At 48.7% G+C, this 288,358-nt stretch overlaps 1 protein-coding gene across 3 annotated transcripts; it reads right to left on the bottom strand.

Annotated features, from left to right (window-relative positions):
* Positions 1–45,645: 45,645 nt before the first annotated feature.
* NCK2 (NCK adaptor protein 2) lies at positions 45,646–183,416 on the bottom strand. Of its 3 annotated transcripts, none has more exons than XM_060117089.1 (5): positions 183,242–183,416; positions 120,336–120,517; positions 90,297–90,535; positions 68,617–69,326; positions 45,646–46,902 (listed from the first exon to the last, which is right to left on the bottom strand). In XM_060117089.1, exons 3-5 carry the CDS (start codon positions 90,520–90,522, stop codon positions 46,708–46,710), a joined length of 1,131 nt encoding a protein of 376 aa, XP_059973072.1. In that variant the 5' UTR covers positions 90,523–90,535; positions 120,336–120,517; positions 183,242–183,416; the 3' UTR covers positions 45,646–46,707. The 3 variants fall into 3 exon arrangements, with proteins under 3 accessions (XP_059973072.1, XP_059973070.1, XP_059973071.1); XM_060117087.1 differs by having other exon boundaries at positions 90,297–90,538; XM_060117088.1 differs by lacking the exon at positions 183,242–183,416 and adding an exon at positions 182,282–182,389 and having other exon boundaries at positions 90,297–90,538.
* Positions 183,417–288,358: the final 104,942 nt, after the last annotated feature.

The following is a 288,358-nucleotide window of genomic DNA, read 5'->3' on the forward strand; positions in this document are numbered from 1 at the left end:
CTGGTCCTTTGAAGAGGTCCCTTTTGTTCTTTGCCATATGACTAAAAAGCAGGAGCACATCCACACTGCAGAAATAACTCTGCCGTATATACCATGTGGGTCAGGTAATGCTCGGTAATTCAGTCATCTGGGCCCTTTCCATGTGAAACTGATCTTGGCTAACAGGGGCAGATGAATTATGGGCTTGGGATTTGGTCTGGCAACACCATAAATCACAAGGAACTAGGTACCCTGAGACTGAATTCCTCCTACGTCTTCCCTGCGAGGGAGGAAGGGTCAACCGACTGGGAGCCATGGACCCTTGAGAAGGCCACGCCGCCTGCTGGGCCCAGGCTCTCCCTGGCTAACGGGGAGGCCCCTGTCCTTAGACCAGCTTTTCCTGTTGGGGTCCCCTGCCCTGTCAAGTCTGGGAAAATCAAACCAAACACTAAAAGACTATGGCACTAATAATACAGGGTGAAGGATCTCCAAATCTCCAAGGATAACGTCTTATCACGCATCATGACTAATTCATACTTTTTTTTTTTTTTTTTTTTTTTTGCGGTACGCAGGCCTCTCACTGCTGTGGCCTCTCCCGTTGCGGAGCACAGGCTCCGGACGTGCAGGCTCAGCGGCCATGGCTCACGGGCCCAGCCGCTCCGTGGCATGTGGGATCTTCCCGGACCAGGGCACGAACCCGTGTCCCCTGCATCGGCAGGCGGACTCTCAACCACTGTGCCACCAGGGAAGCCCTTTGCTGTGATTTTTAAACCTCATTCAACCTTGATAACCTCTTGAATTTTTTTTATTTAAATAGGTTGAAATGATATAAAAGCAAGTAAATAAATAGGCACATAAACTGGAAAAAAAATCATTTTGGCTTAGGGATTCCAATACTGTAAAATTTTAATTAAGCACAAACCAACTTACTAGACTTCTAAATTAGCTAGAATTTTTAATATCCCAGTAGGTATATATAATCATGTATTATTAATTTCGGTCTGTCCACGTCTTTAGGTATAAGGTTACACTGGCTGAATTTCTATAGCCCTTCATTTTGGAAACCTGGGATTCACTGATAAATTTACTATTAGCACCTTTTTCTTTCAAATATTCCATTTAAAAAATAGCTTATATACATATTTAAAAGCAGCTTACACATGCTTATTTTTTTTTAAATAGCTATATATACCTCCCTAAGGGAAGTCTGGTGGACATAGCCAAGTTTAGAAGGCGTGCAATACCACAACGCAGTTCTGACACTAGCCAGGCAAAGTTAGCACACCCTTCACGGATTTAAGGACTTGGTCCCAAAGAAGACTCCCCTCACTTCAGACACCAGCCACAAGTTCCAGGGTTCCCAAGGCACCCACACTGTCGACCACCAGGCTACAAATCCAGAGGGTGCTCACAACCCTCTCAGGTTCAATAATTCCCTGGAACGAACGACTCACAGAATTCAGGAAAACACGATACCTAGGATTACAGTTTATTATAAGGGATACAAATCAGGACCAGCCAAAAGAAGAGACCCCGGGCTTCCCTGGTGGCGCAGTGGTTGAGAGTCCACCTGTCAATGCAGGGGACGCGGGTTCGTGCCCTGGTCCGGGAGGATCCCACGTGCCGTGGAGCGGCTGGGCCCGTGAGCCATGGCCACTGAGCCTGCACGCCTGGAGCCTGTGCTCCACAACGGGAGAGGCCACAGCAGTGAGAGGCCCGCGTACCGCAAAAAAAAAACAACAAAAAAAAGAAGAGACCCCTGGGGTGAGGTCTGGGAAGGTTCCAATCGCGGAGCCTCGTAGAATTAACGTGCACTGCCCTCCTGGCACATCGATATATGGTTACCAACCAGGAAGCTTAATGGAAATTTAGTGTCCTGAGTTTCTGTTCTGATTTTATTAAGTAGATAATTGATTAAACGACTGGCCACACTCAGTGCCTCCTTGTCTGGACTGTGGCTTCCATGTGAGGGGTACACCCTGGGGAACATGCCAGACACCCCACTGGGCCGTGGGAAAGAACATCAGAACATCGAGTTATACCTATATCGGTTTTTCATTTGTTTCGTAGGTTTTACGGTGTGCAGAAGACATTAGTGTAGAAGTACATGCGTAGACATATAACGGGGCGAGATGCTCAGACATTTTTAACGATAAGAATTGTGCTCTAAATCAGATGGAGAGCAGTGTTTTAGAGACTGAGGAGGTGACGTCTCTCCAGGCTAAAATTCTACATTTGGTTCCTTCTAACAGACAGTGATGTATTCCCCTCTCTTGATAGATTTACCCCCAATACACGTTTGTTTTGTTTTAATGAGGCCCTCAGACCTTGGGAATAATATCACGCTTTGTACTGATTTCTTAGTGTTCAACGTTAGTTCTCTAAATTTGAAAAAAAATTGTTTTTCTCTCCACTCTGCTGTAACAGTTTCCATGCTGGCAAATGCAGTCAAACCACCTAATCTTCCCAGGAGGGAGGACCAAGATTTCTGGCCCAGGCTAGAGAGCATCTCCCTTTCTTCTCTTTCTCTTGTACTGGGGCCAGCGGTCAGTGTCTTACACCCTTCGGACACCTGAGGGAATCACAGAGTTGTCCTCAGGAAGCCGACAGGTGGTGCTGTGGTCCTGTGCTCTGGATGGAGCCTGGGACGCAGTCAGAGAGCTTGTTCCCAAAGGGAGGACAGAAAGCACCTGTCACCTACCTGCACGTGTCAGGTAAGGACGCTCTGCTTCACTGTATGATTGTGGGAATAATGGCGGTTCTCAAAGGCAGCCCTGAAAGCGGGCGGAGACTGAGAAAACGCTTCCATTTTCCCCCAGACACAATTTGACAGTAGCTTTCTTTTTGGCTGGAATTCAGGGTTGGAAATTATCAAAGTTCCCAAGGCTGCAGGACATGGCCGGCCACGGTGGGCGGCCCCAGCATTGGTGACGGTTTCCTGGAGCTGCACCTGTTGTGATGACCTGGTAAACAGTCCACGGGGGGGAACTGGCTGTCCAGACGGCCCCTGGGATCCATCCTGTCAGCAGACACCCTTCTCAGCCCACCCAGACCCCCAGGTACCCAGAGACACTCCCCGCTGTGGCGCCACCACTAGAATCTCTCCTTCCTCTTGTCACACACCAAAATGTACCTTTCCATCGCCTATTTGTCTCTGGTAACTGCAAAGTATTTGAATGAAGACTCCTAGAAACAAATTTTCCATTGAATTGAAAACATTTTATCAATTTCAATTTCTCTAAAACTGAAATATCTGGCCAGGCGTTGGGGAGGCCAGGTGGGGATATGTAACGGTAGAGGGCACTCAGGTTCCCTTAAAGCCATTGGTTTTCCACCCTGGCTGCACAGAATCACCTGGGAAGACTTTTAAAATCCTGAGGCCGCAGGGGAGCCCTGCCAGGGCCATGTTATGATCTTTGTGGGCCCCTCCTCTGTAGAAGGTACTGAAAATCGTATTTTACGACTGTGTTGGTAGAAAGACAAATATCTTAATGTTGCATATTAAAACCTTTCATCTAAAAGTTTTTTCTTCTGACTTTAGACAAAATAAACACTCTGTGGGCCCCAGGCACCATGCCAGCTACGCCTGGTGGGTGAGTTGGCCCTGCCAGGAAGGGCGAAAGCAGACTTTTTTGGGTGGAACTAAGGCTTCAGTGTTTTTCCTAACATCCCCTGCCATTCCAGGGAAAAGGCAAGGTAGACGCTCATGCCAACCATCCAAGAAGGAATGCCTACTCACCGGATGGTGAAAAGAGACCAGAGAGGTCACCTTCCTCTGGTCCCAACAGACCACAGCCAGCCAAGGTCAGCCTGAAATTCTGGCAGGACAAAGCAACACTAACTCCATCGTCATCATGCCTCTGGGATTCTGACCCTCATCTGCCTGATAAGACAGCCTTGAATCTTAGAGTGGAAGAAACAGAAGACCTGTACACCCATCTCGTTTCTAGATCAGAAACAGCCCTGTTGCGGAAATGCCTGGGCCAATGTCATGGAGAGGGGCTGAAGCCAGAACATGCCTCCACATTTCACTGCAGGCCCCAAAGGGCAGCACATGAGCTGCAGGCCAGGTGTGGGGCAGGCCAGAGCAGGGCCCACCATTGTGTCCAGAGGCTTACAGGAGCTGGCATCTCACAGATGCCATTTGAGCCGAGTTTTAACAAAGGTTCTTGGGTTGCCATGGAGATGAGTTTGGGGGCTGAGAAGGCACAAAGCGTGGAATTGGAGGGGAGTTCAAGTGTCCTCCGGTGCCATTGACTTAAGTGTTTCTCATTAGGAATCAGGGCATTAATTAACTGCAAACACCTGAGTCATTTTCGTGGTGCCCTTTCTTGCAAAGGCAGCCAAGCAGCAGAGCTGAGTGCTTAGCTGGAGGAATTCTTTGTGCCTTCTGTGTACACCCCCTGAAAGCAAAGGACACTTATTATCCACAAAACCTGCATTCGTACAGTTTCCTCATAGCCATCAAATTAAAAATTGGGATTGGTGCATAGATAAGACAGAGATGGAAAATATAGCCCAGAAAGTGAAGGAAAGGGCTGTGGGGAAGTAAAGCTTAAACGTTGATGACAATATATGTTTTCCTTGGTGGGGATCTCCTTCTCAACACTGCAATCAACACAGCTTGAACCAGCCTTTCTGAGCCCATTACTGTTGGCTAGTTATTATGGTTTCTCACCAAAGCCATGCCCAGCGAAGTACAGCATAGAAATGTTTTAAAAGCCCTTGATCTACCTTGCATTACTATTTTTAATCACTGCTTAGAGGAAGATTGAAAAGAAATATACCAAAATGTTAACAGGATTTGTGCTCAAGTGATTGGACTGTTTTATGGTTTTTCTTCTCTCATATTTTTAACTTTTTATTTTGAAGTACAGAAAGTTAGAAAAATAGTACAGAAAGATCCTGTGTATCCTTCCCCCAGCTTCCCCCAATGCTTACATCTTACATAATAACTATAATACAATCACCAAAACCAGAAAGTTAACTCTTAATCTGACTACAGACCTTATTCAGATTTCACCAGTTTCTACATGCCCTTGTGTGTGTGTGTCTCTATGCAAATTTATCACATATGTAGATTTGTGTTCTCATGTTTTAAAAACTTTTTATAATGAAAATGTTCTTGTCTTACTATAAAGAGAAAAGCTTTACTTTTAAATTCTTTTGTGGGAATCTGTCCCAGAAAAAAAATAAAAACTCTAAATATGTACATTTCTAGGCTCAAAAATATTTCTCGTTAAATTACTTATAAACAAATTTAAACCACTTAAGTGCCCAACTTGATGTAATTGAATGGAATTAACTGCAGTACATTTGCTTACTGGATGCTATACAACCGTATGAACTGTTTATAGAAAAGGATGTGATAACAGGTAGGTGTCATGATGTGGTTAAGTGGAAACAAGCTACAGAACTGTTCAACTGGATGATGACTGTGGAAAGAGGTCAACACACATGGTGGGGGAACGGGAGGCAGACATACTGAAACCATTCTTCTCCACTTTTCCTACATTTTCCAAAATTTCCTTCTTGAGAAGGACTTTCGAATTTTAATGTGCATCACTGGTGACCTTATTAAAATAGATTCTGATTCAGTGGGCAGGGGTCCAAGCAGCAAGTAGGGGCCTAAGATATGTTTCTAACAAGCTCCCAGGTGATATCGATACTGCTACTCCATAAGCCACCCTATTCAAACAACGGATTATAAGAAAACGGACCTTTTAGAAATAAAGTGCTCCTTATGTTTAAAACTGGCCTCAAATGCCAAAGCATACCAAAAAAAAAAGTCCATCAAAATCTCCAGATTCCACTTGGATTTCAAGTAACAGAAGTGCAGACCTGGCCTCGTCCAGCCCTAGATGGTGAGATTATTCCTTTGCTCTGAGTTACCTGATTTTTTTTTTTTTTTTTTTTGGCCACGCTACACGGCATGCAGGATCTTAGTTCCCCAACCAGGGATCGAACCAGCGCCCCCTGCATTGGAAACGCGGAGTCTTAACTACTGGACCGCCAGGGAAGCCCCCTGAGTTACCTGATTTTACTGAAGGTGGGAGCATAGTTTTCTACAAACTCTTAGCTGTACTTGCTTCTATCCAAGGCTTGAGTCTTGCTGACACACTGCTTCCTGGGGAGACCTTATTTTGTCCCCTTATCATGATGCTTAATAACCTAGGACCACATAGAAGGTAGGAGAGCAGTGCTTTCGGACCCGACAACCACCTGCTTGTTCAAGAAAAGTAACTTGAGGAACCCAGACGCCCCTTATCTCTTGGCAGCCTGAACCATGAAGCACTTTATTTTTCTTTTAATCTTTCAGCAGGGGCTGTTTCTGTTCTTTGGTTGCCAAATTAGATTATGGTGCAAAACTTTCTATTTTTAAAACACCGCGGAGTCTTTCTTGGGAGTCAATAAAGCAATATATGATGCCTTTTATTTATTTTGTCATTCATAGATTCCAGGGCTCTTCTATGAATAGATTTGACCTTTATGACATATTCTTATTAAAACACATGCATGTTCTGTGCAGAATATATGGACTTTACGAACTATAATCAGAAAATAAACTCCCTAAGCTTACACAAGGGTGTTTTTTGCTTTGCTTTGGTTTAGCCTGGATATAACATGCACATCTCTTTACGAAGTTGTTATCATACTGTATTAACAATCTTGTAATATCTGTGTGTTATCTTACTTCATCCTCAGAGTAGCCCTGGGAGGAAGCAGGCCAGATGTTCCTAATCCCAGGTCACTGGATTGGCTCACCGCAATGGTTATTCCACAGTGGTTCCCAGAGCTGTCGAAACTGCTCCTTCTAGGACCTGGTCTGGCACCTCTACGGGGACACTGCCTGAAGGCCACTCACAGCCTAAACTGCTCCAGAAATATATCGATGAAATAGACTAGGAGAAAGGGAAAGTCACTCCTAAATATTAGTTGGATGAAATGGAATTTATGGAACACTGCCATCCTGCAAGAGGTAGATGCAGTGAACTAGATTGTTTCCATCTGTTACCGAGTCCAAGATCGTCCTGCTCACCACACGACAGGCCAATAAATTGAGAGACCAGTTGCTGGGGCAAAGAATAGCGGCTTTATTCGGAAAGCCAGCAGAGCAAGAAGATGGTGGGCTCGTGCCCCAAAGAACCATCTTGTTGAGTTAGAGTCAGGCTCCTTTTATACGAAAAGGGGCGGGACTAAAGCCAAGCACCTCCTGGTTCCCCTCAGCCTCCGGAGGGGAGGTGTTAATTTCTCCTTCCTGCAGTCATTCACAGGTGGGCCTGCTCAGGAGGTTTCCTGAAAGCTAAACACAGGTATTTTAGCTGAATGCTCATTACCTGGGAGGCAGGGGTCCCAGAGGTGGGCCGTTATGGAGAATTTAAGCTTCTAGGCAGCATCACTTTAGTGATTAACTGGTAACAGGATACAGAGGTTCTGCCCCATTACCATAACCCACTGTCAACGTCCAGTCCACAATCTTGGGGGAAAAGGGACAAAGACTGCCCTGGCTATATCCTACTGAACGGGGGCGATGAATATTCTTTAGAATCTTTAGTTGGTGGTAAACATTCCCCATTTTTGGAGACAGAAATTCAAGATAAAACACAAACAGTGCATACAGGTGCTAGCCTTCAGAGAAGCAAACGAACCAGTTCACAAATCGGGTAAAAGTCCAACAACTCTTTCCTCTCTCCAACAGGGTACACCCCACTCCAATACGAAACAAACTGGCTTATTCCAGAGAAAAAGCCCCAAACGGAGAGGAATAAAGTTCCCGGCTGTACACACCGGAGCTACTTACCCTACCGTACGGAGGCCGTCGGCTCCCAAACGTGGATTCCTTCCTTCCACTGCCAAGCGCTGGGGCGGCCGGTGCTGCTTCAGAGAACTCTGAAGGGCACACCCTCAGGACAAGGGGTCCCGGCAGCTGCTAGGGTCTTAGCCCAGAATTCCCCAACCAGGGCTGGCAGGCCACAAGCAGCAAGGCTCCTGGGCGGCTTCATCAAAATTTTTTACCAAGTCCAAGCTTGTACTGCTCGCCACACGACAGGCTAATTGAGAGGCGAGCTGCTGGGGCAAAGAAGAGTGACTTCATTTGGGAAGCCAACAGAGCAAGACGCCCAAAGAACCGTCTTGCTGAGTCAGCATTCAGGCTCCTTTTATACCAAAAGGGGCGGGACTAAAGCCAAGCACTTCCTGTTTCCGGTCAGCCTCCGGAGGAGCGGTGTTAATTTCTCCCTCGGGCAGTCATTCACAGGTGGGCCTGCTCAGGAGGTTTCCTGGGAGCTAAACACAGGTATTTTAGCTGAATGCTCATTACCTGAGAGGCCTGGGTCCCAGAGATAGGCCATTATGTAGAATTTAAGTTTATAGGCAGCATCCCTTTAGTGATTAACTGGTAACAGGATACAAAGGTTCTTCCCTATCACACACCCAGCCTAGATAATGACACGAATCAGAAGTGTATTAAAACCAAGCCTCTAATAAACAGGTTGTGGTCTTTGTACACAGCAGAGTTCTATAGTCTCAGGAGAGCAAACTCTCTCCAACTACATGCAACAGTATGAATGAATGCATCTGTAAACATAATATGCAGTGAGAGAAGCTATGCACAAAAGAATACACCCTGCATGGTGACATTTATATAAAGTGCAAACACAGACAAAAGGAATCCATGGTGTCAGAGGTCAGGAGAGGATTCCCACTGGGAGCGTGGTGACTGGAAGTGGCAGGAGATAGGATTCTGGGAGCACTGGTAACATTTATTTATTTATTTATTTTGCTGTAATAAAACAGACTTTAAAAAAAAACACTTAATTGAGTTATGATTGACATACAAAAATCTATTTGTATTTAACATATAAAACTTGGTGAGTTTGGACATAAGTATGCACCTGTGAAACTATCACCTTGATCTATGCCATAAACACATCCATCACCTACAAAAGCTTCCTGCTGCCCTCTTTATTATTATTCTTTGTGTATGTATATATATGATAAGAATACTTAACATGAGACCTACCCTCTTAGCAAATGTTTAAATATATGATACAGTATTACAAACTAGGGGCACTGGGCTGGACAATATATCTCTAGAATTTACTCATTTTGTATAACTGAAACTTAGTACCCTGTGATAATACCTCTTCGTCCTCCCCTCCCCCCAGCCCCTGGCAATCACCATTCTACTCTCTGGTTCTGTGAGTTTGACTTTTTTAGATTCCATGATCACGCAGTGTCTGTCCTTCTGTGTTCGACTTATTTCACTTAGTATCGTGTTCTCCAGGTTCATCCATGCTGTCACATATGGCAGGATCTTTTTCCTTTTTAAGGCTGAATAATATTCAACTAAATGTATATATATGCAATCATATATTTTTCTTAATCCATTTATTCATCAGTAGACACTTAGGTTGCTTCCATGCCTTGGATATTGTGACTAACGCTGCCATAAACATGGGAGCAGAGATACCTGAGATCATAATTTCAATTTTTTGGATACATACCCAGAAGTGGGATTGCTGATTGTATGGTAGCTCTATTTTAACTTTTTTTGAGGACTCTCCATGCTGTTTTCCACAGTGTCTGCACCAATTTATATTCCCACTGATAGTGCACGAGGGTTCCCTTCCCCTCAAGTCCCCCCTCAGCAGCACTTGCTATTCTTGTCTTTTTGATAATAGCCATTCTGACAGGTGTGAGGTGATACATTACTATGGTTTTGATTTGTGTTTCCCTGGTGATTAGTGATGTCGAGCATCTTTTCATATACCTGTTGGCCATCTGTATGCTCAAGTGCACAGTTCCACACCCTGAGCTTTAAAAAAATCTTGGTCATTTGAGGATTTTATGTTGTTGAGTTTTGGGAGTTCACTATATACACTATATACATATATATTAACACTTTGTCAAATATATGGTGTGCAAATATTTTCTCCAATTCTGTCAGTTACCTTTCATTTTGTTGATTTTTTCCCCTTTGCAGCAGCTTTTCAGTTTGTTGTTTCCCACTTGTCTATTTTTGCTTTTGTTGCCTGTGCTTTGGGTGTCATATCAAAGAAATCATTGCCAAGACTGATGTTGAGGTGCTTTTCCCCTGTGTTTCTTATTAGAGTTTTATGGTTTCAGGTCTTACATTTAAGTTGTTAATCCATTTTGAGTTAATTTTTGTGTCTGGTGTAAGATAAGATTGCAATTTCATTCTTTTTTATGTTGACATGCAGTTTTCCCAGCACCATTTATTGAAGAGACTATCTTTTCCCCATTGTGTATTCTTGGTACCTTTGTTCAGATCAGTTGACAAAAGACGTTGAGACCAAAGAGAAATGTAAAGACTCTGAGTACTATTGTTTCATGATATGGGAGAGAAAAAAGACAATATTTCTTAATTAAAATGTGATTTTTCAATATTTTTCATTATCAGGTTAACTGGCACGTATTATAAGACTCCCGAATATGTCACCCGTGTTGCTAGAAATTCACATATTCAGATGGACCATCCACTTTTCTGTGGGGTTTTCTCTTTGGGAAGGTGGCAGCTCTCTCTAAATATAGGGTGGCACATTTTGCTTCTTGATCTGGAGAAACACTGGTGTACTCTGGAAAACCTTTGAGCTGCACGCTTCCCCTGAGTGCACATTTCTGTGTATTCTATTTCACTGAAGAAGTTTTAAAAGCCTGTTGTTGGCACTGAGCATTGAAGGGTGGTAGGGTTACCTGTGCCTTTGCAGCCCTCACACCCCTGCCACGCGAAGCCCTCTGACCTCACGGACCCAAGAGCCACCAGGTTACTCCCTGGGGACTCAGTGGGGACTTGTAAACCCAGTGGAGCCCTTTCTTGAATCTCCAGGATGGCAGACCAGCTGTTTCACCTCTTAAAACACTGACCATTGGGCTGCTTCATCCTTGCTTCTGACTGTAGCCCAGAGCTGTACCCACCTCGCCTCCCCCTGGGGTGATGGAGAATGCTGCTTGGCCCTGACCGACCTGGGTTGCGGGGATGCAGGGTCTTCTGTTGAGGGCCCATCTGTGCCATCCCAAGCCTGTCTGCCCACAGGAGACCAAGAATCTGTCCCTTTGCTCAGCGCTTCTCAGTCCATGGAAGTGGGGATCATTCTCCTGCTTTTATTCTTTCAGGCCTCAAACATCTGAGCCGAACTGAGCAGGGCCAGGGGCAGCCCTGACGGCACAGAAGGGAGAGCTGCTGTCCATCGGGTGAGAATTTGGCCCACGTGAGTTTTGACTAACATCACTCGGAGTGAAAGGAAAGCTGGAGCTCGTTGGCAGGTTCTATCTGGACACTGTCGGTTTTGCTAGGGAGGATGGCGGCTGCCTTGGGGACCTATGTGGGTTCCTCCTGACCCCTCGGAGGCTGGAGGCCCTCCCTGCTGTTTCCCTGCATCTTCCCACCCTCTCCCACCCACCTGTCATAGCAGCCTCTCAAGGGCACAGTTCCAAACCTGAGCTTTGCAGGTGATGCTCTGAAGGGCTGGGGCCTTGCATAACTGTCCATATTCAGAAGGTGTCCCCCTGGCTGGGAAGTGGTGGCAGCAGAGATGAGCCTTGCTCTGCTTTATAGCCTAAGGGAAGATTGTCTAGCAGTCTTCGCTCTTTAGGAGGATGCAGCTTAAGTCATTTGGAGCAAATTTTTCCAGGCGATGTGAAAGAAGCATTTATTGGAGCTGCGAGTGGAAACAAAGGGCAGGGCTCTCATGGGACAGGAGGTGTTTGTCAACTAGGTGGAGAGTGAAGTCAGGAGCTCTGCAATGTCTTCCAAGTCTAACATCCCCTGTTGGTAGCCTCTGTGTCTAAATAAGGGAAAATAGGACCGAACGTTCCAGAGGACAGCTCATCCTTCACTCATCCAATGCACTGAGGACTGTCCACGTAGAGGAACAATTAAAAGTGAGTAAAGGAAGCCGAAAATGTTTAAAGGTAGAGTTGACAATTCTGAAACCTAAGAAATTGTTTTAAGAGATGAATTCAAACTAAGTAGGAGCTGACAGGCAGAGAAGCTGCACAGAACTAAGACCACTGAGTGAGTGCAGTCCCAAGGACGCCAGAAGCATAAAGAAGTCAGGTGCAGGAGAGCCTGTGCAGGGCTATTTGGTGGCTCTATGAATCTGTCAGGATCTGCTCTGTCATTCCCAGGCCTATCCCATCCTCCTGGTCCAGGAGGGAGTGAAGCTTGAGCCACTTCAGCCGAATCTAGGAAGAGAGAACTCTGACTTCAAGGAAAGCAATTTCCTGTGAGTGCCTTGGGCAGGTCTGATTGCATCTCATTACCTAGAACATCTGTATGTGACCTCTGTAGCTGCAAGAGAAGCTGGAATGCCTTTTGGTTGGGCAGGAATGCGGATTTTGTTATTTTGAGAGAAGGGAAGAATGGCTATTTCTGTCTGCCTCTACAGAGGGTAATATATAAAACTCAGGATACACAAAACAGGTAAGAGAGGTGATGATTCGCTCCATATGTGACAGTTTGTTTTCCCTCCATAGCAAAAGTCGTGCCCCTCAGCTCAGCATCCGAGAACCTTCCTGACAGTCCCTCCTCCTCCCCTTCCACACTCACCTCCTCGTCACACTCCAGGCAGCCCTGCACTTCGGCTACACAAGGGACCTCTGAGTTCTGAGCCTCTGCTCACTTCATCCCAGCTTGAGGCTCAATTCATACACGAGGGGCCGTGCTAAAACCACTGTGTTAAACTAAGTGGGCAAAGCAAGAGCAACCTCTGGGAGGGAAGCTCGTGCGCACACACACATGCACAGACACACACATGCACAGACACACATGCACACACGCGTCAATGACTCCCCCAGAAAGGAGAGTCCCCTGTGCACAGATTCGAAATGGGATGAAGAGCCAGCAGGCTGGAAGCACAACAGGTGCACACAGCCCTTAGCCTGTGGGATCTGATGCCATCTCCAGGGAGACAGGGTCAGAATTGAGTCAGATTGGACGACACCCAGCTGGGGTCACAGAGAATGGCTGGGTGTGGAGAAAAGAACCCACGTTGGAACTGGGTGCAGAATCCTTAGCCCCCAAAGGATTTATTTAGTTTATCAGCACTAGCTGAGCCCTCCAGCCTGACAGCAGCTCTAGGTGACTGAAGATCCACATCTGGGAGAAGTGACCAGGCACCAGCAGGTCCCCGCAGGCTTGCTCCGTGTCCCTCTCGGACCGCAGCCAGCGGGCGGGTTTCTGGGTGGAGAGCGATGCAGTGGGGACACAGTAGGGCCACCACCAGCACACATGTCACCAGGAAGGCAGGTGCGCAGAATTCTGCACGGCTGAATGAGGGTGGGTTTTGAGGGGTTTCTCTCTGCCCTTAGCTGAGCTGAGCTCTGGCCTCTTAGCGTAGAGCTGGGGCAGAGGAGAAACATAGGAACTTAGCAAAATGTTTCAAACAATGGTCCTTTCAAAACTCTCCTCATGGGCCTCCCTGGTGGCGCAAGTGGTTGAGAGTCCGCCTGCCGATGCAGGGGATACGGGTTCGTGCCCCGGTCTGGGAGGATCCCATATGCCGCGGAGCGGCTGGGCCCGTGAGCCATGGCCGCTGAGCCTGCGCGTCCGGAGCCTGCGCGTCCGGAGCCTGTGCTCCGTGACGGGGGAGGCCACAACAGTGAGAGGCCCGCATACCGCAAAAAAAAAAAAAAAAAAAAACTCTCCTCATATGCTTCCATTAAACTGGGCCTTACTATTTATGTGAGACCTGGATGTAAGTACATTGCTTTTTGTCAGCTGTTAACCATATGAAATGATTCAGAGTCAACTTAGAGTTGAATAAAAGCTAATATTCTAAGCACCATGTAATATCTTAGTTATATGAAAAATTTTCAATAAAATATGAGATCCAGCGGGGAGGAAAGCCTAGGCCTGCTTGAGGTGACATGAAATAACCGACTTTTACTAGCACAGCAAGTGTGTTACACATAGCTTCATCGAAGGCTGTGTGTCTTCAGGGTGCACGTGTGACCCAGGACTTTATTAAAGTACGTTAACCGTACAGTATGAAAGGGCATTTGCAAGTCAACAGGCCTGCGTCCTTCAAATTTCCACAGTCCAGTGAGGGGTCCCAGAGCTACACTAAACCGGTCACGGGAATGAGAAAAGATTTGTTTACTTACAGGACATAAGGTGGGATTTATATGTTGTTCTTGTGGTCATTCCCTAAATATAGTGAAGCCCTATCCTAAGAGAAATTATCTAAAACTTGGAAATAAGGAGTGGGGCGCAGCTTGTTCTGTCATTGTCACACTGTGGCATTAACAGGCCTGCCCAAGGGGTGTTTAAATCTCTAGGAGAATATACCTGTTCCATGTTGCTGGTCACTGGTTAGAGCCCAGGCTGTGCAGTCACTGGTCGATTTCTACCCACTGGAGAAGCTGTGGTTCCATCGTCCTGTAGAACATTAAACCACTGTTTACAGATAGAAGCGACAATCTTATTCTGCATTCTGTTTTTCAAGATGCCTAGAACTATCCCATTCCTTCAACTGCTTTCTGAATCGCCATTATTATTATATGTGTTCCCTTATTAATAATCTAATAGGTCTTTGACATATTTATTCAAGCTTAGGATGACACCATGGTTTTGACTTGTTGGAAGTTAGACTCTGAGCTGTGAAAGGTATGCAGGAATATTAATGACAACTCCTGCCCTGTCCACAGGGGAAGGCTAGAGGAAGCACAGCAGGAAATCAAAAGAGGAATGATTTAGAACCAGAAAGTTAGGGAAATCTTTAAGAAAGCGGGGATGTCTGCAAGAGCCTGGAAGTGGGTATGGCGTGGGCCATGACCTCCCTGTGCTTTGGGAAATTTAATTTCATTCCCTCTTACTTTTACCTCTTTGTCTTTATTTTCCTTCACTTTTTAAAACCCCAGACCTTCTCCTCCTTCCTCATACTCACCTCTCCTCTTCTGTTCCCATCTCCCTTTGCCCCCAATCCCTTCCTTTGGAAGAACCATCCTTAGAGGAATCGGGTAGTGGTGGCTCCCTCCCATAGACATGGAGCTGAGCTCGGCTTTCAGCCAAATTGCCAGTTTTGTGCAGTGGGTTGGAGTTCATTTTAAGACAAAAAGCCTGGAGGTAACAGAGGATGAAAACAGAGGCCACGGAGCTGGGCAATCTACATTTATTTAAAACGGTTTCATGGGGACTTCCCTGGTGGCACAGTGGTTAAGAATCCGCCTGCCAACGCAGGGACATGGGTTCAAGCCCTGGTCCAGGAAGATCCCACATGCCACGGAGCAACTAAGCCCATGCGCCACAACTACTGAGCCTGCGCTCTAGAGCCTGCGAGCCACAACTACTGAGCCCAAGCACCACAACTACTGAAGCCCGCGTGCCTAGAGCCCATGCTCCGCAACAAGAGAAGCCACCGCAATGAGAAGCCCACACACTGCAACGAAGAGTAGCCCCTGCTCGCTGCAACTAGAGAAAGCCTGCACACAGCAACGAAGACCCAACGCAGCCAAAAATAAAATAAAGAAAGAAAACGGTTTCATGGAGTTGGCTGTTCCCTTTAATAGGCAATTTAAAACAAAATCAACATTTATGTGGCGTTTATACAGCTGGGACTAATACCGCCGACCCCCCCCATCCTGAGGCCCTGAGGGTTATAAAGACACCGGTGGTCTGATCCTTCGGGGGAGCGGAGCAAATTTCTCCCTGGAGCTGAAATCACTCTTCCAGGGAAGAGGGGGGCCGCTTGCAGCCCGGAAAGAGGAGCTGTGCTCAGTGGTCCCAGCAGCCCTCCAGGAGAGCGCGGTCCCCTGCCGACGCCGGCCGCCAAGCCATTCAGGTTCCTCGTCCCTCCGGTCAGCCAGGATCCCGATCAATCCATCAATCGAGGCACAGAGGCCGAGACTGCTATCCTCAGTGGTTTATCCAATCCCATCTTAGCTGGGCCAAAAGGAAGAAGCGAAGATGATTACTTTCCTCTTACAGACCCAAGCCATCTTGCTAACTGAGTGGATCCAGAAACAAATGACAGCAATGCGAGAACTAGGACCCCAGCCTGACCCCGGCTCACACTCCACACATGCGGCAACTCCTGGGGCCGGAACAGAGGCTGCAGGCTCCCCTGGGTCCCCACGTGTGGATCTGGACACGAGGCTTTTGCTAAACAACTCTACTTTCCCGTGGAAGAAACAGCGGCACTTTCCCACTTGGAAACGACTTTTGTTAAAATTTCTTTTCATAGAGAGACTGAAAGCCCAAGTGTGTTCAAAAATGGCTCAGCAGAGGGGGTTGTGTTGTAAACAACGTCTTCCTCTCAAGTTGACAGGGGCTCATTATCTCCAAATCGCTTCCAGCACCACCAAGATTAGCCTGTGTTGATTCTGAAAGATGTCACCTCCAAGGTTACAAGACACCCCACTGGCTCTGATCTGCAGATCCCTGGGAGCCTCTGATCAGCCGAACACCGGCTCCTGACCCACTTGGAATCTGCACCAGTGGAAACTGTGGAGTCTTGTAGAATCGGGGGCAGATTATAGGAGTACCAGGCAATGCTGCAGGTGAGGGACTTTCACTGTCACTGACCCCAAGGCAAGGGACCCAGTCTTTTGTCTGAGAATACTGCCAAGGAACCACAGGGCGGTCGAAGAGGCCTTTGGATGGTTGAAGACTCAAAATGAGGCTGATTGTAGAGAAAAAGCAAGGAAACAAAAAAGGAAGGGAGAAACTTCAGGAGAGGGGGTCAGAAGAGCACGGCTGGGTTGAAAGCAGGATCAGACGTCAGAAGAGGGGCCGCCAGAGGCAAAGGTCCTCGGGGCTGCAAACCAGCTGCCTATCTGGCCTGAGATCATTTCTTTATTGATGAGACTAGAACGTCAGAAAGCTCGGGATCACAACAGTATCGGGGTTCTGTGCTTCCCTCCAGACCAGAATCATCCCGCCTCCCATCTGCTTCCTACAGCAATTCCCGTGTTTCTAGTGACAGCTGCTCATAGTCTTCTCTCCTTTCTAAAACGTGAGCAGCAGGGAGCACATCCCTGATGCTTTGTTTAGCCTACCTTTCCATTCAACTAGCAGGATTGCATACTGAGAAGTGCCTATGCTGTATGCAAACACCATGCTGTTTCATATAAGGGACTGGAGCATCCGCAGATACTGAGGGACGATCGTGTATCCTGAACCTGTTTTCAGGTTGCCCCTTGCAAATCCACTCGGCACCCCAAGCGTTTGGTTTCCCCATTTTAAAAAATTTTTTTATCTATGTTTAGCTGTGTTGGGTCTTCGTTGCTGTGCACGGGCTTCTCATTGCAGTGGCTTCTCTTGTTGTGGAGCACGGGCTCTAGGCACGTGGGTTTCAGTAGTTGTGGCTCGTGAACTCTAGAATGCAGGCTCAGTAGTTGTGGCACACAGGCTCTATAGTTGTGGTTCATGGGCTCTATAGTTGTGGTTCGCGGGCTCTAGAGCGCAGGCTCAGTAGTTGTGGCATGCGGACTCCGTAGTTGTGGCTCGCGGGCTCTAGAGTGCAGGCTCAGTAGTTGTGGCACGCGGGCTCCATAGTTGTGGCTCGTGGGCTCTAGAGCACAGGCTCAGTAGTTGTGGCGCATAGGTTTGGTTGCTCCGTGGCATGTGGGATCTCCCTGGGCCAGGGCTTGAACCCGTGTCCCCTGCGTTGGCAGGTGGATTCTTAACCACTGCGCCACCAGGGAAGTCCCTGGTTTCCCCTTGAAAGGCTTCGCTGGGCCCGGGTAAGTGTGAGTTCAGTTTCTGAATGCCAAGCCCTTGCATCATTTCGGCTTCCGCACAGGCTTGGGCAGGACAGCACAAGTGTTCCCACTCCCTCTGTTAAGCTGCCCGTCCAGGAACTGAGGCTCTCCCCACCACCCAGCACTCGCCCATCCATGGAGCGGAGATGGTCCTGACAGAGCCGCACAGAGGCCGCTGCCTGCAGCTCGGAAGGAGGAGGTGGGTGCGCCCTCCTGCTCAGTGTCAAGCATTCACATCTTTTTCCCAACAGGGGAGAAAGTCCAGGCTCGCTCGATATCTTGGCACCGAACCTAACAGATATTCTTTCTTCCTTTTCCTCAAGAAAGAGATTCCTAAGCGATCGTCCATCTCCATGAAGCAAGTACTGATCAGCACGGCTTTAGTGTTGCCCTTCCTTTTCCAAAAACGCGTCAATTATTGATGGGGGCAGGCAGGTCAGAGTCGAGAGGAGACGACGAACAGCAGTTTAATTGTGAAGCCCAAAGTGATGGCGCGAGAGGAAAGGAAATGGGTCTTGATGCTCTCCATCTGCAAGGGGACCTCACGCTGCAGGAAAGGAGTCCTGCTGCCTTCGGGGCAGGACTGCTGCTGACCTTGCAGTAAAGCTTGGAAGGACCACACCCGACTCACTTGACCAATGAGGACAGAGTCCTGGTGCTTGGGGCTGACCCCTTGCTTTGTGGAGGATGCCACCGAGGACCAGAGAGGTCAAGTGCCTCACCCAGCATCACACAGAGCCTCTGTCACCCAGACTTCCGTTTTTGTTCCCCTCCCTCACAACTATTTTTGGCCAATTATGCCTATATTACTTATTTGGCAATGTTTTCATGAGTCTAAAATTTTTGATTTCAGAGCCAACTGTATTGTTTGAAAGAAAATTGGTTGAACATCAAGGTTTTCTGACCACTACACAGATAACTTTTGATTTCATCGTGTGTTATGTTTAAATGTTTAAAATTCATTTTAAAACATTTTTCTTATTTCTTATTTACATTTAGAAATTTTAGACAATTAAAAAATTGTGGTAAGATATACATAATATACAGAAGATGAAATTTAGCATTTTAATTATTTTACGTGTCTAGTCCAGGCAGAGGTGCCAAAGAGCAAACAGAAACAGCCAGGCACCCTGAGGCCTAGGCTCAGAATCGACACAGCATCGCTTCTGTTTCAATTCACTGGCCAAAGCAAGTCACGTGGCCAAAGTTTAGGGAGAGAGATGTGTTCTTCCTCTTGGGGAAAAACCGTAAGTTCACACAGCAAAGATGCAGGTACAGAGTGGGGCTGAAGAACTGGGGTCAGTAATGCACCCTCCAAATCCAGCTGTGGGAAAATAACCGAGAACAACCCATCCTCTCCAGAAAGGCAGTGGCAACCCGGCGGCATCCAGATGTGCTCCTTCAGCACCGGACTGAGGACCCCAGCAGGACACAGCCAGAACCTGGGGGGGAGAGAAAGAACCACACACCTGCCCCTTCCAGGGCGCTACCTGGGGTCACCAGCATGGCAACAGTCGAGAGAATGAGGCATCTGCCTTCCCCACTCAGGTGGAAATTGTCCCTTTGCCTCAGATCTCTTCACAGAATCTCAAACTCAGAATTTCATTAAATGGCAAAAACAGTCTTCTGACTATTTTGCTAGAGTAAACCCTGCTCTCTCCTACAAGAGAAAAAAGAAAAGGTATACCTTCCACCTTGCGCGCGATCCCTCCAGGATGCAAGGACCTTTGGCATCAGAGGCTGTTGTGACGGCTTTGCTCTCCAGCGGCTGGAGGTGAGCACCTGGGATGAGCTCAAAAGCAAACAGCTCAGCCCCTTCTGCTGCTGCTCGGGATCCAGGTGCGGGGCCAGGTCATTAGAGCGACATGCCTGCGGCTCGTCTCACTGTGGTAAGGTGGGACACACGGGAACAGAGTCCCAGCCAGGTTGGGCTCCTTTCAGATGCCAAGTTCTCATGAACATTCCGGCCACATCGTGGTCCACATCAGGGATGCGGCCATGGGAGGGCTGGGTGCCCCCAAGTCCCCTGCTGTCCGGGTCTGGTCACAACAGGGGGTGTCAGAGACACAGGAGGGAAGAGATGCCGGGGGTTCCCCTGCACAGCTGCTCACTTTGGAAGGGCCCGGCCGTGGGCGCTCCTCAATCCTGAAAGCTTTCCCCAGAGCTCTTCCTCGGTCACAAGGAACTGAATGACCCCTTTTACTGAGACCATGTCTTGGGGAGGAGGGGCTCTGCGAAGCAGAGTTTATGCAAAAAAGACGATCGAGGTTGGAGGTGACGTGATGAAAATGGACATCAGGGAGAACAGGAGAGAGACCTCTCTGTGGATGGGTCTAGACATGGTTAGAGAGACAATAAAACTAAGTGTATTTGTATTGCTCATCCGTGGTGGACATGACAGACTTTTTTCCATTTTACCAAAGTGCATTACTGAGGATGGACAGATGTTGACAAATCTGCCCCCCAAACTCTTTTTTTTTTTAATTTATTTATTTAATTTATTTATTTTTGGCTGCGTTGGGTCTTCGTTGTTGCACGCAGGCTTTCTCTAGTTGCGGCGAGTGAGGGCTACTCTTCGTTGCGTTGCACGGGCTTCTCATTGCGGTGGCTTCTCTTGTTGCGGAGCATGGGCTCTAGGCGCATGGGCTTCAGTAGTTGTGGCACGTGGGCTCAGCAGTTGTGGCTCGTGGGCTCCAGAGCGCAGGCTCAGTAGTTGTGGTGCACGGGCTTAGTTGCTCTGCGGCATGGGGGATCTTCCCAGACCAGGGCTCAAACCCGTGTCCCCTGAATTGACAGGCAGATTCTTAACCACTGTGCCACCAGGGAAGTCCCTCCCCCAACTCTTAAAATACAAAAACTAACCCAGACCCACAGCATTTCTGTTTGTCCCTAACTGTCCCTCCAAAGACTTCATCACAGCTCTCCCCCGCGTCATGGCCGTATTTCCCTCCCCATCAGCTCTGGGCTTCCTTCCTTCTGGAACAAGCTGGACCATAAGCTCTTCGAGGGCAGGTATCCCCCCGCCACCGCTCTCGCTGGAGCCTCCCGGGCTCTGACTTGAGTCTGGCACATGGAGGCTGTTCAGGCACCGTCTTGGCATGGATGCAGCCTTGTGACACAGCCAGGACAGAACAAGCCTGCAGGGATGGAAGCTCCTAGTGGGGGCAGCCTTAGATGCTTCTCTGGCCTCTCCCAACTTTAGCGATGGAGGTGGTGGTGCTGGCAACTTGACGTAGGTGTTCTTTGCTCAGAGAGGAAACCCATGCATGACTCAGCTCAGTTTATGCAACATTCCCTCTATTCTGGGCCCTGCCGCCTGCATCCTCCTGGCATCCTTTCGTACACTCTCTCCCAGGTTTGCAGGATCGGGTAGTTGGAGCTGTCGGCTCCACCAGGTTCCGACCCAGTTCTGGCAAGAGCTCCTCATGGGTGGTGGCTTGTCTTTCCTGGTGCAGCTCAGGAAGAGACGGGCCTGCTCTGGGCCTGCTCAGAGGTCAGTCTGCCATTTTCTATCACTGTAACTTCCCACCCAGAAAGGATGAGATGGGGTGACCTATAAACTCCTACCAGAGTCTGCTTACATCCACTGAAGACACCGGAGCAATAAGAACACACTCTGACCTTGGCAATGGCCACATTGGTGGGGTCAGCCCTTCACAAGAGCTCAGCCTGGGGCCTCACATTCAGGAGGCCGTCGATCATAGTGGCTGTTTTTACTTTATAGATGAGAAACCCAGGGCTTGGAGAGTTAAAAGACTTGCCTGAAGTTCCCAGTCAGTGGGTGGCAGAACTGGGAAAAAAAACTCCAGCTCAGTTTGATCTAGAAAGTTTGGTCTTACTCCCTCACTACACTGCCTCAGTGAAGACATGGCTGCGTGGCAGAGGCCTCAAAAGCCAGACTAAGCCCCCAAGGGACTCTCCCCTGTGGGGAATGGGGAGCCCTGGATAGTTGGGTAGGAAGAAACCAGAGATGTGGTAACTTAGAAGCCCATCTGGCGGCACAGAGTAGGGGGATTTCTGTGAACAGACACCGCGGGCAAGGAGACCAGCTAAGAGTCTATTTTAATAGGAAAGGGTGATGGCCCGGGAGAGCGCCAAGCTTCTGTCTGGTCCCCGGAAGATAATGGTAACACTGGGGGAGGGGACCCTGGATCCCAGGGTCTGAGGATCCTCAAACTGGGAATCACCTTCTCAGCCACGCTGCTCATTAGCTGGCTCACCCAGGCTTGAAGACGTCTAGGCAGGTCTTATTCCTAAGGGTAACCCAACAAGGGAAAGAAGAGGGTGAGATACAGTAACAGGAAGGTGAAGTGAGGGCTGTAAGTGGAAAGGAGTGTGTGTGTGTCTGTGTGTGTGTACGTGTGAGTACGCATGTGTGCTCGTGTGTATGAGTGTGTGTGCATGTGAGTGTGTGCTGGGTAGAGGTGTATGAGTGTATGGGTGTGTGTGCACACGTGTGTGTGCATGTGTGTACTGGGTAGAGGTGTATGAGTGTATGGGAGTGTGTGTACGTGTGCGTGTGCATGTGAGTGTGTGCTGGGTAGAGGTGTATGAGTGTATGGGTGTGTGTGTGCACATGTGTGTGTACGTGTGTGTGCATGTGAGTGTGTACTGGGTAGAGGTGTGGGAGTGTGTGTACGTGTGCGTGTGCATGTGAGTTGTGCTGGGTAGAGGTGTGGGAGTGTGTGTGTGTGTCCACGTGTGTACGTTGGATGGGGCGTCTGAGCAGAAGACCGACTTCAAGCAGCAGGTACACAGTTGCATTTGGCAGTGAACATCGCAGGCATATCCCTTCCATGAAGCTACCTTGGCAGATGTGCCCTATGGTCGGGCCCCTACTCTGAATACTGGACCTTCCAATCTACAAGAAAAAGGAAGTCCTGGCATCTGCTGTTGTCGCAGGGATCTACCCTACACGCAGCCACACATTTCGCGCCCCAGACGGCTCATGCTTTGAGGCCACGAGGACGGTGGGGCCGTTTCTCTGCCTCGACTCTGTCATCCTGGTGGGCACACGGCGAGGTGGGGTGAGGCATAGGCTGGAGGGGGGCTAGTGAGGCCATTTCAGAAAAGATGGGAAACTGGCAGTCAAAATACTGGCTGGAGCCTTCAACAAAGGCAAGAGAAGCCTTAGGTGTAATTTTGAAAGCTGTGACAAATGCAGATTAAATCTTCAAGAGGTTGGCTACATGCTTGGGGCAGAGGGAGAAAAGAAGATTTTTTTCAAGTACAAGAAACTGGTTGAGAGGAGCAGATGTGTTACCAAGAGTTGCACTTGGTCACTTAGCCACCGTTTCCTGAGAACTCCTACAGCCTCTGCTTTTAGGTTAGAGATGCAGCTGATTGACCTCAGGAGGAAAATCTGATTCAGGCTAGATTCAATCTGAGTTGATTCCAATAACTCCAAGACCCAGGGGCATTTTAAACACCACAACTGCATCACTAACTACATAAACAACTTTCTAACTGCCCTGTCATTTTTGAGTGGCTTTTGTAGCTTCCCACATTTCTGACGCAGCCGTATTTTCAGTAAAATATTATTATTTTTAAGGTATTCTGTCCTTTCTCATCATCTTAAAAAGATCTTTACTATTTTCCTCCAGGCTGATTTCGTTTCTCTAAGGTCATCAGGCAAAACGCTCTGGTTTCTGAAAGCTTGCCTTGGAAAGCCAGCGCATGGTGGAGATCCGGTGTCCAGATGCAAGACTCACAGAGCCGGGCAGCAGGAGGGCCAGATGCCCTCGCAGCCTCTCTGCTCTGACCCTGTGCCTCAGGGCACCCTTCACCCTGATGTCCGCGTGAGGCGGGGACGGGCTGCCCCAATGCCCGGCCAGCACCCTGGGAGGTTCTTGAGCCTGGTGACACCCAGGACCTCCGCTTTCCTGAAAGGCAGAGACATGCTTCCAGCTGGGGGCCCCTGAGGTGAAGCAGGGGCCTGGTGAGGATCCTAAGCGGGGTGCTGATTACTTTGTACAACAAATGAAACAATTTGAAAACGATCCTGGAATCTCTCATTTTCCGTTAGTTCCTTCTTACGGGTCCGTCGCTCCTGAATTTCTCTAGAATTGTTGAAGCGGGCGGATCCGTGAGCACATCTCACCGTGTAGATGGGCCCAGCGGGTGTGGATGGAGAGACAGGGCTACCCCGTGTCCACCCCCCTGCCCCTCGCTCGCCCCACGTCTGCGCCCAAACCCAAGGACCAGCCACGGCCTGGAATCTCTACGTCCTGCATCATCCACCACTTGGGGTGATGGAGAGCCCAGTTGTCTTATGAGCGTCACAAGTGCTGGTGGCTTCTGTCCCTGAGCTGTGCCCTCCACATCCTTGTAGGCAGATGTGACCCCTGACCTCCCTTCCTGGAGCGTAAGCCCCAGAGGGAGGGTCTGGAGTCTGGTACTGCCCACGGTACATCCTGAGTGCCAGCACTTGGCCTGGCCAGGGCAGTCATTCAGTTAACATTCTAGAATAATGGACAAACGACCATCCCTCCCACCCTTACTGCTCCTTCCAGGCCTCTTACCTAATCTCCTTAGCACGTCTCTAAGTCCAGGGGATACAGAATGGCTTTGGTATTATTTCCATGGTCACCAAGTAATCCTGTCTGTCCTTCTGCTTCTGTCTGTTTCACCTCCATCTTCAATGTGAGGACAAGAAACCCCTGGCAGCTCCGGAATATGAGCCCCTCGGATTCCCTGAGGTTGGGTCCAGTCATAGCCAGCACCTCGGGGCTTCCTACTTTCCCTCTGAACAAATCGGGGTGCGGAAAAGCCCTTCCTGTTCTGCTGCAGCTTCTTCAACTTTGCGCGCTGGCCCCTGGCTGCAGGAGGTCTGGTCATCCACAGTATCTTGTACTGACTGCTCTGGGTGTTTCTATTCTGTCTTCCAAAACCCACAGCCTTGTTTGTGCAGTTTCTTTAAGGGTTCGTGACCTTGGCCTTGCTTTCCAGTGACATTCCCATGGAACTTGAGAGATGGATGCTTTCAGAGCACACACTCCCTTGGTGACATCAGCGGACTGCCTGGGTCTGCGGGAACGTCAGGGCCACGGCCGGCACGGCGGCGCCAGCTCCAGGGCAGGAGGAAGGAGGGCGGGGGACGGACGCGGCCTGCTTGGCAGTGTGTGCTTTCTCCTTTCTCCTCCTTCCAAATGGGAAGAGCCAAGACCCGCTTTCTTGGCCACATGCTCTTCAAGAATGTAAAGTCAGGGGAGAGAAGGGAGGGGATGCTCTGGGATGAGGTCTAACGGATGCACGTGCCGGTCCAGCCCCCTCGTTTGGGGCAGTCACAGGCTTTCCCTCCCTGCAGAGAGCAGGTGGCGGGGTCTCTCGTTGGAGCCTCCCCTCCACCCAAAAAGGCTCTGTCCTCAGAGACAAGAGCCTCTGTGACTCCTTGAGGTGGGAACAGGGAGCAGGCCCTGAAGAAGTCTTGCTCCCCCAGAGGTTTCCCGGGACTCAGCCCGAGGATCCGGGCCTCGACCTGACATGGCAGAGTCAGTGCTCACGAAAGCGGGGGCAGCTCCCCAAAACCACACTCTCAGAAGACAGGAAATCACAAAACGCTGGATACTGTGTTTAAAAAACCAGTCTCTGCACGGAAGTAACTACCTTTCATATAGAAAGTATGAGCGTTTGATGAGCAGATAAGGCAGATGGTGGAGGGTGGAGGTCCTCGGCTGCCAACCCCCCCAGCCCCCTGCCTGTCACCAGTCACCAGGCGGGGTCGCCCCCAGAAAGGCACAGAGCCCCCTTCCAGGGTCCAGTCACGACTTGGTTCATTGAAGACCACTTGTGCCGAAATAAAATTTTTTCACCCCTTAATTTTAGACTTTTCACCCACCCATCTTTTTTTTTGCAGTATGCGGGCCTCTCACTGTTGTGGCCTCTCCCGTTGCGGAGCACAGGCTCTAGACGCGCAGGCTCAGCAGCCACGGCTCATGGGTCCAACCGCTCCATGGCATGTGGGCTCTTCCCGGACTGGGGCACAAACCCGTGTCCCCTGCATCGGCAGGCAGACTCTCAACCACTGCGCCACCAGGGAAGCCTCACCCAACCATCTTTTTTTTTTTTTTTTTTTTTCTTTTTGCGGTATGTGGGCCTCTCACTGTTGTGGCCTCTCCCGTTGCGGAGCACAGGCTCCGGATGCGCAGGCCCAGCGGCCATGGCTCACGGGCCCAGCCGCTCCGCGGCATATGGGATCCTCCCAGACCGGGGCACGAACCCGTATCCCCTGCATCGGCAGGCGGACTCTTAACCACTGCGCCACCAGGGAGGCCCCAACCATCTTTTTAAGCCTGTCAGAAGGTAGCCGTGTCACTGGGTTTCCCTGTATCTCCCTTTCTCCAGCCTCCTTTGGAGAGACTTGATAAAAACAACAAAAGTAAGAGAAAAGTGGCCACCGAGGCCAGATGTGAGCTGGAGGGGGCTGGCGGGTCCTGGGGCAGGGCTGGACCAGACTCCTGAGGGGAATGGGGAACCGGTGCATGAGCTGCGAACGTTCTCGGCGCTTTAAAGCCCCTGGACAGCGCAGCAGATCCTGGCGCCCCATTGGGAGCCCAGGTCACACAGCAAGTCGAGGTCAGGCCTGCAGGAGCTCAGAACGGTCGGCACCTGGTTGGGCCTCTTTGGCTGCTCAGACATCTGGCCTTGTGAAGGGAACGCCTTTAAGTCCATCCTGTGGCACTTTTATTCTGGAACCGCAGAGCAGGAAGGGCTTGTTGGAGGTCTTGGGGCCAGGACCTCTGCTGCCCAGGTCCTGGATCGCTGGATCACTGCCATCCCCGCACTGCCCAGAAGTGACTTCTTCCCAGCATTAGCATGTTTCTCTCCAGACAGCCCTGGAAGGTTGGGGCCTCATGCTGCAAAAGGAAAACCAGAACATAAACTGATCAGCAACTTGGTCTTGTAGGATCCTGGGGGAGGGCGCATCTTGGTAAAGTGGCAGAAACCGGTGGGTGGGCAACGGGGAGTGTGGCTGGGTGGCTCCTTGCCCTGCTGGCAGGCCTGCATCCCCCGGAAGCAGACAGCAAGTGGGAACAAGGCAGAAATTCAGGGGATAGGGGTAGGTGTTGAGCAGCCCACCCCAGACCTGCTTAGCCGAGCCGTGCCTCTGACAGCCCCCAACCGGGGGGCAGTGCCTGCAAGTTCCAGGTGCTTCCTTAGAGGGTGGGCAGGGAGGGGTCCCGGGGAGAACCGGCTGCCCTCACGCTGCCCCAGGAGGACACCTGAGTTGGGGCTTGGGACGTGGAGGCCACTCAGTGGATGTCTGAGGAGTTGGCCACATCCAAACTCACCCCCTGATGGGACTTAGACCCAAGTCTGTCCAATTTGAAGCACATTTTTTTTCCTGGATCAAACTGAGAAGAAAAAGTGACTGCTCCATGCAGACCATCGATGTCAAAGGTCAGGGAGCCAAGGGGGTGGGGATCAGCTGCACAGACAGACAGACAGACACGGCTCATCAGAGGGGAGCCTGCTCACCACACATGTGCCAGGAAGAAGCAGGGATGCTGGGGGCTCAGGTCACAGGAGACTTTCGGGAAAGCAAAGGACCGATGTGTCTGGTGACCACACGGTGATTAAATGCTGGGGCCTCCTGGAGGACTCTGTGATGGGTAGGGTTCTCCGCCTCGAGATTTCCCAGGACAGAGGGTGTGGGCTGGGATTCTCCAGAGACAGAACCGACAGGATACACAGAGACATACAGACGGGGTTTATCCCAGGAATGGGTTCACACAATGACGGGGCTGGGAAGGCCCACGGTCTGCCGTCGGCGAGCTGGAGACCCAGGAGGCTGGTGTGTAACTCAAGCGAGTCTGAAGGTGTAAGTTCTGGACGGAATCTGGAGGACCAAGGGCAGGAGATGGACGCCCAGCTCACTTGGACGGCAAGGTCTCCTCCTCCCACCTTCCCTCTTCACCCAGGCCCTCAGGGGATTGGACAGCGCCCACCTGCACTGTGGAGGGTGGTCTTTCACTCAGTCCACCAATTCAGATTTATTTTTATTGAAGTCTAGTTGATTTACAATGTTTCAGGTGTACAGCAAAGTGATTCACTTATACATACATACATACATATATCTATTCTTTTTCAGATTCTTTTATAGGTTATTACAAAATATTGAGTATGGTTCCCTGTGCTGTACAGTAGGTCCTTGTTATCTATTTTCATATATGTTGTGGCGTGTATCTGTTAATCCCAAACTCCTAATTATCCCTCCCCCCTTTCCCCTTTGGTAATCATAAATTTGTTTTCTATTTTTTCTATTTGTTTCTGGTTTGTAAATAAATTCATCTGTATCAATTTTTTAGATTCTCCATATAAGTGATAGGGTATTTGTCTTTCTCTGTCTGACTTACTTCACTTCGTATGATGATCTCTAGGTCCATCCATGTTGCTGCAAATAGTGATATTTCATTTTTATGGCTGAGTAATAGTCCACTGTATACATACACCACATCTTCTTTATCCATTCATCTGTTGATGGACATTTAGGTTGTTTCCATGTCTTGGCTATTGTGAATAGTGCCGCTATAAACATAGGGGTGCATGTATCTTTCTAAATGATAGAGTTTTTGTCTTTTCTAGATATATACCCAGGATTGCTGTATCATATGGTAGCTCTATTTTTAATTTTTTAAGGACCCTCTATACTGTTCTCCATAGTGGCTGTACCAATTTACATTCCCACCAACAGCATAGGAGGGTTCCCTTTTCTCCACACCCTCTCTGGTATTTCTTATTTGTAGACTTCTTGATGATGGCCATTCTGACCGGTGTGACGTGACATGCCATTGCAGTTTTGATTTCACAGGTTCAGATTTTAATATAGTCTGGAAATACCCTCACAGACACACCCAGAAATAATGTTTGAGCAGCTAATGAAGCTTCCCCTAGCCCAGTCAAGTTGACACAAAATTTACCATCTCAGAGGGGAAATCACAATTTAACCCAAATACTTCCACAGGGCAGGGTAAGCCCGGAACCTGTTTCCTGTCTCGTGCAGAAGCTGTACCAATCCAGGGCTGGGCTGTCCCATCTGGAAGCATCACCACCTGCAGCCACTGGACCCTTGGAGTGTGCCTGGTTTGAGCTGAGATGTATTGAAGCGTCAAACAGACACTGGATTTAGAAAACTTACTTTAAAAATCCCCAAAAAGAAAATATTAATAATTTTTATTGAATACTTGTTGAAATAAGATTATTTCAATATATTGTTTTAATTACAATATATTATTAACCTTAATTTCAAGTGTACGTGGCTACTAGGAAACTTAAAATGTCATCTGCAGGTTGCGCTTTTGTCTACTAAACCGGCACTGATCTAGAAGGAAATCAAAGATTCCCCTTCACACTTTTTCTGACTCCAGGACCCCAGGAAGGAAGCGCTCTGTGGGACTTCCAGAATGGTCTATTTTGAACTCCCCACCTGAACCTTTAGGCCCTCCTGGTTCTCCAGAGTCAGAGACACCCAAGAAGATGCTCCTCTAGTCAAAAACATGCCTCCCCCAGGGACCCCTCCTAAAAGGGCCTTGGGAAAGGGACCCTGCAACAGCCTGGAGACTGTCTAGAGCACCCCCCAATGCCGCTACAGCATCCCGAGCCTGTCTCCCGGTGCCTGTTTCTCTGTGTGCTCTGTGGTGTGACCCGCAAAACGCTGTTAGCAAGCTCCAAGGGAGTTTTTCCTGGTGCAGGAATCCTCAGAGCCTTTATACATCAATAGGTATCATGACCCCCCGAGGGCCAAACATTTCCCATGACTCTCTCCAAATCTGACGAGGACGGATCCCTCCCGCCTTTTGTTTGTTTGTTTGTTCGTTTGTGGCAGGTGGGCCTCTCACTATTGTGGCCTCCCCCGCCGCAGAGCACAGGCTCCAGACGCGCAGGCTCAGCGGCCACGGCTCACCGGCCCAGCCGCTCCGCGGCACGCGGGATCCTCCCGGACCGGGGCACGAACCCGTGTCCCCCGCATCAGCAGGCGGACTCTCAACCACTGCGCCACCAGGGAAGCCCCCTCCCGCCTTTTTTGAGCATCCATGATGCAAGGCTGTGTGTGTTCTATAACATCGGTCCTCCTGTTCACGGCCCTCCCCCTCCCTGGAGGAAGCGGCCAGAGCTATGAGGCACCCACGGCTGGATCTGAGAGGGAGCTGGAGCTGCTTCTTTCTAGAATATTTTGTTTACTGGCATTTGGCAAAATGGCAGTTGATTGACCAACAAGAGGAATTTGCCGATTTTCAACCACTTTCCTCTTCCTGGTTTTGACATTCTCTCCTCTAGCCCTTGGAACAACTTAAGTGCCCTCTGATTTACATGATCCTAGGAGAGCTCAAAAAAATATGTGTACTTTCTGTACTGGGGGTAAGAGAGGGAGCCTTCTAGCAATTCCTTATTCATTTAACGGGGGGCGGGGGGAAATATATTCGGTTTCCAACAGGCAGCTTTAAGATTTGCAAAGTGTTGGCTGAAGGACCTTACTCAGTAATCATCCGTATTATTTCATAAAGGGGCTCTAACCCTCCCAGAGTGCGGGGCGGCAGAGGATAAAGCCTCTCTGTGGCTGGTGGCAGGGAGTTAACAGCAGGCTGGGGCTGTCTGGCTGGCAGGGGGCCAAGAAGATCATTTTCTTCCACCCATTTTGCTAACAGTGGCCGCTATGACATTCCACCCCAGGCCCTCCGCCCTCCTTGCGCCCTACCCCTCTGAGATCCTCCTAAAGCCTCCACTCAGGCTACAGAGAAGCTTACAGCTCCTGCTATCCGCGTCAATCATTAGGGTCCCACATCTGGCCCATCTTTCTCAAAAACCAGAATGCCGCCAGTAGGCTGGTCTTGCCACCCGAGGCATTTTCTTACTCCTAGCTCTGCCTTGGTTTCACATCACTCAACAATCATTTATTAAACAGAGCAGGTACGCATGCCAGGCCTGGGGCTAAGGGTGGGTCACAAAGACAAGCTCCTTCCGGACTCTGTGCAAATGGACGAAATCGGTTGAGTTGGGTTTTTTTTTTTTTTAAATCCCTCATTGGTTGAACTCACTGTTCCTCCTGGTTTCTTTCATCTTGATGACAACTGAATGAAAGTTTGGTCCTGATTCGTGCTGGACCGCGTCTGCCTTGAGAACCCTCCCCATGGAATCTCCCCTACCGCGCTGAGCTGGCAGTGTCCCAGCCTTGGGGGGCCTGCCTTCCCTTCTCCTCGGTGTCCAGTCCAAGGGCAGGGCCACTACCGGACGCGTGGCCTTCTCTGCCTCTCAGCAGGCCTGTCGCTGTGCTGACACAGCAGAGACCCAGTTTCAGCTGACAACCTCATACCGCAGGTCAGGAAACAAAAGAGCAATTCAGTTCTTGAGAAACTGGCCAGATTTCCGTGCAACCGATTTTTCCTTCTTGAAATCACTTTTTGTGTTTCCATCACAGAAATGAATTTGAAGGAAAATGAGTCATTGCGGGTGTGCTCAGCATCGCTGGTCTCCCACGAGTAAGTCCATTCCCGCGTGAAGCTATTAATTTCCATTTCTAGGGTTTTCAGATGTAAAACAAATGTTTGATGTAACGCACACCACTGCTCTGTTACATTTAAACAGCCTCTCACTGCCGTAATTGGCGAAGCACTTCATCGATCAGCATACATTTGGTCCTTGGGAAGGCTGCTTTTACATTAGTTTGACACAGGGGAAAACAGTCACGAGCCTTTTCTTTTTTATTTTTTTATTTTTTGCGGTATGCGGGCCTCTCCCTGTTGTGGCCTCTCCCATTGCGGAGCACAGGCTCTGGACGCGCAGGCTCAGCGGCCATGGCTCACGGGCCCAGAAGCTCCGCGGCATGTGGGATCCTCCTGGACCAGGGCACGAACCCGCGTCCCCTACATTGGCAGGCGGACTCTCAACCACTGCGCCACCAGGGAAGCCCACGAGCCTTTTCTTGATGGCTGCTCCCCGCCGGGTTCCAGCAGCTGCTGCTTCTTGCCGGCCTCACGGTGATTCTCACGCCGGGGGATGGCCCAGCGCACATGGGCTTGAAGGGGAGACTCCAATTATGGATCAAATAGATTCCACTCAGTTCCTCTGCAACACCATTCTGGGCACAAGTGCCCCGTATGTACCAGAAGCTGGTCCTGGGGTTTAAGATGTGGCCCCTGTAATTCTAAATGTCTTCTTTCATCTACTTTTTCCGCTGCAAAGTGGGGATGCTAGATTCCTGCCAGGCCTGACAACCTAGAATTCCCCCCACGCAGCCCAGAGGGGCCCCGATCCATCCCTTCTTGCCCAATTATTAGGGCTGCTGGGCTGCCACATCCAGGCCAGTGCTCGCCCCGGATCCTAGAACCATGAGGGAGCTGAAGTAGAAAGGGGTTTATCCCAGGCAGCTAGGTGGCTTCCAGAATGCTTGGGAGAGCGGGAGCAGACCCCAGGAGGAGTCACCCAGCAGACCCAGCTGCACCCATGATGACCAGGCAGGTGCCGCATCACCAGCGCCCAGCACGCACCTGCTGGATCCTGGTCCACCCACCTCTGCTCTCCTCAGACAGTGACGCAGGTGTCTCGGGCTCTGCCTTTCTGGCCACCTGACTGGTTCCAAATGAAATCGCCCCCGTTTGCATCAGGGGGTGGACCCGAAGCGATGCCAGCTTCCGGCTGCACCGGGGCGGGGGCTGAGGAGGGAGCCTCGGGCCTGCAGCAGCAGCTTCACTTCCTCTCGTCATCACCTCCTGGAAGCCTGCCAGGTGAGCCCAGCCCCCATGGTCTGTTACCCTCCTCCTCTCTGTTCCCAGGCAACATGATTGTCTCTGTAGAAAACCTGATGGAATTCACAAAAAGCTATTAGAATCAATGAGTTTAGCGAGGTTGCAGCTCACAAAATCCAATTACAAAAATCAAGTACTTACCTACATCCTAGGAACAAACAATTGGAAATTGAAATGAAAATCAATTTTACTTAATATCACGTCAACTATATTAAGTTCTTACGGATACATCTGACCTAAGGTGAGAAAGATCCGTGCGCTGAAAACGGCAAAACCTTGCTGATGGAAATTAAAGAAGATTTAAATTAATGGAGATATAGACCTTACTTATAGGCTGGGAGATTCAATTCCACTCAAATTGATCCACAGATTCAAAACAGACCCAATCAAAATCCAAGCAGACCTTTTTCTTTTGTAGAAATTAACCAGCTGATTCTAAAATCTATATGGAAATGCAAAGGACCTAGAATAGGCAGAACAACTTAGAACAAAGTTGGAGGATTAATGCTACCTGATTTCAACAATTATTGTAGAGCTGCAATAATCAAGACAGTGTGTTATTGGCATAGACATTGGCAAACAGAATAGAGTTCAGAAGTAGACCCACCCATATATAAACAACTTAATTTTGACAAAGGGGCAAAGACAATTCAGTGAAGAAACGATAATCATTTCGACCAATGGCGCTGGAACTATTGAATATTCATAGTTTCAAACATTCATAATTTACATTCATGTAAAAAGTTATGTTTGGATTCATAACTTGCACCATATACAAAAATCAACCCCAAATGGATCATAGTCTTAAATGTATGACAATAAAACTTCTGGAAGAAAGCATAAAAGAAAATCTGTGTGACTCTGGGTTAGGCAATGATTTCTTAGTTATACCACCAAAAAGAATGATCCATAAAAGAAAAAAATTAACTTTTGCTCTTTGAATGACACAGTTAATAGAATAAAAAGATGAGCCATAGGCTGGGAGAAAATATTTGCCAGATATATCAGAATAAAGATTTGATAACTCAATAATAAGAAAACAACCAGTTTTAAAAATGGGCAAAAGATTTGAACAGATATTTTACCAAAGACGATATCTGGATGGCAAAAAAGCACAAGAGAAGATGTTCAACATCATGTGTCATTAGAGAAATGCAAAGTAAAGCCACAGTGAGACATCACGACACACCTGTTGCACTGTCTAAAATCTAAAAGTGCTGGTGAGGGTGTGGAGCAACTGGAACTCTCCCTGGTGGTGGGCTGCAAAATGGCACAACTACTTTGAAAAAGACTTTGGCTGATTCTTGTGAAGGTAAACCTACACTTACTACGTGATCCAGCTTTCCCACTGCAGGCACTTACCCAAGAGAAAAGAGGGCACGAATACGTATCCAGACCAAGACTCAGATGTTTACAGCAGCTTTATTTGTAATAGTCTAAACTGGAAGCAACTCAAAGGCCCACTAGCAGGTTAGGGGGATAAATTCTGGTCCATCCATACAATGGGACACTCTTCTGCAAAGAAAAGGAATGGATTGTGGAAACATGAAACAGTGAGGATAAGTCACAAATAAGCCAGATGAAATGTGTACACACTGTGTGAGTCTAGAAAAGGCAACTCATCGTTGGTGACAGAAAGCAGGTGAGTGACTACCTGGCGGAGGGCTGGGGGAAGGTGTACAAAGGGGCAGGAAGGGTCTGTTCATTGTCTTGGTTTGGGGATGGTTTCGCAAATGTATACCTAGGTCAAAATGATCAAACTGTGCACTTAAATTTGTGCAGTTTGTGGCATGTCAGTTATAACTCAACAAAACCGTTAAAGAAACAACTAGGACAGACTAAGTCTGCCCTCTGCTCAGACCCTCCACTTCACTCGGACGGGAAGCCCGGCTCATCCACTGGCTCCGTGGGACTCATACCCTCCAGCTTCTCTGCCCTCCTCTCTGCCTTGATCACTCAGCTCCAGATGCAGCATGTGTGCTCTTCACACAACTGTTCAAAGATATCAGGCATTCGTTACCCGGATATCTCTGTGGCAAGCTCCTTCCTTTAAGCCTTTGCTAAAATGTCACCTTCTCAATGACACCCACCCTGACCACATTATTAAAATCTCATGTCCAACCAGCACACACCCCCAAAATTCAGGCCCCTTTCCCTATTCTATTTTTTCCATAACACTTACCACTTTCTAATGTGATAAGGTAATTTACCCATTTTTATGTTAACTATTTATTGTTTGTCTTCCCTTCCCCCCCCACCCCCAGAATATAAGCTTCATGAAAGTGATGTTTACTGTTTTTCCCCCTGATGCATGTCGAGATCTGGCACAGAGTGGGCTTTCAGTAAATATTTGTTCAGTGAATGCATGAATGTCTCACTAATACGTGAGTCGTTCTCGCTCAGGCAGAGATAATAACCTATACAACCTACATAAATGCTGTTATAAAATCCAGCTCAGAAAATGCTGACAAACTTCTTTTGAGAAATGGAAATTCTTCTTTTTAATGGGGTTGCATTTGTCTATTATTTCCCTCAAGGTTTACACATTTGATAAAAATTTTTTCCATTTCAAATTCACAAAAATCTTGTTTAAGGCATCCTCACATTTATGTCTTTATTTTGGCTGGGATCATGTCTCCTGTTGTAAGTAAGAGGGTGAGAGGTCCTCGACAGTGGGCTGGGTGGTCTCTCCTCCTCGCGGATTTGCGATGCCCTGCCCCCTTCTCTCGAGACTACCACCTAACAGCTATGTCTGTACCAAATGTCTCCATAATGTGGTAAAACTGCCCTTTCCCAGTTGTTCAGTTTTAGGCGCTTTCTATCACGTTCCTGCTGTGACAGACCAGGACTTAGCTTCTGCATCCTCCTCCTCCTCCCTGTACTTAGGGTCATTTTCTTCTGGCCATTTTCTCCCATATTCTGGGGGTGAGAATTCCTCATAGTTGATTGTTAGTTCTTGTATATCCTATAATGTTCTTACCTCTTCTCTCTATTTTAGAAGATTTTTCTCAAAAGTACTACTCAACCCCTCTGATAAATCTATTAATAAGGGCATCTTATGTTTAATTTCCAGGAGCTGCTTTGTTTTCTCCCTGTTCCTGCTCTGTAGCACCATCCTTTCCCTCTCATGGCCACACTGCACTCCAAGGACAGAATTGTTCAACAGTGAGATGTACGGGCTGGAAGGAGAAAAAGGGGCCCACCTGGGGGACCCGGGGAATTCAGGTGGATAAACAGCCCAGAGCAACTCTGTCCCATAAAATATAATGTGGCCCAGTTATATCATTTTAAATTCTCTAATAGACACAGCTTAAAAAATGAAAAGAAAAAGGTTGGAATGAATTTTAAGAAAGCATTTTCTTTAACCCAATAGATCCAATACATTTTCATTTCAACATATTATTGATACAAAAACGTATTAATGAGTTATTTCACATTTTTTGGTGCGTCTTCGCAACTGGGTATATAATTTACACTTCAGCACATCTGGACTCGCCACATTTCAAGTGCTCAAGAGCTGCACGCGCTGGACAACTCAGGTCAGCTGCAGGCTCATTTCAAAGCTGCCCTGGCTCCCCTAGGAATGTCCTCCAGTCTTTCTGGAACCTGACCCCCAGCTCTGGCCACCCTCCTGCCCCATCGCTCCTTCCCAGATCCCCGTCAGCTGGGCCTCACCGGCCCCCGCCTTGGACATCATCTGTATCAGTGCATTTGCTCCGGGTTTAAGCCCTTTGAAAGTGCTGGTTCCCCAGGGATTGCCCCGTCCGTCTCTCCACCAGGTCTGGTTCTGTGACTGGCATCCTTGGGTTCCACATATGAGCCCAGCTTTGCTGTCCCAGCCTCCATACCCTGGGCTACTGCCCAGCCGACCAGCCTCTCAACCCGGCTAGAAAGGCTGCAGCCTGAAGGTTTCAGGCAAGCTTGGACAGGGCTCACCCCTGAGATCCTGAGCCCTGGAGCCTGCAGGCGACCAGTTTCTGCCCAACCTCTAACTCTGGGTGGGGTGCGCCTCCTATGTGTACGGGCAGTTCTGGTCATGACTGGCTCAGGAACTGGGGTGGGCTGGGGGCGTGCCGTGTCCAGGGCCTGCACTCAGCACCTCTGTACTGGCGGAGAGAAGGCAAAGCCAGGATGAGGCAGGACAGGGGCCCCCAGTGGTTAGGCCAGGGGCCGGGGTGTGGATTGAGGCCCAGCGCATCCTGGGAGCTCCGCCCACCCCAGCCCTGAGGGAGGGGGTGGGCAGGTGTGCCTGGTGAGTCAGCCCTGGGCCCCCGCTGCCCTCCCGATGACTTCCAGCTCACACAATAGCACTATTGGGTCACTGCGTTTGGCTGCGGCTTCCGTTGCTACCCAGGGACTCAGCCCAGGGACCTCTAGGGACAGAGGGAATTGGCTGTGAGAGGTCTTTGTGTAAATCTGTCCTCAGGAAGGAGCCAGGGTCACGGAGAGCAGGGCTGGCCCAGGAGGAAGAGGAGCCGGTCTGACGAGCTTGGACCACTGGCCTCTGGGTGTGGGAAAGTGACAGGGAAAGCTTATCACAGTGGTGTGGATTGACCGTGCATTTTAAGCCAGTTTGCAGACAAAGGAGCTTGAAAGTCTGAAGTCGAAGAGAGGAAGCCAGTCGATGGATGTCTGGGCCGGGGACCTCCCCCATCATAAAAAATCCCTGTAGCCGAGAAGGCAAACCCAGATTCCTTTTAGGAAAGTTAAGCCACATTTTTGGGGATGACAATGATTTTTTTTTTTTTTTTAGATAAATATTTCTCAATCCTAGGAAGATTTTTGAATTAAATATATAGATGTTTAATCGAATTAAATTATAGCATTAATATTTTTGAGATAAGAAATGGTATATTTGGTAGTTCACATATTTATAAAATTTAAGAGAATTTGGCTTGTTAATTTAAAATGTATAATTGAATTTAGACTTTTGAATTTAGGTTGGAATCTTAGCAAAAGTATAAACAACATTGGAGTATTTAAGAGAGCTTAAGACTTAACCATATTTAGACATTTAATTTATTAGATTTCCAAGGATTACTTAAGTACTTGGAAAGGTTTGTTAATTACATAACTTAAGCACTTAAAAAGGACATTTAATTAATAGACATATAAATGAATTTAAAATACTTAAAGGAGTTTAATTCCATTTTTAAATGAAAACAGACATTAATCAAAGTAATTAAAAGGAATTGCCTAATGCTGGGTTTGTAAATAGAGTAAGAAGATTTGTAAGCTGGATTTTAAAATTTAAGGAAGAACCAGGGTTTGGTAACTGTATATTTTTTTTAACTCATGTAACTTCCTCTCGGATAATCTTTTCTATTCTGACACATGCTACAAGATGGATGAATTTTTAGGACATTATGATAAGCTCACAAAAGGACGAATACTATATGATTCCACCCCTATGAGGTCCCCAGAGGAGTCAAACGCACAGAGACAGAAAGTAAATGGTGGGTGCCCGGGACTGGGGGGGAGGAGCTGGGTAGTTAGTGTTTTTAACGGGGACAGAGTTGCAGGTTGGGAAGATAAAGAAGTTCTAGAGACAGATGGGGGGGATGGTTGCACAGCAACATGAATGTACTTAGTGCCACCGAACTGCGCACTTAAAAATGATGAAGCTGGGGCTTCCCTGGTGGCGCAGTGGTTGAGAGTCTGCCTGCCGATGCGGGGGACACGGGTTCGTGCCCCGGTCCGGGAGGATCCCGCGTGCTGCGGAGCGGCTGCGCCCGTGAGCCCTGGCCGCTGAGCCTGCGCGTCCGGAGCCTGTGCTCTGCAACGGGAGAGGCCACAATAGTGAGAGGCCCGTGTACCGCAAAAAAAAAAAAAAAAAAAAAGATGAAGCTGGTAAAGTTTGTCATGTGTATTTTACCACAATTTTAAAAAAACTCACAATAGGTCACAGGCCACATGTGGTGTCTAGTTTAAAGGATTTTCCAGAAATGCTGTGGGAGATTAGACAGATAGGAAATAACAGCTCTACTGAATGAGACCCTGGGCTCCTTTCCAGATGATATGTGATCTTAATCTAAAATGCAGACCCAGGGGCCGGTGGTCTGTCCTCCCACAAGGTTTGCATATAAACCAAAGTACCACTGGGACCTGGAATATACTTTCCCACCAACGTGCGATTATATGCCCAGGCCTCCTTCCGAGTGTTTAAGGTGGGTTTGGTTTAACTCTCATTAAGCCAGAGAGAAGGATGCGATTTTCACATTTTACAGCTTCCCTTTTTCTCTCTTGTTAACCAACAAATATTTGCTAAGCTCTACAACGTCGGGGAGCACAGTGTTAAGAACTTTGAGAAAAGTTTTTAGGTTGAACCGTAAGAAATCGCCAACATTCAACCATTCTGACCTGGAAAAAAAAAAAAAGGCAATTTTGTATTGTTCAACCTGATCTAGAGTTGTTGACAGTCTGACGGGAGAGAGGAGACACAGACACACAGAGAGGATGGCTAGCAGCAGCCAGGCACAGATACACACCGAGGCCTTCCCGGAGGGGTAGTGTGACTAAGGAGGAGGTGGGGATGAGGCTGGGACGCGGGCCTGATGGGCAAAGTCACTCTTACTACAAAAACGGCCGCAGAAGGGAGGCGGGAGTGCCTGGCAGAGCCTGTCTGTGGGATCGTGAGAACATAGTTTTGATCAGGAGACCTGAGGAGACCCCGAGGACCTGCGGGGCCAAGGGCAGCGGGATCGCGCCAGCTTCTGGAGTTTGGACGTCATCATGTCTGTGGGCAGGAAGGAGCGGATGGGCCTTCCTAGCAGCGAAGTGAGGAGATAGAAGCCCGTTTCCGGGAAGGACGGATGGTTGAGGGGAGGCAACAGGCAAGGCAGCACGGCTGGCAGCTCCTACTCAGCGCAGCCGGGCGCTGCGAGCCGGGGGCCTGCGAGCCCCTCACAGAGGAAGAGGTGGTGCGGGGCTGGAGCGGGCGTGGAGCTGCCCGAGAAAGGCGGGAGCAGGTGATGAGGGGGGGTGGGGGGAGGACGGGAACACAGAGACAGAGCTGGGCCGACCAAGAGCCGGAAAGATGATGGAACTCCACCTAGACTTTTGAAAGAAGAAATATGGATGTGCTAACCATTCCCAGCCAAGCAAGCATCTTTTTCAAGGGCATCCTCAAGGCGCGTTCAGGGATGAAAAGACTGAGTCCACTGCTCTCTCCTCTCAGGTTGATTCACGCAGAGCTATGAGACAAATAGTGAGGACCTACTACGTGCTAAACGCTGTTGACAACACAATATCCCCACCCTTGTGGAACTTAATTCCAGCCCTGCGAGGTGTGTGTGTACAGACAGTAAATAATAACCAGAGTAAATTAGGGAATTGGTAAATACTATGGGGGGGAAAATAAGAGCAGAATAAGGATGATCAGGATGGTCAGGGAGGCTTCACTGAGAAGGTTCTCAAGGAATCTTTCTAGATGACCTAGATTATGAATTCCGTATTCTGCTCCATCCGCCATGCTGTTAACTGACTTCGTTACACTTTAAAATTTGACAAACAGGTTTCTAACAGGCATTTTTGATGAAAACATTGACTAAAGATAAAATTATTTTCTAATATCACCAGAAACCAAGCAAAGTCAGCAGCAGAAACCTCTCTCCTAAATATTTTTCTACAACCAGTGCAACCGATTGGACACTGATTTTTACTCACCCAATTTTGGTCCATGCCATTTAAAATACATACGAATTTTTTTAAATGTACTTTTCGGTCAGATCATTCATATCCACTGTAGAACATTTGGGAAATATTAGAAATTGTGAAGAAAATAAAATGTCACCAATTCCTTAAAATAAATTCTAGATAGTTTTATAACCAAGGTCACCATTCCCACCTAAAAAAAACCCCAAAGTACAAAACAACCACCCTAAAGATCTACCACGGGGAGTCAAAGGCTGCACCACAGTAGAGATGGGCTTTCTCCAAGGAACGAGCCAAAGCACTTCAGCAAAGATGTTGCCCCTAAATCTCCAACACCGAATGTGACCGGTGATGAAATTAACATCTATTTGGACATCTGCATTCTGGTTGGGCAAATATGTTAATTGGTTTCATTACTTCAAGGTCATGCCTTATTATTATTCTCTACTATTCATGGCATTGGAAGGGAGCTCCTGGTCTTTGTAGAAAGGAATTCTGCGTCTGAATGCCATCTGTGACTAGACCCATGTTCTAGGTTGAAATCGTTTGAACCAGGGCTCCGTGGTCCCACCAGCAGATGTGGTCTGGAAACTCAGATTACCAATGGCTTCATTTAGATAATAATTCAGCATATTAATCTATTTTTCCCTTTTCATTAAGATCATTTAACAGGCTGTACAAAGGTTCTAAGCATTTTACGTTATTATGCAAAGCAGCTCACCTTATCTACACGTATGATAACGTCTAACGGTTATAATATCACCCTTAAATGGCTAAGCAGAGAGTAGGTCTGCACCCGTGCTTCCAAGGCCATGAAGATACAGGGGTTTCAGGACTTGGCGGAGGTCATGCTGCTGGAGTGACCCAGGTCAGCCTCAGGCTTAGATCCAAGGCGGATGCCAAAGTTGCAGTTCAACAACCAGGAAGGGAGGACCACTGCCTCCTTGGCCTTGGGGTTTCCCCAGGCCACGACCTGTTCTTCCACAGGCTCACCCATCAGTGGGAGCTCGAGTACAAGGCTCTGGTCTTTGGTTCCTGACTTTGGCTGCAGAACCTGGTCCCCAAGCCGAGCTTAGGGGCTGGTCAAATGCCCGTCCCCTGAGGAGGAGGCCATGCATTTTAAGACACTGTCACCGTGAGTTTTTTTGGGTTTTTTTTAAACATCTTTATTGGAGTATAATTGCTTTACAATGATGTGTTAGTTTCTGCTGTATAACAAAGTGAATCAGCTATACATACACATATATCCCCATATCCCCTCCCTCTTGCATCTCCCTCCCACCCTCCCCATCCCACCCCTCTAGGTGGTCACAAAGCACCGAGCTGATCTCCCTGTGCTATGTGGCTGCTTCCCACTAGCTCTCTATTTCACATTTGGTAGTATATATGTCCATGCAGTGGGTTTTTATACCAGCCATCAGGCTCATCCATCTTCAGTAGTGACTTCCAGTCAAGCAACAGGACCTGCCCCCCAGGATGGAACATCACGCATCTTTCCAGTTAGCTTGTGAGGCTGGGAGCTGTGCTAGGAGAAATCCAAGTGGAGGTGCAGGCAAATAAGGATTGGTTTGGTTTTTTGTGTTTTAAAAAAGCCCATTCTAGTCATTGACAACCAGATGTTTCTCTCCAGACAAGGCAGAGAAAGGGCAGCCTGTGAGGCTGCAGGAGGTGTGCACACAGAGTGGGAGACAGAATAGTACCTGCTGAGCCGGCCCCACTACCCACAGGAGGTCCCGGGAGCCTCTGCCCTCCAGTGGGTATCAGCACAGTTGAGGAGCTCGTGGAGGAGCATTTTCTCGCGGATGGAGCTGTTACCCTCCAGGTCTGAATCGCTGTATCTGGCAGTGGGGTACCACCTGCTGAGAAGAGGGTGTTCTGGGCTGCAGGTTTGCATCCGGCCCCCCAACAGAATCTGGTGGTGGAGGGATCCCAGCTCTCCAGTTTCTTCCTTTAGGGTAGTTTGCTGTACATCCATGTCATCAAACCTGTCATCTGATGATATCCTACTTAAGAACTTATGAAACTATCATCATTTCCCTAATATGGCAGCGTCTTGATTGAAGAATTATACTTTTAATTTTCCTGGTCACCTTCCTCGGAATAAGTATACATTTTTAGTATGTCCAACTTTTTCCATTGCCTCTAAGTTAAAAAGTATTTGTATTGCAATAGTTTTTTGTAATATTTGTAATGCAATAGAAAACTGCATTTTCTACCATGAAAGAGGTAGACTCTTAAAAAAACAAAACTTTCTTTTACAATCCTTTCAAGTCGTCAGCATCATCCACACAGCGAGAGCAGCCAGAGAACCATAAACACATTTGTCGACCCTCGGAACCTATCAGTAACGTGTGCATATTAACTAGGTACGCGGTACCTCCAGGGAAGTGCTCGGAAGAGGCAACCTGCTGGCCCATGAGGTGTCAGGAGGTGGGGCCTTCGGGCATCAATGAGGTCGTGAGGGTGGGGCGCTCCTGAAGAGGATTAACACCCTTATCAGAGCAGCCGGAGGGCCGCTGGCTCTCTCTCCACCATTGGAGGGTCCAAGTCGGAGGTCTGCAAACTGGGAGGCCCTCGCCAGAGCCCTGCCATGCTGACACCGCCACCTCAGACCTCCAGCCTCCAGAACCCTGAGGAGTAAATCTGCTGTTTCTACGCCACTCGGTTATGGTATTTTGTCACAGCGACAGCAGCTGAGACAGGGCAAAGGTCTTCAGGACCTTTGGTTGTTGGCTTGTTCAGCTTTTGCCTGATGCTCGACGGCTACGGTGCTGCCAGCTGGGGCCGAGAAAGGTGAGGGCTTCCTCCCAATAACATGGAGAAAACCAAGGGGTGTCCCCCTCAAGAGAGGTGACTTCCAGGGATGCGGGCTTGTCAGCTACCCAAGTGAGGATGTGGTCAAGCGTGGCTTTGGGGCTGCAGCTCCAGGAGGAGGAGTTGGCTGGAGCAGCACCTCTTCAAACGCTGGACGAGGCTGAGCTCTAAGAGAGGGGGCGGGCTGGCTCTAAGACTGCAGGGTGAGGACCACGCTCCCTGAGGGCCTCCTGGGGCCAGAGGTGGGGCCCCTGAGGAAGCCCATGGGGAGCAAGGGCAGGGTCACGCGGGTCACGTGACACACAGAGGCCTGGCTGGCGTCCCCTGTGGTCGTGGCCACAGCCTATGATCCTGTCCAGGGCGCCACCCCAGCTGACCCCGCACGACCCTCAGTACAGAGGTGGAAGCAGCCCTACTCACTTGTGCACAAACACTCAGAAAGGCTGGATAATTTGCTTGAAGTCACGGGGTCAAGAAGGATGACCCAGCACTCCCACCAGAGTGGCCACGTCTGGACAGGGGAGGCTGTTTCTGGGGACAGCAGAGGGCACCCGGGCCAGGTGTTAGCACGGAAATGATGTTAATTACGTGAATCAAACACTCACAGATGAATAATGCTGGATTCTAGTGAGCAAATGGCCCAAACTAGACCTGTGTTTATTGAAAAGTAGCATTTTAAAAGAATACTTTCAAGCTTTTTTATCCTCTCAGTTCTGAACTTTGGTCTTGAGAAATTATTCTGGCATTCTGGCGCTGGGCGGTAGAAATGGTGAAAAAAGTAGATTATGAACCAGTCAGTACAGAGAAACCAAAGACAAAACTGTAAGGCACCAAAAATGCTTTGTTTGGAAACGTCAGAGTTTCAGGAGATACAAAGATTCTAATTTACAATTTAATACTTTAATTTGTAAGGCACTTTGGAAGAGAAGATGGACAGTTTTAGCTCCTAGAAACAGGATTTAATGGCATTTGGCAAAAGCCACTTGTAAGAGCCTGGTAGTTTCAGACTGTAATGCACAGGCTGTCAATGGAAAATGAAGGCACGTTTCATGCAAGCAAATGAGCAGAGTCGACCCTATTGTCCTCTGCTGTCTGTGCAAAGAGGCAAGGGAACAGCAAAATCAGATTTGTCCAGGAAATCTCTGGCCAGGCAGGAAGGTGATGGTACAAGTGCCACCTGGACAGAGCATCGGTGGTCCACGCTCCAAACCACACGGGTACCCTGCCTGACATCCCCTTCCCCGCACCCAATCTATCGACAGGCTCATACTGGGACTACCAGTTCACCCTCCGCTGGCCCACCTGGTGCTCGCACGTCCCGGAGTACATATGTCCCGGAGTGCATAGATACGAATCCTGATCAACCCCACGCAGCTGGAGACTCCCACACGGTCGTTTGAGATTGAAAATAATTGTCGGGCTTCCCTGGTGGCGCAGTGGCTGAGAGTCCGCCTGTGGATGCAGGGGACACGGGTTCGTGCCCCGGTCCGGGAGGATCCCACATGCTGCGGAGCGGCTGGGCCCGTGAGCCATGGCCGCTGAGCCTGCACATCCGGAGCCTGTGCTCCACAAAGGGAGAGGCCACAACAGTGAGAGGCCCGCGTACGGCAAAAAAAAAAAAAAAAAAAATTGTCAATGACAACTATAAGCCTTAAAGAAGTTCCTGAAGCCAAAACGTGTGTCTGTAGTGTGTCCTTTAACTGCTTCCTCCTGAATTGCTGTGTAAATCAGTGTTTCCACTGTCCAGGCACTCACGGTGTAGAGGGATTCCCGCATGATGTCAACATGGTACACACAGCAGGCAGATCAGAGTTGGGAGGAAGTGGGATTTCCATGACAACATCCAGAACCCACCTGTTTTGGCTAAGGTGATGGTCTGCCTCACCCACCTGGAGCTCTGTTCTTATGTAACTAGGTGCCCCCAACCTCAGGTCCCAGACACCAGATGTCTAATTTCAAAGGCAACAACTAAAGATATAATGAACTCACAGAGAACAGGAATGGCAGATTCAGTGCAAACTCTCACCACATATCTTACTTCTCCTGGAAGCCTCCCCGGCTGCTGTTGGGAGGGCGTGGCCCCAAAGCCAGAGTCCTGGGCTTGTCACCTGCCCCATGAGGCACCAGCCGTGCTTCTTGCGATCACCTGTCCCTCACCTTCTCCATCTGTGTGACGGGGACGATCCCAGGACCGCCTCGAGGAGCTGGGACGAGGATGCCATGTCCGGCCCAGAGGGAGGGCTGAGCACACGTCAGCTGTGATCAGCCATGGGGGCACCAAGGCTGTGCCCTGTGGCTCTGTATTCCCGGTGCCCAGTGCCCTTGGGGGGTCGACAAAGGCTTTCCCGAGCGCACGGAAGGCAGGCGGGACGGAAGGCAGGCGGGACAGGGGAGAGGAAAGCTGGAGCGGGGAGAGGAAAGCTGGGGGAGGGAGGGCTAGCTGACAACAGTTTGGTGAAATATTTTTAACAGATAATTTCCAAAGAGTAAAGGTAAGAGTAAAGGTAAGCTTGAGGTTCTGGTTTCTCTTGGAGTCGCTCTAATTAAAATTATTTCAAGATACAAAAATGCGGCGGTAGAAAAAGAAAACACACAAGTAATAAATTTGTTAGAACACCTCTCTAGAAATGCTCCCCACCTCGGGCACTGAGCATTTCAGGAAAGGCTGCAGGGGCTCCTGCCCCATCGCTGAGTCCCAGCTTTGCCACAGATGAACACACACAGAGTCGTGTCATAATACTTTTTTATTACAATATCCAAAAAACTGAGTATGCAAGTTTAGGAGGTCTCAAGACCCCTTCCTCAGCTGTAGGAATGTGCCATCTCAAGAGTGTATATTTAAACTATAAAGGAGTTCAAATGTAAAGAAAAAAGAAAATGCAATTTCTTCATAAACATTCTGTGTCTCCTACTACCAATCACATATCCTTTTGTAAACCCTGAAAAATTTCCCTGTAAAGCAAATTTTATATATATATATATATCTATATATATATATATATATAGTGTATGTGTGTGTGTGAAGTGTTGGTCGCTCCCCTTTCCCAAAGATCAGCTGTCTTCCTTAATCACCTGTATTAGTGTCAACAAATGGCTATAGATACATATTACTTTGAGAATTAAATACATCATCGTGAAATTGAAACGAGCCGAAGGGCAAGAGGAAAAAGCACTATGCAGATGGCACATCTTGGGGAAACATTTCCGAAACCTCTGTCTTTCCGAGTCTCCGGACTGACTTTCCAGGACCTCTTGTCTTTATTGCAAGTGCAGCCCCAAAGGCACTGGACAGCTTCTTCCCTCCCGTCTCACCCGGTGGTTCCAGTATTGCTACGAGTGCCCGGGGTCACCCCCGGAGAGTCTGAGAGCTGTGTGAACGCAAATGACACAGATCCAGGGATGCCGGGACCAGGACAGGTGGTCCCTGAGCAGGTGCCACCCAGGGCCCGGCCCCGCTGTCACGTGCGCTGTGGCTCACGGAAGTAAGGGCAGCTCCGGTGCATCCAAACCGCGCCCGATGTCTTTCAAGGGGGGGTTTGCTGGCACGAGTGACTTGCACAGACTAAGGCTGGCTCCCACGGAGAAGGAATAAAGTGAGCTGACTCGTCCCCTTCCACCTCCCCATCACTAAAACCGTCCAGGAGGGCCTGGGATGGCAAAGGAGGGCGGATGGCAAACGAACCGACCCGGACAGAAAGGGAAGCCAGCTGGAGAGAGCAAGGACGGGACGGCCACCGGCAGCGGGCCTGCAGGAGAGCCCGGGCCGGGGCGCCTTTCCGGGGCGCGTCCACTGGGCTCACTGCAGCGCCCGGACGAGGTAGAGCTTCTCCCCGTGCTCGCTGGTGAAGATGGGGGCCTTCTTGTAGTGCTCCACCAGCTCGTCCATGGTGTGGAAGCGCCGCTGCCCGATGCAGTAGACGTTGTCCACCAGCTGCACCTTGAAATGCTTGTTCTTCCCTGATGCTTTGAGAGACACGGAGAAGTCACTGGGCTGCAGAGGAAAGAGAACACCAGTTACCACCCGGCCCTGGGCCACGAGCCACAGCAGGGCCGGGGGCGGGGCACCGGGCTCTGCGTCCACACCCGGGGCAGCTCCTGATCTTCACAATGACCCAGAGGCCGGCTGAGATGCTCATGTTCTGCAGTGAAGAAAACTGACATTTTGCTTAGTAGGGTTTCGGTGCTAAATGTATTTCGTTATTTGAAAACTGGAGACTCATTATGGAATGGACAGCACCAGTGATAACCGGTGTTAAATTTTTATTTCCTCAAGCTATTTCTTGAATTTGTAAAAAGTGATTTCTATACAGGCAGCAGCTAGAAGTTTCACTTTCTCTAACTTCTACCACTATTAGAAGTTCACCCAACAGCACGGTGCTGGCACAAAAACAGACACATAGGTCTATGGAACAGAAAAGAGAGCCCAAAAATAAACCCACACACCTACGGTCAATCAATCTACAACAAAGGAAGCAAGAATATACAGTGGAGAAAAGACAGTCTCTTCAGTAAGCGGTGCTGGGAAAGTTGGACAGCCACTTGTAAAGAATGAAATTAGAACATTCTCTAACATCATTATACAAAAATAAACTCCAAATGGATTAAAGACCTAAATGTAAGACTGGAATCCATAAAACTCCTAGAGGAAAACATAGGCAGAACACTGTGACATAAATTTTGTAGCAATATATTTTTGGATCTGTCTCCTAAAGCAAAGGAAATAAAAGCAAAAATAAACAAATGGGACCTAATTAAACTTAAAAGCTTTTGCACAGCAAAGGAAAAGAAACCATCGACAAAATGAAAAGACAACCTACTGAATATGAGAAAATATTTGCAAATGATGTGACCAATAAGGGTTTTTAAATATATATCCAGCATATATAAACAGCTCATACAACTCAATATCAAAAAACAAACGACCCAATTAAAAAAATGGGCAGATGAACGGCATAGACATTTTCCAGAGAGGAAATGAAGGTGGCCAACAGGCACATGAGAAGATGCTCAACATCATTAATCATCAGGGAAATGCAAATCAGAACCACAAGGAGATATGACCCCACACCTGTCAGAATGACTGTCATCAAAAAGAACACAAATAACAAATGTTGGGAGAGAGTGTGGAGAAAAGGAAACCCTCTTGCACTGTTGGTGGGAATGTAAATTGGTGCAGCCACTGTGGAGAACAGTACGGAGGTTTCTCAAAACACTAAAAATAGAACTGCCATATGACCCAGCAATTCCACTGCTGGGTATATATCCAAAAAAAAACCACCCCAAAATGCTAATTCAAAAAGATACATGCAGCCCAACGTTTCTTAGCAGCATTATTTACAATTGCCAAGGTGCAGAAGCAACCCAAGTATCTGTCAACAGATGAATGTATAAAAAAGATGTGATACATATATACAATGGAATAGTACTCATTCATAAAAAAGAATGAAATTTTGTCATTTGCAGCAACATGGATGGACTTGGAGGGCATTATGCTAAGTGAAGAAGTCAGGCAGAGAAAGACAAATACTGTATGATATCACTTACATGTGGAATCTAAGAAATACAACAAACTAGCGAACATCAAAAAGAAGCTGACTCACAGATATACGCAACAAACTAGTGGTTACCAGTGGGGAGAGGGAAGCGGGGAGGGGCAATATAGTGGTAGGGGATTAAGAGGTATAAACTTTAGGTATAAAATAAGCTACAACGATATATTATACAACAAGGTATTTTATAATAACTGTATTTTATACAGTTTATAATACTGTTTATAATAACAGTATTTTATAATAACTGTAGTATAACCTTTAAAAATTGTGAATGACTACATTGTACACCTGTAACTTACAGAATATCGTACATCAACTATATTTCAATTTAAAAAATTTAAATTTTTCTAATTCTCAGCTATTTAAAAATAAATATTTTAAGAGCAGTGGAAAATTCTGGTTGCATTTTAACATGGTTCATAGTATCCCAGAGGTGGCTATACTATGGTTCATGTACAGATTTTATTGAGAAATGTTTAAATTTGTGATTATGTCAGTGCCCTACGTATATGTGAATATGTTATACTTTAGAAAGATATTATTACTTCTATTAAAATTAGTCTTTCATCTCATTTATTGAAAAATATGTAGGGTAAGACATTGAATGAGGAATATTCTTTGGGGAAAAAAAGCATTGTGAATTTGATAAACAATTATTTACTGAACATGGACTCACACCAAACAGGCCATGCCCTGGATGCGTGTGCATGAGAGCACAGCATGTATGCTCTACATGGGTTTCTGCTCTCTTGGAAGTGACCATCCAGTGGGGGAAACGGATAAAGAAGGAGCTGGTACATAGGCGCAAATTGTGCTGAGTTCTGCAGAGAGAAAGGAGAGGGTACTGAGGTGGCACAGGGCATTTAAACTCGGGGCGGGAGGCGAGGAAAGGCCTCCACAGAAACCAGAACTGGGCCCGAGACGCGCGTTGGTGGGTGAGCGCTGAAGAGGGAAGGGGGGACGTCGGTGAAGAAAGGGAGAGGGTCCTGCCTCTCCGGAGGCACTAAGTGGTTGGCACGGCTGAAGGAGAGGAGGATGGACACTGGCCTCCCTCAGTGGCCTCAGAATAAAACCCAGCCACCCACCACGGCCCACCAGGGCTGTGTCAGCTGTCCCCGCTTCCCGAGATCCGACCAATGAGACGGAAGGAGGCCCCTCCCAACCCCAGTCCCATTTGCACTCCTGGTCATGTGGTTTCTGAGCCAGCCTTTGTCCCCCTCCTTGTCGACCATTCCCGTAGGTCTCAGCTCACAAGCTGACCACCCTGGAGAAGCCTCCCCATCCAAACCAGATAAGCTCTGCCCCCCTCGGCTACTGTCCAGCAGAAAGCGTCCTGACGCATCAGGCCGGGTAGGGCCGCGTCTAATCCACGGCTGTGTTCCGCAGGGAGCCCTACGGATTGTGGGCGCCGGATAATCCAGGTCTAAACTGAATTCCTAGACCAGGATGCCTCCTTTCTCCAAACCCAGGAACTTACTGCTGGTGAGCACCCACCAGCCCGGCCCCAGCAGGACAAAACCAGCAAGCACACCACCCCCCATCCACTGGCTTTTACGCCGACTTTGCAAACATTTGATTTAAAGTGTACAAATCTTGCAAAACAAGAGATCACTCCATATAAACGAATGACAACTCAGGGAAATGGGGGTCTGAGAAAATCCAACTCTGGGGCGGGCTGCCACCTGTCACAGCTGTCGGCAGAAACGCATCTCAGAGACACATGGATTTATAGTTTGTATTTGTGTGTCCCTTTGCCCCAAACCAACCAAATAAAAACACATCTTTAGGGGAAAAACCTCACCTTATCTCCATACTAAACCCAGGGCTTGATGACTTGGAGGAAACCCAGGGCTTGATGACTTGGAGGAAACCCAGGAAGAGACAGGAAGTTTTATCTCTGATTAGGCCTTGGGCTATGTATTAGTTTCAGAATCATGGCCATTAGAGGATTAGGGGCCCAGAGCAGGTGGGGAAGGAGACACAGAACTTGAAAATTATTTCCCCAACTTGATCTCTCAGAAATGAATCACCATGGGGTGAAGAATTTCTGAGCCAGCCCAGGAGGGCGATTGCAGATGGGGCACAGGGGCCTTGGATGGCCCCTCAAAAAGAATGAATCACCACGAACACTGATGTCACGGATGACCCTGTCAACCAGCTAAACAGCACAGAAGGACATTCTAAGTAATCATCGGCACAATTCTCAAATCACTAGTATTTTCATGAAACTGAACATGATGGATGTGAGCTGGCCTCAGTGTTTCCAGTATTCCCACCCAAGTTGGATGTTGTATATGGTTTTGAAAATAGAACTAAAACAGGTACCGCCCGACAGGTACTCTGCACAGGATGGCCCGGAGCATCGGCCCTGGGGCCACTGTCACACGGTCATCAGTCCTGGTGGGTGAAGGAGAAGCTCCATGGGCAGTCACCACGCCCCTGGCTCCAGCAGCACATACACACTAGGGACCACTCAGCTCTCTCCTGGGGCTTCCGGTTTTTGTGAGGTCACGTTTAGTTTCGAGCATCTGTTGATTTTTATAAGCATATACATTCCGTGCCATAAGTCTGTGCCTTCAGATAAAGATAGAAGGCGACTCCAGTTGTAGAGTTTAGCACAAGCCAGGCACTGAGCTAGTGTTGGAGATACTTTAATCAATTCACAGACAAAGTGGCAGCGTACGGAGGGAGCAGGTGAGTCAGAGTCGGATGTGAGAGGCTCAGTTGTAATTAAGCCCCGTGATCAACAGACGAATTTGCTGAATTTGCTTTTTTAAGCTCCTTCATTTAACATCATGGTGTGTCATGTGTGTATGTGCATTACAGCCGGAAAACCAAGGCAGCAGAGAAAGTAATTTTTAATTTCGTGGGCTCCTGAGTAGAAACCTTGAAGTTAAGGACACAGAATGAACTAAATTTATGTCAAGCAGGGCTGCTGAACCTTTGGGGAAATCGCAATTCAGCAGGAGTACATTTTCCAATCTATGTACTAAAATGCACTATTACGTGTTACCACTAAATTCTAAACGAAGCCTGAAGATGAACTGGACCATTGGTTCTCAAACTGAGCTCCCAAGACCGCAGCATAAGTATCTCCTGGGAATCCGTCAGGTGAAAAATCGAATTCTCAGGCCCCGCCATGGAACCCCTGAATCAGCAGCTCTGGGGCGGGGCCTAGCCATCTGTGTTTCATGAGCCCTCCTGGGGATCCTGATGCAGTCTGAGAAACGGACTCTGAGCCAACCACCAGAAGTGTTTTCAAATGCTCAGAGCCATGAGGACAAGACAGGAATGAGCTTTACAGGCTAAGTAGCCTCTCGAAGGAGGCAGCTCCACCGGGCCAAGCTCACCCCCAGGCGGCGGATGCCCTTCTGACCCTGTCCTGAGAAGTCAGGCCCTTCTCTAGACAGTCCCTGTGGGGGAGCCCCCAGAAGCGACAGCAGGGACTCTCTTCCCTTCACACTGAGCCAGTCCCCTGGATCTGACGGAGACGCAGCTGCTCCAGACCCAGAACAACCTTGCCCTGCACGATCCCTGAGAAGTCGGCCCCATCGGCCTTGTACATGAGGGCTGTGATCCTCCGAGGCTCAGCTCCCAAACAGCCTCCGGGGAGTCGAGTGAAGAAGGATGGAGCCACACTCGCCTGCACTGGCGGAGGGGTGCTGGCAGGAGGACTCAGCGATGCTCTAACCCTAAGCTTGTCACAGAACCTTGACAGGTGTCTGCTGGCCTGTCTGCATTGAGAAAGAGGACCGAAATCCACCAGCCCAGCATCTGGGGCGCGAATGGCCTGGAGATGCAGGCCCACACGAGGGAGTGCTGTGCGCTTCCCATGCTGGGTACAGGGTGAGTCCCTCATCCGGAGCCAACAAGCCACAGTCATTTCCGAGGTAGGGAGAGAGCTGTACTGGGAACCCCTCCTGGTGGTGGAAGCATGAGCCAGAACTGCTGCGGGCCTGGATACAGGGTCTCTGCATCATTGAGAAGCTGAAGACACGCTTTCTCCAGGACCCGGCTGTTTCACCCCAGGACATGCTCGGGTTCAGAGGAGCGAGTACAGGTGCAGCAGGGGACAGGTTCATGAACGTCTAGGCACGACTACTCATGCTGGCCCCAGGTGCCGACATGCCTCACATCCACCGCAGGAGTCAATAAACACAGGAGGGGACACTTCATCACACAACAAAATGAATGCGTCAACACGGACTGAACGATCTCACAAAGTGTGGACAAAAGAAGAAAGTAAGAACAGAACAGCCACAGTGCGATATCTACTGTACAACCCAGAAGCAGGCAGAACCAAAACACACAAACATAGGTCTAAAACAGTAAAGAAAACGACCAGCTCACAATGAAAGGGAGCAGTGATCTCTAGCAGGAGGTGTGGTGCAATCAGGAAGCACACACAGGTATGGGAGTAGCTTCCAGAGGGCCAGCAACCTCCCATCTCTTGACCTTGACCTGGGCCCTATTTTTCGACCTTCGTGACCTGGGTTCAACAAGTACATTTTTTTTTTTTTTTTTTTTTTTTTTTTGCGATACGCAGGCCTCTCCCTGTTGTGGCCTCTCCCGTTGCGGAGCACAGGCTCCGGACGCACAGGCTCAGCAGCCATGGCTCACGGGCCCAGCTGCTCCGTGGCATGTGGGATCTTCCCAGACCAGGGCATGAACCCGTGTCCCCTGCATCGGCAGGCAGACTCTCAACCACTGCGCCACCAGGGAAGCCCAACAAGTACTTCTTAAATGAAGTTTTTTTGTGTATTATGTGTCACAATGAAAGATGTTCTAAAGGTGCTGGACTTGAAGTTGGAAGACCAGGCTCGGCCACTAGTGAGTCACGGGGCAGGGGCACACCTCTCTTCAAATACAGCTCCACCCTCCTGTCCACCCCCACCCTGACGTCCCCTCTTTGGGGACACCAATTACATGTATGTTAAACCTCTCACTTGGTCCTGTAAATCTTAGTTTTGTTTACGACAACAGAATACCATGAACTGGGTGGTTTAAAAATGACAGAAGTGTATTCCTCACAGTTCGGGAGGCTAGAAGTCCAAGGTGAAGTAGCCAGGAGATTCAGTGTCTGGTGAAGACCTGCTTCCTGGTTCACAGCCAGCCATCCTCTCACTGTGTCCTCATGTGGCAGAGGGGCCGGGGAGCTCTCTGGGGGTCTCTTTTATAAGGGCACTAATCCCATTCATGAGGGCTCCTTCCCAGTCCCATCATACTGGGGATCAGCCTTCAGCCTATGAATTTAACAAGGCGGGAAGTCGGGGGGCGGGGGAGGACAACACACAAACATTCAGTCTGTAGCAAAATCTCTACACTCTTTTCTGTATTTTCTGTCCTTTTATTTTTTTGCATGTGTATCCTAAAATCTCTCTTCCTCTGAGCTATCTTCCTATTTATTAATCCTTTCTTCAGCAGCGTTTAATCTGCTGTAAACCCACCAAGTCCTTAATTTCAGTTACTGTATTTTTAATTTATTTTTATATTTTTTATTTTTTTTATTTTTTTGCTGTACGCGGGCCTCTCACTGCTGTGGCCTCTCCCACCGCGGAGCACAGGCTCCGGACGCGCAGGCCCAGCAGCCATGGCTCACGGGCCCAGCCGCTCGGCGGCATGTGGGATCCTCCCAGACCGGGGCACGAACTTGCATCCCCCGCATCGGCAGGCGGACTCTCAACCACTGCGCCACCAGGGAAGCCCATCAGTTACTGTATTTTTTAGTCCTAGGATTCTCACTTGATTCTCCCTTATTACTTCTAATTCTCTGCTCACATTCACCTTGCTGAGTTTCTTGAACCTATTTATCCACATACCTTAAAGACTGCATTTCAAAACTCAAAATCTGGACTTCCCTGGTGGCACAGTGGTTAAGAATCTGCCTGCCAATGCAGGGGACACGGGTTTGAACCCTGGTCCGGGAAGATCCCACATGCCACAGAGCAACTAAGCCCACGAGCCACAACTACTGAGCCCCCGTGCTACAATTACTGAAGCCCGCGCATCTAGAGCCCGTGCTCTGCAAGAAGAGAGGCTGCTGCAATGAGAAGCCCGCACACTGCAACAAAGAGTAGCCCCCGCTCAACACAACTAGAGAAAGCCTGTGCGCAGCAACGAAGACCCAACACAGCCAAAAACAGAAATAAATAAATAATTTATAAATAAATAAAATGAAAACTCGAAATTTGTGGGTCTGTTCTAATGTCTTTTTTTTTGCCCCCTTTGATTTTGGTCATCTAGTTTTGTCTCCTGGTTATTTTTCTTTGAACACTGCATATTGTGTATATAACAAAATCAAAGAGACACTCTGAGGTTCTCAATGGTGTTACTGTCCTCTGAGAGGGTTTGCGTTGCTTCTGCACCCAGGGTGGGCAGGGCACCTTAGTTCAATGAGGGATGTAACTGATCACAGTCTGGTGTTATTCCCAGTTTGCCTTTGATCCCAGTGTATAGACTTTTGGAGGCCCTGCCCCCTCAGTGGGCCTGACCTCCCATTTCTGCCCCCCAGCACCATAGACTACTGAAGGTCTACTCCTCTGCTGCTTTGTGTTTGTCTCAATGTTTTGTCCAGCTTTTCTTTTTCAGAAGAAGCGCCAGTCTGTAAGAAACCAGTCCACCATGAGCACATGGTCACATGACACGGGCAGGCGGCGACCCATCCAGGCCCCAGTTCTCCACCACAGTCGTGCTGCTGAGCAGCAGGAGAGCTGAGTCACTGGCTCTATTACCAGGCTGTCTGCTCTCCTGTTTTGGCTCCTTTACTTACTGGCTTTGAGACCTTGGGTAGGTTTCCCAACAGTTCTTCAGTTTTTGCAACTACGGAACAGAGATCACTCCTGAAACTGGGAAGAGACTGGGGCAGTTGAATAAACTACAGCAATGTCAGAAGCACAGCATCTTTGGGGAGGTATTAAGCAAAACTGTCACCTAGTGGCCCTTCTTTAAGTTCCTTCTAGGAAGCTTTATAAAGACAGCCATCAGCATCTCGTCAATTTTTTTAAAGTCTTTCCATTAAAGTCTCCAGAGAACACACTTTCCACGTCACCTACAAGAGGCCTACATCCTATCACAGAAGCACTACACCGCACTGCACCCTGATCACTCTCATCAGAGCTTGTTTACATGGCTCTTCTACGAGGCTCTAAGCTTTCTGAGGGAGAGGCTCCTTCTTTCTTATTTTTATATATTTGGGAGAAAAAACTGGGCCTGATACATAATAAGCACTCAACAGATGGTCGCTGAGCTAACTGGCCCAGGAGTGACTGAGGCTGTACAGACCCCTACGTCTGCCACCTGGTACCTCTGAGGTCTCCTTCTGGGTTTCAGCAGAAGGAAAGGAACATCGCTGACGTGAAAGCCACCTGTCTGTTCTCTCTTTAAACACAAAGGGCAAAGCACGATCTCCTGAACTTTAATTTTTAGTTCCTGTTGTCTCCTATCTCATTATGGTCCTGTTTTCTACCTGGGCTGCTCGTACTATTTGTCTACCGCTGTGTAATAAATCTTCCCCAAACCCAGGGGCTTAAATAACAATTTATAATTGGGAATTTGGGAGTACCTTAAACCTTGACTGACCTGGAGCCGCGAAGCTCCATCAGGCTGTAGTGAAGACATGGGCTGAGGCTGCGGTCATCTGAAGGCCCAGCAGGGGAAGCAGGTCCACGTACAAGGTGGTCCGCTCACATGAGCCGCTTGGAGGCCTCCATCCCTGGCCTTGCAGCCTCCCCATGGCGCTGCCTCAGCACCTCCACAACGTGGCGGCCGGCTCCCCTCAAATCAAGCGATCCCAGACGCAGCAAAGCCACATGCACTTACGACCCAGTCCCGGGAGTCGCCCACCACCTCTCCTACCACATTCTATTCATCAGATGTGAGTTATCAGGTGACACCCTGCTGATGGGGAGGCCGTCACCTCCACCCTTTGAAAGGAGGGGTATCAGATGATTTGTAGACATCTTTTTAAGCCACCACGGGACCGCAACTTGTTAAAGCTGTCTTGGGCTGGACTAAAATCTAGACTAGGTCCTGTACCTGTTTCCAATTTTGGAACACCTAGTTTCCGTCCTCCCTTCAATCCTATCTTCCTGCTTCTTCCCACTGTCCAAACTTCCCCATGGTTCCCTTTCTCCTTATTTGGTATAATTTCTCTTTGCAAAATATTGTGCTAAGTTTTCAAATTTAATTCAACCATCACATCACTTCTTGTTCTCTCCTTCCCTCAGACTATTCTTCGAAGGATTGACTTTTCTATTCTCACAGTTTTTGAACCTGGGGTTCTGAAGAATTATCTGTTAGTTTAAGTCATTCACTCACCTGACATTTTAGGAAGTCATTTTCCAAGGGGAGTGTGAGGACAGCTGATAGACTGACAAAAAACCACCCTCTCTCAGGGCTTTTATTATCACTATTTTTTTTTTTTTTTTTTTTTTAGATTTTAGGTCCCTATTTGAATATAATCCCTCTAAGTACTAGAACCTGATTGAACTCCACATCTCCACACCGGGATCACAGTAGGTGCTCAATAACTGCACTGAGAGGTGAATCTCTAAATTTGAGCATCTCTTCCACTATTCGTTCCTTCGGGTAATTCTTACATCTTACCTCTTTGCAATTTCTGCTCACAACAACTTTTAGAAAGGAAAACCAAATTATACCCTCTTTGATACTATTTCTACAGCTTCACCAACTTGATCCATTGTTTCAAACACTTGCTGAAAAGCACCTTTGCATTTTTATAAAGTAGACTCCCTGGTCAAATCTTTCTCTCCTTTACTCAAGATTTAATCACGATCTTCTCATCACAAGTGTTAAAAAAAAAAAAAAAGCACTGAGTCCATAATATCCTTTGCTTCATCCTCCATCCCCAATAGCCTAGGTACTGATATGGTTTTTTTCTAAGCACGTGGCTGTGAAGAAATAAGAGAGGAAGCAGGGACCTTGCTCCCAGGCCCTCCTGAGTCTTTAATAACCTTAAAATGTCCACGTATCTTTCACTTGAGATTTTAGGGCAAGATGAGAATAGAAGTGCCCCTTGTGTGGTCTACTGAGCCTCCCAGGTGGGCGCTGGGTGGATTTCTGGTCATGCTGGTCTTCAAGCACCAACAATTGATACCAATATTTAACGCTCTCTCTGCTCCCAAAGAGGGGTCACCTTGTCGGTTCCTTATCAAAAGCTGTATCATTCTTTCCCCCTTGTCTGGTACATGGAAATTTTTCTCTCTTTTTTGCTTCTTTAAGGAAGGTATTCTTTTGTCCAGAGAAGTAGTTCCTTTGCCAAAGAAACCTGAGAGCCAGTGGGCTGAAGGCAGATTGTACTCTGCTGATCAATACTCTCCCGGTTCTAATCTCAGAAAAGTGGCCTTCCAGGTCCATCACCCATTAGATCACCTCCACCCCCAGCCACCCAGCAGAGCCTTTTTAAATCAAAATTGACTCCCTCTCTATACAGGAGCTCTACTCTTTGTGTTTACATCAGTTTACCTTCTGACTGGCATTTTCTCTTCTCCTATAAACGTGTCTCTGAAATATTTACTCTATAGGCTTAAAGACAATCCCACAGGTGACATAATCAAATATGATCGCCCTTATTAGCTTCTGAAATAAACTTGTTTACACAAGTGAAGAAAAATCGACCAGCAACCACAGTAGGGCCCTCAAAGCCCATCTACCTAATATTTCAACGGAAGTGTTTGCGGTCCATTTGTAAGTTAGTAGGTGCATGTGTGATTATCCCTCCCTGCGTCCCCAGATGCATTTCCTGAAGTTAATGGGAACACCTCAGAGGACAGACTTTTAGAATAGTGCCCTTGTCATTCTCTGTCTTTTGGCCATGTCATGCCTGGAGTGATCAATAATAATAAGTACCAATAATAAGTATCAATAATAATCAATAATAAATGATATTATATACATACACATATCAATGGACAGCTTGTGGCATAAGTACAGACAGGGAATCAATTTTGATTAAAAGAAGGCTAGGGGCTTCCCTGGTGGTGCAGTGGTTGAGAGTCCGCCTGCCGATGCAGGGGACATGGGTTCGTGCCCCGGTTCAGGAAGATCCCACATGCCGCGGAGCGGCTGGGCCTGTGAGCCATGGCCACTGAGCCTGCGCGTCCGGAGCCTGTGCTCCGCAACAGGAGAGGACACGGCAGTGAGAGGTCCACGTACCACAGAAAAAAAAGAAGGCTAGATTGGGACTTCCCTGGTGGTCCAGTGGTTAAGACTCCACGCTTCTAATGCAGGGGGCACAAGTTTGATCCCTGGTCAGGGAACTAAGATCCCACATGCTGCGTGGCATGGCCAAAACATAAGAAAATAAAATAAAAATAAAAGAAGGCTCATTGGACGACTAGGAAGGGTGATCTAACAGAATGATAAAACAGCTTTCTGTGTTATAAGCTCCATGGAGCGACTCTTTTATTTCTCTGTGCTGCTCTTGCCGTGCTACTGAGGCCACGTTTAGGAACTGCTTGGTAACAGCGCCGTGAGAAACACCCACAAATAGGCCAAAAGCGCAGCTGAGACTGAAAGGCTCTGTGCTAATATAAATCGGAACCACAGTGAGGCACCACTTTGCACCTATGAGGCTGGTTATTATGAAAAAACAAAAACACCAAAACAACTGTTGGCAAGGATGTGTAAAAACTGGAAGCTCTGCGCACAGCTGGTGAAAGGTAAAGTGGTGCAGCCGCAGTGGAAAACAGATGGCGGTTCCTCAAAAAATTCACCGACGAATCACCATTTGCTCCAAAAACTCTGCTGGGTATAGACCTTCAAGAACTGAAGGCGGGACTTGAACAGACACTTACACACCCATGTTCACAGTGGCGTTATTCACGGTAGCCAAAAGGTGGAAGCAACCCACCTGTCCTTTGATAGATGATGGATAAACAAAGTGTGGTCCATCCATACCATGGAGTATCATTCAGCTTTAAAAAAGGAAGGACATGCTGACCCAGGCTGCAGCATGGATAAGCCTTGAGGACATCATGCTGAGTGAAGTAAGCCAGACACAAAAGCACAGACACTGCATGATTCCACTTCTATGAGGTACTTAGTCAAATTCATAGAGACAGAGAGCAGAAAGCAGCCTGGGGCTGGGGGAGGGGATGGGGAGTTATCATTTAATGGGGACAGAGTTCCAGCGAGGGAAACGGAAAAGCTCTGGGGAAGGATGGTGGCAACGCTTGCACAACAATGGAATACGCTTAACGTCACTGAACTTGCACTTGAAAATGATGAAAATGTTCAACTTTTATGTTATATATATTTTGCCACAATAAAAAACATTTAAAAAAAAAGTTTATGTGCTAAAAACTGGTGTAATTCCGGTGGAAACCTTATAGTCTGGACAGAGGAAACCAAAGTAGCAGGATGGGTTTGGACACGTGTTCTCCTGCCTTGGAAGTTACTGCAGGAATCGGCAGGGGGTCCCTGGCAGAAGGGATGCTGAGAGGAGGGGCCTCGGTGGGGGTACAAAGGAACCCATCATTTCCTTCAGATCACCCTCGACACGGCTCCGACCCGGCTCCTGAGCCAAAAAGGGTTGCCCCCCTCTGGCCTGGGGTCAGGCAACAATCATCCCTGAACTTGACGTTTTTCTATCTCAACCCCCTTGAAATGTAACAGGGACTCTGCCCAGCTCTGGCTGGTACACCCACCGGGCCTCCTGAGTATCTGAATATCGGGAGTGTTAGATGCCTCGGACACCATCGCTGCTGGGCAAGTATGTTCCTTGCCCGCATCTCGAGACCCAAATGTAAATGCTTCTTGTAGAATTTCTTCTGCAAGTCGCCAAGGAACTGTTTCCAAAGGACACGCGGTGAAGACCCCTGGCAGCGGGGAGAGAAGAGGTGGGCCTGCCTGCCTCCAAGAAAGAAATGTTCAGCAAGCACCGACCAGAGCCGAACGCAAACGTTCCTCCCTCTGTCCAGGCTTCTCACCTCACCCCACAAGGTGCTTCCCCTTCACCAGGGGAAGAAACCACAACCAGGCCAGAAAACACCGGCCGGAAGGGCCCACGTGCACCTGCTGAGGCGGTAGCCTCCCGCCCCTCACTCCAGGTCTGCCTGTGCGTGTGTGCTGTTAAAAACAACAGGTACAGGGCTTCCCTGGTGGCGCAGTGGTGGGGAGTCCGCCTGCCGATGCAGGGGACACGGGTTCGTGCCCCGGTCCGGGAAGAGCCCACATGCCGCGGAGCGGCTGTGCCTGTGAGCCATGGCAGCTGAGCCTGCACGTCCGGAGCCTGTGCTCCACAGCGGGAGAGGCCACAACAGTGAGAGGCCCGCGTACCACAAAAAAAAAAAAAAAAACAGGTACAGTTCAAAGAAACCCTAACAATTTCAACCATTTTCTCTCATTGCTAATAGAGTGCAGTGACCATCAGATTACCGGGAGCTAAGCCTAACTTTCACCTCTTCTGTAAACCAAAGGGAGCCCTCGGTCTAGAGGACAAGCCTGTTCAGGGTTATTTCTATAGTTGTTTCTTTTGAGCTGTAGCTAAAAGTAAAGACTGAAAGGTCTACATGTTGTATCCGTACACAACTTTCCAATACATTAAGTGCCAAAAACTTATTATATTTGATCCAGTTTTTTTAAAATTTCCACTACAGCTTTTTAATATTTGGGGGCAGTGCACGGTGTGTCATCCTGTTGGCCCTTGACTCCTAGCTCCGCGCGGGACTCCAGGAAATGTTCTCGACATTCACATGTGGAGATCGACTGTCCAGAACGTGCATGTGGACAGTCCCCATTCCTAACAGGGACAAGCGATTTTACGTGACAGCAATATAAATGTTTACATCAAGGGAGCTAATGATTTGAGGGACTGTTAAGAAAACACTTGTGAAACTATCATGGAAGAATTGTTTACTTTGACACAGTTTTCTTTTCTAGCTTGAAAGAGTCATTTTTCAGTTGCCAGTGGTTTACTGGACGACCATCTCTCTCCCCATTACACTTGCAGGCCTGAGGAGAGGGCATCTGGACCCTCTGGTGGCAGCAATCATAAGCCAGAGGCCACCGGGTCTGACCCAAGCTCACGAGTGCGTGAGCAGGAGCCCAGGGGGCAGCGGGCGCAGAAGGGCTGGGTACCCCCCTGCTGCGGCCCCTGCCGGCTCCCGGTCACCCTGAATCCACACGCACGTTCTGGACAATCGATCTCCACACGTGAATGGGGACAACACTCCCTGGAGTCCCACGTGGCACGAGGAATCCAGGGCCAGCAGGATGACGCAGCATGCGCTCCGCGTGCTGAGCTGGCCGTGACGGGGCGGGCACAGCCATGTTATGCCTGCGAGCACAGGATCCGCGTGGGACCCGGAGCACGCCCGCAGGGAGGCTTCCCAGATGCCAAGGTGGCGGAACGAGGCGTGAGGGCTGTGTGTGCACTGCAGGGGGCGGGGACTGCACTCCGGAGTCCTCCAGATGTGTGCAGAGGTCCAGAGGAAGAGAGAGCAGGGCCCATGCAGCATGGCAGGTGTAGGAGGGAGAGGGTGGCAGGGCTCTGGGGCCTGGAGGGATGCAGGTGTGGACACGGGGGAGCCACCAGCTGCCATCAGCCATGTGACTGCGACTCCCCCGAGTGTCCACTGGCCCAGCCCGGCCTGCACGGCCTCCCCCTGCAGGTGCCATGAGGCAGGTGGGTTTCAGGTAACAAGCCTCTCTCTGCTCTGCTTTCTACATCATCTCCCTCCAAACAAAAGGGATTTGGTCCTATTTACCTTTTTTACCCATAATATAGCAGAGATGAAACTCCGTCCGTATACACTACTACTATATATAAAACAGATAACTAACAAGGACCTCTCTACTCAGTACTCTGTAATGGCCTATATGGGAAAAGAATCTAAAAAAGAGGGGATACATGTATATGTATAACTGACTCACTCTGCTGTACACCTGAAACTAACACAACGTTGTAAATCAATGACACCCCAATAAAAATTTTTTAAAAATTAAAAACAAAACAAAATTCCATCTAAAGCCCTTCATAATAAATGATAGCTTTGAGGCTGAAATTCTGCGATTCTCAAGTGCCTTCTGTATTACTGAAAGGCCGGTTATTCTTTGCCTGCTAGTTCCGTGCACTGTTAACAAGCTCTGTGCTAACACAGGAGCCCCGAGGTGGAGCTCGCACAGAACGGAACCAGCAAGGCCCCGCCTTTGGGAAGAACTGGGAGCCACGCCTTTAAACGAGGCCTTGGGCAGCTCAGGGGTCCTCCAGGGGCCCCAAGAGAAAAGAGGACACACTGAGCAGGGGCCACTATTGATCATACTTTAGGGACTAGCTTTAGATAGGACTCGTGTCTTCTTCACTGACCCCAGTATAGGGTACGGGGGTTTGAATCTTGTTTGGTTTTTTAACGTCAAGTATTGAAGAGCCAGTCAGGGCCGACAAGGCTGGGGTCTGAGAATCAGGTGATGAGGAGTGAGCTCTGCTTAGAAAAGTGCCCAAACGAAATGATCTTTGTGGCCCTTCCAGGTTTAAGAATTCAATACGCTTGAAGGGAGAAATATTTTTAAAAATCTAGGCTTAAAATTTCCATCAGGTCCTGGGCCAAAAGCCTGACAATTAAAAACAACATTATGTTTGCAGCTGGAAAGATGCGTACAACAAGCTTTTTCTTAACATTAACGAATTTATGAGGAAATGTCTAGGGATCGTGGTGTCAGACCATGGACTTAGGAAGCTTGTCAGCAAGTCTCTGCAGGAGGGAATTCATGCCACGCTGCTCATCTTCTGAGCTATGCAGGGAGCAGCCCTCACTCTGCTCTGGCTCTGAAGCCTTTCCCATCCTCCACCAGAAACGCACTGCAAACACAGCTGGCTTGTCACCAAACTCTAAACAGCTAAAAAACGAACAGAAAACACTTTCCGGAGATGAATTCCACTCAACAAAACCTAATGGTCTACATAAAATTAAGCCTCATGATAGTTATAATTTTCACCTTGAAGCATCTTTATATTTCTTGGAAATGTAGAGGTAAGCAGAAATGAGTTTAAATAATTGCTGTAAATATGTATAAAACCATGAAGATGTCACAACAGGAACCAGGGGTTTTCAAAGTGTGGTCCCTAGATCATCCACATCACCAGAGAATTGCTAGAAAGGCAAATTCTTGGGCACTTTGTGGGTTGTTGGGACCAAGCCCTCCAGAAGCTTCTGACACACCTGCAGTTTGAGCACCACTGATCTGGAGAGATGGAGTGATGAAACGGCCTGAAAACAGTTTCGGTTAAAAGTTCCAATTACTATAAGAAATGCAATTTGAGGGGCCTCCCTGGTGGCGCAAGTGGTTGAGAGTCCGCCTGCCGATGCAGGGGATACGGGTTCGTGCCCCGGTCTGGGAGGATCCCATATGCCGCGGAGCGGCTGGGCCCGTGAGCCATGGCCGCTGAGCCTGCGCGTCCGGAGCCTGCGCGTCCGGAGCCTGTGCTCCGCAATGGGGGAGGCCACAACAGTGAGAGGCCCGCGTACCGCAAAAAAAAAAAAAAAAGAAATGCAATTTGAAAAATATAGCAAGGAACTATGCTGATCCTTCTATTCTGTTTCTTTCTGGCCAAATAATTTTAATAGATTTTTAAAAAAAGAGTAAGAGATGAAACCCAAATAGACTGTTAGTGTGGCAATATATACAGTAAGTTATCTTTAGCAAGTCTTTTCACACGTGACTATGCTGTATTACAAGAAATTAGTATCTAAATACTACTGTCGGACACAATAAATAAGGTGAAACAGATGTTCTCTTTGGGATCCTTAATGTCTTACAGAGAAAAATGCCTTCCTATACCACAGGCTGATGCTTTGCAGACCTCATCCTAGTTGTAACCTGTCACTTTCTATAGTCATGGAAGAGATAAAACACTGACCACTTACAGAGCACATAGAAATCTAGTTACTGATTATTCTTCATCGTAAGTACAGCTTCCTAACCATATCCACAGGATAAGACTGAACAAATATATAAGGATTTACGATGAGCATCAGAAGGCAGGTAGGAATTTTGAATTTGCTAGATTGAATGAGGTTTGGATTAGCAGGTGGAGGTATGATGGTTAAATATGGAGAATAAGAAGCCATACCGTTTCATCTTTAGCTGCTGAGGATAAATGACAATTGCAGATGAAGGAGGAGAGTGAGGGAGGGGGAGAGAGAAGATGAAGAAAGAACAGTCGATATTAAGATTCAGGACAGGAAGGAAAGCCAAAGCAGGGTGGTCCGGTTCATTCACTGACTGATGAAACATGTCTAACAGATACCTGTGAAACACCCAGCATACCACTGACCCAGGATATTGCAGGATATGCCAAAGTTTTGCTTGTTTTTCTGAAATATGCACATCCCTCCCTACCCCCCCCCCCCGCATCCATCCCCCGCAAGCACAGATTTCCCAGGACTCAGAGCTGGGTATATTTTTACTTTTCAAAACAGAAAAATATGAAATATTTTTAAATGCAAAATATCAAGCAAGAGTCGAGCTTATTTATCTTGGAATCACTCAGGATATTTTAAAAATGAAACACATCTTGAAGATGCACTCTAAAAAAGCTGTGCTTACAGAGGAGGTCCTGCAGTTACCTCAACCAAAGGCGAGCCCTGGGCCCAAAGACCACAAGGAAGGAAAGGAAATTAAATGGGGATGCCTCTGAGTCCGGCAGGAATGCTGACCCAGAACTGTGCAAGATTATGAAGCTCAGGGCTCACACCGGCCTGGCGGTGGCTTTGGAAGCCAGGCTCTCACCTTAGAGATGCCAAAATGAACAGAAAAAAAAGACAAAGGAGGGGAGGAAAGGAGACGGGGAGACAGTGGCAGGAAGCAGAGGCAGTAGACGGCGGAAAAGGAATAAGCAACGGACTTGTCCATCTGTCCATCCGGACGGCTCCTCGCAGCTGCAGGTGACAGCTGAGCACAGACTGGCTATGAGCAGGAAGACAGCGCAGCCGGCCTCTCTCTGTCGTGGCTCTTCAGGAGAAGAGCAGTGACACGCCTGAGAGTCCCTTGAGTGTGCCTTTGGCACAAGGCAGGCACACGAACAGCAGAAAATGCCATGTCACGGCGCGTTCCATCAGGACACAAGCAGCTCTGTGCACCCTCGCGCCACCTGGCAGCTTTCAGCCCAAGCCAGTGCTACTGCGGGTGCAGAGCTGACCAAGTTCCAGCAAACAAACCCCTTCCTCTGCCCCGGGCATCAGTGGCCCCAGCATATGATGAGCTATCGTAGCTTGGTTTTCTAAGTTAAAACAGAAGGAAAAAAATTTGGAAAGGCTCCCATAAAAAATGGTTAAAATAAAATATAAACAATTAATGTTTCAATGATTTAGAAAAAGTTAGCTTTTTCTCTAATGATGCAAGACAAATGTGACACTGGAGCTTCTTCAAGTTCTGGGATGGAGGCCAGATAAAGCAAGTACCCCTCCACCTCCAAAAGGACTCAGTCCCGAGATCAGACAGTGACCACTGCCTGCATGTGTCTGTCCCATGGAAAAGCGACAGGTCCTCCCTAAGCCAGCGATGCCCCTCTACTTTCTGCCAAGGACTGTCCCCTACCCCAGACCCGGACAGAAGGACATGGGGCACTGTCTCCACACTGGGGGGCTGCTTTCACCCCTCTCCCTTCTAAGACGTCTCTTCAAACCCAACATTCCTAAATCAAGACAATGCTCCTCGACTCTGGATCATACCTGTCCCTTGATCACCTCCTACTGTGATCAGGTTACCGGTGCTTCCTCTGAGTTTCTCTCGGGAGGGTTGGAAGTGCTCCGGACCAGATTCTCTGAAGCCTCCGCCCTGATCTGTGCACGGAGCTGACCTCACATTAGAACGACTTAACATGATGTTCTGCCAGAAACCACCAACTCTGGATAAGAAAACCTCAGCGATATCATATGATATTTGTCTTTATGGTATCGCTTATATGTGGAATCTAAAAAAAAAGGTCCAAATGAACTTATTTACAAAAGAGAAGTAGAGTCACGGATATAGAAAACAAACTTATGGTTACCAGGGGATAAAGGGGGGAGGGCTAAATTGAGAGAATGGGATTGACATACACACACTACTATATATAAAATAGATAATGAATAAGGACCTACTGTATAGCACAGGGAACTCTATTCAATACTCTGCAATGGCCTATATGGGAAAAGAATCTAAAACAGAGAGGATATATGTATATGTATAGCTGATTCACTTTGCTGTAGACCTGAAATTAACACAACCTTGTAAATTAACTATACTTCAATTAAAATTTTTTAAAGAAAAGCTCAGCATTCAGACTTCAGATGCAGTTAACGTTCAGGCCCTGTGCACTTGCCCGAGCACAGGGCAGGCGCCGCCAATTCCACAACCTGCCGCCACCATCAGGGGCGCCAGTTTCCACCACCGTCACATCTGCCGCCCTCTCTGAAGGGGAAAATCACTTCTGGGGGCTCAAACTCCTCCCAGATCAGTCAACAGGAACCTTGACTATGCACTTACTTACTGTGGTATCAACCTTTTCAGAAGACAACAATTACAGTACATAGCATGAGCTTACCAGTCTTACAGGTTGCGTTTAAAAAATTAAACTGGGACTTACCTGGTGGCACAGTGGTTAAGAATCCGTCTGCCAATGCAGGGGACACAGGTTCGTTCCCTGATCCAGGAAGATCCCACATGCCGTGGAGCAACTAAGCCCGTGTGCCACAACTACTGGGCCCGTGTGCCACAACTACTGAAGCCTGCACGCCTAGAGCCCGTGCTCCGCAACAAGAGAAGCCACCGCAATGAGAAGCCCACGCACTGCAACGAAGAGTAGCTCCCGCTCGCCGCAGCTACAGAAAGCCCACGTGCAGCAACGAAGACCCAATGCAGCCAAAAAAAAACAAAATTAAGAATTAAACTGGGGCTTCCCTGGTGGCGCAGTGGTTGAGAGTCCGCCTGCCGATGCAGGGGACACGGGTTCGTGCCCCGGTCTGGGAAGATCCCACATGCCGCGGAGCGGCTGGGCCCGTGAGCCATGGCCACTGAGCCTGCACGTCCGGAGCCTGTGCTCCACAGCGGAAGAGGCCACAACAGTGAGAGGCCCGTGTAACGCAAAAAAAAAAAAAAAAAAAAAAAAAAAAAGAATTAAACTGAAGTCTGCAGGAACCAATACAAAGTAATTACACTGGACTCTATCTTCAAAACTCTCCTTTTGGGGGGACTCACTTTGGAAGGTGTATTTTCAGGGATCGACAAAACCGGTTTAGTAGTACCTCCACAATGAAAACACAAAAAGGCTAATTCGTGTGATACAGCCCAGTTCCCCCAGACGGGCTCGGCCACACACGTGAAACACAGACCTCCGAATTTGTGCTGGAAACCAATCTGCTCCAAGTCGAGAGGCCTCATGCCGCCGACTCTGCTCACACACACGAACTCCTCTCTCTCCACAACTGTCTTTTCCCTTTCCGTTCTCTTCCTAAGTGCTTTAAAAGCTTTTCAGAAATGAACTCAGTGGTGCCTGAGGCAGAGGTGTAGTGAGGATTACACGGCTTAAAAAGCAAAACCAACCAACCGACAAAAGGCTGTGTCAGAAACCGGGTGCCCGCCTTGCTGAGAACATCTGATGTGTCTCAGACCCAGAGACGAAACAAGGTCAACCGCCAAGGCTGAGACGGCGTCATTAACAGGGGGAAACCAGGGGAGAAAATGACAGTTGAGTCTGCACCACAGAACAGGGGTGATCCCAGTCAAGAGACAGCAAACCTTCAGAAGCTAACAACACACTGTACTTACCGTGCCAACTGCAAGAACGCACCTCCCGGAGGAGAGGTGCAGCTAAGGCCGGGCAGTCCAGGCGGATTTCAGCCCAAAACAGAGCCGGGGGGTCTCAGGACACAGATCAACTGTGTTCATCCCTCTTAACATGAGCACCAAATACCCTTGCTGTTTGAGGCCATTCACACACCTGAGAAGGGAATGGCACACGTACACACACACATACATACTCTCTGCTTCCTTCCAGCATTCCACGCACCGAGGACTCTCTGTCCCTAAATGAGCAAGCCGCCCTGCGCGCCCCGTGCACACACGCACACGTGCACACATCACACACAGAGACACACACACACACGTGCACACACACGGGCACACCCCTCTGCCCCCCCCCACCCCGCACTCACCGAGGACTCGCTGTCGCGGACGAGGAAGTCGCCCTGCACGCCCCGCGCGTTGAGCGCACACTCGGCCTGGTGGCGCGTCACATTCCCGTAGTACCACTCGCGGCCCGCGAACCGGCCGGCGCGCGCAGGCCCCGCGGGGCCAGAGCCGGCGTGCGGGGCCGGGGCCTCGCTCAGCACCACCACGTAGTTCTTGGGCACCAGGCCGACCTGGCCGCGCGCGTTGCGGCAGCGCCACCACTCGGGGTCGTTCTCGGGCTTCTCGATCACCTCCATGGTCTCGCCCTTGTCGAAGTTGAGCTCCTCCTCGGTGACCGAGCTGAAGGGATACAGCGTCTGCACCACGTGCAGGACCCGCGCGCCCTGGCCGTTGCTGAGTGCGGCGCTGGGCCGCAGGCTCGGGCCCCCGGGCGCGTCGGCGGCCGCCTCGTCCAGCTCCTCCAGCACGTAGTTGGATGGGAACCAGCCCACCTGCCCGTTGTAGCTGCCCCGCCACCAGCCGTCGCTGCACTTCTCCATGACGGTGACGCGCGAGCCCTTCACCAGCGACAGCTCGTCCTCGCGCTCGGCCGCGTACGCGAACTTGACCACGGCCGGGATGCTGAGGTCGTAGATGCGGTCGGCGCCGCCCCCGTTGGCGGGGAACTCCGCGTCCATACTGGGTGTGGGCGATGCATCGCGGGCGCTTGTCTTCCTGCGGGTCCTGCCGAGGCCTGCGGAGACACGGCAAAGCTCAGTGCGGGGACAGGGCTCAGCGCGCGGGGACCCGGCATGGGCTCAGGGCGGGGCCTGGTCCAAGGAGCAGCACCTGCACCTGATATAGGACGGACTGGGTCCCGTGGCTGGTAACCAGCCAGTCACCAGCAGAGAAGGTGACAGTGGCTAAATGCCTAAAAGCTGGTTATTACCAAAACTGATCTCTCTGCTTTCCTCAAAAACCTGCTAGAGCACCAGCAAACCAAGAGGATAAAACAGTGTAAAGTCTGAAAATGATTAGAGCATCCCTGTGCCACTACTACAAAAGACCAAAAAAAAAAACCAAGACAGGACAGAAAACGTCTTATGCGTTTTGGACGGGAAGTTGGACAAAATGAGCTTGCAGAGCCGCCCCAGCTCTCAGCACCCCTCAGGGCTGGCCTGTGCTCAGGCCAGCACCCTCTCCTCCATCCGAGGACACTCAGTGCCCTCCTGGGGCCACCTGGCAGTGGAGCGGCCCCACTGGGCAGAAACCCATACCCCTCCTTCCTCCTGTTCTTTTCTTTCAACACTGCAGAGACTTCCCACAAGTTGTGATGAGTGAATTAGAAGAAAAAAAAATAGTCGATACGTTAAATCTACGGCAGAATTTTTCACATTCTGATTGAAAAACCACTAATGGATCAGAAAATCGGTTTAATGGGGTTGTGACCAGCCTGTATGTATGTGCTGCCTTCTTTTTAAAAGGGAACAAAATAGAAAATCTCAGAGTGCATCAAACATAGAATTGCTGCTTCAGTCGCATATGTGAGTCAGTGCTGAGCTATAATGTGAAAATTATCCCTTCATGTGCCTGAGGAACACAGCTGGAAAAGCCCTAAGGTAAAAATGCTTTAACCTGGTTAAAATGCACGGAATTCCGGAACCTTGTAGAAAGTGAGCCGAGGGGAGGAGGGCACGTTGGCCCCAGAGATGGGGACGTGCCCCTGGACCGGGGGCCCGCCATGCCGCTCACCCGCCACGTCTCCCAGCTAAGTCAGTGTGGAGGTTTTCGTGGCATGGAAACTGTGGCCACTGGCAAATGTTTGTTTTCTCCTGAAAGGACACCAAGGCGCTTTTATGGGTAGCTTGTACCTCCTTCTCCCTTAATTCCCTGCAGTAAAGACAGCTTGGTCCTGAGAATCACCTTTGCTTCTACTCCCCTGCCAGGCGGGGAGGTCAGAGGAATAAAAGGAGGCATCACGATCGTCTCCGACCACGGAGAGCTGGACACTGGCTTCCAGAGCAGACCCGCCTCAGGCTGCATTCTCTGCCCCGGGACACATGCTCTGCTCGGTGCCACAAGCAGAGCAAGGAGTGTGAGGTGACAACACACCCGTGATAAGTGCTCATTCACTGGGATCTTCAAGTGGAGGCACCAATCTTTTTTTTTTTTTTTTAATATATTTATTTTATTTATTTATTTTTGGCTGCGTTGGGTCTTCGTTACTGCGCGCGGGCTTTCTCTAGTTGTGGCAAGTGGGGGCTACTCTTCATTGCGGTGCGCAGGCTTCTCATTGCGGTGGCTTCTCTTGTTGTGGAGCACAGGCTCTAGAGTGCCTGGGCTTCAGTAGTTGTAGCATGTGGGCTCAGTAGTTGTGCCTCGCAGGCTCTAGGGCGCAGGCTCAGTAGTTGTGGCACACGGGTTTAGTTGCTCCGCAGCGTGTGGGATCTTCCCAGACCAGGGCTCGAACCCGCCTCCCCTGCATTGGCAGGCGGATTCTTAACCACTGCACCACCAGGGAAGCTCCGAGACACCAATTCTTTAAGCTAATGGCTTCTGCTGTTTCTTTTTGTTCTTCAGCATCTTACTCAAGTGCACAGGAAATAAAGAGTAAGCCGGGACACTGGACCAAGTTAAACATTTACATTTCCATGTAAGAGTTAATTTGCTTTACACCTGAAAACATGAACCTCTCAACCTTTGATTTCAAAGCTAGGTGAGTTCAACTGTGCAATGACATGGCATTGTGATGATTTAATGGCGTCCTAATCCAGAAGGCACACAGGACAGTTCATGGAAGTAAACTTCCATCCAGAAGTCTCGGGCACGAAGGCCTTCAAACCTCCCGGGGCAGTCGGCACGCCGAGCAGGAATGGCCAGGCAGTGTTCAATTTTTATGGGTAACAAAGATTTCAAGAAATAACATTTAAAAATAACTCTCTAGGAGACCTTTCCAAATTTGTGAGCAAGGAAGCCTACTTGAAGAGCCAGGGAAGAGCAGCTTTTAGAATATTCATCAAGACGTAAAGGTGTCATTGCACACTACTATATATAAGATAGATAACCAACAGGGACTTACTGTATAGCACAGGGAATTCTACCCAATATTCTAGAATAACCTATATGAGAAAAGAATCTAAGAATATAACATATGTATATGTATAACTGAATCACTTTGCTGTACACCTGAAACTAACACAACATTATAAGTCAACTATAATCCAATAAAATTTAAAAATATATTAAAAAAGGCGGAAAGGTGTCAAGATCAACAGAAAAGACAACAGCAGACCTTACGCCTCATAATACATCGTGGAAGACCTTATGCCTCATAATACGTCGTGGAAGACACTTACGTAAGTCAGTCATACCGCTGACTTATGAACATACTACTTTGTCTGCTTTTTTTCAAACACAAAACAATTTAATTACTGCAGCCTTGAAGCTCCTTCCAGGAACCTTCCTAGACTCTGGGGAGAGTGAGATAAGACAGGCACACTCCCTGCCCATAAGAGAAGCTTATATGTCTCTATCAAGACTGAACTTTCTACATACAAACACCCCTGGAAAATTAACCTGTTTTGCTCTAACATGACCTAAACAGTCTTTGAGGCAACTCTGGGCTGGGGTCTCGGGGGCAGCACAGCAGAATGACTGAGAGCACAGCCCCAGCAGGAATCCCGAGTCAGCCACTGATTAGCTGTGTGCTCTTGGGCAAGTTACTTAGTCTTTCTGGGTCTTAGTTTTCTTACCCTAAAATGTGGACAACGATGGCACTGGATCAGTCTGCAAGGGGGGCCATAACAGACTGGGGGGCTTCGACAACAGAAACATGTTTTCTCCTGGTTCTGGGAGCTGGATGTCACAGATGAAGGGTCAGCAGGGCTGGTTCCTTCGGAGGCCTCTCTCCCTGGCTTACAGACGGCTGCCTTCTCACTGCGTCTGCATTCTGTGTCCTGATTTCCTCTCCTTACAGGACACCAGTCATGCTGAATTAGGACCACCCTAAGAAACCTCATTTAAACTTCATTACCTGTTTAAAGGCCCTATACAAATACAGTCACACTTTGAGATTCTGGGGAATGGGACATCAACATATGAATTTTGAGGGTGGACAAATCAGCCTAAAACAGGTACCTAAATTCAGATTATACATATAAAGTACAGAACGTGCTTTATGAATGACCATTATTACTCTTACTAACTTGGTGTTGAGCTGGGTGGTGAATTTCTTTTTTCTCAGATATTTTACCAGGAGAGGGTCAAGTCCCTTCTGAACACTCTCGGCAGTGGCCCTACGTGCCAGACGGCCACCCGAACAGAAACTTTGCCCGTCAGGCGTTTGGCAGCCGGGAAACACTATCTTATGGGAGCAGAGATACATGGCGGCTGGTGCAGTGAAATGCAAGAGGCAGGTGTGTGTCAGGGGCGGGCAGGGAGGAGCCCGGCCTCACTGACATCTACATGATCTGAACCTCACGACGGTCCTGTGACAGACCTGGCTCCCCCCATTTCTGCAGATGGGGAAACCGAGGCTGAACGAGACCAGGGAACTGGCCCAACACACGCAGCCAGTGGAGTGGCACAGACAGACCGTGATCCACGGAAAGCCTATTTAATCCAGAATCATCAAGAAGCACAGCTCCGTTAGAGGCTAGTGTGAATGGAGCATGATGGCAGATGCTCACGACTCGTGTCATGATTTCCACGGGCAAATGCATTCAGGGCTCTGAAATGGGGTTTCAAGGTCCCCTGACACACCCTCCCAAACTGCGATGAACACGTCCTCTGATTCTAGGGAATGAAATGGGCCCTGTGTGTCCGGCTGGAAGTGGGGCTGAGGTTAGGGAAAGAAGGTTTGGGATAAGAAATGCATCAGCGGGCTTCCCTGGTGGCGCAGTGGTTGAGAGTCCGCCTGCCGATGCAGGGGACACGGGTTCGTGCCCCGTTCCGGGAAGATCCCACATGCCATGGAGCGGCTGGGCCCGTGAGCCATGGCGGCTGAGCCTGCGCGTCCGGAGCCTGTGCTCCGCAACGGGAGAGGCCACAACAGCGAGAGGCCCACGTACTGCAAAAAAAAAAAAAGAAATGCATCAGCAACAACAGGCCAGGCCCCAGGACAAGCTTCGGGACAGCTGGGGCAGGCTGGAGGGGGCGTCGAGTGGAAACGTGCAAATAGAACAAAGTCGCCTGCGTTGCTGACAAAGGCTCTCCGCTTCCTCTTCTCCCCCAGTTCCTCCCTGACCCTGACTCTGCCTGAGGCCAGAGCCCGGGTGGATGGGGCCGAAGGGCTGGGAGCCCCGGGGAGCCCGGGGAACAGCAGGAGGGAGGAGGAAGGCGTCAGAGGAAGGGGACCCACCCACCAGCAGCCAGGGCAGCCTTTCTGAATGAGGACAAGCAGGTGAATGGCTCCGGAGTCAGGCGGCCGGGATCACAAGGACGTCGAACAAGCAGGCTCTGAAGGTTCAGGACCCCGTCATCTCCCCCTGCCTGGACCTCACCCGAGGCCACGTGACTGCCGCCGCGTGCCAGCTACGAGATGCCAGGTCGGAGGGGACAGAGACCCGTGTGTGAGCCCCAAGCTCTGGACGGCCTTGGCGTCCAGGCTCGAATTCAAAGGCAAATCCGTTATCTTTTAGGGAAGGAGGCGGTGTGGGAACTCCCCTGCTCCCCACTTTCTCTGCCTGTGTATTTCCCCACATCTTCTGCTTTCTTTTTCTTCGTTCATTCATGTCAGACCACCTCCTTCTTCCAGTTGTATCAAAAACACAACCCGACTCCAATGTGTGTTTTGATTTTAACAAGGATAATGTGATTAATTTCCTTCTATGATTTCACATTTTTCCCGACAGGAGAGGCAAGAGCCTCACACCGCTTCTGCCAAGTCCCAGCCCATCTTCACCTACTGAACAGTAACTAAACAGGACCTGGCCCACCAGGTGCCCTCACTAACCAGGGCTTCCGCTCGCCCCCTCTCTGGGCCACATTTGGGAGAACGCGCTTCCTGGCCCTTTCCAAGGCCTGCTCCCCAGGGCCAGAGCATGGATTCCGGGGCAGCCTGGGCCGCAGACAGAAGCACCTCCCAGAGCAGCTGGCCACATTCCTCACCACACCCCAGCCTCAGGTACCGACCATGTGGTGTGGGACACCCAGGCAGCTCCAGCCAGGCCACGATGGACGGACCGAGGCCTGGGGAGCACTACCATGTTTTCACAAGATCTAGGATGAATTCAAATGGTGTGCATCTCTTTTAGTTCTCAAGTTCATCGTAAAATCCTCCACGGAACAGAATGTGGTGTTTGGACATTTTGTTGCAGGTGTTGATGCGGCCCGCACTGGACCCATCACATCATGGATGAGAATATGCAGAACGCAGCCACTAGGAAACCTTTCCTACTAACAGCACGTTGGATTCGGTGATGTTAAGTAACTTTTTTCCCGCAAAGTTATGACTTTCTCTAAGTTCGTTCAATAATGTATAAACTGCCATACCTTCCACGAGGAAAGAACGAAGAAGGAATGGAAATCACTATTTAAAAAAAAAAAAAGCAAGATGCTGTCTGACGTGGCAGGTGCTCAGGGGTGATCAGGATTTTAATGTCCACTGTGAAGATCAGGCTCTGAGAACACCTCAGTTTCCTTAAATCTATGATCATGAAGTTGTGCTATTTAAGATGGAGAAGAAATCTCAGAGACAGGCTTGCTCAGCGGTGTTCTGGTTGCTGCTGCGGGGAGCAGGCTGCCCGGGAGGGGCACAGAGCCTACTCTCCCTGCCCCCAGCAGCTCTAGTGAGCTGTGCCCCCACCCTGGCGTCCCAGGCAGGAGCCTCTCCGTAGCTGCCCCCGGAGAGTCGGCCGAGAGAGGTGGCAGCCGAGCTCCTCAACGGGGCCACATCCACAGTCACCACGTGGGAGGCCAGACACACGCTGCTCAACACACTTCATCTGCATTTAACAACCGTATAAAAAATAACGAGTGCTGGGCTTCCCTTGGGGTGCAGTGGTTAAGAATCCGCCTGCCAATGCAGGGGACGTGGGTTCGAGCCCTGGTCCAGGAAGATTCCACATGCCATGGAGCAACTAAGCCCATGAGCCACAACTACTGAGCCCGTGAGCCACAACTACTGAGCCCGTGAGCCACAACTACTGAGCCTGTGAGCCACAACTACTGAGCCTGTGAGCCACAACTACTGAGCCTGAGTGCCACAACTATTGAAGCCCACACACCTAGAGCCCGTGCTCCGCAACAAGAAAAGCCACCGCAATGAGAAGCCCACGCACTGCAATGAAGAGTAGCCCCCGCTCGCCACAACTAGAGAAAGCCCACACGCAGCAACAAAGATCCAATGCAGCCAAAAATAAATAAATAAAATAAATAAATTTTTAAAAAATACACGTGCACCATCAGGAATAGGCATTTCTGATTCTGAGCAGACAGTGTCATTTTAAGTGGTAAACAGCTGAGTTGGATTTGAAGGTAAACTATGCTTTTCAGCTTTTGTGACAATTTTCTGGCATGGAGCTATTGGATCTCTGATCCTGAGTTACATTTTCATTGACAATAATAAGCACTATTTAACTTTCTTCAATAAAATTACATGCACTGAAGAGTGAGTTCTAATAAAGCTCGAATATATCACACATTATTAATGTCAGTGATTTTAAAGTCAAAATCTTTTATATACTCCTTTTAAGATAAAGGGATGTTGGGCTTCCCTGGTGGCGCAGTGGTTGCGAGTCCGCCTGCCGATGCAGGGGACACGGGTTCGTGCCCCGGTCCGGGAGAATCCCACATGCTGCGGAGTGGCTGGGCCCGTGAGCCATGGCTGCTGGGCCTGCGCGTCCGGAGCCTGTGCTCCACAGTGGGAGAGGCCACAACGGTGAGAGGGCGTGTACCGCCCAAAATAAATAAATAAATAAATAAATAAATAAAATAAAATGTTATTTTATTTATTATGGATGTTATAGCAGACGACTTTAAAATAAGTTCTGTAATCTTCCAGCTGGAATTCTGTAGATTTAAGATAAAAGGCCAAACAAATTTGACAGTTCATACAAGTATTCCAGCCCATACATTTAGACACAGCACCTGAGTTTCAGGAACTCTATGGCAAAGCCATTTTATTTTTGCTACTAATCAGATTTGTGACATAAACCAGATGCAAGTAGAAAATTTCCTTGCACTTAAAATGTCATTTATACTAAGTTAAGCATAGAGGTTATTAATCTGTGGGGCTTTTTCCCCATCAGGGTTAGGAATGTCAACTGAAATTATTAATACAAAAGCTTTTTATCACTAAATGCTAAGGAGGTCTGACAAGATTGGTTCAGCTACAAAGTAGCTGAAGTAACTTTTCATGTAAGAGGATATATTTAATGTTTGGCTCCTAAGAGCTATTCATGGTCCTGTATGTTCATTTAGTTTGTGTCTAGTTTTTCAGACTAGCTTCCACTCCTCAGAGAATATCTAGTGCCAGAATTCACAGTCGAGTATCTGAATAAAGGAAAAACCCTCACATTTACTAAAGTTAAGGATTTTCTGAAGGGCCACCATTTAGGATCAATGCAGTAGTTCTCTCTTGCTTTAACCTGTTCCACACCCTCTATGCCATCTCTATTCAACAGAGTTCCTCTCTTCTCGTGGTCTCAGCAGGGCCCATCCCCAGGGCTCGGATCAGAACTCCCCCTCCAGTCTGGGGCGGGGGGAACCGGCTCTAAAGAGTCAGCCACACCTGTAGGCGCCTGTGTGAAGAAGAGGCCCAGAGACACAGAGACAGAACCTGGATGACATGAGGTGAGCCTGGGAATCCAACCACACTTCCCAATGATGTGAGCTAATCCCTCTTTAAATTCTCCTCTTCTTCCTGTTGTTTGTTTTCTTTAGCTACTTTTGAGTTGATGCCTGTCACTTCGATTAAGGGCTCTGGAAGAAATAAAATGACCCTTCCCCACTCTCGCTCCCCCGCTTCCACCTCACCTCCTGAAATACGCCAAACTGGAGAGCCCCACTGAGAAAACAGGTATGCTTGGGTGAGTGCGCCGCAGAAAACAGAGCAAAAGTTGAGGAGCCCCCAGGCTTGTACACAGGGGTGAGCAGACACAGGCCATGCTTCCTAACCCCAGAGGAGCCTGGGGTTGAATATTTACCCCCAGAGCCCGCACTCGAGGTCTGTGACTCTGGGTGGCGTGGACGTTAGGCCTAACCGACCGAAGCCCCCCGACCTCGACTTCTGCTCTGCTCTGCAGGCGGGTCTCGGAGGAACCCCCCAGGGCAGCCCAGAGAGCGACGGGCTGGTCAGTGCAGAGCATCTCACACCCGGCCGGGGCTCAGGCCAAGTGGACTGGGGCGTGGCTGCCCCAGGTGGCACCTGCCCCTCCTGTCACTCAGAGACACAACCGCTGCTACCTGCTGGACGTGCAAGCCTGGGGAGGATGCAGAGCGTGTGGAGAATGGCGGGGTGGGGACTGGGCAGGGGCCCAGGGAGGGGACGGGGAGGGGAGGGAGGGGCAGAGACGTGCCCGGCGGAGGTGGCATGACTGTGGCGGGCAGGGCACAGAGCTGGTCCATCTCACCCTTGTCCCCGCGTCACTGGTGGAAGACACGGCACCTGGCACCACGCCAGCCTCACTGACACGGACCAGGTCCACTCGAAGAGGAGGACACCCCACTTCACAGCCGCGTCCAAGACGGAGGACTAAACGCAGCCCTAGGCGTCCAGCTGCGTCCCCCCTGGGCTTGCACGTCCAGCGGGTCACTCCACGGTCACGCCTCTGAGTGAGTGACAGGAGGGCCAGGCGCCACCCGGAGCAGCCGGGTGATGGCTCTCATGCCAGGTCTGAGATGCTCGGGACTGGCCAGCTGGTCCCCGGGGACCAAGCTCACCCGCATGAAACCGCAGCCCTGCGGCTGCCACTGCCACATCAGCACCAGCAAAGCAGACGCTTGCTCTGTGAGGTCCCGACCACAAGAGCGGGGAACACTTTCTCCTGACGGGCGGGATGTGCCAGACCCCAGGGAGGTGAAGGGCTGAGGATAAAGTCGGGCCAGGCGCCTCTCTCCCGCCAGCAGCTTAAATCGCGCTTTTGAAGATGGAAACCACTGTCCTTTCCTAAAGCGGAGTCAGTCTGCTGTACGGCCTGTGGGAAACACCGGGGGCTCCATGCTCCCCGCCCCGAAACTGCCATGAACCCAGGGGTTTACTTCTTTATTCCTAGGCATGCGCACCTTAGGTGCGTACCCCTCACACTACAATGAAACGTGCCCTTACGTGCCGTATGGAACCCCCAAGTTCAGGGAGGGCTGGTCCAGGACAGGGTAGTGGGAGGAAGGAGCCTTCATCAGATGGATGGGAGCTGCCACCCCTGTGGCAGATCCACACGGCCCGCGTCGGGCCGCCAGCTGGCCGAGGGACAAAGGAGCCATTCACCATCCATGTGCCCAGATGGTCCCCTTTGCAGCGGGCAGATGTGCCAGCAGCCAGCACAAGACGGAGAGGCGTCGGGGGCAAAGGCTACCATCGCACAGGTCCACGGGTCCAGGGCCCAGAACCGGAATTTCCATCCCTGCCCCTAAGAGAGCCCGTTCCCTTGTGAGCAGGCAGGCAAATAACATGACTGAATGTGTAAGCCTGAAAAAAACTGGTTTAGAAGCACAGGATGGTCAACCAAATACGGAAGTCAAATGGTAACACAGATGCTAGTGAAAAGAATTTTTTAAAAAATTGTAATTATAAATTGTAATTACAAATACATATTCAGTACCTCTCAACACACATACCTGCTGCATCAGCACAAGCATCTCTGAATGTGCAGAACGGGAGTGGGAGTGGGCCACGGATGTGCAAGGATTCAACGTGACCTCCTGAAGCACCATGCAGTGTCAGCCCCTGGCAGAAGCTCACAAGCGCAACTTTTTGAGCCCACGCCTGCTCAGCAAAATGAAATATGGTAACAAAAAAGAGAGTGACCGAGTAATGGGACGACACACTGGTGGGTGCGAGCGGCTGGCAGACAACCGGACCCCAGTTCTGACCCCGCTCCAGGCCCGGCTCCTGCCCCACTGGCTTGTGGCCTTGGCAGTTCTACACTCTCTTCTCCCGTTTCTGCGGCTGTAACACGAGGATGTCAGTGGCACTGGCGGGGCCGTTGTGAGGGTCCAAAGCCTGAGGAAGGGACCGAATGCAGCGCCCCGTACACGGCAGGAGCCGCGCGACTGTGGTCGTAGTGCTTTTTTTTTTTTTTTTTTTTTTTTTGCGGTATGCGGGCCTCTCACTGTTGTGGCCTCCCCCGTTGCGGAGCACAGGCTCCGGACGCGCAGGCTCAGCGGCCATGGCTCACGGGCCCAGCCGCTCCGCGGCATATGGGATCCTCCCAGACCGGGGCACGAACCCGTATCCCCTGCATCGGCAGGCGGACTCTCAACCACTTGCGCCACCAGGGAGGCCCGGTCGTAGTGCTTTTACTGCTATCATCGCCCCATAAATTGTTTTCCTCTCTGGTTGAGGGCCAAGGTCCGGTGGAGAAAAGAACAGGTGGTGCTTTCTCCACGGAGGTGTGCACGTGTCTGTTTTCTCCCTCAAATGCTCCTGCGGGACAGCCTGGCCTCAGTCCTGCTCTCTGGGTCAGGAGCAGCTAAGCCACGAGGGCCCCTCTGAAGCATCTCAGGAGAGGACGTTCCTCGGTGCAAAGCTGGCCTTCAGTTAGGAAGTGCAAGAGGCACGCCATCTTCCAAGGCTGGACAGAAGGGCTTCCGGGACCACACGCTGCTCTGGACAAGGCGAACGCTGGTTACTAACAGGGCAGGGCCCTGCCGGCTCCAGGGAGGGGTCCTGATGTAGCTGGGCTCGGCCTCCAGGCCCTCGTTCCCGGCTGGTTCTTGTGGCAGCGCCCTGCCTGGGCCCAAGGCCTGCTCCTGGCTCTGCTGTGAAGCACCTTGTTACCCTGGACAAGTAACTCAATGTGCCTGATTTTCACAGAAAAGCTGTGGACCAGGTTATCTCCAGAGCCCTTTCCAGGATTCAAGAATTCTACACAGAGAGCCCAAAGTGTCGAATGAACTTCACTTTTTTTTTTTTTTTTTGCAGTATGCAGGCCTCTCACCATTGTGGCCTCTCCTGTTGCGGAGCACAGGTTCCGGATGCGCAGGCTCAGTGGCCATGGCTCACGGGCCCAGCCGCTCCGTGGCACGTGGGATCTTCCCGGACCGGGGCACGAACCCGTGTCCCCTGCATCGGCAGGCACACTCTCAACCACTGCGCCACCAGGGAAGCCCCGAACTTCACTTTTTAAACTTAACTGTACATACTAGGCTACACAAAAACAACCACCAGAAGAACCGTAAGCGGCCCTTTTGGATCCTACAGCCAACTCCTGTCACCAGTGTTTGGCTGAGCACGTTGGGCTAAATACTACAGGACCGGTCACTTTAGAGCAGTGCCTAAGGACCCCAACCATTTCACTACCAATTCACGCTCCACTATAAACACCCATTTGTAAATTTTCCAAGTTAGACACTCAACTGCTTTGCTCCCTGAAAAAAGCCAAAACTATAAAATCAATGGAGGTTCCCTACAAACAGCCACCCCAGGATGGCTGGCTTCCAGGAGGAAACACAGGCAGACCCCCAGCCCGAAAACTCACCAAGAGCTGCCCTCCAGGTGGCTTCCCAGCCGTGAGAACCACGGAGGACAATCTGGATGCTCAGAGAATCCATGAGTTTGGAAGCAGAGAAAGGAAGTTAAGAGTTGAGAGAGAGGGATGGCAGCCTGCAGGGGCTCATCAGGGGAGTGGCTTGTGGACAAAGACGATGTGAGCAGGTGCCCTCCCGTGCAGAGAGCAGCGGTGGCTGCAGGGTTCGGGGCTCGGGGCAGGAGGGGCCCGGTTGGCCTTCCAGCAGCCCCAGAGGCTCTGCAGTCAGCACCACGGCACCCGCCCTGAACAAAACCCCCCTGCACCCAACACCAGCCCCCGGGGACAGACATGAGCGTGTAATAGGGAAGAGGAACGTTTGAGACATATGGACGAGATCTAAAACTGAGTGTGGGCCATATGGGGAAGCGCAGTTGGAAACACAGAGAGAAGATTTTACTTGATTCTCAGCATCTGTAGTCCACGTTTTCTCTATTCTAAAACCAAAGGCTCCCACTTGAGTAACTTTGAGTCAAGAAAGGCTGGTATCAATGTTCTTTAGAAAAACGATCATTTTCATAAGAAGCAACCCAGGTGCCAGTCGCTGGGAAAGAAACTGGGAAATGCTTTACATGGTGTCCTTGTCCTTCCTCAGGGCACGAGGGGCCCGGGGACCGACGTGTCTGGCTTCAAGACCCCGTGTCACCGCACACCTGCTTCTCCTCCATCTCCCAAGCGTAGACCCCTCCTCCTTCCCCATCCCCTCTCCTGGCTTTTCTCTCATTAGCATTCTTTTGAACAGTCTGTCTCTATTTTCTCTCTAATTATCCTCCCACTAATCTGTTGTGAGTTGTTTTATGTTTCTTGTTCTAAATACTTGGACACTTACGATATATGCAAACAAATCCAAGTTTATTTTGGGCGCTGGCACCACAATTGCTGTAGACATTTCCATAGTCTGTGGGCATTACATTTGGCAGGTCATTTGAACCGTGAACGATCTCGCAAGACAGAATTCTAAAGAGTTCTAAGTTATGCCACATAATACGTAATTCAGGTTCGTACAACGGTAGATTATACAACAGAGACCGAAAAGGTCAAGCTCAAGTGTTAAATGCAGCTCTGAAAACCCAGAGTCCCTGCTTTAATATGGAGAAGAGATGATGGTTTGGAGAAGCTGGACCTTTAAAATCAAATTGAGATCTGTCAATCTTCTTCGTACGTTACATACAAACTTTTCATGGGGCATGGTCTGGCTCTGCACTGTGAGAAAAATGTACTTTGTACTTTTTGTACTGATTCCTTAGAAGGTGACTGAGTTTAGGAAGTATGTTTAAGTGACATGTAAAAAGACTAAGGGTAATTTTCTTATTCTTTATGGACATTCAACCTGGAAAACCAAACTACTTCTAAGACAAATGCACTATAAAGAATCAGCTTCTCCTCTTCGCTTTTATACAGAGCATCCTGACCACTAAGGAACTGGGAGGCACGGACCAAACTCACTCGGCAAAGGTCCTTTCCAGCACGTGTCGCGATCAACCTTCCGCGAAAGGGTAGACATTGCAGGACTGACTGCTTGGTGACAGTGGTATTGATGCCAGGAAGAAGTCACCTTTGCAACCTGATTTTGATTCTACGTGTGTAGAGATACTTAGCAAACAGATGCAAATGCCAACGGTGATTATTTCTGGGTGATAAGATCACAGGTGATTTATGTTTTTTCTATTTTCCAATTTTCTTTTTTTTTCATAAGTATGCCAGTCTTCAATGAATAGTTTTATAACAGACAGGCATTTCAGAGATGACAATTCTGAGGACTACCTGAGTGCAGAAACCCGTGTCACACAAAGAGCCTGTGAATGGCAAAGACGGCTGAAATCTCACGCGCACCGACCCCCTGAACACACCTGCTGCTGACACAACTGCTGCCCAAATAAGAATCGATTTGGGGAAAAGCAGGTGTGTTCCTGGGACATTCGGCTTCCGAGTCATTTTAATTAAAGGCTCCTGCTCCCCTCAATGTGAAGGAACCAGGCGGTTATTGACAGGTGAACCCCCAGGGCTGGGAGGAAACGATGCTCATGAAGTAGCTGGTCCCCTCGAGTCCCAGGGGCTGCAGCAAGGGTGGGAGAAAACCAACCCAGCCGTGCAGATGGGACCAGGGAGCGACTGGATGCACCAATACCAATGCCAAGCAGGCAGCATTCCCCTCACCCCCCAGGGCTCCCCGCAATCTGAATCCCCAACCCCCGAGGCTGACCAACAAGAGCAGAGCTTGAGGAGTCGGGCAGACCTGCTTTGAATTTCAACCCATTACTTACTGTGTGTTCTTGGGCGCACACATACCTTAACCTCCGAGTCTCATTTTTTTCACGTGAAATATAAGGATGTTACTATATTCCTCTGAGGGTTACTGGGAAGATTAAACAAAAAGGTGTGCAGGTAGGTAGCACCAGAGAGGCACACAGAAGTCATCATTACTGCCTACACACTGGAAAACGCACACGACATCAGTTCCGGGTCTCGGGTTGAATTTTTCTGCTGCATTAAGCTTTCCCTTTGGCTTCCGGTGTGACATGGGTGTCAGGAGCGCAGGGATGGTGGTTATGGAGCCCGCGGGTCCCAGGCACCAGCTGTCACAGGGCCTCCCTCCCAGCGGAGGGCTTGGGGGCGGCTGTAGAAAGTAGACGGAGGCCTGGGACCAGCCCCCGAGACCACAGCGGAGCGGAAGTTTGGTGGAGGAACCTCGCGAAGTGCCTCAAACGCCTGGGCTCCCCTGCAGGCCGAGACAGAACTATTTATACTGGTCAAAAACTAAGCTTCCCGTCAGCACAGCCCGTATGTGACAGCAAAAATCTGAATTTGGGGCTTCCCTGGTGGTGCAGTGGTTGGGAGTCCACCTGCCGATGCAGGGGACACAGGTTCGTGCCCCGGTCCGGGAAGATCCCACATGCCGCGGAGAGGCTGGGCCCGTGAGCCATGGCCGCTGAGCCTGCGTGTCTGGAGCCTGTGCTCCACAACGGGAGAGGCCATAACAGTGAGAGGCCCGCGTACGGCAAAAAAAAAAAAAAAAAAAAAAATCTGAATTTTGTCTCCTGAAGTTGAGACTCATGCCTGAAGCGTGAAACATTCCCACCGAAGGGCCTGCCATCAACTCCAACGCGTCTCGTCATCACGGCCCAGGTTCTCTTCCTACTTCCCTAACCCTCTGGTCTTTCTGCTGGTTTTTCATTCAGGCTGGAAACCCTTGAGTCACCTGTGACTAACCTGCTGCTTCACACCCAGTTGGCACAGAGTTCTGGGCCTTCCCTGCGAAGCCCAGGGCTGGTGACATCCCCCCGGGCCACCCTGAGGTCTCGTCCCCAGCCTCCTGCTGACACACTGGCACTGCCACTCCCACCCTGAGGACCAGGACCAAGATGCCTGCCATACACCCCGACGGCCACCACTCCGTCTGCCAGGGGACGACCGCTGGGGCTCCCCTTTTCAAAAGCATCAGGCCTAGTGATGGGGGCCTCCCCAGTGTGGGTCACCCAGGGCCCTTACTGTCCTCCCACACGCCCCCTGCTCCCAGCCTCTGCCTCTCCCTCCACCGAAGACCAGCCCCGAGCATCCTTCACGTGAAGGATTTCAGTCTCAACCATCTGATGAGACAAGTGGTCCCTTATCCCGCCCTACAGACGCCGCAGCTGAGGCTTTGCGGCTTCCACGGCTCGCCCCAAATCGCTCAACCGGCGTGTGGGCGTGTGTCGAGCCTGGATTTGAAAAGACCCCAGCCTCACCCTCCTATGTATGCTGTTTCCGCAAGGATAAGAGAGGCCCGAGTGGCCTCATCCAGCCGTTTCTGGTGGGCCTGGAGGGGCAGCGCCACTGTCCTAATGACCCCGCGCGTCCGGGCCGGTGTTACTCTTCCAGTTACATCACAGGCTGCAGAGAGTCACGGGCTAAACTCTACCCACCAGATGAAAGAACGTCCAGCCGGCCTCCCCCATCTGATCCACACACACCCTGTGACACGGAGCTGATCCCGACACCAGGTCTGCACCCCTGTTTCAAAGCCTTTGGTTATTGTTCCCAAAGGTCACTCAGCGGGGAACCCGGTGGCTTAGAAGCATTTCCAAGGGACCGAGCGAGGGAGGGACGACTCCAGCTCAGCCTGCGACAACCAGCGACTACAGCATCCATCACCCATGGCTCATCTGGACAGATCGCCTGCCCTGCTTCAGACCTACTGAGAACGCTTCTGATCACAGCAAAGGCGCACAGTCCTGCGGTGCCGGAAAGAAAATTCCCCCAGGCTTCACCATCACGGAGGCTGGAGCCCATCTCTCACCCCATCTCTGTTATAACAAAAAGGCCTACATTGAACTGACACAGAGCAGCCTGGGCCGGTCCAGCAGGAAGCGGGGTTCCCTCACCTGCCTGCCAGTGATACGGAGGCAAGCTGCTGGATGATTACAGAAAGTTCTGAACCAAGTCCTGGGGAACCGTTCTGAGGAAGAATCTGTTGGCACATTCACACCCGGTGGCAACCGCATGTGTTAGGTCCAATCTCAGCAGGTCCTCGGCGATCCTCTCATCTCTGAAAGCCTGATGACAAATGTAAGGCCCTGTGGCACCACAGATGCCCGGATAGAGCAGGAAGCCTGAGGTACAACCTCTCCCCAGCTGTGATCCAGCGTCATGGCCTGGGGTAGTCTCTAAACCACTCTACGTCTGCCCGTTTGGTTCAATGTACAGATAAGTTGTAAGAACAGCACAAAGGACATTATCTTCCCTGAACTATCTGAGAGTAAAAGCTGCCAGCGTCCTGTCGCATCACCTCAACACCTGGTGTGCATCTCCACACACAAGGGCATCCTCCTCCTCGACACAAAACCTGGACGTTAACACCGATACACGTTTACTGTCACACTCAGACCCCACCCCGGTTTTGCCAGTAAGGCCCTGGTTTTCATCTCTAAAACAGGGAACCTAGCATCACTAGGATTCCTTCTAACATCCTAGCTGCTTATCTCTGTGACGCAGCCCTATCAAACGCCCACCCAGTAAGCCCTGATATTCAACTTGGTGAAAGAAACCCAAGTTCAAGCTAAAGGTATGTGATCCGTCTCTGTCACAGGCCTCCTCTTGGGGAAGATGCTCAGTCAACTGTACACGGATAGGCCTTGAGGAACCCTGGGAACTTCACCCCCAGGAACCGCCCCATCCCAACCAAAGGTATCAACCCAAACAGCGCAAGGGCTCTTTTAGTTAGTGAGCACTGGTCCCCTCCGGTAGCCGCTCCCTGCTCCCAGGTCTGGCTTGGAGTCGCAGAGGTGGGGACCGGTCCCAGTGTTCATCACTGGCAGGTGACTAACTGGCCTCAGGCAGGGTCACACTGGGGCCAAGGCTAAAGCAGCAGCCCTGGGGGCAGCTCACTTCTGGTTCGACATGCTGCAGGAGGTGGTCAGCGAAGGATGTGTGTGCCTTGGAACAAACCCTCCATGGGCGGATGCTAACAGGTTATAAATGGAACCGTAGCTTCCTGGGTAGCCCAAGTCAGCACCTGGGCCTCCGGCAACCATTGCGAAGACACTTAACCTTCGGGGCTTCGACGGGTTCCAGCTGCCATCGTCAAGTGGTGACAAAAACCATTCTTCAGTAAAATCCCTCCCTGGGAGCAGCTTCCCCATCTCACAAGATTTAGCACAACGCTTTCCAACACCTAACCTGCATGGTTTTATGAGTCGGGTTGTGTAAAACACCAAGGCCAGGCCGGAGCCCAGGAATGCAGCGAGCCTTTCAAAACATCGCCTGGGCTCTGCCAGCAGGAACAGTTCTCGAGGACGGCTCCTTGTTACCTGTGGAAAAGCTCTATTTGACTAATCGTGATCATAAGCTGAACGTGAGAGGAGACCTAGTGTATGTATCAACGTGCTACCCGTCTACAAATACGAGCTCATATTGTTTTATTTAATTATAAATTATTACGGGAAAAGGAAGAGCGTTAGTCCTTTCCTAACGGAGAGAACTTTTTGGGAAAGGTACTGCTTTCTGGAGGTTACTGTAACAAACTATTACATGTGATTAAATTAAATTGGCGACTGACGTCAGCACAGCACAGGGATACAGGAAAGCAGGAGAGAGCTCTGCCAAGCCACGGTCACCTGCAGTTAGAGATGCCAAGGAGAACACAGGGACTTTGACGGGGAGTCTGGTGCTATTGTGTTTCAAACCAGGTGCCTGCCGGGGAAATCTTAACCACGGCTTTAGAAACTGGGTGGATTTCCATGGCAGTAGAATTACAAATGTGGATGATGTCATGAGTCGCTATTAGAAGGTCAACATGTGTGGTGGTGTTTTTGACGTTGTTTTCACTCCTTCTAATACACAGTAGAGAGAACTTCTGCTGGGTGCATAATCAGTCTATGATCACACTATAATTCCAACAGCACACCCGTCACGGTCATTTACACAGGAAGCCACGGATGCTTTAGCTCCAGTCTTCTCTGTAACGGAGACCAGTGGGCGGCAGGAGAGGCTGCGGAAAGTTTTCCCACCTTCCTTCTTGACGCTGATGCCTTGTCAGGTCTGACGATGGCGAAATAAGTCACACCGCTATGGTGGTTCTTGTCGGGGTACCTCCCTTCTCTGTGACACCGTTCAAGGGGGGCAATGGAAAACTCACACCAAGACAACAAGGTCTCTCTTTGTCCAACAAAAGCAAGGCTCTGGGTGACCACGACAAACACATGGAAGCAAAAAAGACAGACAATGAATAGGGGCATTTCTCCCTGGCAATGGGCATACTGACCTCCAACAGTCTCTAGACTACAAATATTAACTGCCACGAAGAGATATGGACGTTCAGAACATAGCTTTGTTGGTGTTTTTACATTAAATAATGCTAGGTACAAACGTTTCCAAGGCAGTAATGTGCCTAACGGGGGAGGAGGCCTGGAAAAGGGTGGTCAGTCCACAGAAGAGTAGCAGGTCTCCCCAGCACAGCTCTCGAGGGCCAAGGAGAGCTGAGGGGAGAGGCTTAAAGAGAAGCCAACTTTGATTCTATTTAAGGATGAGCCTTCTAACAATCTGTGTGCTCCCAAAATGGAACTTGGCTGGCTCTGTGGAAGGAGACGTGTGCCCGCAGAGCTGGGGGGCCATCTGTCGGGGCGGGGGAGCCAGCCTGGCACCCACACGAGGACAGGCTGGCTGAGCCAGGCCCCCGAGTTCTGAGAGGAGCCCCAGGGACTGACTGCCGCTTGTGAAAAACCGAACCCCAGCGCCAGATGTGCTTCAGAGCCCAGCTGTCTTCTCGTTCTAAAAACTGAAGGGAGGGATGACAAGCTGTTCAAGGGAATTTGTACATAACTCAGAGGGCTTGCTTCGCCTTATTTCACTCCCCAGCATTCTCTTCCATTTCTGGGTGTTTCATTCTTTACTAGAATCTTGAGAATGGAGTTTTGAAAAAGGATAAGAAGACAAAACAAGTCAACAATGCGAGCATCTCCAAAAAAAGGTACTTTAGTGGGTGAGAAGCTGAAATTGGAAAAAAATAAATAAAATTAAGTGCAGGGAACTCCTAAAGTATTTACCTACTCATGCTCCCCACACTTCTTTTTTTTTTTTTTTTTTTGCGGTACGCGGGCCTCTCACTGTTGGGGCCTCTCCCGTTGTGGAGCACAGGCTCTGGATGCGCAGGCTCAGCAGCCATGGCTCACGGGCCCAGCCGCTCTGCGGCATGTGGGATCTTCCTGGACCGGGGCATGAACCCGCATCCCCTGCATCGGCAGGCGGACTCTAAACCACTGCGCCACCAGGGAAGTCCCATGCCACATTTCTTAGTCACGGTTAATAGAGAGTTATAAGCACAGGACAACAACGTTTCTTTCAAGTGACATGCTTGGAAAAAAACGATAAAGAGGGTCACTTTTGTGAAAAAGAATCAGATTGCTCATGAAAAACGGAATTTCTCCATCAGGCAGAATCTACGGTAGCTGGTGTGATTCTCACGCAGGCCAGTGTCTCATTTCTCTCTCCAAGGCGTGAAAATAACCTAACCCACAACACAAAATTACTACCCAATGAATGAAGGCTTTACTTGGCTTTGAAGAGTTAGTGGACCCTTCAAGATGGCAGAAAATTAAAGATGAATATTTTGCAACACTCATCACATTCAGAGTTTCATTTTCTTTTCAGGTTTCTGCCTGTTCCCCTCCCTCAAGTGAAACTAATTCTCTTGTTAGAAATAAAACGGAAAACCTCAAGGAAATGTAACGTGGCTGGTAACATTGACCTGTTTCAGGAGCAAACTCTTCCGTGATAACCAGCGGTCCCGGGGGCCACCCACACGGTGCCCACAGAAGGAGGAGGCATTGCTGACTTTCGGGAAGTCACCCTCTCGCACCCTCTGCAGGATGTCCATGCAAAGGCGAGATCGGACACCATCCACTTCAGGGGACTCGGGGTGTTTCCCAGGTCCGGACACCAGGGAAGGGAACAGGCGCGTGGGAAGAAAGCTGGGCGCCCAGCAGGCCCCCTGCGGGTCACCCTGGCGGCCTCGCATCACACTGCCGCTCAAGTCCCCACCTTAGCTGCCACCGTCCAGGACTGCGCTGTGAAACGCCACCAATTTAACAGAGGGAAAAAATTCCCCGGGTTCAAAGTGCTTTTTTTTTGCCATCTCCTCCTCTATGTGCAAACACCACACACAAAGGATTTCGTGGGAGAGAAAAAGATTTGATGGGATGACCTGGGCGGACCTGGAGACATGCCCGGAGGTGGTCATTCCATTTCAGGACACTCCAGAAAGTTGATGCCGGGAGACAGAGACATGCAGAGGGGGTCCGAAACACACAGAAAGGCCAGCTTACATAAACCTCCAAACTCGAGAACCTCTAGGAAATGACCAGCCAGATATTTCTGCACTGGATCTCTCAATGTCCAGAGATTTTTTAAAAAGACAAGTAGAAAGATGTCAATATTTAAAACATACCCTTTTTTTTTCCTTAAATGCAAATGAAAGAGATGACCTCCACCCCGAATCCCACTGAGAAAGCACCAGGCCCCCGCCTTCCAGGCCGGGCCGGGGTCCCGCCGCGCCCGCCACTCACCGAGCGTGTCCTTGAGGTTCTTCACGAGGGAGCCCTTCTTCAGGCTGTTCTTCCTCTCCACGTAGTTGGACGGCACGTAGCCCGTCCTGTTGGCCGCGTTGCGCACCCGCCACCAGGTCTTGGAGTCGTCCAGCAGCCACAGGCGCTCGTTCTTCTTGATGTCCAGCTCCTGGTCCTGCTGGGCCGTGTAGTCCCACTTGGCTATGACGATGACCTCCTCTGTCATCTTTCATGGAGTCCTTCTGCCAGCAAAACATTTGGAGAGGCTCATTAGACACCCGGCCAAGCGCTATGGCTGCCGCATCCACTCGGAAAACTACACCCGGCCAGCTTTTATTACAGCTCGGCCACCAGCTGTCTCCAGGGTCTCAAATACTCAACCTTTAGATGACCTCCTTTCAACAAGCTTTAGTACGCTGTTTAGAAACGGTGACCTTATAAAGTGAATCTTATTTTTGCACATGGGGAATTCTGCTTCTCTGCTAAAAACAAACAACAACAACAGAAAACTTTCCAAAAAATTCTAAATAACCGGATCACAATTAAACGTGTTCACTAGATTAAGTAACACCAGATCCTTATAGCTGATATCTTTACATCCATTTTCTCAAGATAAGCTGACTTTTATGACCATATTTAATGACCGTGACACACCCAAACCACAATGTGGTATCCTGGATTGGATCCTAAAACATGAAAATTAGTGAAATCCAAGTGAAGCTAGTCAATAGTCTACCACTAACCAATATTAATCTCTCACTTTTGACAAATGTCCCTGGTCAGGTAAGATGTCAGCACTAAGGGAAACTGAGTGAGGGGTGTCAGGAATGCTTTGCACCATCTTTGCAGCTTTTTCATAAATATAAAATTATTCCTGGAACTTGAAACACAGATGTTTATAGCAGCTTCATTCATAATTGCCAAAATTTGGAAGCCATCACCTTCAGTTGGTGATAAATAAACTGTGGTCCATCCAGATAATGGAACATTACTCAGTGATAAAAACAAATGAGCTGGGCTTCCCTGGTGGTGCAGTGGATAAGAATCCACCTGCCAATGCAGGGGACACAGGTTTGAGCCCTGGTCTGGGAAGATCCCACATGCCGCGGAGCAACTAAGCCCGTACGCCACAGCTACTGAGCCTGTGCTCTAGAGCCCACGAGCCACAACTACTGAGCCTGTGTGCCAAAGCTACTGAAGCCCGTGTGCCTAGAGCCTGTGCTCCGCAACAAGAGAAGCCACCGCAATGAGAAGCCTGCGCACTGCAAGAGAGTAGCCCCCGCTCGCCGCAACTAGAGAAAGCCCGTGCGCAGCAACAAAGACCCAGTGCAGCCTAAAATAAAAAAAATTTTAAACAAAACAAAACAAATGAGCTGTGAAACCATGAAAAGACATGAAGGAACTTCAAATGCACACGACTAAGTGGAAGAAGCCCATCTGAAAAGGGTAAGACTGTATGATTCTCACAAAGACTCTCTCCTTGACCAAACTTTAGTCAGGCTCCTCTGAATCCTCTTCCCAGACTAGGCCTTGACTATTGTATTTCTGTGTCTGTACTTCCATGTCCATTGCCCAATTTTAGCAAGAATCCTGCTGAGTTGGTTCAGCCAGAATCCTCCACCCTCACCCAGGTGATTGATGTCTGACCATGCTGGCCTGTTTTCAGGAAGGACCCTGTTGGGTCAGTGCAGCCAGAATCCCCCCTTACCTCTGACGTTTCCTCTTAGTAGTTTTCCATCCATCTACTCCCCACCCAGCTCCTGGGCTATAAATCCCTACTCTTCCTTCTTGTATGTGGGGTTGAGCCCAGTCTCTCTCCCCTATGGCAAGAATCCCTCGGACTCCTCCCCTGAGTAAAGTCTGCTTTGCCATTATTTAACAAATGTCAGTTTTTCTTTAATAATTCCAAGAATATAACATTCTGGAAATGGGAAAACTACAGAGACATTACAAAGATCAGTAGTGGCCAAGGGCACAGGGGAGAGAGGGGTGATTAGATGCAGCACAAGGATTTTTAGGGCAGTGAAACAATTCCGCACAATATACTGTAGTAGTGGACACGTCATGACACATTTGTCAAGACCCATAAAACATTCAATACCAAGAGTGAACCGTAATACAAAATTACTCCAAAATTAAAGGTTTATTAAAACAAACAAAAAAATACAGTACATTGCATACCTAGTTAAGTCAATCCTGGAAGTAATAAGTAGCAAAGGTATACCTGAATGACTGTAATGAATATAGTTATGAGCTATTTCGTAACTTCTCGGGTAGAAGATGGGCATTTCTGCAGCAGAAAAATTCAACATTCAGTCCTTGAAATGACGAGAAGTTTACTCAAAACTAGGAAGAAATGAATAATGGAAAGACTATTGACTCAAATCCCCTTCTTCTCTGACAGAGAGGAGTTCTCATCATTTACAGGGATGGCTTCAGGATGACAGAGGGGACCTAGCGCACTGACTCCACAAAAGCATGCATCCCATTTTTAAATAACATGACATTTTCTGCTAGATGCTAAAGACACCTATAAATAATACATGTTCTCCTCTTTCATGAATTAACTTCCAGATTTAGAGATAACAAACCTTTGGGGAAGGAGGAGATGTTTCATAAACCTTATGCATAATGTACACAATATCCAAGAAGATAGTGTTTACACAAATCTCATTTTCAAATTGTAGACAACATTGTTATCTACTTTCAGAAAATCTCAAGTCCACGCCGTGTCTCCCTATATACTGAACTCACGGTCAGGTTAGATTTCTGAAGGTCATGTAGGTCGTTTCTCTTTTTTCAATTATAATGGGAGGGACCAGAACAGTAACAGGAATGGGCTTCAGAGAATATTTTATTTGAATACCGGGTTTGTGTCTTAAAGACAGTTTCAAAAAGAGATTTTAACAAGAACAGTCCATCACTTACGACCAGTCAAAACAATTTATAAAATTTCTGCACAACTTAACTACATGAAAAGCAGGTAAGTAAGGCACTGGCTGGGCCTGGTAGGTCTCAGTGCACATCGAACACCACATGGGAGGGAACCTAGAAAATGCTGTGCCCGGCTTCATCCCCATGGGACCCTCGAGGGGCTGGGCCTGAGCATCCAGTGTGTCATAGGCCCCAGGTGACTCTGACAGCCCTCCTCACAGGTGCTCTTCCTGGGTCCGGGGTGTGGACTAAGCACACTGCTCCGTCTGGGGGAGGACACTGGAGTACATGGGGGCACTCACTCACTCTGAGAACACCCACCTTTCAGGGAAGTGTGAGCTTTCAGGAGACAGAGGATCAGAGATTCAGTGCCTTGCTGAACAACAGAGCCAGGGTTTGAGCGCAGGGCTGTGCTCCTGTGCTCACTTCTGGGGTGAGCTGGGGAGGGGGTGAGAACTAATGTGGGGTCTTTGACAGGCTTAATCCACCCAGGAAATTTATGACTCTGGAACAGAAGAAAAATAAATTTCCAAGCACCTAAAAAATGAGCAGCTGTTCCTTGGACATAACAAGGGGATTTAAACCTGTTGTAATTGACTTATGAAAGCGCCCCATCAGTATAAAAGCTTCAGGAGTCCATCAAATCAACAACCACCCCACACCAGGGATCACAGTCCCTGGTCAACAACCACCTCCCCCAGGGATCACAGCCCCACCCCCCACCCCCCCACCGCCCGTCAACAACCACCCCACCCAGGGATCACAGCCTCCCATCAACAACCACCCCACCCAGGGATCACAGCCTCCCATCAACAACCACCCCACACCAGGGATCACAGCCTCCCGTCAACAACCACCCCACACCAGGGATCACAGTCCCCTGTCAACAACCACCCCACACCACGGATCACAGCCTCCCGTCAACAACCACCCCACCCAGGGATCACAGTCCCCCGTCAACAACCACCCCACATCAGGGATCACAGTCCCCCGTCAACAACCACCCCACACCAGGGATCACAGCCTCACATCAACAACCACCCCACCCAGGGATCACAGCCTCCCGTCAACAACCACCCCACACCAGGGATCACAGCCTCCCGTCAACAACCACCCCACACCGAGATCACAGCCCCCTGTCAACAACCACCCCACACCAGGGATCACAGTCCCCCGTCAATAACCGCCCCACACCAGGGATCACAACCTCCCATCAACAACCACCCCACCCAGGGATCACAGTCTCCCGTCAACAACCACCCCACCCAGCTATCACAGACTCACATCAACAACCACCCCACCCAGGGATCAGTCTCCCATCAACAACCACGTCACCCCAGCAAAGGCTGCCAACCACCAAGCTCTATCCCAGCACCTCTGAAGGCCAGCCAATGAGGACGCCTCACTCGAGTACAGTCCACCAATCAACAACCTGCTCACTTCAGCGCTTCGCATGTCAGCCAATCAACAGCTGTCCCGTTGACCTAAGCAGCACCTGCAGGTAAGGGTCAACCAACCCTTGAGAACTTCCGCCTCAGATACTCAGCACATACCAACCTGGTGGTCCGCAAAGCTTCCTGAGCGGAGCTGGGTGGGGGCCGAGGGGGCAGCCAGCGTCCTGCGTGAAGGCGGATGCGGTCAGCGTCCCTTAGGGCCCCGCTGTGGACCAGGAGAGGAGAGCCGCGTGGACGGGGACACGGACTGGGGGCTGCACGACCCGGTGGTTGAGGGAAGGACAGGACGTGACGGCTGCGCTCAGGACGGGGCAGGAACCCAGGGCTAAGGAGGAGGAGTAAATGACTCCGGAAGTGCCTTAGAATAAAACCGCGCATGCTTGCTCTCCTGCTTGTGGCCAGTCAGCGCACAGGGGCAGGTGCAGCAAGACCCCCGCCCCGCCCCCCAGCACCCGGGCCCCAGACCCCACGGCCTCCCCTCGAACGCCCATCCTGGAGGGAGCCGTGTGGGGGGCGAGAGTTGGGGGCTCCACCCGAGGCCCCGGGAAACTGCTCCAGGAGCCCAGCCGGAGCGGTTGCTTTCAGTCGTGAGCACTTTGCTATGAGCGTAGCACGGACTGCAATAGGAAGAGGCTGGAGCTGAAACAAGATTATTCCACAACACAAAGGAGAGTACAACTGACTTAAATTCCTAATATGGAAAAGCTGTAACAGAGGAAAGTCTGCAAAAGTACATTCTGACTACTGAAACTTTAAGTCAGAAATGGGATTCTGATTTAGTCTAAGAATCACAGAGGTCACATGCAAAGCATAATGCACGTTTATCCCTCCAGCTCGGGCAGTTCAAGAAAATCTAATTTTTGCCTTCATTAACTAAGCTAGTTATCACCCACCTAAAGACAACAGAAAGAAGAGCCACGAATTTAATATTTTATAGCCAGATCATGTCTCATGTCATGTGACCAATCTAGAATAGAGCTTAGCAAGAACCCCATGTTATACTGAATAAAAGAAATTCTCAGAAAACCTAACATGATGAGCTGCTTTTTCAAGTCTTAGATGGAAGAAGATTTTTTAAAAAAAACCCAAACAGACTAGAATAGCTATAAAAACTTTCTTGGCCCAGTAGCTGTCACTAACTCCTAAAATAATACCAATCCTATTCTGGGACTCTCTTTCTAAAAAGGATCCCCTTAACTGCGTCTTGCCGGTTTATGACTGGGTTACATAATCCTCCTAATAGCCAACACCCCAAAATGCTCACAGGTACTTCCAAAGGGGTCACGGGGACCAAGTCGAACCACTCGGTCATAACTGCAAACAGAAAACATGAGTCAAGAATCTGGGATTCGACGCTTAGCTGAGCCATTTGTGCGTCCTCCTTGGCCTTCAGCTTATTCTGTAAAATGGGAACAGCAATATTTGCCTCGCCTCAGAAGACACTTAGGATGCTCGGAAGCAGCCTGATAATGTCGTGTTTAAGGGGTCGGGGTTTTGTATCATATGGGCCGGGGTTAGGGTCCTCTGTGCACCTTAGCCCAGCTGCTCTTCTGTCACATGGGGTAAGAACAGCACCTCACCTGGGAGCTTGTGAAGACAGCTCCGAGCACCCTGCCCACACGGAGAGACTCAGAACGGGAACCACAGTCAGATGAAAGCGCTGTGTGCACTGCAGCACACGTGGTCAGTGTAGGGGGCGGGGCGGGGGGGTTGGTCCAGTCCTAGTGGTCCCTCCCTCCCTCCCTCCCTTCCTCCCTCCCTCCCTCCCTTCCTTCCATCAGGCTCTCCTGAGCAGCAGATACGCTGCCAGGGCACCAGGGTTCCCTGGAGAGTGTGCAGACCCAGGGTCTGCTCTCTTGTGATCCGAGCCCCAGGCACAGAAGCACCTCTCCAGAGATCCCTCCCCTTCCCTCCCCATCTAAGTGCCACCGTCCAGGGTCTCCTCCCCAGAGGTCATTAGTGTACGACCTACGGCTGTCCTTTCCCAAGAGCACCTGCATCACCTGAGGTTACCTGTTCACTGTGTGGGACACCCTGTTACGTGCTGACAGTGGCTGCTGAGGCTTCAGCCGCCCGGTTTAATGGGAAGGTCAAGGAAAGGCAGACTGATGACTCAAAGTTAATGTATTCAATACATCTGCCTCATTCATCCTTCTACGGACTGACCAATCTAGCTGGCCTCAGAGAAGACCAGGGTCATATGGCTTTAAAAAAACTGCCAATCCCACTGTGTAATAGAAACCTTACATGGATGGAATATGATTTATTGAATTCAATTCAAAACAGGTGTAACATTTTACCTCTAGGATGTTAACTCGCAATTTCAGAAAAATACCTGTGTGTATACATGGATACAGACATATCAAAATATAGGGCTATGAGCAAATAACTGGTTTAGAGAGGAACCAGGTAAGAAAAGAGACTGACTACATGAAAAAAAAAAAAAGTTACACTTGCCGTGATTTTCAACATACAGTCTGAATTACTCCAATAATATAATCTACTTCAAGATGGGTCTTGAGGATTTTTCTTTGTACCGTCTCATGCCTTCGAGGCAGTCAACCAATTATTATGGAAACTCACTCAAACAGAGGTTTTCTGTAGATGCAGTTGGAAGAATAATAGCCCAGCCCCCCCCCCCAAAGAGGTCCACATCCTCCTACCTGGAACCTGTGAATATGTCAGGCTACATGGCGTAGGGGAATTAAGGTCAGCTCATCTTGAGGGAGTATCCCAGGGGGCCCGGAGTGACCACAGAGCCCCCATGAGCCGGAAAGGAGACAGAAGAGTCAAGGAGGGACCTGCCAGGATGAGGGCAGCCCCTAGCAGCTGGAAGAAGCAAGGAACAGGCTCTCCCCTGGAGCCTCCAGAAGGTACAAGGCCCTGTGCAACCTTGACTTAGCCCTGTGAGACCTGGGTGGGACTTGTGACCTCCAGAACTGGAAGAGAATACAGCAGCCGCAGAAAACCAACGCAGTGAGCAATCGTACCAAGGTCAGTCCAAACAAGCAACACTTTCTATGTTTTCCCTCATTTCTCACCATGTTTTCCTCCCTTGGTTCTTATTTGCAAACACTTCAAAACAGTACATTTGCATTAAGGAGACCCACTCAAAGAAACAGTCTCAGAAGCAGCTTTAAAAGAACTTATAAATTCTTGATTAAAGTTTCAGGTCGTGTTGTAGATAAAAGACTTTACAGAGGCCAACGAATTTGACAGGAGTTGGCAGGATCCTGTGGCGTCCTGGCGGGGACAGAAAGGTCAGTTGGTGGCTTTGTACAAGCAGTATCACTGATGACAGCTGATACGCTTCAACTTTAAGTAGGACACAATGTGGAATCTCATAGCTGTTTCAACTCCCACCAAGTTAATTAACCTGTGACAGGGGTCAAGGTCTTACCACTTCCCTGAGGCACAAAAATACACTACGTGTAAAAGAGAAAACAACAGAGCAGGCTTGGCACTCTGTCACAGGAGGAGCCGCCAACTCCCCTCGTGCCCGTGGGGCTAAGTGTGAGCTCATCCGAGGTCTACAGACACCCTCTGAAACAGAGAGGATCTGTACACATACTGAATGAATGATGAAACTGGGGCTTCGAGATATCAAATAACTCGTCCAAATCCACAGGCTAGAAAGTGCCTGTGCTGGGATTCAAACCCATGAGAACTGTCTCATCCCAAAGCCTGAGCTTCCTTCCTCTTGCAGCTGGTAGAGTCCCGGCTAGCAGAATTTTGCAGCATGGCCAAAAAAAAGAAATCCCAAGGGTAAGGTGGGTGCCAATAAACAAAAACTGAATTTCAATTTCATTTTGATAAATTTCATCAGTGTAAACACCTGGGGGAAAGAGCAGTTGTTCCTGATCTTCCAGGTCTGATCTGGGAAGAGCCTCGCTGGTGTTTTAACATTTTACTTGAGGAGAGGCCAAGGAAGGCCAGACCAAGTTGAAGGGTAAACTTTCCCGATTTCAAAACACAAGGTCAAAGAGCTCCATTCCTCACGCCCTTCCCTCTGGGGGTGCGCGGGGGGGGGCGGGGAAGCCCATCTGTCTTGCTGTCACCCTGAGCAGAGGGCCTCCTTCCTGCAGCTGCTCCTGCTGGGCATGGCTGAACGGTACAGGGAAGAGGCTTCTGAGTCTCTAAGACCCCAGCGACCTTTGCTCCGTGGGTTATTCTGGAGAAGGTCTTTTTATGATTTTTCTAATTCTGTTGGATCACAATCAAAGCCTGTGGCCTGTACAGTCTCGGTCTTTGAGTCTGGAAAGGTCTCCTCTGTGGGCACCGATGGGAGCCGTTCCTGGGAATGTTCCTCTCTGGTCGGAGGAGGCCAGGGATGGGAGATCCAGGCTCAGCACCTACCAGTGAGCGACCCTGGGGGGACGTTGCTTAACCTCTGACCTCCGTTTTTGTTTGCAGACATCAGGATGAAATGAGACCATCACAGGAAGTACCCGATACCTGGTCAGTGCTGGATAAATGTTAGACATCCCCGCCCTACCTGTGTCTGTGTGACGCCCAGTGGCAGGTCTCACTGGACCATAATTCTATTTCTGATTTTTTGAGGAAGCACCATATGACCTGCACCAATTTGCACTCCCACCAGCACTGCACAAGGGTTCCAGTTTATCCACACCCTCACCAACACTTGTCGTTCTGCTTTTTGGTAGCAGACATTCTACTGGGTGTGAGGTACCCAAACTTTGCTAAATGAACTTTCTTGAACAGGATTTGTTAGTGGATGGCAATTCTCAATAAAGACCAAATTTTATACTTTTATTATAAATCTAGGGTTTCTGCTGCAACCTCTCCCCATCTTTTATAAAGTGAATTTCTACTATTAATTCATCCCTACTGCCAGGATCAGCACTTCCCTCCCGCCCCAAATTAAATCACATTAGAAAAATACCTTAAAATGTAAGTCAGTTTTCAAGAGATAATCACCCAGCAACTCATTTTACTATGTGAAATGCCTGGACAAAACCAGTATTCCAAAGACTAGCCTATAAGTCAATACAACTCACTAGCACCTAGGAAATTTTACAGAAGAAATAGGACTGGGGACTCTGTTGTTTCAGCTAGAATCTGGGAAATACTATTTTTCACACATAATTTGCTGCTCAAGCCATGGAGTTCCCATTTTGCTAACTTTTGCTAACCTCTCTCAATTTCCTCCTGGGTGTCTTAGACATTCATCACACTGGGAAGAAGGTCATGAACATTAGGTAACAGCCAAGCACCATCATTTTGGAGAATCACGGTCAATTTAATAAGCCAATTTTGTTATATGGTATTAATTGAAAACAAATGAAAGTCCATAAAACTGCACTGGACTTGGAATCAACACTGCCTTACACCAACCTGGAAGACATCACAGTTAATGGAGTGATGGGGAAAATACCAGCAGTGGGAAAATGCCCCCAAAAGTCAGATTCACAGAGACAGAGCAGAAGAGTGGCTGCCAGGGGCTGGGGGGAGGGGGAATCAGGGAGAGGTTGGTAAGAGGGTACAGGAGAAGCTTTCAGCTATAAATGAGTAAGCTCTGAGGATCTCACGTAAAACACGGTGACTACAGTTGATAACGCTGTATTGTATAATAGAAATTTGCTGAGAGAGTAGAACTTAAATGTTCTCACCAAAAAAAGATAAACATGTGAGGTGACAGATTGCTAATTAACTAGATGGGGAGAATCCTTTCCCAATGTATACCTATATCAAATCACCACCATGTACACTTTAAATATCTTACAATTTTGTCACTTATACCTTGATAAGGCTGAAATTTAAAAAAGAAAAAAAAGGAAAAATACCCATTTTTGAAAATGGACATTGATATCTTTGGTGAAACCTGACCTTCCTCTAAAACATCAAGAGAGCATGAAGTATTTTCATGTAAACAAAGTAAACAAACAGCCCTCTGTCACTGTATTTAGGGGTTTTTAAGCCTTGCTATTTTTTTCCACAACCATGAAAATAGTTGTAACTTCTATAACTTAAACAACTGGTTCATAAACATATCAAAGTATAAATGTCCCTGAGCGTCCTTGAATCATGCTAATGAATTCAGCTACACTATTGGATACCTGACCTTAGTATTCAGGATTCTCTGCCTAATTACGAAACATACAAGGGTAAAAGGAGCAGAGTGAGTTACAAAACACACTCCCCGGGCTTCTTCCCTGGTGGCGCAGTGGTTGAGAGTCCGCCTGCCGACGCAGGGGACACGGGTTCGTGCCCCGGTCCGGGAAGATCCCACACGCCGCGGAGCGCCTGGGCCCATGAGCCATGGCCGCTGAGCCTGCGCGTCCGGAGCCTGTGCTCCGCAACGGAGAGGCCACAACAGAGGCCCGCGTACCGCAAAAAAAACAAAAAAACAAACAAACAAAAAAAAACACACTCCCTGTGCTCTGGGTCTCCTAGCATTCAAATATGACCAAGCTGTCACAGTCATTTTAGTTCTTCAGATGTATGTGGTTTATGCTCACATTCCTACACGTTCTGGTTTAGATTTTCCTATTTAATGGGAAAGGTAATTACAGAAAGGCCCTCTGTTCCTCACTCTGGGGACAAGGACCCGTACCCATCATGCTCAGCAGGGCAGGGACCCAGTTCCTGAGAAGGGACCTGAGCTACTCTGGTTTAATTACTAAACAGACACCTCTACAAATTCTAGAAAGATAAATGCTAACATTTATCCCAAAGGTACACTTCTTTTAAGGAAATCTTCCCTATCATTCAAGAAAACAATGAGGAAATCAAGATTCCTAGCATCTGTACGCAATTTTTTAAAATAAATTTTATTCTTTAGAACTATTTAGTTTCCCCTATTATTAACATCTTCCATTACTATGATGCATTTGTTACAATTAATAAACCAATATCGATACACTAACGAGAGTCCACATTTTACTCAGGCCTCCTTAGGTTTTTCCCTAATGTCTTTTTCTGTCCCAGGATCCCATTCGGGACACCACCTTGTCTTGACTCGTCACGTCTCCCAAGCCTCCTCTTTGCATGACAGTTTCGCAGACTTCCCTTGTTCTGATGACCCTGCGTTTTTGAGAAGGGCCAGGCAGATGTTCTGCAGGATGTCCCTCGGGTGGAATCTGTCTGATGTCTTTCTCCCACAAGGGCTGGGCTCTGGGCTTTGGGGAGGAGACCACAGAGGTGAAAGCCCACAGTCCCTGCGTTGTCTCGGGGCGCCTGCTGTCACTGTAACTGCCCCCTGGGCTGACCCCGTCACCTGGCTGAGTCCTGACTGTCCGGTTTTCCCCCTGAAAAGTCCTTCTTCTCCTCTTCCCCCCACCCCATGCTTTGGGGAAGGAGGCTCTGAGCACAGCCCACAGTTGCCGTGGGGGTAATGCTCCACCTCCTTGACAGAGAGGATCTGCAGAAAGTATCTGGGATTCTGCCAGGGAGATTTGCCTCTTCCTCCCCGTTTTTAGATTTATTCTATCATTTATTCATATTAGTATAAACATATTTATTTTATACTCTGAGCTACAACCAATACTTCTTATTTATTTTGTTGCTCAAATTGTGCTAACTTTGGCTACTGGGAGCTCTTTTCGTTGGCTCCTGTGTCCCTGTGACATACCCTATCATTGCAAGTGTGTGTGTATGAATTTGTGAGTCTGTGTCTGTGTGAATTTGTGTGTGTGAGTTTGTATGTCTGTGAGTTTGTGTGTGTTTTTGTATGTGTGTATGTGTGAGTTTGTATGTTTTTGTATGTGTGTCTGTGTGTGTCTGTGTCTGTGCGTGCACATGTGCGTGCGCGTGTGCTCTGAGCACATCCTGACTTTCTGGCGCCACGAGCTACTCCAGCTCACCTTGTGTACCTGCCGCCCCGGTCTCGGGACCAATACGGCGGATTTTACCGGAACCAGCAGGACCTACATCCCACTTCTTGTGTGTGTTACACACAGAGCTCGCCTGCGCTGACTCCGGTCCAGCTCCCGGGTGTTGTTGAAAGGAAAGCAGCTCTTATGAGTGATGGGATTTGATTTGTTTTCCACGTGCCTTCCCTCTCACCACACAATGCTTTTAAGTGACACCTTCCGCTGGGTCCCTACCCTGCTCCTCACAGCGTCTGCCCTGCGGCCACCCGTCCCCGCAACGTCCACCGTCACCTGCTTCTCCAGGTTCGGCGCCATCACCCCCTCGCTAACCTGCCCTGCACCGGCCAGGCTGCCCTGGTCCCACCTACGGTCTCTGCTGTATGTACTTCAGATCCTCCAAACATAATCCTTTACCCTCGACTTAGCGGAGCCAGGACGCGGTAACACGTCAGGAGCACTTGCAGCGATGCCCGTGCGCACGTGCAGGAAACTCTGGTGGCACCCACTCCCCACCTGCCCCAGGGCAACCGATCCGTGCAAGAGACGCACCCGCCGCCCCCCCCCCCCCCCCGGTCCACGTCCTGTCGTCCTGTGTCTGACACCGGCTCAAGGGAGCCTGGGGCTGCCTGGGAAGCCACGCCCACGTCCCCCGTGAACGCCCTCCCGGGTGAGGGCTGTTCCAGATCTTCCTTCTCCGCCCTTGAGCACCACCTCCCACTCCGCGTGGAGCTGGTGAATGACCTCGCCTCTTCCTTCACTGAGGAAGCAGAAGCCATCGGGGGTCCCAGGGCTGCAGGTGCCTCTGTCCCTCCAGTTCCCGGGTGACCGTCGGGGGCCACCTCCTCCATGTTGGTCCCCACCCACCCCCTCTTCCCGAAGGATCTGCTCCTCGGGTCATTGCCCCTTCTCTCCACCATGGCGTGAGTACTCCACTCTCTTCTGGGTCATCTTTCCTGCCCGCTGACGGCGGACACGGCCCATGAGCCCGTCGGGGGGAGCCACCCTTCCCTCGGCTGCCTGGGGTCAGCGCTCGCTACCCCGTCTCAGCAAAACCTCCACGTGGACGCCCCACTGCCCTCCAGACTCATCCAGACAAAGCTCGTCACCATCCACACCAAACCAAAACCAAAAGAAAACCAATCACGCGAACAGCAACCACAAAATCCCACCCCCCATCTCCCCAGGTCCCCTCTGAGTATACGAACATGAGACGACCATTCACCCAGGTGCCCGTCGGGGCAAGAATCCTAGCACATCCCACAGAACGTGGCGTCCCCATCCATTTCATCAGCAAACCCCGGAGGCTCGCCTTCAAAATCCGTCTCAGGTGGGACCAGCGCTGGCCCTGCCACCACCCAGCTCCAAGCCAGCAGCAGCAGGGCCCAGACAAGGCAGCCTTCTCTCCTGCCCGGTCCATCCCCACCCTCTGGTCTGACTCCTCAGCAGCAGCCTGTGGTACCTGCAAACAGACAGTGGGCTGGGCCTCCTCCGTTCAAGCCCCGCCATCCCTTCCCATCACACTAGAACACAACCCGAAGCCACTGCCGACGCCAGCTCTTCCCCCAAGCCCACACGCCCTGCTCCCTGGCACCTCCCTTGCCCTCCTCTCCCTCTCACGTCCACATCCCACCCCTGATGAAACCCAAGCCTCCGCCCAGCCCCACGGCCCCAGCTCATCTAGAAAAGCTGCTGCATCCCCCCTGCCGCCCCCACCTGACAATTTCCCTGCTCTGCTTTCTCTCTTCCTGGCACTTATGGGGGACTTCACGCATATTTTTGGCTGTTTTCTCGCTGAGTGGGACTCCTTGCAGACAAGGATTCTGTCTCCGCACAAACCGAGAGCTTAGAAGCGCCTGAGCCCGTGTACCCAGCAAGCACTTGAAGGCGTGCGTGGACGCTCTGCAGCTGTCCTAGCTCCACCACCAGACCCCCCGGTGGACACAAGACACTGAGATGCTGCCCCCGATGCTGAAGCCCTGGTTTGCGGTTGGATTCAAATTTAAGGAACTTCATTTAGAACAGTCTCACCTTTGGATACCATCATTGTTATTCTACGTAATAAGGGCTCTTCACTCATGAGGGAAGCCATGGAAGAATTCCAATTGAAAATTTAAATTTTATGTCATGCAGTTACTTTGAATAAAACGGGGGTAGTACATGGAATATACATGAATATTCATGACATACCGATCAATAAGGAAGGGTGAATCTTCCAACTTTTTCTGACAACTGGTGAGAGCAGCAGCAGAAAAGGAAAGATGAAAGTTTAGCAAAGCTCATGAAGCTACTGAGAAGGCACCGTCTCAGACTCTATGATATACCTGGCAAAAATCAGTTAAGTACCGTCAATAAAATTCCGGCATTTCAAAACCTTGCATTTATCAGCCCCCAAATTTAAAAATAGGTTGTTGAACACTGAAACAACACAAAATACATATAAAACCCTTCCAGCAGAGTTACAAGAATACAAGACTCCCTTTTATAAGAAAGCATTAACGTTTATACAGAGTGGTATACCATTTGTGCCAATGCGGGCACAGTAAAAGACTCTGTTCAAAGAAAGTCTGGATTCTCAAGTGAGAATTATCGATCTTCATAGATCAAAATATGACGAAATACACTTGTAACGAAACCAGTACACATAATAACAAAGGACTGGTACCTAGAATATATAAAGAGTCCTGCAATTCATGAAGAAACAGACCAACAACTCAATTGAAAGCAAGTGAACACCAAGTCATTGCCCAGAAGGACAGCACAGATGATGAATCGACACAGAAAAAGCTGCACCTCGTCCATGATCTGCGATGACAGTGAGATGCCTTTTTATGCTAGATGGACAGAAATGGACCAGGTGATGGTGTTAGTGTCAGGGAGGCCGGGGGGCAGTGGGAGTCCTCGTATTCTGCCAAGACAGGAACACGGCAGCCCTGCCCGGGAAGACAACGTGTGGTCATCTGGTAAAGCTGGGCGCTGACACAGCACACGGGAAGCATCTCCACACAGAGAAACTCTGTGCTGGGTCAGGGGGCCTGCAAGCTGCATGCAGAGCAGCCCTGCTTACGACGGTTAAAGAGGGGCCATAAATGAGAATGAGAAAGGAGCAAGGCAGTGGATGGCCGAGTAAGTAAAGCAACGGGGGAGAAGACCAACTTCCCCAGGAGAATTCAAGGAAGTGACATGGATCCTCCCCTCTGGAGGAGGTGGAGCGTAACTCCCACCCTCAGGGTGGGCTGCACCTGCAGACGCCCTCCCAGAGACAAGCTAAGAGTGGACAGGGGACAGCTGACAGCCACGCCAACTCACCAAGTCAGATGCCCTGCGGTGAAGATGGTACTTTACCTCCGTGGTCCTCCCGCCAAAGACACACTATACCAGTCCAACGAGGAGAAAAAGAGCAGACAAATCGCACCCGAGGGGCACCCTACACGTCACCCTACACGTCCTCCTCAAAACTGCCACGGTCAGGTCATAAAAACAGGGCGAGCCTGAGGAATCCACAGCCTGAGGACACATGGCAACTACCTGTGACGTGCATGATGCGGGTCCTGACCGGACCGTCCACACCCGCGGGTCGTCCTCACTCTGAAAGACTCTTTATCTGATGTTAACACAGACATTCCTGCTTTCTTTCCACTGTGATTAATGTTTCCATGGTCTATCTTTTTCCATCCTTTTATTGTCAACATATACACACACATATAAAACATCTATAAAGCATGCCAGGAGAGTAAAGGACACTGACTTGGCTGGTATTTCACGCTGGCAGGGAGGGGTGCTGTGGGGATCAGTCAGGAATGGCCCCCGCCCCGGGGCTGGCGCTGGTCAAAGGAGTTCAGGGCCCTTTACCGGGGAACCCATTTGGGAATAAGAATTGTCCGGCATGTTAGTTATATTTTTGCAGGACAAGCCCTGAGTGACCAGGTGTTCTGAACACCGGCCCCCTCAAGTTTTCCATCCCTGAGACAGTCAAAGTGACAGCCTCCCCAGCCCCCCCCCAAATGTCATCCACACTGCAAGCAAAACACCTGTGGGGACAGAACTGGGTCTCCCGGGGTCAGCCTCCCAGGGACAGGCAACATCCGAGGCCCAGCCCTTGAGTCAGGAAGGACACAGTGTAATCATCTTCTGGTTATCAGAAGATCCGCTGGGACCCTACAGGGCCAGGCCCTCCGATCCTGATGGTCAGGACGCATAGACGGGAGGGACTCGGACCCTGAGGGCTGGAGGGGTCCAGTTCTGGAAGGGAAGGCATCGCGAAGGTCTTCAGGGTTTGCAGGGTATGACACAAGTGAAGAGTGGGACTGACCACGTGCGCGGCCTTCCACGAAAGTGGAACCAGTTCCCATCCCTTCTCTGCAGGTGACCCAGATACTGGCCCCGCTGGGCAAGAAAGCCCTAAAAGAAGAGAAATGATCATCTCACTTTCACACAAATAATACAGACTCTGCCATGTGATTTCTCCACCAAGAACCTCCGCCCCCCGGCTGGAACCTCCAAGCACAGAACACAGGGCGTGTGGAGGGCAGGTCTTGGCTCCCGGGCCTGCTGTGATCTGAGCACCAGGGTGCCCGGCGCTGCTGCCTGTTTCTCCGTCGTGTTTGTTGGATTTCTGTGCCTAAGAGCCGTCTCCCTCGAGGGTTATCTCCCTGCAGGGATCAGAAACTACAACTGCCAACACACACTGTAATTAGGCACGGAATGGGATTTCTTAAAGGTTCATGAATTATCTAAAGTGTGAATATATGAAAATCCTCAAGTGGAGGACCTCAGAAGGTCCCTTTAGGGAAGATGGGTGTGAACATACAGATGCTCAGGCCCCTTCGGCCCGCTCCAGGTTGGTCTGGAGTGGGGTCTGAGCATCCCAGGCGGCCCCTCAAGGACAGTGCACATTTCAAGGTGGCCCAGGGCACAGCGGGGGTGAACGTGCCCAAGGGGAGCCGGCAGGTCCAGGAGGCCGATCCCCCGCCTCCCTCTGACCTCACTAGGCCTCAGCCCCAAACGAGCCCCGCGGCGCCCCAGCTGGCAGGGGATGCAAAACCCAGGGTCCAGGTCAGTAGTTTCCAAACGGGTGATCAGGAGGACTTGGGAAGCGCCACAGAAAAAGCACAAGCATCTAGCCTTCCCCAGATTCGAGTCCCTGGAGCTGGGGCCCGGGGTGCATGTTTTCAGAGGTCCCTCCACGACCCTCAGAAGGAAGCAGGTACGGGGATGTCTCTGATGAAGCACTGACACCTCGGTTCTCTCCTCCGCCAGCTCCTCGGAATCCCGGGGGGCTTTCAGCCCTGGAGACCCGGACCTGCCTGCCCAGCCCAGAGTGCAGCCGGCAGGCACGAGGCACCCGAGGCCTGTGTGCCTCTTCTGGAAAGAGGGAAGTGACCCGTGGTGTGTCCCTCTCCACGCTGCCCTCCAGCCCCTAATCCAGCGTCCATGTCTCCCTGCGCCTGCCCCACGTGGCCAACGGGAGAACGAGGGCCAGCAGCCTCGGCCGCTGAAGCTCAGGGAGGCCCCGGAGCCCCGTCCTGGAGGTGGGACTCAGGTGGTGGACGGGCGCCATGAGGTTGCTGCACCTGCAGAGGGGCCTAAGCTGTGGCACACCCTGACCTTTGCCCAGAATCTGTGGGGTTGGCTGCAGTCCTGTCCCTAGAGGCCCGGATCACAGACCCAGCACTCACCCAGTCCCTCCGTGTCACTGTCCCGGAAACTAAGGCCCAGAGGGCAACACACACGATGGGACGCTCAGCCCCTCCACCACGCACCTGACACTTCCTCCAGGAACTTCTGTTCCGAGCACAAGTTGGGATCTACCCACTGGGAAAACATGACCAACGTTCTGCAAAACTATCTTCGTTATGAGCTTCCGGGTGATAAGATGTGGTCATTTGAAGATGGCCTGTAAGCATTCAGCTCCTCCCACAAGACAGGCCTCCACAGACCCAGGCTACAGACAGGGAAGATGCTCCTGCTGCTCCTGGGGTCGACGGCTTTCCCAGCTCTCGCCATCTGGGCACAGAACGTCCCTCTCAGCCTTTGTAAGTGCCACAAAATCCACCTCAAGAACTCAGGTTCAGAGCATAGGCTACAAACGCCCAACGCCTCCAACCAAAGCCAGTCTGACTGGGGGAGGGGGTCTCGTGTCCCCTCCATTTCCCACTCATTCCCTGGGAGCTGGGGGACCCAAGCAGAAAGCAGCGTTCTGCGGAAACACCCCATCTGTGGATGAAGCATTCTGCTTCACCAGCGGGCTGGGGGCTGCCCTGGGCTGTCCTTGACCGCGGCTTGCCCCTGTGTGCCCAGGGAGGTCTGCACACAGAAAGGTGGCAGAGCCAGGGGCGGGCCAGGGAGCCTCCACCCATCCCACCGATTCACGCGTCAATGTGACTGTGGGTCAAGGTCGACTCCAAGAGGCTCAGAAAGCAAATGTCATCTCACAGGGAGATGTGGGGTTGGCCCCCAGTCAGGGACCAGCAGGTGGACACGGTTACCCCTCTCGACAAGCACTGAGGGGTACTGGCCTCCATTCAGAACCTGTTTCTGTTACGATCCTGTTCATTAACACAGCACCAAAAGTCGCTCTCCTTAAACTGTGATCTTTCATGGTCTGAGTTATTCATACTGTTTTATAACCATCTTGGAGCCATACAGTTTCCAAAGAACACACTTGTGTTATAACAAAGGCCAACGGGAAAGTCGATCCTGATCAGCAGAGATCTGAAGCTCAAGGCGCTCTTCTGCGCTCTGCACTGAGACACACCAGTGACAGGGGAAGGTGGGGTCCCTGGGGCCACCACTAACCCTCCACAGTGTTGTTCCTGGACCACTAGGCTGCTCACTGCACTTTAGGCTGCTCACTGCACTTTTCCACACACCCCCTTCAGATCAGCATGCACTGCAGGGTGGTCCGTAGAGGGATTCTCATCCTGCCGTGGCAGTTTAGTGCTTTTCAGCTTTATTGAGGTACACTTAACTGTGCAAGGAGTTGCACATATTAAATGCGTACAACTGGGTGAGTTTGGACATATGCAAACACACTTGGTACCATCACCACAAACAAGGGAATAAACACACCCATCACCTCCAAAAGATGTACCCGATAAGGTCTAGTTTGCTTTTCAAAAGCCTACACCCCCCTACACGGCAATACACACAAACACACAGCAGGAATATGTTTTGCTTTTCTGGAGGAAGGAGGCCAAGAAAAACACTTCACCTCTCCTACTTTTGGAACCTCAAGAGCAGCAGTGCTTTATTTAAAGCTCTGTGTGGCCAGTGTGGCCTGTTTCTTAGACTCTCTCTCTCACATCTGCATCGTCTACATGCCTGGTCCAGGGACTCTGAGAGCAAACAGCGCGTGTGCAGTCAGCACCCTGCAGCCCCGGTGCAGCCGCGAGTCACGGGTCACCGTCTGCTGGGCCATCTTGGCAAGTAAAGCAACCTCTCCTGGCTCTTTTCCATCTTTTATAAAATGGGGGTGGGGGAGACATAGCCACATCACCTGATCTTCGAAAGAATTTATACGAAAATGCCTTTGTAAACTGTAAGGTACAATTCAGAGAATAGTGGAGAAATGACTGCAAAGTTATTAATTCAGTTCTACAAACTGTCCTAAGGAAAAGAACTGGGCCGGGTGGAGTGGGAAAGGATTCGCTTTTTGTGTTTTTAATATGTGTCCAGCCTTCGAGGAAGCCACACTGCTGGGGCATGTCGGCTGTGACAGAAAAGAGAAATGCTTGGCTAAACTTTGACCGTCACCTCAACCATCAGAAAAAGATGATTTCACTGCTACGTAAAGAAACGGTAAATCTCGACTTTAGGCAGCTTCACTCTAGATACAGGTGCCATGGGAAGAGCAGGGGACCCCACACACAGGAAGTGTAGGAGGTCCTTCAGCCTCCACAGATGACTTCCCTCTCAGAGGTCAGTTGGTCAGCGGGGAGTCACAAATACACAGCAACATCTGGGAAGAGCACAGGTGCAGGTCCGAGGCCTGCTGAGCTGGCCCTGGGGTCTTCAGGAGGTACCGAGGCCTTTGGAAGGTTCAGGTCCTGTCTCCTATGCCCCAACCCCTCCCAAAGCCTTCCTCCCTCCTCCCTTCTTTAGGTTTCCAAAAGGGACTCGCTTCCAAACCCTCCTTGGTTGCTCGAGATTTTGCTAGGGAAAATAAATAAATAAAATTCACGGTCAAGTAAGAATGAAAGGCTTTGGGTCAGGAAGATGTGGGTTCACAGCCCACTCTGCCCTACGAGCACAGGGTTTTGGCCAAGTTGTTTCATCTCTCAGAGCGTCGAGGGGTCCCAGGTTCAAGGTAAGCACTCAGGTAACAGGTCGCTGCCATGTCACTGCCGCGGAAGGTCAGAGCTGGGGAGCAGAAGCAACACCGGCTTGGAAGCAGCAGCTCGTGGCCAGAACAGAACACTGCTTGTGGGTTCCACTCTGTGACCCTGGGCAACCCTCTTCACTCCCCTGAGGCTCAGTGTCTCTGCCTATGAAATGGGGGTCAAAAGATCTGCATTCCAGCCACAGATAATATCCTGCAGGAGACACGGGATAGGGGGGGCAAGCACCTGGCAAGTGCCCCGTACATTACAGCTGCTCCCACTGACTCACCAGCTCATTAACTGTGGTAGAATCAACACAGCAATATTTTTTTTTAGCAACGCTCAATACCTATTGGTCAACTATTTAACCAATTATTACAGATCTAACCACTATATCGACTGGAACATCAAAGGCTACGGCCATCCCTAGACATTCAGTAGCCCCTAGAAAGACGCAACTAGTCCAGCTGCAGAGGTCCTACCCCAGGTGCCTCAGGGCTCCCAGTGAAGGGGGCGTGGTGGAAAGGGGACAGGATGGTCCCTTCTATTTTGGCAGAAACTCAACAAGTTACTTTCAGGTATCTAGCCTCCCAGCAACAGCTGTGACCCTAAAAACTCAATGACAGAGAAACGGGTCTTGCATGTGAAAAGTCTTTCTAAAGAGTCTCTGTGGGTGCAAAGTGAGTGACCAGCAATCTCCAAAATACCAAAAAGCTGGGATATGGTAAAAGACAGGAGTAAATTTAAGTCAACTTTACTTAGTATATGAACCTTGGGAAACTGTTGTTATAAAAATTGAGGCTGATATGAAGACAAGTAATAAAAATTTCCTTTACTTAAAGAAATATGATGGGATAGCATTTTTACAAACATGAAAGAGACGGACATGCTTAACTTATTTTCTCCTGCTGGATGCACAATTCAACAAACCACTGCTGCTTCTATAATAGAATGGAAAATGATGTGTACAGACTTAAAATTGTTATCAGCTTAAAATAGACTATTATAAGATGTTTTATGTAAGCCTCATGGTAACCACAAAGTAGAAACCTATAACAGAGACACAAAAGAGAAAGAGAAAGATATTTAAGCATACCACTCCAAAAAAAATCAGCAAATCACAAAGAAAAGAGACAAAGAGGTGAAAAAAGAAACAAAAGAATTAAAAAACAGTAAGAAAACAATTTTAAAAAGGGAAGTACATACCTATCAATAATTACTTTAAATGTAAATAGACTAAATTCTTCAATCAAAGTACACAGAGTGGCTGAATGAATAAAAAACAAGACCCATCTATTTGCTGCCTACAAGAGTCACTTCAACTTTAAGGACACATACAGACTGAAAGTGAGGGGATGGAAAGACAGTCCATGCAAATGGAAACCAAAAGAAACCCAGGGTAGCTTATTCTTATATCAGACAAAATAGACTTTAAGCCAAAGACTGTACTAAGAGACAAAGGAAGGAATCATATAATGATAAAGGAGTTGACCCAACAAGAGGAAATATTTGTAAATATTATGTACCCAGTATAGGAGCACCTAAATATATAAAGCAAATATCAACAGACCTAAAGGGAGAAATAGATAGCAATACAATAATAGTAGGGCACTTCAATATACCACTTTCAACAGTGGATATATCATCCAGACAGAAAATCAATGAGGAAATTTGTACTTAAACTACACACTAGACCAGATGGACTTAACAGACATTGACAAAACAGTCCATCCAACAGCAGCGGAATACATATTTTTTCTAAGGCACACATGGAACATTCTCCAGGATATCACACGTTAGGCCACAAACCAGTATTAATAAATTTAAGACTGAAATCACATCAAGCATCTTTTCCCATCACAATGGTGTAAAACTAGAAATCAGTTACAAGAAGAAAACTGGAAAATTCACAAATATGTGGAAATTAAATAGCATGTTACTGAACAATCAATGGGTCAAAGAAGAAATCAAAAAACATCTTGAGACATTAAGAGGTACAAACAACTATGTATAAGCAACAAGGATATATTGTACAACACAGGAAAACACAGCCATTATTTTGTAATAAATTTAAGTGGAGTATAATGTATAAAAATATTGAATCACTATGTTGTATACCTGAAATTAATATTGTAAATCAACTATACTTCAATAGAAAAAAAAAACCTTGAGAAAAGTGAAAATGGAAATACAATAGACCAAACCTCATGGGATGCATTAAAAGCAGTTCTAAGAGAGAAGTTCAGAGTGATAAAAACCCACATTAAGAAAAAACAAAGATCCCAAATAAACAACCAACTTTACACCTCAAGGAACTAGAAAAAACAAATGAAGCCCAAAGTTAGTAGAAGGAAGTACAGAAATCAGAGCAGAAATAAATGAAATAGAGTCCAAAAAGATCATAGAAAAGATCGGTAAAACTATGAGCTGTTTTTTTTTCAAAAGACAAAGAAAATAGACAAACCTTTAGCTAGACTCACCTAGGAAAAAAGAGAGGACTCGAACAAAATCAGAAAAAAAAAAAAGAGGAGACATTACATCTGATATCACAGACATAAAAAGGATCGTGAGAGATTACTATGAACAATTATATGCCAACAAATCTGGACATCCCAGAAGTGGATAAATTCCTAGAAACATCAAACCTATCAATTGAATAACGAAGAAATAAAAAATCTGAACATACCAGTTATTAGGAGGTTGACTCAATAATCAAAAACTTCCCAACAAACGGAAGTCCAGGACCAGATGGCTTCACTGGTGAATTCTGTCAAACAATTGAAGAATTAATACCAATCCTTCTCAAACTATTCCCAACAAATGGGGAGAGAACACTTCCAAACTCATTTTAAGAGGCCAGCATCGGCTTCCCTGGTGGCACAGTGGTTAAGAATCCGCCTGCCAATGCAGGGGACATGGGTTCAAGCCCTGGTCCGGGAAGATCCCACATGCTGCAGAGCAACCACGCCCGTGTGCCACAACTACTGAGCTTGTGTTCTAGAGCCTGCAAGCCACAACTACTGAGCCCACGTGCCACAATTACTGAAGCCACATGCCTAGAGCCCGTGCTCCACCACAAAGAGAAGCCACCAAAATGAGAAGCCCACGCACTGCAACGAAGAGTAGCCCTCACTCGCCACAACTAGAGAAACCCCATGCACAGCAACGAAGACCCAGCACAGCCATAAATAAATAAATAATTTTTTTAAAAAAAGAGGTCAGCATCACCCTGATACCAAAACCAAGAACACTACAAGAAAAGAAAACTACAGCCCAATACCCTTGATGAACATAGATGCAAAAAGTTCTGCACAAAATACTAGGAATCTGAATTCAACAGCACATTAAAAGATCATATACCATGATCAAGTGGGATTTACCCCAGGGACACAAGGATAGTTCAATACCTGCAGATCAATCTACATCATACAGCACATTAACACAATGAAGGACAAAAATCATATGATTATCTCAATAGATGCATAAAAAGCATTTGACAAAATATTCATTTATGATAAAAACTCAACAAAGTGGGTACAGAGGGAACATACTTCACCATAATAAAGGTCATATATGACAAGCCCACAGCAAACAACATATTCAACAGCGAAAAGCTGAAAGCATTTCTTCTAAGAGCAGGAACAAGACAAGGATCCCCACTCTTGTCACTTACTGAACACAGTATTGGAAGTTCTAGCCACAGCAATCAGACAAGAAAAAGAAATAACAGGGACCCAAATCAAAAAGGAAGAAGTAAAACAGTCTATATTTGCAGATGACATGATATTATGCATCATAATATCAAAAACCCTAAAGGAAACCCTAAAGGCTCCACCAAAAAACTGTGAGAACAAATGAATTAAGTAAAGTTGAAAGATACAAAAATCAGTTGTGTCTATACACTAGCAATGAACTATCAGAAAGAGAAACTAAGAAAACAATCCCATTTACAACTGTATCAAAAAGAATAAAATACTTAGAAATAAATTTAACCAAGAGGGTGAAAGACTTGTATACTGAAAACGATAAGACACTGATAAAAAGAAGCTGAAGAAAACACAAATAAATGGAAAGATTTTCCATGCTCGTAGATTGGAAGAATTAACATTGTTAAGATGTCCATTCTATCCAAAGAAATCTACAGACTCAATGCAATCCCTGTCAAAATTCCAATGGCATTTGTCTCATAAATAGAAAAAACTATCTCAAAATTTGTATGGAACCACAAAAGACCCTGAATAGTCAAAGTAATCTTGAGAAAGAAGAACAAAGCTGGAGACATCACGCTCCCTGATTTCAAACTGCAGTTGACCCTTGAACAATGCAGGGGTTAGGGGCAATCAAAAATCCACTTAAAGCTTATAGTTGGCCCTCTGGATCCACAGTTCTGCTGTAACTGCAGTTCCACATCCATGGATTCAACCAACCATGGAAAGTGCAGCACTGTCATATTTACTATTGAAAAAAATCCAAGTAAAAGTGGACCCCCACCGTTCAAACCCAAGTTGTTCAAGGGTCAACTGTATAGTCAAAACTATAGTAATCAAAACAGTATGGTATCAACATAAAAACAGACCTTGAGATCAATAGAATAGAATAGAGAACACAGAAATAAGGTCACTTAATTGGCCTTATATGGGCACTTAGTTTACCACACAGGTGCCAAGAATATACAATGGGGAAGGTCAGTCTGTTCAATAAATGGTGTTGGAAAAACTGGACAGCCACATGCAAAAGAATGAAACTGGACCACTATCTTACACCATACACAAAAATCAACTCAAAATGGATTAAAGACTTGAACATAAGACCTGAAAGCATAAAACTCCTAAAAAGAAAACATAGGGGGTAAGCTCCTTGACATCTCTCTTGTGACGATTTTTTGGATTTGACACCAAAAGCAAAGGCAACAAAACCAAAAATAAGTAACAAGTGTCTGCACAGCAAAGGAAACCATCAACAGAGTGAAAAGGCAACCAATGAATTGGGAGAAAATATTTGTAAATCATATACTTGATAAGAGATTAATATCCAAAATATATAAAGAACTCATACAAATCAATAGCAAAAAGACAATCAGATTAAAAAATATGCAGAGGACATTTTTGCAGAGATGTGCAGATGGCCAACAGGCATATGAAAAGGTGCTCAACATCACTAATCATCAGGGAAATGCAAATCAAAACCACAATCATATATCACCTCACACCTGTCAGAGTGGCTATCACCAAAGGGACAGGAGATAACAAGTGTCTGATGAGGGTGTGGAGAAAAGGGAGCCCTCATGCACTGTTGGTGGGAATGTAAATGGGTGCAGCCACTATGGAGAACAGTATGGAGGTTCCTCAAAAAAATTAAAAACAGAACTATCATGTGATCCAATAATCCTACTTCTGGGTATCTGTAAAAAGGAAATGAAAACAGGATCTGGAAAAGATATCTGTACCCCCATGTTCACTACAGCATTAGCCATGAAAGCCAAGATATGGAAACAACCTAAGTGCCCATCAACGGATGAATGGATAAAGAAGATATGATACATAGATATGTATATGCGTGTAAACACACATACATACGCACAGGAATACTGTTCAACCACAAAAAGGAAGGAAATTCTGCCATTTGTGACAACATGGACAGACCTTGAGGACATTAGGCTAAGTGAAATAAGCCAGACAGAGAAAGACAGACAATGCATGGCAGCATTTACATCTGGAATTTTTTTTACAAAGTCCAAGTCATAGAAACAGGGAGTAAAAAAGTGGCTGCTACGGGCTGGGGGGATGGAGGAAACAGGGAGAGGCTGGTAAAAAGATTTCAGCTCTAAGATGAATAAGGTCTGAGGATCTAATGTAAAGCATGGTGACTACAGTTGATAATACTATTATATAATTCAAATTTGCTAAGAGAGGAGAACCTAACTGTTCTCATTTTTACAAAAGGATAAATATGTGAAGTGATGGGTGTGTTAATTAACTAGATGGGGAGATCCTTTCACAATGCATACGTGTATCAAATCAGCACAATGTAGGCTTTAAATATCTTACAATTTTATTTGTCAGTTATCCCTCAATAAAGCTCAAAAAAAAAATGATGCCTATGCTCACATTTACATCATTTTGGGTATTCACATCAGCAACTAACAGTGTGAAATCCAGGTCTCGATTACTTTTCTCTACCCATAAGCCTTGTCCCCTACGCACCGTCTTCCCCCCATAACACTCACGTCCTTCCACTCACCAGGCTTCCCTCCTGAAAAAGTCTCCAAGTAGATTTTCAAAAGATAAACAACCTTCCGTACAGCATATGACACTGTTCACATCCTCCATCCCCAGGAAACACCCGGCAGCTTCCCACAACAGTGAATCACAGTCAGTGTTCAGTTATCCAGGGAAGAATTAAACGCAGACTATACATTGCCAAGTTCATTCCAGTGGAAAAGGAAGGGGCTTGCGGCCACGCTCCCCCCATGAGCTCCACTGCTCCTGCATCAGGCAAAGTCAAGCCAGGAGTTCTGAAGTCCGTAATTTCAGAGAGAGAGAGAGAGAGAGAGAGTGAGTGTGTGTGTCTGTGTGTGTCTGTGTGTGTGTCTGTGTGTAGTGGGACGGCGGGAAGGGAGGAGTGAGCTGGGAGACAAGAATACAGGGCAGGGAAATGCAGCCCCTGGACACAGGGGGCTCAGGGACCCCCTCAGGTCACCTTGAGATGCAGCTCAGACATCCCTCCCCAAGACCGCTCCCCTCGGCCCAGCCCCAGGGGTAGGCGGGCTGAGACGGCACCAGCTTGGGGTGTCCGGCAGCGGGGAAACGCTTCCGAGGCTGACCCCTCATGTAACACTTTACCAGGTCGGCACTGCTTTCCTCTCTTTCCAGGACAGGGCAAGTGACAGGCTGGCCAAGCCGTCACTTTTCCTGCGGGCATATCAAAGACCCCTGACCCAGCAGCACGTGCGGGTTCCCACTTGTTACTGCTTAAACGACGTGGGGACCCATTACCCGCTAAGCCACCCAGCCTGCCCTGTGCCACGGGACCCACGACGCCTCAGCCCCACTCCCCCCTTCTTTAAAAGTCACTCAGTTTACCCTGCCTCGGGCACCTGAAACTTGCTGTAAGAGCCTGACTGCAGGTGTCACCAGAGCCCCAGAGCTGTCAGGGTCACGCCCCATCCCACAAGGCCACGAGAAAGAGAGTCCGGAACTGTATTTTACCTATTTTTGTAGCTGCTAAAACAGTCACTGCAGGAAAAACAGCCCAGAATCCAGCTGTGCTCACAGTCAATATTTATTACACGAATGGACAGCCCTAGTGGTTTTCCCACTGGACAGTTTTCAAAACCATGAAAGTAATTTTTAATAAGTAAATCAGGGCTTTGGTGTGGCTCTCATAAACTTCTAGGAGTAATTATTTAAAATTACGTGCATATAAATATTTTTGTAAGTATATCCGTGAGATAATCTATGTATGACTGTCCATCTAGTGGTACCCAGGCATCAACTCTTCTTTGTGTGATGGTAACAGACTTCTCCTGGGCACCTGTGCAGAATATACTGCCCCAATTAAGCGTGTGACTTCCCCGACCCACCACTTTCTGGAAGAGGACCCTGACAGTCACTGAGAGTCTATTAATGTCACCCATGACCAAGACCTTCTAAAGAAGTCCTGTCAGACTCCATGACTGATGAATCACTAAAGAATTCTGATGACCAGATTCCAGGATTTGCGCTAATTCCTAGCTTATATTCCCATGAAATCTGACAAACTGATTAATATGTGACTGCATTTATAAACGACCAAGTTTTAAAAGGTTCCACTTCAATGACTATTGAAAAAATTGAATGGTCATAGCCAAGACTTTTTTATGTAATGGAAACCTCCCAGGATTAGACATGAAACACCCAAAGGCGTTCCACCCATATAAGGTCTGGAAGAGAAACCTTGGAGGGTCCGACCAGCGCCTGGGGGGATGTAAAGCCAGTGAAAACCAGCAATGTCCTGGGGGAAGGGGGACCTCAGGGTCACTTACAGGGACACAGTAAGGGGGAGGGCTTGGATCAGCTGCTGACATGAGCTCTAGTCTCTCAATTCCAGTCTAGGACCCAGACCTGGAAATCATAATGGACGCCTCCCCACTTTAAACAGGTGGGAGACTGTCGTTTGCTCCAAAGAAATCATAAAGGAGAATGCATCATCTTACCCTATGAAACACTACATATTGATTCCATGCCCTTCTGCTCACCACACATCAAAGGGAAATGTAACTGAAATCAAGGTGGTTCCAAAAAAAAAAAAAAAAGTGGTTGAGGAGAAAAACCTGACTTACAAAACCTTTAGTAGTAGTTTTAGACCAAATGAAGGAAAATTCTAACTTATATTAAACTAATAAATCTATAGCAATCAAACCAAGAGATTTTACAGTCCAAGTTATACGTTCAAGAATAGTTTAAAGGCAAACTTATGGTTACCAAAGGGGAAAAGTGTGTATGTGTGTGTGTGTGTGTATATATATTCAGTCATGTATATATGACTGAATCACTTTGCTGTACACCTGAGACTAACACAACATTGTACATCAATTACACTCCAATGTAAAATAAAATTTTTTAAAAAGAAATAGAATAGTTCAAAGCAATTTGTGAATAATAGAAGCAAAATAAGGTTTTGAAGGAAAGCTCATAAAGTGGGTGACCACCCTACACTTTGGGGCAACACGCTGAAGGTGAAATTGGACCTTCTCATAAAGCACTTCTACTGCCCAGCCAGAGCTGGGACCCCAGATGAACTGAACCATTAGACAGCATCTCTTATGACCTACATCAAATGTCCCAAACCATTTGTCAGGGCTAAGAAATGTCTGTTACAACACATGCTTTTGTCCAGTGTCTGTTATGACCTCAATCCACATGCTGTATCACAGGCACGATTTTAACGCATGAGCAGATTTCTCATACAAACCCTTCCTCAGAATCCTTATCTGTTTGCATGTTTGTTTGTTTGTTTTTTGGCTGTATATGATTTTTTTTTACATCTTTATTGGAGTATAATTGCTTTACAATGGTTGTTGGCATGTTTTGATGGAGACTTATCTTCCCAGCATCCAAATTGGAATGAAGCCTTCACTATTCACTAGATGGAGCTCACCCTGAAGACAGCTCCTATATATCCTGGATCACCACCCCCCCTCCCCGCCCCCCAGCCCAGGCGCCACACAGGAGGCTCGGCTCCTCCACACCCAAGACTACCCGTCCGGCCCAGGAGCAGCGGCAGTAGGGTGGCTCACAGGTTGGATGTGCCCACTGCCCTGCTTCTTGGCTACCTGATGCCACCATGTGCCAAAGCAGGAACGGTGAGTCTAATTTTTGAACCAGATCCGTTGGAAACTTACATTTTACGAGGCTCAACAAATCAGAGCTATATTTATTGCCATTCTACTAATGCAGAGTGAGCATCTGAGGCAAAAGCGGCAAGTCCTCCCGTCTGCTTTAGGCAGGAAGCCGCACTCACCTTCGGCACTCAGTTATGACAGAGGACACACACACGGAGCTCCTCAGCAAGTGAATTCTTCAACTGACAGCACCCCCGAAGTCTCCGAGCTGCAGGGATTCTCCAAATTCTCAAATCCAACTCAAACCTCAGCGGAGGATTATGATCCAGGAAATCACTTGTAGAAAAGGAACATAGGAAATCTGAAAAGAAACAGAAAGAACCGTCTATTAGGACCGCTTGCTTCTTTGATTTTAAGTCACTGCTTGAGAAATAACTGATTATTTATTTGCCTGAAACCATTATTTTTAATAGACTCCAGAAAAATGGTGCTTTATATTTACTGACCTCAACCCAAACAGAAACGCCCTCACCCTGCTCCACCTTCCAGGCCCCGGGCCGGCTCGGAGGCAGAGGCCGGGAGGGTTGGGGACCCCTGGCCATAGCCGAGGGACCTAAGCTCCCAGGTGTCTCCCAACCCCCACACCCCAATGCCCCTGCCCATGGCCTCAAAGACTGCCGAAAAGAAAAGAGCAGTTGCCGAGTGGAAATTCAAAAAGCCTGTCTGGGAGCCTAATTAGGGAGAAGAATTACAGAGCGTGGCTATCATTTAGAGACTCCATCTCCTGCACTGGCCGTTCACTGAGAGAGGTGCACCCCTTCCCCCAAGCCACAGCTTTGTGCTTATTGGGGTGAAGATACACAAACTACTCTGTATAAAATAGATACCTAACAAGGACCTACTGTACAGAACAGAGAACTCTGCTCAATACTCTGTTATGAACTCTATGGGAAAAGAATCTGAAAAAGAAGAGATATATGTATGTATAACTGATTCACTTTGCTGTACACCTGAAACTAACACAACATTGTAAATCAACTCTTCTCCAATAAAAATTAAAAAAAAAAAAAATCCCTGCAGGGATCTGAGGACAGCATCCGGAAACTACAAGGAAGTCAAGCCGAGGAGCTGACAGAGGGGACCCGCAGTCCCCTCCCTCCTGGCCGTGGAGCTTGCTGTCACCTCATGGCCACCACACCTAGGGAACCATTTTCAGTCCCAACCTATCATTTCAGGGGACCCTGAGGCTCTGTGGACCTCTGAGGGGGTTCACTGTCATCTTTAATTACGCTTCAGACCCAGAAGGGATCCATCCTGACAGTTCACTCAGACAAGATCTATTAATTCATCCCCAGCATGATGATGACCCAAAACATTAAATATCCCACAGAAAAGTCGAATTCTATTTTAGTCAAATAGAAAAGGATAATTCAAGTAGGGCTTTCATAAAAATGTTATAAGGCAAGTTCATAAATTTTGATTAAAAAATGAATTCCTCTTTATGCATTCTCTGGCATTATTTTAAGGGCTTGCATGATTCTTTTTAAACGCACGATTTAACACAGGACAAGGCACTGGGCAAACACAGCGGGGATACGAGATGGGGACAAGATGTTAGACATACAACAGGATGACGGCGCCCTTATCTCTGCCAAGTGTTTCCAGTAACACGACCGGTTCTGCAGAAACAGACGTTCTGGTATCTGAACTTGGGGGTCCTGACCAAGGATTCTGGTTTCTCACTGTGGGCCTTACACGTGCCGTTCACTGGAGAAAGCCACCCGCTAAACACAGCTGTGCCCGCAAGCACCAGCGCTGTATTAGTATTTTCATGGGTCCTTCTGGACTTAAGTTGTAGTTTTAAATTTTTCATTGAAAAGTGAACATGCCTGAGTCAGATCTCCCCAAGCCAATGCCTGTGGGCCTCTGGAGGGCTGTCTGGGTTGCCCTCCGCCTGCACAATTCTCTCACGGGGGGCGTTATTTAACCCTCCCAATAACCACCTGGGTTAGATATTAACACCCACTTTTATTACACGGGGCTTATCGATCTCAGAGAGGTGAAAGGCTCTCCTTAGTAGGCTCTAGAGTGAAGAATGGAGGCCTCCAAAGCTCTAAACCCACCGCACCAATAGCAAACTTAGTGCCGGAGAATTTACCTGCCCAGTGCAAAAGCATGATGGCCTGGCTCTGGAAGCCCCATCCTCTGACACTCAGTGTGGCGGAAAAGCCAGACAAAGGTGCAGGATCTGAGCTAATAGAGAAGCCCCAACCAGAGGCTCTGCTTCAAGTTCACGTAAAGATGCCCTGGCCACCTGGGGACTGGCTGTGAGAGATGCAGGGGCAGCGTTTTCCTTGAGAAAAGCATTTCATTGACGAAGCGTCAATGAACGAAGCACACACCTTAGACAGAAATGAACACAGAGACCAGAACCGCTCTCTTGCTGGGTCTACATGCAGTCTGCCCACTACCATGCTTAACATGGGTTATGGGCTTATTCAAAACCTCTGTTAAGGATGAGCATTTCAGATCAGGTCTTCACTACAACCTGTGATCAAATGCATCAGGAAAGCATACACTTCTGTGCAGAAAACCACCTCCGACTGCAAACACTGCCAGGTTCAAGGTCACTGGGACCGTGGAGGCCCTCACCCAAGAGGTCACTCAAGGACTCCGCACAGCCCACTCAGGCGGGAGGGGACACATGGAACGGTGCACACTTGTCTTTAAAGCTATTTCTCCACTAGCATCACCTGCAACTCCCCACAGAAATAAGAGAGGAGGAGGAAGGAGTGGAAAGGAATTAACACGAATACCAAATGCACCTCTTTCTCCACATTGATCTGGATCCCAACCACTTTACCAATGCAAAATCCACGCGATATCTGAATTCCCTGCAACAGTGAGGTTTTCTTTTTCTCAACTATGTTTTGGAAAGCCCAGGCCCGACCTGGGGTTCTCCACAGCCTCGGGGGGCGTTTGGCTGAGCGCCCACACTGGCAAGGGTGCCCGGGGTGCCTGCCCCAGCTGGTCTCCTGGGGAGTCTGGGCAGTTTCCTCCGAACTTCCGTGCGTCTGGCCGTCCAGTGTTGGCGTCCATCACTAACGGGCTTCCCTGCAGTGGAGTCTTCAGGGTTCATGAGAGGCCCGTGCCCTTCTGCTGAGGCCCAAGGTCACTGGACACGCTGCCCTGCCTACTTCCCAACCGGCCGAACTGCCCAGAGGACTAGAATCCCCAAAATGCTCCCTGCAGAGACCAGCCTCCCTCCTCCTGACCCGGAGACACAGAGGAGCGAGCTGGGGAGAAGTGCTCGGACAGGCCCCAGGGGACACAGCCCTGGCGGCTCCACCTTCGCCAAGGCGTCGTCCACCTTCACGGCAACCCTGGGACACACACCCGACTATCAGCTCAGGAACGAAACCACCAGACCCCCAGGCCGCAGCCAGGATTCGAGCCCAGGCCTGTCTGACTGCAAAGCCCTCTTTCTCCCCCACGAAGATCACCACTAAAGGGCCAGAACCTCGAGACTCGGGCCAAGGTCATCTGTCGCCACCATCTGTCTGGAGTGTCTGCCACGCTGGGGGGCCCTGCTTCAGCCCCTCAGATCAGGGAGGGAGAGCATCACACGGCTTCCAAGACTCAAGCCTATGACCACACACACCACCTTAATTTGAGAAAGGGGGAGGGGAGGTGGGGGAGGGATGGACTGGGAGGCTGGGGTTACTAGATATAAACTATTCTATACAGGATGGATAAACAAGAAGGTCCTACTGTAGAGCACAGGGAACTCTATTCAGTGTCCTGGGGTAAACCATAATGGAAAAGAATATAAAAAAGAATGTATATATGTGTATAACTGTGTCACTTCGCTGTACAGCAGAAATTAACACATTGTAAATCAACTATACCTCAACAAAAATATTTTTAATAAATTATATAAATAAATAAAAACAAAGGTACTGTTTCTCTTAGATGTCAATGCAGAAAAAGAAATTACTGAGCAACATTATCTGACTGTTGCACACAAGCTGAAGACTCCCAGGTGAGCAGCAGGTGAGCATCACGACTGAACCTCATACTTTATGCAAAACACACCCAGGGAACCACCCAGACCCCTGATCTGCAGACAGAGCTAAAGGCAAATGTCTTTTTTCTTTTATTAAAAAGAAAAAACAAGCCATGATTATTACAGGCCCTTTCTTCGGCCTCTTCCCCATCCCAGTGGGACACCACTCTCCAGACCAGACCCCTCGGTGGCCCAGGTGGTCACCCAGCTCAGAATGAACACCAGGGTCGCCCCCTGACCAGGCCCACCTGGGCCAGCGTAGCCTCGCTGACCTCCCGCAGAACTAGCTGTATTTCACATCTACTCAACGACTTGGTGGAAAACTTGATTTGAGCGGGAGAATGCTGGTTTCAGACACAAAACAGAGCTACACAAAAGTCTCCTTGAATGACCTGGCTGAAGATGAACCCTGGTTTCTGCCTCGTGTGGACGGACACTGGGCCGCTTAGAAAACGCTTCTGGATCCGACACCCGGGCTTCCAGGGAGAGGACCCACCCACCTCTCATCACCCCTCGCACAGCGGCCCCGCCAGGCCTCAGTGCTGACGGCCAGATGCGGGGTTCCACATGTCAGGAGGACCCACCGAAATTAGGACTCATACTCAAGATAAAGCTGCCCTGAAAAGGAAGCCATCAAATTTTTCTGCAACGGGCTGGAATCGATTTTAAATGATAACACTGGTTATCAGTTGATTGTACCTGTGGATCAGAAGTTGATTAATGAAAACGGGGCAGAAAAAGTACGAGTTTCTAACTCTGTGAACAGCCTGAGGGAGACAAGCCTTCCAGGACTGAGAACAAAACTGCCAGCAGTGGGTCAACCACACACACTGGGACCAAAGTGGCACAAGGCCATGGGTCCCAGGCCCGGCTCAGCCACCACACGTCCCGGTGGTCCTGTGCCTCTGTGTCCTCTTCCGTGACGACGGTCCCTCTGCTCCAACCTGTAGCTGTGAGATCAGCACATAGGAGTGGACGTGAGGACTATCCAAAATTGATGACGTGGTACCAAAAATGTATTAAAGCTTATCTAAAATACCATGACAAGGAAGTCATAATGCAAATCTTAATATGGACTTAAATTTTATAGTCGCTGCGTCAGAATTGTAGCAGATAGGGATTACATCATCAGTAACACCAATTCTGATGGTTTGGAAGCTTTTGTGTATATAGTTGATGTTAGCCTCTTAAATACAACAGTCCTCCATCCTCCAGAAGTCCTGATAGGTGTTTGTCTTAAGCTCTTTCCACTAACCCAAACCGTAGTTTTCAGAATCAGCACACATACATATGTGTGTGTGTGTGTATACATCTCAACACCATAACTAGACAGTCTAATTGCATGAAACATTTTAAAAGGGTCACCCGCGTTCTTTATGAAGTGTCTGCAGGATTTCATGGTTGTCCAGGTAATCACACCACTAACAAAAAGCATGCTGACCAAAATAAACCTTCAACACAAAAACACACTAGAATAAAACCCCTTTGGTTGAAAACGACAGACAGAAGGAAAGACAGACAGAAAGGAAGAAAGACACAGACACTGAATTCTTATCCGAGATAACTTAGACACCAGGTGATCCAAAGGGCCCATCTAACTGTGAGTCTGGGGAAGCACTATTTTGATTATTTTGCTGAAGTTCACGCCCCTTAACCTTTTGGGGATGAAGGACTCAAATGAGGGAAACTGTGAGAAAGGCCATACACACACACACACACACACACACACATACACACACACACACATACACACTTTTTAAAAACAGAATCTTGGAAAGCAGGCAGGAAGCCCCGACCAGGTTGTGTTAAGAGGGGTTACAACTAATAAACTTGTGGGTGGAACCAGGGGGGAGGTATTGGTTTACTTTTAACTAGATTCTTTTCTGTAACACGTTCACGCTACGTCTCACTTGGGTAATTAAGATGGAAGCTGTGAGATCAACTCTGTTCTCCCGTCCCTTCCCTCCTCCACGCCGTCCTCTGCCAGAAGCCCGGCCGGACACGCGGAGCCTGCCCCTCCACCCTCCCATCGCTGAGCAGGCTGCGTGGACAAAATGGATTACAGGGCTCCAGGGATCTGGCGTGTCACACACCCACCTGTGTCCTAGATCACACCACATCGCCGGCCTTTTAAGAAACAGAACAGGCCTCTCACCATGGGTGTGGAGGATAGGGTTTTTACAGCAGTTAGATGAAGGTGATGGGAAAAAAAGACCGGGAATAGCCCATGCATGACCTTTGGCATGTGAGCAGCCCCTGGGAGGGCAGAACTATTAAGCTCTGTAGCAAAAGGTCAGGAAAGATTTCGTGGGAAGGTGGGCTTTTAAAAAAATTTTTATAAATTACTGGTAACTGAGAAGCCTCCTGCAGAATGGATTTGGTTCTAAGAAACTGTGAAAAAAACATCTCACTTCCCATTGCCCTACTTCACTTCTGATGGGTAATGAGTCAACGTGATGTGTTTCCCCCATTTTTGTGTACGGTTGATACTCATGTAGATTACAGTATCCCATAAATGTATTCCATAAAAATTCCACCAAGTATAGAATGAAAAGGGAGTTGAATAAACTAAAGTTTCCCATTTAAAAAAAAAAAGGCTAATAGTTATAAAAATGTAACTTTCAGAGAACAAATTTACGACTATTCCAACTGAATAGAAATTTTAATGTCACTGTGTTTTTAAAGTATAATGAGGGGCTTTTGAATATTCTGAAAACGGTCAAAGTGTATTCACCCACATTTTCCCCAAATGCCAGCTGCTTTCACAATCCTGTGCCTTTATGTGTGCTATTTCTTCCGCCACCCGGGGAACAGCTTCCCACCTCCAGTCTCCCCAAACCACTGTCCAGCCAAATCCAACTCATCGCCCAGGAATGAACTCAACTGCCCCATCTTCTGGAACGTTCTACAGGAATGTCCTCCATTCCTGCAGCCATTGTTCTTTTACAACCAAACTCCCCTCTTAAAGGCTGTGCAGACAGAAGTGCCTCTAGGAAGGGATGTCCACAGGCTGGTGTCCATACGGCTCTCGGCAACATGGCAGGCTCTTGGCAAAATGACTCTTATCAGACATTCATCATCCAATAAACTTGCACTTCCTCAGTGATATCTGTAAGACCTGATGCAACTACTGTGCAATGCCTGGCCCACTCAGTGCCCCAGAGTAAAGAAGCCTCTTCTCCCAAACTTCAAACCAAGAGACCCCAAATCCCTTACACAACTACCTGAACCAGCCCTTCAGTATCGACACGGAGCCTTCAACACAGAAAGCAGCACATCTATGCCAAAACCAAATGATGGTTCCGCTTACGAGCCATATGTCTTCATTTTATTGCTATAAATTTATTTTTCTTGAGTGTTTCATTTAATATATAAATTAGCAAGAAGCCAATGAGAGAGACTGAATGAATCAAAGAGGACTTCTAAATTCTAAAGCTCAAAAATGTATAGATGACTTCCCATGGCAGCTGCCCAATTGATGTCATCCATAAAGCCATTTAAATACTGTGTCTGGGCTGAAATCCAATTAAGTCATTTCTGTCTGAATATCCCCGAAGAGCCTCCTGCTGAGTTTGAAGTGGAAATAATTGCAAATGCCAGATTAGCTGTGTAAGCACTTCCAGAGCTGAAACCCAACAAGAGCATGAAAATCTACATGCCCAGCTTTTCAACTGGGCACAAAGGAAACATTTCAACGATCATCTGGCAGAAAGAAAGCCCACGTCCTCGTGCAGCCGGGTCTCCTTAGATAATCCTCATCCCCTGCACGTGTCCAAGAAAAGCTGCGATCCATTCATTTACGCGCACAGTGAAATGACAAACTTGGGCTCCACCGTGCCATTCTGTGCACAGAGGAAACAGAATCGAGACGAGATTTCAAGCCTTCTCGGAATTCATCATTTCCCTGACCAACCCCTTATGCAGGATACCCTGAAATCAGTAAACCCTGAAATTCACCACCGGCTCCATGCATGTAACTTGTTCTGTGAAAATGTGCAAGCAGAGAAAGACAGTAAGGGAATAAGATAAATCTCCCCTGTACCTTGTGATCCATTACTCAGATTTACAACTCAGCAAAACACAAGGTATCTTCAGGTGACGTGCAAGAGCGGAAACCGGCGTGTTCTAACCACACATTCCAGAGACGGAAAGGGTCCCCCCTGCCTGTTCATTGCACGCAGATCCCGCTGAGACCTGCTGTATCGGACCATCTGGAGTTGGTTATGACACCAGCCCCAGGTAAGAACCACTGTTGCAGAGAAAAGCAGAGCAAGTGAGAAGGGTCGAGTCAAAAACATTTATCTCCAAACCCTCAATATCGAACACCAGGCTTGTCTGAAAGAAGAGTCACCCAGATGATGAGGCCAGCCACGCCTCTGTATGTGACAAAGGACACAAGGAACCTCTTCCAGTGGCTGCACAGCCCAGTCTGCATCTTACCAGCTGCGTGCTGTGGAGGCTGCCACTTGGCCTTGGACGCTGGGTTTCCTTGGAGACAGTATCAGTCACCTCGTTGATAAAAATAAAGTCACACTTATGCAATGGAAATGGGATACACATCTGCTCCGTGCAAACACTGTATGTAAATAAGGCACAGCACAGGTGCCGTCCTTCTTAACGGACTCGGTCCAGCGAGGGGCTAAAGTCAAACGTGGGATGACACGGGTGCTTCTTTACTGTATCTGCTGCAAGAAAACTCACCTATAAAAAATTCAGTTAAACTTTTCTAGATAACTTCTAAAGCAGATGTGTGCTATCCAAAATACCTGCTAATATGTGGCTTAGAATTAAAAAAGAAAACAAGCAAACAGTGTATATATGAACATAATAGTTTTACATAAAAAGTAACATGATGGACTAGAAAGCAGGTCTGATCTCTCCTTCCCGAGACCAACCTTCCAACAGTGAGAGGAACTGCAGTGTCCCTTCGGGCCTCTTCCGCAAGCAAAACCTTCCTAAGTTGAAAAATGAAAGGTTTCCTAAGTGTTCTCTCTTCTGGATGGACTCCAAGAGAAGTCACCCCATAAGTATTTCTGAAGGCCTCCGAGCACTGTGCTGGGTGCCGGACACACAACAGGCAATATAGACGCAGGCTTTGCCTCCACAAAGCAGACACACAGACGAGTGGACAGTAAGAGCCCAAACAGGGGAGCTCAGGCCCCTGTGGGTCACCCTCCATCACCTCTGTATGTGACACGTGGCCTCGGTGGGGACATCCTTGCAGAGAGTGGAGATGCTGACGATGCGAAATGCACGTCAGTGCTGTCCGAGACGCATCGCATAGGCCTCTCACACTGCACCTGGCAGGTGTTTTCTGAGAGGAAGCATTTCCCTGACCCTCCTGGTCCATTTCTCCACTCCACTTTCAGTCCAGCACTCCAGCTTCTCGAGAGTTTTCATTCTGTTTCAGCCCTGGATGACCCCATCCCTCCATCCATTCCTCACCTGCAAACCCCACACGCCGGTTTCCAGGTCTCTGTCCACACTGCTGTTCAGATCATGGTCAAGGGCAGGACACACCTGAGACCTTCCTTGGGAGGGAGCAAACTAGCAGACCACAGTCTGGGGACAGCCACCCTATCAGCTACCACTCCACGCGACAGTCCTCCCGCGTGGGGAGACGGGCGTGGCACCCGGGTGCGTGAGATGCCAGCTCCATCCCCGACGGGCCTGCCTTTCAACAAAGTGCCTGTCTCTAAAGCTCAGTTTTCTCACCTGTAAGATGTAGGATGAGGAGAAAAGCATTACCTTGCATACCTGCTGTAAATACTAAATAGCATACAAAGAACCTGGCAAAGTTCCAGGTCCATAGTAGGTGCTCAAAGAAAAGGCTACTTTGTCCCCTGTACTAGCATCTTAATATAAAGGGCCGGGGGGGGGGGGTGTTGGTGAGGACCACCCTGCCCCAAACACCCCAACTCTGAACTGGGCCTCTGGAGACGATCCGAACAACCCTGGCAACTGCCATCGCTGTGGAGATAAGAAGCCGCTGGCGGGGACTTCCCTGGCGGTCCAGTAGCTAGAATTCTGCGCTTCCACTGCAGGGGGCTCGGGTTCGGTCCCTGGTCGGGGAAGCTCCACGAGCCACGTGGTGCAGCCAAAAAGAAAATTAAAAATTAAAAAGGGTTTTAAAAAGTGTGCAATACAACGGTTTAAAAAAATAAGAAGGAAAAAAGACAAAAAAAGAGAGAAGCCACTGGAGGGGTGAGAGGAGGTGGGTGGGGGGAGGAGGGGCACTCGCCCTGTGTCCTTTGTGCCCTGGAGCCGGCCCTGGACTCAGGCCTCTCACCACCCTGTCCCTCGGACCTTCTCCTTTTCTTTCTGTGAACATCCTACACCCTCTGTGGGTGTAAACAGACTATGGAAGTAAAAACGCAACTGTCCCTCAACCACGCGCTGTGTCACAAGACCATGCAGGGAGGCAAGGGAGCTGGTCAGCGGATGGGGCTGGGGTCCCACAGAGCACGGCGAGGGCGGATGACCACCGGCTATCCCCAAGGAGCCGGCGGCCCAGGGCAGCAGGGAGGGTCCAAGGCGAGAAGGTAGGGTGACATCTAGACCTGAGGGCTGCGTTCACAAGGGGGTCCAAGCTGACCCAGCCGCCTGCGGAATCAAGCCACAGGGCGTCGGGAGCTGGCAGAGGCACCCACAGGCCTCCCGGCTTCACGCCCTCTCTGCAATCTGTGCAGTAGTCTCTTCCTGATCCTGCTTTTCCCTCCATTTAGAAAATCAGAACATCTGCCAGCTCCAATCTTCCAGCCCTCCTCTCCTTCAAGGCCACTGGAGAAGCCCCGCAGGACTTATGCCAAGCAGCCGCGAATGCAAATAATCATCCCAACTCGAGCCTTGCGTGTGCAGCAGCGAGGTGCTCTCCCGCTGGCTGCTTCCCGTCTCGGTGCACGTCCTTCTTAATGATGTGTGTTCTATACGCTCTGTCTTGGAGATCGTGCTTGTGGACCAATGACAGCAACCAAAACACCCAGACACGGGGCTTCGCTGGTGGCGCAGTGGTTGAGAGTCCGCCTGCCGATGCAGAGGACGTGGGTTCCTGCCCCGGTCTGGGAAGATCCCACATGCCGCGGAGCGGCTGGGCCCGTGAGCCATGGCCGCTGAGCCTGCGCGTCCGGAGCCTGTGCTCCGCAACGGGAGAGGCCACAACAGTGAGAGGCCTGCGTACCGAAAAAAAAACAAAAAAACAAGGCCACAGGATACCTTGGTAACCATCTGGAACCTTCACATGCTACGACAGGGCAAACTCCAAATGCACTGAAGATTTACAGTGAAAAATAGAAGCACAGGAGGACATATGGAAGAAATACTTTATAACCTTGAAGGAAGAACTTTTTTTAAATCTAAGGTGAAAAATCCAGAAACCACAAAAGATGGATGAATTCAATATATATAAATATAAAAACTTTTGTACATATCAAAATATACTCCAGGCAAACTCAAAACACGAAAAGTTAGGGAAAATAATATTTGCAATTCATGACACAAAGGGCTACTTGTCCTGACACAGTGAGCGCTCCTTAAAATTGATTAGAGGAGGGTGGGAGGGAGGGAGATGCAAGAGGGAGGAGATATGGGGACATATGTATATGTATAACTGATTCACTTTGTTATAAAGCAGAAACTAACACACCACTGTAAAGCAATTATACTCTAATAAAGATGTTAAAGAAAATTGATTAGAGGAAAAGAAAAATTGGTTAACTTGAAAGAAGAAAAACAAATCAAAAGAACAATGGACACAGGAAAACCAGGAAAGAAAATACCTGGCTCTCAAACATAAGAAAAGGTACTGCACTTCACTCATAATAAAACAAATGTAAACTAAAATCACACCAAGATATCACCTCTCACCCATCAGGTTGTGAGATCAGAAAGTACTGGGTGGGCCAAAAGGTTCATCTGGTTTTTTTCCGTACAACAGCTCTAGTAGCACTTAGTTGTCTTTAACTTCATTGGAAACAATTTTGTTAGATTGTATGTAACAACTGTCATGTCAGCGTGCATTTAAAAAAAGACTTATCGGGCCTCCCTGGTGGCGCAAGTGGTTAAGAGTCCGCCTGCCGATGCAGGGGATACGGGTTCGTGCCCCGGTCTGGGAGGATCCCATATGCCGCGGAGCGGCTGGGCCCGTGAGCCATGGCCGCTGGGCCTGCGCGTCCGGAGCCTGTGCTCCGCAACGGGAGAGGCCACAACAGTGAGAGGCCCACATACCGCAAAAAGAAAAAAAAAAAAAAAAAAGACTTATCAAAACTGGTGAATTTTTGTGTAGCCATTTTAATATTGAAGGTGGAAGAAAAAAAGCAACATTTTCAGCATATTATGCTTTATTATTTCAAGAAAGGTAAAAACACAATTGAAATGCACAGAAAGATTTGTGCAGTGTATGGAGAAGGTGCTGTAACTGATCGAACGTGTCAAAAGTGGTTTGCGAAGTTTCGTGCTGGAGAGTCCTTGCTGGACGATGCTCCGTGGTTGGGTAGATCAATTGAAGTTGATAGCAATCAAATCGAGACATTAATTGAGAACAATCAATGTTATACTATGCAGGAGGTAGCCGACATACTCAAAATATCCAAATCAAGAGCTGAAAATCATTTGCACCATGTTTGGTTATGTGAATCACTTTAATGTTTGGGTTCCACGTAAGCTAAGCAGAAAAAAACCTTCCTGACTGTATTTCCGCATGCGATTCTCTACTTAAACGTTCTGTTTTTAGAACAAATTGTGACAGGCAATGAAAATTGGATACTGTACAATAATGTGGAACGGAAGAGATCGTGGGGCAAGCGAAATGAACCACCAACCACAGCAAAGGCCAGTCTTCCTCCAAAGAAGATAGTGTTGTGTCTGTGGTGGCGTTGGAAGGGAGTCCTCTATTATGAGCTCCTTCCAGAAAGCCAAACTATTCATTCTAACAAGTACTGCTCCCAATTAGACCAAATGAAAGCAGCACTCGACGACAAGCGTCCAGAATTAGTCAACAGAAGATGCATAATCTTCCATCAGGATAACGCAAGACCGCATGTTGCTTTGATGACCGGGCCAAAACCGTTACAGCTTGGCTGGGAAGTTCTGATTCATCCACCATATTCACCAGACATTGCACCTTCAGATTTCCATTTATTTAAGTCTTTACAAAATTCTCTTAATGGAAAAAAATTCAATTCCCTGGAAGACTGTAAAAGGCACCCGGAACAGTTCTTTGCTCAAAAAGATAAAAAGTTTTGGGAAGATGGAATTACGATATTGCCTGAAAAATGGCAGAAGGCAGTGGAACGACAAAAGGAGGAATACTTTGTTCAATAAAGTTCTTGGTGAAAATAAAAAATGTGTCTTTTAGTTTTACCTAAAAAACCAGAGGCACTTTTTGGCCCACCCCATAGGATAATAGTAGCAGGGCATCTGGGTCAACTTCCTACTTTGTGCAATTTGGTTAAGATGTGAGGAAGCTGGATGAAGCGTATACAGGAATTCTTTGTACTATTTTTGCAACTTTTTGTAAGCCAAAATGTATTTCAAAAGTAGAAGTAAAAAAAAAATTAATTTTAAGTGTGATGAAATAGCATACTGCAATGGCTGGCAGTGGGCGCAGGTGCTCACAGGCTGGTGAGGAAAGTACAGAACCACACAGCTCCACGGGGAATGTGGGTAGGACGTATCAAAATGGACCAAAAGGACACGGCCGAAATGCCATCAGTAGGCAAACAGTTTAATAAATAGCACCAGACTGAAGTGCCATCCACCTGCAAAACAGGATGAATGTCTCTAAGTTCTAAATAGGCTAGACTTCAAACATACATTCTTAACTCAGAAAAGTAATAAGGTAAGGACATTTTGAGTTCTTCTCCACAAATGTATTTACCCACGAAGAATCTTAATTACCACTTTGCTGCCCAATTAAGCTGACTCTAATTACAGACCCGCAGTTTACCCTCCTCCTGCTGAGATACATCACCAGAGTGAACTTAACTACGTACCAGGAACCTTGATGGGTTCACCACAGGCTTCTCCATCTAAATAATACATAAAAACATGTTTTTAACCCAAGCTACACAGATCTTTGGGGAACCTCACTAGTCCCTTGTGACAACATAAAGATGAAAGCGTTCCACGCTTCATTCATTTGTTCTCTCCAAATCAGTCCCCAAACTTTAAGGCTACTTTTTATTAAATCGAAATGCAATTCACTGACCATAAAAACTCACCAACTAAAGTACGATTCAGTGGTTTTACTTATTTTTAAAAATAAGTAAAGGAGAGGTGTCTTCATATTATAAGAAGAAAGAGGCAGAAAGCCAGAAGAAAACAAATGGCTTGAGTAACCTAGTACTAAACTATTTCCAGAACATTCTGGATGTACACACAAGAAACCGTAGCCTTGGCCCTGCTGAGGCACCATCTGGATGCCTGAGACAGAAGCGAGGCTTCCCTTGACGTCAGGTTTCAGCTGCCTTTTTTTTAAAAAAAAACATGCATTAAAAATTTTTTTTAATTTTTTCGACAAAATGATAATAGTAGATAGAAGAAAACAAAACTTAACAACAAGCTAACTTTAACTCCTACGCCTTTCACAGAATATCAAAATCCCACAGATAGATATGTTCAAACACACATCTTTGGGAAGTAGGAGATAATTTAATCCTGGCTCTGAAATAGATGGATCACAACGGTAAATTAATGAAAATGGAGTTGTAATTTTGTTCTCCTAGGAAATGACTTGAATCAGATTAATACAGCTAGTCATCCTGCAGTCAGACCTTACTTAAGGTGATGAAACTGCTTGGAAATCTGCAGTCAGTGTCAGAACCTTTAACAAGTTTTGAAACCATAAACCAATGAGTCCATACTACATCACTGACAGAGTTCTTCAGTGCCAGATTTCTGAGCTGGTTTTCTTTTCTAGAAGCATCCAGTTTCTATGGGAAGGCAGACACCAACAGGATTTCCCAGTTTAAGGCCTTTTGCTTTGTTTTAACTGATTACGGTTACCAAAGGCTTGGTACCTACCCCTAAGCCCGACCACGGGAGACTCGCAATGAATCCATGACGTCTTCCTTTACTGTTATGAGGAGCTTCGTCCACCACTGGGCAGGGATCCCACAAGGCCAGGACCATGACCCCCATCAATCCTGAAGCCCAAGGGGCTGTCTGGAACGTGGTCCCCCCCATACCTGCACAGGAGTGCTTAAGAACTTCATCCCACCTGCCCCCATCAGAAGGCCACCTGCCGCTAGGGGTGCCCTCTTCTCCTCCTTGGAAAGACGTGGAAACCACTTTGCCCTCACAGGGCACTACTCCCTGCCCTAGACCCTGAGTTCAACACCCACCACCCAAAAACAACACACACCGTTTATTTCTGTGCTGAATAAATTAAAAAATCAACCAAGGCTTCAGACCCCTGTCAACATTTAGGGGCCTCCCCCAAAGCTAGTATAAACACTGAAATAGGGTTGAGACCTTCCAAAGGTTCTCAATGTCCAAGGGAAGAGGCCTGTAAGTCAATGTCAACTCTTCCTGAGAGGGGATGGGGGGAGGCAGGGGAAACACTGAACGAAAAGGGTTGGTGGTATAAGATGCCAGTCAAGGGCCTAAAAAGGATAATAAACGTTATCTCTTGGGGCCATGAATCTAAAATCAAAAGGGATTTTGGTGACTTGATCTATTTCTGCAGGACCACCCTTGTAACCACCACAGGACACTTTCACCCCCATGAGTGCCATCCAAGCAGCCCCAAGAGTCAAAGTTCACAGGAAAACGTTGAACAAAAAAATGATCCTATAAACCCAGCTCCCCAGGGCTGACGACCTGTGAGCCGTCACCTCAGTGTCTAACTTTCCCATGACACCTCTTCCTTTCCACGGAATCAACCTGTACTGCGTTCACTTGTGTCACAGAGACACGATCAGTGTCTGTCCAGCTGGCTGAACTGACCTGGTGGAGGCTGGGCGGTACCGGGGAGGGGAAGAGCGGTGATGCAGGACCTCAGGGAAGGACACCACCTCACCTGTCTCCTGCATCACCACAGGCAGGAGGGATGCTGAGATCCAAGGCCAGCAAGCGCATCACAGCATCAGACACGACCACCTCCAACACCTGCTTCCGACGCCCCGCGATCACACTCCAGGCCCCCCTCTGCTAACGCTCGAGGGCAACCAGGGCCCTCACCGACACCCCTCAGGTGTCCCGACATGAGAAAAGGAGCGAGCTCCACATCCATGTCACCTTCAACCACAATGAGATGGAATCACTCACCCCTCTTCTTAGTTGAAACTGAGTATCTCCTAAGACACTGAACAGCGGCATGAAAAGGACAGAGATGGGAAAAGTTCCCCCAGAGGAAGGGGGAATGTCATCAATGACAAGAGAACTTCCTAAGAGCAGCAAAGCTGCCCACTGCCCACTGGTCACCTACACTCACATGTGCCTTTGAATGAACATCTTTCGTAAGCGGGTAGCACGTCAGGATCCACTGTGAAGTCGCAGTGTCACCAGAATCACAATTTCAACTTCAAGCACTTTAAACCGTCCTGCTGGTGGGTGCTCCACGTGCCGGCACCGAACAAGAAATCCCATCTTCCTGAGACCCATCATGAAGCAGAATCTGCTTCCTCCAAAACACTTGGTCACACACAGGATTTATACCAGAGTAAAGGAAAGAGAGCTTTCTGGTGCTGGATTCTCCTTCCGCACTAGCCGGTAAAGCACAAGTCGTTGACGTTCTCCTGTCTTTTCATTGTAAACGGTTTACGTTTTCCTAAAGCCTTAGAGGTAAAAATCTAGTTTTATTGGAAAAGAAGGGAGAAAAGGGAGGAAAAAGAAGAGAGGGAGGGAGGGAAGGAGGGAGGGAAGGAGGTGACCAAAGCTCTCAAGGCCCCTTGGAACCAGGCAGGGTTTCTGAGCAGACGCACGGACACGGACACGGGGCCTGATGCTTCTTGGCTGGAGGGCTGCCCCACGCGCTGCAGAAGCTGAGCGGCTCCCCAACCCTCCCTCGAGTTGTGAGGATCAAAAACATCCTCAGACATCTGAGGCGATGCCACACGTCCCCTGGGGATGAAATCAACGGGCTGAGAACCGCTGAACTAGAATACATGTAAATTAAACAGGCCAGGTTTGGGGGTTTTTTAAAACAGCAAAAATAAGACAGAAATATTCACGCATGTTCTAACTATTTTGGAACAGGATTAGAATATTCAGGCAGCAGTCGCCTTAATTATCCCTTCCAAAATAACCGAATAAGTAGGCACACACAGTTTAACTCAATGTCATGATTAAGATACAACTTGCCCCATCATTAGAAGACAACCCTTCAAACTCTAGTTTGGGATAAGTGTATAGACTATGTTATTGTTTATTTAAGAAAACATCAAGTATGAAAAACAAATATCTAACTTATGAAGACATGTGTGTGCTTGCATTAGAAAGCAATAAATACAAGGGGGAAAAGAAAAATAATCCGTTTAAAAATAGTGATGGAAGGAGACAAGATAGAAACACAAAGCGAACCTCTCTGAGGACATTCTTTTGGCTCTGGACCATGTAAACGGATTACATAATTATAAACCAATATTAATTTTTTAAGTCCTAAAAATCAAAAGCAGAATGGAAACTAATTAACCAAATTATATATTGAGATGGTCGCATTAACACAGAGGGAAAATACTCTGAAAGACTCTGAAGCACAGTCATTTGACTGCATTTTCCTAGTGGGATAAATGGTGAGGACAACCATCTTCAGCCGTTTCCAGTACTCACGGTGTTGGCAAAAATACTGGTGGAGATATCCTAAACCTTTCTATGGTTTGTGTATAAATAAAGTAGGATAATCAAGCAAATAAGTGATTGCGTTCATGTTCTTAGGGACAAAAATTGTCGGCCTAAGAGAAAAGAGATACAAATATAAAATCAAAGAAGTAAAATACCTTGTAATTCTAATTTTGAATTAAAAATCGTGTAAATTGGGCTTCCCTGGTGGCGCAGTGGTTGAGAGTCCACCTGCTGATGCAGGGGACATGGGTTCGTGCCCCGGTCCGGGAAGGTCCCACATGCAGCGGAGCGGCTGGGCCCGTGAGCCATGGCCGCTGAGCCTGCGCGTCCAGAGCCTGTGCTCTGCAACGGGAGAGGCCACAACAGTGAGAGTCCCGTGTACCGCAAAAAAAAAAAACAAAACAAACAAACAAAAAAGATCAAAACAATACCACCTTTGTCCACTGAAAAGCCCCAAACACAATGGCCAACTGGGGAGCACTGAGCATCCCTGACTCCCAAACTGTGGTCCCCAAATTCCATCTCCTACTGAAGGGAGCCCGGCCAGGGGCAGACACTGGCCTAAGGAGCCTGAAGCCCCACAGGTCCTCACCAACCACCCCCAGGGAGCCGGCACTGGCCGCAGCTGGGCCTCCCCACAGCAGCAAGGATGTCAGCTGCAAGCGACAGAAACACTTGAGAAACATCTGAAATCACAAGCTCCTGATTTCTCTAAAACCCGACAAACACCTCACTAGTGGCTTATGAGGATGCTGGGGAACCAGCACTATTTCTTCTGAAAACTGCCAAATAAAGCACTGATCTCCCAGCATAACTGGGCCTTGGACACAGCTGTGTGTTCTCCTTGCTGGGCTGGTACGTGTGGAAGGGTATAGCCAGGGCCGAGGGCCAGCATCCCTCTGGAATGATGAATCACTGACCATGGCCATGACCTCCACGCCTCCCATGTCCCCCTGATACCAAGCAGGACCCTGTGGGGCTCCTGGGCACAGAAACCTTTCGGCGTCCCCCATTTCTTGATTACAGGAAATAGGCTTCATTCAGCCTCCAGGACCTTCCCTGAGTTCCAACGGGCAGATTCAAGCAGTTGGTAAATAGGGAAGGGAGGGGATGCAGAGACCAGGGAGAAACAGTCAAGAGAAACAACAGCACAGCCTTGGAGCAGGGTCCTGGTTCCCCTCGAGGGATACACACAACAATATCTTTGAGCTGCTTTGCAGGTACTGAAACCCCCTCCAGGTGGGAGAAGTTAACTATCTGCTGCCCACAAGCACGGAGACCCCAGACTGGTTGGAACCAGAAGGTTGATGATGCCGACTCCCGAGGACCTCACCACCAGCCAATCAGAAGAGTGTCCACAAGCTGACCACGCCCTCTTTGAACCATTACTATGAAACTCCTCATGACCCCCTCCAGGGTGGGACACACAGTTTTGAGGGCATTAGTCCACTGTGGCCCCCTTTGCCTGGCAAAGCAATAAAGCTATTCTTTTCTACTTCACCCAAAACGCTGTCTTCGAGATTTAATTCGGTGTCAGGATCCAGAGGCCGGATTCGGCTTCACCCTGACAGAAGCGTGCATGGCACCCTGGAGTCATCTTGCCAGAAAATCAGATGAGAATCAGCTTTCCATCTGGCCAGCGGTTTACAGGACACAGACGAATGCTTAACAGGGGTCTAGTTAGCAAACCACAGCAGTGGGAAACCCAAACTGGGGACAAAAGGCCCGGTTCCTGCAACCAGTCAATCCACAGTGGGGAAAAATATGATTCCACTGCAATGTATGGACCTTATTTGGATCTTGCTTTGGACAAGCAATTTTTCAATAAAATGTTTGAGATAGCTGGGAAATTTGAACACTGGCTGCCTATTTGGTTCAGTTTATTAATTAACAAAAATTAATAAGGAATTTTTGTTACTGGAATATTTTCAGATGAAAGGATATCTGGGATTTGCTTTAAAAATAAATCGTTGGAGAGGGTGGCAGTTTAGATAAACAAGACTGGCCATTAACTGGTAAGTCCTGTAGCTGACATATGCAGGATTCATTCTTTGATTCTACCTTAAGAAAACAACACTGAACTGATTTTGCTGTTAACTAAGAAGTCCCATCTTACAACAGGACAGCATCAGAAGATATGAGAGCTTGAAGGGCCTTTAGAAAACTCTAGGCTCCAGACTGCTTTCTACACACGAAGGCCAGCGAAGCAGCTCCAGGGCAGAGAGCTGTTACCCGCGAGGCCACGATGGGCACCTCCTGTCTCTCCAGTTATCAAGGCCTGACCGGGTAGAGGAGGTGGGGGAGGCCACAGAGGAATCGCTACAGAGCCTCGTGCACACTGCACCAGCCTGCGGTTTACAGTCAACTGCTAAGACACTAAGGCCCTTCCTGCTGCTTCTGAACATACTTCCAAAAAAAATTTTTTAAAGGTTTTTAGCAGGTTGAACTCCCCCCTGCTACCCGCCCAAAATGAAATCCGTTCATTCGACAGTCTTACCTATGCAAAGGCTGCATATACAACAGATATTAAAACATTTAGTGTTGGGCTTCCCTGGTGGCGCAGTGATTAAGAATCCCCCTGCCAATGCAGAGGACACAGGTTCGCGCCCTGGTCCAGGAAGATCCCACAGGCCGCGGAGCAACGAAGCCTGCGTGCCACAATTACTGAAGCCCACGCACCTAGAGTCTGTGTTCCGCAATAAGAGAAGCCACCGCAATGAGAAGCCCGTGCACGGCAACCAAGAGTAGCCCCCGCTTGCCGCAACTAGAGAAAGCCCGCATGCAGCGACGAAGACCCAATGCAGCCAAAAAAAAAAAAAAAAAAAAAATGTAGTGTCCTACGAAAACACAGTGACTAACAGCAGCTGTGTCTCCTTCACACCAATCAGACTCTGCACAGTCCTCCCGGCTCACGGGCGACAGGAAGAGTGTGAGGCCCTGATATGTCTGAATTATAAAATAATAGAAATGAAAACCTGCATCAAGCCCTTCCTTATAGAGGTCACAGTGATCAGTTCTAGTATAAAGTGAGCCATTTAGAAATGCTCCTTCCTCTAGAAAAGTTGACCATATAAAACAAAGGAACACATCCGAGTGCTGTATAAACACACAGTAAACTACACACATAAACATACAAGAGTAAGGACATCCCAGGGACGGTGAATCGAATCACGAGACCACTGCTGGAAGCGCTGGCTGGTGAGGACGGCGAGAGGGAGAACGTGCATTCCCTAAACCCACACCCCATACACCCTCGGCCCCTACCGGCCCCCAAAGGACAGTCACCCTGAAATCCGCACAGCTCACTAGTCTTCTGGGGTGAAGAGGCAGAGATGGGAGCACAGGAGGTTAAAGGCGGGCAGAGGAACAATGACCAAGTCCTTACAGTGTGGCTGTAACTGACATCCCTACCCAGGCTCCCCCACATGAAATCCACATTCTCTGACAAATCACTAGAAATTAAACCCTAAAGGGAAGGATTAAAGCTCTTCTGCTCTACGCACTTCATTTAACAAAGGAGAAAAGGCAGGTGCAGGATGGGTGAGCCCCAGGCCACAGGGTTTCGGGGTGGCTCACAGTGTCAGGCACCTTCGGTTACGCTGGTCCAGGGTATTTCCAGAGCCCCAAAGCATCCTGAGCTGGAAGGACAGCAGTGTCCTCCAACTCCTGTCAAGTTCCAAGGACAAGAGAACTGTCCTCGGGGCTTGGATCTGTGTGCTGATATAAGAGGGGGGGTCGTCGGGCTCTGGCTGATCCCTTATGAACCCCTGTGGGCGACAGCTCTCCTTGCCGGCCACACAAGCGTGGATTAGCCAGCCAGACCCCTCCTGGGGCACAACTCAGAGGCCAAAGCTGAAGAGGCGAACACTCCACCCACGTCCTGACCGTGCACAGCAGCTGGCAGTGAGAGGCCCACCTGGACAGGGGCCTCCCTCCCCCAGGTGCTCAGAGAACAGGGGCACCTGTAGCCCATCCGGCGCCCAGCTGTTCGCCTGAAAGTGAGGACAGGCTGGGGGCAGCGAGACCCGCCGCCACGAGTGGTGAGACACTCCGTGCAGCCTCGCCTGGAACCGGAGGCTCTACCGGGCTCCTCTGGGATGGTGGTGGGGGCTTGCAAGGAGGGGCCGGCGGAGGTTCAGGGGGGCTCCCGGGCCCCCTGCCCAGGGATCCACTTTCCAGCAGGCCACGTCACCCGCGCCAGGCCCAGAGCCTCACCCCCTGCCAGCCAAGGGGCCTGAGAGGCAGAGCCCGGCAATGGTTACCACCTTGAGTCAACAGTGCGGGAGCCGCTAAAAATAGGAGGTGAGCGATTACACAGGCTGCAGGAAGGGAGGAGACGGGAGTCTGCAATCGTAATCGCATCAAAAGCGCCATTTCCTAATGGCTACTTTTACATGTAAGACACGTGCAGGCCCTCCTGGGGGCTCCGAGGAAGGAGACATGGGGTGCCGCATATTTAGCTCACAAATCAACTCTTAATCCCTCCCATCATACACACGGGATAGCATTTCACAGGCAAAAGCAATAAACACTGAAGTGTTTGAAGATGGGCCACTTCTGTTCTTTTGCATTCAATGGATGCCTGAGGACACCAGGATGTTAGACTCCAGCGCAGACACCCCCCGTCAAAGCAGGGAGAAGGCAGGGCCAACATCCATGTGTACAAAGTCAGCTAATGCTACCAACGCCCAGGCTGTTCTACCTTATCTGGTGGCTCCACCTGCGCCCGGACCAGCGGACCAGCGGACCAGCGGACCAGCGGCAGCACCACCTGGGAGCTTCTTAGAAATGCAAATTATTGGGGCCCACTCTAGACTCCTGAGGCAGGAACTGGGCACGGGTCGGGTGGGGGTAGCATTCTGTGTCTTAAAAAGCCATCTGGTTAATCTGGAACAAGTTCAAGTTTGAGAACCAGGAACCACAGGGCCGGATCCTCACAAGAGACCGTGATGGGCAATAATGCTTTACGGGGTGTTTTTCAGACCTTTATATTGGCAATGTTATTAGGATGGTACCTGGCAAGAGAACCAGCTTCATCAGAAAGACTCAGAGAAACTTCTTCATTGGGAAAGAACTCTCTTATTTGGATCAAAAGAAGTCGGTTAATTTTTTTCTCATGGAAAGAAGTTATTAAACACCCGGGTTCAAGTTCACCCTCGGCCTGGTCATCACCCCATGGGAGGGTCCTGGTCAATCAGCTGAGGAAGAAAGGCAAGTTCGGGCCCTGGACTGGCCCAAGCACTGGAGACCGGAGGCCTGGGGGAGGGGAGACTGGCGGAGAATGTGCATTAAACAGATCAAGGTCATCATACATTTTAAATAGGAATTTGTCTATATCCATTTAGAATTCTGGAAAGGTGAAATGCAACTCCAATACGTTTTTAAGAACTCAAACCAGTAAATAAGAGCTCTGTGGTCCTCTCTAGTCCTCCTCCGTCAAAACCACACGGAATTAATACAGATGGCTTTTGTCTTAAAGCACAGGGAACTGAATGGCAATGGTTTATAACTGATTTAAGCTATTCTAGAATGAAGCAAAGGAGAGAAGAAAACAAGGTGGGGGGGAAATATGCATTTTATGGATAAAGAACACTGAAAGAAAACAAACACCAGAAAGCCCTAGGAGAAGGGACACTGGGGGAAGGTTAGTCAGTTCCGCAATGGTAAACAAAAGAGTCTTACATGCCCTATACAAACATGCCCTATAGATGGTACAGCTACATATACATACGTAAATGTTTAAAGATATAGTATTTCTATTATTGGGCTGGCCAAAAAGTTTGTTCGGTTTGAAGTGACTAAAAGACACATTTTTCATTTTCCCCAAGAATTTTATCGAACAATGGATTCGCTAACTGAACGAACTTTTGGCCAGCCCAATATCTGACAAGACATGAGGACAAGCAACAGCAGTTTCAGAACATCTATCCCTGTTAAGAAGAAAAGTTAACCTGGGTAGACACACAGCACTCACGGGGCCGCCGGGGGCCGGCAGGTGCCAGGTCCTTCACAGGGTTAACTTTCATGGCCCTGAGTGGAGGGAACCCCCAGGCATCTCATGCCCAGAGAGGGGCAGGCACAGCACCGAGGGGAGGCGAAGGCCAACCCCAAGGTGGGGAGGCCAGGCCCCCAGCCACCGGCCTTCCTGGGCCAGCCCACTCCCTGCGCCGGGGCGGCTGGGATGAGGGGGGTGCCAGGCACCAGGCCCTGCACCAGCTCGCACTCAGGGAGCGATGACTGTTGTCACGGACGCAGGATAAGCGCTCCGTTCTGTGTGTTCCGGTATCACAGGCGTCTGTCTACACACTTCCTCCTCCCCCACATCGGGTGCTGAGACGTCTGCAGTTTGCTGGTCCGTCCAGCACCCTAGTCACGCGGCCCTCCACAGAAGAGTGGATCCATCAAAGGCTGGATGAGTGGATTAATTAACTGGTAAAGAAACAGACGGCAGAAGGGACATGAGAATAAGGCTGGTGAGGCAGGAGGTAAAGGAGAAATGCGACAGCCACACGTACATAGATGAAAAGATGCAAAGAAAAAAGAGGTGAAAGATGCTCAGTGCCGGGGAAGGCGGTCTGGGTTGAATCGTTTGCCTCTCCCTGGGGTATCTTTCGGGAATGGACCTATCTCACCACCAGCAGCTAAGAGCATGAGCACGGGCTCGCTGGAGCACACCAGCGAGAACAAAGAGACACAGCAGGTCCCGGGAAGCCAGCCCCCTACCCCGACCTCCCACCAAGCCCCAAGGCAAACGGCACCGCGGGGCAAGGGAGGGGAGGGCTCCAGGCTGGGGACACTGGAATGACACCAGCCAGTCAGAGGGGCTCAGGCGGCTTCCAGGCCCCCGGAGCTGTTGTAAATCTGACATTTCCTGTATGCCCAGGGCAGAAAAACCCACTGGGTCCACGCAGAGTGTGAGAATAACTATCGTCCGGCTTTCCACCAGCTGTCTTTTGATTGAGTCCCTTTTATCTTTTTGGATAATAGGAATTACACCCCCATGACCATACCTTGACTACTCTCTCCTAGGATATCTCAAGGGAAGGAACCTTCCCACCAGGCCGCTCAGTGGAGGGGGGAAAGGATGGTGCCAGTTCTCTTCCCATCTGTCTATAAACACTACGGCCACCTCGGGCTCCAGCTGCCCAAGGGCACCCACGGTTTCCTAACTTCACCCATATCTCCATGCAACCAGCATCACAGGACGAATGACTTGTGTGTATCGTAGGAGCACTGAAATGGGAAATGTCAGAAAGGCTAGTGGCCTGAGGTCACTCCCCTGCTGGTTCCTCGGGGCATGGACCGGTGGCTGGACCTCAGGCCCCGAGCAGGGAGCAGACGTGCCCTCCCCAGGCCAAGCCTTTCATGCCCTTTGTTCCCAATTGTGATGGCGCTACAGTTTCCACGAGGTGAAGCGAGAACCTTTCAATGGAAAGTTACAGAAACAGACTCACAGACACAGAGAACAGGCTTGTGGCTGCCAAGGGGGAGGAGGGGTGTGGAGGGATGGACTGGGAGGTTGGGGTTAGTACGTGCAAACGATTACATATAGGATGGATAAACAAGGTCCTACTGCAGAGCACAGGGAACTCCGTTCAATATCCTGGGATAAATCACAATGGAAAACAATATGAAAAAAGAATACATGTGTATAAGTGAATCACTTTGCTGTACAGCAGAAATTAACACAGCACTGTAAATCAACTCTACTTCAATAAAAAATAAATTTAAAAAAAGGAAGTGTTTATTACAGCCTGACCCACAGATGTGCTCAATTTAAATGTGAGTGATTATTATTTTTATTATAGGAATGAGTCAGTGCATTTATGCTCACCTATGTTGTAAAAACCCACAAACCTCTTCACACTGCATAGCCCTGGACCCTTCCCCACTGGGACGTGGGGAGAAAGACATATATTCCTTTGCACTCTCAGCACAGTGTCTGGTTCACAGTAGAAACACCAAGTGTTTCTTGGATTTAACGTGTCCCTTCGCCTCCATAAAAGCAGCACCAACCAACACTTACGGGCCTGAACAGGCTGTTTTAAACACCTTGCTACGGCAGCGAATTAACCCCTAACGCCTCCTCCCCCTTCCCCTACCCCCCAGCTCAAGCAGCAGGTGGCAATGTTTCTCCCTGGGTACACCACTGGAGTGGGAAGAAAGATGGCAAATTTCTGTTAAAGATAACGTAGTAAACGCTTTCCTGAATAACAATGGCTTACATCACTGCCAAGTGCCATACACTGGACTGTGGCGTGCAGGCAGCATCCTACAGAAGGGACCTGCCTCTTAGCGGAAGCGGGTCCAGAGAATTACACGGTAACCCTAACGTGCATCCGCAGGGAAAGAGCATTTCAGTTTGTCCTGCAGATCCCAAATTCATTCAGAGTCCTGACCGTCCCAGGCAATAACATAAAGAAAGAACAGAAATGACTCCTACTTTGTGGAAGGAAAGTCCTTGTCACCCGTCCCCGGGGCCTCCGCATGAATCCCCACCACACACTCAGGGAACAGGCTGCCTTGCTGTTTCACTCTCCAAGAGCTGAAGTTTTCCAGTTTTAATCTCTTACCAGAGAAAAATGTAACCTGGACATATTTATGCAGGACGATTACTTGGAATGTTCATTGGGTTTCCTCATGCCAACCTGGTTTACAATCCCCAAGGGAGCAAAGTGGAACAACTACGCCCTTCTTCTAAGTAAGGGTTGCCTCCCTAGGAACCCGCCCACTGTGGGAACTACCACAGGTCAGCACACACCAACTCAGGTGCAAAGCGGACAGCCAGCAAGAAGGGCCAGCTCGGAGTCACGTCTGCATCAAACTCTTTTACCCTAAAGAGAAAGCATGTTATATGTGAGCTCCATGCAGAGTCCCAGAACACGGGCGCCCTGAATCACTCACTAGCTCTGCCTTTGACCGAAAATTCTATCGGAGGCAACTCCTATCCAGCTGTAGACCAGTTCACATCTCAGTAACATCTACTCAGGAACAAATTAATGCAGAGACCGCTAACCGTGCCTCCATCCTTCCCATCTTCTGGGCTAGGCTCTAAGTCTTTTAAGACTTTTCTTCTCCTCCCTCAGCCTACCTATTTACTTCCTCATTAGCTTATTGGGTTCTTCTTTCAAAATATCTTTGGGTGATTTGCCCTCTTCCCTCATCCCTGGTGTCAACCTTGTCGACAAATATCTCACAGCAGCTGAGCCCATACCTCCAAGAACAAGAAGAGCAGCCAACATTTCAGTGCTCACTGCCGGCGGGGCCGTCAGGGGAAAAGGGGAGGAGAAAGAAACACACAGAGCACAGCGAGGCCGCAAGGCTGCATCCACCATCCCTGCCACTGCGATGGGAGGGTCCAGTTGAGATGGCAGCCACACCCCGTGCATTTCTGGGCTCCGCCTCAAGAGCTAAAGGGGTGCCCTGATGCCTCCCAGGGAGCATGGGCAGTGGCCGGACTGGCTGAGCCCAGGCAAACCCAGGAACCCACAAACACTGCCTGCTGCCAGGGCTGAGCCTCGGAGGAGCCCCGAGAGGCCAGGAGCCTGCCCTGTGGGCCGACCTCTGTGCCAGGAGCACCTGCGAACACGCATGCGTCCCTCCGTGGCCCCCCAGTGCCGGACGGGGGACCTGCGGGAGGTCACACACGGCCGAGGGAGGGAGTGGCAGGGCCTGCTTCCCACCGCTCCAGGACCCATGTCGGCTGTTCCGTGCTGCAGTATTCTTATTTACAGAAAAGGGATTTATCTACAGCAACTTGGCGCTAGGGTTGCGAATTGCTACGCGTGTCCCCTTCTAACAGATACGAGGCTGGTCTTCCACCTGCAGCACTCAGAGCAGTGACGTCTCTGAATTTACCTGTGACACAGCAGCTGTACGAGCCCTTTCGAGGGACAGGCCAGCACCCAACAGCTGAGCCGGGGTCAGGCTGAGATGGCCACGGAAGAAGGTTGGATGGATGTTCCTTTTTCCCCTCCCAACTGCACCCATCACAACCGGAGCACAGCGAGGGGGGCCTGGCCCTATGTGACTGGTGTCCTGGTAAGAAGACGCAGACACACAGGGGCTGCCACGTGAGGGATTCGGGAGGCAAGGATGGGCGCCCACCACCTGGGAACCTGAAGCTGGAAGGGGCCAGGAGGGACCGACTCCCCTGCAGGTTACAGAGGGAGTGTCAGCGCCCTGACCTCCGACTTTCAGCGTCCAGAACCGTGAGACAACAGATTTCTGTTGTCTTAAGACACCCAGTTTGTTGCCACAGCCCTAGGAAACCGATATAGTTTCTGGAAACTCGGGGAGGCCTCCAAGGCCAGACCATGGCCATTCTTCCAAAAGGCTCCAGCCTCAACGGCCGACACCCTACAGTTCAGCAACAACTAAGGGGCACCAAAGGAGCCAAACCTGATAAGAACCAAATGATTTCCTCTTCGACTTTAATAATTGGGGGGCTTTTAAAAATGGCTGTAAAACCATACACAAAACACGAAGGATTCTCTTTTAGAGCTGGATCAAAGAAATTAAAAACACCTGGGATCAGACATGTGCTCTCACATCTCTGGGGAGAGAAATACACTGCAATAATCACTCAACTCATTGACCACAAAACAATGCTCTTTGAAATTTATAATGCTCTGAAGAAATACCAAAAGAAGTGACTTAATCATTTACACAAAATAAAAGCTTTAATAGGGGAGGGTCAAGAAAGTCACCTCCAGGGAATACGTATTAAAAATCAAATATCAACACTGACAAATCTGTAACCTTAACAGCACCAACAATTACTAACCTACATCATCTCATACACACAGCAGACATAAGGCACGTAACACACGGAACAGTTCACAAATTGCCAAGCGCTCTTCAGAAGTGATCAGGGGTTGAGGCCAACTCCGTGCCCACGATCGGTCCTAAACTGTCATCAGCCAACAGCATCCCACGGGACCCTGCGTTCTGCTCCTTCCCACTCGAGCAATCTCCACCCACCTGTGGCGGAAGAGACCCCCATGGGGAGGTGGATGTCCCAGGACGATGCGTGTCTTACTTTACCATCTGCCTTCCACCCCCATCCTCGGTAGATAGAAAAGTACCTGCACATGCCTGCTCATCAAATTGTTAATAAGATGTTCCCGTGGGCTTCCCTGGTGGCGCAGTGGTTGAGGGTCCACCTGCCGATGCAGGGGACACGGGTTTGTGCCCCGGTCTGGGAAGATCCCACAAGCCGCGGAGCGGCTGGGCCCACGAGCCATTGCCGCTGAGCCTGCGCGTCCGGAGCCTGTGCTCCGCAACGGGAGAGGCCACAACAGTGAGAGGCCCGCGTACCACAAAAAAAAAAAAATGTTCCCGTAAAGCACAAACCCAGGCTCTCAGTTTCGAAAGGATCTATCACCAAGCCCGGGCAGTTGACCCCTGACGTGACCATTGGCATTTCTGAGCACAGCGTACCTGGGGCCGGGGCTCACCAGGAGCTGCAGATGGTGTGGGGGATGCCGTCCATCCTCCTGCATTCGGCACAGCCTCGGCCGTTCTGAACAAACCCGCCCGCAAGAAGGGAGTTAGGGAAGCTGCCTCCAGTGAGTGACAAAGTGCAGGCTCCGCAGGGAGTGGGGCTGGGGGCCAGCCAGGCTCAGGCAGCTTATAGAGGGCCCTGGACACTTCTAAACCGCACTCAGCACACTCTCCCTGCCACTGCTTGTCCCTTCTAGATCCTTACGTAGTACAAAGAGAGCCCAACGTGAAGGCTCGCTGCCGCCACTTTGGTACAAGTCCAGCAGCAGCCAAGAGTCAGGCTCTCTCCTTCCTGGCCCGCATCAGGGGAAAGCACAGCAAGGAGGCGTGACAACCAACTCTCAGAGCTCGGCCCTCCCCTAACCCTCACTGGCCGACAAGCTCCAGCAAGGCAGCTTCCGGTCCATCAGTCTGAGGTGCCCAGGACAGGGCCTGGCCCCAGAGCAGCTCACTGCCTGTATGCTGGCGGGACAGCTGCCCTCACCGACAGATCAGCTGCAAGTGGTGCTTGTAATGACCTGAAATAAAGGGGCAGCGCCCATCTCACCCACGGGCACGTCGCAGCAGTCAGCCATCACTGCCCCTTCACCCACCAAAAACAGCCAGCCTCACAATCCGGAACGTCAGGGACGCTGCGTCAGCCCATGTGATCTGAGGTCAGTTCTGGGGACGCGTGCTCGTTGCCGCCAGTGCTGGAAAGAAGCATAACTGCCACCCCTCCCCCGAATGCCCCGCAGCTGCCGCTTCTCCACCAAGTGGCTCCGGCCAAGTGATTTCCACGGGCAGGATCTTGGACCCTCAGAAATGATCAGAATTATCAGATCCTCAGCACGATGGCGCCCTGCCTCCCAGGAGACAATTCGGGGGATGAGGAGAAGGCCCAGGGGGGTAACGTAGAGCCTTCAAAGGGGAGATGCCATTTCGGGCCCGCAAGGAGGGTGTGGGGGGGGCAGGCACCGGGAACGGCATGTGCAAAGGTCAGGGGTGGAAAGCGCATGTCCCGGCTGTCAATGACCAGTGTGGAATTTACAAGTGCCACACGGTGGACAACGAGGCCGAAGTCCGATGAGTAAGGAGCGCAGACTTTAGCAGGACGTGGGGACCCAGAGGCTCACAGGAGGGAAGGCAAACAGCGAGGTGTATGTATTACAAAGTTGAATGCAATAAAGAGGCTGATGAGAGGGAGAAAAATCTGGAGCAGAACACACAGGACCACAGCCGGCGAGAGACAAACGCCCCGCGTGGGCAACGAACGAGAAGGGAGGGGCCGGGTCCTCAAGGCTCCGGGGACCACACGCTACCCTAGCCCTGTGGCTGCAGGCTCAGCACCACTTTCCACTCGCAAAGGGGTCCCGGTGTAGACAAAAATGCGATCACCTTACTCCACTCCATGTGGACTGGTTGTAGGCCGTGAGGGAGAAGCAGAATGTGCAGGTGGACATAAGAATTTTAACCCAGAGACCAAATAAAAATACGTGTGTGTGTGTGTGTGTGTGAGTGTGTGTGTGTGTGTGTGTGTGTGTGTGTGTCCTTTAGATAAATCCACACATATGAAGCCAAAGTATGAAAACTTGGTGATGGATATCTATGTGTTTATGACTATCAGGCCCCAATTTATCCCATATGCTGAGAAGCAAAGGTTTTAATACTGAAAATATCATGTTTAAATCCTTTCAAATATTCTACAATAAAACTCATTACTCTTGATTAATCACACAATTAGAAAATTTTTTTCAATTAAAAAACATATGCTTAGTTTCTCATGCATCCAAAATATACTTGGTTAAAATAATGTCATATCGGGCTTCCCTGGTGGCACAGTGGTTGAGAGTCCGCCTGCTGATGCAGGGGACACGGGTTCGTGCCCCGGTGCGGGAGGATCCCACATGCCGCGGAGCGGCTGGGCCCGTGAACCATGGCCGTTGAGCCTGCGCGTCCGGAGCCTGTGCTCTGCAACGGGAGAGGCCACAGCAGTGAGAGGCCCGCGTACCGCAAAAAAACAAAACAAAAAAAAACCCCATCATATCATAAGGAAAAGGCAAAAGTAAACAAACAGGAGGAGGAGTGGCTTATGAAAATCACAGTAGAACTGAATTAAACAATCGAGGGACAGCAAACACGTAAACGCCACAGAATTCTCAGCGGTAAAGTGTGAAGGTGCGTATGCGATGTTACGTAAGCAGGCAGGAGAAGGGAGTCTGATCACACCCGGTTCCCGTGGGCGCTGGTCCCCCAAACTGCTCTTCTCACGTCAGTTCCTCCTTTTCTACAGCTAAGAAAATTAAGCCCATCATACAGATTTAGGAGCTCCCCAAAAGAAACATTCTGCCCGGGATGTATGTGTGTATACAGGGGTGCGCTATACACCATGGACTCACCAAGAAGTCCAACGCCAAAGCTGATTCGTGGAACAAAATCAGAGTTCTGGCCCCCTTCCTTCTCCTGTGCACGCCTTCCCCCCGCCCCAGAGTGGGGGGAAGTTCCCCCCTCCCCCCTGCACGGCGAGGCGCGCCAGCGGGTCCTCCACAGCATCCGGACTCTGGGGCCAAAGTCGGACCCAGGAAACCAAGGTTAGCTGCGATGCTGCACCCTCCCCCTGGCAGCGGGTAGAGGGGGACACTGCCACATTCTGATACGGAAAAGACACCATAATGATTAGATGACAATTGACCTAAAGCAGCCGCTTAATTAAATTAATGCAAAGAGACTAAAAGCCCTGAATGCTGGCCTTTTGAGTGATTCTGATAAACACTAATCATTGCTAATAAAATTACTCTCAGTAATTTCTCAATTTAAAGCTTTTAAAACCAGATTTCTGCATTTAGAAAACTATATATTGTTAGAGCATATTCGTAAAGCTCTTTTAAAAATAATCTTTATCCCAATTTATGTGCACAACCAGCACGGTGACAAGGGCATCCTTTCCTCCTGTCCAGGCGCAGTGCACGGGGACGCCAGCTGGGCATGCAAACCCCAAGGGAGGCTGCCCGAGCCCACGCTGCCCCCTGCCCTGGGGCCCTTTTCCCTACGCCCAGCGCGTGGTTATTATGAGGGCAGCTGTCCTGCAGGACAGCACCCTCTACCCCGCGGGGGATGGTCCCCTGACTGGCTGAGCACCCCACCCGGGAGGTGGGCTTCAGAGCAGAGCCAGTGACAGACACACAACCCTCCCCTCGCGGCTGGCGGAGGCCACTTCCCACCATGTGCGCTGGAAGGGGGAAAGAGGGAGGGGCTTCCCAGGCCCCCTACATGCTCCACCCAGCAGGGCCAACATCCCTTGACAAGACATCTGCCCTAGTGACAACTTCCTCTCTTGCTCAGGGAGCTGGAGAGGGCGTCTGTCACCTCCCCAGGCCCACTGGAGAAGACAGAGGCACATGTGGTGACAGAAGCCAGGAGCCACACAAAGTCCAGCCTGAAATGAGACGGCCTCCCACGGTCAGAGGGGAGGCTAGGCGGATGGACAAGGAAAGCCTTGTGCCCTGGCTCGACCCTCCTGAGCCATCACCCCGACAATCTTCTCTTCGGTGAGAGCCAGGAGGGCGCAGCATCCTCTAGATGCCTGGGGCTGTTTCCTGCTTGTGGCTGGTGAACTGTTTGCACCAGGGCTTCAAAGAGAGGCCTGTCCCTCCACCCGCCACGTGACATGCCAGGGGAACCGCAGGCCCCTGAGTCCTCACACTCAGCACCCGGATGAGAAACGCACATGCAGGCGCCCAGGACCTGTTATCCAAGTCCAGCAGCACCGGTCACCTCTGTTAGCCCAGGCCGGCCGTGCCAACCCAGCTTCGGTTCGCGTGTCCACACCAGCGGGTGAGCAGGTCTGCGGGACGAGCGGACCCTCGCCTGTTGCTGGTCCACCTCTGACCCCTCAGGGAAGACGCACAGCAGCCACCACCATTGCCCACCAGGGGCCAGCGCACTGGCTCACTCGCTCTCCCCACATCTCGAGTGCCCCCGCGCCACCTGTGGCCTGCTGGGAGGGGCATCAGCACCGCTCTCATGCCGCCGGGGAGGAAAACTGGAAAGCTCTGTTTCCCAGGCCCGTGCCGGCCGGATTCTTGTTAGTTCTGCAGGAGAGTGGCCCTGGTGCGAAATTAAAAGGCAGGCGGAAGGGCATAGACTTGCGGTCCGGCTGCTTCCCGGGGCTGGGGGCCTGCGTGAGCCCACAGCTCCGCTTCCTGCTCGGGGCGCAGTGCAGGGGTCCTGGATTTGTCCCCCAGACCTAGGACGGCGGCAGCTTCTTAGTTCCCATCTTTGGGTGACTCACCTTCTCCCGTGGCTGCTACAGCCCTTCTCACACTTCATACGCACCCCCTGTCCGATCCGGCCTGCCCGAAATTCCTGACAGGTTCCCATTTCCTAAGAGAGGGGCCCCAAGGAAGAACCTGCGGCCCAAGTAAAGCAGAAGTCACCTGGAAAAGGAGGTTGGCAGTGGCGACTCCAAGTCGAGTCGAAACAGAGGAGACCAGAGAGGGCTGTGTGACTCTTCACCTGTCACCTGTGGTCTGATGGCTAACGATCCCTGGAGCCTGGGCAGAGACCACATCGCCCTGCAGGACAGCAGCACTAGAATCAGCTGGGCAGGCAGCCTGCAGGAGGAGGCCACAGAAGGAGGCCACAGGAGGGAGGCCGCAATAGAAGGCAACAGGAGAGAGGCCGCAGGAGGGAGTCTGCAGGAGGGAGTCTGCAGGAGGGAGGCCGCAGGAGGGAGTCTGCAGGAGGGAGGCCGCAGGAGGGAGGCCGCAGGAGGGAGTCTGCAGGAGGGAGGCCGCAGGAGGGAATCTGCAGGAGGGAGGCAGTAGGAGGGAGTCTGCAGGAGGGAGTCTGCAGGAGGGAGGCCGCAGGAGGGAGGCAGTAGGAGGGAGTCTGCAGGAGGGAGGCTGCAGGAGGGAGGCAGTAGGAGGGAGTCTGCAGGAGGGAGTCTGCAGGAGGGAGGCCGCAGGAGGGAGGCAGTAGGAGGGAGTCTGCAGGAGGGAGGCCGCAGGAGGGAGGCCGCAGGAGGGAGGCCGCAGGAGGGAGTCTGCAGGAGAGAGGCCGCAGGAGGGAGGCCGCAGGAGGGAGTCTGCAGGAGGGAGGCCGCAGGAGGGAGTCTGCAGGAGGGAGGCCGCAGGAGGGAATCTGCAGGAGGGAGGCAGTAGGAGGGAGTCTGCAGGAGGGAGTCTGCAGGAGGGAGGCCGCAGGAGGGAGGCAGTAGGAGGGAGTCTGCAGGAGGGAGGCTGCAGGAGGGAGGCCGTAGCAGGGAGGCCATAGCAGGGAGGCCGCAGGAGGGAGTCTGCAGGAGGGAGTCTGCAGGAGGGAGGCAGTAGGAGGGAGGCTGCAGGAGGGAGTCAGCAGGAGGGAGGCCGCAGGAGGGAGGCCGTAGCAGGGAGGCCGCAGGAGGGAGTCTGCAACAGAAGACCACAGGAGGGGGGCCACAGGAGGGAGTCTGCACCAGGGCGCTGCAGGAGGGAGGCATTAGGAGGGGGGACACAGCAGGGTGCCACAGTGGGGAGGCCGCAACAGAAGGCTTCAGGAGGGGGGCTGCCAGAGGGAGGCCACTGGAGGGAGTCTGCAGGAGGGAGTCTCAGGAGGAGGCCGCAGGAGGGAGGGAGGCAGCCCGCCCTTAACAGCCACTCAGCAACCAAACCTAGGAGAAAATTCTCAAGTTCCTTTCCCTAGTCATGTTCCAAACATCACAGATCCTTCTCTGGGCCAGGGGACAACCAGGATACTCACACGCAGCCGTCCATGGGTGGGGAGGGGAGGCACAGGAAGCAGCCGGCCTCCACAGCTGGGTGGCCCTGCACCAGCCACACAGATGGCCTACCTGTCACACGCCTGGAGACAGAGGGTCCTGACCCCGCCCCCAAACTTTCTTTGGCTGCTTCCAGATGACGTTGAAATTTCAAGACATTTGGAATGCTTTATGGAAATAAGGGAAAACGATAGGAACCGAGTGTGTTACAGGACATCCGGGATGTGACCACCATAGGTAGGACAAAAGTTGGGGGCCTCCCACCCCACCCAGGACAGGATAGGGAAGCGAGACCTGCCGGTGACACCGGACAGCAGCGCAGACCCCGCCGGGACTCCCTGGGGACGGCCGAGGACCCCACGTGGCCTCCTCCACACCCACCTCTCCCGGAGGTGGCCTGCAGTCAGGGACATCCGCGTGCTGTGCCACAGCAAAACGCCATGCATTCATTTTCTTCAAGCCATGTCCTGGGTGGGAGTCATGAACTCCCTAAGTAACTGGGGGTCAGCAATCATGCCTCATACTGGGGTTTTTTGTTTTTTGTTTTTTGTTTTTTGTTTTTGCAACCGCAAAACCAAAAGGGAACTTTAACAACCAGCTAGTCCACATTGTTCACAGATGAGGAGATCAGGAGCATGACGAATGCATAAGGAGAAAAAAAATCACATCAGAAGAATCCCAGTGAATCAGTGCAGCTCCTGGGAAGCTTATACACTGGGAAGGGGGGTGCTCTAGCTCTGCCACCCAGGCACGGGGGTCAAGAAGGGAAAGAACCTCATTTTCAACAGGGTGTAATTAGCTGATTATTCTGCACTTGAAAGGTAGCCTGAGACCGACAGCTCCTCTGTCTGCAGCAGAAGTTATTTTTCTTTTCTTTTTTTTTTATTAGTTTCTGCTTTATAACAAAGTGAATCAGTTATACATATACATCTGTTCCCATATCTCTTCCCTCTTGCGTCTCCCTCCCTCCCACCCTCCCTATCCCACCCCTCCAGGCGGTCACAAAGCACCAAGCTGATCTCCTTGTGCTATGCGGCTGCTTCCCACTATCTATCTACCTTACGTTTGGTAGTGTATATATGTCCATGCCTCTCTCTCGCTTTGTCACAGCTTACCCTTCCCCCTCCCCATATCCTCAAGTCCATTCTCAAGTAGGTCTGTGTCTTTATTCCTGTTTTACCCCTAGGATCTTCATGACTTTTTTTTTTCTTAAATTCCATATACATGTGTTAGCATACAGTATTCGTCTTTCTCTTTCTGACTTACCTGACAGACTCTAGGTCTATCCACCTCATTACAAATAGCTCAATTTCATTTCTTTTTATGGCTGAGTAATATTCCATTGTATATATGTACCACATCTTCTTTATCCATTCATCCCATGATGGACACAAGCTATTTAAATTAAGCCGCAAACTCATAAATAATGTTTAAAACCCAAAGGAGACAATAAATAGCATATCAAGGGGCTGTCATGACATGTGAGAGAAATAAACAAGTGGGAGGAAACACAATTTCAAACAAACCAATTTGAAGTTAAAGTTAAAAATTACATTCTGGTTAAAAATAATATCAAGAAATGATATATACCTGGAATCTGCTTTACAATAAAGCAGTGGGAGCACGGCAGGGGGTGGAGGGAGGGGTGAAGATGGGACAAGACTGGCCCCCAGCTGCTGACCCGCTGGGGCTGTGTGACATGCTTGCTGGGGTTACCACTCTCTATATTTCAAAACTGTCAAGAATTTAAAATCCACATCAAAACAAGCAAATTCTCATCGACGAAGTACCCCTGCACCACACACAGCGCAAATGACTCAGCGCGGAACGGGCACATAAACACCACCCCCGCCCGTGAGCATCACTGAGTATTGTTTTTCACGAAATACAGTTAAGTCAAAATCAGATCACAGGGCATTCAGACGATGGGACATCACTCAATTTCTAAACCATTCAATCTGGTACCCATTTTAGAAAGTCTTTTTTCAATTACATGTCATATAAAAGTTTGTAACTGTATTTCATTAGATGAACACATAACTCAAAGAAAAAGTTGCTTTATCGATGATATACTAGGTATTACTCAATCGGAGTCCCACAGACACCGCATACAAGTTGTTAAATAAACGTCAGTTAAACCTGGATCTGCTCATGGACACAGATTTCTGTGATGGGGCCCTACACAACTTGAGACCCACCCACCCCAGCCAGTGTCCCTCATGGTGGGGTCTGTGAGTCCTCTGGCCACAGCTGACCAGACCGGCCGCGGACCGCTGCCCTAACAGACAATTGAAGGGGCTCTGGGGCCCGGATACACCACTCCAGGAACTTGGCACCAAAGGCACCCGTCTACCCTCCCCAGATGGGCCACCAGATTCCGACCAATACGTCAGCTTTCTTTTTGCTCATACAGAAAACACTGAACGTCGATCAGACCATCATCACACAGGGCAGAGGAAGGGCTGCTGTGCAGAGGACCCTGTACCTAAAACCTCCTTCACGGGGACACCTGTTATGATTCCTAGACGTGTGGTTCACCTGGGGGCTCTGGCATTTTCCTACGATACAAATAGGGTTTTTTTAAAAAAAAAAAAAAAAAAAAAAAAACTAAATCAGGTAAACAAATGATCCTCAAACTACCCAAAGGAGTCCACACCACCGCGCGCTCTCCGAGAAGCCGTCAGGGTTGCAGGCTGGGGGAGCAGGGCCGCCCCCTCCCCTGCAGGGGCGCTAGGGCCTCCCACAGCGTTCAGAGCAGACACTCAAATACTTGTTGAACAGGAGACTGAAGCTTGAAACCTTTCAAGGAAAAGATAACCAAAGACCAAGAAGCTACAGCATTTAAGTAACACACTATGCTGTGCCAAGGGGTCGCTGCTATGGTCTGAGTGTCTGTTTTCCCCCCAAGTTCACACGCTGAAATCCTAACCCCCGAAGTGATGGGCCTGGAGGTGGGGCCTTTGGGAGGGGATCAGGTCGTGAGGGCGAAGCCCCCTGAATGGGACTTCACAGAGCTGCCGGCCCCTGCCACCAAGTAAGGAAACAGGGCGAGGCCCTCACCAACCGCCGCCCTGGATCTCGCATGTGCAGTCCCCGGGACTGAGAGAAATAAACGTCCGTGTTTACAAGCACCCAGTCTGCAGCACTTCATGATACCTGCCTGCACGAACCGAGCCAGTCACTATAGTGCGTGCGCTCTTACAGGATTGGGGGGATAGGTGTGAGGGGCGCAGACAACACAGGAGCCTTTCCACTGAGCCTAGAGTCCCCTGCTCTGCAGGCTACATACACACATCGCGGGGGGTCACAAGCAGAGCACGGGAGACGTGGCCGCCTTCCAAGATGCCCTTCCTGGCCGAGAAGCCAACTCTAGAAAGGGCTCAGGAAACAAAACTCAGAGGCCCCAAAGGTGTGCCGTTTCCTGCCGCATCCTCTGCAAGGAGGGTCCCGAGCTGAGCCCGCAGTGACACATCCAGGCTCGGTGCGGCCAGGCGTCCAAACGCGAGGCTGCCCCGCACGGGGGCAGGGGGTCCAGGCCCGGAGATCAGCCGCTTCCGGAGAGTCTGAGATGGGACGGGGCGTCCGCATGATGGATACAAGTGAGAACAGGACGCGCCCCAAACTCACACGAGGGACCAGGACGCGCTTTCCTTTCTCCAGGCGTCACCCTCACTAGCCATGGGCAGGTGGGTGGGACACGGTTCTAGCTGGAAGGTTCTCTCTGGGGACTAAGAAAGCAAGCGGAGTGTATGAGCTGGGCCTAGCAAAAGTTAAAATCAACAGTCTAACTCGTGGTTCTCCAGCTTGGGGCCAGAAAGGTCAAGCATCCCCAAGAGGCTCTGAGAGGCGGGTGGGAAGCAGCGGAGAAGAAACTGCTCTCCGAGCACCGTCAGCAGCCCTCACGGGGCACCCTCCCCACCGAGACACCTGCCGCAGGTGAGCAGGGCTCCGGGGCACGGCCGCAGACAGGGGACAGCGTGCCTGCTCTAGCTCCCTGAGGCTTCAAGCTGAAGTCCTGGACGCTTCCGCAGCAGCACATTTGTAGACGGTGACAGGGAGGGAATGGAAAATTAGGCCCTCCAACTGCCCTGGGAGGGAGCGAGTCAGCCAGAAGCCCTGGGAACAGCTGCAGGAGAAGCACAGAGCTGAGTGGTGGGCGGGCTTGTCAACGGAAGGGAGCCCTGGACACCAGAAGGGTTTTCCCCTTCAGACGGAAGAAAGTCAGGTAGGAGCAACAGCAAGCTGTGTTAAACCAAGGCATGTGCTTTTTCTAGAAAGTTTACCAAGTCACAGTGCGTCTCAGGAGCTTCTGTGATGACTGAACGTTTGTGTCTCCCCCAGATTCAGACACTGAAGACCTAATCCCCAGGGTGATGGCATTTGGAGGTGATTACAGGTCCAGATGAGGGCAAGGGCGTGAGGCTCTGACGGGATAAATGTTCTTAGAGGAAAAGGCCAGAGCCCTCTCTCCACCCCGTGAGGGCTCAGCAAGAAGGCAGCGTCTACAAGCCAGGAAGTAGGTCCCAGCAGAAACTGAATCAGCTGTTCCCTTGATCTTAGGCTTCTTGTCTCCAGAACGGTGAGAAATAAAGGTCTGCTGTTTAAGTCCCCCAGTCTCTGGTATTGTGTTATAGCAGCTCGAGCTAAGACAGCCTCTACTTAAGAAACATTAGGTTTTAAAAAATTATCCTTTAGGGGCTTCCCTGGTGGCGCAGTGGTTGAGAGTCCGCCTGCCGATGCAGGGGACACGGGTTTGTGCCCCGGTCCAGGAGGTTCCCACATGCCACGGAGCGGCTAGGCCCCCGTGAACCATGGCCGCTAAGCCTGCGCGTCCGGAGCCTGTGCTCCGCAACGGGAGAGGCCACAACAGTGAGAGGCCCACGTACAGCAAAAAAAAAAAATTAGCCTTTAGTCACAAGAAAATAACATTTAAAATAAATCACCTAAGCCATGTGATGAGAAAGAAAATACTCTTAAAATATCTGTCCAAACCCTAACTTAGTTTCATGCTTCTCACTATACAGTCAGAATGAAAACTATGAAAGAGGACAGAAACAGTGATATTAACAGCAGGATCGTCAACATGGAAAACTGAAATTATAAGCAACCTAAAAATCTGTCTAATGCACTGCAGCTTACTTCCCTAAAATGACTTTCTTGAATATCTGAAAGAATAAAAAGGCTAAAAATACTTTTTCAAGCATACTTCTCTTGACCTGTTACAATCAAGATGTCTGAATGTAAAACAACAAAAATTAACTCAGACCACTGAGTATCAGCATCCATATAGGCAGGCAGCCCAGTGTGACTTAACACGTGATTCAGACTCTAAAGTGGGATGCCCTCATTTTATAGCTCAGAGGCCCACGTTTCTGGAGCACACCCTTCGGAAATGATAGGTTTAAACTAATAAAATTATTATTAATTTTATAATTTTAAAATAATAAAATTATTTTAAGTGGGATCATTTTGATCACACACATGCATTTTACAGTAAGTTTCAGCACTTCTTAGCTGTAGAAAAACACTGTATTTTATCACTGATGTAGCTATAACTCTTAGAAAGATAGAAGCCAGATACAAACATCACCCTTTAAAGATCTTCAACATTAGACAGAGCTTAGCACTAAGTCTACTTCTAACTCAAGTCACAGTAACAGAAATTTTAATCATGCCCTTAAGGTTTGAAGAATTTCACGTAGGCCATGTCTAAAATTCTGACTACATTTTTGCGTTTTTTAAAATTCTGATTCTTAGAAATTTCTTTAGCAACCATGCCCCACTCACACAGCTCCAGGACTTTGCTTTCACTCATTTTTCCTCATTTTCATCTTCACGACAACCCATTTTCCAGTGAAGGCCACTGAGGCCTCGAGAGGCAAGACAACAGGCCTGAGACAGAGTCCTCCTGGTTGGCCAAGATCTGAACTGTTTCCAGAATCCTGGATTTCAAACTGCAAGGAAAAGCTAAGAAGTCAACACTAAGAATGCAGATGGGCTTCCCTGGTGGCACAGTGGTTGGGAATCTGCCTGTCAATGCAGGGGACACGGGTTCGAGCCCTGGTCCAAGACGATCCCACATGCCACGGAGCAACTAAGCCCACGCGCCACAACTAACGAGCCTGCGCTCTAGAGCCCGCGAGCCACAACTACTGAGACTGTGTGCCACAACTACCGAGCCTTTGCTCTAGAGTCCACGAGCCACAACTACGGAGCCCGCATGTCACAACTACTGAAGCCCATGCGCCTAGAGCCCATGCTCCGCAACAAGAGAAGCCACTGCAATGAGAAGCCTGCGCACCGCAACGAAGAGTAGCCCCCGCTTGCCGCAACTAGAGAAAGCCTGCGCGCAGCAACAAAGACCCAACGCAGCCAAAAATAAAGAAAATAAATAAAAATTTTTTTTAAATGCAGAAACATCACACAAGGAAGGGAGACCAAAGCCTACGTGAGGAATAAAGATCCCAGTTTTTCCCTGGCTTTCCTCCTAAACCAGTCTTACTGGCTATCCTCAGCGCACACGGTCCACGCTGGGGAGAAGCCTGACAGCCGGCTCCCAGCAGCGGGAGCTGCCAGGACCCAGATCTAATTGACCCTGTGGTTCCCCTGCAGCGCTTCTCCACACAGCCCATTTCTCAGAAAACCTGCAGCCACAGATGCCTATCTTCCACAGCTTCATTATTCTTCTTGAAGTGATTAGAAGCAGAGTCACACTTTTTGTGCCACACGTACACAGTCTGTATCTCTGAGCTTCCCTAGAAATGTTACTATATTTTTCCTGAGAACCAGGAACTGGGGGAGTTAGCAGAACAGTGAGAGCCGTGATTAGTCCAGAGGGTAGAGAAGAATGTGAAACGAGACCGCATCAGCTGTTTCACAGAGGAGGAATGTTCTCCAAGGGGGCACAGCCCGCTGGGGAGGAGGAAGGGTGGGGCAGCAGCCAGGCGTCCGGATGCAGCTCAAATACGCGTGGCCCTGGTCCCCAGGTCCCGGTACAGAGCTCCTGAGGCCCGGGAATGTCCGGAGCGATAGGAACGTCCCTGGTTACTGGGAACCAGCCCCTTAGCCCACGCCCAAGCTGAGGCTAATGAAGTGGCCCAGAGCTGGCCTCCCCGCATGGCTTCGGGACGGGGCCAAGAAAGACCAGCCTTGAGATCAGAGAGTGAGAACTGTCAGCCCCACCAGGGCGAGGAGGGGACTGGAGGAACAAGACGCAGGGAGCCTGCGGGCTGCTAAACACCCCGATGTGCTGGGAGGAGAGGGTACTCAGACTCTGCACCCCCCGTCCCCCCGAACACCTGGCCCTATGCCTCTCCTCCCTCGGGCTGTCCCCGAGCTGTATCCTTTGTAATAAGCCATTGACAGTAAAGTGCTTTCCCGATTCTGAGTCATTACAGCAAATCATCAAACCTAAAGGGGGCGGGGGGGTGTCATGGGAACCCCCAGTTCATGGCCAGTGGGTCAGAAGCACAGGAGGCTCAGGACTTATGCCTGGCATCTGAAGGGGCGGTCTAGTGGGACTGAGCTCTTCACCTACGGGCTCTGCACCAACTCTCAGTAGCTGGGGTCAGAATGCAACTGAAGTACCAGAGACACAGCTGGTGCCAGAGAATCCAAGACCCATCCAGTTCACAAGCTTCTGGTCCCACGGCTACTGAGCGCCCAAGATGCAGCCGGTCTGGCTATGTCCTGCTCTAAGGACACACCGGGTCTAGAGACGGGCACGGAAGAAAAAAGCACAAACGTTTAAAAATCACATATCCCGCACTTCCCTGGTGGCGCAGTGGCTAAGAATCCACCTGCCAGTGCAGGGGACATGGGTTCGAGCCCTGGTCCAGGAAGATCCCACATGCCACGGAGCAACTAAGCCCATGCGCCACAACTACTGAGCCTGTGCTCTAAAGCCCGCGAGGCACAACTACTGAGCCCACGTGCCACAACTACTGAAGCCCGCGTGCCTAGAGCCCATGCTCTGCAGCAAGAGAAGCCACTGCAATGAGAAGCCCGCACAGCGCAATGAAAGAGTAGCCCCCGCTCACCGCAACTAGAGAAAGTCCGCCCACGGCAACGAAGACCCAACGCAGCCAAAGATAAATAAATTAAATAAATAAGAAATGGACTAAAAAAAATTAAAAATAAATAAAAATAAAAGTCACATATCCCACTGGTCATTTTTTTATAAGTTGGAATGATATTGGGCTGTATACACACATTACTGAAATTAATTTCATCTCTCTTTCTGCTTTCTTAATGAGATTACGAGGAAATTTAAAGTTCCCTATTTAGCTCACATTTGTGGCTTATATTACAGTTCTAGTGAGTAGCACTGTTTCAAATGCCTTCATTTCTGAAAATTCAGGGACTGAAACCCTCTTTGCATCTCAGATGTTTACGTGTAGAAAGCAAGCGGCTACCGGGACGGGAGGGTGTGCGTGACACCAACGGGAAGAAGGAGCTGATACGCACTCAGGGTGTATGGTGTGCAGGGTCCGTGCGCTGGATTCACCCTATCGCCCCCTTAGTGACGAGCATCCCGGCGCCGAGCTCCCGCCAGCAAAGTGACAGGGCGAGGACCTCCGACTTCACCCCCGTGCGACCCTGCACACCAGGGTGGGCGGACTTCTCCTGGAAAAGGGCCAGATAAATATCTCAGGCTTTGCGAGCCAGTTTCTGCTGCAACGACTCAGCTCTGCTCCCGTACCGGGAAGACAAACACAGGCCACGTTCTAATAAGACTACTCACAAGACCAGGCTGGGAGCGGGTCTGGCCCCCAGGCCGGAGTTTGCCAACCCCTGCTCTACGCTGCTAAAAGCAAGACCACAGCCCCCAAGTGGAGTCACCTGTTGTAACCCCACGTCACCAAACTGAGACCTCATTACAATTTCCACTCTCCCAGAAATGGAATCTTAACCCAGTGGGTCAGGAACCGCCTGACCAGCACTGGTCAGCTGCCTGGTAGACTCCTGCCGTCCTTCCCCTACAGGAAAGGGACCCTGTAATAACCAACCCTCTCTGTCCAGCGTCACTTCCTTGTCCCTGCTCCCTTCTGACGATGAAAGTCCTTCATCTGTCCAGCTGCTCGAGGCTCCTATCTGTAGATGGGACACTGGCCGATTCATGAACGCTGAATAAAGCCAGTAAGATCTCTAATACTTACTCAGTTGAATTTTATTTTTTAACAACACCATGAACAGAAATAGACATTCCTAAACACGTGATTCTATCTAACATCGGTACGCCAAAATACAACATTTATAAAGGATACCTTTCACAGAATAGGGTATTGTGGAAACAAGGCCGACCCGGGGAAATGAAAGCCTGCAAGGTCACTTACTGTTACTTTTACTGGACATCACAGCAGGCCATTTAGGTATCGTCCCTAGAGGTAGTTAAGTTCACAGCAAATGACACTCGCTTCAACGTGGAAGACGCACGTGACAAAAATGAAATTAAAATGTTCACCCAAGGGAACAGATGGAGGGATAAGGAGGCCTCCTGGTCAGCGGAGGTCCTGCCTCTGCAGAGGGAGGGGAACACCAGGGCCCACATGTGTCCTGACCTGGGGGGCTTCCTGCACACATGCCACGACGCACCTGGGCAGGCGAGCGCCGCTGTACTCGAGGTGCCCGGTCCTCTTGGACGAGGTACCCACGCCAGCCTCCTCTCCACTCCCAACTCTGACCTACACTCTCGGCACAGCAGGAAAAGGCAGCAGGAAGGCTCAGTTATCAAACTAATTTGAACACTTTAAAAAATATTGGCGCATGAATCTAAGACTCACTACAGACGGAAATGGTTTGAGGGAAAAACCCACCCGCCCTCCAGGCGGAGGGAAAGCCGAGGAAAGGAGGTATGGGGACCAAGCGAGGCAGCCAGGCTATGCAGCTGGGGACCCTCACTCCTGGCTTCTCTGCACGGACCACCCTGAAGGGGGCCTGGTGGATAGACCCCCAGGGGACACAGCGCAAGCGCAAAAGAGCATCGAAACCAGGAGGCGAGGGAGACGGAAGCCCTTGGAGCCTGCCCCCTCCCTGTGGCCCCCAGCACCCCGCAGCTGGAACGGGCCGCCTGCCCATCCCTGCCCGCATCGTGCTCCCCTCCCCCCCCACGACCCCCCCTTCACTCCTTCACTTTCTTTGAAAATCGTTTTAAAGGGGACACGTTAAAGTGATCTCTACTCTGCCTTGAGCTGATTAGGGTTGGTCACGGAAACCCGACACAGAAGCCGGGCTGTCATTTCAGGGAGTCCTGCCTGGCAGGAAGCCCAGCCGGCTGAGGGGCAGTGAGGACCGTCAGGCCCGGAAGCCATCAGTCTCCTTCCGCTGGGAAACACACACCGCTTGCCGCACACCGCGCCTCCAAACCACGCGGCTGTGTCATCTCTGGAGCTTGCACGGCTCACCTGGGCACTTCACCTGTTACCGGACCACAGACAGCTCACACCCGGCTAGAGACTCTCTTCCCCCGTACCTCTTCTAGGCGTGGCAAACGTACTGGAAACGTCTTGCAACGCTTTCTCTGAAATGGTCCTTCGAGATCAGATTACTGTTTAAACAAGAGTGGTCCCGTTACCTCCGTCTCACTTGGCCAGTGACCAAAACCAAGCTAATCCTGTTCCATCACCCCCTTTACGCCCCAAACAAGGCTCCAAAGAATGATCTGTTACTAACAAAAAACTAAATTCACCCTCAAAGGGACAAGACATGCTGAGGACACTCCAGGTGCTGTCACAGAGTCCTTTCAAGAATAGCCACCAGCTAGGAAGTAAGCTCCCACCTTGGCCTTGGGATGACCGAGAGGGAGTTCTGACAGCACAGAGCGCTGGCCCTGTTTCATGGTCACTCTGAGGTGAGGGCTTCTGGAACCCACCGACTCCAGGTGCCTGTCCAGAGGGGCCCTCACACCCTGGGGGAAACTAAGGCTTGTACCTGACCGAGAATCTGTGTGGCCCCTTCAGAAGGGGGGGTTTTGGAAACACGTATCAAGAACCATAAAGACATCCATACCACTTAACTCTGCAACCCCTCGCCGAAGAACTTATGTCAAGGAACAGCTCAGTAGAAGAAAAGAAATATGAGGGAGCACACAGGCACCTCATCTACTGGAGCAGGAATTTAAATGACCAAGTCAGCGGGGAACAGTTTACACTACTGAGGGCGCTGTCCCTCTATGGGATATCGGGCAACAACAAGAAAACATCACCAAGATTACTAATAAGGTGGGGAAATGCTCATATTAAGAAGAATATGAAACTGTACAAATGGTCACACAAAATTCCAAGGACTAATAACAAACGTGAAACGTCTCTCTTTTAGGATGTTAAGGTGACAGGAAGCATTTTCCTTTTTAAATACGGTCTTTAAGAGTTAGTTAGTAGGTTGCCTTTATCATTAAAAGAAACTCCACCAAAAAAAGACAAAAAGAGCAGTGCCAGAATAGATGTCTCAGAAAGCCAGGTCTCATGTGGGAAGGTGTGTTCAGCCTGCACGTTCAGATTCGTACCTGGCAGTGCTGCAAACCCACCTGCGGAGACCAGAGCAAGTGACCGGGATCATCCTGCTCCTAGGGAAGGGGCAACTCCTGCGGGGATGCAGCCCTGAAAGCACACAGCTCACCAAGCCCAGGCGAGTGCACTAGGGATGCGGGTGCCTTAGGGATGCGGGTGCCTTAGGGACGTGGGTGCACTAGGGTTGCGGGTGTCTGCTGCGCCACCCCCCACCTGCCTGGTGAAGACGCCCAGCCAGCCGCCACCAAGGGTCACTGCACACGTGTGCAAATACAACACACCCACGTGAAAACGCTCCAGAAAGGCTGCCAGGACCGCACTTGGATAAATTCCCTCTTTACACGGGGAGGAGGCAGCCTGCAGGGGCACGGTGAAGAGCAATATCAGAGGAGGGCAGACAAAACGTTAGGTAAACGTCGTTACTGCCGCGTTCATTCTTGAGGAAGGGTCCTCCACACAGCCCCGCAGCTGGTAGTCACAGCTCCGTGCACCAACCCTTCTTCCAAGCTACTTCTTATTTTATAACGTATTTCTGTTAAATACGGGGTCAAAAACTCCAGGGACCCTTCTGCCGTTAACACCCGAGAACCAAAAAGTCAAACTCTTTAATGCGAGAGTTTTTAAAAGTCCCTGACGGTTTCCTGACGCTGGAAGTTACTCTAAACCCCTAAGTCCCGAATCCACAACCCAACCCAATCACTAGACTATTAAATCATCACAAATCCCAGAACACTATTTACATTCATTTTTTTTGAGATAATAAACGGATGTGTATTTTCCCACTATGACAATTTCAATAATTAAATTTACAAAAACAACGACTAGGCCTTCTATCTGATTTAAGTACAATTATTCTTAGGTTTTTCTTACAGACAAAGGATTTTATGTTATGCGCTTGGGGGATGTTCTGTCATCACCGCATGATTGGAGAGACTTCTGTGAGGCAACAAAATTAAATTACTTTCCACGACGCCCATGTGGACCGTCTCTGGCCCGAGGCCTGGGTCCCAGCAGCTCCCTCATCAGACAAGACAGCACCGGACCGCATGCCCTCCCCCTGGTCAGAAGGGGAGGCCCAGGGCCTCCCGCTCAGGATGCTTTGAAATGGTTTTCATTTTATGCAATTGTAGTTACTGTAGTAACTGTAGACAGTTACTGTAGTAACTATAGTTACTGTAGTACTGTAGACAGTTACTGTAGTAACTGTAGTTACTGTAGTACTGTAGTACTGTAGTAACTGTAGACAGTTACTAAAGTATGATTTAAAAAAAGAATTTGAGATGTACATGTGCTTCTTTAGGAATACGCTAACCAAGAGATACGTATGGCAGGTCTAATAACCCCCGTAATTTCAAAGGAAGATGAGAGTAGCCCAAATCCCAACCATCTGCAACCACCACGATGTGATGATACGAAAGCCCCGCTCGTTTCTCTGATGGCCGTGAACGTCACGGGTGTGCTCCGTAGTTTCACAATGGAAGGAAGCACTAGTTAATAGCTAGTGAAGATAAAAATGTTAAGTTTTTCACCCCAAGGCCACGGACCCCCTGAAGTCCATCCTCTCCCCACAGGGCGCCCGGAATAAGAACCGCCTTTGGGGAACCACGCAGAATTTCTCATGATGTCATGAACCAGGGAAGATTCAACAAATCCCTAGATTCCAGACTCGGGCGGGGCCCCAGGGAGGACCCGTCAGAGCAGAGGCTCCTGTGCTGTTGTAACAGGAACGGGTGTGGATGCGCGGACAGAGCCGTACCCGGGAGCCCAAGGCTGGACCAGTCCCCCACCCCTTCCCACTCCCCTGGTTCGACACTCTGCCGCCTACTCACAACCGTTTCCTCCAGCAAGTCCTCTTCCAACCTGAAGCTGGAAGGAAGCTGAACAGACCACCTTGTTCACCCCTGCTTCTACATATGGAACGCTGCTTCCAGCAGACTTGCTATAAAGAAAACCCAAGCCCAGCCAATTCCAAAAATGCTGTCCTTAAACGTTTCCCAGCAAAGTGGGAGTTCTCATTTTCATGTCATGATTCTTCTACACATAGACGCCAAAACTCACATAAACAACCCTAGTCAAAACAAAAAAATTCAGTGAAAGATTTTTTAACAATTATCAGAAACTACAGGTCAAACTAGAAATCATAAATTATACTTTAACACGGAGGCATGGATTTAAAGAAAATAATGTTCAAAAAAGCCACTGCAGATGTTTATATGCTGTCAATTTTAATAAACAAAATGCACTAATACAAGTTCTAAGAACGCGAATGAACATAACTGATTCTCGCTAATGTACGTAGCTCTGGGGAGGGCGGAATGGTAAGGAGTATCCCCACAGGGCGCCTCCCACCTCCACCCTCAAAGCATACCGTCAGTGGCGGGGCGCAGGGGAGGTACAAACAGGAAAGCGAAAGAGGCTACCGGCCCTATTAACCCTGACCCTCTCTGCACCCCAGAGAAAGGCCAACCACTCTTCCACCTGATCAGCCACTGGAGGAAAGCCCCACGCCATCCCCTCCCCAGGCCAGCTGCTGAGTCCACTCCCCGCAGCCCCAATCCGCTAGCACGCACACCTGGAGCCGCGTCAGGGCCCCTGGGCAGCTGGTAAGGGCCATCAGAGCGGCTGTGTCCACAGATGCAGCGCACCTTCCCTGGGCTGGGACTGCAGCAGGACCTCCGTCACCACTGAGCACTTCCTCTCGTGCAGGAACCATCTCAGGCCTCCGCCCCTCCTTCACCGGGTCTGCCTGAGCACAGGATGGCCATCTCAGAGCGTGAAGCATCGGGCCTGGGCCGAAACCAGGAAGATCTGCTGCTGGTTTTTATTTGCCCAAATTGGACAAAGTCCACGGACACTCCCATCGTCACACGTGCACACACTCACCTGCTCTCACCCACACACACACATGACAGAACCATGTCAGACAAGCCTGGCACTGAGGACTACCCTCCTCTGGCCCAGACTGACCTTTGCAGGGCAGGGTTCACGGCTGTGACTCCATTTCCCTCCACCGGACCTCTGAGGGCACTGGGCTTCCTTCCAAGACTGTAGCGCAAACAGAGGAGCCCTGGGTCACTCCCCAGTGGGCCCGCAGTGGACAGCCTGGCAGAGCCGACCTCAGCCAGGAAGTCAAGGTTCGTGGGGACAAGCCACGTTGATGTCATGCACCCTTGATAGGATGTGATGAAAATGATGCTCGCCCTCTGTGGTCTTCTCCCCCAAACCCGTAATCCAGCCTAATCATGAGAAAAACACAAGACAGATCCCAACAGAGGAACATTCCACAAAACACCTGATCGGTCCCCCTCAACACTGAAAATATCGTCAGAAGGAGGAAAGTCTAGAAACTGTCACAGCCAAGAGGAGCCTCAGGAGACACCATGAGTAAATGGAATGCGGTTTGCAGGATGGGATCCTGGGGCAGAAAAGACCATTAGGGAAAAAGTAAGAAAATCCAAAAAAGTATGGACTTCAGTTAACAATCAAGTACCAGTCTTGGTTCATGAGCTGTGACCAGTGTACCAGAGTAACGGAAGATGTTAACAACTGTGGAAACCGGATGCTGGGTATGGCAACTCTGTACTCTCTTTAGAATTTTTCTATAAATCTAAGACCTTTCTAAAATTAAAGGTTTATTTTAAAATATATATGTACTATACATACTATACATAAATCCATATATGCAAAGCATAACATGAATGCCTTTCAACAATTACAAAGTGTACTTTGGAAAAATCAGTAAAAACTACTCAACAAAAGGAGATAAACACATTTATTGATTAGCTCAACACAACAGTATAAGGTTATTTACTTGGTTGAAACAGTACAATTTTTGCTGTTCTTCAGAGAACACATGACCTGTACTTACATACATAAAGTAATACTCTACACAAGTCTGTAAACGACAACAAAAACCTTGCTTCCTTGAATGAGACCCAAAAAGACTTATTTAGCATGCATTAAATTTTCTCCTGTTAAGGTCCCTGAGAGCCAGGAATCAATGTACTCCAATCAATCTTTAAAACGGCCAACACAAAACTCATACTTCAAATTAAATTCTCGTTATTCTCAAATTAAGCTTCACTTAAACACTAGACATTAATTACAGCGTATCACAAATTAATTACAATGTATCACAAAAACTATTTTACACTAACCCATGTCATCAAAAGTTAAAGGAGGAACTGTAAACTAGTTCAGTGTGAAACAGAGGACAAATCACTAATTACGATTTGAATTGTTTTGAATGCCAGGATTAAATTATTTCCGGATGCTAAACAGAAACACAGAAACTGGTCCACCAACTTGCCATTAAAAGGGCACAATGATTTGGGAACTAGATGAAGCCGAGGTCAACGACCTGAAACACTGCATTTGAAAAAATACAAAAAATAACATCTATAATGGAGCGAACAAATACTTTACATTTCAAAGGAAACACTTCGAACTAGACAATCAGGATAAAAAACAAACCTGCAAAATGCCTGAACAGGACTGATTTACAATATTCATCACCAATCCAGGCGAAGCAGTAATCTGACTAAATAAATCTTTTCTAGATTAAAATGTAACGGCATAATGCACTTACACCATCATCAATTAGGAAAAAAAAAAGGAATTAGAAGTATCAGTGGGCTTCCTGACACCGGCATTCCATTAAAAGCAGCAATAAGTAGTTTTGTTCTTTTTCTTTTTAAGAGCTAAAAGTCATAGGCAAATAAATCACATGTAAGCGGAGTTTACATAATCTGAAAATTACGGAGTAGTTGACCCCAAAACCACATGCTCATCCTAAGCAAACTGACAGCATGGCCTCACACAGGCCCTGGAAGACAGCACCGTCCCGGGAAGGGAGGATGGTGTCGGGGGAGGGCAGGGTGCCAGCCCCAGCTGCCATGTGGCCACAGAGCTTTACCAGCGGCAATGGCACCATCCCTGCTCAGCGGACACTCCACGGTCTCAGGGCTACCTGACTCTCCCGAGAATATCTGAAATGAATTCTCCCTGGCCTTGAGGACTTTCCATGGGTCTTCCCTGCACCACCCACAGGACCCCACAGAGAAGCATGGGCACTCATTTTGTACACTGAGATGAGAGTCGATCGTGAACCTGCAAAATCACTCTGGGCTGGTTCACAAGCTCCCTGAGGGCAGGGCTTTGTGTGGTCCACCTCCATATGTCCATAGCTCCTAGCACGGTGCTTCTGCTGTAGCCGGCACTCAAAAGTATTCACTGGGTGACAATTCAGGGACAGCAAACTAGTCCGGCAGTCTGATCTGTGGGTCAGATCAGGATGGAGAAGGCAGCTTGTGCTTTGTCCCCGCACACGTGCCCTTCAGTCCTCCAGCCAGATTCACAAAAAGGGACCAGCAGCCTCAGTTTACCACATGCAGGCCGGTTCAGCCCACTCTGTTTTGAAGACCCTTCTCGAATAAGGAACTGCACAGCTGCAATTTCTAAACAGGGAAGGCAGAGCCACAAAAGGTCTTTGAAAACATCAGCGTTAAGCCCCTGCTTCGCGGAAGATGAGACGGAGGTGGAGAGGTGTTAGAAGCGAGCAGGGCAGCTTGGGCCAAACTAGCAGCAGGTGGACACGCGCACCCTCACTGCCCACAGGAAACCAGACGTCTCGAGTTCACATTTAGACCAGCTATTACTGAAGTTCAGGGTGAGGCTGTTTTAAGCCAGCCCCTATCATAATGAAAAGTCAGGAAGTTACTGCATGCCGGCAAACGTTTTATTTTGAGGGAGGAGGGGATTTCAATACCGTAAATACAAAGCCCTAAGGAAGCCCTGCGTCCGCAGCTCCAGATCCGGGGCATGACCTGACAGCAGGACCCCTGCGGCCAGTCCCTGTCCCTGGGACCCTCACTTTCCTTCTCTCCATAGTGGCCGAGTCACAGTACTTGCTCCTCCACCGATGAGTCAGGATCAAATGATACACTGACACACACAGAGCAATTAGACACACACAATGTTATGCAGCACACAACTGCAGAATCTCCAAGTCTGTCCAGAGAGTGACTATTAATCCTTCCTAGGTCTTTCTCAGTGCACACGAGGATGCGGGGTTAAGGAAAGAAAAAGACTGACTGTACTTTTAACCATCTCCACCGGAGAAAAGTTCAAAGATGTCCAGAGTGCTGATACTGTGTTTATCCCAGCAACAGAACAGGAAGAGAGGAGATACAAGAAGTGACCAAGTAAAAGGGAAGAGCAATACAACAGGAAATGATTTACAGAAAACAGATCTAGACGAAGCCAAGGAAACTTCTAATTGGCAGCCCTCTCAATTTCTAGGCTTCTCTGACTTTATCAAGTCAGAGCCTGCTTATAAAGAAAAATAAGGGCAGGGAGAACGCGACAATCCAGGCCAGACACTGAGCGAGACCAACAACCCAATTACCACTTTCCCTTTCCTCTTCCCTGGATAAGGTCTAATTTGTGATATTTTGGTTCTCTCTCCCCTGAAGAGTTTATTTTAGAACTATATAAAAAAAGGAAATAAAACATGCAAAAGCTAACAGATGTGACCAGCTCAAAGATTAGCAGGCTGAACCTAGGACCTTATAAACTTTAGTGACAACAAAAACAGGGTTTTTTTTCCCTATAAACAATCACCAATTGTAAGGATTCTGAGCTAAGTAAACAGAGGTCTTTGATGAAACCAAACTCTGAAAATCAACTACCTATTAAAAGCAACTGATAAGGGACCCTATGACTTCCCTGTTGGTGGACATTCTAAAGGGAATGTGTTGTCACCACGGTTCAGCCAGATTTCATAATGCTTCCTACAAAATCAGCATTTCATATTTATATGGTCCAAAGAGGCAGAAGTAGAAAGTTTAAAGAACAATGCATGCCATACGTCACCACCAACAGTGTTACAGGTAAACCATGGCTAACTCAGTTATATTAAACTTTCTCCTGTATATACTTAACTGTAGAGGTGGATAAATACTGTTTAGCTTTCTAAATAGGTATTATTTTTCATGTTTATAAAACTGCAGGGAGGGCTTCCCTGGTGGCTCAGTGGTTAGGAGTCCGTCTGCCAATGCGGGGGACACGGGTTCGGGCCCCGGTCCGGGAAGATCCCACATGCCACAGAGCAGCTGGGCCCGTGTGCCACAACTACTGAGCCTGCGAGCCACAGCTGCTGAGCCCGCACGCCACAACTGCTGGGGCCCCCGCGCCTAGAGCCCGTGCTCCGCAGCAGGAAGCCACCGCAATGAGAAGCCCGCGCACCACAATGAAGAGCAGCCCCCGCTCGCCACCACTAGAGAAAGCCCACGCGCAGCAACGAAGACCCAACACAGCCAAAAATAAATAAATAAAATAATTTATTTTTAAAAAACTGCAGGGAAAAAATGATCTCCAAGAGGGCAACTGTGTGAAAGAATACATGGGCCATTAATTGAAAGGTTTAAGCAAAGTATAAGAGCAGTCACTCGTAAGAAGGCTGCTGAAACACTGACTTTCCAGGCCAGTTAACCCTCTGATGTGGGGACAGTCTGGTGCATTGTGTGATGCTGGGTAGCATCCCTTGTCTTTGCCCACTGGATACCAGGACCACTCTCCAGTCTTGACAATTGGAAAATGTCCTCAGACACCACCAATTGTCCAGAGGGGCAGAACCACCCCTGGTTGAGAACCACTAATTTACATACAAGAGTAGAGGGTCAAGTCTCAAGTTCTTTTTTTTTTTTTTTTAATTATTTGCTTACTTACTTCTTTTGGCCGCACTCTGCGGCATGCAGGATCTTAGTTCCCCAACCAGGGATCGAACCCATGCCCCCTGCACTGGGAGCGCAGAGTCTTAACCACTGGACCGCCAGGGAAGTCCCATCAAGTTTCTTTTTTTAATATTAACACCTGAAAAGGTATCCTCTTGTATTTGCAAAAGTGAATTGCTTTTATTTCTTAACCCAAATCTACCAGCTAGGAAAATTCAAAAACAAATGGGAATTTTCAGGTATGCAGTATGTTGAAAACATTTTCTGCCTTTGACTGTAACAACCCTCTCCGAACTGAGACATTAAGGAAAAAAGGATCTCCTTCTTCCAGAAGGCAGGGCAGCCTTCCCTCCCGGGGCTGAGCTCACCTGGTGCAAGGTACAGTCAAGTTCAAGCAGCAACAATTACACACCGGAGCCCTCATCTACGACCCTCAATGGAGCCTCAGTTCCACCCAGGCACCCTTCAAAATGAAAATGACAACAGCAGAGGGTCTGTTGTCCTTCCCCCATTTTTAAGAGGACAGTTTCTTTATAGTCACTGCTGGGTCTTATCTCCTGAACCACATGAAAGAGACCTACGACGGAGACCCTAAGAAGGGAAATGACGCAGCACAGACGTCTTAATAAAGGGAGAGGAGCTTGTACATACAAGCCAGGCCAGTCCGAAGAAGGCAGTAACTGAACACGTAAAGGAAAACCATCCGAGTGCAGGTAAGGAAGGCAGATGACTTAAGCTGTATGGTCAGGGTCGGGGAATCACACACAAATGTGAAATACAGAGGGAAGAACCAAAAGAAAGGAAAAATCTGCTTTTATATCCGTCTTGCCAGATTCTGCTCCTAAGTATGTTCCTTAAAAAAGAAAGCAGTTTGGTGAAAATTCACTATTCACCTATATCAAATGTCCTGAAACTGATTCAAAAGTAACTCCCTGAATCCCTCCTTATTTCGTGGTCTCTTAAAAATACTCCAGCAGCTTGCAGTTTTTACATCCATGTCCCCAAGCTGGTTCCCATCACTCAGAGCAACAGGAGAGCTGTTTATCCCCAATCCCGACATCTCCCCACCACCCCTGCCCCCAACACACACGGACCTGAAAACGGGGACATAAGCTTTTAAAGGGACTGTCCTTAAAACGAACACAGCTGGAAAGGGGGAAAGAGAGACAGAAGCGCTCTTCTGTAGCCAGGCTTGCAAGTGACATAATTAAAATATCTGTTGATTTGCAGACATCCTTAAATGCTCAGCCAAAACTCATAGGATACGAAACTGAGGCACATCCTTTAAGGAAGATCGATGCCAACACTGATGGGCTTCGTCCAATGAGAGAGCCAGTGGCGCCTTCTCTAAGCATCTCACGCCCATCTCTCCCTCTTCTAAGATTCCTCCTGAGGTGGCCGCCCTCACCGCTGCTGGGAGAATTATTAAGCTTGTTTAAGTAAATAAATCTTTGCTGCTCCTCCTCCTGGGACAGGCTGAATGGAGAGAAGCAGCTGGACTGCACATCTAAGCCTGTGAATTCAGAGAGCCTGCCCGCGTGATAGCCCATCGGAGACCGCCTTCCCGACCTGCAAACACACAGAAGTCCCCCCAACAACACCACACTCTCGATTGTACGTCAGTTCCATCTGCCCCGAGGGGAGGCCATCCAGTGCTTCCAGGGCCCCCCAACAACGGAAGGGCGAGTTTAGGATGGTCCGGCACGACAAGCCTCGCTTAGGACGGCAGCCGATGTCAAAGTTCCCACAAAGTTAGAACAGCAGTCTTCCAAGATTCCCAATCACCTGAGAACTCATCAGAAAAGCAAATTCTCAGGGCCCGCTGCAGACACTCTGGTGTGTGTCCAGCCATGTGAGTTTGAAGGAACCCTCCAGGGGATGCTGAGGCCCTGCTCTGAGCTGGAGGGTGTGCCTGTTTGGGGGCCCCCTGGCCCATGGAACTCAGAAAGGAGGGCTGGCGGGCAGGACCAGCAAGGCCGGTGAGGCTCGCCGGTGTGCCTGTGTGACCCTCCGCCGCACACCCGCCAGGACCACTGGAGCAGCTGGTGATTATTCATGATGTCCTTCCAAAGTCCAGGGCCTCCCGCATAACTTGGCTGGTAGGAGGTTCCCAGAACGCACGACCTCCAAGCTCTACTCCTTATCGATGGTTTTCCATTAGGTTTCTCCAGGCAACACATCAAGGTGTACAGCTCTGTGTATGCATTTTCAGACACACCTTAATGAAGAGATGGTGGCCTAGCTTAGTGCATAAGAGCAGAGCCTCAGAAGTCGGACAGCCTGGGTGGGAATTCCAGATCTGCCACTGACCAGCTCTGGAACCTTGGGCAGCCTGACCTGCTGTGTCTCCATATCCTCGACTATGAAGAGAAACACAGCAAGAAATCACACTCAGGTTTTTTTAATATAAATTTATTTATTATTTTTGGCTGTGTTGGGTCTTCGTTGCTGTGTGCGGGCTTTCTCTAGTTGTGGCGAGTGGGGGCTACTCTTCATTGCAGTGTGCGGGCTTCTCATTGCGGTGGCTTCTCTTGTTGCAGAGCACGGGCTCTAGGTGCGCAGGCTTCAGTAGTTGTGGCATGTGGGCTCAGTAGTTGTGGCTCGCGGGCTCTAGAGCGCAGGCTCAGTAGTTGTGGCGCACAGGCTTAGTTGCTCTGCGGCATGTGGGATCTTCCCGGACCAGGGCTCGGACCCGTGTCCCCTGCATTGCCAGGTGTATTCTTAACCACTGCGCCACCAGGAAAGTCCCACACTCAATTTTTGAAGTCATTCAATGAGCTAGTATTTTGTGTAACGTAGTCAGCACAGTCACTACAACGTGTGGTGTGTGTGCGTTAGGGAAGAAGCCAGTGATCACTAAAGAAATATGATTTTTAGGTTCTATACTTAGAAATTAAGTACTTAAATATATCGGAAATACATTGATCACTAACATCCCCCAAAAGTTATTTTGCTTCAGTAACTTAACCTCTAGAATCCTACACACATTTTAAAACATTTGTAAAATAATCAAGTATCCTGATTATAGGTAACCACATCTGGTTTGAGTATTCTAAAATTGCTTGAGTACCTGAAATACCACAGTATTCCTTAGAACTACAGATTACACCTTTCCCACTAAAGAATAATAATTACCTTTATTATGATCCCAGGTTGCTTCCTCTATGTCTTTTCAGCTATCTCAACTTAGTAAAACACAGACTGAATGAAGCTTGCATCATCAAAGCGTACAGACCTGTGCTCTCCAGCATGCAGCCACCAGCCTCATGGGACCACTGAACACCCAAATGTTGCGAGGGGGGAGGTATGCCATGAACAGAGAACACGTGCCAGCTTTCAAAGACTTCACACAAATAGAAGAATGTGAATCATCACATGAATAATGTTTTATGTTGAACACGTGGAAATAAAAATACTTTGGCTCTACCAGGTAAAAGAATAGACTGTGAACATTAGTTTCACTTGTTTCTTTTTACATCTTTAACGTGGCTACTAGACAGTTAAAACCCCATCTGTGGCTCACATTATATTTCAATGGGACAGCACAGCTCTTGACAATCTCTTCAAGGGGCGTTTTCAGGAAACACCCCGCGTTAAAACAGACACAGGCCGTGTTTTCGGCACCAGCCTCTCCTCCTTCCTTAAGGGTCAGGTACAGTTCCGGGGCACAAAACTGCAGTTGTGCCGTGATGCTGTTATTACAAGGGTAACACTGAATCGGCCCCAAAGTACAAAAGTCTTTAAAAATAAACTGACAATAAACGTTATCACAACTAGCAGGCTGCCATCCAGTGTGTACTGGGGGTGGGGAAGCATATTTAGAGGCTGGGAAAGCAGCGAGGAGCCCATGGTGCAGGCCCACAGTGGCCACACTGAGGACTGGGGACACTGACCCGAGGGCAGTGGAGAGCCAGCGATGGGACCACGGCCAGGCTTGAGTACCCAGGCGCAATGAGCAGGGTGGTAGGCGTGGTGAAAGAGGTGTTCCCCCAGTGCAAGTGAGAGGGGAAGTAAGTACCGCAGGGCTCAGATGTAAGAGATCTTTTGGAGGTAAAATTAATAAGATTGGGATTTGGGAGGCAAGGGAGAGTCCAGGATGACGCAGTGAGTCAATGCTGGGGACATGGACGAGAAGGCAGGCAGGTCAGGAGGTGGTGCCGACAGCTGTGATGTTCAGAGTTTTCAGTGGAAATGACCGGAGAGAAGTCGGATGATTCACTTGAATGACCAACTGAGTCATGAATGAACAGGTTTGCAGCTGGAGAGCTGCGGTCACACAGGTGATCACCTGGAACAGCTCACACTGGCCCAGGCCAGCAACACAGGCAGCGATCAGGGTGGACGTCACCAAACCCTCCCGCACCCACCAAGGGGACGCTGGCTCCCAGCAGATCCACAGTCTCAGCAGCAGCCCCAGTGATGCTCCCGGCCCCAGGCTCCATCCACGGCCAGGACATGCTCTCATTTCCGTACCAAATCCAGCACTTTCCGTACACCTCGTATTTGATCCTGATCCTGATCCAAAAACCGTGCTGCAGCTGAGCTAACACCGGCTGAGGGGAAGCGTCCACAAACGGAATTGGTCAGGGCTAGTTCTCTCTCCTAATGGTTCTCCTCAAAGCCTGAAGCATCTGGATCCCAGCGGCCGCCTTCCCCGCATGTGGAGGCTGCATGATGAACACTGAGCTGCCAGCCCCTCCCCTCCCCACCGCAGATGTCCTCAAGCACCAGATTCCAGATCGGGGTGACAGAAGCCACAGGAAGCCCTAAAATCATCAGCCTGGTTTTGAGCAGAGTGACGCACTGTTATGAACTGAACTGCCCCCCAAATTCACATGTTGAAGCCCTCACCCCCGATGTGCCTGGGTCTGCAGAAAGAGCCTTGGCAGCAACTAAAGTTCAATGAGGTCAGAAGGGTGGGGCCCTAACCCAACAGGACTGGTGTCCTCCTAGGAAGAGGAACAGACGCCAGAACTCCCCACATGCAGGGCGTGTGAGGACACAGCAGGAAGAGAGGCTTACCGAGAGCTGAGTCTGCCAGCACCTGGATCCTCACTTTACAGCCTCCAGAAGGGCGAGAAATAAGCTTCCTTTTCACGCTCAGCCTGCGGGATCTGTGAGGGCAGCCTGAGCAGGCGTGCACACACTGAATGGGGACAAGCGCCCTTCAATTCGCAGAGACTGTCCAGGCCAACAGGCTCAGACACCGAAATCAGGACAGGAGGTCACCTCCAGAGTGAACTCACCTGCCCGCCCTGCTCCCACCTGCAGCCGGGCAGGGGCCCACTGGGTCCACACACTCCGCCCATCAGGACCTGCGGCAGACCCGCAGCCTCCCAGGGACTACCACGCCCAGCACCTCTGGGGGTCATCTCCTCCTGCTGAGCAGCCAGGGTGCTCTGTCACCCCGCCACTGTCTCTGGGCTCCGGGGTCCTCACACAGACATCAGGGCCGGAGCCCACATCACCATGTTATTTCGATACTAAGTATGGTGGCGGATGGGAAAGCTAATTGGTAAGCCATAATCTTCCACTTGAACACTAGTACCTGTTATTTTTATCTGACTTGGGTGTTTCAGATCTTCATTTAACTACCAACCGGCAAAACGATCCCACTTTCCAAAACTCTCAAAAGGGGAAATTGCAGTATTTCGATTCTGAGCGCACTTGAAGCTTCTTTTCTTAAAAACATTAAAAAATGGTATAAAAAGAGATAAGAGGACACTAAATGGCTAGCTTACCAGGCCAGGATAACAAATGCTCTGCCCAGAGTTTCCAGTTCAGGTTAACCTGGAGAGACAACCTATTGAAAAGTAAAATATTTAGGCAACCCACCAGGGGGTTATGTAGCTGGGTTTGCTTTTAGTCTTGCTTTTTTTTTTTTTAATTAATTTTAGCTTCAGGACTATAAATGATTCATTTGACAGAGAAATTACCAAATAGGCCACCAGACCAAATCCTCCCATTGTCTGGACCTGGACGTGCTGGAAACAAAACCTTATGAACCTAGAGCCTTAAGGACTGACAGACTCAGAACTCAATATTCACGTGTTCAATCAGTATTTTCTGGGCATCCGTGTGTACAAGGAATGAACACAAACCACGGGGCCAACTGTGACAAATGCATGTGTGTGTGTTGGGGGAGGGAGTTATAACTGTTTAATGTTGATTATACCTTCAGAAATTGACACACTTTGGGATCCATTCAAAGTGAAATGCAGGAAAAGAAAAAAAGTCTAATTTTTAAAACTGTGTTACTAAAATGGCCTAAAGAAACAAGAAACTATCTTTACTTTAGCTCCATACTTTGAAACCGTTAAAGGGCTCTCTTGACCTCCTTCTAAGAAAACTGCCTTAACTCAGGCATTTAACAGTATCATCATGGTGTCATTTTTAGCCTTTGAAAACACGCCACAAAGGGTTTCCATCACTCATTTTAGGAAAGAGAAACATTTTGGAAGGGGCCTTTGCAACTCATCTGGATGGGAAAACTCATCTCGTAAGCCTCAGATTTGAGTTGTGGGGAGTTTCCAGTTCATCTGTGAAAAAAGTTAGCTTACTAGATTTCTAAACATGGTCCACTACCCTACCCTGCAGTTCTAGCGAGCAATCTTCCGCTTGATTTTTCATATAGGAGAAGCATGTCCCCAGCCCTCTCCCCTGGTTCACTGCAGGCCATTCTGGGCAGTTACAAGCATGTGTATCCCGGAGAAACATACATAATTAGCATCCAGCCGATGCTAATGAAGTGACCAAGGAAAAAGCTCCAGGTCATTCTGGGCGATGGAGAAGACTTTAGGGTATTTTAAAAGGTTATCCAGTTTGTATACACACAAGAAAGATTTCAGGTGTGTTTACAGTGGGTGATAACGCATTTCTCAAATACTGTGTACATATGATCTGTTTGTTGGAAAACCTCAATAATACCCCAATGCAAATATTTTAACAGAGGATGGGAAATATGGCAGCTTCAAAGAGATGAGGGATGAAGAGAACTGAAGTATAGGGCATGTAATAAAGAAAACCTCAAAGCCTGACAAATGAGCACAGCTATTTGCAATCACCTTAATCAGGCCCCATCTTAAATGGGGAGCAAAGGGGACAGGTCAGCCTATCCTCCAGATGGCAATTTACCACCCAATTTCATCCCGTGGCCCAGGATCAATCCTGCTGAGTATTTAGGTAGCAGCTGAGAAGCCCGGGGCCCAGGTGAGGCCTCTAGGTTACTACCAGCTTACAGCTGCTTTAAGTTCCCAATTTCAGCCTCAACTAGTTGCAGCCAGAGGACCACTTAAGATCCGGCCACTTTCTTCAAAACTACATCTAACCAACCTGGAGGAGAGAAACAGCAAAGTAGGATTTTCCCTCGTGGTCACTAATTCAGAAACATGGTTAACACCCACGTCTGGGGAAACCCCTGTTCCAAACACCTAAAAGCCTACACTGACAGCTCAGTCTCCTGGTTAGGCCCACTCGATCTGCTCATGTTCACTGGCTGCCACCCTCTTTATACAACCCCACCACCCATGCCTGAATCCTGTCATTAATTTACCCGTTTATCTAGGGCCACTGGGTAAGTGAATTAAGGGAGTGTTCAGAAGCAAAGTTTAGGTCTGCTTTGATAAGGTAAAGCAGCCCAGATTAATTTCATTTTCAGTCGTTTTAAGTCCTGTTGCTTACAATATCAAATGCAGTGGGATGAAACACACCCTGAATAACTCTCATTCCGACCAAAATCCCTCTGGCGAAGCCTAGGAGAAAGCCGCAATGGGCCGGGACCAGGCAAGGACCCCCCTACCTGTAGGTCCCGCAAGCCACACCCGGTGGCCTCTCAGGGTGCAGTTTCTTTGGGGTCAAAAGAAGGCGTGGGCCTGCGTGGGCCCAGCACTGCGGCCTGCTCATCCCGTTGTGCAGACGCAAACTTGCCAGGTTCGGCCTTAAACCTGTTGGCAAAATAAACAAAGCCAAATACAGGGGACACTGCCGACCTGACCTGTCCTGGGTGCCAGAGGCCGACCCGCGCCCGCTCCTGCTTTGTCCCCCGCGCTATAGAGACGCCAGTGAGTCCGGAACCCCCGGGCACGCGCGCAGTCCTTCCAGGGCGATCTCCACGGTCCACAAACGAAAGCGTTTTGCGATCACACCCCCCGCACACTCCACGCCGACTGCGCTCACCAGGGAGTTACCGTCTACGCCCTCAAGTCACACACCGAATTCTTCCAGAACCGCTGGGTGGTTCGATCGCCCAGAATAAGCCCAGGGCAGCGCGATCGTGAGAAACTTTGTTTCCGGGGCCGGTGATCTCGGGCAGGATGCGGAGCCCGGCGCCGGCACAAAGCGCCCCGGCCCGGAGAGCCTCCCGGACGCCAAGTGACAGCAGCTCCGCGCGGGTTCGCAAACAGTCGCGACCCACAGAAGTTCCGCGGGCCGCGCTCGCCTCCCGCGTCCTGAGCGGAGCCTGCGATCTGCGCGGTCCTCCCCGGGGGCGCGCCCGGCCCCCGCTCCGCGCCCCCGCGCGGGCCCAGTCCCGGGACCGCCGCGCAGGCCCGCCCAGCCCGCCCGGCCCGGGGAGGGGACGAGCCGGAGGTGCCGGCGGCCGCGGGGCCAGGCCGCGAGGGGACCCGGCCCCCGGCCCCGGCGCGCCCCGCCAGCCCCGCGGCGCCGCAACTCCGAGAGCGGCCCAAGTTGGCAGCCCCCGCCCCGGCCCCGGCCCCGGTCCCGGTCCCCGGTCCCCGATCCCCGCCCCGGCCCCGCTTACCTCGCCCGCCGCCCGCCGAGGCCGGGGCAGCGGCGCGGGTCCCGGGCGGCGGCCGCACTGCGCCCGCCCAGGCGCCGCTCTTTGTCTGCGCCCCTCGCTCCTCCCGCCGCTCGGCGGACGCTCAGGCCCGGGCGGACCCCGCGGGCCCGGCCGACCCCCGCCGCCGAGCCCCGCGCCCGCCGGCCCGCTCTGCTCCGGCCTCCGCTCCCGCCGCGGCGCCCCCGCCCCTCCCGGCAGCGCCCGCCGCGCGCCCTTCCTCCTCCACCTCCTCCGCTCCGCCCCGTGACGCCGCCGGGGCCGCCCAGGCCCGCGCCCCCGCCGCCCGGGACCCACCTGGGCGCGCACGGCGGCCGGGCTCGGGCGGTTCCGGGACCGGCGCGGGGCTCGCGGCTCGCGGCTCGGCCGGGGGCGCAGCCCGGCCCGGGGGACCCTGTGCGGGGCCGAGCCGGGCGCCGAGGGGAGGGGAGGGGAGGCCCCGCTCCGACCCTGCGCGCTGGGGGAGCGAATAGGAGGACGGGAGAGGCGAGCAAGGCAGCAACTTCGGCATCGAAGGACCGGCGGGTGGTCTTTCCATCCTCTTTTTGTTTGATTTTCTTATCGGGACGCCCTGGGGCTCGGCCACCGCCCCCCTCCCGGAAGCCTTCGCCTGGCACCCTCGGCGAGGCAGGCCTGCGGTCCATCAGAAAAGTGACTTACAGAAAAATGTCACTTCCTCTCTGTAATTGCTTCTGGGCATTTTTATTTATTTGCCTTGTATCTATTTACTTTCCCAACCAGACACTTTTTGACTCTCTATGATCGTCGGAAGCACTTCTTAAAGGCAGGGGAGGAAACCCAGAGTGTGTGCCTGAGTTCCCTTGTGTCCAGCTCGAGCCCGCCCACCGGGCAGAATCCTGGAAGGAGCTGTAGGAATGTGGGCCCCAGAAGGAGTTGTCACTGGTAGTGGGACCCTCCGGTCACCTGGCCACATGCTTACCTGTAACCCCAGAGGAAGGGGAAAGACGCAAGTTTCCTTAAACAGGCACATATATCCAGATGTCTGTCATCAATCCCCTCCCCATATGGCTTCCCAAAAGGAAATCCTAGGATTCAAATGATTCTGATTTCCTGGTGGAATAGCCCGGATCCATGTTAATGAGATTCTTTCTTCGGCTCCTGGCTTCTCATTATATTAAATCAATAATAATTTACCCAAGGTGACAAGGCGTTGTCATTGAATGAATGGCTCATCCCCTGCCTTGTTCCCCAACAAAAGTACCCAAGGAGGGTCCTTGGAGCCAGTATAACTTTGAAGTCGCAGTTGAGTGGTTGACTCTCTGCTTCTTCAACTCCGGAACAAGTGTTTCTGAACCTATCTAAAATCTATCAAATGGGGAGATAATATTTACCTCGCTCCCCTGTAAGTCCCTGGCGTGCTTCCTGGCGGTAGGAAGCACTCAGTGGTCAGAGGCTGGAGGGGATACAGTGCACTGAGCCAGGATGGGTCCAAAGTCAGGGAGTTGGACAGCCACCTGCTCTATGGTGTTGAGAAAGAAGCTCCCTCAGTCCATTGTTTTGTGAAAACTTTGTCTTCCTAATAAGGAAAGCAGAATTGTAGTAAATGGTCTGGCCCAATTTTAAATTAGTTTACTCAAAATGGGTGTAACAACATTGACCCAATTTTCTACTGCTTGTCTGTCTTGTAACCTTCACTGAATCAGGAGTTGAACTCCTCATCCTTCTCTGATTCTTTGTAAAGTCACCAAGGACATTATCTAAAACCCAATGTCTCTTTCTCAGTCTTTATCCCATGCAGTTTTCCGAAGCACATGGCATTTGTGCTGTTTCCTGAAATGCGGTTGTTTGCTCGATTATGTAACACAGGTACCTTTCTGACCTGCCCACGTCTGTCCTTGTCGGGCATGCTGTCCTCCCAAACTCTAAAAGTCATACTCCCAAAGCACACTTTGGCCCTTTGTTTTTCTTCTGATACGTGCCTTTTTTTCAAGAGAGTTGATCACGTTGTACGTTTCCAGCCTGACATTCAGTGATTAACTCCCAGGTCGGCAGCCTTAGAGCGCTTCCTGCTCATCTGCAGCCCCTCTGGGCAGCTCCTCACCTTCTCAGCATCACCAGGTTCACAAGGAAACTCATCTCCCTCCCAAGGGAGCTCCTGCTCCAGTGACCTCAGGCTTGGCCAAGAGGCCACCAGGCATCTCAGCTCCTGGGAGAAAGTCATTGCAATTCGACTTCTTCCTTCCTTCTCTCCAGGCTTGGCCTTGGCAGGAGGCAGAGTGGCCTCCTCAGCCTTTCTACTCGCAGACGCCCCATGAGAACAAACGGCCTGGGATGGGCCAATAAACCCCTCCCACTCAGGACTCTGAAACTGGAGAGGGTACCAAAGGCCAGGGAGGAAGAGATGGAGTTTGCTTGTGTCCGAAGGATCCCAGAACTTCCCCCACAGAGGCCATTAACGCCCCTGGCCTCCCCACTCTCCCAGCTCCTCCAGCCCCATCCTCTGCGAACTACCTGATATCCTTCAGTAAGTCCCTGTTCCGCTTAAGATAGCCAGAGGTACTCTCCCTTCTTGCAACCAAAACCCCTGAATGATGCAAACACTAGGATTTTGAAAGCTGGAAACAGATGGGGAGGGAGCTTAGAACCCTGAGGACAGAGAGGGGGAAAGTGGGAGGACTCCAGGGGGACAGAAGATACTCCGTTTAGAAGGGAGCAAAGGATGCCTGCAGAGGATCCTGAGGAGATACAGGAATTAAGTGTGGACGTCATCATGGTAGCGGGATGACTCATTTGGTGCCTGTACCAAAGAACGCCGAGAGGTAAGAAAGAAAGAGCGGTCAGACGTTTGCAACACTTAAAAAAATAAAAGATAAAAATGTAAAAATAAATTTTAAAAAAGAAGTCTGCAACACTTAGAAAGGTAATAACTCAAACTGGGGTGGAGTGACTAGATGGAGGAGGGATAAACTGGGAGATTGGGATTAACATATACACACCACTATATATAAAACAGATAACCGACAAGGACCTACTGTAGAGCACAGGACACTCTACTCAGTATTCTGTAATGACCTATAAGGGAAAAGAATCTGAAAAGGAACAGATATAGGTATTTGTATGACTGTATCACTTTGCTGTACACCTGAAACTAACACAACACTGTAAATCAACTATACTCCAATATTAAAAAAAAATAAAAAGTTTGTGACACTTAGAAAGGTAATAACTCAAATTGGGGTGGAATGACTGGATGGGGAACCAGTCTAGGACAAGTTGAGAGGAAAAGCCCAAAAGGAATGGGCATTCCTGGATATGGGGGCGGAGGAGAATGGGCATCCAGGGCCACCTACAGGTTTGGATATGGGTAGCGGCAAAGAGGATGGTGCCCATATCAGAAATAGAAAAGTTGGGTAAATTGGTTTGTGAGAGATAAACAGTTCTGTTTTTGTACGTTCCGTCACAGTGAATGAATCTTTATTGCTGATGGACTACACAGAGAGTACTCTACAGGAAGCCAGAAATGAGCCAGTCACGGTTCCTGCCCTCAAGTGACTTTTTGCTAGAAAACTAGCTATGAGTGCTGTACGTATTTCACTGGCATAATGAGCTTTATTGCTCTTTGTGTCATCATCCCAGCTCGGATGTAAACAGCCTGAGAGCAGGACCACGTCTGATTTTCCTCTGTGACTCCAGTGCCTTTTCCTGTGTCCCCAGGACACAGCAGACACTTAATACATATTTAATGATGGACGGAAACGCCAAACCTTTATGAGTCTGCCAAAGAGAACAGAGGGCTGTGTTAGCCAGGAGGCCTTAAAAGAGGCCTTTATGAACTCACTATAAGAATTTCAGGGCTTCCCTGGTGGCGCAGTGGTTGAGAGTCCGCCTGCCGATGCAGGGGACACAGGTTCGTGCCCCGGTCTGGGAAGATCCCACATGTCGCAGAGTGGCTCGCTCGTGAGCCATGACCGCTGAGCCTGCGCATCCGGAGTCTGTGCTCTGCAACGGGAGAGGCCACAACAGTGAGAGGCCCGCATACCGCAAAAAAAAAAAAAAAAAAAAGAATTTCAAAACAAATGCTGGTGGACTTGGAGATTCCAGCATTTCATTTTATCCACATTCTGTCTACAGGGAGAAGGGACAGAAAGATGGCATGATAATTTCTACCAAAACTCCAGAGTGCCTCCCCATTACCTCTTCATCCATCTCTCAGGGACGGACAGGATTTTTTTTTTTAAAGCCACACATACAAAGAGTAAAGTTCATATAAACCAAAAAAAGTAAGATACTGTCCACCTCTGATCAATACAATTCTCCTGCTTCTAGCTCTGAATAATGATCTGGATTTCAGGAAACAGCTACGTGTTACCTAATTGTTTAAAGAAAAACAGATGAGGTAACACCATAAAGTCAAGTGCAATTTAGCATAAAAGGAAAGTTGGAGGAAAGTTAGCATGCTATGCAATCTTTAGTATGTGTTTTGTCGAAGAATACTGCCTGTGGTTATAGATACATATGTCCGAACTGTAAAACTTGAAGCCTGCTTGCTCTGAAATAGAAAAATGATCAAACTTTAAATTGTTTTTGATTATTAGCAGCAGGGTGGAATTAATTTTAGACAGGAAAAATCTTAAGAGGAGCTCCATAACTTTAGAAAAGCTAAGAGGATTTTACTCACATTTCCATTTTGAAATCTGCCTTTAGGTGAACATCACATATGAAACATTACTGCGAGATACAATAAACCCTCAGTTAATCAGGCTGCCTCAGGAATGGGCTATTCGGCTAAATTAAATTTTCATTTTGGGTAAGGATTAACCAGAAAGCTCCTTTAGCTGGAACATAAGTTGAAATCTTAAAAATATATATTGCAAATTGCTATCTCACCTTTAAAAATGCAGTATAGTAAGTGAAATGAAACTTTTTGATGTTGGGATACCCATAATGCCTCAGAGTCACCATTCTGAACACAAATCCTCATTTTATGGTACTAAGTGTGTATAAGATTGGGTGGAATGTGCACTAAGTCAAGACCATGCGTTAAAATTGCTTTTAAAAAAGTTAATAGGACTTCCCTGGTGGTGCAGTGGTTGAGAATCCACCTGCCAATGCCGGGGAAACGGGTTCGAGCCCTGGTCCGGGAAGATCCCACATGCCGCAGAGCAACTAAGCCCGTGCGCCACAACTACTGAGCCTGCGCTCTAGAGCCTGTGAGCCACAACTACTGAAGCCCGCACGCCTAGAGCCTGTGCTCCACAACAAGAGAAGCTACCGCAATGAGAAGCCTGCGCACTGCAACGAAGAGTAGTCCCCGCTCGCTGCAACTAGAGAAAGCCCACGCACAGCAATGAAGACCCAATGCAGCCAAAAAAATTTTTTTAATAAATAAAAAATAAAAAGGTAATAAGCCTATTTGTTTTTCTGAATTTACTACTTGTTTTTTCCCTAAAAGTGGAGTACTGAGCAGGGAGACTTACAGTTAGTGAAGGTTCCCGTTATGTAAAGTCTAGTTATTCAATGTCTTACAGGCATGTTTTAAAAGGGAAGGTTTCTAGAATATAAAGCAATTCTCAAGTAGAGGACTGGTGGATAGAATGTTTCTTTCATTAATCACACTCTTCGCTAAAGCACAAAGAAGTTAATGCAAAAGTATGTTCTAGAAACACCGTGATCTGATACCTTTTTCACTTCGCTGTTTGTGGTGTGCTTCTCGGAACAGCTCTCTCTATTCAGTGAATTTGGTGGGAAATTTTAAACTGGAAACTGGCTGTGTGTGAGGAATAATCCTGAGCGGTTTACACCTGGTGGTCTGGGACACCCTCCCTTCCAGTATCTTCCACTCATTAGTCAGTAAACCCTCTCTCTCCTTAGAATCCCTCGCACTCCCCATACTTCTGCTGGGGTACTTAGCTCCAAATGCCTCGATTTAGTCATTTACATCTAAGTGATACTGAAAGACCACAAGCTGACTGAAAGCAGGAATGATTTCTTTGAATTCTTCAGAGTACCTCATACACAGTTGGGAGTTAATAATTGTTTTTTGAAGGGATGCTGTGGGATTAAATCAAACTCTTTGGAAATGGTGTTTTTTAAGTGCAATATATGTTCGGCTATTTATATTGTAAGTTATTATTAATGCTCTAGTTACTCATTCACTGTGTTCTTACCACTTGCCAAGTGCTTTGTCTGATCCTCACAACCCACCGAGGGAAGCCCAGGGATCCCCATTTTAGAGATGAGGCTTAAAAAGCTTCAAAACCTTGTCTAAGTTCACAAAGCTAACAGGTGGTTGTGAATTTTTTTTCATGATCTGTCATACAAATACTGGTTCACAAGGCGGCTGAGAAATACAACTAAGATGAATAAAGGGCACTTATTTTAATTACCCATTATATCACTTTCATGCTATATTCTTTTTTTTCTCCATGACTTATTTATTTTATATTTATACTTTTATGTTTTATGACCCCCTTCACCTGTTTTGTCCACCCTCACCCCTACCTCTGGCAACCACCAATCTGTTCTCTGCATCTATGAGCTTGCCGGGGGCAGGGGTGGTTTTTCGGGGTTTTTTGTTTTTGTTTTTTTTTTGTCTTTTTTAGATTCCACATATAAATGAGATCATGTAGTATTTGTCTTTCTCTGTCTAACTTATTTCACTAAAAATAGTATCTCAGGGCCATCCATGTTGTTGCAAATGACAATATGTACTTCCTTCCCCTCACTATTAACTCTAATATTCCATTGTGTGTGTGTCTTCCTTATCCAATTCTTTATCCATTCATCCATCATGGACGCACAGGTCCTTTCCATGTCTTGGCTGCTAGGAATAATGCTGTAATGAACATGGGGGTGCAGATATCTCTTTGAGATAGTGATTTCATCTCCTTCAGGTATGTACCCAGAGGTGGGATTGCCAGATCACATGGTAGTTCTATTTTTTTAATTTTTGAGGACCCTCCATTCTGTTCTCCACAGTAGCTGTAACAATTTGCATTCCCGCCAGCAGTGCACAAAGGTTCCCTTTTATCCACATCCTTGCCAACACTGGTTATTTCTTGCCTTTTTGTTAATAGCCATTCTGACAGGTGTGAGGTGATATCTCATTTTGATTTGCATTTCGCTGATGATTAGTGATGTTGAGCATTTTCTCATGTGCTTGTTGGCCATCTGTATGTTTTCTTTGGGAAAATGTCTATTGGGTTCTTCTGACCATTTTTAAATCAGATTGGTTTTTTGCTATGAGTTCTTTATATATTTTAGATATTAATCCCTTATCAGATATACGATTTGCAAATATTTTCTCCCACTTTGTATATTGCCTTTTCATTTTGTTGATGGTTTCCTTTGATGTGCAGAAGCTTTTTAGTTTGAGGTAGCTCCATTTGTTTACTTTTGCTTTTGTTGCCTTTGCTTTTGGTGTCAAAATCAAAAAGTCTTCAAGGGGCTTCCCTGATGGCGCAGTGGTTGAGAGTCCACCTGCCGAAGCAGGGGACACGGGTTCGTGCCCTGGTCTGGGAAGATCCCACGTGCCGTGGAGCAGCTGGGCCCGTGAGCCATGGCCGCTGAGCCTGTGCGTCCGGAGCCTGTGCTCCGCAATGGGAGAGGCCACAGCAGTGAGAGGTCTGTGTACCGCAAAAAAAAAAGTCTTCAAGACCTATGTCAAGGAGCTTATGGCCTATGTTTTCTTCTAGGAGTTTTATGGTTTCAGGTCTTACATCCAAGTCTTCTGTCCTTGGCTTGCAGATAACCACCTTCTCACTGTATCCTCACCTGGCCTTTTCTCTGTGTGTGCATCCCTGGTGTCTCTTCCTCTCCTATTAAGGACACCAGTCATGTAGGATAAGGACTCCACTCTTACAACCTCATTTAACCTTAATTATTACTTTAAAGACCCTATCTCCAAATACAGGCACATTGGGGCTTAGGACGTCAACATATAAATTGAGGGAGGAATGCAATTTAGTCTATAACACCTACCAAATAAATCACTTGCACTCAAATCATTATCTCAGGATGTGACCCCAAATTAAAACAGCCATACAACAACTTGCCTTAGACCTTGAAAAAAGCTGTTATAAAGGACAGACACACACACACACACACACACCTGGTTCGACAAAGCAGGGGTTCTTGACATCAGACAATGCACTGACCATCACAAGCAGTTTCCTGGCAGGCTTGGATTGTGTAATCCGAGAATAAAAGTTGGGGTGGGTGGTGCTCCTTAGAAAGATGAGCCTATGGATTCATAGGATTTCGCTTTTTCTGCACCAGTTACTTTCCATTTACCATTGTTCTGCACAAAGGCAGATTGGATGCACAGCTACCCTGAGGGGTGGGAGAAGATTCAGGAGACAGATTTCCCAGGGGAGTTCCATCTCAGGAAGGTGTCATGTGATGTGTGTTCTGGGCACAGGAACACATGTCTAAAGCAGTTCCATGGTAGACCCTTCAGAGTCCTCCTGACAAGACCCCCTTTGAGACGGAGGCCCCCCTTCAGCCGAGAGTCACTGCGGTGGGTCCCTGACCAGTACACTCTCTGCACCTGCAGTCTGAGCAAACCACACCTCGTGCACTTACGTGCATTAACTGCTATTTTTCAAGTCCATGCAGATGCCATGGTGAGGAATAAAACACAAATTCGTTTTGTGATATTACTGAATTCACTGTAGCTTTTAGTACTGTGGCTGTCTAATCAAAGGATATTTAAACTACTATCACTAACACAAGATATTTGAAAAAACATGTGTTTATGTAAAAAGGGATCCTCCTGCTCAAAATGTTGGAGTCACTGTTCTAATCTGTAACGGAGAGACATTTCTGACTCAGCCGAACCTCCGTGGACGGGGTCTAAGGAGAGAGCCTGTAATCTGCTTCCTGTCCACCTCCCCTCATCCCCTGAATAGTTTCCTCCTGGATTGCCAGGCCCACAATTCTTCGCTCTAGCCATCCTCATGCTCTACTTCCTGTCTCTTGTTCTCTTCTGCTACCTATATTTTTAATTCTCTTCAGGTAGGCGTTCCCTCCTCACCTTGATCGGTGCTTTCTGTATTCTTCAATTCCTTCTTTGAATCACCATCCACAAGTCTCCCTATCAGGTTTGAAGAACTTGCCCAAATGCAGAGATGGAGAATTAGACTAGAGAAGGTGCACTCGGGTATATATCCATCCTTGAAGGTCGGCTGCACCCAGTGTAGCAGACACAGCTTGTGTCCAGCCACGTCCCCGGAACCCACCTTTTCCCTGCCCGTGGGCCCAGCTTCCACCACCAGGGACACAGTGCTCCAGGCTCTCTCTGGCTCAGTGTCTGTTCCCCTCAAGTGCAGGGCAGAGGTGTGAGGACAGGAACACCTCCCAGAGTCCTCCCAGCCAGTGACTGTTGGGAACTGCTTGGCAAACATGCCAGCTCCCGCCTCCCTCGGGTGGGATTGCTGGGGTGTGTGCTCCACTGGCTAGCAGAGTTCCCCGTGCGATGACCGTCCAGGTGTCTGCAGGAGTAACTTGCTTCGTAAAAAAACTTATGTCTCCCTCCTTCCTTCTCCTGCTCCCCCTGATGATGTTTCCTGGGCTACCCTCCCAAATAACCTTGTGCTCTAGTCCTGGTCTCAGAGATTGCTTATGGGGAACTCCAAATTAAGATGCCCTGGGAAGGGCTTCCCTGGTGGCGTGGTGGTTGAGAGTCTGCCTGCCGATGCAGGGGACACGGGTTCGTGCCCCGGTCCGGGACGATCCCACATGCCGCGGAGCGTCTGGGCCCGTGAGCCATGGCCGCTGAGCCTGCGCGTCCGAAAAAGATGCCCTGGGAAGTTCTTTGGCCTGATACCTTTTGAACGACCTATTTCTAAATTACAGAAAAGGGTATTTGGCGGTGGTCTTGTACGGCTTGGATTTATAATTCCATTACCTGGATGGACACTTAAATAGCTGTGACCCAGATAAGCCACTTAACTTCTTCATGCCTCGGTTTCCATATGGTAGAATAAGGGTCTGGACTGGAGAAGTGATTTTCAAAGTGTGGAATTCCCCTGAAGGATTTTAAAGATTCTCCAGAGCTCCAGACAACAGTAAACTCTGAAAAGGAAAGGCTCCCATGGAGTCATTCGAATTAAATTGCAACATTTCAGGGCAAGGGGAAGAACGTGCTATGGGGTATGAGGAGGTTATTATAGGTCTTTCGTGTTTGTGCTCATCCTGCAAACAGAGGCACTAACCATCTTTATTCCAGACCAGCCTTTCAAAGATGTTGCACAGCAAAGAGTCTTGGGAAATACAGGTAGCATCTTCCAGTGGGCCAGGGCAGGTTTGTTTACTGTCCAGCTGAGCAAATTTGATTGCTTGCTGCCCATTATAAGAAGCTCAAGTTCCCTGAGCTCTAGGTTTTTCAGCACTGATGTAAACCCACCGCATGCACAGCATCTACTGGCCCACTCTGTGTCACCCCCTTGAGACTGGAGGCTGGGGGAACCAAGGCAGACACGAAGCTCATGCCACTTGCTGTCTGAGAACACTAAGTCCTTTGTCTCTGACCCAAGCATCTCGTGTCTTCTAGGGGTGTTCATGAGGCTATGCAAGCTAACTTTTCTTTTTTTTAATAGACCTTTATTGGAGTATAATTGCTTCACAATACTGTGTTAGTTTCTGTTGTACACCAAAGTGAATCAGCCATATGCATACACAAGTCCCCATATCCCCTCCCTCTTGTGTCTCCCTCCCACCCTCCCTATCCCACCCCTCTAGGTCATCACAAAGCACCGAGCTAATCTCCCTGTGCTATGCCTGTGCTATGCGGCTGCTTCCCACTAGCTATCTATTTCACGTGTGGTAGTGTATATATGTCAATGCTACTCTCGCTTCGCCCCAGCTTCGCCCTCCCCTCCCTGTGTCCTGAAGTCCATTCTCTACGTCTACCTCTTTATCCCTGCCCTGCAACTATGTTCATCAGTATCTTTTTTTTTCTTTTAGATTCCATACATATGTGTTAGCATATGGTATTTGTTTTTCTCTTTCTGACTTACTTCACTCTGTATGACAGACTCTAGGTCCATCCACCTCACTACAAATAACTCAATTTCGTTTCTTTTTATGGCTGAGCAATATCCCACTGTATATATGTACCACATCTTCTTTATCCATTCATCTGTTGATGGACACTCAGGTTGCTTCCATGTCCTGGCTATTGTAAATAGTGCTGCAATGAACATTGTGGTACATGTCTCTTTTTGAATTACGGTTTTCTCAGGGTATATGCCCAGTAGCAGGATTGCTGGGTTATATGGTAGTTCTATTTTCAGTTTTTTAAGGAAGCTCCGTACTGTTTTCCATAGTGGCTGTATCAATTTACATTCCCACCAACACTGCAAGAGGGTTCCCTTTTCTCCACACCCTCTCCAGCATTTATTGTTTATAGATTTTTTGATAACGGACATTCTGACCAGCATGAGGTGATACCTCATTGTAGTTTTGATTTGCATCTCTCTAATAATTAGCAATGTTTAGCATCTTTTCGTGTGCCTCTTGGTCATCTGTATGTCTTCCTTGGTGAAATGTCTATTTAGGTTTTCCGCCTGGCAACGTCGGGCCCCTATGTTAGCATGTCTTAAATTACAGTTACAGTGTCAGAATTGAAACTGAGAACTAAAGTTTGGACTCAGGAAGAAAAACAAAGTAAATTAGACATTTAGAAACTTCAAATTACTATCTGACAAAGAATTCTGCACTACTATATTAATTTTTTAAAAATTAATATAGTTGTATATTGTTCAAGATTACATTTAAAAAGTATTTCCTTCCCAGTGATAATTAAAACGGGCTGAGGTATTTGATCAACCATCACCAAATTTAACAACTATTAATTAAAAGCTAACAGCACTTCTTTGATATTGTTAGATTAAAATTGCCTTACTCCTTCTCTATCAAGCTTCTGAATTAGCTTAACTGATGTGTATCCTAGGTTGCTAAAAAGCTGTTTTTAAAACTTTTACAATTCAGAGCTACCTGTCTTTGTGAATTATAATTGTTTTAATTGTGTTCAGCTACACTGAAGGGTGTATAAGACTGCATCTGAGACCCATAAGTCCTGATTCTTAAACTTTGTATTCATACTATAGTTCTCAGTGATTTATTTTACGAGTCAATGTTATAGATTTGAATGTGTAAATAAATATATGCTAACAAAATACCATATTTTTTGTTTTACATGTTAGAGTTCTACCTAAGATTTTATTTGTGTAAGAAACTTCTGGGGGGAAGATATTTTGAAAATCCCTAGACAAAGTGATTTTTAAGGTTTTTTTTTTTTCATTGCTAAAGACTCTGTTCCTCTAATTTGAACTTAAACTTCCCAATTTTCCAAAATTTTTGAACCAGAAGACTGAAATATTACCCAAATGAACATACATCCAAAAGGTACTACACAAACACATGCACATTCTTGTCTTTCTGTTCCAGCTTTGCCTTCTCCAACGTGATCTAGTTGTATTTTTTTAGTCACTCTCTAAATCAGACCTGCTGACTTTTCTGATTATTCAGTTTGTAAGTCCGTGTTTCTCTTCCCTCAAACTGCTTGTGCTCTAGTTCTCTGATCATCTATCCTTCCACTGAGGGGTGGATGGAATAATTTATGAATAACAACAACAAAGGAAAGCAGGTCATTTGGGGGTAGTTTGTTAACTCTAATACAAAGCTTTTAGTGGAGTAAAGAGTTAGAATTATTAACTGGGACAATAGTTTAGTCTTTCATGCTGCCCTATGAAAATATCTGTAGGATGAAAGAATCTGGGGAAACCTCATATCACACAATTGAAATGCTCTGGATCTCTGATCAGGGTGTGTGTCCCAGGCTATGTATTAGCTATCTCTTATTGTGTAACCAATTACCCCAAAACGTAACACTTAGAGCCATATGCACACGTGACCTCACAGTTTCTGTGGGTCAGAACCTGGCGCAGTTTCCTGGGCGCGTCTGAGTCAAGGTCTCCCGTGAGGTTACTGTCATGCTGTTGTCCAGGGCTGTGGTCTCATCTGAAGGCTCTTCTGGGGATGAGGCTCTGCCTCCGAGTTTCCAGGTTGACCCACGTGGTTGTTGGCAGGATTCAGTCACACAAGAGCCCAAGTTCCTTACTGGCTATTGGCTGGAGGCCTCCTTCCATTCCTTCCCACATGGACCTCTCCTCGGTCAGCTCATAACATGGCAGCTGACTCCCCTCAGCACGAACAGGAGAAGGACCTCACGTGAGCCGGTGCCCAAGTCAGAGGCTGCAGGGTTTTTGTAACCTAATCTTGAACTTGACATCCAATCGGTTTTTCCATAATTTCTTTATTAGGAGCAAGAGACTAGGTCCAGTGCCCACTCAAGGGGAGGGAATTACACAAGGGCTTTAACACCAGGAAGTACAGATCACAGAAGTCCGTCAGAGACTGCCCACCACAGGGTGCGATGCAGAATCCGTAGTCCCCACTCTTCAGCAAGCCCAGCTCCTAAGTGCGGACGGCAGCCTGAGTGAGCCCACATCACACCGTAGGTCGTCCGTGTGGCTGACATCACTCTCTTCAGTCATGGAAAGGAAACAAAGGCTTCCCTGTCTGTATCATGCCAGCATTTTGTAGCCATCTGAGTCAGAACAGAGGGAAGGTGGTGGACGGCCTCTCCCCTCATCACAGACACTGAGAGCCTTTCAGTGGGGACCCCCGCAGAGCTGGAGATGGCAAGCCCAACTCTGCCCCTTGGAAACGGCAGGACACCCCACACCAGAGGGCCTCTCCTGCTCTGTAATCAGACCTTGTCCCTACCTGTCAGACTGTTCCCATGCCTCACTGCATACAAAGTGACTTTTTAAGGTTAAAATAATTCTTGCCACTAATCGGGGTTGACATACAGCAGGTCTGCTGCAGCCAAGCCTTCGCTGCTCTGACTGGCAGTTTCCGGGGCTTGCTAATTGGTGTGTGCCCAGGTTTCAGGACTGTGCTTGCTTCAGCAGCTACAGAAAGCAGCAGCTGACGTGCCAAGATCTCTGTGTGGCCCAGCCCCTGCTCACCCATCAGCAGTAGCTGCACTGAGAGCCACCTGGGTGAAGCTTGGTTACCTGTCAGCTGCCACTGCTAATAAAAATAGCATCTGCATGATGCGATTAAATAAAGCGCTGGATATATGTGTGGAAAACGTGGATCTACATGGAAAAACCTGTATGATGAGTTCATTTATATCCTAGAATGCAGAGTAGACAAGAGGAGGTGATAGTGTCAATTTGGGGATGAAGTGGAGTATCACTCCCGGGAACACCCATGGAAGGTGACATCAAAATGGGCAAGGAAATCTCTGGCTTTCATCAGTTCGCAGTAAACCTCAAAGCATATATGGTTCCAGACAGTCCAAGTGCAGATCGGTTTTTGCTCAAAGTTATGTTAGAATTGCAGCCTTGAGGACTTCCCTGGCATCCCAGTGGTGAAGACTCCACGCTTCCACTGCAGGGAGCACGGGTTCAATCCCTGGTCGGGAACTAAGATCCCTCATGCTGCGAGGCACGGCCAAAAAAAAAAAAAAAAAAATTGCAGTGTTTACCAGCCTGTCTAAACCTGACTGCTGGGGTGTTGGGATTCTGCAGGAGTGCTGGCAATTGCAGTGGCCAGAGCAACTGGATTCCCTGAGGTTTCAGCTGCTCCACCTGCCAGTGCAGAGTGCAGGGTGAGGGTGAGGGGGGCAGGCGTTAGGCCAGCAGCTATTTTAAGGCTTGTACATTAACTAAAGAGGCGAATGTGTTTTCAGTCCAAATTTATAAATGTTTATTACCTGAAACCCAAGAGGGATGATGAGAGCCAGTTGGCGCTTCCTTCTCTCCCCAGCAGATCCTCATCAGATTCTCAAGGTGAAGCATCAGAGGTATTAGAATTCTTCTCCAAGCAGCTCTTCAAACATGCATTATTTTTGACTTTTAAACTTTGCCAGTGCTTTGGATACACCCAGCCCTGCTACTCCCATGCCGTAAACTCAGGGGATGTATCTTCCGCTTTGAATGAAGCCTGGCTGACACAAGCTCAAGGAAGAAACTTAAAGGTAAACTAAGGAGAGAATTAAAATTGGAAAAACTGATTGGATGTCAAGTTCAAGATTAGGTTACAAAAAGTCTGCAGCCTCTGACTTGGGCACTAGCTCACGTGAGGTCCTTCTCCTGTTCATGCTGAGGGGAGTCAGCTGCCGTGTTATGAGCTGACCGAGGAGAAGTTCATGTGGGAAGGAATGGAAGGAGGCCTCCAGCCAATAGCCAGTAAGGAACTTGGGCTCTCAACCCAACAGCCTGTGTGACTGAATCCTGCCAACAACCACGTGGGTCAACCTGGAAACTCAGAGGCAGAGCCTCGTCCCCAGAAGAGCCTTCAGATGAGACCACAGCCCTGGACAACAGCATGACAGTAACCTCACGGGAGACCTTGACTCAGACGCGCCCAGGAAACTGCGCCAGGTTCTGACCCACAGAAACTGTGAGATCACGTGTGCATATGGCTCTAAGTGTTACGTTTTGGGGTAATTGGTTACACAATAAGAGATAGCTAATACATAGCCTGGGACACAACACCCTGATCAGAGATCCAGAGCATTTCAATTGTGTGATATGAGGTTTCCCCAGATTCTTTCATCCTACAGATATTTTCATAGGGCAGCATGAAAGACTAAACTATTGTCCCAGTTAATAATTCTAACTCTTTACTCCACTAAAAGCTTTGTATTAGAGTTAACAAACTACCCCCAAATGACCTGCTTTCCTTTGTTGTTGTTATTCATAAATTATTCCATCCACCCCTCAACGGAAGGATAGATGATCAGAGAACTAGAGCACAAGCAGCTTGAGGGAGGAGAGACACGAACTTACAAACTGAATAATCAGAAAAGTCAGCAGGTCTGATTTAGAGAGTGACTAAAAAAATGCAACTAGATCACATTGGAGAAGGCAAAGCTGGAACAGAAGGAGCCAGATGGTCCGGGAGGCCGACAAAGAGTGTGGACAGGCTAATGGCATCTGGGTTGCTTCCTTTATGCCCCAACTGATTCCTGGGTGTCTCCATTTCCTATCTTCAGATTGAGAAATATTAGTAATAAATAAATAGTAAAAGCACAGAAGTTTTTCATTTAGTACAACTATACTCCTCTTAGAGTGAATGTGAGGTGCCAAACTTCAGATTTTCAGGATTGACAAAATAAGGAATTAATTTTTTTTAAACTGACGCCGCCGACTTGAATAATTTTTAGGGTGTCATCTATGACGTGCCTACATGTGTTGTACTCTTCCCCGTCAAATGTCTTCCACTCTATTTCTGAAGATTTTTCTTTCCATGGAAACATAGCTCTGGCTTTTTTTTTTTTTTTTTTTTTTGCGGTACGCGGGCCTCTCACTGTTGTGGCCTCTCCCGTTGCGGAGCACAGGCTCCGGATGCGCAGGCTCAGCGGCCTTGGTTTACGGGGCCAGCCGCTCCGCGGCATGTGGGATCTTCCCGGACTGGGGCACGAACCCGTGTCCCCTGCATCGGCAGGCAGACTCTCAACCACTGCGCCACCAGGGAAGCCCAGCTCTGGCTTTTTGACAGAGATCAATGGATGAATAGTTGACGGTTAATGAACACTGCTGTACAAGCTACTGAGGGTCAATTATCTGTTCCCTGGTGTAAAAGGAGGCACAGATAAACACATGCACACAACCATTTATCACACATTGCTGTTGTGAAGCGCCAACCAGGGCTCCTCCCACGCTCCCCCTATTTTCTTGTGCTCCCCACTCTGTGATGTAGGGCTCCCCTCATCCATGGCCTCTGGGGAGGATCAGAGGACAGAACTCAGGGCAAAGTGTCCAAATCTGAGGCCACTCTGGACAAACCCAATAGATTTGGACATCTATCTGGAGGCTTTGGTTCCCAGCCAAGGAGTGGGGGAAGAAAAGAGTGAGACAGAGACTCCTGTTCTCCTGAGCTTGGCCCGGGGAGGAGAAAAAGAGCCTACAGAAGTTCAAGGATTCAGAGATTAAAGAGGTCGTGAGCCCGTTTTCTTGGGAAAAGCCCCAGGAGGCGCCAAGACCCTCCATCTGGGGCCAATCGAATGGAGCTTCAGATGCTTCTAGATTCTCCCTGGAACCCAGAGCTGGGAAGGACCCACAGATTAGCTCCCTCAACAGAGGGTGGCACGGGTACCACAAACAGATGGCCAGACCCAGGAGGCCCGAGGGGAAGACATTAAAGATATTCATAGCAGTCATTAGTAACAGCCAAAAGTTAGAATCAAGATGCCCCAAAAATATGAGATGGTTATTGTGTAACCACCCACTGGAATAGTACAGTCCTTTAATATACTACTATGAAAGCTGCAGTCAATGACACAAAGATTGATATGTTTTTTTAAACAGGAAAAGGAAGATTCAGAACTTATACACATTAATTTTGCTGTTTCGCTTTCTAAGCCTACATCGTCAGACTCTGTATCTTCAGCCCGGATCTGTCGTTTCAGCAGAATCCTGAATTTCAGATGGATATTTCTACCGGCATACGCCTTGTCCTTCTCCAGTAAATCTTCCGCACTTCTGCCAAATTAATTCATCCACTGTTTACTCAACAAATATTTGTTGAGGGCTAGTCTCTGGCCAGGAAGAATTGCAGAAGCAAGGATGCTCCAGTCAACCCAACAAAGGGCTCTGATCGCCCAGAGCTTGCGTTCTGGCCGGGGAGACACACAGTAAATGTAGGTCAATAAACTACTCCGTATGTTAGAAGGTGGTTAGTGCTGGGGAGAGACTGGAGCGTTGAGTGCGGGTGGTTGTGAGGCAGGAAGGGGTGCAGAATTGAACTGAGCACTCAGCACAGGAGCCCAGTCGGAAGGGATATGCAGGAAAGGACGGGAGTTAGCCAGTGGGTATGTAGGGCAGCAGCACGTCACGCAGAGGGAGGAGTGCAGCCAGAGCTCCGAGGTGGGAGGCTCTCAGCGGCAGGGGGTGAGGGGGGCGGGTCGGGGGGTGAGGGGAGAGGGTCAGGGGGTGAGAGGGGAGAGGGTCAGGGGGTGAGGGGAGAGGGTCAGGGGGTGATGGGGGCGGATCAGGGGGTGAGGGGAGAGGGTCAGGGGGTGAGGGGAGAGGGTCAGGGGTGAGAGGGGAGAGGGTCAGGAGGTGAGGGGAGAGGGTCAGGGGGTGATGGGGGCTGATCAGGGGGTGAGGGGAGAGGGTCAGGGGTGAGGGGGGCAGGTCAGTGGGTGAGGGGAGCAGGTCGGGGGTGAGGGGAGTGTAGTGAGAGATGGAGCCCCTGTGAGGATTGTAGCTCCGACCCGAGGGAGATGGGCCGGCACTGCAGGGCTGGGCAGGGAAGGGTAGCTCTGATGGTTGTGGAAGAAGAGTTCCTCCCCTGGGCTGAGGAGGGAATGAGGGGGCGACAGGGACACTTCCAGGCTTGGGGGAAAGATGAGAGGGTGAGAGTTGATCAGATTCCAAATATCTTTTGGAGCTAGAGCTACAGAATTTCCTGGTGAGACACGCGAGTGGAAGAGAAAACCAGGGATGATTCCAAGCCTTTTGGCTGCAGAAACCAGGGGGATGTCATTGCCGCCTAGCGCGGTGGACACGGGGGTTTGTGAGGGCTGCCAGGCCTCCAGGTGCTGGTGTTGAGTAGCCGGGGATGGAGGGGTCTGCAGCATGAAGATACATCAGACTGCGCTTCAGGTACAGTATTTCGGACATTTACCTGCTGAGGGCTTGGGTGGAGTTCCCATTGCCTGGTTAGCAGGGTGTTATGTTACCCACTTCCACTGCAGAGTCTATCCGTAGCGTAGGGCTAATCATTTTCTCTCAGTCCTCAAAGGCCCTGTAAAGTCTGCAGGCCTTGGGCACTGGGTCTGTGACCCTGATGCATTAAATGGGCTGGCAGAGTGGACAGTGCCCCTTGGCCATGAGCTCTGAGCTAACTTCCTGGCCCAGTTTCTGCCATCAGACCCTCTGCAGCTCATCAACACCCATCTCCCTGTGTCCCCTCTATGTCCCCTCTACATAGCCTCACACCTTATACCTTTTTTTTAAAGTTTATTTTCTTTTTTTTTTAATGTATTTATTTTATTTTTGGCTGCATTGGGTCTCTGTTGCTGCACGTGGGCTTTCTCTAGCTGCGGCAAGCTGGGGCTACTCTTCGTTGCAGTGCGCGGTCTTCTCATTACGGTGGTTGCTCTTGTTGCAGAGCACAGGCTCTAGGGCGTGTGGGCTTCAGTAGTTGTGGCACGCGGGCTCAGTAGTTGTGGCTCATGGGCTTAGATGCTCTGCGGCATGTGGGATCTTCCCAGACCAGGGCTCGAACCCGTGTCCCCTGCATTAGCAGGCGGATTTGTAACTACTGTGCCACTAGGGAAGTCCCCACACCTTGTACCTTTGATCACGCTGCCCCTAATGCAGAGTCCCTCCTCCCTCTTCTCATGACATGTTTGTTGATTGAAGTACTTAAGTCCTAAGAAGACAAATATCCCCAAATGATAGGAGCTTCTGATCATTTTCTCTGCATTTTTGAGAATTCTGTAGTTGTACTGTTGGAAAAACTCAAAAATTTTGAAAGTCCATTATTTTTTTTTTCAAAATGAACTGTGGGAACATTGACTATAAAAGTATCACATGGATGTTGGCTTTTCCGTTTACATGCAACTGCTAGTGATGCTTTGTCATAAAAGTCCAGCTGTGACTATCTTCCTACCTTTACTTACATGCTTGTGATTTAATTTCTTATGACTTTTGAAATGAGCCAGTTCACAAATGAATCCAAAATGACAGCCGTGCATTTTCTGCCAGGCAAGAACTCCATCTGAGACAGGAGACTAGGCTCCCAGCCAAGCTCCGGAGGGCACGGGCGCGCAGGGTTCTGGGCACGTGGTGAAAAGAGCAGCTCTGAGTTCAGGTGGCTGGCAGGGCAGGGTCTGAGGCAAGGTGAGCGTGAGAAAGAAATAGACAGAACTTCGAGGAGTCCAGCGTGAGGCAGAGAGGGCAGGCATCCCGGCTCAAATCAGACATACCTCTCAACGTCTCTGTTTATTTATAACCAAGGACAATAAAACTGTGTCGTAAGTTTCAGTGTGTGTGTAAGGACTGTGAAAGTTTGGGACACACACGTGCCTGCAGGGCTGTGAGCTCAGTAGATGTTAATTTCCCTTCATTTTGCTGGGATATTATAACATTCAAAGTGTTATTGATCTAATAAATCCACACGCTGAGATGGCTGCTAAAGATTTTGCGGATATCTGAGATACCTTAACACTTACCCTGGTTCTCAAATAATCAGGCTGCATACTTATATAACAATAGCTGAGGGTGACAGTTTTAAAGCACCAACCACGGCTGCAGGCACTCGCCCTGTATTTACAAAGCAGCCTATCAGGGGAGATACAAGCCTCAGGAGCGGGAAGCCACGTCCCCCCAGGTCTGGTCAGTAACAGAAGAGGCAGGTTCTGACAGCCACCAGGTTCTAACCTCCCCCCAAGCCCCCACCCCAGCCTCCCCGGCTCTGCAGGTTTAACTGGTCCGTGCAGGGTGTGAACATCCCTATCAAGGGCTCCTGCATCCTAAACGCACAGGCAGCTCCTGCTGAGTCAGTCTTGTTGATCAGGTTCAGAGACCCTAATTCACTGTGACTCCAGCACGGCTATTTTCACCTTTCCTGTGTGGTTACGAGGCTACGATGACATTGGCAAACATGTGATGTGGAATGAAACAAAGCATTCCTGGAAGCTGGATTTGCAGCAGGGCTGTCACTGTCTGCCAGCTTCCTCTCATCTCACCCCAGGAAGCCCCCCGCCCAAGGGAGGGAGGCCTCTAGAAACACCCTCCTACAAATTTCCACCCTGACACTCTCTGCCAACCATCTCTCCAGTTCACGTCCCGCCCCTGCCACTCACTCACCGAGTCCTTCCACGGGACGGGGGGATGTCAGGATGTCACAGTGGGTCACTTCACGTGGGAGGTTGTTCCATCTCTGTGCCATCCTGTAAGGACCACTGTCAGATTTTTAGGGCTTTGCAATGTCAAGTCCCTGTATTCATCTATTTTACTTCTGTTGACCACTGACTGAAAATTGCCTTTGAATCTTGTTCAAACATTTGAAACGTGCATCTCATTGTTCCTGGTCCCCAAGAGACCCTCAGGAAACTGGGCAAATCCGATGACTGGATGGTAAATTCCTGAGCATCTGTCCTCTCCTTTGCTAGGAATCCACCTCAAGCTCCATGCATAGAGAGAACCAAAATCTTTGTCCAAAAATTCCACTGTGTGTGAGCACAGGAAAAGGTGGTGGGCAGGGGTTGGGGGTTGGGGGAGGTGTTTGTTGATGATGAAATAGACATTCCTCAGAAACAGGAGGTACTGTCTATTCAATACATGCCGGACACCTGAGGTCCCTCGCTGCAGGAAGTGACAGCTGGGCTGTGGAAGGAGGAGGAGGGTAATTGGCTAAATTAAAATTTAGGTCAGAGTTAACACCATGTGTGAACCTCACAGCGTGATCTTAAGTCAGCTAAAGCTCTTTGGGATCACAATACTGTCTGCACTGCATTTCAATTTCACTACCCATCCCCATTCCTAGCCGCTTCCCCGGCCCGCCGACTCTCTTACCTGGATGACGCGGAAGGACCAACCTTCCATAGCTCCCCCGATGGGGCCTCATCACTCAGCGCTCCCACACGTGAGGAATAGGGGAATCCCGTGGGGGGTGGGGTGCTTCATAAAGCACAGACTGTCCAGCCCACCCTCAGAGCACTGGAGTCAAAACTCGAGGGTGGGCCTAGGGATCAACATCTCTAACATTTCCAGGTGATGCTGATGTGATGCTGCAGGTCCACGGACCACACTTTGAGAACCGCTGGTGTACGTAACATGGACTATGAATCTTTCCTAATTTCTATACGTCCAGTGGAGCTGGATTAAGGATGGGAAAGGCATTGGTCTGGGATTAAACAGAGTCCCAGCACTGCCAATTACCAGCTGCGTGAACCTGGAGAAATCCCTTAACCTCCAGGAGGTCCAGCGTCCTTACCTGCAGGACGTGGACAGTAAAGCTCCCTGCAGGGTGGCTGTGAGGACTCACAGGCTGCAGGGGCCCGCAGACATCAGCTCAGCGGCTCACTCCACCCCAGACCTTTGTCTTCAAGTAAGCCTTGACTGCAGGTAACAGAGCCTTCCAAAATGCTCACTCCTAAGCCTTAACCCATACCCAACAAACACGAATCTGTTTCTGGGACATTTTGGCTTCTTATTTGAATTAATATTGCCTTTTTGCTTTGGTTCCTATTTCACCTGACTACATGGGCAGCTACAGCTCTGTACTGATTTTGTCCTGAGAGAGAGAGAGAGACTATCTATCCCAACTGACTGGTACGTGTCCCGGGATCACAGCATAGACACATGGAGAATTTTGCATCCGAATGTCACCTGTTAAAAGTTTGGCCTGCAGTTCTTAGTAGCTCATGGCTGGCAAGCGTAACCACATCTCTACAGTGTGTCCAGTTGACTCTGGTATTTGCTGGTGTTGCACAAAGCTACATGTGAGCTTGGTGAGCAGACCTTGGATGAAGTCCGCCCCAGACAATTCCCTCCTATGATAATTCCCAAGAGAGAATGGGGACCAGGCCAGTGATGATTCAACTACACTGACCAAGAACAGAGGCTCAGGAAGGTGACTAAGCCCCTCCCAGTAGTCCTGTGACCTCAGTCACTCTGTGTCCCATTTGGTTAAACACTAATCACCCAGGGCTTCCCTGGTGGCACAGTGGTTGAGAGTCCGCCTGCCGATGCAGGGGACGCAGGTTCGTGCCCCGGTCTGGGAGGATCCCAAATGCCACGGAGCGGCTGGGCTCGTGAGCCGTGGCCGCTGAGCCTGAGCGTCCGGAGCCTGTGCTCCACAATGGGAGAGGCCACAAGAGTGAGAGGCCTGCGTACAGAAAAAAAAAAAAAAAAAAAACACTAATCACCCAAATGAGATTTTTTAAAAATATTATTCAAATTCTTACCTATCTTCCCTGAAAACTCAGGTGACATGTTCATAGCAACATTATTCACAAAAGCCACTGTCCCACAACAGGTGAATGGATAAACAAAATGTTATTTGCCTTAAAAAGGAAGGACATTCTGTCACACACTACAACACGGATGAACCTGTGCTCAGTGACGTTACAACACGGATGAACCTGTGCTCAGTGACTGAAGCCAGTCACAAAAGGACAAATACTACATAATTCTCCTTATACTAGGTACTTAGAGAAGTCCAATTCATAGAGACAGAAAGTAGATGGTGGGGGCCAGGGGCTGGGGAGGAGGTGGGGAGTTAGTGTTTAATGGACAGAGTTTCAGGTTGGGAAAATGAGACAGTTCTGGGGATGGCTGCACAGCAGCAACGTGAATGTGCTGGGACTTCCCTGGCAGTCCAGTGGTTAAGACTCCGTACTCCCAATTCAGGGGCCGCAGGTTCGATCCCTGGTCAGGGAACTAAGATCCCACGTGCTGTGCGGTGCAGCAAAAAAAAAAAAAAAAAGAAGTGAATGTGCTTATTGACACTAAACCGTACACTCAAAAATGGTTAAAAGGGTAAATTTCACATTATGCACATTTTACCACAATAAAAAAAAAATTAAACAACAGCAACAAAACTCCATGAGTTCAGCTCAGGGCCAGGGCTGTCACTAGATAAATTTGGAGAATGCATAAAATCTGGGTCCTCTGGCTTCTAAATTACTTCTCCAACATGAGGGTTAATCCATCGTGGTGTCTGGAGGCTCCCTAGACCCACTTTAAATCCATCCCACCAGCAAATAGCAGAAGGAAATAACTGACATGAGGAAACAGTAAGGTTCTGATGAAACCAATAGGCTTATAACAAAGCCTTATGTCACATAAGAACCCAGCATTTCCTCCAGTTCACTGAAACAGAAGAAAACCATTGCGAGGCAGTGGGGATTAAATCATTTATTTCCCCCGGCTACACTTTTCTCACATCCACCAGCCGATTCTATTCCCTGTAATTGAATCTCTGGGGGAGCCTCTGGACATTCTAGAAAATGACTTTTACTGACAAATTCATTTTGCAAAAGCAGTGGAAGAAGGGTCCACCCCCAGCTCTGCCCTGTGCTCCTTTGAAAGGCAGAAGGAGCTTTAGGGCAGAGGGACAGGGGAACCTCAGAACCCCTCCCGTATCTCTCAGCCACACTTCCCCTTCGGCACAGCCCTGTCGGCGAGGCTCTCCCTCTCTCCTGAGTGCTATTTCTAACATACAAATCTAGGCACACATGAAAGCACATGGAGACGCCTAACTCCATAGCTCATTCAAGGATGGCCTTAAGCCCTTAGAGAATTGCAGAGGTGGGACAAGCCACAGGAGGGGGAACCGTTATGAGTATGTAGGTGCCCGGTGCTGTTCCCGGGTTTTTCTCTTGTGTTCCTCACAACATCCTGTATTGCTGTTACCCTTATTTTACAGCTGAGTAAATGAAGGCTCAGAAAAGTTTTCAAAATCTAAATCAGATCCCACAGGTAGTAAGTAGACAAAGTAATATTTGCAATCAGATCGTTTGCATTTTTATTCCCACTAATGAAAAAACAAACAAACCACTGATTTTCTGTTTCCCTTTATAATCTCTGATATAAATATTCCTTTAAAATCAGGAAGAATCAAGAATGTTTACTAACACTTTTTCTAAGTTCCAGTCAGTGCAATAAGAAAAATAACAAGAATAAGGATTTGAAACTACCATACTTGAGGTCTTTTAGTGTTTTCCTACAAGAGAAACGTCTAAAGGTCAATTGCCTTGTTTATTCAGTTTAAAGGCACTTAAGACCTAGTGACTGTTGAGAGGAAAAAGATTCTAGCTCTCAGGGAGCTTGTGCTCAAACATCATTGCAAAGGAAATCCACTGAATCAGAAAACTACTTGTAGAATACAGAACTAATAAAAACTAAATGTCAAACGGATACAGGCTATCATAACATTCATTGGATCAGCCATCTATTTTGTCAAATACTATCACAGATTGACTCTTCACATTGGCCTCAGAAGTTAGGCGTTTTTACCACATTTTATATACTAGAAAACTAAGACTTGACAAAGTCACACCTAGCAGACCTCAAAGAAATTTCAGTTCTCAGGGCCCCTTGACATAGGTGTCCTGAGGTGGGTGATGTGTGGGCTCATCACCCACAGGGTCCCCAGTGCAGGTGACTGGAAGCTCCGGCCGCCTCCCAGTGTGGCCTGGCCTTTCCTCCACGCTGCTACACAGGCTGGCTTCCTCCAGCCCCTATGCCTCTGCGGGTGACCCTTATCTGGGCCCTCCTTTTTTCCATCCAGTTTATTGAGGCAAACTCAAGGCCTTAATCTTCCTGGGCCTTCCCTTTTGAGTCTCAAGAATCTTTTCTCAAACAAAAGCCAATACTTGCAAATCAAAAGCGTGGGCTTTCAAAACCATTGCTTCTGATGGCAGCTTCCAGAACCTATTTTAGAGATCAAGAAATCACATTGGCTGTTTCTCTTTCCATTTCTGCTACAGCCATCTTAAATTCTAATTTTCCTCTTGGCAATTTGAATACCTCCAAATGACACTTGGAGAAATGTGCATATAAAGAACTTTAAGAAAGAAAAACCCAAATATTAATATTCTGAAGTATTATCTTCCTACACACATAGCAAGATATTTTTTTCTCCCCCGAATGAATCATGTTAAAGTTTATCTTCTCCTGCCTACACGGTTCTAGCACCGGGCTGCCTGAGGGGCATGAACCAGACCCAGCTTCTCTACCTGTCTTTCTGGAACTTACGTTCCAGTGGGACCCACAGACCAAAAGCCAATTAATGAAATAATTATTTAATGAGAATTATGAAACATGCTTCAAAGAAGACTTATGGAATGCAGCAAGTGTGTGACATTGTGGGGAGGAGAGGCTTTCCCAGATTTTCTGGATTTTTTTTCTGGGGGTGGAACCCAGATCTCAGAGAAGAATCGGAGTTAGGATGGAGAGAAGGGCAAGGAAAGAATTTCTGGTCAACGAATACTTTCTGTCGCATGATTTTAAGTGACTGAATAGTATTTCTCTAGAATTTATTGAACCAATTTCTTATTGTTGCATATTTAAATCATGTCTTTTCCCCCTCCTACTATCAACACTGTTCCAAGGTAGGCGAATCCCTGAGTACAAATATATTTATTTTCTCAGGATAAATTTCTAGAAGAGGAACTCTTCTGTCAGAGGGGATACAAAGGTTCGGATGTTTGATACATACTGTTAAAATATGCTCCAGAAAGTGTGTACATTTTACACTCCCATCAACAGGGCATGGGAAATTCATTTTCAGATTCTGATGATAACTATTACTATCTCTAAAAATCTTGCCAATTTTATAATGGACACATAGGATATAATTATTTTATATTTTATATTGTGTGTTTTATTTCTGGTGAATGTTGACATATACTCACATGATTAGCAGTTACTTAAATTTCTTCTTTCATTAATTGAATACTTACATTCTTTGCCCATTTTTATAATATGGTGTTCTTTTCTTGATGAAGTTTGAGGGCCTCTCATGTATTAAGAATATTCATTCTTTTCAGCACATTATAGTTGGCCTTTTACTTTTCTTTCTGGTGTTTTTTTTTTTTACATACACAAGTACATGAATATTTCCATATTAGTAGGTGTGTATACATACACACATTGGTGCAATTGTGTCAGTATATCTGTAATGTAAATTCCTATAATATAAACGCAAATGGAATGACTGGGTTGAAGAGTACGTGCATTTATTTACTTATTTATTCATTACAAATTTATTTATTTATTTATTTTTGGCTGCATTGGGTCTTTGTTGCTGCACGTGGGCTTTCTCTAGTTGTGGCAAGCGGGGGCTACTCTTCGTTGTGGAGCACAGGCTCTAGGTGCATGGGCTTTAGCAGTTGTGGCACATGGGCTCAGCAGTTGTGGCGCACGGGCTTAGTCGCTCCGCGGCATGTGGGATCTTCCCAGACCAGGGCTCGAACCCGTGTCCCCCGCATCGGCTGGCGGACTCTCAACCACTGCGCCACCAGGGAAGCCCAGTAGGTGCATTTAACATGTTGATAGCAAAATAAAATAAACATAAAATAAAACAATGATGGCTGTTCCTAATTACCCAGCTCTTTTGGTGGGCACAGCAAGCCTCTGAGATTGTTATTATGACTGAAGCTCTGCTGGCAACGCGCTCAGAGGCACCAGCTGGGAACTGAAGAGCCCAGGTTGGAGGCCAGGCCTCTGCCTCTCACCCCTGTATGCACTGTCTCTGGTTCATTCTACAAGGGGAAAAAAACGGACTTGATTTTCAAGATCTCAAACGTTTCCTCTACCAGAAATTAGGATCATAGAGACCAAATGAAACAGTTTATTTTAAACATCAAAAGAGAACATGACCTCCGTGAGGAAAGGGGAATCTAAATTGTCTGCCACGTGATAGTCTCAGCGCCGCGGCCTCCTCCAGCATCGAATGCCTGACGTTGCTGAGAACGGACATCTGGTTCTATCCTCACAAGGGACAGCCCTTCATGTCAAATCACAGAAAACACATTCCTACGTCCTCAGTATTATTTTTTTTTTAATATAAATTTATTTATTTATTTTTGGCTGCACTGGGTCTTTGTTGCTGTGCGCTGACTTTCTCCAGCTGCAGTGAGCGGGGGCTACTCTTCATTGCAGTGTGCGAGCTTCTCATTGCAGTGGCTTCTCTTGTTGCGGAGCACAGGCTCTAGGCGCGCGGGCTTCAGTAGTTGTGGCTCGCGGGCTCTAGAGTGCAGGCTCAGTAGTTGTGGCACACGGGCTTAGTTGCTCTGCGGCATGTGGGATCTTCCCAGACCAGGGCTCGAACCCTTGTCCCCTGCATAGGCAGGCAGATTCTTAACCACTGAGCCACCAGGGAAGCCCCTCAGTATTATTTTTTAATGTCTCTGAGTATTCTAGAACTGGTGAGAAATCTAAGAAAAAATTTGCAGACATTGAAAATAATAGATTTTTCTATTTTATTCTGCACAGTAAAGAAAAGTTTAGATGAAAGCAATTGAACCAAAAAAGTGATTTCAGCTTGTGAGCAACACGAGAATGTACGTAATCCTTTTTATTCTTTTTCCACTGAGAAACAATCCCATTTCAAAATGGGATAATGTAATGAACTTTTCTGTCACAGGAAATAACTTCAGCTACTGCCATGGAAGTAACCGAGTATTTCAGAAAAGGCTCCCAGATGAGCTGAGGGAAGACACCTCTGAACTTGACTCTGAAAGATCCTGTCTTCCAGATCCTTGACTCTGTCATAACTACACAAAATATAAGCTCCTTGTGCCAATTTGAAAACTCCCCTCTTAAGGAATGGAAATGCCTCTTTGGGTGCAAAGTAACCTAATGAGAGATGATAGTTACATAAAAGGAGGAAGAAGGTGACGTGGCCTCAGTGAATCACGGATTTGGAATCCAGAGTCCACTCTGGACAATCCCAGGAGGCAGAAATGGGGTCAACATGCAGCTCCCAGGAAGGAGGCAAGGATGGCCTGGAACCCCGATCTCAGAGATTCTAGGGCACACATCTTTTCATACGTTAACACCTCTGACATTGGCACATGTGGTAGGTCAATGGCATCTTACAATGGACAGCTTGCCTGTTTATTTGTCTCAGATTTTTTGTCTTTAGTGGTATAGAAGGTAATCGTGCGTCTTCCAACCACTGGCACCCTAAATTCGTGGAAGCAGAAATACTGACGTACAGACAAGCAAGGAGTGGGGAACATTTTAAAGGAGCAGGTGGTCATCACTCACACCCGCAGTTATCAGATAAGTGTAATTACAGTATCAGGGGCCGGCACACAAGACTTCAGAGCAAGGCTAAAGGGGACTGAAATATTTGGGGAGGAGAGGAAGGTGAAAAAGGATGATGGGGCTGCTCATTCACTGTTCAACTAAGACCACAGCCTGATCCCAGCCTGGGAAACCGCCACACGACTTCATCTCCCAGAAGCAAATAAGCAGTTTATTTTTTTTATTTATTTTTTTTTTTGCGGTACGCGGGCCTCTCACTGTTGTGGCCTCTCCCATTGCGGAGCACAGGCTCTGGACGCGCAGGCCCAGCGGCCATGGCTCACGGGCCCAGCCGCTCCGTGGCATGTGGGATCCTCCCGGACCAGGGCACGAACCCGTATCCCCTGCATCGGCAGGCGGACTCTCAACCACTGCGCCACCAGGGAAGCCCCGTTTATTTTTTTTTAAGTGCATTTCATGTAGTAGCATTAGAGACTGAAATCCAAGTGCGTCAGGGTTTTTATTGAAAGTATTGGATTGTTTTGAACACAGTGTTTGTAACTATGGATTATGATTTGTAACAATTAATTAATACTCAGATGTAACATCTAAACAAAACACTTCTGTTCTGAAACGTGATTATAGAATTGATTTTCTACAAAACATTTTAAAGCGATGTGGAGTTACACGGCTAGGGAGGTGTAAGGGGAGGAGCCTTAGAATTTGAACTGGAATCAATTCCAGCCTTTTTAATTTGGAAAAGTGCTAACAGGACACCAAGCTGTGACCCCAGAGACCCCAGACCCTGTACTGCCTGAGCCTCGCTCCCTCACTGAGAAGAAAGTTGGGGGAGATATCCGTGAGGTCCTTTCCAAACACACACGGTCATCGTGCGACCAGGCCACCTGCCAGCTGCTGTCACGTGAGGCCTGAGAAGAGGAGTGACACAAGGGGGGATAAATGCATGAGTGTTCGAATGACCAAGCCCTGCTTGGGATGGAGGAGAGAAATGGCTTCATGGAAAAGCCCACGCGAGATGGGCTCCCAAGGAGGCGGGGGGTTCCACGATGATTCTGTGATGAGAAGGGGGCAGGTGGGCCTGTTCCATAGAGAAGGGAAAGCACCTGCTAAGCATAGGGGCAGGAAGAGCCGTGTTCAGGACGGCGGCTCTCGGCCTGCCCGCGTGTCAACATCACCTGGAAAGCTTTAAACAGGCGATGCCTGGGCCCGGTGCTGCCCCACCCAGCCCGATGTTTACGCTGTGATCCGCCTGCATCGGGCTGGGTGGACCGCCCCTGTCCCCCAGGTCAAAGGAGTCAGACTCTCTGAGGGTGGAGCCCAGATACTGATGCTTTAAAAAAAGAAAAAAATTTTTTGAGTAATTCTGATGTGCAGTTGGGTTGAAGTCCTCTGATTTTTGGTACCCCAGGTAGAAGAGTTTCACTGACGTTCAGGGTATGAGCTGGGACGGTCAGAGGGAATGAGAACTAGATTTTTCTCTTTTCTTTGGGATCTTCTCCAGAGGGTTTGTATCGTGACGGTCCTGGCAGGAAACGGAATCCAAGTCAGCCGGGTCAAGAGGCTGTGGGCAGGGGTAGGGGCCTCAAGGAGAGACACGAGGGCACGGCAGCCCATCACTCCTAGGCCTGGGGAAGGAGGAAGCTTCCTGGAGGAGGAGGCTGGCGTCCTGGCGTGGCCCTGAGCAGGGCGGGGGTGGGTGGGGGGAACGCAACCCCTCTCTTCCCGTCTTGCAGTTTCCTGCGGCTTCTCCCCACTGTCCAAACCCAACCAGAAGCCCCTGGGCTGGCCTCCCAAAAGCAGAGACCAACAGGGCTGGGTTGGGGGGAGGAGGTGGCAGATGGAGTATAATCGCACAGCATGAAAGGCATCCGTGGAAGATTTGCCTGAGCTTGGAGTCAGGATTAGAAGTATGCCTTTAAAGGTTTTGGCTCCATGCTATTAAACATTCATGTGAGTGGGAAATATGGACATGTAGTTTGATCAAGGCCAGAAGGAAGCAGGCGATTTCCGGCCTGCACACTGCCCTGCGGGGTCAGAGGGCCTCCTGGGGCCGGAGACGTCGCCAAGAGCAGTGGGTGATCCGCGGCAGCCACCCTGACCTTAGCCTGCCTGCACAGCTTTCTCTTGCTGCAAGACTCCCTTCTGAAGAACAAAGGCCTGTCTGTTATAAAGCCACATTTATGGGATGGCTTCATCCCGTGTCAACACTAAGGAACTATGGAAATGCTGGCGACACATAGGAGCATGTAGATTCTGAGCTCCTGCGTGGGACTCAGGAACGGATACTTCCGTGAAGAGGTGTGAGAGGGAGGGAGGGCTTTCCAGCTGCAGCCGCCCTGGGAAAATCCTGGCCAAGGGAGCCGGCTGCACATTCGCGTGGGAAAAGGACCTCTGAGGCTGTCACTCTCCAGTGGTTCTGAACTGAGCGCTCTCAGCCGGGGCCCAGTCAAGGTACCTCCTTTGCTGTGGGTCAGCGGTGAAGCTGAGTCTGTCTGTAAGTGCAGTTCCCCCGTGGCAGAAGGAAAGGTCCCCTCCCCCTTGCCGTTTCTAAAGCAAGAGGGCAAAGGAGAATGTTCAAGGATGATCACTGTGGTCCAATGTGTGCAGAAACTCGAGCACTCAAACTGACACATACCCACTACTACGTATAAAACAGGTAACTAACAAGGAGCTACCGTCCAGCACAGGGAACTCTGCTCAATACTCTGTAATGACCTCTATGGGAAAAGAAGCTAAAAAAGAGTGGGTATATATGTATGTATAACAGACTCACGTTGCTGTACACCTGAAACTAACACAACACTGTAAATCATCTCTACTCCAATAAACATTAAAAAAAAAAAGGAATATTCTGGCTTGTGAAACGTGAGCTGTCCATCCCCACAGGGACCCCAGCAGGTGCCTGGCAGGGACATGTATGACTGATGTTTTGGAAGTCGTTTCTGCAAAGGGACCAGAATGAAGCTTGAATTGGGTGACCTTCTGTCATGGGCAGAATTGTGTGCTCCCCAAATTCACATGTTGAAGTCCTAACCCCAAGTACCTCAGGATGTAACTGCATTGGGAGAGAAGGTCTTTAAAGAGGGGATCAAGTTAAAATGAAGCCTTTAGGGTGGGTCCTAAGGCAAAATGAGCGGAGTCCTTATAAGAAGAGGAGCTTTGGACACAGACACGCATGCATAGAGGGAGAAGGACACATGAGGACACAGGGAGAAGGTGGCCATCCACAAGCCAAGGAGAGAGGCCTCAGGAGAAACCAACCCTGCTGAACCTTGATCTTGGCCTTCCAGCCTCCAGGTCTGCGAAAGAATAAGTTTCTGTTGTTTAAGCCACTCAGTCCGTGGTAGTGGGTTATGGCAGCCCTACAAGGCTAACACATCCTTAATCTTTATAAGATTCTACTATTTGATTTGAAAATTTAAAAAAAAACATTCACTGGAGTTAGAATAACACTCAGGATAAGAAGCCTTGGCGGTTAGTAAACCAGCAGGAGCCTCAAGCTGCAGTCACACATCACTTCCCTTAAATAATTGAAATGGGAGAGTATCACAGAGGAGAAATCACACACAGGATGTATTCACTCATTAATGAATATCTGTTGAGGGCTCTCTGTGTGCCAAGCGATCAGCTGGCCCGGTTGGCAGGAGGCAAGCAGGGCTTGCCAGCAGTTGGGCAGGTGGAAGGCATCCAGGTAGGTGGACACTGGGTACCTGGGTATTAGAATGTAGGAACAAATGGCTCTTGTATGAAAGAGAGAATTGGCTTTCTCTGCACTCCTACAACTAAGAGCAAGCAGTGGAAGTTTCTGAGAAGTAGACTTTAGTGCATCATTAGAAGACCTAGCAAACTCCCGAAGTTCCATGGAGCTGAGGTGGGTTTCCAGGGGAGGAAAGGGGATAAAAGCATTGGCTTTATAATCACAGGCACGGATGGTCTAGCAGGGCTCAAGAACCACAAGTGAGCTAGACTAGAACATCGTGGGAGCTTCCCAGTCTTGACCTCCCACCAGGTTTCAGGACAGTTAGCTCCACAGTGGGCAAGCCTGTTAGGAAGCCTTTGGAATCATTCAGTTCTGAGAGGCTGTAGATCTTTGTGAGGCCCTGCCAGCGGAGTGAAGAGCTGGACGTGGAGCCTGCTCTGTACGGCCCCCTCTCTGCCTCCAGGTTCCGATGCCCTCTCCCTGCCCGTCTCCCTCTGGGTCTCAGAACAGCCGCAGCTTCTCTGCTCCTGGCCTGAGTTCCTGCACTTAGGTTCCCTGCACTGGACCACACTTTTTTAAGCAAATCTCCTCGAATTATCCTAATCTGAGTGTTCCATCTATTTTCTTTCTTCTTTTCCGACCCACACAAATTGCATAGCTGAATTTGGTCGAGGATAACTTTTCTGTATATCAGTGTATTTCCACATGCACTTCAACGCTGGGGGGGACAGTGTTTTGTGTGTGGCCAACCAGGTCTTCTCTGTTTACCTCTTGGGCTTCTCCCTAAAGTTTTACGCGTATAAAGGATTTCACAACCGAGACACAGTTTGAAAACCTCTGGGGAAAAGAAAACAATGCCTGAATTTAAAGGATGGATGGAGAATCGAAGTTCTTTGTCCAACCCTTGTCACAGACCTCAGGCAACCCAGGATCTCGTCCGCTGCCCGGGCTATAACTTTGCAGGATGACAGCAAACGGAGTCTTGGCATTTTTCCATCTAATTTGATAAATGCACACCACTGGCAAGGTGGAATGGCTCAGTGTCTAAAAAAATCCACTTTGCAGTCTAAATTTTTCAGGTGGCCTGTCTATATTAATCAAATCAGTTGGATATTTGCCAAATCACCACTTCTTAGGGCTGAGATGGGAGGATGCCTCATAAAGATACCCTGAGAGAGAAAGCCCGCTCCTCTCAGAGCTGCAAGAGGCTGGCAGCAAATACTTGTTATAAAGACGGCTCTGCATAAAACGTGAGCATCAGGACAAACCGGGCCCCCTCGGGAAGAGACAGGGCCAGGACCGCACTCCAGACGTCTGAGGGACCACAGTCTCCCTCCCAGGGCAGTGGGCTGTCAGCAGGGCGTCAGAAACACCTGCACTCAATGAAGACCCCCAGAACAGAAGCAAAAACTAACTGGAAAGGCAGAGGGTCAGTCATTTCAGGACCATGTCAAGAATCGTGGAGCATTTGGAACTGTTTGGTTCAAAAGGATATTTCTGACTTCTAGAAAAAAGAAATGTTTCTGGTTTGCAAAGCACCAGACCACGGGGTGGAAGGAGGCGCACCCGAAGGACCGCAGCAGCAGACATTGAGTTCTCCGCGCAGCTTCCGGGCTGGGGACCCCAGAGCAGCTCTTCAGTAAGAAGTCCCGCTCATCCCAGGCTGTCATGTCTGGTCACTACTTTTTTCCCAGCAGAAGGTGGTTCGGAAAGAGCATTGATTGGGCCTCAGAAGAGCTAGGTGCAAGTCCCACTGGGTGCCACCAGCCCTGAGTGCAACGCTAAAGGCACAATCGCTCCAGCAGAATCCACGTGGTTTGGAGGGGCGGGGCCACAGGGAGGGAGGGGTCTTTGATCTGCGGAAAGCTTAGTTTGCAAGCAAATTGAGCCAGAGGCAGCAGAGTGAGGCCTTCACAGGTGTGATCCTCCTGGGCTGGATTCCAAGATGGATCCGAGCGTGGATGGATGGCTGGGTCCACAGGTGAGGGGCCGTGGGATGGCGGGGGCGTGACTCGCTGCGCCTCACTGGGCTTCCGTCCCTCAACCCAAGAGGAGGACTTGGTCTAAACGATTCTGTCATTTCTTCTATCCTTAATGCTCTATGATTTTATATCTGTTCATCCATCCAACACCAATTCTCTCTGAACTAATTGCCCAGAACAAAATTAATAGAGTTCTTCACATACTCAGAAATCTTTCCCTTGCTTTTATTTTGTAAAATAAAAAATTGAGAAAGATGACTGGTTTTCATAAACAAACTCTAAAACTTAAAAAAAAATTTAAATTTTTTCTAACAAAACCTATTGTGTAGTTTTGAGTTGCTTTTTATATTAGAAGCAACTTTTTAACTGGTGGTATTTTAGCCGAGATACCTTCCATGCTTTGGCAGTTCCATGGACAATGGAAAAGTCCCAATTCTGTGTCGGGCAGATCTGATCTAAAACTATGAAGTTCAAAACTCAGAATCCTCAAGTCTGGATGTTCTCTTTGAAGGTTAAAAAAAACCCCACATACCAGGTGGGATTGTCAAAAAGATAAAGACCATTTCATCTTCTTTCTCCCAGGAATCTTTCCTGGGAAACCCAGGAGCTGATATGCTGACCCACAGACTTACATTTTCTGTTTTCCAGGATCAGAAGCCAAAAGGTGAGAGGCAATTTAACATGGTAAAGAGGCACACAGCTCTTGAGATTAGAATTTCAGTATCTAAACTAGAGGCCAGAAAATTCAGAAGTTTCTCCTAAAATGGCTTAGTTAAAATACTAAGCAAATTGTTTCTTTTTTTTTCTGATTTTTTTTTTTTTGATATGGACCATTTTTAACGTCTTTATTGAATTTGTTACAATATTGCTTCTGCCTGATGTTTTGTTTTTTTGGCTCTGAGGCAGGTGGGATCTTAGCTCCCCGACCAGGGATCGAACCCGCACCCCCTGCATTGGAAGGCGAATTCTTAACCACTGGACCATCAGGGAAGTCCCTAAGAAGATTTTTAAATTGTGAGAAATCCATGGCTCAGAGAATTTGAAATAAGAATAAAAATTGCCCGCCCCACGGGGCTTCCCTGGTGGCTCAGTGGTTGAGAGTCCGCCTGCCGATGCAGGGGACGCGGGTTCGTGCCCCGATCCCGGAGGATCCCACATGCCGCGGAGCGGCTGGGCCCGCGAGCCATGGCCGCGGAGCCTGTGTGTCCGGAGCCTGTGCTCCGCAACGGGAGAGGCCACAGCAGTGAGAGGCCCGCGTACAGCAAAAAAAAAAAAAAAAAAAAAAAAAAAATTGCCCGCCCCCCCAAATCTACAGTATCTGGTTAGAAAAAAATTCCATGGAATTTAGATCTTCTCTGGCCCTGTCTCTTGTCCTGGTCATGTGAAGACAAACACCCCTCCGGCAGGAGTGATGTCTCATCAGCCTGGAAGGGAAAAAACCTCACGAACCCGCACATGCCACAACCCAGGATTCACCCAGCCCAGCCGGGTGACGTGCGTTAATGGCGTGAAGGGAGTGTGAAGGCTTTTCAGGTCCAGCAAAGCGGGCTCTTTTCGTTATTTCAAGTGAACAGCTAAGACCAAGGCTACTTCGAGTCATTAAAAGATGTCATGGTGGGCTTCCCTGGTGGTGCAGTGGTTGAGAGTCCGCCTGCTGATGCAAGGGACACGGGTTCGTGCCCCGGTCCGGGAGGATCCCACATGCCGCAGAGCGGCTGGGCCCGTGAGCCATGGCCGCTGAGCCTGCGCGTCCGGAGCCTGTGCTCCGCAGCGGGAGAGGCCACAGCAGTGAGAGGCCCATGTACCGCACAAAAAAAAAAAAAAAAAAAGATGTCATGGTTAAGTGGTCTTTTAAAGGATGGTTGACTGTATAATTATAACATGAAATAATTGCAAGTAACTCTTTCTCACCTGGGGCAGGGCCTGCAGCACTTTTAGGGAGACGGCTTATAGGAACACAAGTAGTGATGGAAACACAGCATCCACAGACGTGCTCTACCAGGATCTGGAAGGACAAGAAAAATGCCAGGAGGCCGTGCGCTTATTTAGAAGTTGACCTGATGAGTGGGTAGGTATTAGTTTCTCTTTCTCTTTCTCCTACTCACGCTTCGGCAGCGTTTGCTTGTTCTGCTTTGGGCAGCAAGGAAAGAAGATGCTGAGGGCAATCCTGCAACTCCAAGCCTCCAGAGATGAGTCTGGTTTCAAGTGCACTCGGCGTCTTGGCCCAGGTGAGCTGGTCCTCGGAGCTGCGCGGCCACAGGCAGAGGCAGGGCCTCAGGCGGCAGATTGCTGCCCTCTCCTCAGGGCAGGACGTGGTCCAGAAGGTGGCCCTGTGGGCTCCGGCCTGAGCAGCCAGTGATGTAAAGTGACTGCGAATCCCAGGATGTCTCTGGAGAAAAAATCCAGAAATCGTTTCTCTGCAGACAAAAACAGATCAACTGCCATGTGACTTCATTCAGATTCAGAGTGAATTATGCAATAAGGCAGTTAAGGCATATTTTATCAAAATATATCATAAAATATTTATACCAACTACACAGTTGTATCTTTGAGTCACCATGGAATATATGAAGGTTAGAGTTTTTTCATTAAAAAAAAACCCTCAATATAGTACATGCTTTCAAAATAAAATAGCATAGTGAGCTTATAATAAAAGGTAATGTTTTCCTACCCCATTTCTTCCAAAAGAAGTTTTAAGACCTTTATAGATTTTAGGTACAACTGTTTTTGGAATTCCTAACATATAAAAAATATGAATAAAACAATTCCTGGGGATGTTATGTACAACATGGTGACTATAATTAACAATTCTGTATTGTATATTTGAAAGTTGCTAAGAGAATAGATCTTAGAGACGCTCATCACAAGGAAAAAACATGTAACTGTGTGTGGTGACTAGACTTCTGGTGATCATTCTGCAAATACACAAATATTGCATCATTACATTGTACACTTGAAACTAATATATTGTTAAATGTCAATTATACCCTAATAAAAATTTTTTAAATATTAAAATGCATCCACTGCCTTATTAAATGTAATTTTTGGCTCTAAAAATTAAAAGAATTTTTATCATTCTACTTTTGAAATTACTTATCTTCAAGTGCCTCAGCAACCATGGAAACTGCTGGAGGATTTTTGCAAAATGAAAGAAAAATCTACAAACTGTTTTCAAGTGCATTAAAATGTCCATGTATATTGATTAATAATTAACAAAGTTGATATATGGTATGTTTTGGAGACATTTAGTGAGTCATTTGTAAATGTTAATTGAGCTGCTTTCTTTTTGAGTCTTGTTTTGTTTTGTTTGAAAGCATAGCTTGGGGTCGGAGAGTCTGGTTTCCTCCCCCTCCTATTCTTCCTGAGACTGTGACCCGCGCTCTTTATATCCCCTTCCTGTCCCTCTATTATATCATTTGTAAAATGGGGCTCCTTTCATCCCTCATCTATGATTTTGAAATCCAGAGAGTTCGAAAACAGAGTTTTCAGGCAAAATCTGGCCTGAGTCAGCCTGAGGCTCTGTACTCTCTGTGTTCATGCCAGTGGCTGTACACACTGCCTGTTGCGTTCTGTGGGGGGGGCTTGGGTGATATATGATATAGGCACCCTGTTTCTGTTCTGCAATCAGAAAAATTCTGAATTCTGAAACGTCTCCCCAGAGCGTTTTCAGTGAGGGGTCGTGGGCCTGCAGCCCTCCCTGCAGGTCTGGCGGGAGGTGAACTAGATGGCGGGTGATTAGCACCCACACAGTGAGTGCTCGTGGGCTGCACACTTGGTGACCTCTCTTATCATTCTTTCCAGGTCTCAGAGCATCCTGTATGCTCAGAGCATCCTGTATCCTCCTAAGAGCACTGAGCCCGAAGCCAGCCCTTCTCCCCTCAGCCCCACTCCCCGCTTTAACTAGTCTGGTTTCTGTTATTCATGTGGGCACCAAGTGACCTCCACACCGTGGCTTGGATTTCTTCATTCACTTTCCCCCCCACGCCTTGAGCCTTCACTATTGGTGACGCATCTGGCCCCCTCCCCTCCCTAGGAGGGCTCCCTCCCTGTTTCCTTTCCTCTGCTGGTGTGTTTCTCATTGCATCCACCACAGACACCGCCTCCTGTCTACCATGACAGCTCTGGAATCGGTGACCCTGCATCTCTTCTCCGGTTCTTTAACTTCCCCAAAGTGTGTGTGTGGGGGGTGGGTCTTTAAAGGCTAAACGTGGGCTTCGTATGACTAGCTGATGTTTTACTCTCAACCTAGCCATATGAATTTAATTTTAACTGTACCTGTGTCACAATGAGGCTGGGATGCCCGCGGAAGAACCAGGAAACATGAAGGGCTGGGGGACGGGGTGCTCGGCCCCCGGAGGTGACCCCAGTGGCAGTGACAGACGCAGAAGCTGTGTTTCACCTTATGGGTGAAGCTTCTAATGAGACAGAACAGCATGGTTTCTGAAGCAGAAGTGACCGCTCGGTCCTGCAGATGAGAAAACTGAAGTTCAGGGTAAGGCATTGATTTGACCCAAGTCTTGTAACGGCAAAACTTTGGTAAGAGCTGACCTGGGCTGGACGCCACGTCTCCTAAAGGTCAGGTGTAATGCACTCCAGGCCCACCCTGCCCCTCCCCACCGGCGAAAACAACGCTTGTTTGCCTGGGGAGGCTATTGTGTGTCCTGTGATGCCTTTCCTGATGTATTCAAAATAGAACCACAATAGGTCACTCTTAATGACCTTTCCAGCCACGCTCGGGTGCAAACCCTGTCCTCGTTTGCAGGGGACTTATTTCCACAGCTGTCTAAGCGGTCTCCTCGCTTCTACGCTCCCGCCCGAAGCTTCAGTGCACGTGGTGCCTTTACACCATGTGTCTGAGCGCGTCCCTGCTGTGCTCAGAGCGCCGCCAGCCTTCTCCTCACTCAGAGGTCAGAGCCCGCGTCCCCTCTGCGCCCTGCATGACCCCACTCAACCTCACTTCCCAGGGCTCTCAGCCTTGTCACCAGCCCCCACCTGCACTGATGGCCTTCTTGTCCCTGAGCCGCCCAGTTTACACTGCACCCCCCGGTGAGAGAGAGGGGCAGACCCCTCCCCTCAGGCCCTGCAGTGGGGGGCCTTGAATGCCAACCTCACCACCCACGTCTCTCAGCCTGAGGACTCTCTCCGAGCTCAGAGCCCCAGCAACTGGAAGAGCCAGAGAAGGAACACCCAGCACCTCGTGCTTTCACCCACTGACCAAAGCGGTGGACAAATACCCCAGCTCCCTCCCGCCCAGGTGAGGCTGGAGTTCCAGGATGCTGCTCAGGGTCCCCAGATGGATGGAGCACCAGCTGCCCTCGTTGGTGGCTTGCTTAAAAACAACCTACTGTCTCCATCAGCTCCGGCTCTTGTGACAAAAAAGACTTGGGGCTTAAAGGACAGGCGTTTATCTATCACAGTTCTGGAGACTGGATGTCCAAGGTCAAGGTGCCAGCCAGTGTGGCTCGTCCTGGGGAGAACCTTCTTCGAGGCTCCCAGGTGGATGCCTTCTTGCTGCATGTTGGAGAGAGGTCATCTCGCGATGCTTCTTCTAGGGCACTAGTCCCGTGCATGAGGGCTCCATCCTGGTGCCCCGACCACCTCCCACAGGTCACACCTTCTCACACAATCACACGGGGGGTCAGGGCTTCCACAGATGACCTTGGGGGACACAGGTTCAGCCCACAGCTCTGCCCTCTGCTGCCTGCCTTGCCTTCATTGCCCTGGGACCATCTTGCAGGTAAACTACTTGTCCTAGACTCCTCCGAATCTACTCTGGAAAAACCCCGAGAAGACAGTGTGGTACGAATGACATCTATGGTTCCATTCTCCGAGATCAAGGACTCTAATGTTCAAATGTGAAAGGCCATGTTTTAGTTAGATGCTTTCCTCTTCAACAGTGATAAAGCAAGATTCACAAAAATGAATGGCGTATGGCCAATTGCCTACAAATCAAGTTTGCAGGGTAGTTAGTGGAGAACCTTTACAAAGGAAAGTGCTCAAGAGTTGTTTGAATTTTCTGTTCAAGGTGAAGTCTGCACAGCTGGACCAGTTGTGCATCTGAGGGTGCAGGGTGGCAAAGCCGTGAGGCCAGGCTGGCCCCTGGGGTGCTGAGGGCCTGCCGATCCATGGCAGCCACATGGCCCCCAAAACCGCCCAGAGGGTATGCCGGGCTCAGGAACCGCTTCTGGTGTCAGCGTACAGAAGCCCCAGTTGGTTTTCCCAATTTCTGATTCAAGAAACTGCAGGATCCTGTGTTCAGAGCCCCCGGGACCATGCCTGACAGAGTGATCACAGCACCGTGGAAAGAGCATCTATGGAACAGGCGCCCTGTCCTCACTCAAATTTCCTTCATATGAAACCGAAGCCTACTTCTATTAAGACACAGGTATTGGGGCCTCCCTGGTAGCGCAGTGGTTGAGAGTCCGCCTGCCGATGCAGGGGATACGGGTTCGTGCCCCGGTCTGGGAGGGTCCCATATGCTGGGCTGGGCCCGTGAGCCATGGCCACTGAGCCTGTGCATCTGGAGCCTGTGCTCCGCAACGGGAGAGGCCACAACAGTGAGAGGCTCGCGTACCGCAAAAAAAAAAAAAAAAAAGACACAGGTATTTTTCCACCGGCTGGAAACCTAGCCCGCTGTATTTTGGTTTATAACCAACAAAAGAAGCAACAGTGCTGAAACACTGCTGCATATTTATCCTTCAATTATTGGAGACGGGTGGAAGATTCCCCTGACTACAGCATGTAAGTACAATCCCTGAAAGACAGCGTTCTTCATAAAAAGAAAGGGGAACATCGGCATCTGTGCCCACAAAGCACTGAGTCACTGCGGTGGCACTGGGGCTCCACTGCAGGGTCAGCACCTCACGCTGAGGGCCCAGGTCAGCACGCTGGACGCTACCCCGTAAAACAAAGGCAGATCATCGGGGGGTTGTAACGTCCCCAGGATGCTCCCAGGAGCCCCCTTGGGCAGCACCTGGAGTTGACTGTCTCCTTACAGCCTCTGAAAGGAAAAGTGGGCAGGATAGAAACGGTTAGCTGGGTTCTAAATTTATTGATGTCGGTGATGAGAAGCAAGACTGATTTATACTCCTCTTCCTGGCATTTAGAACATGATTAGTTGAATATTCAAGAGGGAGCTAAAGTTAAATGGAAATGTGTTTTTGAAAATGCCTCAGAGGAGCGAGGGAAAAATCCTAGGACTGAACAGACTATTACCATTTATTCCTATTCTAGAATAAATGGTTTAAAAACACCTCTCTTCTCTGGCAGGAATGAGAACCATTTGACTCCAAATGCTTCTTTTTCTAAAAAAATTTTAATGGAAATATAGCTGATTTACAATGTTGTGTTAGTTTCAGGTGTACAGCAAACTGATTCAGTTTTATATATATATATATATTCTTTTTTTTTGTGGTACGCGGGCCTCTCACTGTTGTGGCCTCTCCTGCCATGGAGCACAGGCTCCGGATGCGCAGGCTCAGTGGCCATGGCTCACGGGCCCAGCCGCTCCGCAGCATGTGGGATCTTCCCGGACCGGGGCACGAACCCATGTCCCCTGCATCAGCAGACGGACTCTCAACCACAGCGCCACCAGGGAAGCCCTATACATATTCTTTTCCAGATTATTTTCCATTATAGGTTATTACAAGATATTGAATAAAGTTCCCTGTGATGGTTCCAAATGCTTCTGTGGGTGAAGCCGTGCCTGGAGGTCTAGGGGAGCATCCCACCCCCTGCACTGGAGGCTCCCACGTGGCAGGCAGGGGTGCCGTCCACACTGTCCACACCATCCACCCCTAGGGGAGCCCACTCCAGGGACGCAGCTACAGCGGCCTGGAGAGTTCCAGAGGAGACATGGCAGGGCTGTGTTGCTCCACGTTTGTGCCATAAAATACCAAGTGACCAGAGAAGGCAGGATGGCTCACACTTTCCTGCAAACCCTGCGGCACTGTCCCTGAAGGGCAGTGACACCTGTGGGAGGTCCCGGGAGGAGCCAGCACCCAGGGCAGTCAGCAGGTGGGCGTGCGGCCTTCTGGTCACCAGGAACCAGCCTTAAATAAATGGTGTGGGGGGCGGGGCGAGAGGTTGCGTGAGTTTCCATCAAACAGGCCCTGGAGGGCGTGGCCTCAAGAAGACGTGAAACTAGGCAGCAGTGGCCGCATGACAGTGAAGGACGTGAAGAGATGGATGCTGCACACACATGCAAACTGGGCCCAGGGTCCCTCACACCCTCAGGGACGCCTGGTTCCTCAGGGCAACCAAACTCAAGTGTGAAAATGGATTTCCTTACCTTCTTTCCAGCACGACAACTACCTCCCCTCCAGTTACTTGGAGACGTTTCTATTCTCTCAGTCACCTGTGTTAGAAACCTGAAAATATGTTCAGATGCAGTCACCCCAGCTGCCCCCATCCCGACCCAAGCACACCGGTCCTTCTGGGTCCCCTGAGTCCCTCTCTCCTCACGTCCACCACCGTGGCTCAGGGGCAAAGTATTTTTCGCCTGGAAAGAGCCAGCTGGACTGACTCCTGTTTCTGAAATGATATCCTGCCACCTCCCTACATTAATTTTTCATCCTGGTCATGATGAACAATTTGCAGCTGTTGAAGAAAAAAGTTTGTTAGGCCTCCCTGCCTGTGCACCCACTGCTCCATCTGTCCAGAATCAGGAGGTCTTCCTCACCTGCCCCCGGGGCCCCTCTGCTCATCCTTCCACACTGAATGTCTTCTGTGTGTCATCCTACAATATCCTGAGCAAAGGAGGTGCTGAATCCTCCCTGGCCGCAACCACAAACCACAGGAACTGTCCTGACACATGCTGATTCGGTGAGCACCCTAAGCTTTCCATTGAAACACCAGGAAGGCCATGCCTTAGGAGTAAGTTCTGTGTCCCAGAGCTGGAGGATTCAGCCTAGTACGAAGGAAAAACCAGAATAGATTTCCCCCAGTAGAGCACAAAAGCAAGTCTTAACAATTCAAGGAGGTCAGGCATTAATTTATTGCCTGTTAGAAAAAAACCAACACTCCTTAGCGCAAGAGCATACAGAATCACTACAATGTATCCTCCACAAAGGTTTAGTGCAAAAATTTTTTTAATTATTCAACATATGAAGAAATAGAAAGATGTGAACCATAATCAGGAACAAAAGTAGTCAACCGAAAGAGAAACTGAGATGGCTCAGACACTGGAGTTGAACTTTAAAACTGTTCATCTAAAGGTGTTCCAGGAACTCAAAGGAGAAGGTGGTCTTAATGAGTGAACGATGGAGAATCTCAGTACAAAAATGTGAATTAAAAAAGACAAAACAGGAGATTGGTTCAAGATGGTAGAGTAGAAGGACGTGCGCTCACTCCCTCTTGTGACAGCACCAGAATCACAACTAACAGCTGGACAATCATGGAGAAGAAGACACTGGAGCTCACCAGAAAAGATACCCCACATCCAAAGACAAAGGAGAAGCCACAGTGAGATGGTAGGAGGGGCACAAGCACAATAAGATCAAATCCCATAACTGCTGGGTGGGTGACTCACACACTGGAGCACACTTATACCACAGAAATCTACCCACTGAGTGAAGGTTCTGAGCCCCAGGTCAGGCTTCCCAACCTGGGGGTCCAGCAATGGGAGGAGGAATTCCTAGAGAATCAGACTTTGAAGGCTAGTGGGATTTGCTTGCAGGACTTCAACAGGACTGGGGAAACAGAGACTCCACTCCTGGAGGGCACACACAAAGTAGTGTGTGCATCGGGACACAGGGGAAGGAGCAGTGACCCCATAGGACACTGAACCAGACCTACCTGCTAGTGTTGGAGGGCCTCCTGCTGAGGTGGGGGCTGGCTGTGGCTCACCATGAGGACAAGGACACTGGCAGCAGAAGTACTAGGAAGTACTCCTTAGTGTGAGACCTCCCAGAGTCCGCCATTAGCCCCACCAAAGAGCCCAGATAGGCTCCAGTGTTGGGTCGCCTCAGGCCTAACAACCAACAGGGAGGGAACCCAGCCCCATCCATCAGCAGACAAGCAGATTAAAGTTTCACTGAGCTCTGCCCACCAGAGCAACCCCCAGCTCTACCCACCACCAGTCCCTCCCAACAGGAAGCTTGCACAAGCCTCTTAGGTAGCCTCATACACCAAAGGGCAGATAGCAAAAGCAAGAAGAACTTCAATCCTGCAGCCTGTGGAACAAAAACCACATTCACAGAAAGATAGACAAGATGAAAAGGGAGAGGGCTATGTACCAGATGAAGTAACAAGATAAAAGCCCAGAAAAACAACTCAATGAAATGAAGATAGGCAACCTTCCAGAAAAAGAATTCAGAGTAATGATAGTGAAGATGATTCAGGACCTCGGAAAAAGAATAGAGGCAAAGATGGAGAAGATGCAAGAAATGTTTAACAAAGACCTAGAAGAATTAAAGAACAAACACCTAGAAGAATTAAAGAACAAATAAACAGAGATGAACAATACAATAACTGAAATGAAAAATACACTAGAAGAAATCAATAGCAGAATAACTGAGGCAGAAGAACAGATAAGTGACCTGGAAGATAGAATGATGGAATTCACTGCCTTGGAACAGAATAAAGAAAAAAGAATGAAAAGTAATGAAGACAGCCTAAGAGACCTCTGGGACAACATTAAACGCAACAACATTCGCATTATAGGGGTCCCAGAAAGAGAAGAGAGAGAGAAAGGACCCGAGAAAATATTTGAAGACATTATAGTTGAAAACTTCCCTAACATGGGAAAGGAAATAGCTACCCAAGTCCAGGAAGCGCAGAAAGTCCCAGGCAAGATAAACCCAAGGAGAAACACGCCGAGACACATAGTAATCAAACAGACAAAAATTAAAGACAAAGAAAAATTATTGAAAGCAACAAGGGAAAAACGACAAATAACATACAAGGGAACTCCCATAAGATTAACAGCTGATTTCTCAGCAGAAACTCTACAAGCCAGAAGGGAGTGGCATGATATATTTAAAGTGATGAAAGGGAAGAACCTACAACCAAGATTACTCTACCCAGCAAGGATCTCATTCAGATTCAATGGAGAAATCAACAGCTTTACAGACAAGAAAAAGCTAAGAGAATTCAGCACCACCAAACCCGCTCTACAACAAATGCTAAAGGAACTTTTCTAAGTGGGAAACACAAGAGAAGAAAAGGACCTACAAAAACAAACCCAAAACAATTAAGAAAATGGTAATAGGAAGATACATATCGATAATTACCTTAAACGTGAATGGATTAAATGCTCCAACCAAAAGACACAGGCATGCTGAATGGATACAAAAACAAGACCCATATGTATGCTGTCTACAAGAGACCCACTTCAGACCTAGGGACACATACAGACTGAAAGTGAGGGGATGGAAAAAGATATTCCATGCAAATGGAAATCAAAAGAAAGCTGGAGTAGCAATACTCATATCAGATAAAATAGACTTTAAAATAAAGACTGTTACCAGAGACAAGGAAGGACACTACATAATGATCAAGGGATCAATCCAAGAAGAAGATATAACAATTATAAATATATATGCACCCAACATAGGAGCACCTCAGTACATAAGTCAACTGCTAACAGCTATAAAAGAGGAAATCAGCAGTAACACAATAATAGTGGGGGACATTAACACCTCACTTACACCAATGGACAGATCATCCAAACAGAAAATTAATAAGGAAACACAAGCTTTAAATGACACAATAGACCAGATAGATTTAATTGATATTTATAGGACCTTCCATCCAAAAACAGCAGATTACACTTTCTTCTCAAGTGCGCATGGAACGTTCTCCAGGATAGATCACATCTTGGGTCACAAATCAAGCCTCAGTAAATTTAAGAAAATTCAAATCATATCAAGTGTCTTTTCTGGCCACAACCCTATGAGATTAGAAATCAATTACAGGGGAAAAAAGGTAAAAAAGCACAAACACATGGAGGCTAAACAATACGTTACTAAATAACCAAGAGATCACTGAAGAAATCAAAGAGGAAATAAAAAATACCTAGAGACAAATGACAATGAAAACAGGATGATCCAAAACCTGTGGGATGCAGCAAAAGCAGTTCTAAGAGGGAAGTTTGTAGCAATACAAGCCGACCTCAAGAAACAAGAAAAATCTCAAATAAACAATCTAACCTTACACCTAAAAGAACTAGAGAAAGAAGAACAAACAAAACCCAAAGTTAGTAGAAGGAAAGATATCATAAAGATCAGAGCAGAAATAAGTGAAATAGAAACAAAGAAAACAATAACAAAGATCAATAAAACTAAAAGCTGGTTCTTTAAGAAGATAAACAAAATTGATAAACCGTTAGCCAGACTCATCAAGAAAAAGAGGGAAAGGACTCAAATCAATAAAATTAGAAATGAAAAAGAAGTTACAAGAGACACCACAGAAATACAAAGCATCCTAACAGACTACTGCAAGAAATTCTATGCCAATAAAGTGGACAACCTGGAAGAGATGAACAAATTCTCAGAAAGGTATAACCTTCCAAGACTGAACCAGGAAGAAATAGAAAATATGAACAGAACAATCACAAGTAATGAAATTGAAACTGTGATTAAAAATCTTCCAACAAACAAAAGTCCAGGACCAGAAGGCTTCACAGGTGAATTCTATCAAACATTTAGAGAAGAGCTAACACCCATCCTTCTCAAACTCTTCCAAAAAATTGCAGAGGAAGGAACACCCCCAAACTTGTTCTGTGAGGGCACCATCACCCTGATACCAAAACCAGACAAAGATACTACAAAAAAAGAAAATGACAGACCAATATCAGTGATGAATATAGATGCAAATATCCTCAACAAAATACTAGCAAACAGAATCGAACAACACATTAAAAAGATTATACACCATGATCAAGTTGGGTTTATCCCAGGGATGCAAGGATTCTTCAAGATACGCAAATCAATCAATGTGATACACCATGTTAACAAATTGAAGAATAAAAACAATATGATCATCTCAATAGATGCAGAAAAAGCTTTCGACAAAATTCAACACCCATTTATGATAAAAACTCTCCAGAAAGTGAGCATAGAGGGAACCTACCTCAACATAATAAAGGCCATATACGACAAACCTACAGCCAACATTGTTCTCAATGGTGAAAAACTGAAAGCATTTCCTCTAAGATCAGGAACAAGACAAGGATGTCCACTCTCACCACTATTATTCAACATAGTTTTCAAAGTACTAGCCACAGCAATCAGAGAAGAAAAAGAAATAAAAAGAATGCAAACTGGAAAAGAAGAAGTAAAACTGTCACTGTTTGCAGATGACGTGATACTATACATAGAGAATCCTAAAGATGCCACCAGAAAACTACTAGAGCTAATCAATGAATTTGGTAAAGTTGCAGGATACAAAATTAATGCACAGAAATCTCCTGCATTCCTATACACTAATGATGAGAAGTCTGAAAGAGAAATTAAGGAAACATTCCCATTTACCATTGCAAGAATAAAATACCTAGCAATAAACCTACCTAGGGAGATAAAAGACATGTATGCAGAAAACTATAAGACACTGATGAAAGAAATTAAAGATGATACAGATGGAGAGATCTACCATGTTCTTGGATTGGAAGAATCAATATTGTAAAAATGACTATACTACCCAAAGCAATCTACAGATTCAATGCAATCCCTATCAAATTACCAATGGCATTTTTTACAAAACTAGAACAAAAAATCTTAAAATTTGTATGGAGACACAAAAGACCCCAAATAGCCCAAACAGTCTTGAGGAAAAAAAACGGAGCTGGAGGAATCAGACTCCCTGACTTCAGACTATACTACGAAACTACAGTAATCAGGACAATATGGTACTGGCACAAATACAGAAATATAGATCAATGGAACAGGATAGAAAGTCCAGAGATAAACCCACGCATCTATGGTCAACTAATCTCTGACAAAGGAGGCAAAGATATACAATGGAGAAAAGAGAATCTCTTCAATAAGTGGTGCTGGGAAAACTGGACAGCTACATGTAAAAGAATGAAATTAGAACACTCCCTAACACCATACATAAAAATAAGCTCAAAATGGATTAGAGACCTAAATGTAAGACTGAACACTATAAAACTCTTAGAGGAAAACATAGGAAGAACACTCTTTGACATAAATCACAGCAAGATCTTTTTTGATCCACGTCCTAGAGTAATGGAAATAAAAACAAAAATAAGCAAATGGGACCTAATGAAACTTAAAAGCTTTTGCAAAGCAACAGAAACTACAAACAAGACAAAAAGACAACCCTCAGAATGGGAGAAAATATTTGCAAACGAATGAACAGCCAAAGGATTAATCTCCAAAATATATAAACAGCTCATGCAGCTCAATGTTAAAGGAACAAACAACCCAATCCAAAAATGGGCAGAAGACCTAAATAGACATTTCTCCAAAGAAGATATACAGATTGCCAACAAATACACGAAAGGATGCTCAACATCACTAATCATTAGAGAAATGCAAATCAAAACAACAGTGAGGTATCACCTCACACCAGTCAGAATGGCCATCATCAAAAAATCTACAAACAATAAATGCTAGAGAGGGTGTGGAGAAAAGGGAACCCTCTTGCACTGTTGGTGGGAATGTAAATTGATACAGCCACTATGGAGAACAGTATGGAGTTTCCTTAAAAAACTAAAAATAGAATTACCATATGACCCAGCAATCCCACTACTGGACATATACCCAGAGAAAACCATAATTCAAAAAGACACATGCACCCCAATGTTCCTTGCAGCACTAGTTACAATAGCCAGGTCATGGAAGCAACCTAAATGCCCATTGACAGACGAATGGATAAAGAAGATGTGGTACATATATACAATGGAATATTACTCATCCATAAAAAGGAATGAAATTGGGTCATTTGTAGAGACATGGATGGATCTAGAGACTGTCATACAGAGTGAAGTAAATCAGAAAGAGAAAAACAAATATCATATATTAACACATATATGTGGAACCTAGAAAAATGATACAGATGAACCAGTTTGCAGGGCAGAAATAGAGACACAGATGTAGAGAACAAACGTATGGACACCAAGGGGGAATGGTGGCGGGGGGAGGGTGGTGGTGTGATGAATTGGGAGATTGGGATTGACATATATACACTAATATTATAAAATGGATAACTAATAAGAACTTGCTGTATAAAAAATAAAATAAAGTTCAAAAATTCAAAAAAAAGACAAAACAAAAATTCTAGAACTGAAAACTAAAATATCTAAAATGAAAAAATTCAGTGAATGCTATTAGCAGCAGATTTTAGCCAGATAAATAATAATTACCCAATCTAAACAAGAGAAAGATAAAAGATGGGAAGAAATGAACAGAGTCTTGGTAACTTGTGGAACATAATCAAGCAACCTGACATGAGAGGAATTGGAACCTTCAAAGGAGAGGAGAGAGAAAATGCAGCTGCAAAAAAAATGTTTGAAGAAATAATGGCTGAAGATGTCTCGAATTTGATAAAAAAAAAACATCAATTTAGAGTTCCAACAATGTCATGGAAACCTAAGCAAGATAAACACACTCAAAAAACTACATTTAGACACATTATAGTCAAACTGCTGAAAACTAAAGAAGAAGAGAAAATCTTGGAAGCGGCTAATTAAGAGGATTCTATTATTACATGTAGATGGCTTTTCATCAGAAACAATAAAGACCACAACACAATTCAACAGCATCTTTTAAATGCCAAGGGAAAAAAAAACGGTAACTCCAGACTCAACATTCTACATCTAGCAAAAAATTCTTTTACAAAATAGAATGAAATAAAAAAACATCTCCAGATAAACAAAAGCTGAGAGAATTTGTTGCCAGTAGACTTGTACTGCAAGAAATGCCAAAAAAATTCCTTCAGGCTAATGAGATATGATACCACATAGAACTCAGATCTATAGGAAAGGGTGAAGAACCCTGGAAATAGTAAATGTGTTGGCAATTTTTTTTTTAAAAAAAGACTATTTTCCCTCGATTTTTAAAATAGAGAACAAACGGCTTAAAACGAAATTATAGCACAGCATTGAGGTTTATGCAGAAAATATGACCACAATTGCACAAAGGAAGGGGACAAGTGGAATTACGTTGTTCAAAATTTCTCACAATTTATGACAAGTGGTACAATATTACCTTTATGCAGACTGTGCTAAACTAAGGATGGATATTGTGTTCTCTAGGGCAACTACTAAAAAGATTATAGAAAGTGATATAATTAAAAAGCCAACAGAGGAATTTAAATTGAAGATAAAAAAAGTATTCAATTAACCCAAAGAAGGCAGACAAAGTTGTTGTATTCCCCTTACACACACAGGTAGCGCCTCCATCAACTCATTGGAGAAAACTTCCACATCCGTGTCTGGGGACGGAGAGATTGGAGATGAGGCCAGCAGATGCCATCCTGCACAAGACCACCCTCCAACCTTTCTGGAAAAGGCAATTGAGAGGAAGGTACAGCAATTTCCCATATAATCCACATGTGCACAGTCTCCCCTGCCCCCCACCTCCCCCATCGGATGGCACATTTGTTACAATGACTACATGGATACATCATCACCCAAGTCCACAGTTTCCACAAGGATTCACTTGGTACATTCTATGGGTTTTCATAAATGTATAACGACATATATCCACTGTTATTATATCAAACAGAGTAGTTTCACTGCCCTAAAAATCCTCTGTGCTGTGCGTACTCATCCCTCCCCCTCCCCTACCGCTGGCCACCAATGAGCCTTCTACTGTCTCCGTAGTTGCGCCTTTTCCAGAATGTCATTTACTTGGAATCTTGTAGTCTGCAGCCTTTTCAGATCGGCCTCTTTCACTTAGTAACATGCATTTAAGGTTCCTCCGTGTCTTTCCATGGCTTGATAACTCATTTCTTTTTAGTGCTGAATAATACTCCATTATCTGAATGGACCACAGTTTATCTATCCAGCTATTATATTATTTTATGATTATTATTTCTCACATTTGTGCCAGCTCTTAGAAACTATAGCCCTAGAGGAACTCATAAACCAGTTGGTTAAGTAAGACATACACACACATGCAATCACCATGGACCAAGATGGCAAACTCTCCATCCGCCTGGATGTAAGTGTGCATATAATCAGCTAGTGTGCAGAGCTGGGCAGAGAGAACGGGACATTTAACACGGAGTGAATGGTGTGCTCCGGAGACAAATCATAAGGAGGGGAGGTAGCATTGGCTGGTATCACCAAGAAAAGCCTCTTCCCAGGGACGCTGGTCCTGGGTGATTAGGTGGATAGAAAGTGGCCTGGACATAGGGGTCAAGGTGTGTAACCAAGACGGGCCGGGCAGCCAACTGAGTGCAGGGCGAGTACAGGGCGTGTGAGAGAGGAGCTTAGGAGACGAGAGAGGCCTCAGCAGTGCCCGGGCCACGCACAGTGGAAGACCACTGGGTGGGTCCATCCAGACAGTCAGGAACAGGCATGGGGAGCACGGGACTGTCTGGACTGTGATGCCACCATGAAGGGACTGGACACCCATCTGGCCTTGAGGAGGCAGGTGGGGAATGGAAGGACCCTGAGGCCTGAGGAGGTGGAAAACGTGTGACCTGGAACACTAAGAAGGGGCCGGGGCAGAAGGGCTGGATGAACCCTTTAGAAAAAATGATTAATAGGATTTAGCTTTAGACTCTCTGAGGTAGAATAGGTTGTCAAAAATTGTGACAGGGGGGCTTCCCTGGTGGCGCAGTGGTTGAGAATCTGCCTGCTAATGCAGGGGACACGGGTTCGAGCCCTGGTCTGGGAAGATCCCACATGCCATGGAGCAACTGGGCCCGTGAGCCACAACTACTGAGCCTGCACATCTGGAGCCTGTGCTCTGCAGCAAGAGAGGCCGCAATGGTGAGAGGCCCGCGCACCGCGATGAAGAGTGGCCCCCACTTGCCACAACTGGAGAAAGCCCTTGCACAGAGGCGAAGACCCAATACAGCAAAAATAAATTAATTAATTAATAAACTCCTACCCCCAACATCTAAAAAAAAAAAAAAATTGTGACAAATCTGTGTCCCGACTGCAGGTAGATGATAGATAGAAGATGGGTAGGTAGATGGATAGATAGATAGATGATAGATACCTGATAGAGATGCTGATAGATGATTGATTATATTATCTATAGATTAGATAGCTAACTAGCTGGATAGAAATGGATGATCGATAGAGAGATACCACGTACAGATACACCCCACCTCCCCAATCCTTCCATGGGGCAGGGCAGGCTGATTATGAAACCCCACATGGAGAGGTGAGTCCAGGGCATATTTGCAGGCTGAGGGCTAAGTGCCGGAGCCCTCACTCCACAGGCCTGCACTCCCCGGCCCGCCTGCCGTCACTGCTTCTCCTGGGGGCTCTGGCCTCCCGGCCTGTGAAGGTTCACAGTAGCGGGGAACGGGGCCAGGAAGGCTGAGGGCCTCTCTGGCTGTTCATTAACAAAGCTTCTCTGTAATTTGCTTGATAAAGTGCCCAGTGCACTTTATCTTTAAATAAAGATGATGATTTATTCACTTTTTCATAAGCTGCCCACCCCCTCTCCACTCCTGCTTCCCAGCTGACTACCCTCCTGGTTCCCCTCTGGCACGCGTGAAAAAAGGTTTGTAAATACGTGGATAAATATCGACGAAAGCTTCTCTCGTGGATGATCCTGACTGTATACACTCGAATTCATCACAGGCCCCTGACAAGGGGCTTCCTTACCGCTAAGGGCCAAGAGGGAGGAGAGAAGTCGGCAGCCACGGGCATTTCTCTCTTCTCTGCTGCCACGGCCAGCCCTGGTGACCTGCTCCCTGTGGCCCACCTGGAAGGACAGGGTCCAGCCTGACAGCAGGGGCTCTGGAGCCAGGCCTGCTCCCGCCCCTTTGGACGTGGACGGGTCGCCCAGCCTCTCTGTGTCTCCATTTCCTTGTCTCCAGGTTAGGATAATGAACACGGGCTCTTTTGAGGGCTAATGAGCTAATATGTACGATCACACATGAAAGATGAGCTCTTACTCTCGAATTCGGGTCGGTCCAGGGTGGGCTGTGGGAGCAAAGGCTTAGAAAGACCCCTCTCCCTCCTGCCCTCCCGTTTCCCTGCAGTTCCGGCCCCCCCTCTTCCGGCCCCCTACGTCCCATCCGTGCCTCATGGAAGAGCTAACAGGTGCTGCCCCGTCTCTCCCACCCCCAGTAAGACCCCTTCCTTCACTGGGGACCCTTCTCCAGTCTGAGCTCCCGGGATGAAGCACTCAGCCTGGCCCAAGGCCAGTTTCCATCTGACCTGGAAGGAAATCTTACTTGAGTCCTTTTTCATCCCCAGAGATCCCTTATTATCACCTGTGCATGACTTTCTTTGGGAATTTTATGGGTAAAGAGTTGATAACACCAACTGTCCAGCCCTTTGTATCTCAGTCTACTGGAAAACTGTGGCCGGTGCATTTATTAACACGTCATGTGTGCATTCTCCATCAGGAAGAAAGGCAAGATGGAAACCATCACAGGAATCGTTTTCAAAAATTGCCACAGTCTGTTGTTGTTATGGGAAGACCAGTTATGTCTCAACCTTTCATGGTCTCTGAGCACGTTTAACCAAACTTCAGGGGCTCCTGGGATGACAGGGACGCCATGGGGACCCCACACACCTCCGAGAGCCCCCATATCCTTTCTCGTGTGCTTTTACTCTTCAGGTACCAAAAGAACCCTCACTAAGAATTGCGTGGCTCCCTTCCCCCTGACCTTGTCCTTCAGGGTGCTGCAGCCACACCCATTATGAAGTTTCCCTTCCCACCCTCCCTTCTGTGTCCTGCCCAGCCCTTTCCCTCCCCCAGGCCCTGCCCCCTAGGCCCCCCTCCATCTCTGAGGAGTTGCCCCGCCCCCTGCCCTGCACATCTCCCACTCCAGCTGAGACACTCAGCCTTTGAGTCTACAACTTCCAGGGCTGAGAGGTCACCAACCCAACCTCCTCGATGGTGAATGAGAAAATTATGTCCCAGAGAGTTCAGGGAGCTGAGGGCATGCAGCGGCCAGCACGAGGCTGGGGCCAGAGCTGGGCCTCCTGACCCCAAGGCCACGGTCCTTTGCCGACACGTGGCTCGGTTCCCAGGGACTCCCACCTGCCCCTTGCTGGCCTCCCTGCTTTTGTCACCCTGCCTGGCGTCTGATCTTCCAATTATCCTAAGCCTCACCACCCAGAGACCTCAGCTCGGTCCCCTCACACTCACCCCAAAGGCACAAAGTTCTTGAGTGACGCTTGAACTCAGCTGTGGGCACGGGAGCTCCCAGAACTTATCTGTGGATAAGAGCTCTGAACAGGGCTGCACTCCGAGCTTTATCCCTTATTCTTCACTCAGTCCTCACAGCCGTCCTGTGAGGCAGACGAGGAAACAGAGCCTTGGGCAGGATAAGGAAGTTTGCCAGGATCACGCCACAGGAAGCAGGAGGGCCGGACTTCAAACAGGGATCACTCGCCTCACGCCTCCAAACCCACTGGTCCTGGGCCCGTGGTGTCCACAGCTCCTGGGAGCCTGTCGGAAATGCAGGCTCTCCTCTGCACTGCAGACCTGCTGAATCGAATCTGAGGGTGAGGGGCTGGCACGCTGTGATCTGATAAGCCCTCGTGTGATTCCCAGGGGTTCAGGCCAGAGCCTAGGGACTGTCGCGCTGGACCACAGAGCATCCCTCTGGGGCACTGGACAACCCAGGGTCACTGCAATTCGTCGGTTCAACAAATCTGCACTGTGCACAGAGCACCCTGCCCTTCCATTTTACAATGAAATCTGGAGGTTTGAGATACTTTCCAACACGCAAGTAGAAGGTGGAGAGACCCCGTCTGGGGCAGAAGCTGGGAGCTCTCACGCCAAGCAATTCTCATCTTAGGGAGCAGGGCCTCTCCTCCTGGCCCTGGACTGGGCCTGAAGACAAATAGCTAAGGATCTAAAATAAATGAAAGCCACGCTCTCCAAGTAGATCAGTAGTTTTCTCCTCAAATAAGGATCTTCTCTGCAGACCCGGAATGGCCACTGCCAGTACTTATCTTAGCAAAGCCGCCAAGTCCTTTCTGCCCATCTTAAACACTCCAGGTTTTATCCATCATCTGTGCCCTGGGGAGCAATGTGCTCCTGCAGGAGTGTGGGGCTTCCCTGAAGATGCCGACAGATGGTGCACTGTTCACGGTGGCATCTGTCACACCATTGATCGGTTTATACTCCTGCTGTTGAAGACAACAGTGGATACAGAGGTGTCTCCCCAAGGGATGAGAGAGAAGAGCAGGGGATGTTCATTTCACATGAAAAATCAGGTGAACTCAGAGCTGAGGAGATGCAGTCTCGTTTAGTCCCCCGGAGGCTTACAGTACACCCTTTAACAGATGAGCGGCTTTGCAGTGATTCCGTCCCGGCCGCCTTGACCCCATTCTCACACACGTGACAGAGACACCCTCTCCCAGGCCACAGTGAGAACCAGCAGAGACAAATGCTTCAGCAAAACTATTTTAGGAAAGTTTATGCCTGAAATATGCAACGGAACCCGGTGAAGGCCATTTTTTTGCAACCTGCTCCGCACATAGTAGGTGCACAATTAAATCAGCATATTGGCTGCTGTGATGCCTCCTGTCTCTTTGATCAGCAAGGGCGTCAGCTGCTGCTGTTTGGTTTCTGTCTTTACTCTATAACAACCGTCCGAGTCATTAATGTATCCCATTATTTATTCATTCATTATTTATTCCTACGCACCAGGCATGTGCTAGAAGATGGAAATCCAAAGATGAATGAGAGTCCTCCACCCCACCTTGCCTTCCAGGAACTGATGCTTCAGAGAGGGCGCTGGGCCTGGAACCCCGGCTCCGAGAACAATAGGGCATCTCCTTAACTCACGTCTCTCGTTGGACACTGGTGGTATTGGTGAGGGAGCCGTCAGACTGTGGTGCCAAGGCAAAAATGAGGGCTGTCTGATGGAAAGACAACCTCTCCAAATAAGATTTCTCCACCGGCTTTTACACATGGTGAGAACAGAGCTTTGCTTTCTCAGAAAATTTGCTTCCTCTTCCAGAGCCACTTACTAAGATGTGGGTCCCTGTGATGCCAAGAGGCGGGGGGGTGACAAGCGCGCTCTGCGGAAGGGGTGACTGGCCGTGCTAACCATCTGGCGGGCTTGCTGCTTCCAAGATAGGCTCCAACAAGGCTCGGAAGTGATGCCACGGCTTCTGCTGAAGCAGATGATGGAGATAAAGGAGCTATAGACACTCGCAGTGCTGCCTGAGCTGGGAGGGAAGAGGAGGGGCCCGGCCTCTGACTCCCTGGGGGGCCACGTGGATGGCAGGGTGGGAGGCCTCAGCTCCTCTCTGCTATGGCTTCTCTTGGCCACACGGCATCCTCAAGCCCGCGTAAACAATAGGTGACCTCAGGATAAAAGTGCAGGGAAGACAGGAGAGGACCGGGATCCTCGGTCACTTCTCCTCTCCAGAGGCCCACATCTCACAGTCTTGCCGAAGGGCTCCTTAGATGCGGACGGCCCGTCAGAGCTTAGGAAGCTCAGCACTCGGAGAGCCAGGGCTGCAGCAGGGCCGCACTGTGTGCCCCAAATCGAGGAGAGCTGCCTGAAAAGGAAACCTCTCCTAGAAAGGATGCTGGATCGCAGACTCATCCGGCTAAGTATTTTGTTTGTTTTTCTCTAAAAATGTGCATCTTTCTGCCTTCTCTGTCGATGTTATTTTGTCTGAGTTAAACATCTGCTGGGCGCCAGGCACTGTTCTGCAGCAGGTTCTGGCGCCACATCTCATGAATTTTTCATTCGGGTGCAGCTGCCTTCTCTCTGACTTGCTCTCTGGCCCCTCCGCCCTTTCTCAGGCTGCAGCTCATCCCAGACAGTAAAGCACGTGGACTCTGCAGGAGGGTTTGGGGCGTGAGCAGGTGGCATCTGCCGTCCAGTTCACCGGGTCACCGGAACCAGGTTGGCTCTTTCTGCCCGAGCCTGTGGCCCAAAGATGCTTATGCACACAGGCCCCTCCCCTTGGCCTCTTGGTTGTCCAGTCCCAGACTTGGTAAAGCAGCATCCCTGGGGCAGAACAGATTCAACTGCAATAGAGAAATCTCACAGCAGAGCTTTCTGAGCAGCAAAAAATGGAAATTTCCCTTCCTCGGGCGTTGCAGAAATATTAATTTTCCTTGGAGCAGTCAGCACGTGCACAGGAGACCTCAACGGAGCTCTCTCCCTGGACGTGAGACCCTCTCGGGACAGCAGGTTTGATGGTCCCTGAATAAACCGCAGCTGTGTCCTTAGAGCATGAACACAAACAGTGCAATAAACAGACTCAGGTTCGGGGGTCCTGAGTGGGAAACAAGCGGGGCTGTAAACAAGACCCCCATCTTTAAAAAATGTGTTCCCAGAACTAAAAATGCCATCTTTTTCTGGAGAGCACCTGCGCTCGGCTGGGCAGAGTTGCTGGAGGGGACATTGCTCACCTGAGCCTCTGGATTGTTCTTGTTTGTTGGCAGGAGTTTCCTTCCAGCTCACAGCATTTTATAGTCAGGGCATCATCTGCTCTGAAAACCAGCTGAACCGTTTACCTGGAGCTGTCCTCCTGCCATCCCCTCATGATGAGGGGCGGCGGCGGGGGGAGGGTGGTCACTGCACCCTCCATTTGGAAAAAAGAAAAGGTAACACGTGCTTTAGAGAGGCAGGTTGCGAGGTCTCAAATTCACTCTGTCTGCTCTCCTTATAAATATTCAGGGAGAGGGGGAAGCTGGGCAAGCCTGGAACCTAACAGGCCCTGATGCTGGGCAAGCCTGGAACCTAACAGGCCCTGATCAGTCATTCCCTGCTTTGCTTTCATTGTCTTTACTTCCTCTGCCTCGACAGCAAGAAAAAGCTCTTTCTAAGTAAGATGCACTGGCAGCCTCTCTGTGGCTGCGTCTGGTAACTGAGTACCAGGGGCCCCGTGTCGGGGCTCCACATTTGTGCCAGGAAAAGTCGACGTTGTCAACTTGAGTTTCTGAAGTCTCACAGACATCCTGCAGAAATCCCTTTTCAGACATCGCAACCGCAAACTCCTCTCTCGCCGGCCCTGAGCTGGGGTGAAGTGAACACACTCTCCAAGCCTCAGCACTTTCTCTGACGGGCTTTGCTGCGCACACGCCCCCGGGTGTCAGGACACGCTGTCCAACCATCCTGGTGAAAAGTGCCAGACCTTTGCCGGGGGTCTCGGCAGAGCCACTCTGAGAAGGGGCCTGTGTGGGGAAGGAGGCTGTGAGGACTGCCTGCACAGCCTCCTTTTTTTTTTTTTTATGTTGCTTTAACTTTATTATTTACTTCATATTTTCTTAGCCTTTGACTATAAGAGATGTACTAATGGGAAAAATACAGATATTCTTTTTTTTATTGAAGTGTAGTTGATTTACGATGTTGTGCCAGGATCTGCTGTGCAGCAAAGTGACTCAGTTAAACACACGTATACCGCATAGCCTTCTACGTACCGTGGGTTAACTGCCTCCCCGGGAGCAAGTGAAACCGACCCCAGGACCTCTGAACAGGAAAGACAGGAGGTCCTAGCAACCGGGCTGACGGGGGCCACCACCCTCCCTCAGCTCCACTCCTGGGGCCACTCCCTCTCACCCGCTCCTCCCATCTCACTTGGCCGTTAAGTCCTGCATCTTCCCTGCTCCCACCCAGCCTCTCTTCCTCAGAATTCCTAGATTTTGGCGTCCAAACCAACTATTTGACTCGTATAAACTGCCTTGCAGTGCGATTGTTTTCACTTGATGTAATTTCTCTTCTTTTGAACCAGAGATAATGTCCTCAACCTCAGGGCTGGAATCCTTTTCCTCTCATCTCATCACTGCTTTGCAAGTATCAGGGACTTCATGGAATTTGTTCATCCTCCATTCAATGCACATGCCCCACCAGCGTTTGAGGTGGAGACACAGTCTGTACCATTTCCAGTGAAAATAAAGCAGCCATGCGGCTGCATCTTCCTGCAGAGACACTGCCTCAGCCTCCAGGAAGGGCCCGCCTCTGTGTGTGATTTCCCCCGTAACCACCTGGGCCTCCCATGTGCAAAGGGAGGAGATTGTTTCCGACACCCTGCAAAGGTCTCTTATTAAATGCTAAACTCTGCCAATGTGCACTGTATTTCCTTTGTTGTATGATAAGAGTTCAGTCACCTCAACTTTGTGGTGCCAAAGCCCCATCCGCTCCCACCCTGCCTTCAGTGGGGGTCTCACCAGTCCCCTTCCCTGGAAGGCCTGCTGACGTGGAGCTGAAATCTTCCTCCTTTTCAATTCCATCCTCAGTTTTTAGTTCTGCTTTTGAAGCCACATATTCAATTGAATCCACCTCTCTCCAGACAACTCTTCAGATGCTAGGAGACAGGCATCATCAGCCACCCCACTTCCCATCAGCCTTGTGCAGCCCCGACCTGAAGGCCGCCCAGACGCAGGGCCTCCGTGCAGGCGGGCAGGCATCCTTGGTCAGCGCTGGCTGCAGTGCCCCAGATGAGCCGTGCTCCAGGAAGTTTACAGAACAGTGGGACAATTATCACCCTTGCAGAGGACACTGTACTCTTATTAGTACAGCTTAAAATTGCACTAGCTTTTTTGGGCAGCTATGACCCATTTTTAGCTCCAAATAAACATGTGGTTTTCTAAAAACTGCCATGCCCTTTTCAGAGAGAAAGCCAAGTTGCCTCCCCAAGTTCTGTTAACAGACATTTTTTTAATCTAATTTAACTTTTTATTGAATCGCATTTACTAACTTCTCCTCATTATTTGTTTTAAAAGGGTGGTTATTTTGTAATAGGAAATTTTCTTTAAGATTATACTTTTGAATGTTATGTTACTTGGATAATATTTTAACTTAATAAAATAAAAGAACCATTTTCGGTACTTCCATTTCTAAAAACAATGTGTTTTCTATGTGGATAAGCAGGAGTTGTGACCTTTGGAATTCTGAATTAAAGAAGCGTCTATATTCTGTTCACCCATTTCTCATTCTCTAGTGTGTAGATTATTCCAAATATATCGCTCTGTGATGTTTGGGAAAATTGGGATAATTTGAGCAAGGGAACTCTGGGTAATTAAGTGATGTTGGTGGGAATGATCACTCAGGTGTGTTCTGGTTGCTTAATTGGAAACGAAGTTAATTATGAGATTCACAGATGAAGTTTTGCAGTTATTGGATTCGCAGACATTCTCAAATCCATCTGTACTTTTGGGTACCCTTGTTGTTTGGGGGTTTGTCAGGATTTCAGTGGAAACAAATCATCCGAGGGCTTTATTATTAACCCTGGGCTGGATTTAACCTTGAGAAGCGTGCCGAGGCCTTCTTACTCCAGTTTGCTAGTTGAAGTCGTTGGGACCACAGACACAGTGGGGTCGTCCATAAAGAAAAGGCTTGAGGCCTTGGGGGTCTGTCCTGGAGCATCTGGTAGAATTTAGGACCTCGGTGCCAATGAAATATGAGGTAGCATCCAACTACCCAACCATCCAATAATCGGCTTTAAATGTGTTATTTCATAAACCCTGTCATATGTGTTTTTCTTTATAGAAAGTGAAATTCATCTGGAAAAACACCTTTGGAAATATTTGTGAAGTCATGTGGTCTCCCAGATCAGAGCCACCAAAACGAGCCTTTTCTCTGACACCTGTCATTTTAAACTGCGAGGGCTGCATTTGGGATTAGGAAACATCACCCAGCTATTTTTGGAATGTGTGTGTGTGACATGTTGCTTCTTGTTAGTGCCTTTTTAAAAATAAAATATTTTTCTTGTAATGTAACATATATATGAGATATATATGATATACATATCTTCACTGCAGAAAATCAGAAAAGTAAATAAAAATATAAAAGAGGAACATAATCTCAACATCCTAGTCAACATTCTAGTGTATTTCCTTATTTTTTTTTGATTCATAAATATGAATATGTAGGGTAATTTTTAACCCAAAAAATGACATCATTTTGTACACATAATTTTGTAAGCTTCTTTTTTCTCTTTAAATTATAAAGTAAGCAATTCCACACATCATTTACTGTTGTTCAAGTATCTGATCTTCAATGGCTATGTAAGTTCCATATATATGCACATATAAATATAAATATATAGTATTTCTCCTAATTTAGCATGTTTAGTTGGCTTCAGCTCTTTTGCTGTAACAATGCTGTGATAACTGTCTTTGTGCATACATCTTTGACCATATATCACATTATTTAGAATAAATTACTAGAAGCAGGAACATTCAGTTTAAAGGAATTCACAGTTTGTAAGGTTCTTGATACATATAAACCAAGCACTTTTAAGGAAACTTTTCCAGTACAGGCTCATTTCAAGAGAGAATGAAAGTGGCCGTCACATCATCCTTTGTAGCACTGAGTCTTATTTTATTTTTCATCTGCCAATTTTATATGAAACAGTAAATTCTAGTTTTAATGTGCACATCTGTGATAACTATGAACGTTTCTACGTGCTCTGTACACAGCCTCCTTTTATGAACTGGCTCTTCTTGTCATTTGCATATGTTATGAATTTGATTAACCTTTACCCCCTTTTAAAAGATCTTAATGGTTGCCCTTTTAATAAAAGACTCTGGACTGTGGCTGCTTGTAATGTATTGTTCTTGTAAATTATAAGTTAATTGTGGGTCATGGAGGGTTCAGGCTGGTGATTCTTTCCAAAGCATTCAACTTTCTTTTTGTTCAAGCAATCACTTTCTTTCCTTTTGTGCTCATATTTCGCTGGTTTAGATAATGTTCAAGGAAATTATACAACGTTGATAACAAGTTCTTAACAGATAAAAACAATTTTAAGAAAGGATATAAACGAGATTGGGAACAAAGCCACCTTGCTTGTGGCTTTTTGATTCCACCGGAGGGGTCAGACACACCCGTGTATATCAGGGGGACCTTGGAGACTTCGATACAAGCTGGTGCACCTGGGTCCAGCCTGTGTGTTTTACAGGGGATGGAAGGTGAGGTCTGGTCCAGCCAGCCAGCCTGGAGAGTAGAGCTGGGCTGGGGGTCTCCTGCATCTCACATTTGAAGAGGAATTTTACCCCAGGTTTCTCTTCGTTTCTTCTTTCCTCCCTTTAACGCTCTGGTTCACCCCTCAGTGCTAGGAAGGCGATTCACTCAGACCCCCTTTATTTTTCTAGCAGCTCTTTGATGCTATCCTCCCACAAGACAGCTTGCAATTTTGACAGGTACTGGTGAAGTCTCATAATGACATGCAGAAACTCTAACATCTGGGATAAATAAGTAAGCAAGTGAATAAATGGATGAGCTGTCAAATGTTAATCATAAAAATCACAACAAGGACTATCCAAAGACTGATGCTCAGGCTCTAACTAGGGCAGAATTATCCTTCTAGAAGATGGGCATTTTTCTCAGAGACCACTTGACCATCTGTGGACTGACAGCTGAGGAAATTTCCTCCAGAAAGAGGCCGTAAAGCTATGGCCCTGACACCGAGGCATCTGGGGGTTGGAAGAGGTGAGTGGGTGTCTATATTTTGGCTGTAAGGTTAGTAAGTTCATGCATTTTTGAAATGAAGACTTGGTGATCCAGATATCAATTCATGAACAGAATTAAAAGGAGAAAAAAGTGGAAAACTACGTTGGGTGAAGAGAATAGGGAAAAAATAATAATTTGGAAGTACTGAAGGAAATACTTTTCGCATTGTAAACGGGGGACATATTTTGAAAACAGTATGCAAAACAAGTCCTTCCCGAGCATTCCCGGCCCCCTGGGTGACCAGGTGGGACAGGCAGCTCCAAGTAGGGAGTGTGGGTGTCTGCATGCAGCCTTACACCACCTCCCATGACACCTACCAAAATGGTTTGCTCCGTGAAAATCCCTCTTTCAGCAGAAATCAGGGCTGTGGCACCTGCAATGTGAAGAAAAACGTTGATGGGGAATTTGCTACAGGCAGGCACCTCTCAAAACCTACGTGTAAAAATGCAACAGAAAGCTTCCAAGCATGAAATCATGACAGTGGGTGTTCTTTGTTTTTACCCAAGCACATTTTATTGGCCTCTGGAATCTTGCTTCCCTACACTTGCTGCTTCTCTCTAGTTTCCTGCTAATGTAAAAAAATGATGTCACTTATAGGTTGAGGTATCAGACAGACACCAGACCGGTTCCTGCCAATGGAATGAGCAGAAGAGAGGTGTGTCACCTCTAGGCCAACTTGGGGGGGTCTCTCCCTCGCTTTTTCTCCCCATCTTCCTGTGACCATCAAGGCCCAAGGCTGCTGGAAGCTTCATGCTAAAGATGGCAGGGTCTCCATCAGCCTGACTGTCTGAAGGACCACATGGACCCAGCCTCCACACTGGACCTTACGCTATGAGAAGACAGGCTTGTGTCAGGTTTAGTCACCGAGATTCAGGGCTGACCTGTTACAGCGGCCGGTGTCACTTTAACACTCGAGCATCCCCCCTTCTCAGAAGCTTTTAGCCTCTGCACACATGGCAGCCATCTCAGCAAGAGATGTGGCCCTGCACTGCCTCGCTGAATACAGGGCTGCACCGTCCCTCTGCAGAGATGGGGGAAGACACACCCGAGGGTCTTGCTGCCCCAAGTGTGGTCCACAGGCCAGCAGCATCGGCACGAACCTCTCTGAGAGCCCCCATGTCAATGCCCTCGCGTTGTCAGTCATTGGTTAAGAGTGGGCGCCACGGGGCAGCCCTCCCAGCAGGGGCTTTGGGGGGCTTTGGGAGCCAGTCGAGGGGACAAGGGTGGAGCGATCAGTGTCTCCTACAGACAACGGTTTAAGGAAAGGCAGAAGCACGACTCAGCACTCTCCAGACATTCCAGGGCTGGCTTACGATATGATGCCTTCACTTACCCATTCATTCATTCATTCATTCACTCCTGATGGCTCTACCATCCCACCACCTTCCCTGCTTGCTGTCACTTCTACTCACCCAAAGCCCAAGTTGGGGAATAAAAAAGAGAGAAATATTTGTCACCTTCAACATCTCCTTGAAAGACTGTCATCACAGACTCAGAGACCACGCTGTCACTTGGCTCTTCCCACCCAGGCCAGCAGGGAAGGCGGAGGAGAGTGCGTGGGGACAGCCCCAGGTGCCTTGCTGTGCTGTCCCCTGAGAGGAGGACCAGCCGGTGCCACCCACCCCACAGCCCCTCCACCACCACACCCACCATCCGTGGGCAGCTGCCGTGCAGTCAGGTCGTGCCATGCACCACGCTGATCTCTCCAGCCGTCCGCTCCAAGCCAGGACTGGCCATCAGAAAACCCACAGGAGCTGTGGGACCTGCTGGGAGGTGCTGGCCCCTGTGCCTGGCTTGGCATTTGGTGCTAAGATCACCGAGAACAGTTTGGTTTTTTTTTTTTGCGGTACCCGGGCCTCTCACTGCTGTGGCCTCTCCCGTCGCGGAGCACAGGCCCCGGACGCACTGGCTCAGTGGCCATGGCTCACGGGCCCAGCCGCTCCACGGCATGTAGGATCCTTCTGGACCAGGGCACGAACCCGTGTCCCCTGCATCAGCAGGCGGACTCTCAACCACTGCGCCACCAGGGAAGCCCAACCGAGAACAGTTTTGTGGCTGTATTTACCTCTGGGCTGTGCTGAGCCTCCCAGGCTGCAAACACAGGGCTCCGCTTTGCTTTGTTCTCCACTCTGGCTTATACTCCCCGGGTATGATTTTAAAGAGTCTGTGTTTTTACATGAAGAGAAAAAAGGGAAGATGAGCTACGTCTCCACATGCCTTCATTTAAACCTTTGTACTGCCTTATAAAGACATATCAAGCTGTACAGTCACGACATGCAGTTGTCTGTATTTGTTATACTTCAATAAAATGCTGAAAAAGTCAACAGAATGTCACATTTTGTCTTCAGAGCATCACCAGCATCCATGAAAATCTTGTTTGTTCCCGTCCTGCACTTTAGCTGGAACCCCTGTGTCAACAGGCCCACAGGTGGCTGTCCTTCACCTGCCCCAAGTTCAGACCCCAGCCCCGGGTTTGCCCGGTAGCCACGGCACTGGGTGAATCCAGAGTAAACCCCATGGGGAGCATAGATGAGGTCACAGAGAAAGGGGACCAACCCAGAGGAGTGAAAGGAAAATACTGTCAGTTTTAGAAGAATATGCATCTCAGGCATCACTAGCTTGAGTTTGAAAACAAAGTACCAGGCACTCAATTATTTATGGCATATTTCTAGCTTGCCAGGAATATTTTGTGGTTATAAGCAGAGCTAGTTGAACCCTATAACTGTTTGTTTGTGTGAATTCTGAGATAGAATTCTGGACGAAGGTTCTGGTGCTGAATAAGCAGACGCAGGAGGTCGCTGTACCTTTCCGCACCCCGGCCTCCGTCAGTAGAACCCCCCCAAACTCCCCAAATCTGACTTAAATGATGCTCCGGAGATGGGGTTCCAGGCCTCCTCTCACCCTACGTAGCATGTAACTGTAATTCCTTTCTGTTCTAAAATTCGCTCGTGTGTGAAAGCTTTTTGGAGAAGAGATGCTAAAGAAAAACGAGGAACCAGGTCAAAAGCATTTTGAATGTTTCCTTCAATTAATTGGTAGAGTCAGAACTATGAACCGTGCAAGGCTGTTTTCAGAAGCCGCCCCCTGCTATTCCCGGGACATGTGCAGGGGGTTAAGTGTGTGGAACCAGCATTCTTTGCTGTCCGCTGGCACTCTTGTCCCTCTGCTCAATGAATGGCTTTTCCAAGACTGATAATTGCTAATAGGAGACTAGCCCTGATTCTGACCTCAATGATGATTTCTGTCTCCAAGGGTTATGACTTTGTAATTAAGAGGCTTCCAATGTGCTTCTGCAGCCTTCCAGCTCTACTTTAACAGAGCACTTTACCAAGAGTACCCAGAAAGCTTGCAATTTAACCCCAAAATGTGAATTAAATCACACACCAATCAAAGGCCCAATAGGTTACATGTTTTAACTTCAAACTATTGCAATAAAAATTGTATTTTCTGGTGATAGAGGATATTAAATTTAGAGAGGCATAAATGTGAGAAGAAATAAATGAACATCATTCACAATCCCAATACTTAGAGGTAATGACTACAAACATTTTGTGTGTGTGTATGTGTGTATATGTACACACATAAAATACTATTGAACGTAATTCCGTATTTTGCCTTTTTCAATTGATATTATATTGTATCTTTTCATACTATCACATAGTCTTTAAAATTATGCATTACTTAAAATTCACAAAAAGATAGGAAGAACATCCTTGCAACCAACACCCAGCCAAAGAAATGAAATATTCTATAATATAAATTTTTAAATGACATGGAAAAATAACAACATGTTATTTTTTTTTTTTTTTCTTTTTTTTGCTGTATGCAGGCCTCTCACTGTTGTGGCCTCTCCCGTTGCGGAGCACAGGCTCCGGATGCGCAGGCCCAGCGGCCATGGCTCACGGGCCCAGCCGCTCCGCGGCATATGGGATCCTCCCAGACCGGGGCACGAACCCGTATCCCCTGCATCGGCAGGTGGACTCTTAACCACTGTGCCACCAGGGAGGCCCAACAACATGTTATTTTAAAACAGCAAATTGCAAAGCAGTTTATATAGTATGATTCCAATCTTAGAAAAATAATTTTTTATGTGTACAGAAAAAAATAGAAGCATACTATCAGGTGATGGAATAAGTGATTTGGGGGGGTGTGCTTTTCTATATTTGTCAAATTGTTTATAATAAACTTTACTTTTCTAGTCAAAGTAAAAATGAAATGAAATATTCTAGCACAGCTGAAACTCCCCGTGCACCCCCACCTCCCAGTTCTCACTCATTTCCTCCCACTGAGAGGAAACCTTCTTTCAGATTTTGGTGATTACTTAAGGAATGTAAGTAATCACATTTATTTGCTGATTACAAATAAATTTTGGTGATTAGTTACTGACATAAATGATGTCTTGTTTTTACACATTTTTCTTTATTTTGCTTTTTGCTCCCCATTACTTCTGGGAGGTGGTGTTTTGTCTGGACCTTCCCGCTTAGGGACTCATGTCACCCTAGGCCACCTGTCCCCTGCTACGTGGTACCCACCGCCGAAAGGCGCCACCACACCCGCCGTCCTGCTGATGGACCGATGTGCCCCTCGTTCCCCTTTATCTCCAGTTTCACTTTCCGAGGTTTCAGTTAGCCGTGGTCAACCACCATCTGAAATGTTTAAATGGGAAATTCCAGAAATAAGCAATTCGTAAAGTTTAAATTGTGCAGCATTCTGAGTAGTGTGATGAAATCTCGGGCCATCCCACTCTGTCCTGATGGGACACAAATCATCCCTTTGTCTCGCCTATTGGTCACCTAGGAGGCATCTAAGTTAGCTGATCAGCGGTCACAGTATTGTGAGGCTTGTGTTCAAGTAACCCTTATTTTCCTTAATAATGACCCCAAAGGGCAAGAGTAGTGATGCTGGCAATTCGGATACACCAGAGAGAAGCCACAAAGTGCTTCAAGTGCAAAGCTGAAAGTTCTCAACTTAATAAGGAAGGGAAAAATCGTATCCTAAGGTTGCTAAGATTTACTATTAAGATCAAGTAAGAATGAATCTTCGACTCGTGAAATAGTGAAGAAGGATTAGAAATTTGTGTTGGTTTTGCTGTCGTACCTGAAACTGAAAAAGTTACAGCCACAGTGCGTGATAAGTGCTCAGTTAAGATGAAAAAGGCATTAACTTTGTACAATAAGATATTTTGAGAAAGAGAGAGAACACATCCACATAACCTTTATTACAGTATATTGTTATAATTGTTCTATTTTATTAGTTACTGCTGTTGATCTCTTACTGTACCTAATTTGTAAATTAAATTTTATCAGAGGTATGTATTGGAGAAAACATAGTGTATGTAGGGTTTGATAATACCAGGCCTCCATCAGGGGCCTTGGACCACATCCCCCACCACGGATAAGTGGGACTGAGGTCTTGCCAAATTCATCTCCAGAGTGGTTGTCACAGCTTTATTTCTACAAGCAGTGCATAGAATTCACATACTTTCACATTGGAGCTGCCAGACATTTAGATTTTTACCAGTCTGATGAGTGCAACATAATATATCACTGTGGCATCATTATCTTGCCCATTGCTCCAAAACACGAGTTTTAATAGATGCATCATACGATTTCATCCTAAGGAGAGACCAGAATTGATTCACTTTTCCCTTATTATTGGACATACAGTGTGTTCCCAATTTTTCACTATGTAAACAATGTTTCATTGAATATCCTTGTGCATAACTCTTTAACTAAAAAGGCTGTTGACATTCCTTAGGATAAATTTATGAAGATGTACACGATTCAAAGTGCTGACACAGGTTGCCAAATTTCCCATCAGGAGACCATGCCTGTTTACTACTAAGTGACAGCTTCGAAGCGTGCCTCTTTGCTCCCCTCTATAAACACTAGCTAAATACTATTTACCAAATGATAGTTATCAGTTTAATGGGTGAACAATTGTAACTTGTTTTAAATTTGCATGTTACTTTCTTACTGGTGAGTTTGATCTTGTATCTTATATGTTTATTGATTACTTCTTATTTGATAAATTATTAACACGTTCTCATTACCTATTTTCATATTGAATGCCTACGGAATGAGACAGCTTGAAATTTGAAAACATTGTAATTTAAAACAAAGTTTCTATCCATACAGTGGCAGGAAAAAAAATTCCCATAAGCAAACGAGGTCTTTTGTAAAATGGCGTCTGTCCAGAACGGAGCATTAATGATCAAGTCACATGGTACCATCAGGAGATAATTACATGGATTCAGACTTTTTTACTCGTGGACTCAGGTTTTGATTTTAGTTTGAGCCAAGCCACTTGATAAAGTTTCTTAATAACGATAAGCCTGTCAATAAGTTTAATATTGAAGATAAATAAAATATGTTAAAAGAATATTTTCTATAAATCCAGGGTACATGTTTAGGTGAGAGAAATCTCACAGGACCAGACAGCTCCTTCCAGGGTACGTGCTCACACACAACCTCATGGCCAACTTCATAATTAAAAGTGGCCATAGGGCTTCCCTGGTGGTGCAGTGGTTGGGAGTCCGCCTGCCAATGCAGGGAGCACGGGTTCGTGTCCCGGTCCGGGAGGATCCCAGATGCCGTGGAGCGGCTGGGCCTGTGAGCCATGGCTGCTGAGCCTGCGCGCCCGGAGCCTGTGCCCCACAACAGGGGAGGCCACAGCGGTGGGAGGCCCACGTACCGCAAAAAAAAAAAAAAAAAGTGGCCATAGATGAGAACTTAATTCGGGGCTAAGACCATTTTGTATGAGGACACAGAGCTGTAAGAAAGAAGCTCACTCCAGCTAAGAGGAAAATCATAAGAGAAGCTGGTGATGAGCCTCATTTGCAAGGGAAATGCAGCCTTTGTATGAGCTGAGCTGATTGCTTTCCTTAAATGGGAAAAGACTGTTGTGTCTTTAACCTGCTAGGAAGGCTCTTGCTGTCTCTTTCAGTATTGCCTGTCTCCAATCTTTTCTCCCCTCCCTACACTGGGATGAGAAGCTCAAGCTGTTAGTATGGCACACAATTAAATGGCACTCAATTCATAAATACGCAAGAATTGTGAGAAAATGGCTAGTTGGAAGTGAAATGAAATAGCCATAGATCTGAGAGAAGTGTAGTGTAGAAATTAAGTCCAAAGACCAATCACCTAGACATGTATACAGCCTAGTCTTGTTATGCACAGTAGTTTCTATCTAGAAAGTCGCCCCAAACACTGAATTAGTGAGAGCTGAAACACTGCTCCCAGGAGAAAGACAAGATTCAGTTCCTGGGAGCATCTGGTTACCTGATCGATACATAACCTTGTTTCTTGTGTGTTTCTGTTTAAAGACATTATTTAATGTATATGGTTGATCGACTGACATTGAACTCACAGCCAACAGCACCATAACTCATGCCTAGACAAAGCTCATTCAACTCACACATTTTCTCCATCAGGTACATCACAACCTTCTTGTTCCTGGGACTTCAGCACAACACACAAAGGCCATTTTAAACCTGAAGTCACCAACAAAAAGAACAAAAGTGCAAGATGTTTAGCGGTACTAAGTAGGCTGGAAAAAGGACACTTGCTTCTGGCCTTGGAGCTGAACCACGAAGACAGAGCATCACCTTGGGCCACCCCGGCTGGAATTGTGCACGTTGGGCAACACAAACTTGCCCCCGTTCACATCTGTGAAGGACACGGAAGCACCAGGAGTTCTGATCTGGTGGTTGCAGACACGTTCTAGTGAACAGACGAATTCCTGAATCCGGATCCATGAACAATGCGACCCAGTGTGTTTCAAATGCTGTGCTCCAGCGTTGCCTTTTTTCTAGGCACCAGGGTGAAGCAAAGCTTTGCCCGCTATGGTAGACTTGTGTTGTTTCACCCTCGTTCCTTTTTTTTTTCTGATAACATCCCTTAGTTTTTCTTGAGAAACTCCCCCTTCCTCCACAGTGAGCATTCTTGGTGGTGTTTCAATCAATGATCCTGTTCTCTTAGGACCAAGGGATGGACGTGTCACCTGAGCCAGACCAACAAGAATCTCCTCTCTGGGGATGTGATTCTTGAGTTGAGTGACTCATGGAAATGGTTGAAGCTGATTTGCCTGGACAGTGGCACCTGCAGGAGATGGTCCTCTGGTTCCCATGCTCTACAGTCCCATGTTGCTCTGAGTTATGTATGTCCTTTCAGCTTCTTCCCCGATTATCAGCTACCTCCCGTCTTTCCATTGGATTTCTTTTCTGCTTGAAATAGCCAGAGTGAGTTTCTATTGGTTCTAACCAAAGGATCTTGACTGATACTCATCCTAAAAATACGGAGGGCAGGGCTTCCCTGGTGGCGCAGTGGTTGAGAGTCCGCCTGCCGATGCAGGGGACACGGGTTCGTGCCCCGGTCCGGGAAGATCCCACATGCCGTGGAGCGGCTGGGCCCATGAGCCATGGCCGCTGAGCCTGCGCATCCAGAGCCTGTGCTCCGCAACGGGAGAGACCACAACAGTGAGAGGCCCACGTACTGCAAAAAAAAAAAAAAAATACAGAGGGCAGGCACCAGGTCCATCTTGGCCACTCCTTCCCAACCACAGTGATTCCTGTTCATGGATAAGGATAGAAGCCGGGTCCTGGTATCTGCACATTTTAGGGCCTTCACATGAAATTGTTGGTAATTTCCATACATTTTTAGTGCATGTGTTTGGCATTTGTTTTTTTCTTTTGAACCATATCATACTAATTGTTGGAAAAGGACATATAAACATGCACATCAGGGACTTCCCTGGTGATGCAGTGGTTAGGACTCTGAACTCCCAATGCAGGGGGCCCGGGTTCAATTCCCTGGTCAGGGAACTAGATCCCAAATGCCCACATGCCGCAGCTAAGAGTTCACATGTCACAACTAAAAAGGCCACCTGCTGCAACTAAGACCCGGCGCAACCAAATAATAATTTTTTAAAATGATAAATAAGTAAATATTTTTTTAAAAAACATGCACATCAGTCTGTCCACCTACAGCTTTATTTGTTGGCAGTTAAACTGCAACAGCCTCAGGGAGCCTGACCTCAGGTCTCTATCGGTGGTGGGAATAGAAGGTTCTGGAAAGCAGGAACCACTGTCCTCTTCCTTCCCGATGTCCGAACTCCAGTGAATAAAGTAAGGCCTCTATTATTACTTCTCATTCAAAAGAATGATGAGACTCTCAACAGATCCGAAATTTCTTTAGTTAAATAGTTGGCCTTATTGTGAAAATGGAAAGTTGAGTTTGTGTTGTACAAGGGTACTCCCAGATATTTTTATTTGAAAAGTGACAACATAATTAACCCAACTACTTTGAAGGCAGCTGTTCTAAGAATTCTGGTGAGTTCATCTCTTCAATACACATCTAACAAACACCTGCTGTGCTGTAGGAACACAGACAGCCATTCTGTGCTTCAGGAACATCGGCTGAGCCTTCAGGGAACGAACGCTGCCCCTCTGGGACCTCTCATTCGGGTGGAAGAGGTTTACATATAAACAAATGACAGTAAAATACCCTCCATTTGTGTTTATTTTGTAGACCTTAGCTACTCAGAGTACACCTTCTTCCGTGCTATTCACACCTGAGTTGCCATTATTTTACATTAAAAGTGAAAGAGGCCTTTCTTCTTTACGGTCAAATAACAAATCCCTTGTCCTAAACACTGGATCTTTTTTGTTTCTGCGTGGGGAGATGGTAATGTAAGCTGCCGGATGGTTCCTAATCCTTTATTTGAATAACATTCAAATAGCAAAAAGCGCTTACTGACGCCACACGCGGTGTGTATGCGAATCGTTGGGTTCAGTTTGCATTTTCTGCGGGAGTTTTTCAGGTTCCGAGGCAAGACGGCCTGTCCTGGGATCTGGTGAGCCTGTTAACCTCTGCTGGGCCTCATCCTGGCCTGTCCAGAGCGAGACGGAGGAGTTCTCTGGACTCACAAATTACAGACTCTCCGAGAAGAGCAGTGGGGTAGGCTCACCCCCACGGAGGGCCTGAGACAGAAGCGGGAAATAAGCCTCATGTGTGCTGGGGCCTCGTGAGCATGAGTTCTCGTCTGTAAACTAGGAATAGCAACATGGGGGCACAGGGCTGGGGAAGGGACGGAATGGGTGGGTGCACGGGGCAGGCGCCTGGTCGATGACAAAGCAACAAGTGCCCACCTCCTTCTCCAGCTGTTGCCTTCAAATTCAGACAGTGTGGTTGGTTCTAACTTTTCTTCTCTTGGACATTAAATGTGCCGCCCAGAGAAGGCAACGCTAACCTGAAGGAAAGCAGGTCCAATGGTGGCAGTTTGAGTGCAGAGCTACAGGGTGGCAGGGACCCTGGGCGGGGACATGTGGCTGAGACCGGAGGATGTCCTGGGCGGCTGGCTCAGCACCACACAGAGTGCACAGCCTTGGCCTTCCGGCCCCTGGGGGCGTCCTTCAGGCTGAACAAGGACGGGCCTGTCCCCCTAGGGAAGAGCAAGGGCCGGCACTGCAGATGGAAGCCAACGGGGCATCCTACTGGGATACGGGGCACCAGGCGACGCAACAAAAATCCACCCGCGGGAAGATGCACTTTCATCCCTTCCTATTCTGGACAGATGCTCCTCCAGCTTCTCTGTGCACAGCAGTCCTCCACCGGCCCACCCTCTGGCAGGCCCTCCATTTCAACCCAGACTCTCAGAACAGCCCTCTCCTGGCCCTCGGCCTTGGTTTTCCCAATCAGGCTGTGAGGCTGGGCTCACCATCCCTCAGGGCTCCAGTGCTTTTCGACCCGTGGGCTCTCGATTGTGTCTAAGGATGGAGCGCTCCATGAGGGCCTTCCTGAGCCCTTTCCTGACTCCCGTGGGTGAGTACCATGCATGGAAGGCCGCCGAGACTCAGAAGAAGGTCTCTGTTCCCATGCACAGGACTGTGTGGACCAGCATCAGCACGTTTTCATCATCCTCAGTCACTGCCCCGGGCGGTGTTACTTCCTGTGAATTCTCTTGGAACCACTGCTCGTCTCCTCAGTTCAGTCCTAAGTCCACTGCTCTGTTGTTCATTTTCATTTGCCTCTTACTTCTTAGGTGCTTGCCCATTGGGCCAGACACTGTAGTCCCTCCTCTCCTGTAATTCCTACAGCCTATGAAAGGGGAGCATCATCTCCACTTTGGAGAGGAACAGACTGAATCTGAGAACTCAAGTCCACAGGCTGGTAAGAGCCAGCCTGGGACTTCCCTGGTGGTGCAGTGGTTAAGAATGTACCTGCCACGCAGTGGTTAGGAGTCTGCCTGCCAATACAGGGGACTCGGGTTTGATCCCCGGTCCAGGAAGATCCCACATGCCACGGATCAACTAAGCCCGTGCACCACAACGACTGAGCCCATGTGACACAACTACTGAAGCCCACTTGCCTAGGGCCTGTGCTCTGCAACAAGAGAAGCCACCGCCATGAGAAGCCCTTGCACTGCAATGAAGAGTGGCCCCCACTCGCCGCAACTAGAGAAAAGCCCACGCACAGCAACGAAGACCCAATGCAGCCAAAAATTAAATAAGTAAGTAAAAACAAACAAAAAAAACAGGCTGCTGCAGTTTTGTGACTGTAAACGGTGGAAGGGCTTGGCTGTAGGGCAATCTTTCAAGACAAGTTCAGAACAGAGTGGGAGACACGTGAGCTGTTGTTTTCTTCCTTTTTCTGAAAGAGTATTTTGTGGGTCCAGGGTAGACACAGCATAAGCAGAAAATGCAAGGCACACCCAGCAGGGGCTGAGTCAGCTCAGCTCAGGAGGAAGGGGCGAGCTCCCTGCAGGAAAGAGGAAGCAAGAGCGGGACTGCAGTCTAGAGGGTCAAGCAGGCAACGCGGCACCTTCTTCAAAGGACATCGATTGTTGTTTTTTTCATTTTTATTGGAGTATAGTTGATTTACAATGTTGTGTTAGTTTCAAGTGTAAAAAAAAAAGTGTATTGATTGTGGACGTTTAAGACACAAACCCAGTATAGAGGGTAACAGGGTGGCCCCTGTGCATGTACCACCCAATTTTAAACATAAGTCACTGCCAGCAGCGGTGTCTGCCTCCCTCTGACCAGTCTTCCCCAGGAAGCCGCCCGTCTAGACCTTAGTGCTGGTCACACGCAGGCGTCGCTCTGCTTTTTGACGCGTTTTTCCTTCTGGGCACAGGCATGTGATGGGGAGGTGGTGGGGAGCAATGCCACGGCGTTGTTGAGGATTTGGCCTAGGGCAGGGCTGGGCCGGAGAGGAGCGACCGGGAGACCAGAGGCAGCAGCCGCCCTCAGAGGGCATTTGCCACTCAGCCACTCCTGGGGCTCCTTCTGGCCCCTTTTGTCCCCAACCAACTTTAGCCCCCCTGGGCCCGGCCCTCTCCTGCAGTGCAGAGGGGAGCAGGGCAGGGCCTGGGCTGGGGTCTCCCCAGGCTGTTTAGCAGACATGGGGCTTCCCGTAAGGCACCCCACATGGGCTTCGGGGTTTGTTGAGTAGATAACCTGACATTCATAGATTGGAGACCTGGTCCAAACATAGGCTGTCCGCCCTTCCTGGACATTGGCCCGCATCCTCGGCCAATGCTCTCAGCCCAGCCGTCCCCATGTGGGAATATATACTGGCAGGTAAGGATCCTGGCCGAGGAGCCTTGTGTGGGTTTCCTAGGTTGTGAAGTGCCTCTGCCCGACGTTATGACTAACCTGCACGCTCTTTCCCATCTGTAAGCAACACTGCTGCCCTGACGGCTTTGAAAGGCCAGGAAGTGAGACAAGAATGTGGGTTCAGGGACTTCCCTGGTGGCGCAGTGGATAAGACGCCGCACTCCCAATGCAAGGGGCCCGGGTTCGATCCCGGGTCAGGGAACTAGATCCCCAATGCAGGCCGCAACTAAGGAGCCCTCCTGCCTCAACTAAGACCTGGTGCAACCAAATAAATAAATATGAAAAAAAAATGTGGGTTCAATCCGTGGGTGAAAGAAAGGGAGTCATCAAGGTAGCTGACATGGGGCCCAGGCCAGTGGCCCTCCACCCTTCCCACTCCCACGTGTGACCTTTCCACGCAGTTTGTGGCGTCAGGCTAAGGGTCCCCGTGGGCGGGAGCTGCGCCTCATCGGAAGGTGCTGGTGCACGTATGTAGGAGGCCCTCGGAAAATGCCTGTGGAATTAATGACAGAGCATATCAGAGAGAACAGTGGGTTCTCAGGCCTGGAACTGGGGCTTTCAAGGCCAGATTGAGTCTGAGACATGTCAGGACGATTAACAACGGTGGTGATGTAGGAAAGAATGCTGTGTGGATTAGACCAGCCAGGGACCCCCAGTTCAGCAGTGTGAGCAGTTATTAAACACTAGCATCGGGCAGCTGTGTTGTCAGGCCCCAGAACAAAAGCAGCAAGATGCGGACCCTCTTCACAGAAAGCACAGCCCAGCCTTCCTGCCCGCTTCCAAGGGCAAGGCTGTCGCGGCCTGAAGGTTGACCTAGAAATCTGGCTCTGAGATGCCTTGCTCACCTCTGGGAGAGAGTTATGTTAAGTTTATATATTTGCAAATAATATGGGAAGTTGTAAACCATGATCTGTGACTTCTCAGTGTTTGGATTATACAACCCCTGCAGGGTCCTGAGCAAAAATTGGGAGCCCTCATCCCCGAGGGCTACATTAGCGCTGGATTTGCTTCTAACCAGGCAGGATCTCCAGTCCTCAGCGTCTCTAGATGTAGTTGTTGCCTAAAGATCTATGGAAGCTGAGCAATCGGGGGGAGAAGACGAAGCCAGCAGGGGAAGGTGGGAGCCCCCATGGCTGCGTCCCCCACGTGGGAAAGCTCAGGGAGGCTTACACAGGGCACCTCCATCTCTGTGAGCCCATCCGTGTTGTCTGCCATACGTGCTCTACCTGGGGTTCCCGGAATTAGGAGAATTTGACCGGCTTAAGAATAACTGTTCGTCCAAAGGACATCCTACACAGCAAAGAATTTTGTGGTTCCTGCACAGCTTTTGAATGCCCCACATACAGCATTAAAAACCCAAACTAGAGACTGTCATACTGAGTGAAGCAAGTCAGACAGAGAAAGACAAATATCATATGATATCACTTATATGTGGAATCTAAAAAAAGGGTACAAATGAACTTATCTACAAAACAGAAATAGAGTTACAAATGTAGAAAACGAACTTATGGTTACCAGAGGGTAAGGGGGAGGGGAGGGATAAATTGGGAGACTGGGATTGACACATACACACTACTATATATAAAATAGATAACTAATAAGGACCTACTGTATAGCACAGGGGACTCTACTCAACAGTCTGTAATGGCCTATATGGGAAAAGAATCTAAAAAAGAGTGGTTATATGTATATGTATAACTGATTCACTTTGCTGTACACCTGAAACTAACACATTTTAAATCAATTATACTCCAATAAAATTTTTTTTAAAAAAAACAAAAAACTGGGCCTCCCTGGTGGCACAAGTGGTTGAGAGTCCGCCTGCCGATGCAGGGGATACGGGTTCGTGCCCCGGTCTGGGAGGATCCCATATGCCGCGGAGCGGCTGGGCCCGTGAGCCATGGCCGCTGAGCCTGCGCGTCCGGAGCCTGCGCGTCCGGAGCCTGTGCTCCGCAACGGGGGAGGCCACAACAGTGAGAGGCCCGCATACCGCAAAAAAAAAAAAAAAAAAAAAACTGTTGGTCCAATCTTGATTTCTACTCTCCCTTTTTATTTTTTATTTTTTGGCGGTACGCAGGCCTCTCACTGTTGTGGCCTCTCCCGCTGTGGAGCACAGGCTCCAGACGCGCAGGCTCAGCGGCCATGGCTCACCGGACCAGCCGCTCCGTGGCATGTGGGATCCTCCCGGACCGGGGCACGAACCCGTGTCCCCTGCATCGGCAGGCGGACTCTCCACCACTGCGCCACCAGGGAAGCTCCTCTACTCTCCCTTCTTTAACATTCTTGCCTGAGAAGCAAATCCACAAAGGCGAGGCAGCAATGTGTCATATTCCAAAACCATATCGTCAAAGCCTAATTCAGAGTTGTGTTCCCAGGGGACCCCAGCTCTAGGGTTTAAAATCTGAAATCACTTGTCGAAATGCCACTGCGTATTTACGGGAGCAGTTAAGGCTGTTTGAGCATCTTCCTCTCCAGTGTTTGTGGATCAGCGAGTGGCCAAAGCAGGACTCAGCCCTGTCAGTTCACAGAGATGCCAAACCCGGACGAGCAGAAGAGCCCATCTTTACGACCAACAGGTCAACTTAAAGACTGAAGATGAACCATCAAAATACTGTTTTCCAAAAAGCTATACATTTATTTAAAACTCTTGAATCCCTGCACATTTCAAGGGATGTAGTATTACATTATTGCTAAAACATATGGAAATTTTATGTCAGACATGAAAGGTATTCTATTTCCTTTTAAAAGAACTGCTTTCACAGTCTGTGTTTCAAAAATGTCATCTGGGTTAGAAATTTGGTTATGTCCTTCCTTCGTAGGGTTCAGAAATATTTTTAAAGCTCTAAATATTTCCAAACTATAAGGAAATAGCTTTAAAACATTTCAAGTCGTTTTAAATTTTAGATAATTCACAAAGTTTCGACCCATGCAGTTGTTTTCATTACATCTCTAATGCGTCATTCACTTGGCTACAGTTATACGATTTTCCTGTAATTTTTTGACACATTATCTTCTCCGTGTTTCTCTGCGGCTTTCTTTGACCCAGTAACCAGACTGTCCTGCGTGCGATTGCACTCCCTGGTTGCCATCTCTGAAGACACTGTTTCCCGTCTTTACATCATCACCCTTTACCTCAACACCCTGTATTTCTCTTTATCTCTGACCCTCTTCTTGGGGACCTCAAGTGATGGAATGAGCAGGGTCCGACAGGTTGATGTAGACACGATGCTTTTCTGGATCTCCGAGGGTTGATCCCTGAGGCTCTGTACTTCCATGTGCCCTGCAAGTGTGGAGGAGGGAACGGAACATTTGGGCTGGGAAGGGATGGAGCACAGACACAAGGACTCACAGCATGAGGACGTCCTTCACTGCCCTGACCTCTCCGCTCAGGTGGTTTGTGTCTCTGATTTAACATCTGGGCATGGGCTTCCCTGGTGGCGCAGTGGTTGAGAGTCCGCCTGCCGATGCAGGGGACACGGGTTCGTGCCCCGGTCCGGGAAGATGCCACATGCCGCGGAGAGGCTGGGCCTGTGAGCCATAGCCGCTGAGCCTGTGCGTCCGGAGCCTGTGCTCCGCAACGGGAGAGGCCACAACAGTGAGAGGCCCGTGTACTGCAAAAAAAAAAAAAAAAATCTGGGCAGGTTCCTCCTCGCCTGGTGACCCTCCCTGAAGCACAGGGAGTGCCCACCCCAAGGGCCAGAGAAGGAGCTGAATCCTCAGTGATGACCCCATGTGGCACCCGGCGCTCCCAGCAAAGTGTGCAAAGTCAGCGAAATGCTCTCTGCAGGGAAAACACCCTTGTCCACAGCTGTCCACCCACTGTGGGCACAGAGAGGAGGCCCGCCTGCCTGAGAGGGGCTCTGCCTGTGGACTCCTGTCTCCCAGGATCATGACCAGTGCTGGGGCATCCGTCCCAGGGTGGCTTCAGCCCTTCTCAAAGGCTCCACTTCCTTCCCACGTTCCCAAATCCTGATGCTCAGCTATTCCTCGAAAATGAAACGTGGGAACCTCTGGTTTGGTCTCTGGGCCTTTTCGTCAGAGGACAATGTCCTGAGGTCACCTCTGTGTCCGTGTGTCTCTGTGCCACAGGGTCCCGGTGCCTCTGGAGGCCCCTCTGCTCACAGGACCGGAACAGAGGTCAGGCCAAGGTCATTCGCTTTCTAGCTGAAGCCTTTATCATCCCGTATGAATTCGGTTTCTTTTTGTCCTTATTTGTCCCAGGAGATGCTGTCCTGCTTGCTGACTCTCCCGCCCCAGGCTCCCCTCCCTCCCTCTCTGTTTCGGCCATTTACAGTAAAAAACCTGTCCTTGGAAATCTAACCACAGCGAATCAGTGCGTGCTCAGGGGGACCTGGCTTCAGATTGTCTGGGTTCCGGAAAGTCACAAAGCCCACCTGACACATGTGCTCTTTTCCTGGCTGTGGGGAAACCCTGAACAAAAGGAGATATTCATCACGTGGGTTTAGCTATACTCTCCTCCTAGTTAGCAATGATCCGAATGGGTGTGGCTCGGGATGTTCCAGAATCACATCACAGGAGGTTTCATGCATCAGATGTCTCGGCATATTTAAAATGTAAGAGCCCAGATGGAAAGACCTTGAAACCGGCTGAGATACCGGTAGAGCGACAGGCCCACTAGAGGGGCAGCTGGTCATGCAGAGAGTTTAGAATTCTCCAGAAAGCCCTCTTCTGTCAGAAAGTTACCATAAATAGGAAGCTTGCTCGAAGCCAGAAATAAAATGAAAGAGAGGAGGGTGCGCTTTCCCAGGGGCTCGGGCCAAGGTCAAGTGGCCAGTCAGCCAAAGAGCGTCCACTCACACAAGAGTCTGGCTGCTCCCCAGGCCTCGCCTCTCCAGGCGGCCCCTCGCATGCTTTCAACATCCTCTTTCCAGCCCTCCTCGGGGACCATGGCCACGGGCCCTTGGAGAAGCAGCTGGCTGCTAAGAGCTGCCTGCCGGGAGGGCACGGGAGAGGCAGGCGGTGATGCAGGGATGCAGGGCAGCCTGGTCCCCTCCTGGGGCAGCCGCGTGCCTGGGGAGGCTGCTCCCGGGACAGAGAGGGCCACTCGGCAGCGCCCCCCTCAGAGGGCTCCAGGGTGTCTTGAGAAAAGCATCCCGGGGCCCGTCCATCCCAGGCTGCCCGTCTGGAGGCGTCTCCCAGCATCCAGAGCCAGGCCCTGAGTCATGAGGAGAGGCAGTCATGCATCCTTTCTAAATAAAGACAAACTGCCGTGGGTGAGGAGAGAGCCTTTGAGGGAACTGAGCCTGCTTCCAACCTCTGCAAAAACAGTATATCCCTGGATTAAGAGAATTATCCTCGGATGTTCACAGTACCCACGGAAAAGGGCACTCACTAGAGAGCGACTCAGGAAGACAGTGCCCTCTGGGGTCCAGTCTGCCTGTGGCCAGCCAACAGCTTAAGGATAAAAAAGCTACACCTCAACTCCCGGCCATGATTCCTTCCCTAGTTGAACTAGTTGGCCAGGCCCTTATGCCAGTCCTAGCCACACAGAGACAGGATTTGTCGACTTGATAGAAAGATGAAGAGGGAAAGGCAGATCTTGGGTGGCCCAGGAATGAGGGGCTGGGTGTCAAGAAGGAAAGAAACCTTGGCTAGGGAGGAGGAGATGCGACTGAAGACAAACTCCCAAGGTCCCCCGCGGCCTGTGTCAGATGTCTCTGTGACAGTGTTACCTGTAACCTGGCACAAAGTGAAGGACCGCAGGGATTTAACATCTACATGATTTGTTTGTTAATATTTCAATATTGTTATTGGGACCTGGGACATTCATGGTGTTTTAGGGTCGCCTTCCTGCCTCTGGTTTCAAGAAGAATCATCCATCTGCTTCTCACCTGCCTTCCAAGAGGTTCTTCCGAGGAAGCACAGCCCCATGGGATGGATCTGGGAGGGCGTGGGTCACCTGGCCCAACCGTGATGATTTGCAGGAGTCACACAGCTGCCAGTGGTAATAAGGCCAAGTAAAGGCATGATTAGAACAGCATCTGGGGACTTCCCCTGTGGTCCAGTGGTTGGGAATCCATCTTGCAATGCAGGGGACATTGGTTCGGTCCCTGGTCGGGGACCTAGGATTCCCATGTGCCGTGGGACAACTAGGCCCGCATGCCACAACTAGAGAGAGGCCTGCACGCTGCAATGAAGGATCCCGCGTGCCCCAACTAAGACCCAATGCAGCCAAAAAATAAATAAATATTCAAAAAAAAAAAAAAAAAGGACGGCATCTGGCCACTCCCACCAGGCCATCCTAGAAAACAGTTTAGAAGAGCTCGCAATCATGAAAGCCCCAGAAAGGCTATAATAAGGATGGCACTGAACCAAAAAATAAAGCAGCGTGGGCACATTAAGAAGGAAACGAAGACAGGTGGGCCACCTGGTGAGGCCCCTGCAGCCCTGCTGAACCTCGACACCACCTTCTGTGTAAAGAGATGCAAAGCAATCGTCCTTCCAATGCAGAAGAGTTTTTTCTTGTTGTTTTGTTTTGTTTTGTTTCTTTGTGGCCATGCCACATGGCATGCAGAATCTTAGTTCCCCAACCAGGGATCAAACCCGTGCCCCCTGCAGTGGAAGCACAGAGTCCTAACCACTGGATGACCACAGAAGTCCCAACATGAAATCACGGATATACAGTTGACTTTCGAACAACTCAGGAGTTAGGAGTGCCGACCCCCCATGCAGTCAGAAATCCAAGGATAACTTTACAGTTGCCCCTCCTTATCTGCGAGGCCACGTCCTTGGATTCACCCAACCTCGGATCATGTAGTACTGCAGTACGGATTTAGTGCTTCCTTTTTAATGTCCCTACGCTACTTTATTTTTTTTGTTCAGTGCCATCCTATTTTCTAGGATGGTCTGGTGGGAATGGCCAGATGCTGTTCTAATCATACCTTTACTTTGCCGTATTACCACTGGCAGCTGTGTGACTTATGCAAAAAAATCTGAGTATAAGTGGACCCGCACAGTTAGAACCCCTGTTATTCAAGGGTCAACTGTGTTTGAAAACTCTTCATAGTCTGTGAAGTGTGATTTGAGTACAGGTATTTAAAATACAGGTTTGTGCTTGAACTTGCACATCTGAAAGTTGACACTAGAAACACGTGATTTCCCAGTCAATTTGCAAATGTTGCCAGAGAACTAGTTGCACAAAAATTAGATACACAAGCCTGCAGATCTACCCTTAGTATCTGCCCGCCCAGGGGAAGATGAGAGAAGCCTTACCCAGCACACGTCTAAATATTCCATTTCTAAACCATGCTCACTGCGGAGCAGGTTCCAGCCTTCTACCTCCCTATCGACCTGGGAGGCCACCTTCCAACCTAAGAGCTCAGCTTCCTCAGCCGTCGTGCCAGCACAACGTGCCAGTCTCGCAGCTGCTCCCCGTCTCTCTCCACCCTGGCCCTGCCTCAGCAGGACCCAAGCCTGAGCACGTCACACGCCTCAGCCGCATGTCCAAAGCCTGTGCACACCACTCGCAAGCTGCTGCTGCCCTAACCAGGCGGAAGCACCGGGAGCGCATGCCTGTGAAGCCCACAGGTGACAAGAGACACCACCAGATGCCATCTTGGGGACATTCCTGCCTGTCCCAGCTCCCAAGTGCTGCTTTTTCAGGTCACCAACCTGAAAAAGACGTCTGGAATAAATTATTCAGGGGAAGTGCAGGTTTTATAGTGCCATATAGAGAACAAATACAATTTTTGTTACAGAAAACACATACTGAGACATCTGGAAATATATACACCAAAATCTGTGATCTTTATTATCCTTTAAATAAGGCTATTTCTACTCCTATCTCTCCTCAAAAGCAATTATTTTTGATTGCTACTGTAGTGTGACACTAAGATGGATAGATAGATAGATAGTAGATAGATACATAGATGATGGATAGATAGGTAGATAGATAGATGATAGATAATAGATTGACAATGGATAGATAGATGATAGATGGATATTTGGATAGACAGATGATAGTTGGATAGTTAGATAGATAGATGGTAGAGATTCAAGTATAACAATATACTGTATTTCACAGCTAGAGGAGGCACACAAATGATAGACACATCTGAGGAATATTCTCGACAGGTGATGACTGACCTGTGGCCGGAGGCACGATGATGGAGAGGGAGGCGCGCAGACACCCGTTCTCTGTCTTGTTATCAACAGCACCATCAGTAACGTGGATCATAAAACAGCGCATTCGTGCGTTGGAGGATGGGTGAGCAAATGCCGGGAGAGAGCGGGGCCAGAGTCAGGGGGGCAGCTGGACCAGTGGAAGAAGAGCATGTGCAAACAGACTGAACCAACCGCAGCTGGCAGCGTGGCCCGCTGAGAGCAAGTGTGGCCGGAGGAGATTTCAGGGCAGAGCAAGCAGACAGGTGATGAGGCTGCAGCTAGGCTGCCCTTTACACAGACGCACGTAGCTGCTGAACCAGAATGAGTCCGAGGAAAGGGGCCGGGAATCATGTGATGGCCTCTGCGCTCAGGACCGCCGGGCCGGGCATTGCCAGGGCTGTGGTTGGGGAGACTCATACCTGAAGCAAGAAATAACAGAGGGTGAAGACCTTGAAATAATGACAGGTTTGGGCGTGAGAACTTTTAAAGCAGCATTTTAGTTGAAAGGAAAGAAAGTCAAAATATGATGGGCTGGTGCGGAAAGTAATGTACCACCACCACACCACCCCCAGACTGGGGCGGAAATTGCAGATATAATGTAAGTGCCTTTAGGCTCCCTGTTCCCCCTCCCCTCCTTCCCTCACTAGAGGTAAACAACTTAGGGACTGCTTTTCCTGACCATGTTTTGATACTTTTCCTATAGAAACTACTGTTTGGAGTAATTTTGAATAACTGATATTGATTTAAGCAATGTAATTTTGCAACTTGCCTTTTTCCCATGAGCTTGGCGTTATGTTTTTGGCACTCGCTCATGACGAAATATGTTCCATTAACTTTCTCTCCTGTAGAGAACATATCGTATTCCGCTATATAAATATACTACAGTCTACCCACTTCCTGTTGACAGACATTTAGATTTTTCCTTTCTTTTGCTGATACAGACACCATACAATGAGCATCTTTACATATCTTCCATCACACATGTATGAGATTTTCTCCAGGTTAGAACTGTAACAGTAATGCTGCCGGATGGGAGAATATTCGTACATCTTCACCTGGACCAAATATCGCCCAGCTGCTCACCAAAATGGCTGAGCTGATTTATATTATACTTCTGCCAGGAGCTCAAGAATTCCCATTTCTCTACATGGTCATCAATACTTGTTGACTATAAATGAATTCACTGTAATTTAATTATTTTCCTGATTACTGATTACTAGTGAATAACCCTATCTACTTATTAACTACTCAGCTTTCCTTTTCTGTGTTTTCCCCATTCATAACCTTTGCCTATTTCTCTCTTGGTCTATTGATATCTTATTGATTTGTAGAAATTTTGTTTCTATAGTAGATTCTAGTTTTTTTCTGGTTATATGAATTGCAAGTCTCTTTCTAACTTGTGGCTTGTCTTTTCACTTAGTTTATGGCTTTTCACGTAAAAATTTTCACCTACCTGTAGTGAAGTACATCAGTCTCTCCCTTTCACTTTTGGGTGTGTTTGGTCACATTTTAAAATATCCTTCCCTACTCTGATGGCATAAAGATATTTTCCCATATTTTCTTCTGAATGTTTTAAAGTTTTGTTGTTTGCATTTAGAGTTTTTAATACCTCTGGAAGGAGTCTATTTCCCCTACATTGATAGTTAATTTTCCCAAACACCATTTATTGAATAGCCCATCCTTGGGACTTCCCTGTTGGCGCAGTGGTTAAGAATTCGTCTGCCAATGCAGGGGACACGGGTTCGAGCCCTGGTCCGGGAAGATCCCACATGCCGTGGAGCAACTAAGCCTGTGTACCACAAGTACTGAGCCTGCGCTCTAGAGCCCGCGAGCCACAACTACTGAGCCCATGTGCCACAACTACTGAAGCCCACAGACCTAGAGCCTGTGCTCCACAACAAGAGAAGCCACCGCAATGAGAAGCCCGCACACTGCAACAAAGAGTAGCCCCTGCTCACCACAGCTAAAGTCCATGCACAGCAATGAAGACCCAACGTAGCCAAAAATAAAGTTAAATAAATTTATTTTTTTAAAAAAAAGAATAGTCCATCCTCTATCCAGTGTGTAACGCTGTCTCTTGTCATACCTCCAAGTTTCTATATGCTTGAGTCCTGGATTCTCTGTTCTATTCCATTGATCTTTTTGTGTACACTTTGTAATATATATTTTTTGTAGAGCAAGTCTCCCAACTTTTTTGTCTTGAATTTTTATGTCCTTAGGTTTAGAAATGTTTACAAAATCTGGTCACATTTTTCTGTTTCCTTTAGTGCTATGGCAAAGCATCAGTTAGGAATCTTTCTCTTCTATGGTACAAAAGGTGTCTCTATTTTAAGCAAAAAGAAGCAGGAAAAAGATTCTTTTGGAAAGATATGGTCTCACAGAAGTGGTAGGAAGGAAACTAAGACCCAGCTTAGGTGCAAGATGTCTTGTCAGATGCAAGACAGTCCCAGGAGACCAAGCAGGAGGAAGCAGGAACCCAGAGTGGCCTGCAGGCTGGTGGAGGTGCCACCTCCCTGCTCAGAGGCTGGGAAATGGACCCTCAGTGGGTATAACTGAGTTGACCTCATAGGACCAGCCTTTTACACACAGGAGGTTGCCCTAAAACAGGGTGACTTTATTTGATATCGAACCACTCCAATTTTCATTAGCCAATAGACAAAAAGACCCTGAAATCATGTCATCGAGAAGGACAAGCACATTTGACTTGTTCCCCTATGTATCAGGTATAGACAAATAGCAACTTCACGTCAACCAGGTGAAATGATTTTTATATTGGTTCAAACAGGGGTTCTTAATCCTCGATGTGTATTAGAATCACCTGGGAAGCTTTCAAAACTTGTTGATCTCCTTGTCTCTCCACAGGCCAATTAAATCAGAATCTCTGGGGAGGTGGCCTCAACTTTGGAACTTCTTTAAATGCCGCCCCATTCAATCCAGTGATGCTGACAGGTAGCCCGGGCTGGGAGGCGCGGGGCTAAGAGGATCCAGCTGTACTAACAACCAATTCCAGGTGAGAGCACCTCCATCTTTGACCCGCCCAGGAGCCCCATCACACTAATTGAAAAGAGGCATTGGTAACTCGACTCTGTTTCATAACTGCATAGTCTATCAGTGGAAGCGGAGGCTGGTGAAAGACACATGCTTCAGACACACTTAAATAATCTTGATGAGATGTACCAGGCTATAATAGTGTTTGTAGTGAAATAATGGTGCCTGCAACCGGCTTCTCTCTCGAGGGCAATGTTAATTTTTGTTGTCCTTCATATACTTGAGGGGGAAAAAAATCATGTTTTGAAGAGAACTCATATTGAATAATAGACTTATAATTTAAGGGAGATAAAAAAGACTCCTTTCACAAAAGATGTAATATACCAATCTTTATTTTCATCGGGAGAAAACCATGCTGATAGACTTAATTACGGTAAACAGTTTGGCAATTAAATTCTTTCAGAACAAGATCTGAGTAATTCTGATGGCAAGAGAGCAGCTGCTCCTGAGGCATATTTTTCTTCTTCAGATTTGAGTGATTTAGTTCTTTAGATTGGTTAGAGTTCCTGGCTTCCGGGAGAGAGTATCCTTGGAAACGTTTTGTAGAGTTCTTTGGATGAATTTAAAGTGAATTACTTAGTTTAATCATACTCGTACAAAGATCTGTGTTTCTATAATCTTTTTCCAAAAGCCATACTTTGATGAACATCCTCAGATGTATATGTGTTACTGATCCCAATACCTGAGCCCATACTGTACACGTTATTAGCGGTGTGCTGGAGACGTTTAATAATCAATTCTCCTGGGGAAAAAGTCCTGGGACATAGTGATTTCTGTTGTGTAAGTGCTCCCACTAGCCGATTTAATTTCAAGCTACCAAACTGAGGCCACTTATCACAGAGTTGGGAAGAGTAGCATCCATCACATAATAATTCTACTGTACAGATATGATAGATGATGTATCGATAGATGTATGTATCTCAAGAGTAAAACTTGAGAACGTAGATAATAGCAAAATATAATAAATATGGAGAACGTGGTGAATTTGGGGTGTTTAGTACCTCTGATTTTAATGTGCTTTATTAATTAAAATTGATACAGTTTCATTTTTAATAGATTTTATTTTTTAGAGCCCTCTTAGGTTCACAGCAAAATTGAGAGGAAGGCACAGGGATTTTCCCATATACCCTCTCCCCTGACCCCACTCACACAGCACCCCCATTATCAGCATCCTCTTCCGGAAGGTACATTTGTTACAACTGATGAACCTGCATGGACACATCATCACCCAGAGCCCATTGTTTACATTTGGGTTCACTCTTGATGTTGTGTAATCTATAGGTTTGGACAAATATATGATGACATGTATCCACCACTGTAGTATCATACAGAGTAGTTTCACTGCCCTAAAAATCCTCTGCTCTGCCTGTTCATCCCTCCCTCCCCCCAGTCCCTGGCAACCCCTGACCTTTTTATTGTCTCCATAGTTTTGCCTTTTCCAGAATGTCATAGAGTTGGAATCATAGTGTGTGGACTTTTCAGATTGTCTTCTTTCATTTAATAAAATGCATTTAGGTCCCTCCATGGCTTTTCATGGTTTGATACTCATTTCTTTTTGGCACTGAATAATATTCCATTGTCTGGATGCACCACAGTTTATTTATTCACTACCTACTGAAGAACATCTTCGTGCCTTCCAAGTTTTGGTGATTATAAATAAAGCTGCTATAAACATCTGTGTGCAGGTTTTCAACTCATTCGGAGAAATACCAAGGGGTGTGATTGCTGGATACATAGTTAATTTTTTTAACATCTTTATTGGAGTATAATTGCTTTACAATGTAGTGTTAGTTTCTGCTGTATAACAAAGTGCATCAGCTATACATACACATATATCCCCATATCCCCTCCCTCTTGCGTCTCCCTCCCACCCTCCCTATCCCACCCCTCTAGGTGGACGCAAAGCACCAAGCTGATCTCCCTGTGCTATGCGGCTGCTTCCCACTAGCTCTCTGTTTTACATTTGGTAGTGTATATATGTCCATGCCACTCTCTCACTTCGTCTCAGCTTACCCTTCCCCCTCCCCGTGTCCTCAAGTCCATGTTCTACATATCTGCGTCTTTATTCCTGTCCTGCCCCTAAGTTCATCAGAACCATTTTTTTTAGATGCCATATATGTGTGTTAGCATACGGTATATGTTTTTCTCTTTCTGACTTATTGTCTTGGAAAGTTCCTGGAGGGTTAGCAGCTTCCATTCGCCAGCGTAGGGCAGCCTCGGCACGTTGCTGCCCCAGGCATCGAATCCCCACCCTTCCTCCAAGTTGTACTTAATAAAAATTCAGACTTGAGTTTTCCGGTGCCTCTGAATGAAACCCCTTTGTGATGCAGTCTTTAAAATGTTGCTTTTGTTTCTGTGTATGTATGTCCTAGTGGGTTTCTTGCACCAAAAATAGACTGGTTCGTTCTCGGCTTTCCAGCTAAAAAGTGAATCAAGGCTGGTTGCCTTCTCTTTGGTTTCCCCCCAAAGCACCATGAACAGAATGTGCTAAGCTCCTCTGATCCCAGCATCCCAGGGCCTGCAGAAGTGCCCCCAGGGGACCAGGGGACGAACCCTCTCCCACACCTGGCCGTTCTCCCCAAGGCTCCTTCAACCAGAGCTTCTCCACTTTTCTATCTGATGGACAAGCTTTCTGTATCAGATGGTGTTTGAAGAAGAATTTTGCTGACTGAAAACGTTTTCAAGTCCCTGCCTTGGCATTCACGATGTTACTGAAGGAATTGTATGCACCCACACCACTAGTCCCTGACTGGGCCTTCCGGCTCAATGAGAATTGCTCTGAGGATCAGAATGTATTCAGAGAGGAGATGCCTCTGGCACTGTGGTCCAAGATGTCCATCTCCATGGCAATGGTGAGAAACAGAGAACCATTTATTAAATAGTTACACTTATGTGTGGAGCTATTTGCGATTCATCCCTGGGGCGACCAGTTAACACTGTAAAGTTGTGAAGAGAAATAAGTCTGTTCAATTTTTATTTTCCTCTTTGACTCAACCGTTTCTTCCTGGAGGGAAAACCTAGTAAGGTACAGCTTTGGTTATCAGGGCTTTGAAGAATCAAAGGCTTGGCAGAAATATTTGCCAGACACATTAGGCGAGACGCCCTGCAGTTCATGTTGTTCAGCACAGAGGGTTTTTTACTACTGTGTTAAGAGGTTTATCACACCGATCCCAGGCATTATGTATTTACCTTTTATATGTAATTAATTGGTAAGTGCTGTGTATCATAAGTACTCTCTGGAAGATCGGGAATGGGAGAAACGGATTTGTACGGCATCCCTGGTACCCTGTCTGCTGGTGGTGATCACACCGCCTGCAGACCTCTCTGTTCTCAGGACAGAGGCATAGGAGACGTGGGAAAACGTTTTACACCTCTGCCTCGTGGGGGAAGAATCCGCTGATTCAGGTCTGTTTTAGAGGTAAGTGAGAGGAAAATTCTCTCATGTACTTTTTCATTTTCCCCTTTGCAGGCAACCTCGTTAGAGAGGTTAACAAATGTCCTTGTTTAATTTTGTTCTCTTCCTTCATTTGTTCTCATGGAGGGGTTGCTGCTGGGTCTGCCCCTGGCAACGGCTTGATAACTACTGTATTCTTAGATTTCATATTGGACTGATTCAAAGAAGTGTAAAGATTATATAAAATGGTATTCAGTGGAAGACGAGATATCAGATGTCATCTCACAGATGGTGCGACCAGAACTGAAGGAATGATACTGTTCCAGAAGTTCCTTTCAGTTCATTTGGAGACAGATCTCATTATGATCTGGAAACGATCAGTGATCTGAAACTCTATTGTATTCCCCAAATCTTAGAATCAAAATTTTCAAAGCTTGAGACAAGTTTGGAGTACATCTGAGTGGGCCCTTTCATTTTACAAATGAGAAAACTGATACCCAGAGAGGCTCGGCTGGCTGGGAAGAGGCCACACAGCACAGAACCGGCCCAGGCAGTCCCAGCCCGGCTAGTGTGGGTGGGATGGAGCTGGGCTCTGGCTGGGAAGCTGAAAGGGCCTGCGGGGAGAGGAATCTGGCCTCTTGTTTGCAGCTTGAGATACTGACAGGATGGTTTCTCCTATTCTCCCTTTAAGAAAAAATTAAATAAGAACGTAAGGAGATCAACTGGTAGAATTCTAATCAGTAAAGGGCTCTCTGAACCTAAGCGAGTCCCGAGAGGTGGAAACTACAGCGGCCTCCATGTTTTCAGGAAAGTGCTGAATTGCTCAGATGGTCCAGGTGATGGGACTGGGCAGAAATGGGCCTTCCTTACCTTGAGTCAAAGGCTCTCAGCGCCCTGATGGTGGCTCCCACCTGAGCCCGAAGCATGTTGCACCTGAGAGGGAGGGGACTCTAGGGCCATAGGTCAAGCCTCAACCACACCGGTGTTGGCAAACCCCAGCAAATGACAAACAGCCTGCCTGCTTGGCCAGCAGGATCGTTTCAGGGAAAGCGAGACTCAGGGCTGGTCCAGGCACCTTGTAAAGTCGGTGAGCCCGCTTCCCTCTTGGGCTGTCACCCAGGGCAGCTCTGGCTCCAGGCCTGTCCTCTGCCCATCACCAGCAGTTTCCATCACAGCCCTGTAGTCCTGGGCAGCCCTGTAGCCCTGGGCAGCCCTGTCCTCCCCGCCACGCCTGGCTAGCCTGCCACGTAGCCTGGTGCCAGGCACCGGGGACTGCAGATAGATTGATTCATCCCCTTCTCCCAAGGTAAGTGCTTTCACTTTAATGATGGCTGGCTGGGGACAACTTAATTGGATTATTCAGAGGGTAGAAATCTTCAGGGTGACAGCACATCACAAAGTGGGGGGGGGGGCAGAGACGGGGAGAGGGGGAGGGCATTGCCCGCTGAGGGGCAGTTGGTCCCTCTGGCTGAGGGGCCCAAAAAGGGACAGACAGCGTGGCATCTTGGAGGCTTTTACCTGGCACCGGGTTCTAGGAAACACTCCACACAGATCTGCTTTTTTGACATTCCCCAAATCACAAAGTAAAGGCTGGCAATGACCTGGCCGTGTTGGGCCATTTTATAACAAGGTGTGTACAGCACACGCGCTCTTTCAAGGGGTCGTTCTTACAGACCTGGGTGCTTTGGGGTGGCCCCGACTCTGGGGCACCCAGGTTAGGAATTAGACACTCTCCTTAACGTCCCCCTTCTCACGCTTCCTTCTCGTCCTGGGGCAGACTTGCGGAGACTCAGAACTCTTTTTTGTACCATCACATTGCATGCTCAGTTCAAACAATCTTCACTGTGTTTCTACACTGTAGTTTAACATGAGCATGACGTCATGGGAAATGTTTTTTAATTAACATCCTGGGAAGGAGGGACCTCGGTGCCGGTGTCTCCCGTCTGCCCATGTTCCTGCTCTGACAGCCCTTGAAGCATCACCGTACAGTCATTTGTATCCTGGCGCAGCCCAGAGGCTCTGGAAATGTGTTCCTTCTAATTTCCACTCCTAAGTACCTGCTGACTTGAATCACCCACCCTCTCCCGGCTGCCCCGCTGCATCCGAGGGCGTTACCACCTGGGACCGGTGGCCCCTCTGCCCGTGACCAGCTCCACCTGGCAGCTGACATCGGGGAGAAGTGACCTGAATAGGATGGGTCATTACATCCTGCCTTTCCCTTCCCCATTGGCTGAACCAGTGTGTGTCCCCTCAGGACAACAGCAGCCGCAGCTCGGGAGGCTGATGACCATGACCGAGGGGCATAAGACGTCTCGGGAAGCGCAGCACTGATGCCAGGAGACAAGGCATCCACATCCCAGGGCTGGAGCACTCTCTCCACTCCGGGGATGATGACCTGGAGCCCGTGCCCCCAGGGGTTGGTGTGAGATGCGTGGTAACCGCCTGAGACCACCAGGCCCACCCGAGCACGGCCACTACCCCTTGTCCCCAAGGAGCAAGCGCACAGCTCATCAAGAAAAGAGGACTTGCCTTCTGTGGAGCTCTGTCACTTTCCTTAGGCAAACCAGCTCCACAGAAACAAGATCGGCATCTCGCAGACCATCCACACACACCCCCACACACAAAATCATCACAACACTTCATTTTAGAAGCAGCAGCATCATAGCTGAGGCACCCAGGGATCGTCTGGAGGAGTGTCTGAGGACGGTAACTAAGCACGAGCACCTCCACACCAAGACAGCCTCCCCCAGCAGTGACAACTCAAAATGCAGTGGCAGCGACACCACGGGTGACTCCCTCAATGCCAGCCAGGCCTGGGAACTTCTTGGAGCCTCATGCCACGCACTTAACGGACTTTCCTTAAAGTGGTCATTTCTGCCAGGGCTGCTCACGGCTCAGGGAAGTGGTTTCCAGCGCCCAGGAAGAGGGAGCTTCTGGCACGCGCAGTGAGCGTGAGACGTGAGGTTAAACGTTTCCAGCACATCCAACCAACACATCACAATCGCTTTACAGACTCCTTTCTGGAGGGCGTTGGTGTTGGACTTCAGTCTGCCTTCTAGGTCCCTTCGCGACAACAAGCTGCTACACTCCAGCACATGGCCAAGGGGAAGTGTGGCCCCTGTGGCTTCGGCCAGGGCCCCGGAGGCAGCTCCAGAGGTGTCCCGAGAATCTCCACGGCACGACCACCTACAGGCCATCAGCTCATCCCCTAGCGAGAGCCTTGGCTGGACCTCTGCTTCCTGCTGTTTTTCCAGCTTATCTCTCAGACCCTGGACACACTTTATGGTCCATCCAAGCCCTGCTCTTCCCTCGAGGCCAAGTCCAAATTCCACTTCCTCTATGAAATCCTTGTGGCCAGAGGTGGTAATTGCATCATGATGCCTTGCAAACACGTAAGAGTTTATAGCTTTCGTGTACATCATCTCATTACAACTTCCTAGAATCTCGGAGCCGGAAAGCCTTAGAGCATCACACTGTGGTTTGATGGATGAGGAAGCTGAGGTCCCAGGGGGCTGAGCACACAGGGTGCCCTGTGGTTGTCAGGGTGAGAAGGATCTGTGCTCGTTTGTCCACCGGGAGAGTAGGGCATCTATCGGGGGCTCCCTGTGGAGTCACCCCACCTGCCTATTGCAGAAGAAATAACTGAGCCGAGGCTCGCCCAAGACCATACGGCCAGTCCCACCGGCCTTGTTCGTGTGCAGGTGACTGCCCCCTCGTCCGGTGCTGTGCAGGAGACCAAGCTGCCCTGGCACATCTAGGAGTTCTTAGTGCAGAGAAGCTCTGGGGACGAGGGGGGAGGTTCATTCCGTCACTCACGTGACCCTCCGCCTTGCTGCCTCGAGTTGCTATTGTTACATCTGTGACCCCTGTAAGGTCCCCAAGAGAGAACTGGGCGCGTGTTCAGTATTTCACATCCCACTAGACCCCCTGCTGCCCCATTTCACAGTTCTGGTCCCTTCTGCAGGGCCTTCCACGGGGTGGAGCTGGGTGGGTGGAGAGGGATGCTGGTCCAACCTCTGTTTTACCTGCTTCAGAAGCAAAGGGGGGCAGGAAGCAGTGACAGCACAACCCTCTGCATTCGAAAGGTGTCGGCTGACTCCCAGGGGGCAGGGCAGGCAGGTGGGCACGGCCAAGGGGAGAGGCTGGCTGTCACCTCCTCCCAGACCTGCCTGCCCAGGAGGACTCTGTCCTGGCAGATGGCCGGTCACACCAGCCAGCACTCACCTGGCATCACTCTACCGTCTCCACACACCAGGGCCAGAGCCATCACCTCCGGGGACCAGGCACCTGACCTTCTCCCGACTCCTCCCACTGGGCCGGCCTGCCCAGCAAAGCGGCCCAAGGCCTCAGGCCCTAAAGAATCCGGGGGTTGTGTTTCACCCAAGGTTCCCACAAGCGGCCTTTGTGTAGCCAGCTCCCCGGTGCCCCCAGCTCCAGGGGCTGCTCAGAGAGCAGGAGACCCCATGGGGACCCTTCTGAGGTCTCCTTGCCCATCCTTCTCACAAGGGCGCCAGACCGAGCCCTCAGTACTGATGCCACCAAGGCCCAGCCAGAACACCCCCTGCACAGGGGCACCTGGAGATTCTGGTCTCACCACAATCGTTTCTCTTTTCTTATTATCTTTCTTGGAATTGATGCCTTTGTTCAGGTCCTAGGCTCCGGTTCCCTTCCGGGGTGCGTCACAGCAGGTGGACAGGGGGACCCGCTCTGCTGGGGGCACCTGGCCGATCCCCAAGGTGCTGGGACTGGTGCTGCCCTCGCAAAGCCAAGGAGCCCCTTGATGACCTGCTTGAGGTCCTGATGGGCTCAAGCTGTCTGCTGGGCTCGGACATTTCTCTAGAAGTTTCCCATTAAATGCATATTATATGGAAAACTTAAAACTCATTGGTTTGTGTAGTAAATCATACTTATCCCTAAGCAAGCACAATGTCCTATAGAAATGAGACTCAGCAGTTAAGTTTTGCTTGTGGGTACAGATTAGTTTTTTCACCTGAAACACAGAGGAGCTGGACTAATCTCTCAAGATGACCTTTTTTTTTTTTTTTTTTTTTTTGCGGTACGCGGGCCTCTCACTGTTGCGGCCTCTCCCGTTGCGGAGCACAGGCTCCGGACGCGCAGGCTCAGCGGCCATGGCTCACGGGCCCAGCTGCTCCGCGGCATGTGGGATCTTCCCAGACCGGGGCACGAACCCGTGTCCCCTGCATCGGCAGGCGGACTGTCAACCACTGCGCCACCAGGGAAGCCCTCAAGATGACTTTTAACAACAGATATATGCTTTTGGAGTCTAGAGAGGGATGTAGTGGAGAGTTGAAAGGGAAGAGCCCTGAGGGTCCCCATCTGTGGTACCAGATTTATGAAACCGTACAAGGAAGGCCCTGCCAACCCCTCCATTCGGGGAGGGCCTTCAGGATCCCAGTCAGTCAGGCTGGAGGGCTTCTCTCCTTCGGGATGTACCCAAACCCCGGGAAGGGTGCAGAGGAGGTTGACCTGGAGTGATATTCCTGATACTGTGGTGAGCACAGCCCACGGGATCCCCTGTCTCTGTGATTCCCCAGCTACGGGGGACGGCGGAGGAGCAGGGCCAGGTCTGCGTGTCTGCTCTGTCCTTGAGCACAGGCAGGCAAGTGGCCCCCTCTCCTTTCTACAGAAGGTCAGAAATCAGAGGCTCCAGCAGTGGACACACTTGCCTGGAGTCACGCTGCTTTCCATGAGGCTGCCTTCTCCGGTCCAGGGGCCTCCACCAGCCGCTTGTCTGCTGTCTGCTGTGTGCCTCTGGGGATGTGGGATCTGCAGCAGGGCTGGACCTGGCCTGCGTCTGCCCTCGGCCTCCCAGCTGATGCCTCCGGGGAGCCTGCCCTTCCCCTCAGCCCATAACTGGCCACGTCAAGGATGGTGTGATACTGACCACCTGGAACTAAAGCAGCCTCTGCTGTTACACAGCATCCTACCATCCTTTCCCTTTTTCGTGGAAACCGCCCCAAACTGAATAGACCAGAATCCCTGTGTCTGTCGAGCCCAAACCTGTTGCAGCAAGAACATCTGTGTGTGAGGTCACGGGCTTGAGGCATTTCAATGCAGCGATTGCTTCTTAGCACGGCCGGGCTGGTTGTGAGTTGTGAAAATGGAACTTCACTTGATTATCAACAGTGAAAGGAATTTTCAATCCACCACGCTGGAGGAAAGATGCATTGTCTTCTGTTCTCTTTATAGAAGATGCAATAGAGCCGGCCACGTATCACAAGGCTCTCAGAGTGTAAGGCACAAAAGTTTGTCCCATAGTTAATTAACAAAAGCATCATCTTGTTTTCTGGATATTCCAAGGCTTTTTAAATGTGTAACTTGTTTTGATTCTTAATTGCTGTAAATAAACATTCATGTTCATGTGGGATTTTTTCCTGTAGAAGTTTTGTATTTATTTTCTTAAAGAAGCCCTCCCCTGCCCCAGCTGTGTAAGCTTCCAGCCCCATAAAAGCTGGATCTGCCCCTGCCTGATGGACCCCAAAGATGGAGGAGACCATTTAGGATGGAGGCGTGGAAGGAGGGCCGGGAGGGCCAGAGGTGAGAGGTCCCATGTGCCATGTCAGGAGGTTGAACTCTTGTTGGGAACCAAAGGGTTTTTTAAACAAGGAAATGACAGGATACAATTTGTGTCTTTGGATAATCCTGGTGGAAGGGGGTAGAAAGGCAACAGCACCAATTCCAGGTTAAGAAGACCCTCGTCTAGGGTGGAGGAAGGGTGTCAGAGGTGTTAGAAAGTGGGCTGGTCAGTCTCAGCAACAGAGAAGGAATGTGTATGGGTGTGCAGGGCTGGGGAGGGGAACCAGAGCAGAGAGAGGAAACTGGACGGCTGGGGTCGGGGGGAGGCCATTCATGAGGAGTCCAGGAGAGCAGCAGCTCAGCAGATAATGAAACCTGCCTCGGGCCAAAACAACCTCAAGTACTGACCCGCAAAGCAAAAAGAATGAAATTATTTGGGCCAACAAACTACATATTTAATGAGCTCAGTTCCATGCCAGGCGAGGATGAGGCACAGGAGAAGACTGAACGGTGGCTCTGACACAGCCCAGATCCCCAGGAAGGGGTCCCAGAATGGACCCTCCCTGGGCTTCATTTGACCTGCACAGTATGTTAGTTAATTATTGAAAATAGGGAATGCATTCATGTGGTTCAGAAACCAAAACATAACAAAAGGATATTTGTCAAGAAGAATCTCTCCCAGGGCTTCCCTGGTGGCGCAGTGGTTGAGAGTCCGCCTGCCGATGCAGGGGACGCGGGTTCGTGCCCCGGTCCGGGAGGATCCCACATGCTGCGGAGCGGCTGGGCCCGTGAGCCATGGCCGCTGAGCCTGCGCGTCCGGAGCCTGTGCTCCGCAACGGGAGAGGCCACAGCAGTGAGAGGCCCGCGTACCGCAAAAAAAAAAAAAAAAAAAAAGAAGAAGAATCTCTCCCAGGAGGCAATCAATGACCAGTTTCTTGCATATTCCATGAATGTGCAGGCAAATATGTACAGTTCTGCACAAATGCTTTCTTCACTTTGTTATCTATGTTGGAGCTAGAGTCATATTAGTACATTTTAAAACTGTCATTTTAATTTAATTTTTTATTTTTTATTGAGGTATACTTGTTTCATAACATTATAAAGTTACAGGTGTACAACATAGCGATTCACAATTTATAAACATTATATTCCATTTACAGTTATCATAAAATATTGGCTATATTCCCAGTGCTGTACAATATATTCTTATAGCTTATTTATTTTATACCTAATAGTTTGTATCTCTTATTAATCTCCTATTCCTATCTTGCCCCTCCCCCTTCCCTTTCCCAACTGGTAAACACTAGTTTGTTCTCTATATCTGTGAATCTGCTTCTTTTTTGTTATATTCACTAGTTTGTTTTATTTTTTAGGTTCCACATATAAGTGATATCATACAGTATTTGTATTTCTCTGGCTTATTTCACTAAGCATGATAACTTCCAAGTCCATCCATGTTGCTGCAAATGACAAAATTTCATTCTTTTTTACGGCTGAGTAATATTCCATTGTGTATATGTACCACATCTTCTTTATCCATTTCTCTGGCAATGGACACTAAGGTTGCCTCCCTGTCTTGGCTATTGTAAATAGTGCTGCTATGAACATAGGGGTGCATGTATCTTTTCAGATGTTTTCTCTGGATATAGTCCCAGGAGTGGAATTGCTGAGTCATATGGTAGCTCTCTTTTAAGTTTGTTGAGGAACCTGCACTGTTCTCCATAGTGACTTTATCAATTTACATTCCCACCAACAGTGTGTGAGGACTGTTTTCTCCACATCCTCGCTAACATTTGTTATTTGTATTCTTTTTGATAATGTCTGTTCTGACAGGTACGAGGTGATACCTCATTGTGGTTTTAATGTGCATTTCTCTGATGATTAGTGATGTTGAGCATCTCTCCATGTGCCTGTTGGCCATCTGTATGTCTTCTTTGGAGAAATGTCTGTTTGGTTCTTCTGCCCATTTTTCAATCAGGTTTTTTTTTTTTTAAATAAAAAACAACAACATTAACACTGTATCATTTTAAATAGCTGCATGCTAAGCCTTTATACACATATGCGAACATTTATTCAACCAGTCTCTGACTGATGACCATCGGGTGGCTTCCCCCATGTGCGAGCACATCCGTAGGATAAATTCCTACAAGTGGCATTGCTGAGTCAGAGGACACAAGCATTTATCATCTTAGCTACGTCCACAGAGCAGTTTTTAAAAGTCAGACTTGAGTCTGTATTTAATATCTGCAGTACCCAGTTCATCACAGTCCCCATGGTGCCCCGTTGTCCGAGGGTTATTTTACACCTTTTCATTACCTGTCTGGCTGCAAAGACGTTGAGGAAAAAAACCCAAAGTTTTGGGAATGAGAGGATCTGTGTTCCATTCATTACTCTCTCTTTGCATCCGTACGACACACATAGTGACACCACATCCAGGTGTTTTAGAGAGAACTCCACGGGGTGATGCACGAAGAGTGTGTTGTGACAGGTGAGGGGGCCGTGGCTGCTTACAGTGCTGATGATTGGCTCCCCCTGAGCCCGCGCGAGGGGTGAGGGTCCTTCGGGGACGTCAGCTCCTGCCTGCACCAGCCGCCTGCCCTGGGAGCACCAGATGGGGGAACAAAGCACAGAACAGGTAAGGAAGCAGGACACAGGCCCCCTTCTGTGTGATTCACTCTGTGTCCCAGGGCTCAGAGCACCTTGGAGGTGCTCACCAGTATCTGCTGAAAGAACGGGAAGCATGGACCCCCATCCTTTGCCAGCTGCTTGTGTGCCAGTGGGCAGTTCCGGGCATGAAGTCGGACTCTTCCATCTGTCAGGAGCTCAGCCTCACCGCACCGGGTTGAACTGTGTCCCCCACATTCATGTTCACCCAGAACCTTAGAATGTGCTTTTATTCAGAAACAGGGCCTTTGTAGATGTAATTAGTGTAGCTAAGATGGGTCACACTAGATTTGGGTGGACTCTAAGTCTGGTGACTCGTGTCCTTCAAAGAGGTGAGGATGCTCAGAGAGAAGAAGGCCCTGTGAAGGTGGAGACCAGATTGCAGTGATGTGTCCACAAGCCAAGGGACCCCAAAGATGCTGGCAGTCACCCGATGCTGGGAAAAGGCCTGGAACGGATCCTTCCCTGGGAACCAGTCCTGCCCAAACCTTGATCCCAGACATCTGGTCTCCAGAACTAAGAGAGAACACATTTCTGCTGTTTACAGCACCAACTTTATGGTACTTTGTTACAGCAGCCCTAGCAAACTTACACATTCACCTTCTACACTTAGACTCAGTTTTACAAGGGACTCAAAATTTCTTCGATGGGGCTTCCCTGGTGGCGCAGTGTTTAAGAATCCGCCTGCCAATGCAGGGGACACAGGTTCGAGCCCTGGTCCGGGAAGATGCCACATGGCGTGGAGCAACTAAGCCCGTGCGCCACAACAAATGAGCCTGTGCTCTAGAGCCCATGAGCCACAACTGCTGAGTCCACGTGCCGCAAATACTGAAGCCCGCGCGCCTAGAGCCCCGTGCTCCACAACAAGAAAAGCCACCGCAATGAGAAGCCCGCGCACTGCAACGAAGAGTAGTTGCTCGCCGCGGCTAGAGAAAGCCAAGTAGCAACGAAGACCCAGTGCAGCCAAAAGTAAAATAAATTTATTTTTAAAAAAAGAATATTTCTTTGATGAATGCCACAGTCATTGAACCATCCACACTAGGGAGAAGAGAGATGGGAGTGGTAAAAAATCGGGCATCAACCTGGTTTTGAATCTGGGCGCTACCACCAATGAACTGTGTAAGCTGTCCTGAATGTCGGCTCTCTCACTGTGCAAAGGGGCCCACGATCCTCCCACATACACACACCACGCACACACCCCCTACTGCACACCCCCATGTACACACTCCCCACACCCCATACACACACGCTACACACATACACACCCCACACACCCCACACACGGGGGTCACGATGTTATATGCAAAATATGCAGCCTACAGAAGGAATTTGATAAATGTTTGTCTCTCCTCTTTCAAACATTCTTTAAAGTTTGTATTTTTTCATCAATTGAAAGAGAATACTAGAGCCTCACTTTTTATGATATTTTACCCTAAGCTTTAACCCAGAGACACCTTTTATGGCTTAAGCAGCTCTTTGGCAAAAGAGGACCTACGGCAGAATTGCTGACAAATATTAACTTTTTTGGTGTGTCAGATGCCTTTATTATAAAATGCAAGTAAATTTAACAAACCACGAGATACGACTGGGAATAAAGTGAGACGCGCATCAGGTACCAAGGTGTGCGTGTGTGTTCAGTGCTCGTGACGGCTTCCATCTGTGCATCTCGCAAAGCCCTCAGGAACATCTACTTGTCACCTGTGCTTCTCTGAGAAACAGCATCTCACGGAGGGACAGACTGAAGTCAGCCTGGTTTCTGCCCCCGGAGCTCCTCTGTTCAAAGACATCAACGCACGTGAAGAACGGACGTAGGTATGTCTATAGCATACTTTTCTCAATGAAGTGTGTGTGGACCCCTCAGAGAACCTGGCATCTGTTCTCTTCTGCCTCTTTGGTTTGTGTTACTGACACTCTTGGCTGTTTATCCAACAGCCTCTCCTCAGCCCCTTCCTCTTGCTGGTAGAGGTCGCTTCCCATCGTGGAGGCTGAAAACCCCAGACATTCACTCCCCATCCTCTCCTGCAGCCAGGTCATGGGACTGAGAGCCAGTCAAGGCCAATGGACAAGAGGGCCCATCAGCTGAAGGCCTCCTTGAGAAAACTGCTGCCATGTTGTGGCCTCAGAAAGGGGCAGGAGGGTGGCAAGGACAAACGCCAACCTCATGAAGTGTCAGAGGAGGACCCTGAGCCTCCAAAAGTTTTATGTGAGATAATAAGGAGCTTTATTGTTTAAGCCCCTAGAAATGGAATACCCTGTTAATGACTGGAAGCATCCAGAATGTGGACTTGCTTTCCAAACCCACCCCAGGTTCTGTGTGTCTCGGCTTCTGTTTCACACCTTTATCCAATATCTTCAGATGAAAGAGTCGGTTTTGGAGGCCCATAGTCGTTTTTTTTGGCTGCGCTGGGTCTTCTTTGTGGCGTGCGGGCTTAGTTGCCCCGCAGCATGTGGGATCTTAGCTCCCCAACCAGGGAGGGAACCCCCATCCCCTGCATTGGAAGGCGGCTTCTTTACCACTGGACCACCAGGGAAGTCCCCTGGAGGCCTATAGTCTTGACATTTGCATCGGGTGTGGGAGGGGGCTTGACCTAAACAATTAGTGACTGTGAAACAGCGACAGTGGAATATGTTTCTTCCTGAATATGTTTCTTGGAATATGGAATATGTTTCTTCCACTCTTGTCTCCTCGTCTGCATGTGTTAAATAATGTCAGTTTTTCTCTGAAATTCAGCACCACATACAGACACTGCCTAATGGGTGCATGTTTCATTCGTCAAGCATACATTGAATGCCCCTGGATACCAGGCCAAGTTCTAGATTCTGGGGCACACAGAAGAGATAGTCAGAGCCATTGCTCTCAGGGACCCCTAAGTTGGTGGGGAGACCGGGAGAGAGATGACAGCGCTAAAACCCAGACTCTTACCAGTCAGCATCTCGGCGGGAAGCAGCTGGCAGTCAGAACGTCTAACTGAAGTGAGTTTAATTAAGCAGCTATTCGGAGGGCAGTTCATGGAAGGGGTTCATGGAAACAACTGCTGTGGTGACTGATGTCAGCAGGAACTGACGGAGTGTGGAGTGGGGACCAGAGACAGCTTGGGGCCAGAGCAAGGGCTCCCACCAGAGACCCGCGGCCACTGCCCACCCGTCCTCCCCTGCTGACCCCAGCGCCTAACTGGAGCTCAAGGGGCCGGGAGGCCAAACGAAGCATCCAGGAAAGCTTAGGTCCTGGGGTACAAAGGGCAGGGGAAGCAGAAAAATGAGGCCGCAGTGGGGCGCGTGGAAATAACCAGCAAATTCCAGAACCTGGTTTTCTCCAGAGCCCTTGTTCCTGTAATGTTGACTAGGATAGTCACCTATTTCCATTCTTCTACCCAGAGCACTCTTTTGTGCTTTCATCTCTCAGAGAGCTTTACCCCAGGCCTTGTTGGAAAAGACCATCCAAAGAGGCGTAGAAAAACCATGTGGGTCTTAGGGAATATGGAATTGCGTATACATCATCAACTCCAGCTTAATTAAAAATTCACAGCATTCAGAGCACGCAGCCAGCCTGAGGGGTAATGGTGAGGATTAAAGAGATTTCATCCTGGAAACTGAGCTTGACTCTTAGGACGGCCGGGAGCACAGGGAAATGGGCTGGTACTTAATCGGCTTTAGCTTCAGCCCAGGGGTCTCAGGCAGGAAGGGAGACCCTCATTTCACTAACAGAGATCAACATTCTGAGGAATGAGAACATTTAACTTTTAATGAACTCGAATCTCTTTAATCAAATTTGTGATTGGGACTTCCCTGGTGACACAGTGGTTAAGAATCCGCCTGCCAGTGAAGGGAACACAGGTTCGAGCCCTGGTACAGGAAGATCCCACATGCCGTGGAGCAACTAAGCCTGTGCGCCACAACTACTGAACCCGCGAGCCACAACTACGGAAGCCCGCACGCCTAGAGCCCGTGCTCCGCAGCAAGAGAAGCCACCGCAATGAGAAGCCTGTGCACAGCAACGAAGAGTAGCCCCCGCTCACCACAACTAGAGAAAGCCCGCGTGCAGCAACGAAGACCCAACGCAGCCAAAAACAAAATAAAATAAAACAAAATACTAATAAATAAATAATAAATAAATATATATATATATATATTTTTTAATTTGTGATTAATTCTTATGCTGCCCAGGCTAACACTGGAATCTTTACTCATTAACTCAAATTATTATCCATGTGTCCTACCCTAGGAACACGCTGCTACGCTTCTATTTATGTATTTATTGTTTTGGCAACGATAGAGCAGTCGTGTGATTGTACAGCAGTTGTTTCCCAAGGGAATGTCAAGTTCTGCAAAGCGAGGTCTACTCATCCTTGGAGGAGGGAGGCGCCCTGGAAGATTCGCTCCCCCCCCAGCCCTGTAGCCGGGGCGCCCACACCTGCGTCACCTATGTCACCTGCGTCACCTGCCCTGTCTCAGTCCTCACCCTGGCTCCCGACTGCGCTTGGAGATCAGTGTCTTCTTTCTTTCCTAATTTAGCCACGTGGGGTTTTTCCATCCCAGTTACACAGGCACATAGTTCAAAGTCACATCGTTCTACAGGCTTTTTATGAAAAGCAGCAGAGACTCCTGAGCCTCTTCTGCTCCGGAAGGCAGCCCACCTGCAGCGGTTGGGCACGTTCTCTGGTATCTCCTTTCTCGTCTCCAGACAACACGTTTCTGCTCCTCTTCCCGGAGTCTCCCATTTCAGGCGCTGCCTCCAGGCTTCCCTGCCCGAGAAGCCGAGTCTGTCCTCATACAGCACCCCCCGTTATGTCCCACTTCATTCACACACGTTTCCCGGCTTTCCGTCCTCTCAGCATCAATAAGGTTTCCACATAGTTTGGCTACAGCACTTCAGTGTTTACAGAATGATGTGCGTAAATGTGGTTCACAGCTGAGTCACAGTGTAAGATGATTGCTTTTTCTTTTTTTCCTTTTTTTTAATGTTTTTTATTTTTGGCTGCGTTGGGTCTTCGTTGTTGCACGCAGGCTTTCTCTAGTTGTGGCGAGTGGGGGCTACTCTTTGTTGCTGTGCACAGGCTTCTCATGGCGGTGGCTTCTCTTGCTGCGGAGCACAGGCTCTAGGCACGCGGGCTTCAGTAGTTGTGCCTTCCGGGCTCGGTAGTTGTGGTGCACAGGGTTAGTTGCTCCGCAGCACGTGAGATCTTCCCAGACCAGGGCTCGAACCCATGTTCCCTGCATTGGCAGGCGGATTCCTTACCACTGCACCACCAGGGAAGTCCCTGCTTTTTCTTTTTTGCACCACATTTTACTTTCTCTGGAGCTTATCCTTGTACCACAGTGGGGGAGGGGGGGTGTGCGTGTCTGCACTTAACTCCCTATTTATCACCTCTGTACATTCAAACTCTACCCTATTAGTGTAAATCTCCCGTTTCCATAGCCAAACGTGTCAGGACATCTGTCTGTTCATTCTTCCTGAAGAAACGCCCTGTCCTGCCCTTGTTTTCTGAATCCCAGCTCTTCTTCTGTGGTTCCCTCCCCTGTTTTAGAGACCACAGCCTGCAGCAGCTTCCTGCACGGTTTCTTCTGGAGGTAAATTTCTGGAATCTTGCACGTCCTAACAAGTCTTTATTCCATCTGCACACTTAGTAGATTTCCTGGCTGGAGACAGAATTCCAGGATTGAAATCATTTCTTCTCGGAATGTTGAAACCTCTGCTTCATTGTCTCCCGGCTTCCAGGATT

This window comes from Mesoplodon densirostris, chromosome 14 (assembly GCF_025265405.1).
Source record: "Mesoplodon densirostris isolate mMesDen1 chromosome 14, mMesDen1 primary haplotype, whole genome shotgun sequence".
NCBI lineage: Eukaryota > Metazoa > Chordata > Mammalia > Artiodactyla > Ziphiidae > Mesoplodon > Mesoplodon densirostris.

Excerpts from the sequence above, each read along its gene's own strand:
- NCK2 (XM_060117089.1), bottom strand. The coding sequence starts at position 90,522 with ATGACAGAGGAGGTCATCGTCATAGCCAAGTGGGACTACACGGCCCAG. Across the intron at positions 69,327-90,296 it reads GAACCTCAAGGACACGCTCG|GCCTCGGCAGGACCCGCAGG; the intron begins GTGAGTGGCGGG and ends GTGTCTCCGCAG. Across the intron at positions 46,903-68,616 it reads TCCGCGACAGCGAGTCCTCG|CCCAGTGACTTCTCCGTGTC; the intron begins GTGAGTGCGGGG and ends TTTCCTCTGCAG.